A 288,358-nucleotide genomic window follows, 5' to 3' on the forward strand; every position below is an offset into this window, starting at 1 on the left:
TGAAAAAAACTCCATTACACTGCAAAACATTAGCAGAGGTAAAGAGGATCAGTACGTAATGGCAAAATGTGTATTTAACAATTTATAAAAACTTCTAAATTTTATCTAACAACATACGAGGGAGGAAGAAAGGGAGGGAAAAAAGAGAGAGGAAGAGAGATTGAGAGAGAGAGAAGAGAGCAAGTAAAATTGACAAAAGTATCATCATTCGTGTTACTTTATTATATCTCTCTTAGTAGTTGATAGAATAAACATTTTAAAAATAAGCAATTTGAAGGCTCTGATCACACCATTGACAAATTAGAACTAATAATATATACAGAATATTGTACCTTCACACTTGAAAAATATACATTTTTTCACGCACATATAGAATATTTATGCAAAGTGATGGTGTGCCATGTCATAAAAGTAGTTTTTAAAACTTTCAAATATTTGCTAATATTGGAACTTGTCTGATGACATTGCAATTAAGGAAGATAATGATAACAAAGAATGACTAGAATAAAACTACATTTTGGAAATATAAAAATTAGCACATGCAACTCGTGGATTATAGAAGAAATCACTATGGAACTTAGGCAATTTTTAGACATTTAAAATAGTGGAAATACTAGGTGTCATAACTTGGAGTGTTGGGTAAATGGACAGACTAAAATTCCTACATTAGGAAAGAAGTGTAAAAATTAATGAGCTAAATATCTATCTTATGATATTAAAAATAAAAAACAGACTAAATCCAACCAAATAAAAGGAAAATAATAAAGAGAAGAACAGGTCATAATGAAGTTGGAAAAACAGATGACAAATAAAGTCAAAAATTAATTTCTTTGAAATGACTAGTAAAGTAGATAAACCTTTGATAAGATTAAGATTAATCAGAACTAAAAGGAGAACGAGTAGAATTAAACACTATTAAGAATGAAGTATTGTACATAAATAATGCTACAGAGGTTAAACAAATAATGAGGCTATTATGAACAAATGTATGCCAATATATTTGAAAATACGTGAAATAAATTCCTAGAGTTCCTAGAATTCTTATTATTTAAGTAGAAGTTGATAAAAACTGATTTAAAAAGAAATAGAAAATCTGAACAGTCATAAAACCATTAAAGGGGGCTTCCCTGGTGGCGCAGTGGTTGAGAATCTGCCTGCCAATGCAGGGGACAAGGGTTCGAGCCCTGGTCTGGGAAGATCCCACATGCCGCGGAGCAACTGGGCCCGTGAGCCACAATTACTGAGCTTGCACGTCTGGAGCGTGTGCTCCGCAACAAGAGAGGCCACGATAGTGAGAGGTCCGCGCAACCGCAATGAAGAGTGGCCCCGCTCGCCGCAAACTAGAGAAAGCCCTCACACAGAAACGAAGACCCAACACAGCCAAAAATAAATAAATAAATTTATTTTTAAACAAAAACCATTAAAGACATTCAGTCTTCAGTTGAAATTTACGTGCTGATTGTAAGCAGTCCTGAGAATTCTCATTATTTCACAGCATGGACCAGGCATCCATGGACTCTGTGGACCACGGCCAGGAGCCTGGGCAAGAGGAGAGTCTCCAGAAGAGAGAATAAGCCCTGTCTCCACTTCATGTCACATATATTTAGTTTAAGGGATGCTTGCGAATGCATAACTTAATTAAAAAAGTGTTTCATAGAATCCCAGAAAGAACAACTACAGAGAGGTCATTCTAAGACCAAAATCTGCAAACCAAGTGCTATGGGGAAAACCTTGAATGCCAGGAATGCTGTCATCAGTCAATGGTTTTGTTCCAGTCAAGCTAGTCAGATCTTTGCTATGCTATCAAAAGGGGCACAGACATGAGCCTCCAAACCATCCTGATGTGTCTCTCATACCCTGGGGAGACTCAGTAATTGTAAGTCATTCTATTGGTTCTGATTGACACAAGCTCCTAGTGGGTTTCACGGTGTGTCTGGGAGTTGAGATGTTTGCCCACTATTTTCTGAGGATGGAGCATCATTGAGAAGCCATGCAGCTGGATCAAGTGGGATGTGGCATAGCCACACTTAGGAGGGATTCAGATTCATAAGGCATTGCCTAAAAGCTTTGTAGAAAGATAGTTCAGGCTGTTTGTATATGTCTGTAATAGAAAGAGGAAATTTTTTATTTACTTTCTTCCCCCTACTCATCTCCCAGGGTCAGGGATTTTTATATCCAACCAGCTAAAGTCTGAATGCCCTCTTGGGAATGAGACAGATCGATTGCCCTGTGTCCAGAATAATGAATTGTGTAGGGACATAAAGCCATCATGTTGTTCTCATAAGCAATCTATGGGGCTGAGAAGAGGGTCCATAAAACCACTTGAGGCAAACTCAGTGTCCAAGGTCATGTCTGCTCAGGTGTCCTTGTTTGAGCAATACAATCTTTGCCTCCACCTACTGAGGTTAAAGCAAGCATTTAAAATTGTTTCCTTGTATCTTCAGAGATCAGAAAAAGTACACACACGCACACGCACATACACACGGTAGATGTTACACATATTTAACAACACTGCCATGAAAAGGAGGAAGACGTACTGTTTCTTCTCAAAATTTTCTCATTCTCCACTCCCTGATTCATGTGTTTCTAGGAGTACTGCCAAGGCAGAAGGGGTATGGCCATGTGAAACTTACAAGTATTTGAAGACAATCAGATCATTTGTCCTTGCTTGTATAATCACAAATAATAAAGGCTTTGAAAATAACACTGGCATTCTTATATGGTTTCATTTTCTTGGTACCTTTGAGTGTACTATGTGGGCTACACCAGAAATAATAGCCCTATGTTCTTGATTGGGCTTTGTCAGGAAAATACTTTGACTGAAATATAGTCCCTTTACTTGGACATACATGTGTGTGATGTAAAGATTAAGTTCATGAACAAGTTATTATATCCGGTTTCATATAGATGTATTTTTAGTGTTATAGCCCTAAGTTCGTATCCAATAGCCTGACAATTTTTAGGCTTTTAGTGTTGGCCCAAGAGTCTGTGTAAAGATGAATTTCAGTTAGTGTTGAGATGATGTGCTCTGTGTCTAGAACACTTTTGATGTTCAGCCCACTTTGCAGAGCCTCACTGCTGTGGGCTATTGGTGGTCCATCATTATGCTGGAAGGCTGCATTAGTCCACTAAATGCATCCTCTTTGTGTCTAAAGGTGGATTTGTTAGAGAGGCCAAGGATGCAAGGCCCTGTTTGGCTCTTATTTGGAGGTTCCAAATAAGAGAGTCATGACTTGTAGTGAGACAATCTCTGAATCTACTGGGCAAGCTATAGGCCCTTTCATGCAGAATCCTGGAGGCTGAGGGGTACTGATGGTCTATTGCCAAAGGTTCCAATCAAAAAGCTGTGAGGCCGTACACAGATATGTGTAATATCGTGGGTTCTGAAGGAGGTATGGGCTTCAGGACAGCACTTGAGGTATTAATGTTTGGATTGATTTCAAGGCCTCTAGCTCAAGAGATTAGGCTGCCTGTCTGTTGGCTTGGTGCAGAGGCAGCAGCAAAATTTCCGCTTGTGCTATATGCTATCTGCAACATCCAAAGAAGTCGGTCAGGTGTTGGACCTAACTTCTTTATAGCTGCTGGCTGCAGAACCAACAGTTCATCTCTACCATTTGTATTAGTCACTTAGGGCTGCCATAGCAAGATACATAAACTGGGTAACTTAAAGAACACGCATCATTTTCTCACAGTTCTGGAGGCTGGGAGTCCAACATCAAGGTGCCAGGGTTGGCTTCTAGTGACACCCCTCCTCCTGGCTGGCAGATGGTGGCCTTTCCTCTGTGCATGTGTGGAGGGAAGGGGATCTCTGCTGCCTCTTCCTTTTCTTACAAGGACACCAGTCCTATCGGATTAGGATCCACTCTTATGACCTCACTCAATCTTAATTACTTTCTTTAAGACCCTATCTCCAAATACAGTCACATTGTGGGTAAGGGTTTTGACGTCTGAATTTGGGGAGGTACAATTCAGTCTATAACATAACTATAAATTACAGTCCAGAAAGTTCCCAGAGTGGTAACTTGGTGGTACTGTGGACTTTGGCTTCATTCAAGGTTGATCCATTTTGTCACTTGTGCTAGGATGGCACATGATGTGATGTAAGGAGTTTTCTCAGGATAGCTATATTCAAAAATCATCATTATAAGAAAATCTGAACACACACTGAGTCAGTATTGTTTTACTATTTGTCCAACTTATTAATGATTTGTCATTCGCATGACTTAGTTTCTTTCTTCAGAGTCACTGTTACTTCAGTGTGGAAACGATAACCACTATATGCCTCTACAACGTGAAGTGGCTCCATTGTCTGGTCAGGGCTGTTAAAATCGGAGATAACTTGAGACAGTGTTTCCACTTCCACTAATCCCTCTGTGAAAAGACCAAATACTGTTTCTTCTCCTAGTCTGAGACATTGTCTCAATTGTTCAAGCTAGACAAGCATCCCAGTGACCATTCTCAGTCATGCACTACTCTGACAGAGGTCACCAATAACTATATCCAATCAAGATATTTTTGCATTTGAGCAGCTGGAACATTCGTATCAACAATATAGAGAACCTTTTGGGAATTCCCTGGCAGTCCAGTGGTTAGGACTCTGTGCTTCCATTGCAGGGGGCACGGGTTCAATCCCTGGTCGGGGAACCAAGACCCCTCAAGCTGCGTGGCAGGGCCAAAAGCAAAACAAAACAAAACACAAAAAAGAACAACAACAAAAAAACCCAAAACAAACAAAAACCAAAAACAATATAGAGAACTTTTAGTTCCAGCAAGTCTTCACTGCTGTCCTTACAAGAAGAAAATCTGGATAAATTGAAAATCAACAATTTTTCTTGAACCCGAAAAAGAATTGAGTTTGCAGACAAACCACTACCCTGAAATCTGGAAAGAAAGGTAAATCCAGAGAATCACAACCAAGATCTGCTTATCTGGAGCACAAGTCACTTGATCCATGAACTGGTAAGATTTAATTGATAATGTTGACAATTGTTGAAGACTAAGTATGGACTAGAGTAAGATGAGAAGCTCCTGGGGGCTTTAGCCTTGTAGGAGACCCCCACACTTTTGTGGGCTTTACTTCCCAGAACCCTATCAGGTTCTCAAAATGAAGATCTGAGAAATATTCCCCTCCTGAATCTGCAGGGACAGAGGGAGAGTAATCCTTGTGAAATATGCCCAGACCTTCTCCATAACAAAGCCCTTCCCTCCAAGAGGAAAAACTTGATCTGAGCCTTATCCCAGAATCATAGGAAGGACATTCCTCTCACTCCAGCCCCCTCTGTCCTTCCTGTCTTACCTTGAGAGGAGGGATTTTTCTAAAGGCTATACAAGAAAAACAAAAACAAAAACAAAAACACTTGTGAAGGTCACCAGCCAAAGATTAAGGCTCACTATAAGAATGAGACTTAAATGGAAAATTACAGAACATTCACCCCCCCACACACACTTTGCCATCACACCAACAGGGTTCCTATTGATCACAGATGAAACTGCTATAAGACACATTCTTTCCGTAGACGAGTATGTAGGAAAGCCTGAAGTCCAGAAGGGAGACAAAACCTAGGACACTAGAGAAATTTGAAATCCCTGGCACCTATAGCTTGATTAAACATGAAACAAAGCTCAGATCCTGATAAGATCATAAATTCTCATGGTAGAGGCCTGTTTACCTCAATTCTTATTACCTGATATAACATGTCTAGAATTCAATAAAAAAATTACTAACTGCACCAAAAGGCAACAACAACAAAAACAGTTTGAAAAGACAAAGCAAACATTAGAACTACACTCAGATGTGACACAGATGTTGGTATTATCAAGCAGAATATCTTAAATAACAGTGATTAATATGCTAAGAGCTCTAATGGGATAAAATAGACATGCAAAAACAGAGGGGTAATGTAAACAGAGATAGAAATTCTGAGAAAGAATCAGAAGGAAATGCTAGAAATCAAAAACACTGTAACAGAAATTTAAAAATGCTTTTGGTGGGCTTATCAGTAGACTGAATAAGGCCAAGGAAAGAATTGGTGAACTTGTAGATTGGTCAATAAAAACTTTCCAAACAAAAATTCAAAGATAAAAAAATGAATAATTTGAAAAAACCACAGAACTACTAAGAATTCTGGGACAAAACAAAAAGGAATAACGTATGTATAATTAGAATACCAAAAGGAGAAGAAACATAGAAGAGAGCAGAAAAAATATTTGAAGAAATACTGGTCAAGAATTTTCAAAAATGAATGACAAACTCCAAACCACAGATCTAGGAAGCTTAGACAATAGCAAGCAGAATAAATACCAAAAACTACTCCTAAGCATATCACATTCAAACTTAAAAAAAAAAAAAAGAAAAAGTAAAGAGAAAATTTTAAAGAGTCTAGGGAAAAAAAAAAAAAACTGATTTCTCATCAGAAAACACAGGAGAGTGGAGTGAAATATTTAAAGTGTTGAAAGAACAATCTACCAACCTAGAATTTTATACCTAGCAAACTTATCCTTCAAAAACGAAGAAGTAAAGACATTGTCAGACAAACAAAAACTGAGGGATTTTATCATTGATAGACTTGCCCTATGAGAAATGTTAAAAGATTTTCCTTCGGCAGAGGAAAATAATATAGGCCAAAAGCTTGGGTCTATATAAAAAAAGAAGAGCATCAGAGAAGAAAGAAATGAAGGTGAGATAAGATCTATTTTTCTTATTTTTAATTGATCAGCTATGTAGCATGGCAGAAGAACTGCAAGTACAGTCCAGACACAAAATACAAAATAAAAGCCATATAAAATCTGGTCTCTGGCAAGTTCAAGAATGTTTGAAGTCTTCCACCTGTGAGGCAAGTAGGGGACCAGATCATATACCTAATCTTTATTCCTGATTGTCCCATCTCTGTAATTTTTTTGAAGTTCAGTCCAGGTTTTTTTATCAACATGCTGAGGATAAAGTAGACTTTCTTGGGATGGAGTTGGTGAATCAAGAACTTTGTTTTATATATGTTAGGCTTAAGATGTCTATTAACTAGTTATTGATGCTTCAATTCAGGGAGTCTCTTGACATAACTATACTAATAAATCAAAATTTAAGAAACCACTGATAGTACCATAGATCATAAACAGATATTTGGCAAACTTCAGTTGTTTGGTTTTTTAATGAAACAGTTAAATAAGAATAGATGGAAATTTGATGTTTAATGATGAAACACTGGAAGAATATATATTAATGTCAGGATATGACACTATAGCCCCAATTATGACAAGCTTTAGCAAATAAATTAAGGTAAATAATGTGTATAAAATATGGATATGGTGACAAATTCATTAAATCTTGTTGTAGCCAGATTTGGTTCATTGAATAGCTCCATTGATGCATTAAGAAATATAACTCAAAAGAAAGTAGTCTTTCAGAGCTGGAATTCCTTATATGTTAGCAAAGTGAAAGTTTCAATATTATACTCCCCTTCTCTCCCAGCCTTCATTATAATAATTCAGAGGAGAGACAATTTAAGACTTTAGCCAAGACAGTAAGAGGTTTACTGGAGAACAAGGGAGCCAGATAATAAAAATCAGTGAGTTAAAAATTCACAATTTGATTAGGTGAAACACAGGAGATTTTTTAGGGAAGTGAAACTATTCTGTATGGTACTGTAGTGGTAATTGATGACATTATGCATTTGTCAAAAGCTCATAAAACTTTATATCACAAGGAGTAAACATTAATATATCCAAATTCAAAAAAATTACAAGGTTGAGGGAGCTCAGAATGAAATGCAGAATGTAAAAATTATTAAGTATATTACAAATGTGTGACCTAACCTCACTGTGGGGCGGGGGGTGGTGGGGGGCAGGGAAGAAAAGCTTCTGACCTAAGTAACTTTAGAAATTATTGGACCTGTAAGACTAAAGGCAAAGGAACTGTGTGTAAGCTCTACTCTAGTTGGTAAAATTATTTCTCATGTGGACATGGGTTAATAATTCTGAAAATGCTATGCATATATACTGGAATTAAATAAAACTAAACAGATGTTAGATGTGGGAACCGGGCTTCTCACCATTGGAAAGGGAGATTATAGATAAGCAAGAAGGAAGACTAGAATAAACCTTGTAGAACAGGGTTATAGTCAGAGCCATTAGCCTGAATTCATGTTTGGCTTAATGCATAGATGGGTAGATTTAGAAGTTACTATAGGTATATGTATAAACATAGACTGGGATACACGCATATATTTCCTAGCTCTGCTGGCTGAAAGATCCTAGAAGAAATAACACTCCAGTAAAACAAGCACGGTTAGTATCCAGATCTTTGTTTCTAATACTATTTTCCAATAAAAGGAACCAGGGCTCCTCAGAGAAATCACTGATTCTAGGGCTGAGGCAGAAATCTACAAGATGATCCTGAGTTCAGGATCATCTTTTAGTGCTAGAAAGTAAGGAAGTGCTAAAAAACCAAGATGATGGGGGCATGCCATAAGTACACTGGAGTCATCCTAAAAGAACTCTCAATGGCCAAAGTTGGAACAATTTGAGAAAAAATATAAATATGTAGTATTGGATTATCACCTAAAGAATAAACTAAACATCCACAGATCCATGCTGATATATGTAAATGATTGAATAAATAAAGGGGAGTGAAGAACAAATTTTCAGTATGGAAGAATTCCAAATAATTTATGTAAAGACTCTCCCATCAAGAGGTGGGGCTTCATTCCCCACCTCTTGAACATGAGCTGTGCTTAGTAACTAATTTCCAATGAATACAATATAGGAAGGGGGGAAAATAGCTTAGTGTGGAAACCTTACAAACAGCACTTCAGCTTAATTGAAGTTAGCATCATCAATGATGTCATGTTGATAGCATGTACCTTTGATATGATGTAATGAGAATGACACTTCCTTTCTTTAATCTTCTTCCCCAAACCCATAACCTCAATACAGTCATGAGAAAAACAGCAGACAAACTCCAGCTGAGGGACATTCTTCAAAACAGCTGATCGTTCCCCCTCAAAATTGTCAAGGAAATAAGTCTAAAAATCTGTCAGTCCAGATGAGCCTAAAAAGACATGATGACTAAATATAATGTGATATTTATAGTTAATATAATTTGGATGGGATTCTGGAAAAGAAAGAGGACATTAGGTAACAACTAAGGAAATCTGAGTAAAGCATGGAGTTTAGTTAAATACAATGTATCCATACTGGTTCATTAGTTGTAACAAAAGTAGCATGGTAATGTAAGATGCTAACAATGGGGGAAACAATAGAAGTATACAGGGGTTCTTGGCACTGTCTTTGCAATATTTCTATGAATTTAAAACTATTCTATAAAACGTTAACACAAAGAGAAATAGTAATAGGAACATTCCTATATCAATTAAAGAAATATTCTTCATCATTAAAACCTGTCCATCAAGAAAAAGTGTAATAGAAATTCATGAAAATTAGCCTGGTAAACACTTTTTCATTTTTTTCAAAATTCAGTTTGAGTGTCTTCTCAATTCTGCAGGCTTTCTTAATGTATTACTTATGTCCCTTTTCTACTCAGTTTTATACTTATTGATAAATCTACATATGTCCCAGTTTTACTGTAAGTTCCCAAGCAGGGACTATGATTAATTTTCTCTACATAGCCAGAGTCCAGCAAACATACGTACGTGTAGTTACTGGTATGTGCTTATTAAATGTATGGAGAGTCAGATTATGGAAGAAAAAGAACTAAAGCCAAAGTTATTGGAATAGAGGAAACAAGAAGATAAAACAAGAAGACAGAGCCAAACAAGGTTAGAGAAGATTAAGAACAGAAAAATTCAGTATCCCAGAGAACAAGAAGGGGGAGTTTCAAGAGAAAAGGTCAGTAGTTTCAAACGCATCAAAGAGAATATGGGGAATTTTTATTAAGATTGAGTGTTGTGGGTTGAACCATGTCACCCAAAATAGTACGATCAAGTCCTACCCCCGTACCAGTGAATGTAACCTCATTTGGAAATAGGGACTTTGCAGATGTAATCAAGTTAAGATTAGGTTAAACTGGAATAGAGTCCCTAATCCAGTGCTTTGTGTTATAAGAGAAAGAAGAGGGAGATTTATTCACATAAACACAAAGACAGCACACAGGGAAGACAGCCACATGACGATGGAAGTAGAGATTGGGGTGATACCACTGCAAACCAAGGAATTACAAGGATTGACGGCAACCACCAGAAGCTAGAAAGAATCACTAAAGGATTCTTCCCCAGTGTCTCTGGTGGTGGTCTGGCTCTGCTGACACCTTGACTTCAGACTTTTGACCTCCAGAATTGTGAGAAAATAAATTTCTATTGTTTGAAACTACCCAGTTTGTGATAATTTATTATAGTAGCCCCAGGAAACCAATACCTTGAAAGGGACTAAATGATTAGAGAGTACTAGGAGTGTTCCAAGATAATTGTTTTCAAGGGAAGACAAAAGCCAAAATTATGAATAGCTGGGAAATGTATGACAGGTGAAGAAAATAATTACATGATCATAAGCCACTACTGCAAAAATTTTAAAGTGGTCAATCCAAAAATAATTTATGCTTTTCCACCTATTATAATAATTATTGTTTAAAAGTTTTATATTAAGCAGTTCTGCAAGGTCAACAAAGCACCTAATAGCATGCTTTCATGTGCTTTTTTTTCATTTTTTTTTTAACATCTTTATTAGAGTGTAATTGCTTTACAATGGTATGTTAGTTTCTGCTTTATAACAAAGTGAATCAGTTATACATATACATATGTCCCCATATCTCTTCCCTCTTGCATCTCCCTCCCTCCCACCCTCCCTATCCCACCCCTCTAGGTGATCACAAAGCACCCGACTGATCTCCTGCTGCTATGCGGCTGCTTCCCACTAGCTATCTAGTTTACGTTTGGCAGTGTATATATGTCCATGCCACTCTCTCACTTTGTCCCAGCTTACCCTTCCCCCTCCCCATATCCTCAAGTCCATTCTCTAGTAGGTCTGCATCTTTATTCCCGTCTTGCCCCTAGGTTCTTCTGACCTATTTTTTTTTCTTTTTTTTTCTTTTTTTTTTTTAGATTCCATATATATGTTTTAGCATATTGTATTTGTTTTTCTCTTTCTGACTTTATCCACTCTGTATGACAGACTCTAGGTCCATCCACCTCACTAAAAATAACTCAGTTTCGTTCCGTTTTATGGCTGAGTAATATTCCATTGTATATATGTGCCACATCTTCTTTATCGATTCATCTGTTGATGGACACTTAGGTTGCTTCCATGTCCTGGCTATTGTAAATAGAGCTGCAATGAATATTTTGGTACATGACTCTTTTGGAATTATGGTTTTCTCAGGGTATATGCCCAGTAGTGGGATTGCTGGGTCGTATGGTAGTTCTATTTTTAGTTTTTTAAGGAACCTCCATACTGTTCTCCATAGCGGCTGTATCAATTTACATTCCCACCAACAGTGCAAGAGGGTTCCCTTTTCTCTACACCCTCTCCAGCATTTATTGCTTGTAGATTTTTTGATGATGGCCATTCTGACCGGTGTGAGATGATATCTCATCGTAGTTTTCATTTGCATTTCTCTAATGATTAATGATGTTGAGCATTCTTTCCTGTGTCTGTTGGTAATCTGTATATCTTCTTTGGAGAATGTCTATTTAGATCTTCTGCCCATTTTTGGGTTGGGTTGTTTGTTTTTTTGATATTGAGCTGCATGAGTTGCTTGTATGTTTTGGAGATTAATCCTTTGTCAATTGCTTCATTTGCAAATATTTTCTCCTATTCTGAGGGTTGTCTTTTAGTCTTGTTTATGGTTTCCTTTGCTGTGCAAAAGCTTTTAAGTTTCATTAGGTCCCATTTGTTTATTTTTGTTTTTATTTCCATTTCTCTAGCAGATGGCTCAAAAAGGAGCTTGCTGTGATTTATGTCATAGAATGTTCTGCTTATGTTTTCCTCTAAAAGTTTGATGGTGTCTGGCCTTACATTTAGGTCTTTAATCCATTTTGAGTTTATTTTTGTGTACGGTGTTAGGGAGTGTTCTAATTTCATTCTTTTATATGTAGCTGTCCAGTTTCCCCAACACCACTTATTGAAGAGGCTGTCCTTTATCCACTGTATATTCTTGCCTCCTTTATCAAAGATAAGGTGACCATAGGTGTGTGGGTTTATCTCTGGGCTTTCTCTCCTGTTCCATTGATCTATATTTCTGTTTTTGTGCCAGCACCATACTGTCTTGATTACTGTAGCTTTGTAGTATAGTCTGAAGTCAGGGAGCCTGATTCTTCCAGCTCCGTTTTTCTTTCTCAGGATTTCTTTGGCTATTTGGGGTCTTTTGTGTTTCCATACAAATTGTGAAATTTTTTGTTCTAGTTCTGTGAAAAATGCCAGTGGTAGTTTGATAGGGATTGCATTGAATCTGTAGATTGCTTTGAGTAGTAGAGTCATTTTCACAATGTTGATTCTTCCAATCCAAGAACATGGTCTATCTCTCCATCTATTTGTATCATCTTTAATTTCTTTCATCAGTGTCTTATAATTTTCTGCATACAGGTCTTTTGTCTCCTTAGGTAGGTTTATTCCTAGATATTTTATTCTTTGTGTTGCAATGATAAATGGGAGTGTTTTCTTAATTTCACTTTCAGATTTTTCATCATTAGTGTATAGGAATGCAAGAGATTTCTGTGCATTAATTTTGTGTCCTGCTACTTTACCAAATTCATTGATTAGCTCTAGTAGTTTTCTGGTAGCATCTTTAGGATTCTCTATGTATAGTATCATGTCATCTGCCAACAGTGACAGCTTTACTTCTTCTTTTCTGATTTGGATTCCTTTTATTTCTTTTTCTTCTCTAATTGCTGTGGCTAAAACTTCCAAAACTATGTTGAATAATAGTGGTGAGAGTGGGCAACCTTGTCTTGTTCCTGATCTTAGTGGAAATGGTTTCAGTTTTTCACCATTGAGGATGATGTTGGCTGTGGGTTTGTCATATATGGCCTTTATTATGTTGAGGAAAGTTCCCTCTATGCCTACTTTCTGCAGGGCTTTTATCATAAATGGGTGTTAAATTTTGTCAAAAGCTTTCTCTGCATCTATTGAGATGATCATATGGTTTTTCTCCTTCAGTTTGTTAATATGGTGCATCACGTTGATTGATTTGCATATATTGAAGAATCCTTGCATTCCTGGGATAAACCCCACTTGATCAAGGTGTATGATCCTTTTAATGTGCTGTTGGATTCTGTTTGCTAGTATTTTGTTGGGGATTTTTGCATCTATGTTCATCAGTGATATTGGCCTGTAGTTTTCTTCTTTGTGACATTTTTGTCTGGTTTTGGTATCAGAGGGATGGTGGCCTCGTAGAATGAGTTTGGGAGTGTTCCTCCCTCTGCTATATTTTGGAAGAGTTTGACAAGGATAGGTGTTAGCTCTTCTGTAAATGTTTGATAGAATTTGCCTGTGAAGCCATCTGGTCCTGGGCTTTTGTTTGTTGTAAGATTTTTAATCACAGTTTCAATTTCAGTGCTTGTGATTGGTCTGTTCATATTTTCTATTTCTTCCTGGTTCAGTCTCTGAAGGTTGTGCATTTCTAAGAATTTGTCCATTTCTTCCAGGTTGTCCATTTTATTGGCATATAGTTGTTTGTAGTAATCTCTCATGATCCTTTGTATTTCTTTTCATGTGCTTTTGAGGGTGTGGGAATTAGGATAACATTCTTGGACAACAATGTGAAATGGTTGTAATGTAACAATTCATAGCATCTGTAACACTTCATAAATTTATTGTCATTTTAGAAATGTCCTTCCTAAATTTATTTTAATAATCAATTTTCAGGTGAGTTTATATTGAAATAAGAGTTATCTCTTTCTTTGTCTCTCTTTGTGCCTTCCTTCCTTCCTTCCTTCCTTCTTTCCTTTATTTTTCTTTCCCTGCTGTATAATCTAATTCAGGTTTTCTTTGCAGCCAGTTCTATGTGCAAAGAATCAGGATACCATTTCATTCCATGTTACAGAGGTCGCTATGTAGTTCAATCTTAAAATAACTTAAGGACTAGACCAATACTTCTGTTTGGCTCCTGTAACCCTGAATTCTGTGCTGGGTTTGCCATTAGATAGATAGTGTTTATAGAGGGATTACATCAACAGCTCAGAGCAACCATTTTTTCATCAAGAATAGGTTTTAACTGAATTTGACCATTGTTTTTAAGAACAAAAGGAGATTATTAATTACAAACTTATCAAAGAAAAGTCTTGGTAGAGCCAATATTTCCCACTATTAATGTCTTTTTAAAGTTAAGTCCTGTAACTAGTTCAAGATGTCACTATCAGAATAGTCATTCTTATCCTTGTGTCCACAAAATAGATCATTACAATAAGGCTGAGTTTGGACTGTTACTAAGAGGACAAAAGATAAAAACTGAGACAAGTATTGTTGACTATTTTATTCAGTAATTCTACCATTTTTTACATAGAATACCCTAGCACTGTAGTCTTTAAGAAGTGACTATTTTAATCTGCAAACAATTAAAAAATAGATTTTATATGCAGTTATAAGAGATCTTCAAAATCTTTGCATTCAAATTTATTTCTAATCATTCTCCTGAGGGAATAAAAATAAAACTGGAGTACTATTAAGGCGGCTACCAAGTAATTAAGAGTATGCTCCATCTTTTGGTTTATTGAAACTATATTATGAGTTAATTTTCAAATTATAGTGTTTCTATAAAATAAAATTTTGGAGAAGATTACTTTATAATTGTTTGTTTCAGAAATACTTTGTGAATGGAATTTTATTCTCTTAGAATATCTGAAAGAAAAAATTTTATGTTTTCCAATCATGTCTTTTTGCTGTTTTGCTGATGACATAAATAGGAATGTTATTAATAACATGATGTTTAATGATTAATAGGATTTCTTAATAGAATAAAAAATGTTAGTAGTGGAACTAGCAGCAACCATGTTGTTTTTGATATGAAATAAATAGAATCTTGTACCTAATCTACTAAAACCTGGTCATGTACCTAGGGTGATTTTTACATATGTTTATTCCTTTTGATTATTGATACATGTCAGAATTTAAACAATTGTGAATTCTTAGGTATTGTTTTGTATTTGAATTTCATTTAAATGATAACATATAAGTTGACCCAGTTGGTTATATTAACTGTGTTACTGACCATTTACTTTTAGTTAACTACACATCATAGGCAAGACTCGCTTTATTTTCCCCAAGAAATGATTATTTCCATCTTGAAGTACATAACTTATTAGATATTTTTAGGATAACTTTCAATAAAATTACAGTCTACCAAAATGCAGCTTAATATCATTATACAAAATACTGCATTGAATCCCTATGAGTCCTCATTAGAGACTGGAAAAAGACCGATTCTAAGAGTTTCCTCTGTCCAGAGGAAAAATTAATGATGAAGTTTTTGGAATAATACACATTTGGAGTCAAAAAGGTGGTGAGTCTAGTGTTTAAATATTCAACTGTGGGACCAGACAGTTTGGGTTCTAACATAATTAAATAAGTTGCTTAACCCTCTCTGAAATTCAGCCTCCCTATGTGTAAAAAGGGAATGATAGAACTATCTCATAAGGTTTCTGAGGGAGTTAAAGTATGTAATACCTTTAATACAGTACCTGACACACAAAAATTAATCATTATTAATTATTAACAGATTAATAGTGTCTGGAAGGTTGAAGCAGTGTTAGTGCAGGGGCAGTCAAGTGACTTTGCTCACAGATTTCTAGAAAAGGCTCATAAATGTGCAGTTATGTTGTGTGTTGTACCCTATGGTGAATGCCTGGAAAAAGGACATTAGGGAAGGGACAACCAGTTTTCTCTGAAGGCTTTAGAGCTTTCTGCATGTGCTCCATATGCTTGAATAAGTTGCCAAGGAGATAGCAACTTGTTTTTTCTTCTTCCTCTAAAGGGTTGAATTATTTGGAAGAGCTTGCAATCTAGTTTTAGAAATGCACCTAATAAAATAAATGCAATAATTAGGAATTGAGGCCATGTGTGTTTTCACTTCCTTACAACTAGAATTAAACAAATCCAGAGTCACTGTTCTTCGCTTCTATGCAAATTATTAAACTGGATTATGCTGGCAGTGTCCCCATGGGAAGAAGTAAAGGTACTAGCCTCCTAAGGAGTGGGAAAGGGAACTCTGGAATGTTTAGGGCTTCTCCATGCAAGTGAGGAGATATTCTAAAATAAATCTGAAGGATGATCTTTATCTAAGGCTATGCTTGTATAGTGCAACTTGTACATTGTTCTTCAGGATGTCAAGGAGGAAATATGACAAGGAAATGTGTCGGGATGTTTTAAGCTCTTTCCTAAAGGAGATCATTGCACACCTGAGTAGGTAGGGGGAGGAAAAGTTAACCTCAGATCAGGAACAGTGATAGAAAAATGACAAGCTGTTCCTGGCTTAAATTAATTAGAGAAAGGATAATGAACTCTTCACAATTTCTTTTCCTATTTTTTGCAACTTTAATTTGTATTTGCAATAGTAGTGGTGCTCTCAAAGTGGTCGTATGAAAAAGAAGGCAACATTTTCTATAGGCTGACATTGATATATACTCAAAAGAGGAAGACGTGAGACAACGGTTACCAAATTATATACAATTGTGACTGCAGAATATACCTCACTCATCTCCAACTACATGTATTCTCTCCTTGACTTCTTGGTTGAGTCCTCCAAAGCCTGTAATGCCAACTAACTCAGTGGAAATATGATGAAGGGGGAAATTAGAGTAAAAAAGACAGTAGTTTATTCTCTTGCAATTAAGACATCTTTCCAATTTTTACAAAAATATACGACCTCGAAACAACATCACTAGGGTCCCTCTCAGGTCCTTGATGGTGTCTGTTCAAACGAGAAGCCCTGAAGTGTAAACTCCACCAGCCTCAAAGGAAATCAAGCTCTTGACTGTTTTCATCAGTTTTTCCCTTTTTCCATCCATTGAGCTTCTGTATAATTGTTGCATGATGAATTCATCCAGTTATCTGCTTAATTTGTTCTCCTACGTCCTTTTCTCTCCATCCATCCTAACACAACGGCCAAAGCAATGCTACTTAAACTGCATTTCCTACATTCCTTTTCCTTGATTAGATCTATCAATGATTGCATATTGCTTATAAAATAATTTACAAATGTTTTATCTGGAATTCAAACCTTTCCTCATTCAAAGCCCCTCTTACTTCTTCCACAGCTTCCTTGTGCAAAACCACTGCTCTGCTGTCGATATTCTCATTAATTCTAGAACACTCTCTACACTTTTCCATACCTCAGAGTCTTTGCTTGGATGTCCTCTTCCCCTAAATTAGAATTTAATAACTAAATATTCTTGAGACCCTCCCAAATCAAGTCTTTGGAAGAAATTTCTCTTTCCTTCAACTCCTGTGGTACATATTGACCATAATAGTCATTTGTTACTTAGTACAAATATTACTTACTTATAATTTTAAAATAGAATTTTTAAAGTCTCCTAATTCTTATAAATTTTTCCTAACTTTTTGCCCTACAAATACGTAGAACACATTTGTTGAGAATGTGGCAACATGGATATTGAGAATAAATACAAGTGTTTGGGGCTTAAATTTAGTACTAACGGTTAACTATTTGCAGTCTGTTCTTGCTAATAGTAATCTAATATGGTAAGTCCCCTACATACGAACTTTCAAGTTGTGAACTTTCAAAGATGCGAACGTACCCCTGTATGCCAGCTGTTGTACTGCACTACTATACTTTTCAAGGTACTGTACTGTAAGATTAAAAATGTTTCCTTTATTTTTGTGTTTGTTTGTCTTTTATGTATTATTTGTGTGAAAAGTATTATAAACCTATTACAGTACAGTGCTATATAGCTGATTGTGTTGGGTACCTAGGATAACTTTGTTGGACTTATGAACAAATTGGACTTACAAATGCACTCTCAGAATGGAACTCGTTAGGGGACTTACTGTACCATATAACAACTTTGTGTTATGAAATAATAACATGTTGGTAATTTTCTTATGTTCTTCTAAATCTCTTTGAAATAGATACTTGGTTTTAAAAATATTGATGAAAATAAAAAGGAAACAAAAGCACTCAACTGATGACTTAGCCATCAGTCTTTGAAATCAAATAGAAGAGAAAAAACAGGAAAAATAACACATCTAAAAGATATTGTTGAAATTAATTTGAAGCCATTATTTTCACTTGAACAGTAGAGTGGCACCTTAAATGTTCAACAACTGCAAATAAAGTGAAAATCTGTAAGGTAAAATCACTCCTGAAAATACTTTAAATTCTCCGTAAACATATATGTGTTTGTGTACGTACATTAAAAACTTGTACGGTAATATGTTTACATAATTATAAAATAAACATGTAAATGTGAAGGTATTTACTAAAATACATATGCAAATATTTATAGCATTTTAAATTATATAAAGGAGTTATTGACAATTTAATTTATATGCATTTAATAGTATGGGAAGCAAATCATTTGAAAGGCAGATCTGTATGGGTTAAAAGTAAGATTCAGGGAATCAGATCGCTGGGTTCCATTTTGGTTGTTGCACAATGTCTTTTGACTTTGAGGAAGTTGCTTAAATGGCCTGCGGCTCAGCTAAATGACCAATTGTGGCATGAAAGTCACTCAACTTCATTCCTTATCAGTAAAATGCATATTAAAACCTCAGAGAATTACTGCTCCGTGCTCACCAGAATGTCTAAAACTACAAAGATGGAAAACATCAGTGTGTTGAGGGTGTGGAGTAACTTACACACTTGCTAATGGGAATGTCAATTGATATAGACCTTTTGGAAGAGTGTCTGATGAGCCCTATCACACCTAGAGATATTCATACATTATGTCCTAATATTCCACTCCTAGGTATGTACTCATCAGAAATGAGAACACGTGTTTCCCAAAAGCTTCATAATTTGATGTTCACAGCAGAACTATGTGCATTGTCTCCGAACTAGAAGCTACCCAGATGCCCACTGACAGACACACAGATAAATAAAATGTAGCATATTCGAAGAATTGAATATCATACAGCAATAAGGTTTAATAATCTACAGCAACACCCAACAGTGTGCTGGGATAATCTAAACATAGTTTTTAGTGGAAGGCTCCAAGCACAAAAGAATAAATATCTTATTATCTGATGTATACAAAGTACAAAACCAGGGAAATCTGTCCCCTGTTCACAGAGATCAGGAGAGTGTGTCATGGGGGAGGGGGTAGGGGCACTGAAGTGGAGGCTGGGCCTTTCCTGAGAGATTGCTACTCTTCACCTTGGTGCTCTTAGCACGTGTGTCTTCAGTTTCTCCGGATTCAGCAAACCATTGGCTTACATTCTCTTTATGCATGTTATATTTCAGTACAAAGTTTACAAAAATTCAGCATTTCAGTTTCTTGATTTTTGAATTATTAAACTCATTCATACCTAAGGAGAGTGAGCCTGTTGCTTTATACACACCTTTATAACAAGTCCTTAGAAGACTAATTTCATGAACTGCAGGCAAAGCAGGCCCCCCAAATCAACCAGCACTGCATTCCTGGCAAAGTTTAGTTCTGTTGTCTGGGTCTTGATTGTGAAAGCATTGCCTAACCTCAAGTTCTGTAAATGATTTCTGAAAGAGCTTTTATTTATTTATTTATTTATTTATTTATTTTAATCTTCTGAGGTCTACCAACGGTAGATCTGAATGGGGTCTAAATAATTGGAGGGTTTATGAAATGCGGAGAATATCACCAGTTATGCACATTCCAAGAACCTGAACGTTTCCAGTGAAGAACATGCCTGGGTTTATAAAAACAAATCAAGGGCAGGTCACGGCATTAGCTTTCAGTGGGAGTGCAGGTTCAAACTCTGGCACTGCTGGGGCTCCTGGCTTATTTTTTTTTTCTTTTACTTTGCAAACGTTTCTGATGGGCGGGACATCTAGCAATCGCTTTAATCCCCAAGCTGTGTTTCGACTTCCTTTTGGAGCAAGTAGTTTCCTGCACTTTTCATAGTTTTTAACAGAGGAGAACCTGACACAGTGTTAAGCACTGTCAACTACTAGATGTGCCCCTGAAGGGTCCCCAAAATGAGATTTCCAGCAGCAATTGTGTGGCTTATGTTATGGACTGTTTGTGTCGCAAAAGGTAAGATTAAAAAAGGAAGGCTTTTTTTTTCTATATTGCAAAACATTTGCTTACATGCTTTTTACGGTGGAAATAAAAATGTGGTCTAGAAAATGTGTTTAATTACTGTGCTGTAACCTAGTGTGTGAGACGCTTTTGACACTGTTCAGTTTAAAAAATATAAGCAGCTTATTTGAATGGCATATCTAATTATTCATCATAATTTTATTTAATGTAGAAGTTCAGAAAATGTTTTAATAATTATTTTCAAAAAAGTGACATGTCATGATCATTTCCCTTGTGATTATCATAAAATGTAATTTACTTTTTTTGCTTAGAATTTTCACCAAAATGCCTATGTGAATGTATTAAGAAGTAGTTGAACATAGAACAAGAAAATGAATTAGACAATAAAAGCCTTCAAGCTGCAATGATTGGACTTATTTCAGATAGAGATGTTAACTCTTGCTAAAGAAAAATTGATTTATCATTTACAATTGATATTGCCATGGCTTTAAAAGTCTTGGAGACAACCATCACTTGTATCGTTTGAATGAAAATGTATAAATTTGAAAAAAAATTGAATATGCAACCTTTGTAAAAGTTACTCAATAGGGTTTTCTTCCCCTGTGGTTGATATAAGATATGCTAGTAGAAAAGCCTTTAGGAGTAGTGAATCTGAGTGCAGGAGTTTTTTTCTGATACCAGTAAGAATTTATGGATAATTAAATTTACTCCTATCACTTTTCCTTGATAGATGAAAAAGTTTCTTCTTGGAGCAAATTTGGTTTCCTAGTTCATGATAGGTAACCAATTATGTGATACATGTTTGACTGACGTTTTTTAAAGTTATCATTCATAAATTCCCAACATTCTTCACTAGGTCAACAAATTTCGATTGAATGCTTATTTCAAGTCAACCTCTAGGCAGTGAGGAATATTAGCAAATAAAACAAAACCCCTGTCCTTGAGGGTCTTTCAATCTAGAAAATAAAGCCAGATATCTTTTTTAAGTTGTATTAAGTTGTAATTTTTTTCAGGTCTTTCTCAAGTGTGTTTAAGAGTTTTTGAAAGATAGTCTTTTTCTCGGTTATACACACTAATATGGTATTGCTTGATTTTTAGCTTGTAAACCTTATATCCAGCCACTTTTAAACTAGGTATACAATCATTTCCCTGTCCATAAAAATATTACAACTAATAATAACTAATATTACAACACAATATACCAAAATATGATTATATTGGCAAAGAGTTCTGGAACAATGTTAATGTTACCAATAGCAAACATCTTTTTCTTTACACAAGTGTTTTTGTCTTTTCTTTAATAGGAATACTCTTAGTGCTTCACGATTTACATATTGTTTGCTGAGGTTTTATGTAGATTGCATTTGTCATGTATGGAAGATTTGTTTGGTTTCTAGCTCATGTTTAAAGCTAAGAATCAATGCTAAATTTAATTAAACTGTTTCAGTGATGACAAAGTGGAATTTGAAATATTATTAAAATTGGGTGCTACAAGGTGTAAGTGATAAAAATTAAATAATAGTGATTTAAAACTCCCTGCTTCCCTAATTGATTCCAGCTGATTCATTTCACTTGTATTTTATATTTCATGAACGTATGTTGGAATGTGACAGCAGTTTCTGCTGGTGAATTGAGCTTTAGCACTACACGCATTACAGTGAGAATGGCTGTAAATCTGACCACTTCCTAGATAAAGTACAGCTTTGGTATTTAAAGTAACACTTACATTAGCCTCATGGTTTTCACAAAAGCACACACAATGCACAATCAGTTCCATCAGTCTAGCCCTAACAGAAGTTTTACTCAACAGAGTGGCCTTGATCATTAAAAGTATCCACATATCCTTCAACATTTGCCTCTGTTTTTGTCTCCCATGTAGAAATGACGATGGAATACAAATTGAGAAACTGAGAAATACTAAACTGAATACTGAATGCTAAGTTGAGAAAGTGAGAAAAGACAGTTGTGTATACTCTCACGATCTGCTTTACTCAACTAGATACTGCATTTCAGCCTTTCCTAAGTGGTCTCCATCCTGTTAAGAGTGAACATTCCTCAAAAATACTAATCACTACTAAAGAGGAGTAGTAACCAACAGGAAGAATTTATAAGCTCAACTTTCTATTTTTCCCCCTTTTTAGAAAAGGATATTGGAGACCAAGCAGTACCTTTTTAATGCAGTAGGTGGTCTGCATTTTCATCCCTAGCTGTACAGGAACGTCAGCTGCTTGCGGGGGAGTTCACCCCAGGCTACTAAGAACCTGGTCAGATTTACAGAGTTCAGAGTAACTGTTCCTCAGTTATACCACATCGTTTCTGCTTTCTGGAATATCTTGTGACCAAGCTTTTCAAGAAGACCTTTTAGATTTAAGATCCAAAAAGCATATGCTCTTTGAAATTAGCCACGGCCCCAAAATTCCAGGCTGATTAAAGTAAATAAATCAAAACACAACTGAAATATGTCCAAGTGCACGCTGGCTATGTTGTTTGGAGAGATGTGTTTTCTAATTCTGGAGGTTTAAAGGGCAAAAGCGTTCTTTTAGGACCTGAAATATGTTACATATCAGAGAGATTCTATTCCAACAGAGAGAGGAGAATTTTTTTTTTTTTAATGTATTGTTTCAAGTACAAGATGGTTTTGAATTTGAATTAACTAATACAAAAAAATCAATATTATGATCATAAGAATTAATTATAAATTCATAAAAATTACTTTTTAATACAAAAAAGAATTGATATTATGATCATAAGAATTAATTATAAATTCATAAAAATTACTCTTTTTTAAGGATAGATGTGAATATTATGTATACTCATCTAATCCAGAAAACTTGTGATAGCGGTTTATAATCCTAAATTCTGTGTTTCAGTTCCATTGTGATAAATAAGAATTCCCCGTCTCCAAAAAATCCCACATTTTCAGAGGTAGTAGTGTGGGTATTTATACGGTGGGATCTAAAGTGGAGCAATGGCCCAATTGTCTTCAACATCTTCCCTTCTCCTAAAATGTTTTACATATTAATAATACCATAAATTCAACCAGTCTGAAATTTATGTGGAGTGACAATACTCTGAGTAAGAGTTGGGACAGTTTAATTTAGTATTATGCACCACAATTATGTGAATTACTCTTCACAGTAAGTTTTCTGTCTGATAAGTTTTCTGCAACAATTTTAATGGGCAGAGGTAGAAATGAACGAGGATGTGGTAAGAACAGGACCCAGCAATCCTGGAAGATGAGGTTTTCTCAGGAAGGAAGATCTGACAGGGGAAGCACTCTCGTGGGTGCTTTGACCAGGGGTAGAGGAAACACCCCCAGGAATGTCACGAGAGCGAGAGCCTTGCTGACTTTTAAGTTTAGGCACAGCCTGGGAATGCACATGCTACTCTTCTGCCTGCACGTAATTTCAAATTAGAACTAAATTATTTAAGTATTGCTAACAGTATTCTTAGCTAGAAGTAAGTTTTCAAATATACGTGGAAGCACAGTTTAGGGAGGATTCTTTATTTTGGGCCTTTGGTTGCTAGGGCTTGAGCCTCAGTCTGAGTTGGCCCACTTTTTTATCCCCTCCGTCCCTGACGGTTCTACAGCCTTGGCCATGTTTCCTTCTTCCCGGCTCTGTCTCCTCCTCCTTCTCACCCCACACCCCATCCCCACCTGCCTGCCCGTGAGAGTCTGCCAGCCAGCCTACCCCGTGCTCGCTTAACTAATGTGCACCTTACCCACTTCTTAACAGCTTTAACCGGTCTCAGAACACAGTGCACCAAAAGGACGTGTTGCCCCTGAAAAACTAAAGTGTTACCTTCCAGCTTAAGATTATAAGGAAACACTATAAAAAATGGTTCAGAGAGAGTAAAGTAATGGGACAGAGAAAAAAATCACAAAACTAATACAAAGAAAGGGAAAGAAAAAGATTTGACAGAGCACTTTTATTTGTTTTGACATTTTGACCAAGAGAGCCAAGTTTCTCCTGAACCTTGTTAACCAGAACTGTAATAGATAGAAAAGTGATTATAGAAATGTTCCTTCAAAGGTTCCCCGAAGTTTTTTGAGCTAAATTAAAATGATTCCTGACTTCAAAAAAGTATAACATAATTCAAACATAGGACACATAGACAGGATGTAGAATGGAATTTTACAGATGTTAGATTTCTTGGGTTCATGCAACAGAGGTTTAAGTGCACTAAACATTTGTTCTCTTATCTTATCTTTTATGTTTGTTACCGTCTACAATGCCTTTGCCCCAGGTTATCCATAATCTACAGATAAAATGGAAAGTCTTCGGGGTAGCTTCACATTCATTCATCCATTCATTCATCTATTTATTTGCTCATTCAGTGATCATTTTTTTTCTTTTGAGTGACTGCTAAGTGCCAGGCACTATGACAAGCACCTTCCAACAAGAGGTCACTTAGGAGGCAAAACAGAAGGGATGATTATTGTATTTTACTAATATATTGTATTTTATCATATAAAGTGTTTTGATGGAGATAACTGAAAACACTGTAGGATCACTTAGGGAAGACAAGATGCTCAAATTGGAATGAAAGGATGGAGTAGGGTGGGGCTGAGGAGTTGGTTTGTAAGAGGTGCAATGAAGAGAGAGAAATATATCAGGGTTGTGATGACATCATGGGTAGGTTTTGACGGATTGTGGTGACGGTCTTTATTCTTGGGGAAGTTACATTTTGATGGGAGGATAGATACATAAACATAACTATGAACCATGAATTATGTTGTGAAGGAAGTAAAGTAGGGGCTGAGGGAAAATAACAGAGATGGGGTTGTGGGGTGTCTTGCCTACCTTGCCTAGAGATAAGTGGACCACTTGGAGGAAGTACCTGAAAGATGAGACAAAGCCAGACACCAAAAATCTGTGGTTAACGTGTTCAAAGAGGAAAAAAATGACACGTGCAAAAGGCCTAGGGGGAAAAATTCATTTGAGATGCTCATCTAAATATAAACAAACTAGGGTGGCTTTGGCACAGTGAATAAATGGTAGAGGTGATAAGATGAAATCAGAGAGCATGGCTAGAGCCAAATGTGGGTTCCAAAGCCAAGGGAAGGAGAAGTCACAGGAGAATTTTAATCCCAGGAGTGACATGACCAAATTTGCAAAAATCACACGTGGTTGTGAGGCCAATGGGAGAGGGGAGCTTGGGGACTAGTTAGCAGGTTGAGTCTTTACCGAGCTGACAGATGATAATAATCAGAACTAAGATTTTGGCGATGGCAGTGGAAAGATGGAACAACAGAGTAGGGGGCGATAACATTTTTTTCCTACGGAGTCAAGAGATACAATTTAAAATTTTTGGATTTGCACTTCTCTAATACTTAGTGATGTTGAGCATCTTTTCATGTGCCTCTTAGCCATCTGTATGTCTTCTTTAGTGAAATGTCTATTTAGGTCTTCCGCCCATTTTTAAATTGTGTTATTTGTGTTTTTAATGTTGAGCTCCATGAGCTGTTTGTATATTTGGAGATTAATCCTTTGTCCATTGCTTCATTATACAGCAGAAACTAACATTGTAAAGCAATTTTACTCCAATAAAAAAAATAAAGAAATATACACCAAAAAATAAATAAATAAATAAAGTTTGTGGAAAAAGCACCAGAGTTTTAAATATCATTTGAAGTAAAAAGTGTAATGAATATGAGAACTGTTTATATGTAGTAAATATGTATACACAGAGTAAATATTGTGAGAATCTGGTAGAAAGATGGTATGAAAGAGATGTATCCTTGTCTTTTATGTCTGGGTGTTAAAAGTAAGTAACACACATGATTACTCTTTGGGTAAATGCATTGCTTTAATAAAAATCATTTAAATTGAATAAGTTAATTGATAAGAAAATTTTATTACTTTTTTCCTTGCATGAGCTTAATAAAAGGATAGGAATTAAATTTATCAAAATGTTGATATATTAGTGAAAAGTGGTTCTCCACTCACAATGTTGGCATCTACATTTGAAATTTAACTAATTAATTTTTCCAGTAACCTAAATGCCATGAAGTGGATCTGAATTTAGAAAGTGGAAAACACACATATTATCCTGTAGTTAAACACAAAATTTCCATGTAAAAACATGATCCTTAAGTTGAAAAAACAAAACCAAAAACTCTGGCTTTTTTGGGGGAAGAGGGTTGCTGGTAGGAAGAGGCGCAGGCAGTTTGTGTTGTTTTATGGTAGGGTGTTAGCACCATCTAGTGGAGTAAAAGTATGTTCACCTAAATTTTAGAAATCAAAACTAATGTGGAATCATCGATTACAAAGTTTCCTAACAAATGTGCTAAACATTTGCAAAAAAGTCAAAGAAAAATTAGTGCATATGAAAGCCCACACAAGTGTTATTTATTACACAAAAATGAAGTTTCATATGGAGTTTCTGTTCTACGAAATGTAGAATGTTTTTGTAATGGGATCCAGCTCCGTTGATTATTTTTTCCCCTTGCCTTTACAAAAAGAAATTCTAGAATACAATGTTAAACCATTCTTATAAAACCAAGTAAGAAAAGGAGTTTAACAATGAAAATAATATCAATAAATATATATATGGTGAGAAGTATCTTTGAATTTGCCAATTTAAAAATAATGTGTTAAAGGTCAACTAATGAAATCACCCTAATATCAAGGGTAGTTGTATCTAAACTAAGCAGTAAGAAGTATTAAAAAGATTAGCAATTATAATCAGTAGGCATGAGCTTCATTATTAATTTTATGTATTCCCTTCTTTATATGTCATTTTGTTAATGAATTACTTTTTTGGAAAAAAAGAATCATACGGTACATGCAGATTCTATTACTTTAGTATCTTTATTGTGAAGTACATGAGTGAATAAAATATGAATGTACTGTATTTAAAAATAGTTATAATTACCCACGTCAAGAAGTAGAGCATTCCCAGCATCCCCCAAATACCCTTGCATTTCTTCTAGATTAATACCCCTTCCTTTCTTCTAGAAGAAAACATTATCTTAATATTTATGGTAATTATATTTTTGCTCTTCTTTAATACTTTTTAACCGTCTCTATACACATACCTATTATATATGTCTGTTCTTGAATTTTATATAGATGAAATAATTTTGTAACATTTGATGTACCTTTGTGTCTTTTTACTTCATGTGATTATTATTATTTGTTTCTGCGGCATTTTGTGGCATTGGTGTGCTATTCCAATGCATGGATATACCATAAATTTTAATCCATTCAACAGTTGACAGACATTGGAGTCATTTCCATTTTTAACTATAAAAAAAAACCATATGACTGTAAAATGTTACCATATGTGAAATCTAGTTCACAGTGTGTATGAGTTTCTCTAGGATATATTCCTAAGAATAAAATTGCTGAGTAATAAACAATGGTACCTTCAACTTCACTATGAGTTGCTAAGCTCCTCTCTTTGTGGGGCGCTCTGATTTTCCTTCCCACCAGCAGTACCTAAGGATCCACATTCTTTCCAAGTGGTAGGATTTTTAGACTTTAAAAAATGTTGCCAATGTCATGTCATTTTATACATGATTTATTATGGTTTTAATTTTTATTTGAAGTTTGACCAATTTTTCATCAGTTTATTGATCACTTGGATAATATAGTAAAGTATAATTATTTATCTGGAAAGTTATTCTTACAACTCTATGTAGATTTAATTTCTGTACAGTAAAATATATATCTTATATATATTAAGACTTACATTTGCAGAGAAATGAAGACTAACAGTGATACTATGATTAATAATAAGAAATACACATTTTGGCCTAATCCATGGTTCCTGGCACACAGCTCCAAAACTCTTATAATTTCCTAATAAATACAGAGCAAAGGAAGTATCTTTTGTTGATAATTTTTGGTCTTTTGTTCTCAGTCCTGAAATAGCTCCAGAGGCTAAGAGGTGAAAGTAGTGTCTTCTGTTATTCACAACAAGCCTCTTTCAACCACACCTAAGTTTATGTTAATGAGGTGATTTTGGGAAAGGCCCTAGAGAACCAAAGGATGGGGGCTGGTTGCCAGGAGGAACCAACCACTTGATTAGAAGGTTGGAACTTTTAGCCCCACCCTCCCGCAGTCCCCAACCTCAGGGGTTCTGGGAAGGGAGGCGGAACTGGCGGTTTAGTCAGTCACCTAGGGCCAGTGATTTGATCAATCGTGTCTATGTAATGAAGCCGCCATAAAAATCTGTAAAGAATGGCATTTGGAAGCTTCCAGGTTGGTGAACACAGGGAGGTGCTGGGAGAGTGACACACCTGGAGAGGACATGGAAGTTCCACACCCCTTCCCCCAAGTCTTGCCCTATGCATCTCTCCTATCTGGCTGTTCCTGAGTTGTATCCTTTCATAATAAACTAGTAATCTAGTAAGTAAAAAAAAAAAAAAAAAAGACTTACATTTGGATGGACCTGTATAGTTTTTTTTAATAAAAAATAACCTAAACGTACTGCATTTTTAATAGTTATTTAAACACCTATTGTGTTTTCATTTCTTTGTAGATTGTCAAGAACCCCCTCCAAGAAAAGAAAGAGAAATTCTGTCAGGTTCTTGGACTGAACAAACATATCGAGAGGGCACTCAGGCTACGTATAAATGCCGCCCTGGATATAGAACTCTTGGGAGTATTGTAATGGTGTGCAAGGATGGAAAGTGGCTATCTCTTCATCCTTCGAGGATATGTCAGAGTAAGTCGTTCCTACATTTGTGAAATCTGTGAAAACTTTTAGTTGTGAAGATACTGGGTGCTACTATGGAAACGCTGGCTGAATTCTATCACTATTGTCATTTAAATATAAAATGATACATCCTCATTATTTTCTTTTTAACTTTTTATTTTATATTGAAGTATAGTTTATTCACAATGTTGTGTTAGTTTCAGGTGTACAGCAAAGTGATTCAGTTATACATACACAAGTATCTGTTCTTTTTCAAATTCTTCATCGTCATTATTCTTAACAAGGTGTTGTCATCTTCCAAAAGGTACAGATAACTTTGCCATTTTTCACTTTTCCGTATTTTCAATTCTGTCCTCTAACACAATATCAAATATCCCTGTCCTCGAACTCATGTAAATTGTTACTCCCCATGCTACATACTAACATTACATCCTTTTTTTTTTTCATTTTAGAAAAGCCCTGCGGACACCCTGGAGACACTCCATTTGGTTCTTTCCATCTTGCAGTAGGAACTCAGTTTGAATACGGTGCAAAGATTGTTTATACATGTGATGAGGGGTATGTAGCCAATAGAAAAAGAGGCTTATAATTCAGATAATTCATAATGGAAACAGTAAATAGAAACTGTACTAATTTATGTGTTTAAGGTTACTATATTTTTCTATGAACGTATTTATAAGTAACATACAAGCAACCTGAAAATTTAAACTATAATGGAAATGATTATATATTGATATAATTATCATCTCCTCAACACTGAAAAATTAAAATGAATTATGATTACTCTGGGAGAGTGTAGTTATAGGAGAGTGGGAAAATAGCATGTATATAAATAAAAATTCACTGCCATGAGTCCTCACTACATTCTATTATGTGCAGAGTATTATAGGAGTTTGATATGTCAGGGAGAGTGGGAATAGTAACAAACTTACAGTACATGGTATCTATTTTGATAAAATTTTATAAAATTTAGCAGAAACAAGACTTTTACCTGAAATAATAACTACCATTCTTTAAGGTTCCACAAGCTGTAAATTATACTTATCACATGGACCAAAAATGCTGCTATGTTCGGAATCAGTGACTTTGTGCTTTCTAAGCACCTGTTGGTTTTCACGGCTAATCTTAACCCTGTGTTATCTCCTCAGTGTTCTTTCTTTCCTAAGATCTCCAGCCAGGCCAAAAAATTATTTTGGAGAAAGCTTCATGCATGGGAAAACAGGACCATTGCACTTTTATACTACGTAAATACACATAGGATCAAGAAATTACACATGGAATCATTATTCTCTTTCCATTTATTTCTTGAATTGAGGCAGTAAAATAAAATATTTTAAAGCTTAGGCTTTGGAGTAAGCCTATATTCCAAAACTCTACCACTTAATAACTATATGTATTTTTAAAAACTACCTCTTTACTCCCATGTCCTCACTTATAAACGCAGAAACATATCAAGTGCATCAAAGGATTGGTGGGAGAAATAAATACGACACACACCTGAGGCCCTTAGAAGAGCTCCTGGGATATTGTAAACACCCAATAAGTATTAGTTCTTATAACTTAGTCTCTCCTTGGTCACTATCGGAGGGAGATTTTTCAAAGAGTTTTTACCCCAATCTCTGAAATATCCCTTTCAATCCAGGCTAGTCTGGTCCCTTTAAGTTCCACCCTTGACCTAGCAAAAGGGATCAAAACTCATAAACTTCCTACTAGATTCCCTAAATCTCAGTATAAATAATATTATAAATTGGTAAAGAGGTTAGTGACATATGTGCTTTGACTCTGGCTCTGTTTAACTCATCTTTGCCACGTTCTTCTTGTATTAACTATGGATAAACTGTCATAGACCCTGTAAGAGCAACTGTCTCCACCACCCAGCTTGGGCTTTCAACAGGACTAGATATTTGTCAGGAAATAAAAGTCCTTGGACTGTTGTAAGGTCAGCATCAGAGGGGATATAAGGTCTTCTGACCCAGTAGTGGGATCTGATGATAGAGGTGGGTTTACTGTCCCCACGGTTTCTGCCAGCCAAACCCACCTGTGTGTCCTCTTGTCCCATCCCCCTTTTTGTCTGCTGTGCACCCATTTAGCTGAATACTAGCCACTTACCAGAATACTCAATTGGAAAACCAGTTGATCCTCCTACAGGGAGGGAGTCTATAAGAGGCCCTCTGCACAGTGTTTCTGGTATTTTGCCAGCTTGGGGTTGCAGAAACACAAGCCCTTACTTTTCTCCAAACCAACATTTGGACAATCTCTCTATCTTTCTCCCTCCCTCGATGTACATGGGCCCTAGCATTACTGACCTTTTCGAGTCGTCTTAACAAGCGTCCTTCTGCCCGGTGTTCTTTCAGCCAATAGAATGAGACCGAGTTGGGTTCAGAAGTCAAAGGAAGCTTCATCATTTTTTAAAAAATATTTTTATTGGCGTATAGTGGGTTTACAATGTTGTGTTAGTTTCTGCTGTACAACAAAGTGAATCAGTTATACGTATACATATATCCCCTCTTTTTTAGATTCTATTCGCATATAGGTCAGATTGTCATACTGAGTGAAGTAAGTCGGACAGAGAAGGACAAAGATCATATGATGTTGCTTTTATATGGAATCTTAAAAAAAAGGGTACAAATGAACCTATTTACAAACCAGAAATAGAGTCACAGATGTAGAAAACAATCTTATGGTTACTAGCGGGGGGAAAGGGGAGTGGGGAGGGATAAATTGGGAGATTGGGATTGACATATACACACTACTATATATAAAATAGATCATTCATAAGGGCCTACCGTACAGCACAGGAAAGCTTCATTCTCCCAACAGGTGGCAAGTGAGCGGCTCTGCCTTATAGGGTCTTGTCAGCTGGGAGGGGGCGGGGCAGCTGCTCTGCTCAGGCTCCAGACCACACTGCCGGGTGCAGCATCTCTGCACACGGCCCGCTGCTGCCATCTTGGATGGAGTGTCGTGTGCAAGGTGTGCACACGGCCCTGAGCTGAAGTGCCGGGGCCATTTTGAACGAGCAACTCCAGTTTGAAGAGCCGGGTGCAATTCCTCTGCATGTGAGACCCTGTGAGCCAGTGAAACTAGACTAAGCTGGAGGGGGCGGGGGGGGGGCGGGGGGAAGGTTAGATTTATTCCCCAGATTCTGGTTTTATTCCCCAGGCTTTGCTGGTGACGCTAGGCGGTTTTGTGTAGAATTTTGCAGAACGCCTGAGAGAGATTTGGGCAAGTGGATGGGTCCCTGGTGTAGATGGAAAATATTCACCAGGAAATCTTCTTTCTCTGTTATAAGGTAGAGCCAAGAGAGGAACCAGAGAAGAACCTTTAATAACCAATTATTTTGTTCCTTCGTGTGACAGAGGCACAGAGTAAAAGTTTGACTTCAAGTTCTGTGACTCCCATTTACTCTGTTGAAATGTTTTCTTCCTGTAGAGAATTAGGAACAAATCAATCCCAATCCAAGAAAGACACAGTGGTTTTTGAAGGAGAAAATTTCTTTTACTTGTGTAATTTGCAGAACAACTCTTATTTGCAGACAAAGGAAACATTTGTCCACGTAGAATTCTTTAGAAGTTCATGAAAGACCATTTGTCAAAATTCTCTCTTTTGTGGTTATCAAAATGCCTTCCATTATTTATTTTTTGAGAAAAAGGTTTTGTTTGTTTGTTTTGTTTTTTGCCTCCAACCGTCCAATGTAATAAATATTGAGAAGGATGCTTTGCCTTCATCTGAAGCATCCGGGGATGACTGCACACTGTACACCTGCCCAAGGACCTTGCGTTAAAGTACAGCATCTTTGGTTTTAAGCTCAGGCTTGATGAGTTACTATAATTCGACATTGAATGACTTCTATAAGCAGACTTGACTCAGCGACTGCCCTCTGGAAAGCATCTTGGATCTCGGGTATAGAGACAGGGAGATGGAGACCAGTGCTGAAAATAAGCCACACTCAGACATTTTTGTTAGCACTATCCTTGACCATGTAAAAAGCCCAAAGCATCCAGAAAATATCACAATCATGGAGGGTAGGAGTATGGATAGAAATATGGAAAAAGAGTGGACGGGGGTGACATACAGTGACCTGTTGTGTACTATCATGTTTTTATCTTCTGTTTTTGATGATTGTTCGTGGAGCTTATTACATTGTTAAATGTACCTCATTAGTGAAAAAATAAATTAATGAAGGAATAAAAGTGCATTGTGTGTGAAACAGTAATGAGTTTGTGTCATGAACCAAGGGTTATGATTATTCCAAGTCCATACACCTGAGGGTTTGAGGGCCTTTATTTTCTTTTTTTTTTTTTAATTTTATTTATTTTTGGCTGTGTTGGGTCTTCGTCGCTGCGCGTGGGCTTTCTCTAGTTGTGTCGACGGGCTTCTCATTGCGGTGGCTTCTCTTGTTGTGGAGCACGGGTTCTAGGCGCTCAGGCTTCAGTAGCTGTGGTGCATGGGCTCAGTAGCTGTGGCTTGCGGGCCCTAGAGCGCAGGCTCAGTAGTTGTAGCGCCCGGGCTTAGTTGCTCTGCAGCATGTGGGATCTTCCCGGACCAGGGCTCGAACCCGTGTCCCCTGCATTGGCAGGCGGATTCTTAACTGCTGCGCCAGCAGGGAAGCCCGAGGGCCTTTCTTAAGAAAGGAAGGAGGGAAGTATATGCTGTTAATTTTCCTTGAAATGGAGTTTCTGGACATTTGAAATGGTATCAAACTTAAAACTGGGCATAAACACGCATTAGCTCACAACTCTGTTATTGTTGGTTTTTAGGTATCAGATGCTGGGTGAGATGAATTTCCGTGAATGTGAAACAAATGGATGGACCAATAATATTCCCATATGTGAAGGTAGATGTAAAACTGATTTACAAGTATATTAAAACATATACTTAAAATATTAGGATTTTTTGAAATGTCTTACATCAAATATTCATAAAGTCTATAATTAAATATTTCTTACTCAAATTATTTTTGTGGATTCTACTGTAGTACAGAGTGGATATCTAATCCTTTTATTGCTACGTTATTATGTGTTTCAATAACCAAATATAAATACAGGCTCATCTGATCTAATAGTTAACGTATTACAGATTAGAAAAATCTAATTTTTTTTTTCCTTTTGGATTCTAACCACTAGGAATAACACAAGTATCACATCAAAATGAAGCTGAGAATTTCAGCTTTATTCATGAAGAGGCACTGCCCCAAATAACGACCCCAGTGCAGGGATCTCTGGTAACGGCTGAAGTGGAGAACATGATTTAGCCACCTCCTCCCTCTTGCCTGGCAAGGGGAGTTTTCCTATGGTCTTAGTTGTACTGAAAAGAGACAGGAACTAAGGAAGACCTCTGTCCTTTCTTACTGATCCATAAAGCAAACAATGAGAATGAAAAAATGCACATCCTGTTCCCAAATTTTGAACTAGTAATTCCAATCTCTAGTCATCATGAAAATAAGAGATCAATCAGAATTGTTTTTCCAAGTTCCATGGTGAGGAGTAAGGAGAGAGGGAGAAGAAGAGAGAAGGAAAGGCACAAAGGGAGACAGAGAAAGAGAGAGAAAAACAAGGAGGAAGCAGAAGAGGAAGAAGGGGAGGGGGTGGGGGGAGGAGAAGAAACATGGTGACTCAAAAATCCCGTTGTCTGAAAAAGAGAGTGGATCTTTCATCTGCGGAAATGAGGGGAAGGACATCAATGTTCTAAGGAACATCCACATTGGAATCACCTGGGGTGTTTCTTAGAAACTGAAATTTTTGGTTAGTAAAGATGTATGGAATCAGTATCCCTGGGGTGATAGGGCAGCCATAGAATTTCCATTTAACAAGCATCCTGGGTGATCATTGTAAAATAAAGATTGAATATCATAAGCTAAGGGATACCGGAAAATATTAAGGAAAATCAAAAAAGTGCTCAAGTTATTTTGATATGGAAAAAGGAAAATTAAAGACTATTTATTTATTGAAATAAACATAATCAGAAAGTTTGCTTTTACACCTTTTAGGAATACAGTTTTATATTATTGTGGGGCTTAAATGGAAATTTTGTATTTAATTATCCCAAACTTTATATTTCTCAATTATTTAAGAAACACTTGTTTGCTACTACAAAATATATAAACTGTCATTCAAAAATCCAAAGTAGTAATTTTCTTTGTTCACTCTCATAGAAAAGAATCAGAGATAAACTTACAGGGTTTTTTTGTTTGTTTTTTGGGGGGTTTTTTTACTTAGTAGAATTTATTTTTGGCTAACAGGTATATCAAATACATCTTTAAAGAATTTAATTTCCTCCAATCTTGCTATTGGTTATATATATGTTATATTTTTATATACTCATTTTTCATAATAAAATTTTCCAATTCTACTAGAAAAATTTATATTTATTTTTTCAGTTGTTAAGTGTTTACCAGTGACAGAACCAGAGAATGGGAAAATTTTCAGTGGTGCCCTGGAACCAGACCAAATATATACTTTTGGACAAGCAATACAGTTTGAATGTAATTCAGGCTACATACTTGATGGACCTAAACAAATACATTGCTCAGCAGATGGTATTTGGAGTGAAGAAAAACCTAAATGTGTAGGTAAGATACACTTACTGTTTGATTATTTGAATGAGTTTAGTTTTTTTTCATGAAAATATGCCTTTCAAAACACTGTGCCTCCTACAGAATCTGAAAAATACTAACTCACTAGCATTTATTCAGCACTTACTATTTCCCAGTAAGTGATCTAAGTTCTTTACACATGTCATCTATTTTGCCTTCCAAATGACTATGTGATTTTTGTACTGTTTTCACTGCTATTTTATAATTGAGGAAATCATGGTGCAAAGAAATTAAATCGGGCTTCCCTGGTGGCGCAGTGGTTGAGAGTCTGCCTGCCAATGCAGGGGACACGGGTTCGAGCCCTGGTCTGGGAAGATCCCACATGCCGCGGAGCAACTAGGCCCGTGAGCCACAACTACTGAGCCTGTGCATCTGGAGCTTGTGCTCAGCAACAAGAGAGGCCGCGACAGTGAGAGGCCCGCGCACCGCGATGAAGAGTGGCCCCGCTTGCCGCAACTGGAGAAAGCCCTCGCACAGAAACGAAGACCCAACACAGCCAAAAATAAATAAATTAATAAATTAAAAAAAAAAAAAAAGAAATTAAATCACATGTACAAAATTGTCATGGCATATATGGTAGAGGTAAGATTTAAACGTAGGTTACCTGACACTAAAGTCCATGCTCTTAACTATAATTAAATTGTAATTGACTCTTATGACTAACATAAAATCTTAAACATTTCTGCTACAAGTTTAATATTAAAACTCCAGAATAGGTCATTTTTTTATTTGAAAAACTATCATTATTTATTTCTATTGATGTGTCATGATAACATTGTGTTTTTGAATAATGCTTCTAGGAAGTGGCCCTGTTTTATACTTGCACTGGGAGTTTAGTATAAATATTGCTGAACTGAATTGAATCCACTAAATAAATCTTTGTCTTTAAAAAAAAGTTCCATAGTTAGCTAGAAGTTAGCAGTTCTTTAGTTTTAATACTACTGACCTGTGCCTGATGATCAATATGATGATTCTGGCTTTTGTAATAATATATTTTGGTCAATTTATTTAAAAGTACCATACTTCGTTTGACCAGTATTTCTTTGGCAGAAATTTCTGCCATATTTGTTTTTTAACATTATCTAAAATCCCCAAATTATTTACACTTTCTTAGTCTAGTCTGTCCTACAGTGAGATGAAGAGAGAAGCGTCCCTCTTCCTAGGAAGTCTTTTTTACAAAACTAGTTCTTTGAGTTAATAATGGCAAACATATTTATATTCAGTGTAGCAATTACTGTATACTCTAGAGGTTCATGGATGGGGCTTATTTCTTGCAACTAAATTTCTGTGGTTAGTGAAACCTTTCTGGAATGACTGATGCAGAAGATAAGTCTTAAAGGAAGAATGAGAATCTTTCAGATGAAGTTGAGGAGGGGAAAAGCAAACCAGCCAGAAGAAGTTAGTGGAGAGGAAGGGACAATGGCCTTGAGGCCTCTTTGAGCATGAAGCTCCCCTATTCCCACTGTTCTCAGGGGCCTTAACTTAGGATGCAGGCAGGGAAGAAGTCAGTGATGGAGTGAAGATTGGCAGTCCAAGGTTCTGCGGGGCTACGTACACCATGCTGAAGAATTAGGCTTTATACAGACTGAATTGGGAATCAATGAAGCGTTTTAAATGGAACAATAAAGTGACAAGAAAAAAAGATCTTAAGTTACAAACAGGAAAAAAAGATTAAGATGAAGGGAGAATAAGATCTGGGAAATTAGTCACTGTTGCTGGAGTCCCAGAGAAAAATTTTGGAGTGACGATATTGTGAAAGATGATGGCCAGCTCTTTTTTTTTTTTTTTTACGGAAAACTTGGATGGATAGCAAAACCACAGAAGCTGGTCAGTTGCTTTTTGGAGATGTAATAACAATGAGATATATTAATTTCTTTGACAAGTGTTTGTCAATAATTACTCTATTATCCATAACTAAAAAATATGTAATTTTTACAGGTCACAGTGAAAATACATATCACATTAAACCTATTTCTGTATTCAATTTTATATATACAGTTGTGAATGTTACTGGCCACTATTTATTTCAAGAGGGACTAATTTATCCCCAACTAAATAAATTAGCAACATGATTTAAATCAGAATTTTTACTTACTTCAAAAATGAATGTTAAGAAACAACCGATAATTATTCACAAGCATTCAAGTCAAAACAGGACTTTTGTTTAGTTGTCTGATTTACCTAATGGAAACAAGAGTTGTATCTTTTATATAACTATGTTTGGGACACAGTCCTTTAATATATAACAAACCTGTTGGAATTTAATCCCTTTTGTTTAGAAATTTCCTGCAAACAACCAACCATTTTAATGGATATCCTCTATCTCTGAAGGAAATTTATAAGGCAAATGAACGAGTTCATATAAATGCACAAGTGGTTTCGAATACGGGGAAAGAGGAGATGCCGTATGCACTGAATTTGGATGGGCCCCAGTTCCTTCATGTAAAGTAATGCTATGTTTCTCTTCTATATCTTTTGCTGTATATTTTACCAATTGTTTTAATTCATATACTCCTTACGGTTAAGCAGTTTATTTTTTCTCACAATGGAGTATTAATGTTTATAGGAATCAACTATTACAAAGACGTAACATTTTATGTGTGCAAGGCCTGTTTTGAGATCAATTGGTGTGATTCTCTCACTCTGAAGATAGACATAAACAGGACCAGAAAAGTTCAATAGCTCATGAAATCTTTGGTCTATGGTCACAAAGCAAATCTAGAGCAGAGCCAGGAATGTAACAGGTTTCCTAATCCCCAGGTATATATACCTCTCAAATAATTAGATTCCTCTCGTAAAGCCCAAACTTTCACTTTAAAAAGTAAATTATATTAATACCAGATGAGGTAATCCTCCATGGATAATGGAATTAAATAGAAGAAACTGGAGATTTCATTAACCACAGGCTTCATACGAATCAACTGTGGTGATGGTGCTGAAAACAGTTCCTCTTTTAGGCTTCGTAAGGGAAGGATGTTACACAGACTCAAAGAGTTCATTTCAACTGTGCTCTTTGCCCACCAGAAATTATGTCTGCTTTTTTTGTGTTCTACTTAGCCTACCTCATTTAGAAAGGGATAGTTTCAACTATCATGGCTTAGAAGAGAAAAATATATCAATAAATAGTTGAGGAATGTAAGAAGTCATAAGAAGAGCAGGCAGATACAGCTATAGCACGGTAATAACAGTGTTGAATTATTTGCAAACACTTATGAAAGGAGGGAGTTAGCTTTGATGAGGGCTGCTTCACCGAGTAAAACAAGTAACAGTATTATCACACATGACATCCGAGACAAGTGACTTTCCAAGAGGGCAAACTTTTACAGGTATGCCACACTGTGACCTTCACCTCTTAAGAGCCCTCTGAACTTTAAATCATGCTATTCGTAATAACATATATAAACCTGCTTTGGTGATCCTCTTTACAAAACTAGAGATAGTTTTTGAGCTGATTTTATTCTTAAAAAAATTTAGTTGAGCCCACGAGCAGCTCCTTGGAAAATACATCCTCCTGAATGACCTTCACTTTCAAGCATTGTTAAGAAAATATTTAGAAAGAAGTTAAGAACACAAGACAGTGATAACTGTTACCGAACCAAACTTGGGTGCTGCTCACCTGCACACAGTAAAGCTAATCTACTGACACCAGGTTGTGGTGAAGGGAAGTGCAGCGTTTATCATAAGGCACCAAGCGAGGATTCCAGGGCAGCTAGTGCTCAAAAAGTCCAGCCTCCCCAGCCTCCCCGATGGGTTTCAGCAAAGCATTTTTAAAGGCCAGGTAGGGAGAGGTGTCCCAGGGTATGTGATCAGCTCGTGCCAATTCTCTGATTGGTTGATGGTGAGGTCACAGGGCAGTGTCACAGGGGTTAACATCATCAATCCTCAGGCTCCAGTAGGTCTGGGGGCTACGTGCTCATGGTCATCAAGTAGTTAACATCTTCCGTTTGATTGTAGTTTTAGCATCTGTAAAACAACTCAGGAAATGTGCATCAGATGCTATCATCTAGGTAGTTCAGAGAGGAGCTACAGCAGAGGATATGGGGGAGGGGTCTGTCCCGGGAAGGCCCCACAGGGTCCCGCTCGGTTACACAACCACATGAGATCTGTGTGCAGCTGATGCTGTGTGGAGCCCAGCTGTTTATCTCCATGGCATTCGTGGCTCCTGAGCAAGAAGGTGGATGCACAAGTCCTCTGGCGTCAAAGTCTGCCATATATGCTTCTACTTCCAGAGCCCCTCTTTTATCCATCCGATCACCAAAATATAGCTTATAAACCACTTATTTATATCAGGACTCTTGTCCCGTATTGAGGATAAACATTAGAATAAAGTTTCAATGAATTCCAGGTTCAATGAATTCAAAGTAAAGCCTCAGGAATTCAATTTTACTTGGACATAGGACTCAAGGATAACATGACGTAGAAGTCATTGAATTATTCCTTTTCTTGGTCACTTACCTACCTACTTAAAACTCTTCCTTAGAACAGATCCGTTTTAGTAGTGGGAAATTTCTGTTTTCCCACAGTGTTACTACAATTTCTAGGCTTACTTCTCTTAAAACTAGACTCCTTTACACACAACACATCAAAGAATCCACATTTATAAGACATTTTCCTTTTAGAAGTTCTTTTCATTTTCCTAGTCACAAGTCATAACTTAAAATTCAAGACTGTATGCTTTAAGGTCCTGCTTTCTTTAGCGAGAGAGATACCAGGATTAGGACTGGTACTCTCTTTTTACAAAAATAATTGCTAAAGATCAATATAAGTAAAGAGTGGTTCACCCCAAATTAGATAAGCATGCTCTGTCTCTTAAAGATGCTTCATTTTATTAAAATGCATTTTACATTAACTAGATATAGAGACGTCTTTTATTAAAAGAAACTCCACTCTCTGTACCTCAGCTAGTGACACAAATACCTCTCCCTATTTTCATGGTACATTGGAAGGATCTACCTGCTGATAATGATAAATTCCAGATTAACGTATCTTATTTTATAGAACTCTATAAGAAATTTGGAATTAAGTCATAAAAGTAAATTTAAATAAAATAGTCTAGGATAAAACACTTAAATTGTCTTCTATCTGGTCTATGATTTGTACGTGTCAGGGGTTTTATTTGAGGGTGATTTGTCAAAACTTTGGTCTCTGTATCCAATAAGGAACAGTCTCTGACAACAAGTCACTCACAGGAATAAATAAAAGTATCAAGACCTGTTAAATAAAAGCCACCTTTGATGCAAATCTCTCTGTTCCCTGTACAGACTGGATTTTCTACGATTCACAACAGAGTGTTAACCTTGAATTAATTATTCTTATTTCAAATGCTTAATGGTTGCTTCTAAAAGTAGAAAAAATTTGGCCTTACATATTCGGACAGTCTCAAATATTATTATTATTATTATTTTAATAGAAACACCTGCCCTGGCAATGTTTTAATAACATTATTTATTTTAATGAAGATCATGAGTAGGGAATCAAAATTTATTAAAAGATTTATATATACTGCTTGAAAGTAATCCCTAGAAGTTCTTCTACTCTTAATTAATTTAACAAAATTCTCCCAATATTATTTAGTAGGTATCTTAGTGAAACACATGTTTATTTACATATTGTGACTTTCGACTTCAAACTTTGGTACTAAGTTCAGCTGTAGCATGAAGTAAAAACTAAGACATGTAAACTGGACTTCAATGTGTATATGAAAATATGATAGATATAGCAGAATGAAGTGAAAGAGAAAAAACAGAAAAGAATAAATGAACACATTTAAGGCTTATTTGAAGTTAGTGTTAAATAGTGAAGACCTATTTCACATAAAACTTGTGTTTAGGTGATCACATTGTGATTTCTATTATTTCTAATATCATCATTGCTAATAATTATATTATCATGTTAGCAACAGAGGCATATTGACGCTTATCTGGCAAAATGGAAATAAATTTAAGACCAACTAGGAGACCTACTGCACTACCTCTAAGAGATGACCTTACCAGTGGAGGTGTCTTATGAAAGGGAGGAGATATATAAGTAATAATACCAACTTTATAGAATATGGTGTTTGACTGAATTTTGAAGTGATGTGGAGGAAGGAATGTAGGGGTAAATTTCCAGGCGTCATCATGAGGTTCTTGTGTCACAAATTCCAATGTTATAACACAGGAAGAAAAGCATATACTGAAAGAAGGATGATGACTTGAGTTTGATATATGATAAGTTGAGTATGCTTTTGAGTTGTACCCATGGACCTGTCCAATGTGAGCTGCACTGGATGTATGGATTGGGATCACACTGAAGAATTTATTAGCATAACAGGGAAGCTTCTGTCATGGACAAGTCTTGAAGTACACAGAGAGTATGATGAGGAAAACAACAAAATCAAGGACAAATACTCACGTAGAGCCAAGTACAAGGCATCTCTCTTCATTCTACACCCTTATAGGGTCTTCAGGGAAGGTGTTTCTGGCGTGGTATAAGCATCACTATGAAGATTTAGAGGAGAATCGTTCAAGACACAAGGAACAGAAAGTGCCAATGATAGGCATAAGCTTGGCATGTGTGAGAAACCAGACCGAAGGCTAGTGTGTTGGTAGCACAGAAAATAAGTAGGAAAGTGGTAGGGATGCGATTGGAAAAGTAGGCTGGGCCTAAGAATTAAGTGGATTGGTGGAAGAAGAGAGTAACTATAAGTAAACTAAACAAAATTAAATCGTGTTGTTCAGACAAAGGTAAGGAGAAGTAGAACATAAAAAGTTAATGCACTGGGGAACTTCAAGAAGTCGGTGATCAGCAGTGTCGAATATTACAGAGTTTAGCTAATAATATACACCAGACACTGTAATATGTGGAATACAAGATTTTTGAATTTGGAAATTGGGGGACATTGGTGACTTTTGTCAGAGCAATGTCAGCACGATGGTGGTGTGAGAAGCCAGATGGAAACAGGTTGAGAATAAATGGGAGGAGGAATGGAATACCTTCGTGTCGTGTAAGTGTCTGGGACATTAACTTTTGATTGCCAAGGCATACATTTTAAAGGCATTTATCCTGAGTAAACATACTGTCAGCTGTGTGACACAGCTACTGTCAAAATAACTAGATAAGGAACCGGACTGCCGCACCCATGAAGGTCCCTTTATAGAAAGCCCTGGGTGACCTAGATAACTGACAGCTTTTCCCTTCCCTCACCCTAATTCCACTCTTCTGCTTTAAATTCACCAATAAAGAGTGAACCTGAGAATCGTAGACACCCACTCTGAGACCTAATAAAAACAGAGCTCCAAGTTCGTTCTGTCTCTCTCTCTCTCTTTCTTTCTCTTTCTCTCTTTTTTCTACCTCTGACCTCACTGTGGGACACTCCTCAGGTGTACTGGGTACACTTCAGGACCTGTGAGTAATAAATCTTGTTCTTCAGAGTTTCCTGATGATTGTTGCTGAGGGGCCTCTTGCAATCATAATAAGAACCACAGGGCTGGTCCACCCACAGCCTTGACTTCTGTCAGGAAAGGTCTGCGGAGGCTCCGCACAAGCAGTACAGCCCAGGTGGGTGCCTCAGACAACCCAGCTGGCAGCGTCCCTATGGATAGGCTGAGAGTGATACAACAATTACCTAAACTTGGACAAAGGGTAGAGAGAAGGAGTTTAAAATTGGGAGAAGTTTGCATATCCATCTAAGACAGAGTGGTTGACAAAATGAGAGAGAGAGAAGAATTAAAGAGTGGTGCAACATCCATGGAAAAATGAGAAGTTTGAGAAGCTATCTTGAATTTGAACACACAAGAAACAAACAACAACAGCAGCAACAACAACAACAACAAAAAACACACCTTATTATCAAAGACTAAGGGAAAGGCTTAAGTCCAGGATAGATGCAGCTAAAGTTGAAGAAATCTTGGGAAAAAAATCTAGGGAACAACTCACGACTGGTAGTCTCAATTGTTTCCTGTGAATGCAAGGACTTATTATCTGTTGATGAGAGAGCAATTGTGTTTAGGTGCCTTGAGCAAAGTAAGGAGACTGTGGGTCACTGACTTTGGGAAATGGAAACAAAAGTAAATTAGGAGCATATAAATAAATGAATTTCAGGCAATGCTGAATGTCCACCACAGGTTTTTAGCCCAAAATACAACATGGCCACCATTATAGATGGCTGTGTAACATTCTACAATAGTTAAAAAGCATGATATTTATTAGAAAAGGAATATTGCAAATTGCTCATTGTTGAGATATAGCAAAGTTTACATAAGTGACTGAGAAAAGCTTTATAAATTAGGAAAGGCTAGGTAAAGGGATAACACACTCTAATCCCCGTGTCAAATCCAGCCTGTGCCCTTTTTTGTGAACAAAGATTTACTGGAACAGAGCCGTGCCCATTTGTGTGTGTGTTGTTTATGGCTATGTTTGCCCTACAGTGGCAGAGCTGAGTAGTTACATCAGAGACCTTTCATCTGGCCCTTTCTATAAAAGGTTTTTCAAACCCTGGATTAGGTTATTCTATTACAGGAAGAAAAATGTATTCCAAAATCTCAGTGGCTTAATACACTAAAGTTTATCTCCTATTCATGCTCACATCCAATGTAGGTCAGAAGGGTCTCTGCTCATCATTTTCATTGTAAGAATCAGGGGATGGAGACATCACCTTTCCATGTCCTTCTTTTAATCACTGCAGCTGTGGGGAAGAGAACATAAAAATTCACGCAATAACTGTTACAGTCACAATGACTGTTCCTCCCTAAAGGAAAACATATTACTTCCATATTCATTTCATTGTCCTATGCAAGCCATGTGTTTATGTCTACTTCAGAGGGACAGGGGTATACTATCCAACCAAGCATCTGGAGGGAGGAGACTCAGAATATTTGTAAATAGTACTTGTGAGAATGACAGAAGCTGAGGAACTTGCAGAAAGTGGAAAGAATAGCTGAAGTGATATATCAAGAATTCATTGCCGGGTATGGAATATCATGAAGCATGTGTTGGCTTTGGAGAAAGAGTATTCAAGAGTCCAGCGGGCACAAATACATTAGATGAGAAATACAATGGAGGGAAATATGAGTGATACAGCAGGAAGGGCATGAGGCTGTGCTCATTTTAATGACATTTTGTGCTGTACTAAGAACAAATAACATCCACTTTTATATTTTTATATACTTGATTATTTTTAATGGATAGTTATTTCTATATTGTACACATATCTTTTCTCTTTTCAGAAATAACATGTGATCCTCCTTATATTCCAAATGGTATTTACACACCTCAATTAACCAAATACAGAGGTGAAGATAAAGTCATTTATGAGTGTAAAAGTGGCTTTTCTCCTGTGATCCAGGGAAATGTTGCAATGTGCACCAGCCATGGCTGGTCACCTGCTCCAAGATGTTCCTGTAAGTTTCACTCATATCTTGACCTACTTCTTAATTCTGAAGTTTCTTTCTCTTAAACATACAAAAATGGGGACAGAATAAATCCAAGTATTTGCCCTACTGTGTATGCAAAGTAGAGGCTTTAGAGGCATTCTTTGCTTTTCAAAGTAGACAGTTCTAAGGAGGAATAAAAACATTTTTGTAAACTAAAACTCTTTAAATTTTTTGCTACTCAAAGTTAAATATATGTCTGTGTGTATGAATATATAATTCTCTAATATAATTCTAATATCTGAACTAAACATTGAGTAAGACTTACATCAACCCAACACCTAGTATATTAGTTATCTAGTGCTGTGTAAAAATATTCTCCCAAAACATATGGGCTTAAACAACACACCTTTATATTCTTAGAGCTCCTATGGGTCAGGAATTAGGAAGTGGCTTAGTTGGTTAGTTCTGAATCACACTTCTTGGGTTGCAGTCGGGGTGCTGGCCTGGGCTGCAAGTCACCTGATGTCTCATTTGCTTCCTAGGCTCTCTCACCTGGCTTTGGGCGGGAAGCCTCAATACCTTACCACATGGGCATCTCCGCAGATTGCTTGAGAGGAAGCTATCTTTCCCCAGAGCTAGTGATCCCAGAGAGAGAGAGAGCAGGAAGTTTCCATACCATTTATGACCTGGTCACACACTGTCACTGTCACTTCAGCCATATGTATTCTTTAGAAGTGGGCCACTAAGTCCAGCACATTCAATTGTGGGGAATTAGGCTCTAATTTTGGGAGGGAGGAATGTACAAGACACTGTGGAATTTTCTAAAACTATCACATTTAGAAAAATGTCACTCAACTGAACAGAGTATTTTATTTCTAGGGATGCTTCCTTTACCTTTTTTCAAGTGTTTTCTGTCTCTACAATCATATTCTTTTTCTTTATACATCATAGTTTATTGTAAAGATGCACTACAGTTAAACTCGATCTTGCATGAAAGAAAAATGTAATGATACAAATAATAGATCAGTGACCTCAATGTTAATTCCAGGCAAAAGTCCAAAATGATTTTTCAAAGTATGAGTCCCTTAAAAAGGAAGCTGTTATCAGTATGAAACAGATTTCAATGTGCATAAGAAATATAAGAGAAATATTTAATCGTGTTAAAGTTTGGTTTATGAATATGGCAGATGAGCCTGACTGTACCTCAACGAGTTTATCCCACAAGGGAACTTCCGAAGTTCTTGTGGACAAGATGGGGAAATTGACCAGTTAGATGGTTTATCAGATATTCATAATTTCGTTAAATAAGCCTCTCTGATTATCAGATTCAGGACTGTGTTCTCAGGCCTGCTCCATTCCTCTAGTTTAATGGTGTAGAGGAGATGCAGTACAAATTCACCGCTGGAATGATACAGGGGTGCTGAAAGAGAACCTGCATTAGGACAGGTTCATCACGCAGAAAGACTCCCATGTGCGAGGTTGGATCTAATAACATGAAACTTAACAGTGATAACTGTAAGATCCTGGGCTTGGGTCATAGGAGTCAGCTGCACAAGTACAGAAAGACTAGAAACACTTTTAAAAATTAGTGAATATTTTAACCAGTTTTGAGATCAGTCTGAGCCAACACTGTGATGGCACAGCCAAAGCTGCTCATGAGACCAGAGCTCGTGTTGGTAGAAGTGTGAGAGTGTAGTGAGGCTGTTCTAAGTCCTGCCAGTGTGAGTGCTGATCCGACCACAGTGGAATAGTACATGTGCTTCAGGAATTGATCTGGTTAGAGAGATACAGACACATTCACATGTGACCAAATGAAAGACAAGAATAGGAACAGGGCTCGGACCAGTGATAGTAATAATACTTACTTTCAATTATGCCCTCTGTGTGTACCTTTTAGAAATGAATCTCAGTGGATTATTTTACTGTATTCATATTGTATGAAGAAACATAATGAAGTGGATAAACATACTAGTTCTGAAATCAGATCATCAGGATTCAAATCTCTGCTCTACAATTTAATGGCAAAGTTAATTGAGTTCTTTAAGATTTGGTTCTTGCAAATACAAAGACTCAAGCTTGCCCAACATAGAATTATTGTTAAATACACATATCTTGACATAACATGATGGAATTTGTAAAATCCATGGATGAAGAGAAAATCTTCTAAATCTCCAAAAAGTAGTGTGAAAAAAAACTAGTCTGTTACTTAAAAGGAATGAGAGTAAATAAGCATTTCAATCTTAAAAGAGTGGGAAGCTTCACAAAAGTGGGGAAAACCTATCAATGATGAGAGATACAGACTATAGGACAAGAATCTATACCAAGAGAAGGTATCATTCACAAGTCTTTGTTAAAGAAAGACATTAGGGTATGCAAAGATTCAAAGTTTATAATTCACGTAGCAAGTCTATAAAAACAGCTTGAAAGATTTCTGTAATCATACAAAAAAGAAAACGGATCATTGATCTTAAGGAAGATTAAAAATGGTAATGAATATTGTGTGTGTGTGTTGTACATTTTTTTAATGTGTTGCATATGTGTTCTTGTAATATCATATTCATGATGTAAAATAAATACTAGTGTAGTATTAAAAGTATTAGATTACCTCCAAACCATCCAATAAAAAGGGTAAATTTTTCTGAAAAATATTATATATAAAACTGTTATAAACAACATAACACTTAAGAATACATGTGAAAATTACTCAATATATAAGAATAACAATAAATGTAATTATATTATACCTCATTTAAAATATTTATAAGAAACAGTGAAAAAAACATCATTCTCCCATTAAAATTAGAAATAAGCATTTAAGTGTTTCCCTTAATCATAACCATTTGGATATTAAGAATTATTCATTCATTGTTCATTTCTCTGATTAGATAAAGAAGGGAAAATATGCCTTCATGTCTAGTTTGAGGGTTAAATAAGAATTTTTTTTTTCTGTGTAATGTGATCAATGGATCAATGGCTCAACTGTTGTGCTTCTCTACACTTATCACACATTTCCAATAAATAGAAAAATAAACTAATGAGTGTTAATCTATAAACAAAAACTGTTTTCCTACATTGACTTGGTCTGAGAATAAAAGCCAGGATCCTGATTTCTGATGAGAATGAAAAAGAAAGAAAAAGAAGACAGATGAGCTGCACGATAAAATTTATACTTTCATCTCTCGATTAAGATGCTAATTTAGTCAACCAAGGCTAGGACTTATGTACTTAAGGATAATTAAATCAATAGCTCTGTATAGTTTTCTACCAAGAGAGCTCACATATAAATTTTATGTAATATGACCCACAAGACATAAGTTGATCTTGATTAGCAAGGACATCCTTAAATACCTCAATCATCTGAGTTTTCTGTAACTTTTCTTTTCCTAGAAACTCTAACGCAATGAGGGTAATTAAGCTAATAGGAATATAATTCATAGATGAAACATCTGATCTCTAATTTGATGGCTTACTAAGGTAAAACATTATTCATACCTTTTTTTTTTTATTCCAAGTTAAACCTTGTGATTTTCCAGTAATAAAACATGGAAGGCTACATTATGCATATGGAGAATACTTTCCAGCAAGGTTAGGTCAACAGTTCTCCTATCGCTGTGATCAGTATTTTGTGCCTCCTTCACGAAGTTCCTGGGATTACCTTACTTGCACACCACAAGGGTGGTCTCCAGAAGTACCGTGCCTCAGTAAGTAAACCTCTTTAATTTTATATGTATAAATCTTCCAAAGAGTGGAGCGACAATAGTACATAAGTGAGTACAATTAAGTCTTGCACAACAAAAAAAAGGCCAAGGGTCAAGTTCTGTGAGCAAAAAGACCCAAATAAGCCTTCTTTTTATGAGGAGCTCTCCATGGATATCACATGAGAAATATAGAGACTTTACAAGAATATCTGCATCATTTACACATATTGTAATTATAAAAACTAAAGATAAATAACATGGTATATTGATTTTTTTTCTTTTTTAACAAACACGTGGTAGTAGCTTTCATTTTCATTAAGTTATTTGTTCTTTTTGAATACTAATGCATTGTCAGGTAAATACTATAAAGTTAATTTTTAATGTGCTATTTTACCAAATATATGTTATTTTTTTTCTTTTCTATTGTCTTTATGATCCTTAGGACAATGTACTTTCAATTACTTGGAAAATGGACATTACCCAGATTACGAAAAAAAATATTTACAAGGTGAAACTGTAAGAGTTCACTGCTATAATGGCTACAGTCTTCAGAATTACCAGAACACAATGACGTGTACAGAGAATGACTGGTTTCCTCCTCCCAGATGCATCCGTGTCAGTGAGTAAACTGGTCCGAGATCCCAGTATATTTATAATTTTCTAAGACTCAGCTATATTATCCACTGCAAAATGTTTTTATCAACTTTTTCTTGTTTTGCCAAAAGACTTATTTAGTTTTATTTTTTACAAGTGTGTGTGTGTATGTACAGACTTCTTGATAAGTATATAACAAAATAAATGTGCTATTGATAGACATTAGTCAAGAATACAGGGGGGGGGAAAAAAAGCCACAAAGAAGAAACCTATAATAACAGAGAGATGTCAGCAAGATGGCCGAATAGGAGTTTTACTGTCTCTCCTGATACAAACTTTGACAATCATGAATCGATGAGAATATCTTTGTGGGATTCTAGGAGTCTAGCAGAGAAATTATAGCACACTGTTGGAGCACAGAGATTCAAGACTGAATGCATCAAAGAGGGTTAGAGGAACAGTTTCACTTTACCTGTGTCACCTCTCCCCTAAAGTAGCACAGCTTATTGCCCAGAGAGACCCGTTCATCACAGGGTTTCACCTGTGGGGGAAAATAAGAGCATGTGAGTAAGGGCCAGCTTCCTCCACTTGCAATACTGATCAAAAGGCCCACTTCTCTCTCACCCCATCCAGAATACTGGGGTAATCTGCATGACTGAGGGGTGGGGAGAGGCCAGGAGTACAGCATCCAGGGCTAGAATTCATCAAGAGACAAGGATCCTACTGACCGTTTTGTAGACACCACCAGCTGGCTGAGGTAGAGGTGAAGAAGTTCAAGAAGATGACAGAGGGCCTCGGTCCCAGCACCCTCAGGGACCTCGCTGTGGCAGGACTGGAGATGCAGGTAAAACTGCTCCAGAGCCTGGGCCTAAAATCAACCCTCATCACCGATGGCTCCACCCCCATCAACCTCCTCTTTAACAAAACTTTGGGTCTGCTGGGGCTCAGGTCTGAGGCCCAGCCCCCAGCCAAGAAGGCGGCCTCGGGGCCCAGTGCCCAAGAGGGCTTGCTTCTCCCCTCCACTGCTGGCTCTCTAACTCTTAGAAGCAACAAGTCATGCCTTAGCCCCCTACTGCACTGACAAATAAAATTGACACTTCTGGGCATTTAAAAAAAAGGAAGCCCATCCTCTAACCATTGCAGACACCTAGTTTGTGAATCCTTCTCACCCATGGACACCCTCAACACATCCACATCCCCCTGCCCCATGGCCAGCTCCCTGTGTATGTCCCCAAGGTGGTGATGCAAACTTTTGCAGATGACTAGTGAGACATCTAGAAGCCAGCCTGACCCTGTGGGATTGTAAGAAAACACACAAACATGAGCATTTGTCATTGCCCCAGGGAAAGCAACCAGAAAGCTGTCAGCACACAGACTGGCTTTGCCAGATTGAGGGAAGCATACAAGCTTCAAAATTCTCTCCCATGAGGGATCAAGATGTGTGGAACAGGTGTGTCCTTTAAAAAGGTCTGGAAAAGCCTGTAGCAGTGTGACAGAATGTATTTTCCTCCCCAGTCAGTCTGTAAAGACTGGAGGAAGCAATTGCTTCTTTAAGTGTGAAGACAGCAACAGGCAACTTCAAGAAACAAAAAAATCAAAGGACTACAATACAAACAAAGGAACACAATAGTTTTCCATTAACTGACCTCAAATAATGGATATGTACAATTTATCTGATAGATGCTTCAATATAGTTACTTTAAAGAACTTCACTGAGATACAAGAAAACACGGGCAATTCAAAGAAGTCAGATAAACAATAATTGAACAAAACCAGAAGTTTAACAGGGAGATAGAAAACATAGAAAAACAAAACAGTAATTCTGAAAGTAAAGAATACAATGAATGAAGTGATAAATACAATGGAGAGCATCAACCACAAACTATCAAGCAGAAAAAAAAAAAAAAACTCATTTGAAAGTATCCTGTCAGAGTGAAGAGAGCCTACAGGAATGATTGGAGACCATCAAGAGAAACATTGTAGAGATTATGGGTGTCCCAGGAGAAGAATGGGAGAAAGAGCAGAAAGTTTATTTAAAGAAATAATGGCTGGGAAGACATGGACATTCAAAATCATGCATTTCATAAGTCCCCAAACAGATTCAAACAAGAGATATTCTATATACAAGACACATTGTAAAAAACTGTCTAAAATCAAAGGCAAAGAGAATTTTTGAAGCTGAGAGAAAAACCTCCACAAACAAAAGGGATTCCCCATAAAGATATAAGCAGGTTAATAAAACTGCAGAAACACTGCACACCAGGAGAGAGAGGGATGAAATATTCAAATTACTAAAAGAAAAAACCCTGCAACTGAAGAATTATTTGCCTGGAAAAGCAGTCTTGTAACAATGAAGGGGATATAAAGACTTTCCCAGACGAATAAAAACTGAAGGAATTCATTAGAACTAGATCTGTCTTACAAGAAATGCTGAAAGGAGTTCTTCAAGCTGAAAGAAAAAGATGTTAATTAGTAATGTGAAACCATGAGAATATACAACACATACAAAATAATGTAAATTGTGATATCAAAAACAAAATAGGTGGGGAGGAAAGTGAAAGGGTAAAGTTTGTATGCAATCAAAGTGAATTTGTTATCAGCTACAAATAGACCATTAAACCTATAAGATATTTTGTGTAAGCCTTGTGGTAACCACAAAACAAAACCTATTTTAGATATACAAAAGATAAAGGAATCAAAGTATACCACTACAGAAAATCATGAATTCTCTAAGAAAGGGTGCAAGAGAAAGACCAAGGAACAGTATTTACTATATAGCTGCCAGAAAACAGTTAATGAGATTGTATTAGTAAGCCCTTACCTATCAAGTAATAACATTAAAAGTAAATGAATTCTATTCTCCAATCAAAAGACAAAGAGAGTGCATAAAAAAAAGGGTGGGTGGGGGGAGACCAAACAGAAGATCCAACTATAAACTACCTAGAGGTAAAACTAAACTGAAACTCACTTCAGCATTTAGGACACCCAAAGGCTAAAGTGAATGAAAAGACAATATTCCATGAAAATGGACATCAAAAGAGAGCAGGGATAACAATACTTATTTCAGAAAAATAGACTTTTAGTCAAAATTGTAAACAGGAGACAAGGAGGTCATTATAAAATGAAGGGGTCAAATCAAGAGGATTTAACAATTGTAAATATATATATATATCCAGCATGGGAGCACCTAAGTACATTAAGCAAATTCTAACAGATCTAAACAGAGAAATAGCAGTATAATAATAGTAGGGGAGTTCAAAACTCTACTTTCAAAAATGGGTAGATCATTCACCCAGAAAATCAAAAAAGAGCAATTCGACTGGAACCAAACTTAAACAAATGTACCTAACAGACATCAGAACATTCCATTCAACAGCAGAATATGTATTCATCCTAAGCATACACAGAACATTCTCCAGGAGAGATAACATGCTAGGTCACAAAACAAGCCTTAAAAACCTTAAGATGATTGAAAGTATACCAAATATTTTTTGGACCACAATGGTATGAAACTAAAAAATCAGTAACAGGAAGTAGAAAACTGATGGTTTGTGGAAACTAAACATTCCTCAACAATGGGCCAAAATAGATATCAGGGAGAAATAAAAATATAAAGGAAATGAAAATTTAAGCACAACAAAAGTAGCTGTATGAGAAACATTTGTAGTGATAAAATCATACATTAAGAAAAAAGGAAGATCTGCAAAAAACGAGCCAATTTTACACTCAAAGAAAAAGAACAAACTAAGCGTGAAGTTAGCAGAAAGAAGGAAATAACAAAGATCAGAACAGAAATATGTGAAATAGAGACCAGAAAATACAACAGAAAAGATCACAACATACCTGCTTTTGCAAAAAGATATACAAAATGAACAAACCTAAAGCTAGATTAAGAAAAAAAAGAGATAAAACTCATATAAGTTAAATCAGAAATGAAGGATGAGACATTACAATTGATACCACAGCAATGCCAAGGATCATAAAAGACAACTATGAACTATCATAAGCCAACAAATTGGATAACCTAGAAAAAATGGATAAATTCCTAGAAACTTATAATTCAACAATACTAACTCATTTAAAAATAGAAAATCTGAACAGAATAAAATTAGAAATAAAATTGAATCAGAAATTTACAATCTTCCAATGAAGTAAAGCTCAGGACCAGATGGTCTAATTGGTAAATTTTACTAAGGATTTAAAGAATAAATGCCAATCCTTCTCAAACCATTCAACAAAACCCAATGGCATATTTTACATAAGTAAAATAAATAATCCTAAAATTCATATGGAATCACTAAATACCCCCTTTTCTTGAGAAAGAACAACAAAGCTGGAGGCATTACACTTCCTGATTTCAAACTATAGTTTGAGAGCAATAGTAATCAAAATAGTATGATTCTGGCATAAGTAATAGACACATAGCCAATGGAACAGAATTGAAACCCAGAAATAAGCCCATGTGCCACCTAATATTTAACAAGGCAGTCATGAATACACAATGGGGAAATGATGGTGTCTTTAGTAAATGGTGCTGGGAAAACTGGATATGTACAAACAAGAATGAAATTGGACCCCTATATGAAAATACCAACAAAAATTAACTCTAAATGAATTAGAGACTTAAATATAAGACCTGAAACCATAAATGTCATAAAAGAAAACTTGGGGAACTAGTTTCTTGACATTGGTTTGGGCAATGATGTTCTTTGATATGTCACCAAAAGCGCAAGTAACAAAAACAAAATTTAAGTGGGACTGTATTAAACTAAAAGTTCTGTTCAGCAAATCAACAAATGAAAAGGTAAACTATGGAACTGAAAACCATATATCTAATAAGAGGGTAATATTTTTTTAAAAAGGACTTTTACAACTCAATAGTAGAAAAATCAAATAATCTGATTTAAAAATGAGCAAAGGATCTGAGTAGACATTTTTCTGAAGAATACACGCAAATGGCCAACAAATACATGAGTAGATAGTAAAACAATTACTAGTCTTCAGGGAAATACAAATCAAAACCATAATGAGATATTACCTCACACCTTTTAGAATGTCTTTTATCAAAAAATATAATTGTTGGCAAGGATGTGGAGAAAAGGGAATCCTTGTACACTTTGGTTGGAATTTAATTTGTTACAACTCTATGGAAATCAGTGTGGAATTTCCTCAAAAAAAATAATAGAACTTTCATATGACCCAGCAATCTCATTCCTAGGTATGTATCCAACAGAAATAAAATCAATATCTCGAAGACATATCTGCAGTCCCATGTTCATTTTAGCATTATTCACAGTATCCAAGCTTTGGAAACAACTTAGGGGTCAGCAAAAAAAATAATAAATAAAAGAATAAATAAAGATGTGATCTATATATGTAAAATGGTATATTACTCAGCCACAAGAAAGAAAAGAAGTCCTGCCATTTGATACAACATGGACGAACGTAGAGATCATTATGCTAAGTGAAATAAGAAAGAAAGAAAGAAGGAAGGAAAGGGGGAAAGAGAGAGAGAGAGAAAGAAAGGGAAAGAAGAGATTGAATTCATAGAAACAAAGAGAAGGAAGGAAGGAAGAAAAGGAAGGGAGAAAGGAAGGAAGGAAGGAAGGGAGAAAGAATGAAAGAAAGAAGAAAGAAAAAGAAAGAAAGAAGAAAGAAAGAAAAGAAAGAGAAAAAGGAAGGAAGGAAGGCAATAAGAAAATAGGAAAACAAGAAAGTGTTGAATTCACAGAAGGAAAGAGTGGAATGGTAGTTACAAGGACTTGAAGGTGAGGAAAATGGAGAGATGCTGGTCCAAAGGTGTAAGGTTTCATTTATAATATGAATAATTCTGGGGATATACAGCTTGGTGATATAGTTAATAATACTATATTGTATGCTTGAAATTTGCTAAGAGAGTAGATTTACAGCATTCCAAGCACATACAAAGAAAAGGTAATATGTGAGGTGATGGATGAGTTAATTAACCCTATTGTGATAAATGTATATGTATATCAAATCATCTCATTGTATACATTATACATATAAAGTTTTAATTGTTAACTATACATCAATTAAGCTAGGGGGATACCTACAACAGATACACAAAAGATAAAAAGAAAGTAAAAAATTACAAAACAATCAAATAACAATGAAAGATAGAGAGAAAGACATTGAAATAGCAATTGCAGAGTAAGCTAGTTAACAAAATATCAATAGTAAGTGCTCACTTATAATGATTAATTTAAATGTAAATGGACTACACTCACCTATCAAAAGGAATAGAACATCTGAATGGTTAAAAAAACAAGATTTAATAATTTGCTGTCTATAAAAGGCTCATTTTAGAATTAAAGACACAGATGGGCTAAACATGAACATATGGAAAATGATATTCATGCAAATAGAAGCCAAAAGACAGCAGGAGGGGCTGTCAGAAAAAATTGACTTTTTGTCTAAACTGTTTCTTGCAACAAAGAAGGTTGTTATATAATAGTAAAAGTGTCAAATCAACAGGAAAATGGATTATAAACATATAAACACCCACCATCAGAACTCCTAAATATATAAACCAAATATTCACAGATCTGATTAGAAGAAATTGAGAGCAATACAATAATAGTAGGAGATTTTAATACTCCATTTTCAATATTGGATAGAATGTCCAGACAGAATTTTAATAAAGAAAGAGCAGACTTGAACAACACTGTAAACTAAATGAACCTAATAGGTATGTACAGAACTTTCCACTCAACAACAGAAGAATACACATTCTTCCCAAGTCCACATGGAATAATCTCTGGAAGGATATGACCTGTTTGGTCTCAAAACAAGTCCTGACAAATTTTAGAAGAGAGAAATCATGCCAAGTATCTTTTTTAACCACATCGAAATAAAACAAGAATACAGTAACAGAAAAAAAAGAAGAAAAGAGAAAATTTACAGATATGTGCAAACTAAACAACAAACTCTTGAACAACAGTTTGACCAGAGAGGAAATCATAAGGAATTTTTTAAAATATCTTAAGACAAATGAGAACAAAATAGGACATACCAACAATTACAAGATACTGCAAAAGCAGTACTGAGGGAAGTTTTTTATTATAAATGCATACATTAAAACAAAGGAAAGATCTTATGTAAACAACCTAAATTTATACTTTAAAGCACTAGAAAAAGAACAAACTAAGACCAAAGTTAGAGAAAGGAGGAAATAATGAAGATTAGAACAGAAGTAAATCAAATGAAGAATAATTTTTAAAAAATCAACAAAATGAAAGGTTGGATTTTTGAAAAAATAAACAAAATTGATAAAAGCTTAGCTAGACTAAAAAAGATAGACCACTTAAATTTAAGACAAGTAAAATCAGAAATGAAAGAGGAGACATTATACGGGATGACTCAAGAATAAAGATAATCATAGGGACTAATGAACAAAAATATGCCAACAAACTTTATAATCTAGAAGAAATGGACAAATTCTGAGATACATATAACCTACCAAAACTGAGTCAAGAAAAATATATATAAAGTCTAAAATGTCCAACAACAAATAAGGAGATTGAAGCATATCTCCATCAAAAGAAACCTCCCAAAAGAGAAAATACTGGGAACAGATGGCTTCATGGGTGAATTCTTTGAAGCATTTAATAAGAATTGGTAACAATCCTGCTAAAAACTCCTTAAAAATCAAAGAAAAGAGAATACTTCCAAACACATTTTATGAGCTCAACGTCACTCTGATAGCAAAGCTAAAGATACCATAAGCAGAGAAAACTATAGGCCAATATCACTGGTGAACACAGATGCAAAAAATTGTAGTACAATGATAAAAGAAATTAGGCACAGGTAACTGGAAACATATCCAGTGCTAGTGCATCAGAAGCTTGAGTGTTGTTAAAATATCCCTACTACCCAAAGTGATGGACAGATGCAATTCAGTCCCTACCAAAATCCCACTGGTGTTCTTTACAGAAATGGAAAAAAATCATAAAATTTGTATGGAACCACAAAAGGCCTGAATAGCCAAAGCAATCTTGAGCAAGAAAAAAAAGCTGAGGACATCATGCTTCCAGATTTCAAATATATTACAAAAATTACTGTAATCAAAATAGTATGCTACTGGCATAAAAACAGATATACAGTCCAATGGAAGAGAATACAAAGCCCAGAAATAAATCCACGCATTTGTTAATAATACATAATTGAGACACAATCAACTTATCTATGACAAGGGAGCCTAGAATACACTACTGGGAAAGGATAGTCTCTTCAACAAATAGTTTTACTGAAACTGGATATCCACATGCATAAGAAAGAAACTGGGCCCTTATTTCACACGACATAACAAAAATCAACTCAAAATATATTAAAGATTATATGTAAAGTCCCTTTATCATTATATAATGCCCTTCTTTGTCTTTTTGTTATAGACTATGTTTTAAAGTCTGCTTTGTCTGATATGACTATGGCTACCCCACCTTTCTTGTCATTTCCATTTGCAGGAAATATCTTTTTTCATCACCTCAATTTTAGTCTCTGTGTATCTTTAGCAGGCAGCATATAGTTGGGTCTTGTTTTTCTATCCAATCAACCACCCTAATGTCTTTTGATTGGAGCATTTAGTACATTGACATTGAGAGTGATTATTGTTAGGTACGTACCTATTGCCATTTTCTTACACGTTTTTTCGTTGTTTTTGTAGTACTCGTTTTGTTTTGTTTTGTTTTTATTGGAGTATAGCTGATTTACAATGCTGTGTTAGTTTCAGGTGTACAGCAAAGTGAATCAATTATATATATACATATATATGTATGTATGTATATATATCCATTCTTTTTCATATTCTTTTCCATATATGTTATTACAGAATATTGAGTAGAGTTCCCTGGGCTATACAGTAGGTCCTTATTAGTTGTCTATTTTTATATATACTAGTGTGTATACATTAACCCCAATCTCCTAATTTATCACTTCTCCCTGTGTTTCCCCTTTGGTAACCATAAGTTTGATTTTGAGATCTGTGAGTCTGTTTCTCTTTTGTAAATAAGTTCATTTGTATCATTTTTTTAGATTCCACATGCAAGTGATATCATACAATATTTCTCTTTCTCTGTCTGACATACTTCACTCAGTATAACAATCTCTAGGTCCATCCATGTTGCTGCAAATGACATTATTTCGTTCTTTTTTATGGCTGAGTAATATTCATATATATATATATATATAATACCATTATATATATATGGTGTGTGTGTATATATATATGGTGTGTGTATATATATATATGGTATGTGTATATATATATATATGGTGTGTGTGTATATATATATATATTATATATATATACCACATCTTCTTTATCCATTAATCTGTCAACAGACATTTAAGTTGCTTCCATGTCTTGGCTGATGTAAATAGTGCTTTAATGAGCATTGGGGTGCATGTATCTTTTCGAATTATAGTTTTCTCCAGATATACGCCCTGGAGTGGGATTGCTGCATCATATGGTAGCTCATATTCAGTTTTTTAAGGAACCACCATACTGTTGTCCATAATGGTTGTACCAGTTTACATTCACACCAACAGTGTAGGAGGGTACCCTTTTCTCCCCACCCTCTCCAGCATTTATAGTTTGTACATTTTTTGATGATGGTCATTTTGACTGGTGTGATGTGTTACCTCACTGCAGTTTTGATTTGCATTTCTCTAATAACTGGTGATGCTGAGCATCTTTTCATGTGCCTCTTGGCCATCTGTATGTCTTCTTTGAAGAAATGTCTATTTAGATCTCTTTCTGATTTTTTGATTGGGTTGTTTGTTTTTTTGATATTAAGCTACATGAGCTGGTTCTATATTTTGGAGCTTGATCCCTTGTCGGTCACTTTGTTTGCAAATATTTTCTCCCATTCTGTGGGTTGTCTTTTCATTTTGTTTATGGTTTCCTTTGCTGTGCAAAAGCTTTTAAGTTTAACTAGGTCCCATTTCTTTATTTTTGTTTTTATTTTCATTACTCTAGGAGGTGGGTCAAAAAAGATATTGCTGTGATTTATGTGAGAGAATGTTCTGCCTATGTTTTTCTTCAAGATTTTTATAGTATCTGGTCTTACATTTAAGTCTTTAATCCATTTTGAGTTTATTTTTCTGTAAGGTGTTAGGGAGTGTTCTAATTTCATTAGTTTACACGTAGCCATCCAGTTTTCCCAGCACCACTTATTGAAGAGACTGTCTTTTCTCCATTGTATATTCTTGCCTCCTTTGTTATAGATTAGTTGAACGTATGTGCTTGGTTCTATCTCTGGACTTCATATCCTGTTCCATTGATCTGTATTTCTGTTTTTGTGCCAGTACCATACTGTCTTGATGACTGTAGCTTTGTAGTGTCATGAAGTTAGGGAGGCTGATTCCTCCAGCTCCATTTTTCTTTCTCAAAATTGCTTTGGCTATTCATGCTCTTTTGTGTTTCCATACAAATTGTAAAATTTTTTGTTCTAGTTCTGTGAAAAATGCCTTTGGTAGTTTGATAGGGATTGCATTGAATCTGTAGACTGCTTTGGGTAGTATAGTCATTTTCACAATATTGATTCTTCCAATCCAAGGACATGATATATCTCTCCATCTGTGTGTGTCATCTTTGATTTCTTTCATCAGCATCTTATAGTTTTCTGAGTACAGGTATTTTACCTCCTGAGGTAGGTTTATTTCTAGGTATTTTATTCTTTTCAGTGTGATGGTAGATGGTATTGTTTCCTTAATTTCTCTTTCTGATCTTTTGTTGTTAGTGTATAGGAATGCAGGTGATTTCTGTGTATAAATTTTGTATCCTGCAAGTTTACCAAATTCATTGATGAGCTCTAGTAGTTTTCTGGTAGCATCTTTAGGGTTTTCTATGTATGGTATCATGTCATTTGCAAACTGTGATCTTGCTTTTTAGAGTATCCTAGGTTGCAGGTTTTTCACTTTCATTCCTTTAAGTATATTTATGCCACTCCCTTCTGGCCTGCAAAATTTTTGCTGAAAAATCAGCTAATAACCTTAGCGGGGGCTTCCTTTTATGTGACTCTTTGTTTTTCTCTTGCTGCATTAAGAATTCTCTATCTTTAACTTATGCCATTTTAATTGTGATATGTCTTGGAGTGTGTCTGTTTGAGTTCTTTTTGTTTGGGACTCTCTGTGCTTCCAGTATCTGTATATCTGTTTCCTTCTTCAGGTTTTGAAGTTTTCAGCCATAATTTCATGAAATATGTTTCCTACCCACTTCTTTCTCTCTTCTTCCGGGACCCATATAATGTGAATGTTGGTATGCTTGATGTTATCACAGAGGTCCCTTAAACTGTTCTTTTTTTAAAAAAATTGTTGTTCTTTTTGCTGTTCTGATTGGATGACTTTCATTACTCTATCTTTAAGATCACTTATGCATCCATCTATATCACCTAATCCACTCCTAATTCCTTCTAGTGTGTTTTTCACATTAATTATTGTGTTCTTCAGCTCTGACTGGATCTTTCTTATATTTTCTAGTGCCTTGTTAAAATTCTCACTGTGTTCTTCTAATCTTTTGCCAAGTTCAGTTAGCATCCTTATTACTATTGCTTTGAATTCCTTATGTGGTAAGTTGTTTATCTCTGTTTCACTAGGTTTTTTGTTTTTGTTTTTTACTTTTTTCACCTTGTTCTGTTATTTAGAACATACTCTTCTGTCTTTTCATTTTCTTTAACTTTTTCTGTCTCTGTGAAGTTAGGTGAAACAGTTACCTATCCAGTCTAGAATGTGTATTCTTGTCTGGGAGCGTCCCTATACGGTCTGTGTGTGGCTAGTGGCTTTAATGATAAAGCTGGATCTGAAGTGAGTGTGGGTCACATCTCCCCCCAGGGTGTGCTGTCAGCTTTCATCTCGGTGGAAGGTGATATTGGAGATGGAGGGGATAGAGCCAGAGCCAGGTGTGAGCCAAGGCTTCTCCTGTGCTCAATGATAGTCACCACCCTATTGGGGGTGGGTAGAAGACCCTGAGATCCTGGAGCAGAAGCTCTTAGGGTCAGATTCAAGCCAGATCCATTCCCTTTAAGTGCACATACACTCCTTGGCAACTGCACCTCCGCCCTAGGAGAGCAGCTCCAGAGCAAAAGGAGCTGGAGAGGGTACCTGGTGCAGGCCCTGGTGCACAATGGGATGATTCCAGTGCACCAGTCAGAGCCCCAGGCAGTTTTCAATCTGCTGCCTCCACGCACACATTGCTCCTGGTTGCCTTTGTCCTGTTCAGAGGCTGGGTTGGGTTCGAGCCAGCTCCATTCCCTTTCTTTGTGAACACTCTCCTTGGCAATCACACCTCCACCCTATTAGAAAGCAGCATCAGAGAAAGAGGGGCTGGAGCAGGCAGACAGTATAGACAGGGTTGCATGCTGGAGTGGTCAAGGGAAACTGACCAGAGCCCCAGGCACTATTCAGTCTGTCTCTTTTGCCCTGTTCCTGGGAGTAAGCACTTGTGCACGTTCTTCACAAGTGGAGTCTTGGTTTCCTTCAACCCTCCAGTTAAGTCCCACTGGTTTCAGTCCAGCTAAGAGGACTCATCTTGGTGTCAAACCCCAGGTCTGGGGCACCTAGTTTGTGGCTCAAACTCCTCACTCTCCAGGGAGAGTCTCTAAACCTCTGATATCCCACTCCTCTTCTGAGTCACCTGCTAGGGCTTGGGTCCTGACCCACTTATTTCCCTCCTTCCTACCCTACATTGTGTGGACCTTTCCTTATACCCTTTGGTGTAGAAGAGCCTTTCTTCCACTTTCCAGATTGTTTTCAGTGAGAGTTGCTCCACATGTAGATGTATTTAAAAATTTTTTTTTATTGAGGGATAGTTGATTTACAATATTGTGCCAATCTCTGTTGCACAGCAAAGTGACTCAGTTATACACATAGACATTCTTTACTTTTGATGTGTTCTTGGGGTAGGTGAGCTCAGCATCTTCCTACTTTGCCATCTTGATCTCTCTCCTCTTTTTCCAATTCCTTGAGGTATATTTAGGTGGCTTATTTGAGTTTTTTTCTAAATGTAAACATTTAATGCTACAAAATTCCCTCGGAATTCATGTTGCAGTATCTGATAGTTTCATAACATTGTGTTTGGCAAAATACTTGTTATGAATTCAATCTTCTTACATTTTCTAAGACTTGATTTTTGACCTGTCACATGATCTATCCTGCAAAATGTTCAGTATTCAATTTAATAGAATGTATATTCTGTGGCTACTGCATGGAATGTTTTGTGTTTATCTGTTATGTCAATATGCTGTAAAGTTTGGCTCAATCTAATGTTTCCTTGTTGATTTTGTGTCTGGGTGATTAATCCATTGTTGATAATGGAGTCTTGAAGTCACCTACAATTATTTAATTGTTGTCTATTTCTCACAATACATCTGTTAGTATTTGCTCAATATATTAGGTGCTCTAATTTTTATCTTCTTGATAAATTGATGTCTTTATTAATATATAATGACCTTATTTGTCTCTTGTTACTTTTTTGGCTTAACGTCTATTTTGTCTGATAAAAGTATAGCTATCCTGCCTCTTTTTTGTAATTCACTTTCATTGAATATCTTTTTCCATTCCTTCACTTTCCGCATGTGTGTGTCCTTAATGCTGGATTTAGTCTCTGGTAGACAGATAGTTTAGTCTTTTTTTTTATCCATCCATTCATCCTATGTCTGTTATTTTACTATTTTTTAAATTGGGGTATACTTGCTTTGCAGTGTTGTGTTAGTTTCTGCTGTATAACGAAGTGAATCAACTATATGTATACATATATCCCCTCCCTCTTGGACCTCCCTCCCACCCACCCCCATCCCATCCACGTAGGTCGCCACAGAGCACCAAGCTGAGCTCCCTGTGCTATACAGCAGGTTCCCACTAGCTATCTATTTTACACATGTTAGTGTATATATGTCAATCCTAATCTCTCAATTCGTCCCACCCCCATTTCCCCTCCTGTGTTCACACATCTGTTTCCTATGTCTCCATCTCTATTCCTGCCCTGCATTTGGTTCATCTGTATTATTTTTCTAGATTCCACATATATGTGTTAATATACGATATTTATGTTTCTCTTTCTGACTTACATCACTCTGTATGACAGATTCTAAGCCCATCCACATCTCTACAAAGGACCCAATTTCGTTTCTTTCTAAGGCTGAGTAATATTCCATTGTATATATATATATATATATATATATATATATATATATATACAACATCTTCTTTATCCATTCATATGTTGATTGTCATTTAGGTTGCTTCCATGTCCTGGATATTGTTAATAGTGCTGCAATGAACATTGGGGTACATGGGTCTTTTTGAATTATAGTTTTTTCAGGGTATATGCCCAGTACTGGGATTGCTGGGTCATATGGTAGTTCTATTTTTAGTTTTTAAGGAACCTCCATACCATTCTCCATAGTAGCTGTATTAATTTACATTCCCACCAACAGTGCAAGAGGGTTCCCTTTTCTCCACACCCTCTCGAGTATTTATTGTTTGTAGATTTTAGCCATTAGATTGTAGCCATTCTGACTGATGTGAGGTGATATCTCATTGTAGTTTTGATTTACATTTCTTTAATAATTAGTGATTGAGCAGCTTTTCATGTGCCTCTCGGCCATCTGTATGTCTTCTTTGGAGAAGTGTCTATTTAGGTCTTCCCCCCGTTTATTGATTAGGTTGTTTGTTTGTTTGTTTGTTTGTTTTGATAATGAGCTGCATGAGCATTTTGGAGATTAATCCCTTGTCGGTTGCTTTGTTTGCAAATATTTTCTCCCATTCTGAGGGTTATTTTTTGTCTCATTTATGTTTTTCTTTGCTGTGTAAAAGCTTTTAAGTTTAATTAGGTCCCATTTGTTTCTTTCTGTTTTTATTTTCATTACTCTAGGAGGTGGGTCAAAAAAGATCTTGCTGTGATTTACATTAAAGACTGTTTTTCCTATGTTTTCCTCTAAGAGTTTTATAGTGTCCAGTCTTACATTTAGGTCTTTGATCCATTTTGAGTTTATTTTTGTGCATGGTGTTAGGGAGTGTTCTAATTTCATTCTTTTACATGTAGCTGTCCAGTTTTTCCAGCACCACTTACTGAAGAGACTGTCTTTTCTCCATTGTATATCCTTGCTTCCTTTGTCATAGATTAGTTGACCATAGCTGCGTGGGTTTATCTCTGGGCTTTCTATCCTGTTCCATTGATCTATATTTCTGTTTTTGTGCCAGTATCATACTGTCTTGATTACTGTAGCTTTGTAGTATAGTCTGAAGTCAGGGAGCCTCATTCCTCTGGATCTGTTCTTCTTTCTCAAGATTGCTTTAGCTATGGATGGTCTTTTGTGTTTCCATACAAACTGTAAAATTTTTTATTCTAATTCTGTGAAAAATGCCATTGGTAATTTGATAAGGATTGCATTGAATCTGTAGATTGCTTTGGGTAGTATAGTCATTTTAACAATATTGATTCTTCCAATCCATGATCTATCTCTCCATCTGTTTGTGTCATCTTTGATTTCTTTCATCAGTGTATTATAGTTTTCTGCATACAGGTCTTTTGTTTCCTTAGGTAAGCTTATTCCTAGGTATTTTATTCTTTGGGTTACAATGGTAAATGGTATTGTTTCCTTAATTTCTCTTTCTGATCTTTCATTGTTAGTGTATAGGAATGCCAGAGATTTCTGTGCATTAATTTTGTATCCTGCAAATTTACCAAATTCATTGATTAGTACCAAATTCATTGATTAGTTCTAGTAATTTTCTGGTGGCATCCTTAGGATTTTCTATCTATAGTATCATGTCTTCTGTGAACACTGACAGTTTTACTTCTTTTCCAAAGTGTATTCGTTTTATTTCTTTTTCTTCTCTGATTGCCATGGCTAGGACTTCCAATACTGTGTTGAATAATAGTGGCGAGAGTGGACATCCTTGTCTTGTTCCTGATCTTAGAGAAAATGCTTTCAATTTTTCACCATTGAGAATGATGTTTTCTGTGGGTTTGTTGTATATGGCCTTTATTATGTTGAAGTAGGATCCCTTTATGCCCACTTTCTGGAGAGTTTTTATCATAAATGGGTGTTGAATTTTGTCAAAAGCTTTTTCTGCATCTATTGAGATGATCATATGGTTTTCATTCTTTAATTTGTTAATATGGTGTATCACATTGATTGATTTGTGTATATGGAAGAATCCTTGCATCCCTGGGATAAATCCCACTTGATCATGGTGTATGATCCTTTTAATGTGCTGTTGCATTCTGTTTGCTAGTATTCTGTTGAGGATTTTTGCATCTATGTTCATCAGTGATATTGGCCTGTAATTTTCTCTTTCTGTGATATCTTTGTCTGGTTTTGTTATCAGGGCGATGGTGGCTTCATAGAATGAGCTTGGGTGTGTACCTTTCTCTGCAATATTTTGGGAGAGTTTGAGAAGGATAGGTGTTAGCTCTTCTCTAAAAGTTTGATAGAATTTGCCCATGATGCTGTCTGTCCTGGACTTTTGTTTGTTGGAAGATTTTTAATTACAATTTCAATTCCATTTCTTGTGATTGGTCTGTTTATATTTTCTATTTCTTCCTGGTTCAGTCTTGGAAGGTTGCACCTTTCCAAGAATTTGTCCATTTCTTCGTGTTTGTCCATTTTATCGGCATATAGTTGTTTGTAGTAGTCTCTTATAATCCTTTGCATTACTGCAGTGTCAGTTTTGATTTCTCCTTTTTCATTTTTAATTCTATTGATTTGAGTCTTCTCCCTTTTTTTCTTGATAAGTATGGCTAAAGGTTTATCAATTTTGTTTATCTTCTCAAAGAACTAGCTTTTAGTTTCATTGATTTTTGCTATTGTTTTCTTCATTTCTATATCATTTATTTCTGCTTTGATTTGTATGATTTCTTTCTTCATACTAACTTTGGATTTTGTTTGTTCTTCTTTCTCTAGTTGCTTTAGGTGTAAGGTTAGATTTTTTATTTGAAATTTTTCTTGTTTCTTGAGGTAGGATTGAATTGCTATAAAATTCCCTGCTAGAACTGTTTTTTGCTGCATCCGATAGGTTTTTGGTCGTCATGATTTTGTTGTCATTTGTTTCTATGAATTTTTTGATTTCCTCTTTTATTTCTTCAGTGATTTCTTGGTTATTTAGTAGTGTATTGTTTAGCCTCCATGTGTTTGTATTTTTTAGTTTTTTTCCTGTAATTGATTTTTAATTTCATAGCATTGTTTTTGGAAAAGATGCTTGAAAGGATTTCAATTTTCTTGAATTTACTGAGACTTGATTTGTGATTCCAGATGTTATCTATCCTGGAGAATTTTCTGTGTGCACTTGAGAACAAAGTGTATTCTGCTGCTTTTGGGTGGAATGTCTTAGAAATATCAATTAAGTCTGTTTGGTCTATTGCGTCATTTAAAGCTTGTGTTTCCTTATTTATTTTCTGTCTGGGTGATCTGTCCATTGGTGTAAGTGGGGTGTTAAGTCCCCCACTATTATTGCGTCACTGTCGATTTCCCCTTTTATGGCTGTTAGCATGTGCCTTATGTATTGAGGTGCTCTTATGTTGGGTGCATAAATATTTATAATTATTATATCTTCTTCTTGGATTGATCCCTTGATCATTACGTAGTGCCCTTTAATGTCTCTTGCAACAGTCTTTATTTTAAAATCTATTTTATCTGATATGAGTATTGCTACTCCAGGTTTCTTTTGATTTTCATTTGCATGGAATATCTTTTTCTCTCCCCTCACTTTCAGTCTGTATGTGTCCCTATGTCTGAAGTGGGTGTCTTTTAGGCAGCGTATATATGGGTCTTGTTTTTGTATCCATTCGGCCAGTTTGTGACTTTTGCTGGGCATTTAATTCATTTACATTCAACGTTATTATCAATATGTATGTTCCTATTAACATTTTCTTAATTGTTTTGGGTTTGTTTTTGTGGGTCTTCTTCTTCTCTTGTGTTTCCCACCTAGAGAATTTCCTTCAGCATTTGTTGTATAGCTGGTTTGGTGGTACTGAATTCTCTTAGCTTTTGCTTGTCTGAAAAGCTTTTGATTTCTCTGTTGAATCTGAATGAGGTCCTTGCTTGGTAGTGTAGTCTTGGTTGTAGGTTTTTCCCTTTCATCATTTTAAATATATCCTGTCACTTCCTTCTGGCCTGAAGAGTTTCTGCTGAAAAATCAGCTGATAACCTTATGGGGAGTCCCTTGAACATTATTTGTTGCTTTTCCCTTGCTGCTTTTTGTATTTTTTCTTTGAATTTAATTTTTGTTAGTTTGATTAATGTGTGTCTTGGCATGTTTCTCCGTGGGTTTATCCTGTATGGGACTCTCTGTGCTTCTTGGACTTGTAGTTTATTTATTTATTTATTTTTATAAGTGTCTAGTGACCTTATCTCTTTTTTATTTATTTATTTATTTATTTATTTATTTATTTATTTATTTATTTATGGCTGTGTTGGGTCTTCGTTTCTGCACGAGGGCTTTCTCTAGTTGTGGCAAGCGGGGGCCACTCTTCATCGTGGTGCGCGGGCGTCTCACTATCGAGGCCTCTCTTGTTGTGGAGCACAGGCTCCAGACGCGCAGGCTCAGTAATTGTGGCTCATGGGCCCAGTTGCTCCGCGGCATGTGGGATCTTCCCAGACCAGGGCTCGAACCCTTGTCCCCTGCATTGGCAGGCAGATTCTCAACCACTGCGCCAACAGGGAAGGCCCATAGTTTAGTTTTATAAACTAAAACTAAGACTTATAGTTTTTGGCTGTGATCTCTTCAAATATTTTATCAGACTCTTTCTGTTTCTCTTCTTCTGAGACCCCTATAATTTCAATGTTGGTGTGTTTAATGTTGTCCCAGAAGTCTCTGAGACTGTCTCGCTTCTTTTCATTCTTTATTCTGCTCCTTGACAGTTATTTCCACCATTCTATCTTCCAGCTCACTTATTTTTTCTTCTGCCTCAGTTACTCTGCTATTGATTCCTTCTAGTGTATTTTCCATTTTCAATTATTTTGTTTTTCACCACTGTTTGTTTATTCTTTAGTTCTTCTAGGTCCTTATTAAACACTTCTTGTATTTTCTTGATCCATTCTTCCATTCTATTTCTGAGATTTTGGATCATCTTTACTATCATTACTCTGAATTGACTTTCAGGTAGGTTGCTTTTTTCCTCTTCATTTATTTGGTCTTTTAGGTTTTTACCTTGCTCCTTTGTCTGTGACATATTTTTTGTCATCTCATTTTTTATTTTGATGTGTAGGGAGGGATGTGTTCATGTCTTTCTGGTTGTTTGGCCTGCTGTGTCCCGCACTGGAGTTTGCAGGCAGTTGGGTGGAGCCAGATCTTGGTGCCGAAATGAGGACCTCTGCGAGATCTCATACCGATTAATATTCCCTGGGTGCTGAAATTCACCGTTAGTCCAGTGGCTTGGACTCGTCGCTCTCACCACAGGAGTTCAGACCCAATCCCTGGCCTGGGAACCAAGACCCCGCAAGCCATGCAGCATGGCAAAAAAAAAGAAAAGAAAAGAAAAAAAGGCCAGAAAAGGCCTTGGGGGTGGCAGGGATTAGGCTCAGGGCCTGTGCTGCCAGAGGGGGCCCAGGAGTGTGGAGTTTCAGGCCCAGGCCTCCAGCAGGTTTGCCAGGTCAGAGTGGGCAGGGGAGACACTGGCCATGTTCCCTTCTTATCTCCTGATCCCCTGAAGGCCTCTCCCCATCTCCACTGATTCTCTCACTGTGAGTTGGCCCCTCCAAGCATGGTAACACCTCCCCTCCCCCAGCTGCCCCTCAGGCGTGCCAGTCCCATCCCACCTCTACTTTTCCTCTCCTCCTCCTCCCCCGACCCCCACGTCCTACCTGGTCACATAGGGATTCCTCTCTTCCCCTTAGGTGTCCAAGGTCCCCCACCAGCACCTACTAGGTGCCCTAGTTATGAGGAGACACGAACTCTGCATCCTCCTACTCCTCCATCTTATCCATCCTATGTCTTTTTATTGAAGAATGTAATCCATTTTTTAAAAAAATTATTTATTTATTTACTTTTGGCTGCATTGGGTCTTCATTGGGTTGCACGGGCTTCTCATTGCAGTGGCTTATCTTGTTGCAGAGCACGGGCTCTAGGCTCGAGGGCTTTAGTAGTTGTGGCTCTCGGGCTCTAGAGCACAGGCTCAGTTGTAGCACACAGGCTTAGTTGCTCCCTGGCATGTGGGATCTTCCCAGACCAGGGCTCGAACCCATGTCCCCCTCATTGGCTGGTGGATTCTTAACCACTGCACCACCAGGGAAGCCCAATCCATTTTTATTTAGAATAATTATTGATAGGTAATGACTTACTAATACCATCTCTTTTTTTAAGACTCTTTTGTAGTTTCCTAATTCCTTTCTTCCTCTCTGACTGCCTTCCTTTGTGAATTAATGATTTTTATAGTAGTATGCTTTTAATAAACTTCTCTTTACCTTTTGTGAATCTAGTGTGGTTTCTTGCTTTGTGTTTACCATGAGACTTAAATAAAACATCTTACAGAGACAGCGGTCTATTTTATACTGATGAAACGTGAGCATCAACCACATACAAAAACTCTTTCCTTTTACCCTCCACCCTTTTATATTTTTGATGTCATGATTTGCCTCTTTTTATGGTGTGTACTTATTAGCAAATAGTTGTTGCTATCGTTATTTTTATATTCTTGTCCTTTAACTTTAATATGTTAAGTGTTTAACATTCCATATCAAAGTCCTAGAGTATTCTGTATGTGGCTGTATACTTAAATTTACCAGTGTACTGTGTATTTTCATGTTATTAATTAGCATTCTTTTACTTTAGCTTGAATAACTCCTTTCAGTGTTTCTAGTAAGACAGGACTAGTGGTGTTCAATTCCCTCAGTATTTGTTGGTCTGGGGAAGTCTTTATCTTCCATTCATTTCCGAATGACATTTTCCAAATAAAGTATTCTTGGTTGGCAGTTTTCTCTTTCAGCACTTGGCTCTCTCCTGGCCCACTAGGTTTCTGCTAAGAAATCTACTTAGAGCCATATGAGGGTTCTGCTGTAAGTTCCAAGGTCTCTTTCTCAGGATGCCTTTAAGACTTCTCTTTTTTTCTTTGATTTATTTCTGTTTTATTATAATATGTGTTGTAGAGGACCTTTTTATATCGATTTTGTTTGGTCACCTAAAAATGTTATGAACTTAGATATTCAAATCTCACCCTTGATTTGGGAAGTTTTCAGCCATTATTTCTTTAAATAAGCTTTCTGCCCCCATTTCCACCTTTTCTCCTCTGGAATTTCAATAATTCACAGATTGGTTCTGTTGATGACATACCATATATCATGTAGACTTTCTTAATTCTTTTTCATTCTTTTTTCTTTGTTCTCCTCTGACTGGATAACTTCAGTATATCTGTCATCTATCTTACAGATTCCTTCTGCTTGTTTCATTCTGTTGTTGATGCTACTCTATTGCATTTTCATTTCATCATTGGATTTTTCAGCACCAGAATTTCTCTTTGGTTCTTTTTTTGGATTTCTATCTTTTTGGTAAACTGCTCATTTTGTTCATGTATTGTTTTCCTGATGTTTTTCAGTTGTCTTCCTGTATTTTCTGGTAGCACACTGAGTTATTTAAAACAGCTATTTTGAATTCTCCATTGGGTAAATCACAGATCTCCAATCTTTGAGTTTGAATACTGAAGATTTTTGTGATACTTTGTTGATGCCATGTTACTTGATTTCATGTTCCTTGAAGTTAAGTGTTGTTGTGTTTGCTTTGGAAGTACCAGTCTCCTTTGGGGGTGAGACAACTTCCTTCAGCCCTGCTACAGACTTTTAGACTATCTCAGATCTTCTATGGGAACACCAGCTCACACTTCTTCTCCCTCTAGTGGCAGAACTTCTGTGCTTGTGTGCCTTGTCTAGATCCTACAATGCACCAGGATGGGTGCTGACAGCCTGTCTTTTGTTTCCCCAAAGATGGCACTACATCTTAATCTTCTATTCTCTCCCTGGCCCACAGATTTGAGCCAAATTTCTGTGCATGCTCACTAGCTGTCTATCAAAGCTTGCTTTTACCTCCAATGTCAGTTGTGCCCACAGGGGTTGGCCACAAGATGGGAGGGTGTGTGAGTGAGGCAGACAGAGCCCTGAAGGGGCCAGTGGGCCAGTTGAGTGAACAGGAAGGTGAGGCAGTCCCAGCAGCTTTTGAGTGAGTCCTTCGATGGAGTTTGCAATACAGTTAGTAGGATCAGCCTCCCTTTAATGCTCTGTAAGTGTCCAGTCTTCTGCTTTCATAGCCTCTTCCTGACTCCCAGACATATAGCTCATTATTAGTACTCTGGATGGAATGAAAGAGAAATGAGCCTTTTGGCAGGTCCCATACAGATGGGGAAGCTGCAAGATCATACACACACTCCCCTGCGGGAGAAATCAGGGGCCCAGGAAGTTTTCTATTAGCCTTAAGCTGTGCCTCCTTTGGGGGAGGGGTGATGAAGGTAAAGTTGAGCTGTTCCTCTTACCCAGTCCAATGAATCCAAACTCATATTTTTTTTTCTCCAGTGTGTGCTGGAGCTCCTCCTGTGAAAACCTGGACTTTCACATAAGGACTCTCCTCCATGTGTGATTGTATAAGATAGTGTTTCCAGTGACTCCTGGACTGAGGCTGAGTGAGGCTAGAGCTGGTTCATGGGCCACTGCAGACACCACAGTCTGGACAGAGACCTGTCTGCCTTTTATTTCATGCATATGTGGGTGAGACTCCTCCTGGGTCCCTTGGCATATTGTGTTGAGTCCCACACCTCCCTCAAAGACAGGTTTGTCTGTGGATGGATGTCAAATTTCTGTTGTTGGTTCAGGAACAAAAACAATGAATGTCTTGTGCCTGCAAGATCCCATGTTTTCTGGTAAGGGTTTAAAGTCTATTTTGTCTAACACAAATATCACTAGCCCTGCTTTCTTTTGGTTACCATTTTCATGGAATATCATTTTTTCATCCCTATATTTTCAGCCTGTGTTTTTCCTTAAAGTTAAAGTTAGTTTCTTATAGAAAACATAAAGGTGGATCTTGTATTTTTATCCATGCATCCAGTTTATGTCTTTTATTGTTGCATTTAATATATTTACATTTAAAGTATTTTTATTGATAATTTTTTACTTTTACCATTTTATTACTTATTTTCTGTTTGTCTTGTAGTTCTTCTGTCTCTCTTTTTCTTTCTTGCTATCTTCCTTTGTGTTTCATTGGGTTTGTTTCCTTATTTGTTTGTTTGTTTGTTTGTCAGTTTAAATAGGCTTTGATTCCTTTCTCTTTTCCTTGATGTAATGTATAGGTATACTCTTGTTGGGGCTTACATAAAATATCTAATTTTTACAGCTATAAACTTGTATCTCTCTCCCCTTCCATGTTAAGTTGTTGACACCACAATTTACATCCAATTTTGTTTGTAACCATTTATATAATTTTTTATATTTATTCATAATACTTTTGTCTTTTAACTTTTATACTAGCATTAAAAGTGATTTGGGGGGACAGAATCAAGGTGGTGTTGTGGAGAGACGTGGAGTTAACATCTTCCCACCACTAGGGTGCCTGCCAGCTGCTGGTGGGGGACCCTGACCCCCCAGGAGACAGGAAGAACCCCCAGGTGAACGTGTAGGATGTGGGGGGGATGGAAGGGGGAGGAGAAGTGGAGGCCAGACAGGATTGGCACCCCAGAGGTCAGGGAGATCAGGAGAGGCAGGTGGGAGGGACACTTGGGAGGAGTAGGAGATGAGCAGAGGACATTGGCCCCACCCACTCTAGCCCAGGAAGCCTGCTAGGCTCCCGGGTGAGGTTCCCTTGCCCTCTGAGATGAGGGGTGGGGGACATGCCTTGGCCCCTTATGTTCCTTGAGCCTAAGCCCCACCCCCCACAGCTCCCAGGGCCTTTTCTAGCCCTGTGGGTCCTGAGCATTGGCCCCACCCACCACCCAAACCTCACCCTTGCTTAGACCCTTCCCTCCACAGCCAAGGCGTTCCTGCTCCTTTTTTTTTGTTTTCTTCTTTCTTTTTTTTTTTTTCTTCTTTTCCCTCCTCTGCTTTTGTACTATTGTGGTACTGATGTACTTCCCAGTTGTTGATTCATCTGTATTTTTATTTTTATATTCTTTCTAATATATCTGTTAGTTTCCTAATCTAATTTTATTTTTTACTTTGTTATTGTTCTCTTTTTTTTTTTTTGCCACCCCATGTGGCTTGGGGGATCTTGGATGCCCCATGGGCCAGGAGCTGGGCAAAGCTCCTTCTGTGGGAGCTCGGAGTCCAAACCATGGGACTATCAGAGAACCTAAGACTGCAGGGAATATTCATCAGAGTGAGGCCTCAGGGAGGTCCTCATCTCAGCATCAAGACCCAGGTCTACCCAACAGCCTACAAATTCCAGTGTTGGAAGCCTCAGGCCAAACAACAGTAAGATAGGAGCACAATCCCACTCATAAAAAAAATTTTAAAAAGAGGCAGCAAAAAAATATGTCACAGATGAAGGGGCAAGGTAAAAAAGTACAAGACCAAATAAATGAAGAGGAAATAGGCAATCTACCTGAAAAATAACTCAGAGTAATGATAGTAAAGATGATCCAGAATCTCGGAAATAGAATGGAGGCACAGATTGAGAAAATACAAGAAATGTTTAACAAAGGTCTAGAAGAACTAAAGAACAAACAAACAGAGATGAACAACACAATAACTGAAATGAAAAATACACTGGAAGGAATCAGTAACAAAATAACTGAGGCAGAAGAACAAACAGGTGAGCTGGAAGACAAAATGGTGCAAATAACTGCTGAGGAGCAGAATAAAGAAAAAAGAATGAAAACAATGAAGACAATCTCAGAGACCTCTGGGACAACACTAAACATATCACATTCGAATTATAGGAGTCCCAGAAGAGGAAGAGAAAAAGAAAGGGTCTGAGAAAATATTTGAAGAGATTATAGTGGAAAACTTCCCTACTAACATGGGAAAGAAAATAGTCACTCAATTCCAGGAAGCACAGAGAGTCCCATACAGGATAAACCCATGGAGAAGCACACTAAGACATATATTAATCAAATATCAAAAATTAAATTCAAAGAAAAAATACTAGAAGCAGCAAGGGAAAAGCAACAAATAACGTTCAAGGGAATCCCCATAAGGTTATCAGCTGATTTTTCAGCAGAAACTCTGCAGGCCAGAAGGGATTGGCAGGATATACTTAAAGTGATGAAAGAGAAAAACCTACAACCAAGATTACTCTACCTGCAAAGATCTCATTCAGATTCGATGGAGAAATCAAAAGCTTTTTAGGCAAGCAAAGGCTAAGAGAATTCAGCACCACCAACCCAGCATTACAACAAATGCTAATGAAACTTCTCTAGGTGGGAAGCACAAGAGAAGAAAAAGATCCACAAAAACAAACCCAAAACAATTGAGAAAATGGTAATAGGAACATACATATCAATAATAACCTTGAATGTAAATGGGTTAAATGCCCCAATCAAAAGACACAGACTGACTGAATGGATACAAAAACAAGACTCATATATATGCTGTCTACAAGAGACCTACTTAAGACCTAGGGACACATACAGACTGAAAGTGAAGGGATGGAAAAAGATATTCCATGCAAATGGAAATCAGAAGGAAGCTGGAGTAGCATTACTTGTATCAGATAAAATAGACTTTAAAATAAGGCCTATTACAAGAGATAAGGAGGGACACTACATAATCATCAAAGGATCAATCCAAGAAGATATAACAATTATAAATGTTTATGCACTCAACATAGGAGCACTTCAATACATAAGGCAAATGTTAACAACCATGAAAAGAGAAATTGACAGTAACACAATAATAGTAGGGGACTTTAACACCCCACTTACACCAATGGACAGATCATCCAGACAGAAAATAAATAAGAAACACAAGCTTTAAATGACACAATAAGCCAGATATTTAATTGATATTTATAGAACATTCCACCCAAAAGTGGCAGAATACACTTTCTTCTCAAGTGCACACAGAACATTCTCCAGGATAGATCACATCTGGAGTCACAAATCAAGCCCTGGAAAATTTAAGAAAATTGAAATCATATCAAGCATCTTTTCTGACCACAACGCTATGGGATTGGAAATCAGTTACAGGAAAAATACTGTAAAAAATACAAATACATGGAGGCTAAACAGTGCACTACTAAATAACCAAGAGATCACTGAAGAAATCAAAGAAGAAATTTAAAAATACCTAGAAACAAATGACAACGAAAACACGATGACCCAAAACCTATGGGACACAGAAAAAGCAGTCTAAGACGGAGAGAAGTTTATAGCAATTCAATCTCACCTCAAGAAACAAGAAAAATCTCAAATAAACAATCTAACCCTACACTTAAAACAACTAGAGAAAGAAGAACAAAGAAAACCCAAACTCAGTAGAAGGAAAGAAATAACGATCAGAGCAGAAATAAATGAAATAGAAACAAAGAAAACAATAGCAAAGATCAGTAAAACTAAAAGCTTGTTCTTTGAGAAGATAAACAAAATTGATAAGCCTTTAGCCAGACTCATCAAGAAAAAAAGGGAGAAGACTCAAATCAATAAAACTAGAAATGAAAAAGGAGAAATCAAAACTGACACAGCAGAAATACAAAGGATTGTAAGAGACTACTACAAACAGCTATATGCCTATAAAATGGACAAACATGAAGAAATGGACAAATTCTTGGAAAAGTGCAACCTTCCAAGACTGAACCAGGAAGAAATAGAAAACATAAACAGACCAATCACAAGTAATGGAATTGAAATTGTAATTTAAAATCTTCCAACAAACAAAAGTCCAGGGCAGATGGCTTCACGGGCAAATTCTATCAAACTTTTAGAGAAGAGCTAACACCCATCCTTCTCAAATGCTCCCAAAAAATTGAAGAGAAAGGTACACACCCAAGCTCATTCTATGAAGCCACCATCGCCCTGATACCAAAACCAGACAAAGATATCACAGAAAAAGAACATTACAGGCCAATATCACTGATGAACATAGATGCGAAAATCCTCAACAAAGTACTAGCAAACAGAATCCAACAACACATTAAAAGGATCATACACCATGATCAACTGGGATTTATCACAGGGATGAAAGGATTCTTCAATATACGCAGATCAATCAATGTGATACACCACATTAACAAATTAAAGAATAAAAACCATTTGATCATCTCAATAGATGCAGAAAAATCTTTTGACAAAATTCATCAGCAATTTATGATAAAAACTCTCCAGAAAATGGACATAGAAGGAACTTACCTCAATATAATAAAGGCCATATATGACAAACCCACAGCAAGCATCATACTCGATCATGAAAAACTGAAAACATTTCCCCTAAGATCAGCAACAAGACAAGGATGTCCACTCTCGCCACTCTTCTTCAACATAGTTTTGGAAGTCCTAGCCATTTCAATCAGAGAAGAAAAAGAAATAAAAGGAATATACATTGGAAAAGAAGAAGTAAAATTGTCAGTGTTCACAGAAGACATGATACTATACATAGAAAATCCTAAGGATGCCACCAGAAAACTACTAGAACTAATCAATGAATTTGGTAAGGTTGCAGGATACAAAATTAATGCACAGAAATCTCTGGCATTCCTATACACCAACAGTGAAAAATCAGAAAGAGAAATTAAGGAAACACTCCCATTTACCATTGCAACAAAAAGAATAAAATATCTAGGAATAAACCTGCCTAAGGAGACAAAAGACTTGTACTCAGAAAACTATAAAACACTAATGAAAGAAATCAAAGATGACATAAACAGATGGAGAAATATATCATGTTCTTGGATTGGAAGAATCAATATTGTGAAAATGACTATATTACCCAAAGAAATCTACAGATTCAATGCAATCCCTATCAAACTACCAATGGCATTCTTCACAGAATTAGAACAAAAAATTTTACAATTTGTAGGGAAAAATAAAAGGCCCCAAATAACCAAATCAATCTTGAGAAAGAAAAACGGAGTTGGAGGAATCAGGCTCCCCGACTTCAAACTATACCACAAAGCTACAGTAATCAAGACAGGATGGTACTGGCATAAAAACAAATATAGATCAATGGTGCAGCATAGAATGCCCAGAGATAAACCCACACACATATGGGCAACTAATTTATGACAAAGGAGGTAAGAACATATAATGGAGAAAAGACAGCTTCTTCAATAAATAATGCTGGGAAAACGGGACAGCTACATGTAAAAGAATGAAATTAGAACACACCTTAGCACCATACACAAAAATAAACTCAAAATGGATTAAAGACTTAAATGTAACACCAGACACTATAAACTCTTAGAAGAAAAACACTCTTTGATATAAACCACAGCAAGATCTTTTTTGACCCACCTCTTAGAGTAACAGAAATAAAAACAAAGATAAACAAATGGTACATAATTAAACTTAAAAGCTTTTGCACAGCAAAGGAAACCATAAACAAGACAAAATGACAACCCTCAGAATGGGAGAAAATATTTGCAAATGAAACAACAGAGAAAGGATTAATCTCCAAAATATACAAACAGCTCATGGAGCTCAATATCAAGAAAACAAATAATCCAGTTAAAAAATGAGCAGAAGACCTAAGTAGACATTTCAACAAAGAAGACATACAGGTGGCCAAGGGGCACATGAAAAGATGCTCAACATCACTAATTATTAGAGAAATGCAAATCAAAACTGCAATGAGGTATCACCTCACACCAGTCAAAATGGCCATTATCAAAAAATCTAGAAACAATAAATGCTGGACAGGGTGTGGTGAAAAGGGAACCCTCCTGCACTGTTGGTGGGAATGTAAATTGATACAACCACTATGGAGAACAATATGGAGGTTCCTTAAAAAACTAAAAATAGAACTACCATATGACCCAGCAATCCCACTACTGGGCATATACCCTGAGAAAACCATAATTCTAAAGAGACATGTACCACAATGTTCATTGCAGCACTATTTACAATAGCCAGGACATGGAAGCAACCTAAATGTCCATCAACAGATGAATGGATAAAGAAGATGTGGCACAGCTATACAACAGAATATTACTCAACCATAAAAAGAAACGAAATTGAGTTATTTGTAGTGAGGTGGATGGACCTAAGAGTCTGTCATACAGAGTGAAGTAAGTCAGAAAGAGAAAAGCAAATACCGTATGCTAACACATATATATGGAATCTAAAAAAAAACAAAAAACAAAAAGGTACTGATGGACCTAGTTGCAGGGCAGGAATAAAGATGTAGACATAGAGAATGGACTTTGAGGACACGGGGTGGGAGGGGGAGCTAGGGCAAAGTAAGAGTAGCACCGACATATATACAGTACCAAATGTAAAATAACTAGTGGGAAGCAGCAGCATAGCACAGGGAGATCAGATCGGTGCTTTGCAGTGACCTAGAGGGGTGGGATAGGGAAGATGGGAGGGAGGCTCAGGAGGGAGGGGATATGGGGTCATATGTATGCATATGGCTGATTCACTTTGCTGTACAACAGAAACTAACACAGTATTGTGAAGCAATTATACTCCAATAAAGATCTATTTTTTTAAAAAGTTATTTACCCATCACTGTATTCTATATTTGTCTCTATATTTACCATTACCAATGAGTGTCATACTTTCTTATGCTATTGTGCTGGTGTTTAGCACCCTTCTTTTTCAACTTGAAGAACTGCCTTTAACATTTCTTGGTATGCACATCTAGTGGCGATAAACTCCCTAAGCATTTGTGTGTCTGGTAATATTTGTACCTCCCCTTTATTTGTGATGGTCCAATTTGCTGGTGTAGTATTCTTAGCAGTTTTTTCTTTCAGCACTTTGAGTATATCATCCCACTCCCTTCTGGCCTTCAACGTTTCTGCTATAAAATCACCTGGTAGTTTTACGGTTCCCTTCTTTGTGATGTTTCCTATTGCTGTTTTCAATATTTTACTTTGTCTTTGACTCTAGACAATTTGATTATGTGTATCAGTCGGGGGGGTTGTATGTTTCATCTTACTTCATTCGGGCTTACTGGATCTGGATGTCTATTTCCTTTCCCAGATTTAGTGCATTTTCAGTTGTTTTAGTATGTTTGATTCAGTTTTCTGCCCCTTTCCCTCTCTCTTGTCCTTCTCAGTCTTCTGTAACATATATATTGATCATTTTGGTGGTGTCCCATAAGTGCCGTAACCTATGATCACTTTTTTTTATTGTTTTTTCTTTTTGCTCCTCTGACTCAATTATTTTTAGTGACCTCTGCGTCCACTGATCCTTTTTTCTTCTTGTTCTAGTCCGTTGTTGAACCCCTCTGTTTAATTTTTCAGTTTATTTATCACATTTTCCAGTTCTACCATTTCACTTTTGGTAATTTCTATATTTTCTATCTCTCTGTTGAAATTCTTACTTTGTACACATATGTTTACGTGTAAGCATGTATGTTTACATTTATGTTTTACGTATGTAAGCATGTGTGTTTACGTATGCTTACATGTAAGCACGCATGTTTACATGTAAGCATGGTTATGATGGCTATTTTGTGGGTTTTGGGGTTTCTGTTTGTTTGTTTTGGGGTTTTTTGCCATTGCAAAATGCATTTCATTTCTAAATATTTCCTAGTAATAAACCCACAAGCTTTAGTTACAAGAGGGCGAACATCAGAAGCAAGGGAAGAAGCTGAGTACTTAGGCTTGGACATGGAAGCTGCCCGTGACACTCACCTGGGACATATGCCAGGCCCAAACCACCTCTGCTTTACTCTTTTGTCAAATTTTTCGCTCTATGACTGCTATTTTGAATGTCTGTTGGGGAAATCACCTGTCTCCATTTCGTTAGTGTTGGTTTATAGATACTTATCTTGTTCTTCTGACTGGAACGTATTTCTCTATTATTATTTTTCTTGAATCTCTGTGTTGATATCTGTGCATTAGATTAAACACCCACAACTCCTAGTCTTCACAGACTGGACTCATAAGTAGAAAGCCTTCATCAATCAGCCTGGCCAGAGATTCTGGATGCCTGTCTAACCTCTATGCTCATCCAAACTGCTGTCTTTGTACTTAGCATCTTCCAGGGGTCTAGAGTATGCCAACTCCCATCTACGTCCTGAGACAGGTGAGCTAGAAGCCAGAAAAGCTGGTGAAGCTGGGAGCTGGAGTTTATCCCCTCACTCACTCTGCACTGAGCTGAGGAGAAGGGCTGTGGAAATGCCTGCATGCTCCTTCAAACCCTGTGCTCTTCCAAACCATGATTTTGCTCTCTGTAGTCCCCAGGCACCAACAAATTCTGGGCTTCATCAGCTCTCAGAGAGAGGTTAGTTAGGAGCCAGTTCCTTAGGCAGCAGCTAGAAAAGATGAGGGTCTAGATGTGTAGTCTAACTCCTTCCATGGAGAAACTGGGAGCTGCTCACTCTGCACTAAGCTAGGGGATGACCTGTGAGCAGTGCTAGCGCAGCCATTCCTAACTGCCACTTTGTCCTCAGTAGTCCCAGGGGACTGGAAATGCTGGGCCCTCCCAGAGGCAGGTGAGTTAGAAGCCAGACCCTGGACTAGCCGTTGGAAAACTGGAGCCCTAGATTGTGGTTCAAACTCTTTGCTCCTCCAGGAGAAGCTGGGAGTTGAGGGTTTCCTCCCAATTATATGGTGCTGTGCCTAGGTGGGGTTTATTGTGAGAGTGTGTCTCAGTTTTTCCTAACAGTTAGGATTTTAGCATTTTCTCACTTGCCTTGAATGCAGGAGCCTCTCAACCAGTGTTTTGAATAATGGGAGCTGATACATGCCAAAGGCTATGGTAACTGTGGTGGAAGATTCTGAGATCATCACCTGATCTGAGCTACCCCAATTTGTTAACTGTGTTCTGGGTTGCTTAAGAGATCCAGACTAAGCAATGTTTTGAACAAGTCCCAGGAAAGGAAACCTATTGTTAATAGAGTTCTGACATGCTGTAGGATTCCAGATCCATTAGACAAACAGATTTCTAATAATTTCCTAGTAAGGATTCTGAGTACTTTAAATCTTGCTTTGTTCTAAAAAAATGAATAAAGTGTCTTGATTTAATATCTTTGGAAACTCATAGATTTTTTTCTCTCACACCAGAACTTAAATGATTAGAATTTTTCTAGGTTTACATTTATAAATGACTCCCCATTTTTCTATAGTTATATTATTTGCGTCCTTATAAAATGTTTATCAAATATATGCTTATCTTTTCTTTATGCTTTCTCCCTTTTAGAAACATGTTCAAAATCAGATATACAAATTAAGAATGGATTTTTTTCTGAATCTACCTTTACATATCCTTTAAATAAGCAAACACAGTATAAGTGTAAATCAGGATATGTAACAGCAGATGGTAATACATCAGGATTAATTACATGTCTGCAAAGTGGATGGTCAATGCAACCTGTATGCATTAGTAAGTAATTGATTATTTTAGTATTCATTATCCTAATGATCACTCTAGAGAAGTTTTCTTTAACTTCATTCTTTTTATCCTTTTTTTTTTTTGCTGGGGTGGGCTGGTATGAGGTGTTGATGTGGTTCCATGGCTGTATTTGAAAAGATAAATTTAAAAATGTGTATCATTTTTTACCTTTTATGATTAATTACTAGTAGGGTAGAATATCATTGCATCCTTCACTTCAAGGTTTTTTCACTTTAAAACATCCCGTGATTAAAAACTAATTTAGCTAGAAGACATACCTATAGTCTGGTATAAACTCATTTATTTTTAGCTGAGTCCTTTATGCCAATTGTATCTGATTTTATTTTATGAGACTTTTATGTCAGAATCTTTCCTCCTAAGCCAAAAAGTTATGTTTTTAAGTGAAGATATGAGTCCATAGTGCATAATCTTCAAATAATATAACTTGTAAATTTTATATGTTTGAAACTGTAGGGTAGATCCACTTGCAAAAAATTCTCTCTGTTAGGAAATCTTCATAAACATCTAGTAGGACCAAATTCTGCTGTGCTGAGAGGTTTTTCTGTCCCACCACACAGACGTTTATGACGATTTTCTAAGGACAATTTGCTGAGTTTATCTTATTCATCCCAAAGCTGCACAATGATATTTTTGAAGTGATAGTTTACATATTCACTTCAAGAGAAGTGGATGTTTAAGATATCCCTTTCTACTGTTTACATTTTATTTCTTTTGCTTTCCAATGTCTATGCTTAATATGGGCACTAGCCAAAGAGAAAATGATAAAAGTTGCCCCCATATCAAATTCACTTTGCACTAATATGTGACCAATTTTCCATTCTAACGCTCTTTTCATGGAAGAGAAAAGTTCTCTTTTGTTTATACTAGTATAGTTTTGCTTTAATTTTTTAAAGTTTTAAGCTAGCTGGCTACATAACACATTATGAAATTTGAGATTAATTATTTAAACCTTTATTAACATCACTCTATTACGGTGTTAGTGAAAATTGATACTGTTCAATTTTACTTTCTTATAAAGAAACATTTTACTTTCTTGTAACTTGTTATAAATAATAGAACTACTTCTGCATTCAACCTTGATAAATATAAAAGAATACACAACAATTAGAAATATATTTGGGAAAGCAAAATCAGCATGTGACTTTAAATATTAGTGTGTTTTAAAGTAGAATTCTATAGAATGTTTAAAAATTTACTTACCTTGTTGAAAATTACTTTTTTTCAATTAATCAATTTTTCTCTGGCATATATGTCACAATTGCTAATAAGTTCAGCATATTAATTCAGAAAATGCTGTTATAAAAATAGTACAATACATCTGTAATGGCTTATTTTATTACTAGCATGGGAAAAATGCGTAAGTATAATTAAATTGAGAAAAATGTTCATAAAAGAAATATTTCAGAGACATTAAGTGTTGAGAAAAATGTTGTGTAAAACATATTTTTTCAGGAATTCCCTGGCGATCCAGTGGTTAGGGCTCCGCACTCCCACTACAGGGGTCACGGGTTCGATCCCTGGTCAGGGAATTAAGATCCCGCAAGCCGTGTGTTGCAGACGAAAAAGACAATAACAGAAACATATTTTTTTCATTTTGAGTAACTATTTCAGGACAGTGATCTATCACTGGTATTCTTGGATTATTTTTGTATCATTATTTATTAGCACATACTAATTGGTAAAGTCCCCTTTCCCCTTGAGGTGAGACTTAATCAGATTGCCCACTAAATAATATCAGAAATGAAATATTTCTATTCCATTATCCATTAGAGTCCTGTGATATGCCAGTATTTGAGAATGCCAGAGCCAGAAGCGATGGCACATGGTTTAAGGTCAATGACAGCCTGGACTACGAATGCCTTGATGGGCATGAGAGCCAAGATGGACACACCACAGGCTCCATCGTGTGTGGTGAAGACGGCTGGTCTGACAAACCTGCATGTTATGGTAAGAACTCCTTTTCAGGTGTTATTCTTCTCAAAATGAACATAATTAACAATAATCATCAAAAATGTTTTATTTTTACCAAATTTCACTGATCTAGAGTCATTGTTAAGGCCCAATGATTAAAATCAATATGTCTCCTTCTGCTTTAATATAAACTGGGTAGAGGGGAAGTTTTGAAATGCAAAGACTCACTCATTACCAAAATGACAGTGTCTTACAACCTCTTCAACTATTTTGCTCCTGAGTTTCTGCTTTATACCTCCTACCTTGAGTATTAATTTCTGCAGGTACTGAGAGGAGCTCTTTATTTTCCCACTGTGAGAAGTTCTGAGGACAGTGACATGAATCTCTTTTATCTTTGCCAATCAGCTGTCTTTTCTCCAGGGCTAGAAACAGGGCTACAGTCTCTGGCCAACTGAGTGGATGTTGAATGTTGCAAGCCAAGGGAACAGTATATGCAAAGCTTTGGCAACAAAACAATATTTGGGAAATACCAAGGTTAATGGATTCTACTCAAGGTGTGGGAGAACTTTATGAGCTGAGGCTGGATAGGAGGCAAAGGAAAGATTATCCAGGTTACTTCAGGGCATGTTCACATTTGGATTAATTTTATGATTGATGAAAGGTCATAAGGAATTTTAAGGAAAGGAATAATATAATTTTATTTGGTTTCTTGAAAGTTTTTTTTTTTTTTTCAGGAAGCCATGTAGGGTGAGAAAGAGTGGGGATTAGATAAGGTTATGGCTGAAGAGATGCACAGCAGAGGATAGATTTGGGATATATTTTGTTGGCAGAAAACACAGATAATGTCACTAAATGGTGGATGTCGAAAAGAGCAAAAAGTCAAGGGACTCACGTGCTTGCTCTCCATTGCTTCATAAGCAAGCAGGTAAATGGAAATGACTTTGTCAGGTGCTACTGGCAAGAAAGAGAACACTTTGGGAAGAACACTGCAACTTTTGACTTGAACACATTGTGATTGGGCTGCCCATGGACCATAAAAATTGGATATATCCACTACAGAGTTGAATACATGGGTCTAGCCAGGAGATACACCTGTGAGATTATCACCCTATAAATAATGATATCGCATTGGGAAAGAATGTAGAATGAAAACAGAAGAGAGATCAAGACTGAACCCTGAAGCATTCCAGCATTTAGGTGTCAGACAAAGAGGAATAGATGGCAAAGTAGATAGGAAAAAGGAGAACCCAGAGAATTTAGGGGAAAAACTTAGAAATGAATGTTTCATAGATGTGGAGGGAAGAAAATGTGTAAAGGTAAAGGAAGTATAATAGATCGACTAATGGTGAATCCTGTGGAGTCAGCCTGGATGGGTTCTAATTCCAGTTCTACAATTTGCTAAACATGTATCTTAGGGCAACAACCAAGCCTATTTGAAGCTTTGTTCATGCTTCCTAATCTGGAAAATGGATTAGTAATTACAAATGTTCTAATATTTCAAAGGATTTTGGACTAAATTATTCATATAAAGTTCTTACCATAGTGCCTGCCATACAATAAAATCAAGGAAATTGTCATCTAATTACATTATTATGATTGTTAGAGTGGTGAATATTTCTAATTCAGTAGATACGTCCAGTTAGAAGACTGTAAAAATGTGGTGGATTTGGCTACATAGAGGCCAACAAAAACTGCAACAGAGATGGTTTTGGATGGAGTAGACAGGAAAAAACCTACATAGAACCTGCTGAAAAAAATGATTAGTAAGAAACTTAATACAGCATGTGGACATAACTCTTTCAAAAGATTTGCTTGTGGCAGAGAAGAGGAGGTTCAGGATATATTGCTAGGGGAATTACGCACTGAATAAAGAATTGTTTTAATGGGAAAGATGAGAGTGTATTGAACGCTGAAGAGGATATGCTAGAGAGGGGAGCAGGCAGAGACTGAACACAGGAAGTTCCCTGTGAAGGAGAAGGGAAAGGAACCAGCGCTGCTGAGAAAATACTGGGCTTTGGTGGCAACAGCTCTGCTTCCAACTTCCTATCAGGAGGAAGGAAGGAAAATGGATGTGTAAGTCTAATGCTGAAAAGAAGCAGTCGCTGATGGTTTCTACTTTCCTTTGAGGTAGGAGACAAAGTCATGTGAGATTAAGTGGTGCACAGGGGAAGAAGGAGAAGGAACACTAGGCAGAGTAGAAAAGATTAAAAATAGAGATTTCAGACAGACACACAGTGTGAATTTATAACGGAAATGAGACAGGCTTGTTCAAGTGTTCTGGGCACAAATTTCACTTTTCAGGCTGTCAGCAAACACCTAATATGTCCTAGAAGTAGGCTAAGAGAAAATGGTGAAAGATACTAACAGGGGATCTGCCTTTCAAGAGCTTTCATTCCACTATGAAAAAACAACAAATAATTAAGGTAAATAATGAACCAAAAGGTAAAATATTTCTACTATATTTTCCAAATAACTGTATTTGAAGAACAAAAGAATCCAAGTGCTTAGAAAATAGGAGGGGACTGAAGGCTCTAGTTCCTACAGGAAGACATCTATGCAAAGAAAAGTTGGAAACCATTCATTCAGCATAGAGATAAAGGTCTGTGCAACAGCCGAGGCAGCAAAGAAATTGACCTATTTTAAAAATTCTGTATTGACTCCGACTCCAGGGGCGGACAGATGACATTGGAAGTGTAGGCAAGGAATGGATTGTAAAGTGTCTGGAGCTTATTCTAAGTAAAAGGAGAGGCTCTTAACATGATCATGGCTTTCTTAAAGTCACTGTCTTTATGTGAAGACAGCAGTTGGAAAATAGCCTACAACTGATGTTATTGTTAATGCAGCATTTTTCACAATATGATAAAATAGGAATTTTATATAAGCACAAAATATATAAACACAGACACATACCAATAAAAGTATTGCTATGTGGAAATTTGGAGTAGAATTTTTGGAAAGGAATCTCAGTTGTTCTCATCAAGCGTGACCTTCTCAACTAAGCTACAAAACTCAATATTAACACAAAAATGAAAACTATTTTTTGAGTTATTTTTTGTGACATTACTTTTAAAAATAGTTAACTTACATCTAACTTTATGATTATGTGTTAAGACTTGACTTTCAGATGGTATGAATTTTCATTTTGGTAAAATTCTAATGTTCAAATTCCAGTTTTGAATTTTATAAGTTAATTAACAAGATAGGAAGATTCCAAATAAGAAAAATGCAATATTTCATAATTTGTAGCAATGTCACAAATTTCATACATTTTATAAATTTGGGGATATAATTTTACACATTTCTAAATTGAATCAGGATAATTATAAATATATTAATAGTAAGATCATTTATAGGTACAACAAGAATAGATATTTGTATATCATATACATAATCATGACACCTAGAATATGCTTATCTCTGTGGCCTTGAACATGTTCCTCATTTTGTTTCATGTTTCAATTTGATCATGTTTCAGTTTGATTTCCACACTTGTAAAATTAAGGGATTTTTAATGTTCCTGTAACTCAAATAAATGAGAAATGTCTCCCTTGTGTGTTCTGGTTTCCCAATTATATTTTTAAAAATACCATTTTTCATTTGTGTGCAATTTAAAAATTGTAGCATTTGTTTTCTTTAACGTGAGAGAATCTTTTTACGTTTTGAGACAGAAAAAGTAACATTAAATTTTATAAATGTCAGTGATAAAATCATATCCAGTTCAAACAAGCTGACTTAACAAATAAATTATCAGGACACACACGTTGCTGTTCAATACCTTAATATTTCTCAAAGAGCCCCATATGAATGGAGAGGGTGTATGAAACCTAATATGTAATGTTTTTCAAGGAAGAGCATTTATGTGCTGCCCCTCTGTATCTGCATGCAGTACCCAGCACCTCATTTCTACATGACACATATAATATTTATTTGGCAATGATTAGTTATGCATTCTCACTAAATTATTTGTCTCTTTCTATAGAAAGAGAATGCAGTATTCCACAAATGGAAAACAATTTAGATGCTAATCCCAAGAAAGACACATATAAATTTGGAGACGTGTTGAAATTCTCCTGCATACAAGGACGTATTATGGTTGGAGCAGATTCAGTTCAGTGCTACCACTTTGGATGGTCCCCTAATCTTCCAACATGTAAAGGTAAATATTTATCTTACAGCTGCTGAACAAGAGTTAAAACCTTAGACATCAACCATTTTTTTCCTCTCTTAATTTTCTGTCTGCTACCAGTGCATCTATAATCTAATGCATTAAGCCAGAGGTATACCCACCAAGGACAAGTGTTGGGTTGTAGATAAAACAGTTTTCCTTATTTAAGAAATTAATCTCCAGTTGCTTCTTGAAATGTGTGGTGGAAGTATCCACAGATATGTATAAGGAACCTGACACTGGCAGGATTTCTTGTTAGTTTTCCTTTTGCCTACAATTCCACCATTAATATCGGACATTGTATATAATGTGGGACTTACCTTAAGTGTCATCAAGTGTGTCTGAACAATGTTCAAGTAGCTTATAGTCAATTCAATCATATGTATGGCTGGAATAAAAGTTAAAACTTGATCAAATGCTTGTTTCAAAGGATGATATTTTCTCAAAAAGTTTTGATACAATGTTTCCATGGAATAAGAATATTACTATAATTTGCACACCCATATTGATTAATTGGTTTGCATACCTATTTAGGGAATCTAGATTATTGAACACGTTTTCTGGGCTTACATAGACTTCCAATATGTTAGCTCAGGATGAGTAATAGAACTAGGAAACAGAGTCTGGTGTAAACACCATTGTTTTTTCATTGTTTAAGAATGCTAAAATAAATTATGTAATAAATAATAAACTAATTAACAAAAAATCTCTGCATTAGCTGGATTTTTAAGTTGTAAAATAGACCACGTAACCATTATTTACACAGTATGTCTACTGTAGGGCAAGTAAAATCGTGTGCTCCACCTCCTCAACTCCTCAGTGGAGAAGTTAAAGAAACACAGAAAGAAGAATATGGCCACAGTGAGGTGGTGGAATATGTTTGCAATCCTGGATTTCTGATGAAGGGCTCTCATAAAATTCAGTGTGTTGATGGACAATGGACAGCTTTGCCCATGTGTATTGGTAATGTATTAAAAATAGTAATATTTAAAGGTAAATCAACACTTTTATTTGTATTCTTATACAAACTTAAATGATAAAGACGAACATATTTTTGTGAAATTTTCCAGAGGAGAAGAATACCTGTGGAGATATACCGGAACTTGATCACGGCTATGTCAACCATTCTGCCCCTCTCTATCACCATGGAGACTTGGTAGAGTTCAGTTGCAAAGAAGCATTTACAATGATTGGACCCAGATCAGTCACATGTATTAGTGGAAAGTGGACCCAACCTCCTCAGTGTATTGGTGAGAATGCACTTCTCAAATTGACATTTAACATTTGCAACCATATTGTTGAAATTTAGAGATATCCTTGAAAATGTCAGCTTAAATTATAATGATTCCCAACATTTGTTGTTTATAATTCAATATGTGTCTGAAGAGGAAAAGTATAAACTAGAAGAGAATTTTATGAATCTTTCTGTCCTGATATTAACATTGTTTATCTTTACAAGTGTGAAGCTAAATCTTACTGATATTCACATGATTAAAATATGAGTACTAGTTACAAGGAAAATACAACTATCTCTGCAGAAATACCATTTTTGTTTTTATATGATACTCTTTCTTTTAGGACCTTTAAAACAAGGAAATATAGCTAAGAAAATACCCGTTTCATGCATTCCTTTAGGAATCTTGCCTCTCTCAAAACTTCTAACAATGATGATTTCTCAGTCAGTTTCAAATGCAGCAAAAAGAAGTTAATGTGCTGGAGGGAAGGTGGGCTCAGGCCCTCCCAGTCAGTAGGTAACTCAGTCACAGGAGGCCCTTGGGCTGGGGTCAGGAACCTGCCCTGACTGATGCATTTCACTGTAAGTGAATCATCCTGACCTTTGGATGACCAAGTCTTTGATGACTGACCGGGAGAATCTTAGCTATCTTCATTCACTTTTCCCTTAGATGACTTCTTTCCTGGAGTTTTCCTGGGTCCTGCACTCAAAGAGAGCCCTGGATGCCCAGTCTTATTTATTCATCAGATTTCTAGTCATTAATTATTCCAAGAAGAAGGTAGGGCTTAGGCTCAGGCTCCATGAGAGCAGGGATTCATACCTGTTTTGTTCACTGATATATTGCCAATACCAGAAGACTGGCTGACAGATGGGAGATATTCAATAGGAGCTTATTAAGTTAATCAGTAAATTTCATTGTTTATTACTCCCTACAGTTTTACTTAACACAGTCCTGTCCAAGGTATTGCCAGTTCTTCACCAACCCTCATCTTTATCCTCTTCCATCTCCACAAATGACCTCGCCTCATTAACTTTTCATTCTACCTTACACCAAAGCATGTGCTTCAATTATTACTCCCCTGATCTCAGAGTTTTCCTTGCAAAGGTTAATCCTCTACCTGTATTCAGTTTAACATAATCCCTCTCAGCTATAATAGACCTTATTCCAATTTTCTCCTCTCAGTGTTTATTTTGTAACTCTGTCTAGTCTAGCTTTTCATTCTTCTTGCTATATTTATATTCTCCTAATAAATAAGTTTGCTTTCCTTTCAGAAACCAGTCAATCATAGGATGATGACAGCAGCCACCACTGCTCCTTTTGAGTATACATCTTCCTTCAGTTACCGTTCCCTGAAGAATACTATTGGCTTTGTCTCCCTCAACACTCTGAACGAATCCTAAAACTAGGGCTGATTCTCAGCCCTAGTTTTGAATTCATCTCCTTATTTCATGTTATTTTTTCATGTTATTTTTTCAGGGTTGCATTTTCAAATCATTACTTTTCGAGAGCCAACTACTTGACTTTTCTTTATTCTGTTATCCTCACTTGACTCTTATCACTAACAAATCATTAACAAATACTACCAAAGACCTATACTGATATTTTGTCATATTCAAAAAGGACTTCCACCTGCACTGATTTTTTGAAATAGGTAGCTATATAAAAAGCTTTTTTAGTCCATATTTACCTTTTTTTCTGGAGCCGGAAAAAAAAAATTGTTATTATGGCATTATATTGGATCATAGAATGGCCTGGTGTGTAATATAGCTTCTCAAAGACTCTACGTGTATATACAGAAAACAGGTTTTAACTTTAAGTACCCACTTTCTTATTCCAAGTATTTGTTATTTTTTGGTGATCATTCAAAAGATCTGCTTAAAAATTAAGATTCTATTAAAAAAAAACACTTAGATGTACTTTTCTTACTATGTTTCATTACTTTTCTTGAAAAAATATATATAAACTAGCAACTTGATATTCTATGTCCACACATAATTGTTTTTATTTTAATGTTTTAAGATTGTGAATTAAAAGTAATGCAGAGATGCTTCAGATCTAAAAACAAATGAATGTGAACATTTGCACACGTTTCAAGTTTGGGACCAGATTATTCATGCGATGACTATTCACTATGTAGATCATGCAAAAATGTTCCAATCCAAAATGCAGAATGTCTTAAAGATGGATATTTTCTCTGAAATTTCAAAAACTGGACGCAGGACTCAGGTTCATATATAATAGTCCATTTCATGCAATTTGATCAGTAATAACTTGGTTGGTGGAATTTGTAGGCATAAATTGTAAGTTCATCATATTACTGACTCCATAGCTATTTATGGTATTTGTTATTTGGTTCTTAGAATTAGTCTTTTCAAGGGAATATTTTCATTTTATAGCAACAGAGGAACTTAAGAAGTGTAAATGGTTAAAAATATTTGCATCTGAGGGAAATCCACCAGATACGACTGAATTTGACCATAACACCAACAAAAGTTACAAATGTCGAGGAAAATCAGAATACAAACACTCAATCTGTATAAATGGAAGATGGGATCCTGAAGTAACTTGCAAAGAAGGTAAACTCTTCTTTATAATGTTTTCAAAAATGTATTCTATTTCTTTCTAACTTGTAAAAGTAGTATCTTTGTGTCTTCCAAGGAAATTGTTATTTATCATTACAAATAATTTTCAATCTGAAAGGTAATTTAGAAACAAACCAAAACACTGTTTCTAAATATTAATTGTATCGTGTGCATTAGTCAGCTATATGACACAACACCCAGAACGTTGGTGGCTTTAAATTAACATCTGGGCAGTAGGTGTGTTCATTAGCATGGGAAAACCATTGCTTCTGATTTCTTACATTACACATAAATGTGCTTATGTCTATGCTGAACTATTATGTATTTATTCATGTATCTATTTATGTATCAATCTATGTATCTATCTATTTATATATATTTATGTATCTATCAAGTCATCTATTTATCTATTTGTGTGTCTATAGCTATCTTAAAAAGTCTTGAATTATATTGACACCACCAATTCCAACTGAATAGGCTCATTTCAGTTTTTTACTTTCACATCTGTATCTCTCTTCTCTAACTGTAGGACACCTTGACTCACTATCCTCAATATTTTTACCAATTTCTACAAGCCTATAATATACAGAAAGTAGCTTCAAACCAATATAAAAACAAATCTACTATCTAGTGTTCAACATCCTATAGTTCTTTCTTATATGCAGTTCTCTATGTAAAAATCATACCACACTAAAGCTGTTAAAGGAGAATAAATTATTTAGAAAAACATAAATATTTGGGAATTAAACAACAAACTTCTAAACAACTGCCATGGCAATATACAATGTGTACTGTATATTATACATGATACATTTATGATTGCTTAGTCCTTGTGAATTAACTTATTTTTTTATAAAGCTGATTTTTTTTAAATTAATTAATTTATTTATTTATTTTTGGCTGTGTTGGGTCTTTGTTTCTGTGCGAGGGCTTTCTCTAGTTGTGGCGAGCGGGGGCCACTCTTCATCACGGTGCGCGGGCCTCTCACTTTCGTGGCCTCTCTTGTTGCGGAGCACAGGCTCCAGAAGCGCAGGCTCAGTAGTTGTGGCTCATGGGCCCAGTTGCTCTGCGGCATGTGGGATCTCCCCAGACCAGGGCTCGAACCCGTGTCCCCTGCATTGGCAGGCGGATTCTCAACCACTGCGCCACCAGGGAAGCCCAACTTTTTTATTATTATAAAATATTTATTTATAGTTTTTGTAACACACCTTGTCTGCAAGTCTATATTAGCTTATTTAAATATAGTTAATTTATTTAAAACAATTTATTACTTGCATATGATAAAGGAATGCCCAACAAATTTCAGGTAATCAATGTCCTCAAATTATTCTCTCCAAATTAAAAGCAAATATAAAATTAAAAGAGAACTTGCTACACAACTGCCTCTTTAAGGAAACAAGTAATATTTAGAGGCAGTGAAGTACATGTGTTCTTCTACATTTTCTTCTAGAAGCTTCATAGTTTTAGTATGTATATTTAAGTATATTATCCATCTTACATTAACATTTGAGTATTGCATAAAATAGGAGTTGATTTTTTTATGTATGGATAGCCAATTGTTTTAGCAATATGTGTGGAAAAGACTTTGAAATGAAAATCAATTGACTATGGAAGTGTTGATTTATTTCTGGACTTGCTATTCAGTCCATTTATCTGTCTATCTTTATTCCTGCCAAATTGCCTTTGTAACTAGCTTTTTAGTAGACTTGAAGTCTGTGAAGTCTGATATGTAGTCTACAAGTATGTTCCTCCTACTCAAAATTGTTTTAGTTATTCTGGTCTTTACATTAACATAGAAATTTCAGGGAAAGCTGATTAATTTTTATAAAATATTTGTTTGTATATGGAAAGGGATGGCTTTATAATGAGAAATAAATTAGGGAGAATTGACATCTTTACCATATTGAATATTCACATCATAAACATGGTATGTCTCTTTATTTATTTCTGCTTCTGTTTTTCCAGTAATGTCTTAAGCGTAAAACACTTATAGTTCTAAAAAATTTTGAATTTACATGTGAAGTCATCTGATATGCAGTTTGCTTTTTTTGGAAGTTTCCTCTGATGAAGAATTCAATTTCAATAGGGAGTGTGCTATTCACATTTTTGATATTGTCTTTTGTCAAGGTGTGAAAGTTGTATTTTTCAAGAAATGTCTCCATTTTACCTAATTTATGAAATTGATTGATGTAAAATTCTTTCTAATAGTCACTTAACATTCTATTTTTCTTTTAATTCTACAGTATATTTGGTGATATCACTTCTTTCATTCTTGGTGTTGATAGTTGTTTCTCTCCTTTATTTTGATCTTCTCCCAAGAGTTTTGTTTTTCAATATTATTATTTTCAAATAACCAATTTTAACACTCTTGATTTTCTCCGTTTCCTCTCTTCTCTAATTTTTAGCTTTGTTAATTTTCTCTGTTTCCTCTTTTTCTATTCATCTTTCTCTATTTTCTCTCTTTCTGGACTTAATTCTCCTTCCTTATAATTTTCTTGAGTTTAATTTTACTCTCTCATTTCTTAAGATAGAAAATTAAAACATTGATTTAAGCCATCCTACTTTCTAAATGTAAACCTGTACTAAACTGCCTTTTTCCCTTCTAAGTGCTGCTTTAGCTGTGTCTCAAAAAATTATAAATATATCCAATTTACTTTCATTTAGTTCTATGTGGAATATTTTCTATATTCCTAATGACTTCTTCTTTGACATGGCAGTTGTTAGAAGTTTGTTTTTTAATTCCCAATATTTATGTTTTTCTAAATAATTTATTCTCCATTTAAGAGCTTTATTGTGGTATGATTTTTTATATAGAGAGCTGAATATATTTAATGTATACAGTTTTGATGAGTATTATGGGTGTTTGCATAGATAATTTATTCTTATTGATTTCTAATCTAATTCAATTGTCACAGAACACACTGTGTAATTTTTCAATATTTTGAAATTTGTTGTTTCTTTATTGCACAGCATATTGCCTATCATTGTGGTATTTCCTTTTTCATATAAAGCATATGTATAATCTAGTTGCTAGATCGGGATAAAGTGGTTCCTAGTGTTCTAAAAATTTATCTATGTCTTAAAATGTTTTTTTCTAGTTGTTCTATCAGTCAGAGTAAGAAGGGTATCAGTATTGTTAACTAGGATTATGGATTTGTCTATTTCTCTTTTTAGCGCTGTCCATCTTTTGCTTCATGTATGTTGATAGATTTTTAGATACATTATACATTTATAATTTGCTTAGTCCTGTGAATTAACTTTTTTATAATTATACAATATTCTTTATAGCTCTTGAAATACACCTTGCCTGGAAGTCTATATTATGCTTATTAAATATAGTTTAATTAATTTAAAACAATTTATTACTTTCATACGATAAAGGCATTCCCAACAAATTTCAAGTAATCAATGTCCTCAAATTATTCTCTCTAAAGTAAAAGCAAATATAAAAGTAAAAGAGAGCTAGCTACACATCTTATTCACACATGTCACAAATCTCTAAACTAAAAAACCCCATTGTCGGTGGTTTACTAACAGAAAATATGTTAAATTAAGTAAAATAAAAAGGCAAACAGTATACTTTGAAATCTATGGGATACAGCAAAAACAGAGATATTTGTAGTTTAAAGCATGCATTACAAAACAAGGAACAAACTTAAAGTAATAGGAAGTACAATCTGGAATCTAGAAAAGAACATACACCCAAAGAACATAGAAGGAAAGAATAATTAAAATTAAAATATCAATTATTATAATAAGCTAAAAAATCATAAATAGCTGATTTATAGAATATTAATTCAGTTTATAGGGAAATGTAGTGGATAGACCAACTTCTGCAAGACTTATTAAGAAGTACCAGGTTAATATTATTACGACAAAGTGGTTAAACACAGACACAAAGAAATAAATTCTTGAAAATACATTGAAAAAAAATGTCAAGATAGTTAAAACAGAAATAAGAAAAATATTTGGATGAAATATAAAATACTTCTATTGATGTAGAGCAAAATAGAAAATCTGATGATACTAGTAAGCATGAATGAAGTGTATTCAGTCAAATATTTCTCTGAATTTAATACAAAATATTGAACAATTGAAAGGATTTACTAGACTTTCCAGTATATACTTGCATACGGCTTCTAATGAAATAAAAGTACAGTATGGCAGGAGAAAACAAAATCAAGGAGTCACAGAGAGGTCCAAAATCTTCCAGGTATAGTCATGCAGAATCTTCCCTCAGTTGAGCAGGACAGTCTTTGTCTTCAAATTATGAACTGCCAATATATATCTGAGGTATCTCAATTTTATGGGACTCAGACACAGTTTACAGAGGGTCTTTTATACCCTGCTGGTCACGTAACTAAAGCCAGGTTGTCTAATCCGTTAAACCAGGTGTATTTTCATCAATCTATATATCTCTTAACAGCAACAGGAAAGCTAGTAAATTGTACCTCCAGAAGAGTTCTGAACTGTAAACAGTATACTATAAATCCCAGTGAACATATCTAATTCTTACCTTGGCCAAGACTCTGCATCAAATTAATCGATCATTAACTAAGTGTAATTTTTCCTCTGGCTAATCTGCTTCCACTGGGAGAAAATCTTGTGAGGGTTTTAAGCCGGTTCCAATACATCTGATCACCGATATCTGTAAAAAACAATACCCTGATATCAGTTTTTACTTAGTGCCTGTAATTGAGTGAGCAATTCACTTAGAACATCCTAAAGGTTAGAAGTAATTAAAATCAATTTTACGTAAATTATGCAGATTGACCACAGAAAGAACAGAAGGAAGAACCTGCAAGGAAGACCATGACACTGTAAACCAAGTGTGATATATTAAAGTACTAAACAAGCTTAAGAGTATAATTAAGAGTCTAATATGTTTAATCATTTATGATATATTATTAGAGCTTTCTATTTATTGAAAATTATTCCTTTAATATTTTTAACATGGTTTTTAATCAAGAAATCTAATTTAATATTTTCAGAAGCACAAATACAATCATGCCCACCCCCGCCTCAGATTCCCAATACTCGAGATATGACAACTACAGTGACATATCAGGATGGAGAAAAAATATCTATTCTCTGTCAAGAAAATTATCTAATTCAAGATGCAGAAGAACTTGTGTGCAAGGATGGGAGATGGCAGTCAATCCCACGCTGTATTGGTCAGTAGTGCATAACTTACTTTATAACATTCTTTTAAATAAGATTAATACTCCTCTAAGCTTTGTATGGATCAGCAAGGTCAAGGTCTCTCTATTCCACTTTATCTTGAAATGGTAAATCACAATTAAGTATATAAATTAATGAACATTCTTTCACTTCTAGTGTGAAGTAAATACAGACAAAATCTTTGGCCTACTATGTAAATACCAGGTAAAATTTATGTTTATGCATATTTTATTCCTAATGATCAAAAGGACAAGAATGAAGGGGCAGTTGGGCTGCCCAGCCTGGGAGTCACACACTTGGAGGATAAGCCCCCAGCATGTCTGACTTAGAAGACCAGTGTAGCTTGTGTACAGGAAAGCCAGAGGGCTGTAGGAAACAGAGATTCTGTTCTTAAAAGGCACACAAAAATTCTCACTTGCTCCATGTCCCAGTGCAGAGGCAGTAATTAGAAAGAAGTCTGGGTTAGACTGACTTGCTGATCTTTGTGAACCTCCCAGAGAGGCAGGAGGCAACTGGGGACATGGATGCTGGTGCCAGCCATTATAAGAGACAAGTGCCACTTTGGAGTTCTCCCTATAGCTTATTAGCACCAGAAGCTTACCAACCCACGAGAGCACCAACTCCAGGCCCCACCAGGCCCCACAGCTCCTACAATGGGACCTGGCCCTGTTCCTGGGTGGGACAGCACCAGCCCAGGTACCCTTGGGTCCTGCAGCCAGCTGCCCCAGGACTTGGTCCTGCCCACCAGTGGCTGACAGCCTCTGCATGAGGCAGAGTATGGTAGCCAACCAGGTGGGGGGCCAGCCCCACCTACCAGTGCACCCAATTGACCTTGCTACAACAGATGGGCACCCTTATAGCATATAGATCTGGTGTATAGATCCTACAGAGGGGAGCATGCTGCTGGGTCCCATAGACTTTTCCTACATAAGGTCACTCCTCCAAGATCAGGAACATGCCTCACACATATAAATACAGAGAATTAGGCAAAATGAGGAGACAGAGAAATACATTCCAAATGAAGGAGCAAGACAAAATCTCAGAAAAAACTCTAAACAAAGTGGAGATAAGCAGTATGCCCAATAGAGTTCAAGGTAATGACCATAACAATGCTCAATGAACTCTGGAGAAGAATGGATGAAAACAGTGAGAATTTTAAGAAAAAGGTAGAAAATATAAGGAAGAGCTAAACAGAACTGAAGAATACAGCAGCTGAAATGAAAAATTACACCAGAGGGAGTCAACAGCAGATTAGAGGATTCAGAAGAATGGATCAGTGATCTGCAAGACAGGGTAGTGGAAACCACCCAAACAGCACAGGAAAGGGAAAAAAGAATTTTAAAAAAAATGAAGATAGCTTAAGGGACATCTGCAACAACACTGAGTATAGTAACATTCTCATTATAGGGATCCCAATTAAAGAGAGACAGAGAGAAACAGATAACGTATTTGAAGAAATAATAACTGAAACATTCTAACAGACAGAAACAGACTTCCAGGTTTGGAAATCAGAAAGTCCCAAACAACATTTACTCAAAGAGGACCACATCAAGACATATTATCATTTAAATGGCAAAAATTAAAATAAAGAGAGAATCTTAAAGTAGTAAGAGAAAAAGCCATTAGGTACATAGAAGAGGACTCCTCTAAGACTATTAGCAGATTTTTCTGCAGAAAACTTTGCATGCCATAAGGGAGTGGCAGAACATACACAAAGTGATGAAAGGAAAAAACTTACAACCAAGATGACTGTATCGAGCAAGGCTATCAAAGGATGGATCAACAGTTTTACAGATAAGCAAATGATAAAAGAGTTCAGCAGCACTAAAATGACTTTACAAGAAATGCTAAAGGGACTTTCTAAGAGGAAAAGTAAAGACCACAACTAGAAATAAGAAAATTACAAAAGAAAAAAAATCTTAATGGTAAAAGCAAACATACAGTAAAGGTAGTAGGTGCTAGTAGGAAGGTTAAAAGACAAAAATAGTAAAATCCTCTGTATCCACAATAAGTAGTTAATAGAAACATAAAACAAAAGGATGTAAAATATGAGGTGGGGAATAGAAATGCAGGGTTGTTAGAATGTGTTTGAACTTAAGAGACTATCAACTTATAACCACATATGAATATAGGTTGTTATATATGAATCTAATAGTAACAACAAAACAAAAAATCTATAATAGATCCACACACACAAAAGAAAGTAATCCAAACATAACACTAAAGATAGTCGTTAAATCACAAAGGAAGAGAGAACAGAGGAAAGGAACAAAAAAGAATTACAAACACAACCAAAAAACAATTAACAAAATGGCAATAGGTACTTACCTATCTATAATTACTTTAAATATAAATGAACCAAAATGCTCCAATCAAAAGACATAGACTGGCTGAATTGATTTAAAAAAAAAAAAAGACGCATATATATGCTGCCTATAATCACTCATTTCAGATCTAAAGAAACACTCAGACTGAACGTGAGGGAATGGAGAAAAGCATTTCATGAAAATAGAAATAAACACAAATCTGGGGTAGCAAAATTTATATCAGGCAAAATAGACTTTAAAACAGAGACTGAAACAAGAGACAAAGAAAACATTATATAGTGAGAAAGGGACCAATCCAACGAGATTATGCAACAATTTTAAATATATATGCACCCAACATAGAATCACCTAAATACATAAAGAAAATACTAAACAACACATACAGAGAAATAGACAGTAACAAAACAATAGTAGAGGACTTAACTTCCAGTTACGTTTAAGGACAGGTCATTCAGACAGAAAATCAAGTTTAAATCCAGTGAGAAACATTGGACTTAACTTTAGGTCGGATGGACTTACTAAACATATATAGAACATTCCATCCAAAACCATCAGATAAACATTCTTTTCAAGTGCACATGGGACATTCTCCAGGATAGATTACATCTTGGCCACAAAAGAAAGTTAAGAACATTGAAATCATAGCCAGCATCTTTTCTGACCACAAATGTATGAGACTAGACTTCAACTACAGAAAAAAACCCAAAAGTGCAAACAGTTAGAGGTTAAACAATATGCTACAAAACAACCAAGGGGTCACTGAAGAAATCAAAGAGGATATTAAGAAAAATACTTGGAGACAAATGAAAATGAAAAAACAATGGTCCAACATCTATGGGACTCAGCAAAAGCAATTCTAAGAGAGAAGTTTATAGTGATACAGGCCTACCTCAGGAAAGAAGAAAAAATCCCAAGTAAATAATCTAACCTTAGACCTAAAGAACTAGAAAACGAAGAGTAAACAAACCCAAAGTTAGTAGAAGGAAAGAAATAATAAATACAGAGGAGAAATGAATGAAATAGAGGCTTAAAAAAACAATAGAAAATAATCAATGAGACTAAGAGCTAGTCATTTGAAAAGATAAACACAATTGATAAACCTTTAGAAAGACTCACCAAGAAAAAAGAGTGAGGGTCTGACTCAATAAAATCAGAAATGAAAGAGGAGAAGCTACAACTGATACCACAGAAATATAAAGAACCATAAGAGATTACTATGAACAATTACACACCAATAAAATGCACAACCAAGAAAAATTGATAAATTCCATGTAATGCACAATTTCTCAAATATAAATCAGCAGAAATATAGAAAATATGAACAGACTGATTACCAATTAAAATTGAATCAGTAATTTTAAAACCCAAGAAACAAAAATCCAGGACCAGACAGATTCACAGGTGAATTCTACCATTTACAAAAGAGTTAACACCTATTCTTCTCAAAATATTCCAAAAAATTTGAAGAGGAAGAACACTTCTGAACTTATTCTGCAAGTTCAGCATCACCCTGAGACCAAAACCAAAGATGGTGCAAAAAAAGAAAATTACAGGCCAATATCACTGGTGAACTTAGGTGTAAAATCTTCAATCAAATATTAGCAAACCAAATTCAACAATACACTAAAGGATCATACACCATGATCAAGTGGGACTTTTCAGAGGGATTCAAGTATGTTTTAATATCTGCAAATCAATGTGATATACATCAACAAATTGAAGAATAAAAATGATATGATTATCTCAATAGATGCAGAAAAGCTCTTGACAAAATTTAATATCTATTTATGTTAAATCTCTCAGGGAAGTGGGTAGAGGGGAAAACATACCAAAACATAATAAAGGCCATATATGACCAAACGTCCAGCCAATGTCATACTCAATGGTGAAAAGCTGAAAGCATTTCCTCTAAACCAGGAACAAGACCAGGATGCCCACTCTCTCCACTTTTACTCAACATAGTATTGGAGTCCTAGACACAGCAATCAACAAGAAAAGAATAAAGGAATTCAAATTGGAAATGAAGAAGTAAAACTATCACTATCTGTAGATAGCATGATACTATACATAGAAAAACACCACCAAAAACTATTAGAACTAATAAATGAATTCATGTTGCAGGGTATAAAATTAATATACAGAAATATGTTGCATTTCTATGCCCGAACAACAAAGTTTAGAGGGAGAAATCAAGAAAGCAATCCCATTTACAATTGCATCAAAAAAGAATAAAATAGCTAGGAATAAATCTAACCAAGGAGATAAAAGACTTGTACTCTGAAAACTATAAGAAATTGATGAAATAAATTGAAGATGACAAAACAAATGGAAAGATATCATGTTCACGAATTGGAAGAATTTATATTGTTAAAATGACCATGCTACTGAAAACAATCTACAGATTCAATGCAATCCTTATTAAATTACCAATGGCATTTTTCACAGAATTAGAACAATTTTTTTTTTTTATTTGTAAGGAAGCACAAAAGACCAGAAATAGCCAAAGCAATCTTGAGAAAGAAAAATGGAGCTGGAGGAATCAGGTTCCCTGACTTCAGACTATACTACAAAGCTAGAGTAATCAAAATAGAATGGCATTGGCACAAAAACAAACACATAGATCTATGGAACAGATTAGAGAGCCCAGTAATATACCCACATTTATATGGTCAATTAATCTATGACAAAGGAGGCAAGAACATCATGGGGAAATGATTGCCTCTGTAAATGGTGTTGGGAAAACAGGAAAGTTACATGCAAAAGAATCAAAGCTGGAACTACTTTCTCACACAATATACAAAAATAAAATGCAAATGAATTAAAGACTTAATTGTAACTCTTGAATCCATAAAACTTCTAGAAGAAAACAAAGGCAGTATGCTCTTTGACATCAGTTTTAGCAATATTTTGTTTTTTTGGTTTTTTTTGGATACGTCTCCTCAGGCAAGGGAACAAAAGCAAAAATAAGCAAACGGGACTGCATAAATAAGAAAGCTTTTCCACAGCAAAGAAAATGATCAATAAAATGAAAGAGGCAGCCTACTGAATGTGAGAGATATTTGCAAGGATATATCCATTAAAGGGTTAATATTCAAACCTATACAAAGAATTAATGCCAACCAACATCAGAAAAACAAATAACTCAACTAGAAAATGGGCAGAGGACCTGAATAGACATTTTTTCCAAAGAAGACATACAGATGGCCAACAGACACATGAGGAGAGGCTCAACATCATTAAAAGTCAGGCAAATGCATGTCACAACCACAGTGAAATGTCCCTTCACACCTGTCTTAATGGCTGTCATCAAAAAGACAATATCAAGTGTTGGCGAGGATGTGGAGAAAGGAAATCTTTGTGCACTGTTGGTGCGATTGTAGATTGGTGCAGCCACTATGGAAAAGAGTATGGAGTTTCCTTAAAAAACTAAAAATAGAACTGCCATATGATCTGGCAATTCCACTTCTGGGTATTTATTTCAAAGGAACCAGAAACATTTGAAAAGATATATGCACTCCAATGTTCACTGCAGCATTACTTACAATAGCCAAGGTTTGGAATCAACCTAAGTGTCCATTGATAGAGGAGTGGATTAAGAAGATGTTTTATATATACACACAGAATGAACTATTACTGAGCCATAAAAATGACACATTTCCATTTGCAACAACATGGATGGATCTAGGGTGTATTATGGTTAAGTAAAATAAGTCAGATAGAAAAAGACAAATGCCACATGGTCTCACATATACGTAGACTCTAAAGAAGCCAGGGGGATGTGTATTCAGCATAAGGAATATGGTCAGTGATATTATAATAACTTTGTATAGGGACAGATTGCTATTAGACATCCTGCTGGTCATTTCATAATATGTGTAAAAGTCAAATCATTATGTAGTAGACCTGAAACTAACACAATATTTTTTTAATTTATTTTTTTCACACCTTTATTGGAGTATAAATGCTTTACAATGTTGTGCTAGTTTCCACCATACAACAAAGTGAATCAGCCACATGTATACACGCATCCCCATATCCCCTCCCTCCCAAACCTTCCTGCCACCCTCCCCATCCCACCCCTCTAGGTTGTCACAAAACACCGAGCTGATCTCCCTGTGCTATGCAGCAGCTTCCCACTAGCTATCTATTTTACATTTGGTAGTGTATATATGTCAATGCTACTCTCTCACTTCATCTCAACCTCCCCCCACCCCCATGCTCTCAAGTCCATTCTCTACTTGTGCGTCCTTGTTCCTGCCCTGCCACTAGGTTCATCAGTACCACTTCTTTAAGTTCCATATATATACGTTAACATACGGTATTTGTTTTTCCCTTTCTGACTTACTTCACTCTGTATGACAGATTCTAAGGCCATCCACCTCACTACAAATAATTCAATTTCGTTCTTCTTATGGCTGAGTAATATTCCATTGTATATATGTGTCACATCTTCTTTATCCATTCATCTGTTGATGGATATTTAGGTTGGTTCCATGTCCTGGCTTTTGTAAATAGTGCTGCAATGAACATTGTGGTACACGTATCTCTTCGAATTATGGTTTTCTCAGGGTATATGCCCAGTAGTGGGTCATATGGTAGTTCCATTTTTAGTTTTTTAAGGAACTTCCATACTGTTTTCCATAGTGGCTGTATCAATTTACATTCCCACCAACAGTGCAAGAGGATTCCCTTTTCTCCACACCCTCTCCAGCATTTATTGTTTTTTTGTTTTGTTTTAAATTTATTTATTTTATTTATTTATTTTTGGCTGCATTGGGTCTTCGTTGCTGTGCACAGGCTTTCGCTAGTTGTGGCGAGCAGGGGCTACTCTTCATTGCAGTGTGCAGGCTTCTCATTGCAGTGGCTTCTCTTGTTGTGGAACACGGGCTCTAGGCATGCGGGCTTCAGTAGTTGTGGCTCGTGGGCTCTAGAGCGCAGGCTCAGTAGTTGTGGCACATGGACTTAGTTGCTCCACGGCATGTGGGATCCTCCCGGACCAGGGATCAAACCCGTGTCCCCTGCATTGACAGGCAGATTCCTAACCACTGTGCTACCAGGGAAGCCCCTTATTGTTTCTAGATTTTTTGATGATGGCCATTCTGACCATCACCATGGTTTTTGATTTGCATCTCTCCAACGATTAGTAATATTTGAGTATCTTTTCATGTATTTGTTGACCATCTGCATGTCTTCTACAGAGAAATGTCTATTTAGGTCTTCCACCCATTTTTGGACTGGGTGGTTTGTCTTTGTGATACTGAGCTGCATGAGCTGCTTGTAAATTTTGGAGATCAATCCCTTGTCAGTTGCTTCTTTTGCAAATATCTTCTCCCATTCTGAGGGCTGTCTTCTTGTCTTGTTTATGGTTTCCTTTGCTGTGCAAAAGTTTCTAAGTTTCATTAGGTCCCATTTGTTTATTTTTGCTTTTATTTCCCTTACTCTAGGAGGTGGGTCAAAAAGGAGCTTGCTGTGATTTATGTCATAGAGTGCTCTGCCTATGTCTTCCTCTAAGAGTTTTATAGTGTCTGGCTTTACATTTAGGTCCTTAAAACATTTTGAGTTTATTTTTGTGTATGGTGTTAGGATGTGTTCTAATTTAATTCTTTTACATGCAGCTGTCCATTTTCCCCAGCACCACTTATTGAAGAGGTCTACTTTTCTCCATTGTTTATTCTTGTCTCCTTTGTCAAAGATAAGGTGACCATATGTGCATGGGTTTCTCTCTGGACTTTCTGTCCTGTTCCATTGATCTATATTTATGTTTTTGTGCCACTACCATACCATCTTGATTACTGTAGCTTTGTAGTATAGTCTGAAGTCAGAGAGCCTGATTCCTCCAGCTCAGTTTCTCTTTCCTAAGACTGCTTTGGCCACTCGGGGTCCTTTGTGTTTCCATACAAATTGTAAAATTTCTTTCTTTAGTTCTATGAAAAATGCCATTGGTAATTTGATAGGGATTGCACTGAACCTGCAGATTGCTTTGAGTAATATAGATTCTTCCAATCCAGGAGCATGGTATATCTCTCCATCTGTTTATGTTATCTTTGATTTCTTTCATCAGTGTTTTATAGTTTTCTGAGTATGGGTCTTTTGCCTCCTTAGGTAGGTTTATTCCTAGACATATTATTCTTTTTGTTGCAATGGTAAATGGGATTGTTTCCTTAATTTCACTTTCTGATCTTTCGTTGTTAGTGTATAGGAAGGTCAGAGATTTCTATGCATTAACTTTGTATCCTGAAACCTTACCAAATTCATTGATTAGTTCTAGTAGTTTTCTGGTGGCATCTTTAGGATTTTCTATGTATAGTATCATGTCATCTGCAAACAGTGACTGTTTTACTTCTTCTTTTCCAATTTGTATTCCTTTTATTTCTTTTTCTTCTCTGATTGCCATGGCTAGGACTTCCAATACTATGTTGAATAATAGTGGCGAGAGTAGACATCCTTGTCTTGTTCCTGATCTTAGAGGAAATGCTTTCAGTTTTTCACCATTGAGAGTGATGTTTGCTGTGGGTTTGTCGTACATGGCCTTCACTATGTTGAGGTAGGTTCCCACTATGCCCACTCTCTGTAGAGTTTTTATCATAAATGGGTGTTGAATTTTGTCAAAGCTCTGTCTGCATCTATTGAGATGATCATATGGTTTTTATTCTTTAGTTTGTTAATATGGTGTATCACATTGATTGTTTTGCATATATTGAAGAATCCTTGCATCCCTGGGATAAATCCCAGTTGATCATGGTGTATGATCCTTTTTTTAGAAAAAAAAGTTTAGACTTTATTTTATTACCCAGATTCTTGTTTTTTTTTTTTTAAGGGAATGGTATTTATTTATTTATTTATTTTATTATTTATGGCTGTGTTGGGTCTTCATTTCTGTGCGAGGGCTTTCTCTAGTTGCAGCGAGTGGGGGCCACTCTTCATCGCGGTGCGCGGGCCTCTCACTATCGCGGCATCTCTTGTTGCGGAGCACAGGCTCCAGACACGCAGGCTCAGTAGTTGTGGCTCACGGGCCCAGCCGCTCCGCGGCATGTGGGATCTTCCCAGACCAGGGCTCGAGCCCGTGTCCCCTGCATTGTCAGGCAGATTCTCAACAACTGCACCACCAGGGAAGCCCTGTATGATCCTTTTAATGTGTTGTTGGATTCTGTTTGCTAGTATTTTGTTGAGGATTTTTGAATCTATGTTCATCAGTGATATTGGTCTATAATTTTCTTTTTTTGTGATATCTTTGTCTGGTTTTGGTATCAGGGTGCTGGTGGCCTTGTAGAACGAGTTTGGGATTGTTCCTCCCTCTACAATTTTTTGGAAGAGTTTGAGAAGGATAGGTGTTAACTCTTCTCCAAATGTTTGATAGAATTTGCCTGTGAAACCATCTGGTCCTGGACTTTTGTTTGTTGGAAATTATCGATTATAGTTTCAATTTCATTACCTGTGATTGGTGTGTTTATATTTTCTAATTCTTTCTGGTTCAGTCTTGGAAGGTTTTACTTTTCCAAGAATTTGTCCATTTCTTCCAGGTTGTCCATTTTATTGGCATAGAGTTGCTTGTAGTAGTCTCTTAGGATACTTTGTATTTCTGCAGTGTCTGTTGTAACTTCTCCTTTTTCATTTCTAATTTTATTGATTCGAGTCCTCTCTCTTTTTTTTGTGATAAGTCTGGCTAACAGTTTATCAATTTTGTTTATCTTCTTAAGAACCAGCTTTAGTTTTATTCATCTTTGCTATTGTTTTCTTTGTTTCTATTCATTTATTTCTGCTCTGATCTTTATGATTTCTTTCCTTCTACTAACTTTGGGTTTTCTTTGTTCTTTTTCTTGTTGCTTTAGGTGTAAGGTTAGATTGTTCATTGAGTTTTTTTTCTTGTTTCTTGAGGTGAGCTTGAATTGCTATGATCTTCCCTCTTAGACCTGCTTTTGCTGAGTCCCGTAGGCTTTGGATCCTCATGTTTTTGTTGTCATTTGTTTCTAGGGATTTTTTGATTTCCTCTTTGATTTCTTCAGTGATCTCTTGATTATTTAGCAGTGCACTGTTTAGCCTCCATGTATTTTGTTTTTTACCTGTTTTTGTCCTGTAGTTGATTTCTTATCTCATAGCATTGTGGTCATAAATGATGCTTGATATGATTTCAATTTTCTTTAAATTTTCCAAGGCTTGATTTGTGACCCAAGATGTGATCTATTCTGGAGAGTGTTCCATGTGCACTTGAGAAGAAAATGTATTCTTCTGCTTTTGGGTGGAATGTACTAAAAATATCAATTAAGTCTGCCTGGTCTATTGTGTCATTTAAAGCTTGTGTTTCGTTATTTATTTTCTGTCTGGATGATCTGTCCATTGGTGTAAGTGGGGTGTTATTTCCCCCACTATTATTGTGTTACTGTCGATTTCTCCTTTTATGGCTGTTAGCATTTGCCTTATGTATTGAGGTGCTCTTATGTGGGGCATAAATATTTATACTTGTTATGTTTTCTTCTTGGTATTGATCCCTATGCTCATTATGTAGTGTCCTTCCTTATCTCTTGTAACTGTCTTTATTTTAAAGTCTATTTTATCTGATATTAATATTGCTACTGCAGCTTTCTTTTGATTTCTATTGCATGGAATATCTTTTTCCATCCCTCACTTTCAGTCTGTATGTGTCTCTAGGTCTGAAGTGTGTTTCTTGTGGACAGCATATATACAGGTCTTGTTTCTGTATCCATTCAGCCAGTCTGTGTTTTTTTGGTTGAGCATTTAATCTATTTACATTCAAGGTGATTATTGATATGTATGTTCCTATTACCACTTTCTTAATTGATTTGGGTTTGTTTCTGTGGGTCTTTTTCTTCTCTGTGTTTCCTGCTTAGAGAAGTTCTTTAGCATTTTTGTTGTAAAGCTGGTTTGTGGTGCTGAATTCTCTTAGCGTTTGCTTGTTGGTAAAGCTTTTGATTTCTCCATTGAATCTGAGTGAGATCCTTGGCAGGTAACCTTGGTTGTAGGTTTTTCCCTTTCATCATTTTAACTACGTTCTGCCACTCCCTTCTGGCTTGCAGAGTTTCTGCTGAAAGATCAACTGTTAACCTTATGGGGATTCCTTGTATGTTATTTGTTGTTTTTCCCTTGCTGCTTTTAATATTTTTTCTTTGTATTTAATTTTTGATAGTTTGATTAATATGTGTCTCAGTGTGTTTCTCTTTGGGTTTATCCTGTATGGGATTCTCTGTGCTTCCTGGACTTGATTGACTATTCCCTTTTCTATGTTAGGGAAGTTTTTGACTATAGTCTCTTCAAATATTTTTCTCGGACCCTTTCTTTTTCTCTTCTTCTTCTGGGACCCCTATAATTCCAATATTGGTGCATTTAATGTTGCCCCAGAGATCTCTGAGACTGTCTGCAATTCTTTTCATTCTTTTGTCTTTATTCTGCTCTGCTGCAGTTATTTCCACCATTTTATCTTCCAGGTCACTTATCTGTTCTTCTGCTTCAGTTATTCTGCTATTGCTTCCTTCTAGAGTATTTTTAATTTCAGTTATTGTGTTGTTCATCACTGTTTGTTTGCTCTTTAGTTCTTCTAGATCCTTGTTAAATGTTTCTTGTATTTTCTCCATTCTGTGCCCAAGATATTGGATCATCTTTACTATCATTACTCTGAATTCTTTTTCAGGTAGATTGCCTCTTTCGTCTTCATTTATTTGGTCTTGTAGGTTTTTACCTTTCTCCTTCATCTGTAACATAACTTTTTGTCGTTTCTTTTTGTTGTTGTTGTTGTTTTTGATGGGTGGGGCTGTATTCCTGTCTTACTGGCTATTTGGCCTTAGGCATCCAGCACTGGAGTTTGCAGGCAGTTGGATAGAGCCAGGTCTTGGTGCCAAAATGAGGACCTCTGGGAGGCCTCATTCCGTTTAATATTCCCTGGGGTCTGAGGTTCTCTGTTATTCAGAGTTTTGGACTCAGAGCTCCCACCACAGGAGCTTGGGCCCAACGTCTGGCCTGGGAACCAAGATCCTGCAAGCCACATGGCAAGGCAAAGAAAAAAAGGAAGATGAAAGGAGCAGTACAATAACAAAGACTAAAAATCAGAATAAAATTAGAAAGATAAAACTATATTAGGAAAAATCAAAATACAATTGAAACAACTGCAATAAAGTAAACAAAACCACAACAGAAATAAAAAGTGGGGAGGGCGGGGAACAAGCCAAAGGAGCAGAACAATAACAAAGTATAAAGAATAAAATAAAATTAGAAAAATAAAAGATTTATTGGAAAAAATAAAAATATAAATGAATCACAACAAGGTAAAACAGAAGCCCAATCTACAAGAGGAAAAAAGAAAAAAAAGAAAGGACGAAAAAAAAGAACAAAGAAACAGAAACAACCTTGGCTATGGGGGTAGGTGTTTTAGGCAGAGATGGAACTTAGGCAGGGTGGTTTAAGGTGGAGTGGGACCTAGGCAGGGAGGCTGATGTTTGAGTGTGGGTGGAGCGTAGGCCCAGGACCCATGCAGCCAGAAAAGGCCTTGGGAGTGGGGCCTAGGCAAGGGCCATCATTCAAGTGGAAGCAGAGAGACAGCAAGTCTAAAGGACTGCCTATGGAGTGTGGAGTTCCAGAGTTTGGAGGTAGGCCCTGGGTGAGTGTGTGTGGGTTGGATTTAGGCCCAGCGTGGTTGGAAGGGGGGTCTCAGAGGGGGTCTCCAATTATAGAGGTAGGGCCCTGGATGGGGTGAAGGGGGGGTGGCTTGGGCTCTGAGCCGCAGGAGGGAGGCTCCGAAGGCAGTGGATTAGGCCCGGGAGCCCAACAGGCTCCTCAGTGCCTAAGTGGACAGGGAAAGTGCTGGGCCCCGTTCCCTTCCATTCCTCTGTGTCCCCCCACGTCTCCCCCAGAGTCTCCCCCATTCCTGCTGGACCCCTGACTGTTGGTGTGTCTCGCTGGGTGTAGGAACTCCTCCCCTCCCAAGCCGCCCCTCAGGGGTGCCAGTCCCAGAGGTCCAGCCTTTACTTTTTGCTCCCCCTTCCCACCCCCACTCTCTCAGGACCTGCACAGCTGAGGGGGCCTAGGTGGCGAGGATCAGGGCCCGGATCTCAGTAGCCTCCTGGGGGCCCAAGAGGGCAAGGGGAAACCTGGCCACACTCCCTTTTGATCCTCTGCCCTCCCAATGGTTCCCCAATTTCCCCCTTTGGGCAAGGGATCCCTTCCCCTCCCCCAGCACCCCTCAGGGGTGCCAGTCCCATCCCACCTCCACTTCTCCTCCCCCCTCACTCTCCCTCCCCCCCATGACCCCACGTCCCTACCTGGTTGCTGGGGGTTCCTCCCATCCCCTTAGGTGTCCGTGGTCCCCCACTGGTGCCTGGTAGGTGCCCTAGTTGTGAGGAGACGTGAATTCCGTGTCCTCCTGGTCCACCATCTTGATCTCCTCTCCCTAACATACTATTATACATCAAATATATTTCAATAAAGATAAATTTTAAAAAGGATGAAGGGGCATACTGAACAAGTGGATAGGAGCATAGTGGTTATGAGACAAATACCTTGCAATTTCAAATATTTTTCAGCTTTAAAATTCCTAACTTGTTCAAATTATTCTTATTTTAATGTATTTTTAATTTAAACATTATAACTATACTTTACCCTTTGATCTCTGTTTTTCATGTATAAAAAACTTCCATGTTCTCACCACCTCAAGTAGACAATGGAACGATTAAATCATCTAGCTCTGCAGAAGAAAGGAGAGGAAACATTTGCACCCAGCTTTATGCACATGGCACCAAGTTAAGTTATACCTGTGAAGATGGTTTCAGGATATCCGAAGAAAATGTGATACATGCCACATGGGAAAGTGGAGTTCTCCACCTCATTGTGTAGTGAGGACAGTATGCAAACCAAAATTCTTTTTCAGTACCATTCTTTACTAATCAATTATCATCAAAGTCATGGAACAGAATCCTTTAGATTCCTAAATATATCAATTATTTATATATTTATAGGTCATTTATGTATTAATATAATTTATATTTTTATACATTTAATCAATTTTTGTATATTCATTTCTGTTAATTTCATCAGTTCAGTATAGAATCACTTTAAATCTGGCACTTTCTTTTGTATTAACACTGTATGTGTAAAAAAAGTAAACCTACCTATTCACATAGTTAAACCTATTTATATTCCTACTTATTCATATAAGTTTCAGTGTATGCATTGCCACCAAGATTTTTCAAAAAAACTTATGTTCTTCCTACAATGTCCCTTTTGATGTCTTACAATATATAGTACTTTTCTTAAGATGATGAAGTCTCAGTGGTTTTCTTTTATTAATCATAATTGCTTAGAGATGCACTGATGGTCTCTTTCATAAATATATTGGTATTGTTAGTTTCAAGTTCTTGTTCAAGTGGATAGCTGGAAACACACCAAGAATGGTGATTTTAGGGTGCCTTTGTGCACTTCTCTGCAATGTGATGGAAGTTCCTGTATAATCATTTATTATTTTCAAGTAAAACTACCAAGTATGGCAAGCAGTACATCAATTAAATTTCAGAGTTAGTGAAACATGAAATCGTTTTTTCATTTATTCCTAGGACTTCCTTGTGGATTTCCACCTTTGATTCAGAATGGTGTTGTATCTAATGAGAAAGACAGTTACCAACAGGAGAAGAAGTTATATACAACTGTGATGAAGGTTTTGGGATCGATGGACCTGCATCTATAAGATGTTTAGGATGAAAATGGTCCTTCCACCAGATGCATAAGTATAGTATATTTCATTTTATTCTAAGGCTGATAAATATCTTTAATTCAGGACATAAATGGCACAAGTATGAAACTAAGCTGTAATTCTAGAACTAAACAAGGTGTCTTTGGAAAGTTCTGGATTCTGGTAGAGAGTAATAACCCTAGTAATAATAAAAGTTTGATTCATGAACTAAATTATCTCACTATCACATCATCTTGTGTACACTTTGGACATCCTCTGATACACATTCTCAGACTTCTGGTCTCTGTTCCTATAACATAGCTGGCCCCTGCTCATCAGTCTTATCAGCACTCAATTTACTGTTAATTTATCATTATTTCTTTATAATATACAATTTTCTAAGATATTTGACATAAGTCAAGGGAACAGATTTTGATAGAAGCAAAAAAAAGAAACTCCATAATGTAGGTGACCTGTGATGGGGAAAAATAATTTAAATGTGAGAAGTATGGTCTCAAGCATCAAAGGCATCCCTGTCTCTTTGAATATCACCATTCCCATGTTATAGTTTTGATGAATATAGACACATTCAATGTAACTAAGTCAAGACTTCTAAACATTTGTTTTAAGTTGTAAGAGAAATATTGTACAGTATTCATTAGTTTGATATGTACATATCTATTTTTCTAGAATATAATTATTGGCCACTATTATTTTTAAAGATGTACTAAACAAATACTTTTTTTTTTCAGACACAGATTGTTTTAACGTACCCAGCTTTAATGATGCTGTACTCATAGACCGGAAGAAGAAATCATATAGGTCAGGAGAACAGGTGGCTTTTAAATGTCTACAATATTATCAGTTGGATGGAGCCAATACTGTACAGTGTATTAAGAGCAAATGGATAGGAAGGCCAGCATGCAGAGGTACTTTGGTAAAATTTAAAACTTTATTTATTAAAGTATCTTAAGTAACATAATACAGAAAAGTGCCTCTACCATCATAAAATGGACACAGATTCTTTTCAGGCCAAGTCAAAGAAGGTTTATGCCTGAACATAAAAAGGGATGGAATTGTGTACTTCAAGTGCTCAGTCTTGTAGCCCAATAATTCTCAAAGCACAGCCCCTGACACAGCAGTCTTAGCATATTCTGGAAGATTATTAGACATGCAAGCACAGATTCATAGGCTCACTCATACCTGTTGTATCAAAAACTCTGGGGATGGAACCCTGAAACTGTTTTAAAGATTCCCAAGGGATTCTATGCACATTTCAGTTTAGGAACCATAGCTATAGCATATTGTACTTTACATCCACCTGAATCTCACTGATGAATTACACATTACTCATTGTTGTATACGGAAGCATTTGCAAAAATATATTATTAAAGAGCATTTTAATAAATACATACATTTAATTTTCTGTTATTTTTCCAGATCTTTGTTTGGATCTTTTAATTAATCATCTTCTTCTTTCAACTACGGTATTCTTCAAAGTGTGCTAACTCTTGATCAAGTCTTTAAAGAAGTACCTAATGTGTTTATTTTCCTAAGGGCCTAAAGTTACAGTTCATAAACAGGATGACTATAAACCGAATCCTGATGTCAAATGATCTTTTATTATGATTTTCTTATGGTTTATAAATTCATTTTGAATTTATATAATTTATAACACTTATTTTACTAAACTCAGAAAGAGATGTCCAGAAAAGCTTTCATTTTCACTGGCCTAAAAAATGTGTATCAACCGTCTAGTGAAGGATGGGGGAGAGATTTAAGATACAGAAGCTTAATTTGTACTAAAAAATATTGCTTTATCTCCTTATCCTCAAACTTACATGTAAATTTATTAAAATCAGCAGTCTTTCATGACAGATTAACTCTTGATTTTAAATGACCATGGAATATATGTGACACCCCCCTTGTTAGCTTGCTGTTCATAATGATCATTATATTAGAGATACTATTTTTCTTTCTATCTAGATGTTTCCTGTGTGAATCCACCCAAAGTGGAAAATGCTATTATACAAAAAGAGAGGTCTAGATATCAAAATGGTGAGAGAGTACATTACGAATGCATCAGGCCTTATGACCTTTTTGGGGAGGTAGATGTGATATGTTTAAATGGAACTTGGACAAAACCACCTCAATGCAAAGGTAAGAGTATCTTACACCATCACCCCCCCAATTTTAGAGAATATATTAGGGACAAAATATGTTGATATAAATGTATAATGAAGTAGTTCTTATGGAATTTTTTTTGTTGCAAATAAAAATGAAGGTGCTTAAAATCCAGGTCTTTTGCGGACTGAATAAGCAATCTGACATATTTATTGTATGAAAGAGTTGACCAGATTTGAACAGTTGGAATCTTGGAACATTTCTTATCTTAAATATTAAGACATTCAGTTACCTCCTGGTGAATAAATGTGTTGACGACACCATAAGTACATTTGACAGCCCAAGAAATTCCACTTTGAGACATGGAATACAGGCAGCCAGGGCCTGATCACAGAATGTGACTTAAATTTGGGCATCTTCAGCATATTCATGATATTTAAAGGTATGTTACTAGCTGAACTCATTCAGGGAATTAGTGTACATATAAAAAAAAAAAGTCTGAGAACTTGGTCCTGGGACACTTCAGTGTTTAGAGTTCAGGAAGTAAGGGAATCCAAACCAAGAAATATATTAGCCACTTATAGTTTTTCAAGTTAACTTTTTCCTGGTATGTATTTTTTGCAGTCTTCCACTTGAACATGTTTTCATGTTTGGAGTGATTTTCTTGTAGACAGCATATAGATTAATCTCGTTTATGTGTCCACCCTGCCATTTTCAGTCTTTTCACTGATATATTAAGGCTATTTACATTGAAAATATCTATTAACATAACAGAGACAATGTCAGCAATTTTATTATTTGTTTTGTGTGTGTTTCCTCAGTTTCTCATCCCCATTTCCTTTTCTTGTCTTCCCTGTGGATTTTTGAACATTATAAATAACTTAATTTTTATACATCTGCATTGCTTTGGAGTATATGTCTTGGCATGTTTTTATTAGTGGTTGCTCCAAATATTAAGATACACATAGCGGCTTATCACTCCCCTACTTGGATTGACATTTTACCACTTCAGGTGAAATGTGGAAACCTTACTTCCATTTAGATTCTTTTTATCTCCCCATATTTTAACATAAATGTCTTTAGTATTCTCTCTATATACATTGAGCAACATATCAAATGACATAATTTTACACATAATTTAACAAAATCATTAGGGAAAAGATATTCTTATTATATTTACCCTTACTTTTAAAAATCAATTCCATTGTTTTTTCTTCCTTCCTAAAGTCTCAATCCCTTTTCTAGTTTCCTTTATATTTGAAAATTGCTTTAGCAATTCTTTAGGTATAGGTCTGCTAGAGACAATTCTCTCAGTTTTCCTTTGTCTGGGAATGTCTTTCTTTCTCCCTTTAATCCTAAAATATACTTCACTCGATATAGAATTTCGGGTTGACAATTCTTTTCTTCCAGCCACTGAAAAATGATGTCACTTCTTTCTGGATCTATGGTCATGGATGAAAATCCTACCAGTTTTTTTAATCCTTTTTCCATATAAGTATTGCCTAATATCTATCTAGCTCTTTGAGATTTTTCTTTTCTTTAATTTCCAGCAGTTTGATTTTGATGTATCTTGACATTAATTTCTTTGGTTTTATCCTGTTTGGAATTCACTCAGCTGTTTTATTATGTAGATGTGTGCCTTATGCCCTATTTCAGAAATTTTTCAACCATTATTTTTACATTTTTTTTTTCATCTCATCCCCTTTCTTTTCATTTTCTGGGTCTCCAATCTTTTGCTATTTTCCCATGGGTTCCTGAAGCTCTGTCCTTTTCTTTTCAGTCTATTTTCTTTTTTTTTTTTTTAATTTTTTTAACATCTTTATTGGAGTGTAATTGCTTTACAATGGTGTGTTTGTTTCTGCTTTATAACAAGTGAATCAGTTATACATATACATATGTCTCCGTATCTCTTCCCTCTTACATCTCCCCTCCCTCCCACCCTCCCTATCCACCCCTCTAGGTGTCACAAAACACCGAGCTGATCTCTCTGTGCTATGCAGCTGCTTCCCACTAGTTATCTATTTTACATTTGGTAGTGTATATATGTCAATGCTACTCTCTCACTTTGTCACAGCTTCCCCTTCCCCCTCCCCGTATCCTCAAGTTCATTTGCTAGTAAGTCTGCATCTTTATTCGCATCTTGCCCCTAGGTTCTTCATGACCTTTTCTTTTTTTTTTTAGATTCCATATATATGTGTTAGCATACGGTATTTGTTTTTCTCTTTCTGAGTTACTTCACTCTGTATGACAGTCTCTAGGTCCATCCACCTCACTACAAATAACTCGGTTTTGTTCCTTTTTATGGCTGAGTAATATTCCATTGTATATATGTGCCACATCTTCTTTATCCATTCATCTGTTGATGGACACTTCGGTTGCTTCCATGTCCTGGCTATTGTAAATAGAGCTGCAATGAACATTTTGGTACATGACTCTTTTCAAAGTTAGCCTATAGTCAAGTTTATTTATCCTTCTGGCCATCTGGCAATGTATTATTGAGCCTATCCAGTGTGTTTTTTAAAAAAATTATATTACTCTATTTTCCAGTTCTATCAATTTGACTGGATTATTAAAAACCATTGTCCAATAATTTCAATATGTATGTCATCTCAGTGTTGTCTTCTTTTGATTATTTTTCTCTTTGAGGTTTTCCTCATCCTTGGTATGATGAGTGATGATCAACTGTATTCTGACATTTTGGGTATTATTTTTGAGATTAAGATTTTATTTGAAATCTTTTATTTATCAGACCTCCCTTACTGCCAGCAGGGTGCAAGTCCAGGGGTCCCACCTGGCCTCCACTGACTCCTGGAGAAAGGGGAGAGGTGTCTTGTTCCCGCACCATGTGGGTGGAAGTCTGGACTCCTCTACTTGGCCCCTGCTGATCAAGGCGGGGAAGGGTTGGTCTTAGGTTCTATGGTGTATTTCTCGAGAAAGTCAGGATTGTAAAAAACTGTTTCTGTCTTACTATGCTGATCCTTTCCTGGGACTTTGCTTAAAGAGGATCAAGTGCTTCTTGGACTGTTTTTTTTTTTTTCTTTCTGAACTTGCTATCATTTCTGGGTTGCAGGCTCAGTGGTCCATCCAGGATACAAAGAAGGGAAAGGAAAACCCAACAAGTCTCTGGACTGTAATTCCTTGAATCCCAATGTCTCTAACCAGATTAATATCTTCTCTACATCTTTCACAGTCTCCTGAGTTGGTTATTATAATATGTTCAGGATTTTTAGTTAGCAGAAAGAAGACAGAGCAGATGCAACAAGCAGAAATATTTCTACCTCATCTTGTTCAGAAAGGAAGACAGCATTCCCTCTCCCACTACTGAAATCTGTAATTCTTGACTTTAAAAAAGCAGCTGATGGGGCTAATGTTCGTTTTGTAATAAAAATGAAAATCAATAAAATATGACTAGAGATTCAATAGACACTGCTGTATGTTGTATACAAGGATAATTTTTTTTATCTAGCTATCCATCTGTCCATCATATATTCACTAAGAAACATGTTAATACCAGAACACTGCAAAGCAGACATATTTGTTAATGTATTATGTGTACTTTCATGTGGGGTAAAACTAGGGACTTAAAAATGTGCCTTTTCATTTAAGTGATTAAAATTTCTTCAATAAATCATTTCTGTCATCAGAAATCACAAGCCTGGTTATTACATATTAGGCTACATTTTTATCTTTTTATTTTAAACCGTGGGATTTCTTTTTCTTTTTTTTCTCTTTAAATAAATCAAACAACATATTTTTTAGACTCTCAAGGAAAATGTGGGCCTCCCCCACCAATAGACAACGGAGACATTACCTCATTCCCGGCACCAGTATATCCTCCAGGATCGACAGTTGAGTACCAATGCCAGTCCTACTATGAACTTCAGGGAAACAGACACATAGTATGTCAGATGGAGAAGTGGTCAGAACCACCAAAGTGCTTAGGTAAATATTCAATCTTCTTGTGGATCCTGGAAAATCGGTGTACTGAGTATGATGTTTAGCTGTTTATAATAGAATTTTCATGGATTAACTACCAACCGTTCTGTTGCGTGCCTGACTACCAAAAAATAATATGTGTGGAAATAAAGTTTGAAAATTTCCTGTTCAAGCAACAATAGCAACAAAAGATTCCTTAATGAAAGCTCTTCATATGATAACTGACATTATGAATCTTTGATTATAACATTTAATTATTACACTAAAAATAGTACCTCATTCTTACAACATTAACTGTTTAAAATGATGGAAACTACATTACTGGATTTTCAATGAGTTGGTTTGTAAAAGGTTTTGAGAAGGAATTTTTGGACCAGAGCAGGAGATTCTACTTGAAAGCCTGAAATTCTGTGGAAAATATTTGTATACCACTTAACGGTTTTATGTTTATTTTTTTAACTTCAGATGCATGTGTATTCAGAAGAAATTATGAAAAAACATAACATCCAGTTAAAATGGAGACGTGATAAAAAACTTATTCTAAAACAGATGACACTGTTGGAATTTACGTGTAAACGTGGATATAATCGAAGGCACCAAATCGTACATTTCGAACAACCTGTCGGGAAGGAAAACTGGCATAATCCTACTTGTGGATGAAACAGTGGTTATAGTGTGTTGTAAAACTGAAATATTACATGTATTCAGAATTTTCATTATTATGCCAATTCTCAGTTTCTTTTTATCAAGTATTGTTAACTCATCTTTATTCATAAATCAGCTTCATGTTAAACATTATAGGGATGGTGTAATTATATCTTGGAGACCACTAATTACTTCTTAAAAGCACCTCATTAAAACTTGGCAACCAAAATGCTACGTGTCCTGTTGATAAAACATCTACGGCAAGAAATTAGATGCAATCACTCAGGTACCTCCTTTCATCCATCAGTTTCCTAACTTTCTTCAAAGATTTCTCCATAACTTCTGAGGTTTCCTAAGATTCTGTTTCAGAAGAAATGGGAAGAAATGCTTGTCTCCATTTTCAAAATAACATCACTTCACAAACATGTAAACACACACTATGTAATACCTATATTAGTAACTAACTGTAAGTAGTTATTTCTTACTTTGGCTCTTTCCGTCAATAGATAAATATACCAAAAAATAATGAAAGTACATGATCTTTACAAGACGCCTATCTAGCACACATAATAATTCACATAAAGAGGAATTAGAGGACTTCCCTGGTGGAGCAATGGTTAAGAATCCGCCTGCCAATGCAGGGGACATGGATTCGAGCCCTGGTCCAGGAAGATCCCAACATGCCGCAGAGGCAACTAAGCCGTGCACCACAACTACTGAGCCTGCGCTCTAGGGTCCACGAGTCACAACTACTGAGCCCACCTGCCACAACTACTGAAGCCCGCACGCCTAGAGCCCGTGCTCCGAAACAAGAAAAGCACCACAATGAGAAGCCTGCGCACCGCAACGAAGAGCAGCCCCCGGTCGCCGCAACTAGAGAAAGCCCGCGCACAGCAATGAAGACCCAACACAGCCAAAAATAATAAATAAATAAATAAATTTATTTAAAAATACTATACTAAAATCAATAAAAATAATAATATATTAAAAAAAGATGAATTAGAATCAAATTGGTTGCATAACTATCATAACATGACATATAAGTGATTTTTAAAATCCAGCATCAAGTATAAACACACATACACATATAAACACAATATGCCTTGAACACTGAATACATTTTTTTTTACACATCTTTATTGAAGTATAATTGCTTTACAATGGTGTGTTAGTTTCTGCTTTATAACAAAGTGAATCAGTTATACCTATACATATGTTCCCATATCTCTTCCCTCTTGCATCTCCCTCCCTCCCACCCTCCCCATCCCACCCCTCTAGGTGGTCACAAAGCAGCGAGCTGATCTCCCTGTGCTATGCGGCTGCTTCCCACTAGCTATCTATTTTACATTTGGTAGTGTATATATGTCCATGACCCTCTCTCACCCTGTCACATCTCACCCCTCCCCCTCCCCATATCCTCAAGTCCGTTCTCTAGTAGGTCTGTGTCTTTATTCCTGTCTTGCCACTAGGTTCTTCATGGCCTTTTTTTTTTTTCCTTAGATTCCATATATATGTGTTAGCATACTGTATTTGTTTTTCTCTTTCTGACTTACTTCACTCTGTATGACAGACTCTAACTCCATCCACCTCATTACAAATACCTCCATTTCGTTTCTTTTTATGGCTGAGTAATATTCCATTGTATATATGTGCCACATCTTCTTTATCCATTCATCCGATGATGGACACTTAGGTTGCTTCCATGTCCTGGCTATTGTAAATAGAGCTGCAATGAACATTTTGGTACATGATTCTTTTTGAACTATGGTTTTCTCAGGGTATATGCCCAGTAGTGGGATTGCTGGGTCGTATGGTAGTTCTATTTGTAGTTTTTTAAGGAACCTCCATATTCTTCTCCATAGTGGCTGTATCAATTTACATTCCCACCAACAGTGCAAGAGGGTTCCCTTCCTCCACACCCTCTCCAGCATTTATTGTTTGTAGATTTTTTGATGATGGCCATTCTGACCGGTGTGAGATGATATCTCATTGTAGTTTTGATTTGCATTTCTCTAATGATTAAAGATATTGAGCATTCTTTCATGTGTCTGTTGGCAATCTGTATATCTTCTTTGGAGAAATGTCTATTTAGGTCTTCTGCCCATTTTTGGATTGGGTTGTTTGTTTTTTTAATATTGAGCTGCATGAGCTGTTTATATATTTTGGAGATTAATCCTTTGTCCATTGATTCATTTGCAAATATTTTATCCCATTTTGAGGGCTGTCTTTTCGTCTGTTTATGGTTTCCTTTGCTGTGCAAAAGCTTTGAAATTTCATTAGGTCCCATTTGTTTATTTGTGTTTTTTATTTCCATTTCTCTAGGAGCTTGGTCAAAAAGAATCTTGCTGTGATTTATGTCATAGAGTGTTCTGCCTATGTTTTCCTCTAAGAGTTTGATAGTGTCTGGCCTTACACTTAAGTCTTTAATCCATTTGGAGTTTATTTTTGTGCATGGTGTCAGGGAGTGTTCTAATTTCATACTTTTACATGTATCTGTCCAATTTTCCCAGCACCACTTATTGAAGAGGCTGTCTTTTCTCCACTGTATATGCTTGCCTCCTTTATCAAAGATAAGGTGACCATATGTGCGTGGGTTTATCTCTATGCTTTCTATCCTGTTCCATTGATCTGTATTTCTGTTTTTGTGCCAGTACCAACTGTCTTGATTACTGTAGCTTTGTAATATAGTCTGAAGTCAGGGAGCCTGATTCCCCCAGCTCCATTTTTCATTCTCAAGATTGCTTTGGCTATTCGGGGTCTTTTGTGTTTCCATACAAATTGTGAAATTTTTGTTCTAGTTCTGTGAAAAATGCCAGTGGTAGTTTGATAGAGATTGCATTGAATCTGTAGATTGCTTGTGTAGTAGAGTCATTTTCACAATGTTGATTCTTCCAATCCAAGAACATGGTATATCTCTCCATCTATTTGCATCAATCTTTAATTTCTTTCATCAGTGTCTTATAATTTTCTGCATACAGGTCTTTTGTCTCCTTAGGTAGGTTTATTCCTAGATATTTTATTCTTTTTGTTGCAATGGTAAACGGGAGTGTTTTCTGAATTTCACTTTTAGATTTTCATCATTAGTGTATAGAAATGCAAGAGATTTCTGTGCATTAATTTGTATCCTGCTACTTTACCAAATTCATTGATTAGTTCTAGTACTTTTCTGGTAGCATCTTTAGGATTCTCTATGTATAGTATCATGTCATCTGCAAACAGTGACAACTTTACTTCTTCTTTTCCGATTTGGATTCCTTTTATTTCTTTTTCTTCTCTGATTGCTGTGGCTAACACTTCCAAAACTATGTTGAATAATAGTGGTGAGAGTGGGCAACCTTGTCTTGCTCCTGATCTTAGTGGAAATGGTTTCAGTTTTTCACCATTGAGGACAATGTTGGCTGTGGGTTTGTCCATATATGGCCTTATAATGTTGAGGAAAGTTTCCCTCTATGCCTACTTCTGCAGGGCTTTTATCATAAATGGGTGTTGAATTTCTCAAAAGCTTTCTCTGCATCTATTGAGATGATCATATGGTTTTTTCTCCTTCAATTTGTTAATATGATGTATCACGTTGATTGATTGCATATATTGAAGAATCCTTGCATTCCTGGAATAAACCCCACTTGATCATGGTGTATGATCCTTTTAATGTGCTGTTGAATTCTGTTTGCTAGTATTTTGTTGAGGATTTTTGCATCTATGTTCATCAGTGATATTGGCCTGTAGTTTTCTTTCTTTGTGACATCTTTGTCTGGTTTTGGTATCAGGGTGATGGTGGCCTCATAGAATGAGTTTGGGAGTGTTCCTCCCTCTGCTATATTTTGGAAGAGTTGGAGAAGGATAGGTGTTAGCTCTTCTCTAAATGTTTGATAGAATTCACCTGTGAAGCCATCTGGTCCTGGGCTTTTGTTTGTTGGAAGATTTTTAATCACAGTTTGAATTTCAGTGCTTGTGATTGGTCTGGTCGTATTTTCTATTTCTTCCTGTTTCAGTCTCGGCAGGTTGTGCATTTCTAAGAATCTGTCCATTTCTTCCAGGTTGTCCATTTTATTGGCATAGAGTTGCTTGTAGTAATCTCTCATGATCTTTTGTATTTCTGCAGTGTCAGTGGTTATTTCTCCTTTTTCATTTCTAATTCTATTGATTTGAGTCTTCTCCCTTTTTCTCTTGATGAGTCTGGCTAATGGTTTATCAATTTTGTTTACCTTCTCAAAGAACCAGCTTTTAGTTTTATTGATTTTTGCTATTGTTTCCTTCATTTCTTTTTCATTTATTTCTGATCTGATCTTTATGATTTCTTTCCTTCTGCTAGCTTTGGGGTTTCTTTGTTCTTCCTTCTCTAATTGCTTCAGGTGCAAGGTTAGGTTGTTTATTCGAGATGTTTCCTGTTTCTTGAGGTAGGCTTGTATTGCTATAAACTTCCCTCTTAGCACTGCTTTTGCTGCGTCCCATAGGTTTTTGGGTCGTCGTGTCTCCATTGTCATTTCTTTCTAGGTATTTTTTGATTCCCCTTTGATTTCTTCAGTGATCACTTCGTTATTAAGTAGTGTATTGTGTAGCCTCCATGTGTTTGTATTTTTACAGATCTTTTCCTGTAATTGATATCTAGTCTCATAGCGTTGTGGTCGGAAAAGGTAACTTGATACGATTTCAATTTTCTTAAATTGCCAAGGCTTGATTTGTGGCCCAAGATATGATCTATCCTGGAGAATGTTCCATGAGCACTTGAGAAAAATGTGTATTCTGTTGTTTTGGGTGGAATGTCCTATAAATATCAACTAAGTCCATCTTGTTTAATGTATCATTTAAAGCTTGTGTTTCCTTATTTATTTTCATTTTGGATGATCTGTCCATTGGTGAAAGTGGGGTGTTAAAGTCCCCTACTATGATTGTGTTGCTGTCGATTTCCCCTTTTATGGCTGTTAGTATTTGCCTTATGTATTGAGGTGCTCCTATATTGGGTGCATAAATATTTACAATTGTTATACCTTCCTCTTGGATCGATCCCTTGATCATTATATAGTGTCCTTCTTTGTCTCTTGTAATAGTCTTTATTTTAAAGTCTATTTTGTCTGATATGAGAATTGCTACTCCAGCTTTCTTTTGATTTCCATTTGCATGGAATATCTTTTTCCGTCCCCTCACTTTCAGTCTGTATGTGTCTCTAGGTCTGAAGTGGGTCTCTTGTAGGCAGCATATATATGGGTCTTGTTTTTGTATCCATTCAGCCAGTCTGTGTCTTTTGGTGGGAGCATTTAATCCATTTACATTTAAGGTAATTATCGATATGTATGTTCCTATTCCCATTTTCTTAAATGTTTTGGTTTGTTATTGTAGGTGTTTTCCTTCTCTCGTGTTTCTTGCCTAGAGAAGTTCCTTTAGCATTTGTTGTAAAGCTAGTTTGCTGGTGCTGAACTCTCTCAGCTTTTGCTTGTCTGTAAAGGTTTTAATTTCTCCATCAAATCTGAATGAGATCCTTGCTGGGTAGATTAGTCTGGTTGTAGGTTTTTCTCCTTCATCAACTTTAAGTATATCCTGCCCACTCCCTTCGGCTTGCAGAGTTTCTGCTGAAAGATCAGCTGTTAACCTTATGGGGATTCCCTTATGTGTTATTTGTTGTTTTTCCCTTGCTGCTTTTAATATGTTTTCTTTATATTTAATTTTTGACAGTTTGATTAATATGTGTCTTGGCGTGTTTCTCCTTGGATTTATCCTGTATGGGACTCTCTGTGCTTCCAGGACCTGATTAACTATTTCCTTTCCCATATTAGGGAAGTTTTCAACTATAATCTCTTCAAATATTTTCTCAGTCCCTTTCTTTTTCTCTTCTTCTTCTGGGATGCCTATAATTCGAATGTTGGTGGATTTAATGTTGTCCCAGAGGTCTCTGAGACTGTCCCCAATTCTTTTCATTCTTTTTTCTTTATTCTGCTCTGAAGTAGTTATTTCAGCTATTTTATCTTCCAGGCCACTTATCCATTCTTCTGCCTCAGTTATTCTGCTATTGATTCCTCCTAGAGAATTTTTAATTTCATTTATTTTGATGTTCATCATTTTTTGTTTGCTCTTTAGTTCTTCTAGGTCCTTCTTAAACATTTCTTGTATTTTCTCCATTCTATTTCCAAGATTTTTGTTCATCTTTACTGTCATTATTCTGAATTCTTTTTCAGATAGACTGCCTATTTCCTCTTCATTTGTTAGGTCTGGTGGGTTTTTACCTTGCTCCTTCATCTGCTGTGTGTTTCTCTGTCTTCCCATTTTGCTTAACTTACTGTGTTTGGGGTCTCCTTTTTGCAGGCTTCAGGTTTGTAGTTCCCTTTGTTTTTGGTGTCTGTTTCCAGTGGATAAGGTTGGTTCCGTGTGTTGTGTAGGCTTCCTGGTGGAGGGGACTGGTGCCTGTGTTCTGGTGGATGAGGCTGGATCTTGTCTTTCTGGTGGGTAGGTCCACGTCTCGTGGTGTTTTGGGGTGTCTGTGACCTTATATGTTTTTAGGCAGCCTCTCTGCCAATGGGTGGGGTTTGTGTTCCTGTCTTGCTAGTTGTTTGGCATAGGGTGTCCGCACTGTAGCTTGGTGGTCGTTGAGTGAAGTTTGGTCTTGGCGTTGAGATGGAGATCTCTGGGAGATTTTCACCATTTGATATTACGTGGAGCTGGGAGGTCTCTGGTGGACTAATGTCCTGAATTTGACTCTCCCACCTCAGAGGCACAGCCCTGATGCCAGCTGGAGCACCAAGACCCTGTCATCCACATGGCTCAGGACAAAAGAGAGAAAAATTGAAGGAAAGAAAGAAAAATATTAAATAAATAAAATGAAATGAAATAAAATTAAGTTATTAAAATAAAAAAATTATTAAAAAACATTTTTAAGTAATAAAAAAAAGGAAAGAAGAGAGCAACCAAACCAAGAAACCAATCCACCAATGATAAGAAGCACTAAAAACTATACTAAAAAAAAAGGACAGGCAGAACGCTAAGACAAATGGTGAAAGCAAAGCTATACAGATGAAATCACACCCAGAAGCATACACATGCACACTCACAAAGAGAAAAAAGGGAAAAAAAATTTATACATATATCATTGCTCCCAAAGTCCACCTCCTCAATTTGGGATGATTAGTTGTCTATTCAGGTATTCCACAGATGCAGGTACATCAAGTTGATGGTGGAGGTTTAATCCGCTGCTCCTGAGGCTGCTGGGAGAGATTTCCCTTCCTCTTCTCTGTTCGCACAGCTCCCGGGGTTCAGCTTTGGATTTGGCCCCGCCTCTGCGTATAGGTCGCCTGAGGGTGTCTGTTCCCCGCCCAGACAGAATGGGGTTAAAGGAGCAGCTGCTTCGGGGGCTGTGGCTCACTCAGGCGGGGGGGAGGGAAGGGTACGGAGGAGGCGGGGCGAGCCTGCGGCGTCAGAGGCCGGCGTGACGTTGCAGCAGCCGGAGGCGCGCCGTGCGTTCTCCTGGGGAGGTTGTCCCTGGATCACGGGAGCCTGGCCGTGGCGGGCTGCACAGGCTCCCGGGAGGGGCGGTGTGGAGAGTGACCTGTGCTCGCACACAGGCTTCTTGGTGGCGGCAGCAGCAGCCTTAGCGTCCCATGCCCACCTCTGGGGTCCGCGCTGATCGCCATGGCTCACGCCTGTCTCTGGACCTCATTTAGGTGTTGCTCTGAATCCCCTCTCCTCGCGCACCCCTAAACAATGGTCTCTTACCTCTTCGGCAGTTCCTGACTTTCCCGGGCTCCCTCCCGGCTAGCTGTGGCGCACTAGCCCCTTCCGGCTGTGTTCACGCCGCCAACCCGAGTCCTCTCCCTGCGATCCGACCGCAGCCCGAGCCTCAGCTCCCAGCCCCGCCCGCCCCGGCGGCTGAGCAGACAAGCCTCTCGGGCTGGTGAGTGCTGCTCGGCGCCGAGCCTCTGTGCGGTAATCTCTCCGCTTTGCCCTCCGCACCCCTGTGGCTGCGCTCTCCTCCGTGGCTCCGAAGCTTCCCCCCTCTGCCACCCGCAGTCTCCGCCCGCGAAGGGCCTTCCTAGTGCGTGGAAACCTTTCCTCCCTCACAGCTCCCTCCCACTGGAGCAGGTCCCATCCCTATTCTTTGTCTCTGTTTTTTCTTTTTCCTTTTGCCCTACCCAGTTATGTGGGGAGTTTCTTGCCTTTTGGGAGGTCTGAGGTCTTCTGCCAGCGTTCAGTGGGTGTTCTGTAGGAGTTGTTCCACATGAAGGTGTATTTCTGTTGTATTTGTGGGGAGGAGGGTAATCTCCGCATCTTACTCTTCCGCCATCTTGAAGTTTCTGTAAAGCTTACCCTTTTTAAGCAGACAGTTCAGTGAGTTCTGACAAACGCATTCAGTTACACAAGCACCATCTACTCAAGCTATAGACGGTTCTATAACGTGAAGAGGTTCCTGTGCAGACAATCTGCTCCTTCCAACCCCAGCATCTGGGACCCTTGATTCGTCTTCTGAACCTATAGTTTTGCTTTTCTGGAATGAGTAGCCACAAACTGGGAATAATCCAAGTGTCCAAAAAATGGTGAGTGGATAGTCCTTTGATCATTTCTTTTATTTAAAAATTTTTTATTTATGTTTGGTTGCGTTAGGTCTCTGTTGATGCACTCGGGCTTTCTCTAGTTGCGTTGAGCAGGGCTACTCTTCATTGCGGTGCACAGGCTTCTCATTGTGGTGGCTTCTCTTGTTGGGGAGCATGGGCTCCAGGCGCATGGACTTCAGTAGTTGTGGCGTGCGGGCTCTAGAGTACAGGCTCAGTAGTTGTGGCACATGGGCTTAGTTGCTCCGCGGCAGGTGGGATCTTCCAGGACCAGTGCTCGAACCTGTGTCCCCTGCATTGGCAGGCAGATTCTTAATCACTGTGCCACCAGGGAAGTCCCTGGACCTTTGTTCTTATTGGCCAGCTTCTGTTAGTCATATGTTTCACTACTGGAGATAAAACCATTGATACTTATTCTTCAGTTTCCAATATTATCATATCATCATCAATATACATTTGAGATCTGCATTAACTACAAATCTCTTCTAACCAATTTATGACCTAAATTCAGGTAGCACTTGGCAACATAGTAAATGTATCAATACACATGAAAGAGAACTGTAGTTAGCTGTTTTTCAAAGAGCTATTGATATTGGAAAGAAGATGGAATGCATCCCCCAAAATCCCAATGTTGAAACCAAACCCCCTAATATGATAGGATTAAGAGGTACGATCTCTGGAAGGTGATTAGGATTAAATGAAGTCCTCAGGGTGGAGCACTTATAAATGGGATTGGGGCCCCCATAAGACTAACAATAGCACTTGCTTCCTTTTGCTTCTATTTGTGCTTTTTATACCATGCTCTCTCTGAGAACTGGTAGAATTTTCTTTGCTGCTCTGTAGCTTCTGGCAGTGGCCATCAGTCTGGGTGTTTCTTGGCTTGCAGCTGCATCATTCTAATCTTTGCCTCTCTGGTCACAAAATATTCTCTCTGTGTGCTTTGTCTTTACTTGGTATTTTCTTCTTCTTAAACGGACATCAGTCATATTTCACTGGAGCCCACCATAATGACCTCATCTTCACTTGATTACATCTTTTAAACACCCTAATTCCAAATAAGGTAATACTTTTAAGTCTTGGGTGTAAGGACTCTAAAAAGTCTTTTGAGGGACACTGTTCAACACATAACAATCCACATTGTGGCCTCTCAAATTTTTATCTTTCCCATATGTAAAATATATTCACCCAATCCCAACATCCCCCAAAGTTTTAACCTTTTCCAGTATCAACTCTAAGGCCCAAATTTCATCTAAATACCTTCTAAATCAGTTATGGGGAAGACTCAGTTTCTGGTCCATCCTTGGGCAAAATTCTTATTCACGTGCGACCCTGTGAGCCCAGAAAACAAGTAATATGCTTCCAAAATAACACGTTAAGACTGGTATAGGACAGATATTACCATTATAAAATGGAGAAATAGACATTTTAAAAAGGGGGTCTCAGGTCTCAAGGAAATCCAAAACCCAGCAGGAGAAATCTCATTGGTTTCCAAGAACAGAGGACACTCCTCTGTGAAATTCATGCTCTGTCCTTGGGCCCCCTGGGGTGGCAGCCCCAACTTTTTGGACCACCAGGGAGGTGACCCCACTTTCTCAGCTGAAACAGTCCCTGTTGGCCCAGGCCTCCGTATGCATCGCCCAATCTTTGGAGACTTTCCTCCTTTATTTGTATGATCCCTGCCCCTTTCATTCCCTGCTGCAAGCATTTCTGTTAGTATAACATTCTCAAAAATCTTGTCAGTCTCTTGTGCACTAATAGGTACAAGCTCTCAGACGTGAGGGTACATTCCAGATCTTCCCTGGATAATAGTGTTTCTTCTGACTTAGGCTGAGACAATTGCTTGGATCTCAAGTCACATGCCTAACCTTTTAAGCAAAGGATTATCCAGCCTCACTCTGGCCTTGATTGGTGAATACACTATGTGGATAGGCTGAGAATTTTCAAATCATCTCATGCTGGTTCCTTTTTGCTTGACAGTTCATCCTTCAATTTACATCTTATCTCACATATTTTACTACAAGCAGCAAGAAGAAATCAGGTGGATCTTCCATAGTCGGTTAGGAATCTTCTGAACTAAATATGCAAGGTCATCACTGTACTGGTTAATTTTGTGTCAACTTGGCTAGACTACACTACTCAGGTACCTGGTCAAACTATCAGTCTAGATGTTTCTGTGAAGGCATTTTAAAGCCGTGATTAGCATCTATTCACAGACTTTGAACAAAGCAAAGCACCTTCCGTAATGTGGGTGTACTTCATCCAATCTGCTGAAGCCTTTAAGAGAAAACATTGAGCTCCGTCCAGGAAGGAGGAACTCTGCCTCTAGACGGCCTTCAAACTCAAAACTGCAACACATGCCCTTCCTGGGTTTCCAGGCTGCTCCCTGCCCTGCAGGTTCCAGACTTGCCAGCCTGCCCAATCACATGAGCCAATTCCTTATCACAAACCTCAACATCCGTGTTTGTCTCTCTGTCACTCCCTGTGTGTGTGTGTTTTACTGATATAGGATATTGTTTCTCTTCCTCTAAAGAGAACTTTGACTACTACAGATTTTGGTAATGAGAGATCCTGAAGAAAGAACATCTTCAGGATAAATTTTCTAACCTGTTTCTGGGATTTCTGGAATTTATTCTCAAATCTGATATATTTAACATCACTGGCACCGATAGTCCGTGGCATGATGTGACAAGAGAGATACACAAAATATCAACACTGGGTACTTCCAATCATATTTATAGGTGGCACGTATTTGATATCGTAGAGCATTTTTGTCAAACTAATGAGAAGAATTGGATTGACTGGTTGATCTTCGTTGCACGAGACGAAGTGGGGAAAGAAAAGGTTGAGCTCAGGAATTCAAATCCACAGTTCAGATGCTGCGCAAATGCCCTTAAAGTTTCTCTGTTGACCCTGAAAGAAACCCTTATCTCCTGTATCCCCAGAGCTGAGATCTCTGAAAAGTAAACCCAGAGTCTGATCCTACGAGTAGGTGGATTACAGTGCAAATTAAATTTCCAACTACACGGGATGTCTGCTGTTCAAGTAGGAAGGAATGGGGTCCTGAACTTTGGTAGGAAAATTGGTCACAAGGAGATGAAAAGAGGTATGTGGCTAGATCTCTCTGATGAGCAAAAAAGGTGAGGATATTTATATCCTATGTGATGCTCAGCAAAGGCTGATCTCAGCAGATGCAGATTTATGGATCCAGTGGATAGGGCGACCTCTGTGATGGATTCCAGTCAAACTCTGTCCCCAGCCACTGCTGTCATTTCCTGGTGGGGTCATGTACAATGGCCATGGTAATAGGAATGGAGGTTATCTGTGGGATCAGAAACATGGACTTCCTATCCCCAAAGCCTATGTGATTAGCCACTGCTGAGGGCCCCGTCTCCTAGCAGCAGAAACCAGATGAGTTTTTGGTGAGGCACAATCCCTGGGGTGATCAGCCAGCCACCTGATGGCAGGTTGATTACTTTGGACACTTCCATCATGGAAGGGGTTGTGTTTTGTTCTTCCTGAAATAGATACTCAGCCTGGGAATGGATTTGCCTTCCCTACCCACAAGCTTCTGCCACATCAACCCTCCGTGCGCTTATCCACATAGCGGTAATCCACACATCATTGCTTCTGATCAAGGAACTCACATGACAGCAAATGAAATGCAGCAATAGGCTACATTTTTGGAATTCACAAAAATTAAAAGAATTTTTCTTGGATCATGTTCAAAACATAAACTAATTGGGAAAAATTGACATCTTTATGATGTTAAATGTTCCAATCCAAGTTCGTCATCTTCTCCTTACTTGATTTGTCTTTTAATATTTTTCTCAGCAATGTTTTGCAGTTTTCAGTGTAGCTCTCTTTAAATATTTTGTCAAATGTATTTCTTAATACAGTTTTTATTTATAAAAGATGGTGTCCTTTATAATATTTTTTCAACTTTGGTTTCTATATAAAGTTTTGTATATATTATTTCTAATAGCCTTTTTTGTAGAATCCTGAATTTTTAAACATTACATAATTATGCTTTACTCTGTCCTTACATGCCTCTTTTTCTTTTGCCTTGGTGAATTCAACATTATCTGAATTATTTATTATTATAAAATACTCTTCATTATTCTCTGATAATCCTCTTTTGAATTTTATTTTATTTGATATTGGAACTTCAGCCCGTAAATACTCATGTGGATTTAGTAGATAATTTAAGGAGTAATGTGAAGATTATCGCAAATTTCCCTGGTGGGGCTTCATGGATTTCTCCTCTCACACAGCAGATGTCCTGCCTGCCCCACATACAGGTCTCTAAATTGTCACAAAAAACAAACTCTTGCTTCCTCCTGGAGCTCAACCACTCATCACCATGTGTATGTGAGTGTGTTCTAAGTTCAGAAAATGGGTAAATACGGATCTCACAGTTTGGTTCCATTCTTTCAAAGGTTGGACACTTTCTATTTTCTGCTAGCTTTTACTCTCTCAAGCAGTCATTGTTATAATTTGTGTTAGCAAATAATTTTTATTCATAGAAAGTTTAGCTTGATATAAGCTATTTTGCTATTCTGGAAGCCTTAATTACATATATTAATAAATTATTTTATATTTTGAAACGATTGTAGCTATATTAAGAAAATAAATAAATAATTTCAATGCATTAACTCTCTGACATCTCTGACTGGTTTTTCTTTTCCTTTATAGTAATACTATATTTTCCATATTAATTATCTGTTTGAAAGCAATTCTCTTATATTAAAGAATTGTATTTTACATTACATTGAATAGAATTGACTATATAAATATTCATATATAAATAAAATAGAGAATAAGTGTAATTAAGTTAGTGAAAGACCAGGTGAGGATTTTTGAGTTATAGTCCTACAACAAAAGGGATATCATTTTGTGCATCTGAATATTTCAAAAAAAAAAAAAAAGAAGGTCCCTCAAGCACAGTAAAGAATATTTAATGCCAAGAATATGCTGAAACTCTTGTACTCACTAGTGTGATCCCACATAAGTTAAAAAAAAAGAATCAGTGCTTCCCTAAGCACAAGAGAATACAGATGATAGAATAAGATCCAAATACATGTTGGTTTTCCTAGACCCCTAAGCAAAGAAGCTGGGTGAAGGTAAATAAAAGACATGAGAAAGTGATGGTGACATGGCCTCAGAGTTATTCACATATGACTCACCTGGTTGAGAAAGAACTCCACCTATTTTAAAGAAGTGTTTACTTTAACAATTAGTGTTTTATGTCACTTCTGGAGCCCGCCTATTACTGTCCCGCAAAAAGGTTGTGCAAGCACTTATCAGGGAATGAACTTAAGAAATTGTTGTGAAACCACTAACCGTAATTCAGGGATTTTGCAAAGCTGTTTGAACTTTGATATTTACTAAGTGACCTCAGTTAACTAGAGCCATAGTAATGTCCTTAAGTTCAGAGTCACACTTGATAAACCGCTAAACAACCAAGCAACACAACTGGAATACTTGTATGAACGTGCCTTTGGGAATATCTAACATGCTGTTACTACTCAATGTCATCCTCACCCTGTGGGTTTCCTGTGCTCATGCACAAGGTAAGTGGAAACACCCCTGAACACTCAGCTTCCCTCTTGAATGTAACTCCACGTTTTATCTACTTTCACCTGTCTTTATATTTTAATGATAGACTAATAGGAATTGTCTGTATTGTGTCATCATGATAGAGTGTAACCTTACAGGAAAATTATCTCATATTCTCTTAGGGGAAAACGAAAAAAAATTATGTTTTTTCTGTTTTTTGAGTTCCACAGCAAAAGGACTCTCAACGCTGATTATAAAGATAAGTGAATATGCTCACACAACATTAGGAAAGAAGTCACAGGCTAGCTTCTGACTTCAAAATGGATGGAGGTTTCTTAGTTTTAATGCAAGGAAATATTTGGGAGTGATGGATATCTTTATAATCTTGCATATGGTGATAGTTTTATGGATTCATATGTCAAAACTCATTAAATCAGGCATTTCAAATATATTTAGTTTACTGTGTTTTAATTATACTTCATACAGCTGTTAAAAGTCATTGACATCATGATCAATTTAATATTTCAATAAAATAAACAGCAGGTTAAAAGAAATATCCATTTCAACAAAAAGTATAGTAAATTCTTAATTCCAGTGGAATGACAATTAATTTTACTTTACATTTTTGAGGTCAGAAGTAATTGTTGGGCAAATAAATTAATAAATAATTTTTAGAGCGTTAACCCTAGCACATTGTTCACTGATGTGTTTTCACATTTATAGTGAAATTTTCTATATTAATTTACCTGAATGCAATTGTTCTATATCAAAAATTATCTCTTATAACATAACAAATATTGTGGATCCTTTCACTTATCTTTAAATTAAGGAGCACTTTATTTTTGTATATTAATTCTAATTTTACATGTACACATCAAGATTTTATTGACACAGTTTTGTTTATTTCATTCTTTTACAACTCTATGGATCCTTCATCATGATATCTTTTTAAAGTGTCTTATTTCTTTTAAAATCAAAATCTCCTTTCCAAGTTATTGTAAACAAAACCTCTAATATGCTTTAGGATTTCTCATTGCACCATTTATGATTAGAATATGAAACACTATTTGTTATTTTTAATTTACAAGAAGAGTGAATCTAAATAATTTTTTGCATGGTTGGTTTTGTATGCTATTTAAGTCTATATTTGGGCAATTTCTTTCATCAGCAACAACAGTAACAACACAACAACGATTCCTGTCCAATGTAAACTATTCTCATTCAGTGAACTCTTTCTAAAAGTAACCTTTGAGCTGAAAGCCCCGTAAGCTTGAGTTGCACCAAGGTTTTTCAGCAGAGAATGGAAGCCATTTTGTGGAAGCACACCTGTGTGTAAACAGAAACATCTTTGTGTATTTAGTGGACGGACACAGGTTGAATTCTGTCCTCCAAAATTCATATGTTGAAGTTCTAACTCCCAGGAGCTCAGAATGTGTCTGTACATGAAGGTACGGTCTTTAGAGAGGTAATTAAGTTAAAATGAGGTCATTATGATGGGCTCTGATTCAATAAATCGGGTGTCAGCATCAGAGGAGGAAATTAGGACACAGACACATAAAGGGAAAACCTCGTGAAGACACAGGGAGAAGACGGTCATCTACAAGCCAAGGAGAGAGGCCACAGAAGAAACCAGCCCTTCTGATACCTTGATCTTGGACCTCTCACCTCTAGAATTGTGAGAAAATAAATTTCTTTGTTTTAAGCTTCCCCATCTATAGTACTTTGTATGGCAGCCCTAGCAAATAAATACAATCATACTTACACATTTTGAGTGTACAGTAATAATCAAAAATTCTTTTTCTATTTTCCACTCAAGTATATTTAAATTCTTGCATACATATTTTTAGAGGACATTCATCACAAGTTAGTAATTATATCTTAGCGGTTTTTTGTTGCTAGTATTTTTCCTTTATGAATATTTTATATTCAAATTGTCTTCACTGAAAAGGTTAGACATAGTCATATATACATGTATGACTATATGTATATGAATATATATATTCATATGCGAAGGTATATTTGTTCGTATATGTCTCCTGTGCAACATGTGACGTGGACTGGGAGAGGAGGCATGGAAAGGGCTGAGACGCTGGGGAATCTCTGTGGAAGACACAGGAAGAAGAGGCACAAGAAATGAAAGGAGAACTACAGACAGTCCTCCCATCCCTCCAGAAGCAAACGTCTTAGATCTGGGAGGTTCACTACATAGAACCACTTTTGTTCTCTTCCTCAGCGTTTACATTTTTCTGTGTGATTTTAATCTTGAAAATGCTTCCAAAGAACTTAAACATACTGAGCTCCTCAAGTACCTATGTACTCTTAGTTATACATTGTCCCAGATCTCGGTCACTAATGCAAGTGGAAGAATTAAGCTAAATAGAATAATAAATTCAACAATGGGATTATTAACATAAGTAGAGCTATTCATTAATGTAGGATACTATTTCTTTTCTTAAGGAAGAACGTGTGATTTTCCAGAGATAAAACATGGAACCATATATGATGAAAACAGTTATAAACAAATCTTCCCAGTTGACATAGGGAACTATTTCTACTACACCTGTGATCACAGCTTTGTGTCCCCTTCACGATTACTCTGGAATCGAATAATCTGTACACAGGAAGGATGGTCACCAAGACCAAAGTGTCTCAGTGAGTAAACACCCTCCTCATTGTCCGGATGAATTACCCAGTGTGTTCAGTGAGTGGAGAGGCTCGGCCTGAAGGTATCACAGAGCCTGGACAGTCATAGCAGTGGGAACCAGAGGGGCCAGCAAAGATGACTTATGTTATTGCTCGTTGTGAGAAGCTGTTTATAGAAAGTAGCTTTACAAATGTACATTTTTTCTATATTCAAGTCTTAATTACTGGCATGGCATTTTAATTTTTTACATGCATGGCTTAATTTTTAAGAAACAAAATTTTTGCACTTGATTTCTCTTCTGAAGTTTGCAAAATGTTATGCTCTTTCATTGCAAGATTTGTATCTGTCATCTTTTGGCTTTTAGGACAGTGTTTTTTCCCTTGGGTGGAAAATGGTCATTCTGCATCTTCAGGACAAACACACCAGGAAGGTGAAACTGTACAAATTGTGTGTGACACTGGCTATAGCCTCCCAAATAATTGGAGCAGCGTTACATGTGCAGAAGATGGCTGGTCCTCCCCTCCTAAATGCAGTCGTGGCTGTAAGGAAAACACTGTCCTCTGGGATCTTGTATTCTTTTATATTTTATAGAGAGATAACAGTATTTAGTATATGCAGTATTGCTGTTTCTACTATTGTCACCTTTTCAGTTTCAGGGTTCCAACTGTGTCTAAGTAGACATGCAAATATCTGGGTCATCACTAGAAAATCATCTTGTCTACTTACATAAATTAAATATAGGTGCTAATAGAAAACACTAGCCAAGTACACAGTGAAAAACTATGATTCTCACATTATATAGTTTCTTCAGTGTATTTTTTTAATCAGAATCAACAAACTTGATAATACATATTGTGCTGCTTCTCAAATATACAGAATTTTTAATATAATTCCTAATAATTTCACATAATATAACAATGCATCAAAAGAAGCAAGTCAAAATATGGTTCTCTCATGATGCTTTAAAAGGTGGCACAGTTTAATTCTGACAAGGTCATTTGGCAAGTTAGTGAATGATTCAAAGGAAGGAGACAAAGGGAGAGAAGAAAACTAGCCTTTATTAAGTGTGCAAAACCAAATTTATAAAATTGAAAATTTCAGTTACCACATATGGCTTTTACTTTACTTCAACTTAGGATAAGTCTATTTATAATTCTGCTGAAAGCTGACTGCTCTCCCACCCTGCCCCCTTCAGAATTCAATCACAAGTCCAGCTTGTCACCTGTGCTTCTGTTTACTGGCTATACATTAGAGGTTCCTGGGACTTCCTCTTCAGGTTCAATTAATTTGCTAGAGTGGCTCATAGAACTCAAAGAAATATTTGATTTACCAGATTCCCAGTTTAAGGAATATAACTCAGCAACAGGCAGATGGAAGAGATGCACAGGGCTAGGTACATGGAAAGGCACAGAGTTTCCATGCCCTCCTAGTGGCCACTCTCCCAGCACGTCCACATGTTCACCTGCTAGGAATCTCTCAAAATCCCATCCTTTTGTTTTTTTTATGGCGGCTTTATCACAGGGGCAAATCGACTAACCCATTGGCCATCGGCAGTTGATGCAATCTGCAGCCCCTCTTCCCTCCCTGGAGGTCAGGGGTGTGGGACTGAATCTTCTAACCTTCTCATCACAAGGTGGCTCCCTTGGCAACCAGCTTAGGTGCTTTCCATCGCATATATACAATGGAATACTACTCAGCCATAAAAAAAGAATGAAATAGTGCCATTTGCAGCAACATGCATGGACTTAGAGAATATTATCCTTAGTGAAATACGTTAGACAGAAAAAGACAAATACTGTATGATATCATTTATATGTGGAATCTAAAAAATAATACAACTGAATGCATATGCAAAGTAGAAACATACTCACAGATATAGAAAACAAACTAGTGGTTACCAAAGGGGAGAAGGAAGTCAGGAGGGACAAGTTAGAGGTGTGGGATTCAGGGATACAAACTACTATGTACAAAACAGATACGCGACAACGATATACTGTATAGCACAGGGAATTATAGTCATTGTCTTAACCTATAAGGGAGTATAATCTGCAAAATTATTGAATCATTATGCTGTACACCTGAAACTAACACTATATTGGAAACCAACTATACCTCAATTTAAAACAACAAAAATACTGATCATCCTGCTTGTTAGTGAGGATGAGAATCAACTGGAACTCTTACACATTGCTAATGGGAATGTAAGATGGCACAATCACCCTGAAAACCAGTAGGGTAGTTTCTTGTAGATTCAGTCAAGCACATATCAGATAGCCCAGCAATTTTACTTTTAGGTATTTATCAGGAAATAGTAAATATATGTTCATTCAAAGACTTGAGTTCAAGTGTTCATAAATAGCTCAATCATAACTGCCACAACCTGGAAACACTCCAAAAGTCACTCAACAGAGGATAAAATGGATAAACATATTTTATATCCATAGAAAGCTACCCTGCTCCACAATGGAAAGGAGTGACCTAGTGATGCAAGACGCCACATAGAAGAATGGGTTTGACTTTGGATGAAATAAAGCAGCCAGATGTAAGACAATGCATGCTGTATGAATCCATCATACAAAGTTGTAGGAAGGCAAAATTATAGTGACAGAAAGAACATGGGCTTCCTAGAGGAAGAGAGTTGGGGGAGGCGGAGTAGAAAGGAAACCACAGACTTTTAAAGGAAGGTGAAAACTGTCTCTAGTTTGGTTGGGTGGTTACACAGGTGTACACATTGTCACATCATTGGCCCACATGCTAATATGTGTGGATCTTATTGTATGTAATTCATATCTGAATAAAGGTGATTTTAAAAATGAGCACTTGGAAACCAAAGATATAGTTGTCCAAAATATTGTAATGTGATTGAGTCACTAGAAGAAAAGAAGCCATAGAAATCTGCCTAAATAGGAAATTAAAAGTGAGAGAGTATATAAAATTATTAGAAACCAGAAGCTCCAGACAGAAAGAAAAGAAAAAAATTATAAAATATAAACAAAAATAGCACAAAGGAGAGAGCGATTGTCAGCAAGATAAAGGGTAAGACACTCCTCCTGGTATCCCACCTTCAACAATAATAATTTAGCATCTATCCGCAAAAGCCCCTTTATGGGAGATGCGGGACCCAGGTTCCAGGAGATTGTGAAACCCCAGGGGTGCAGTCCAAGCACAAGCACAGGTATCTTGTTCCCTCCCAGTGTGGGTGAAAGTCTAGACTGAACACTTGACCCCTGTTGATCAAGGTGGGGAGAGGGTTGGTCTCAGGTTTCCTCAATGGTGTTTTTCTAGAGTGAGTCCTGTACTGTGAAAAAAATGTTTCTCTCTTGCTAGGCTGATCCTTTCCTGGGCCTTTGGCTAAAGGAAGCAGAGTCTCCCTGGGACTCTTTTTTTGTTTGTTAATTTTGCCTGAACGTGAGATCATTTCTGGGTCGTGGTCTCAGTGCCCAAGTCCAGGATACATACAAGGCAAAATGAAAACTCAGACAACCCACTGCAGTGTAACTCCTTGAAGCCCAAGGTCACTAAAAGATCTACTTCTTCTCTACACCCTCCACAACCTCTTATGTTGGTCTTTATAATACGTTCAGGATTTTTAGTTAACAGAGGGAATATTTAGCAGAAGAAATAAATAAGCAGAAATGTTCCCATCTCATTTTGTCCAGAACAGGAAGCCAGAAATTCCCTTTCACATTATACACATTTGTAATTCTTTGAATTTTGTTTAAAAAGCTGATGTTTCTCTTGTAATAAAAATGAAAATCAATAAAAAAAAATTACCAGAGATTCAATACATACATACAGCCACTGCAGTATGCTTAATATATAAGACCAAGAAACTTTCTTTGTTTATCTTAGCTATCCATCTCTCTAGCATATATTCATTAAGGAAAACATCTTTAAATACCAGAATACTGCAAAGCAGACATATTTGTTAATGTCTTATGTGTGCTTTCATGTGGGGTGAAAGGAAGGGCTTAAAATGTGACTCTCGGTTTAAGTGATTAAACTTTTTTCAGTGAATCATTTCTGTCATAAGAAATCACAAGTCTATTACATATTGTTCTATACTTTTATTTACTTTCTTTAACTTGTGTTTGTCTTTGGTCTCTCAATGAATCAAATTATTTTTCAGACTCTCAAGGAAAATGTGGGCCTCCCCCACCAATAGACAACGGAGACATTACCTCATTCCCGGCACCAGTATATCCTCCAGGATCGACAGTTGAGTACCAATGCCAGTCCTACTCTGAACTTCAGGGAAACAGATACGTAGTATGTCAGAATGGAGAGTGGTCAGAACCACCAAAATGCTTAGGTAAATATTTTAATCTTCTCGTGGATCCTGAGAAAATCAGTGTAATTGGTATAATATTTTGCTGTTTATAATAGAATTTTTATGGATTAACAATTCTATTGAATGCTTGGCTAACAAATATTAATATGTGAGAAAATAAAGTTTGAAAAATTCTTGTTCAAGCAACTATAGCAATGAAAGGTTATTTAATAAAAGCTCTTAATGTGATAGTGACATTATGAATCTTTTATTATAACAGTTATTAAATTAAACATAGTACCTCATTTTTATATCATTAATTGTTTAAAACGATGGAATCTACATAATGGATTTTCAATGAGTTGGTTTAGAAAATATTTTGAGAATGAAATCCTGGACCAGTGTAAAAGATTCTACTTGAAAGTCTGAAATTCTATGGAAAATATTTGTATGCTACTTAATGTTTTTTATTTATTTTTTTAACTTCAGATGCATGTGTAATTTCAGAAGAAATTATGAAAAAACATAACATCCAGTTAAAATGGAGACGTGATAAAAAACTTTATTCTAAAACAGATGACACTGTTGAATTTACGTGTAAACGTGGATATAATCGAAGGACACCAAATCATACATTTCGAACATCCTGTCAGGAAGGAAAACTGGCATATCCTACTTGTGGATGAAACAGTGGTTAAAATGCAGTTGTAAAATTGAAATATGTACATGTATTCAGAATTTTTCATTATTAATCCAATCCTCAGTTGCTTTTATCAAGTAAATCAGAATTTGTGTTAAGTATTATGTGGATGATGTAATTATAATCTGGGAGACCAATGAATCACTTCTTAAAAGTACTTCATTAAAACCTGGCAAACGAAAATGCTATGTGTCCTGTTCACAAAACATCTGTGGCAAGAAATTAGATGCAATCACTTCAGTGCCTCCTTCCATCCATCATTCTCCTAACTTTCTCGAAGCTTTCTCTGTAACTTCTGAGGCTTTCTGAGACTGTTTCAGAAGAAATGGAAAAAAATGCTTGTCTCCATCTTCAAAATAATATCACTTCACAAACACGTAAAAAGCAATCTGTGTCATACCTATGTTAGTAATTAGATCTAGCTATTACTTACCTTTGCTTATCGATCAATAGATAAATATACCAAAAAATGATGAAACCCGTGTTCTTCTACAAGGTGTCTATCTAGCACATGTAATAAACGAGTCATAAGGAGGAGTTAGAATCTAATTGGGTATATATCTATCATGTTGACATAAAAAGTGGTTTAAAAAATCCAATATGAAGTATAAACACACACACACACACACACACAAACACTATGCTCTGATACTGAATAAAGGTTTATAGAACAAAGATTGGTAGGAAGTGCAATAAAATATTTTAAAAAACTATAGTTGAATTTAGAAATAATAGGGGTAAGAGGTGGTGTTTAACTCCTTTATACTTATGTGGATTCTAAATTTATTAACCTTTAAAGTATATATATCACCTTTGAATATTTTATTTTAAATAAGGATATATATAAAGCAAGACAATACATAGTGAGAATTGTAAAGACCTCTTTGGTACTGACCTTCAGATCTAATAACATTTTCATGAGTTTGCTGGTATAGAGAGTTTTGGAAACATTCAATCACAAGAGTCTGAAATGTGGTCTTTATGTTTTTAATTTCAAACAGCATAGCTAAAAATCAGTTGACTAGAAACATTTTAAATAGCTACAAAAAATGAACACTTGAAGATGAAAATAAATATATAAATAATTTAATATATTTTAGGTAACACCTTGTTACAGTTGTGTGTAAATATCCATCACTATACACTGTCACCAAAGTTTTTTCTTGTGATAAGAACTTTTAAGATCTACTATCTAAGCAACTTTCAGATATACGATACAGTATTATTAACTATAGTTACCTGCTGTGTGTTACATTTCAATGACTTATTTTTTTTACAGCTGAAAGTTTGTACTTTTTCTTTACCCATTTTGCCCAATCCCCCATTCCACTTCCAGACTCTGGCAACCACTAATCAAGTCTCAGTATCCATGAGCTCAGTTTTGAGTTGGTTTAATTGTTTTTTGGTTTTGTTTTTAGATTCCACATGTAAGTAAGATCATATGTTGTCTTTCTCTGACTTATTTCACTGAGCATAATGCCCTCAAGGTCCATCCATGTTTTCACAAATGGCAAAATTTCATTCTTTTTAAGGCTGGATAATATTCCATTGAATACATACACCACATTCTCTTTATCCATTCCACCATCCGTGAATACTTACATTGCTTCCATATCTTTACTATTGTAAATTATGTTGCAGTGAACATTACATGTATCTTTTTTCTTTTTTAAAAAAATTTATATAGTTAGTTTTGGCTGCATTGGATCTTTGTTGTGGTGTGCGGGCTTCTCATTGCAGTGGTTTCTGTTGTTGCGGAGCATGGGCTCTAGGCACGTGGGCTTCAGTAGTGTGGCATGCGGGCTCAGTAGCTGTGGCTCGTGGGCTGTAGAGCACAGGCTCAGTAGTCCTGGCGCATGGGCTTAGTTGCTCCGCGGCATGTGGGATTTTCCTGGACCAGGGCTCGAACCCGTGTCCCCTGCATTGGCAGGCAGATTCTTAACCACTGCGCCACCAGAGAAGCCCCCATGTATCTTTTCAACATCTATTGCAATGATCATATGATTTTTATTAGTATTTTCATTTTCTTCGGATAAATACTCAGAAGTAGAATTGCTGGATCATATGGTAGTTCTATTTTTAATTTTTCGAGAAACCTCCATACTGTTTACCCTAGTGGCTGAACCAACTTGCATTCCACCAACAGTGCATGAAGGTTCCCTTTTCTCCATATCCTTGATAGCACTTGTTAACTTTGTCTTTTTAATGATAGCCATTCTGGCAGGTGTAAGGTGACATCTCACTGTGGTTTTGATCTCTTCATCTGGCTCTTGATTTGTAGCCTTTAATGTCCTTTGGAATAAGCTGATAATCCAGTGAGTAAATGGGTTTTTCTGAGTCTCATAAGCCATTTGAGTAATTAATCAAACCCAAGAAGGGGAAGATGGGAACTTCAGATTTATAGCCAGTCGGTCAGAAGTACATGTAACAACCTGGACTTTGACTGGCATGCTGAGTTGGAGGGGGTTGTTGGAACCTCCAGTCTGTAGCTGGTTGGTGAGAAGCATGGGTACAACCTGGCCCTATAACTGGTGTATGAAGTAGAGGGTGATCTTGTGGGACTGAGCCCTTTACCTGTGGAATCTGATTTTATTTCTGGGTAGTGTCAGAATTAAATTGATTTCTTGGGCACCTTGCTGATGTCTGGGAATTGCTTGCTGGTGTTGGAAAGCCTTCACACAGGCACACAACCACATTGGAACTGGGTCCAGGAACGCTTTTTAGTGGACATCCTTGTCCCTCCTGATGATAGAGGAAAAACTTTCAGCTTTTCATTGTTAAATATTATATTAGCTGTGTACTTGTCATATATAGCCATTATTATGTTGAGGTATGTTCCGTCTATACCCAATTCATTGACAGCATTAACATAAATGGAGGTTGAATTTTGTTAAATGCTTTCTCTGCATCTATTGCAATGATCATATGATTTTTATCCTTCGTTTTGTTTTGTTTTTGTGTGTGTGTCTGTGTGTGTTCACTTACTTTAATAACACTACATGTACCATGTTATCACCATGGAATGTAAATTCGGGTTAGACAAGAGAATTTCACAAGTACAACAAAGCATTCTGTAGTATACCGAAGTTTGTATAATGTCTGACCAAACCAGTTTGCTCATAAATCACTTCCATTATAGGCAATTTATTTAGTTTAACATTTATGATTCTTTCAGAGAAAATAAACAGACTGCACACATTTAAAAAGTATTTTTCATTTACCTTTGCATTAGCACTTAAAATACACACTTCTATTTCAAAATGCCATTTAAAAATTATTCTAATATAACAGCAGCAAACTATAATTCTGCAATTACAAAAGAGCTAAACGGGGATCTACAGTTAAGTTATTCTCATGTTTACAGCTATGATTTTGAAACAGATACTACTTCAAAGCAGCTGTTACCAGCTCTTTAGGTTTGGTTTAAAAACACACACATAGTTGCCGGGAGCTTTATAATGTTGTATTCCATGCACTGTTCTGAAAGGGTTCTTCAAGAGCCAACCAGACCTTAAAAACAGTACTCAGTCCACAAAGCAGTCAGAAAGAGTTAAATTAACTGGGGTAAATAGGATTCCTACATTACATCAAAAGCATATGATATTCTGCAGCAACTGGGAGCATTTTCAGGTTTGGCATGTTGTCCTCTTTACAACTAATTTTATCAGAAGAGTTTAAGAAGGTGGACATTGTACGACTATCAAAAGCATTTAAAAGTGACATGGTTTTGTGCTAATCTGACTCCCCTGAATGACCTAGCTAGTGAACTAGTCACTAAGCAAATCAAGCCTGCAAGAAAGGAAGCCAATATTCAAATTACCGTGTTATTGTTCGACGCACAGAATTTATTTTCAACATAAACATATAACCTCAATATGAGATGTCTAACTAAAGCAAGCACCACCAAGATCAAGACAGCATCTCCTCTTCTAAGGTTTAGGTTTTGCCCAGAATTCTTGATACGTGGAAGAGCCCATCCCAAGAGCCATTGCTCCCACAACAAAGCCTTGGGCTGCCACGTGCACGTGGATCAGGTGAACATTTTAGTATTGCCCCAGCTCTTCCATTTATATAATCCATATACAACGATTGCTGCAAAACCTGCCGTTCCAATGGGGACAAATGGTGCCTCTCTAGCTTTTCGGGTAAGTTTAGATCCCTGATCTTCATCATATGATGAAAGAGAAACATCTGTGTCACTTGACATAGTGATTGAAGAATCTTCCTTCCTAGGGCCAAAGAGGGTCGCCAAAGGTGGAAGGGAATAGCGGCCCGGGGAGAAGATGAAGCCTATGGCAGGAAGGTCGTTTGGTTTTACGCCCTCCTCTCAACCCTTCAACTTTCCTCCCCTCTCTCTTCTTGTGACCTTGTCAGAACCCCATGGCCGGAGCGCCCGCCCTCTCAATCCCGCCTCACCCACCCTGCTCTACGAGCTCCCCGAAGTCGGCCCCAGCCCCGTCCCTCCGCAGCTCCAGCCGCGACGCTTCGCTCCTCAAGCCTTTGCTGCAACCCCTCATAGGCTCCGTGCGCCCTCACCAGGCTCCCCTGCCCCGCCAACCAGACTCCGCCCCCTTCAGCCCAGGCATCGCCCCCACTCCCAGCCCTGCGACCCCCAACCCTCCCAAGGTGCCCTCAGCCCGGCCCAGCGCGGCCCCTTCATTTTGTTAATGTGGTGTATCACAATGATTTGTGAATGTTGAAACATTTCTGCATCCCTGGAATAAATCCTACTTGATCATGGTGTATGATCCTTGTAATGTATTACTGAATTCAGTTTGCTAATATTTTATTGAAAAATGTTGCATCTATATTCATCAGCAATATTGGTCTGCAATTTTCTTTTCTTGTGGTGTCATTATCTGAACTTAGTATCAGAGTTAGTGTTGGCCTCATAAAATGAGATGGGAAGAGTTTCCTCCTGTGAAATTGTGATTTATAAAAATGCATATGTATTTGGACATTAAGATGACCAAAATATATTTCTCATACATATTTAGTCTTCCTCCAAGTTTCCTGGTTCACAGTTCCAAAAACCCTGGGAATTTACTAAGTGCTGAGAGTGATAAATGTGTATATTGTTATGTTAATGGGGTGACTTTGGGAAAGCACCTAAAGATGGGGCTGGTTGCCAGTGGAGCCCACCATGTGATTAGAGCATCAGAACACTGTCTCACCTTCTAGCCTCCAGGTAAGATGGCATTTGGCTAAGGTTATTAAGAAGTAGAAGTTATGGAGTCTAACTTATTTTACATATATCGAGTTTGCAGGAGTAGAAGGGGAAAAAAGCAACATTGTTTTATAATTGCCCTAATATTTCAGAACTCCAGGTACAAATAAAATTCATTAAGAATTTCTCTAGTCTGTAAGCAACCATTTATGCTTTAAAAATCCCAACAAAGTGGTTATAGAGAGAACATTCATCAACATAATAAGGGAAAACTTTTCGTGAATGAAGAGCATGCACACTTCTCATTGTTTTTTCGTCTCGTTGCTTGGTATTCCTGCTTTGTAATTACAAAATTTTTATTCCTTGTAACAATCGGACTTTTCTTATCCCTGTGGACAAAACTGTATTACAACTGATGAGTGCGGCTGCCAAAAAATGATCACAGAGGTGGGCATTTGGCTGCTCCGTGTTGTGTAGGAAGTGTTCTGATTACGGGATTTATGATGTCCACTAAAGTGGAAATGCCTTTGAACTTAGTTTTCAGTCTCCAATCCTAAGTTTTCTTTTTAATCATTAGAACACTTTTGAAAACAGTTACAAAGAAAAATCTAAAATATCAAGATTTATTATTTTGTCAACTGTGTGTAAAGTATCTTGTGAGTTTTATAGATATTTTGACTGTCTCGTGTGTCCTGACTACCAATGTCTTTATAGAAAAATTCAGTTCTATGTGAAGACTAGGAAGTGTATTGTATATTGAACTAGTTCTTTGTGTTGTTTTGATATTTAGAATAAAGTTCTTTGGTCCTAATAAAGCATATCTAGGTTTTACTGAACACATTTTCACAGCATGACAATGCAGTGCTCTGCCTGCCTCCTGAAAAATTGAATAAAAAGACCATGAACAACACACCATTGTAAAGCAATTATACTCCAATAAAGATGTTTAAAAAAAAAAAAAAAGACCATGAGCACATAGAAAACCAGTGTCTTGGGGCACAGTTATTAAATTTTTCTTTATTTTTCATAAACTAGATACCATTTTGAAATATTTTATATGTTAAAATGTATAAATCATTATTTAATGGCTTTTAAGTGGCTAATTAATATAAGTTTAAATATTAATAGTGGACTATTATGCTTGAAGTAGTCATGCGCTGTTTTTCCCCAAGGAGCCTGAAGTGCAGAAAATCCCATGAATGGGCTGGTCCCTGTGACAGTGAGAGGGGTCACTCTCACCACTACCCCTCATTCCCAGAACTGTACACTCTGGTCACGGGACGGACCGCTGCTGGTCTAAGGCACGAGCTGAGTGACAGGACACACCCGACCTGGCCAGCTGTCATCTGCATCTGGCACCATAACTGAGCCTCCGCAGGCAGCTGGTAGAAGACTAGTGAATTCCAAGCCTTCCCACTGGAGGCGGTGTTGTGTGGGACACCTAATTCTCTATTGCTGTGTAACACATTAGACCAAATGTAGTGGCTTGAAACAACAGACATTACCTCACAGGTCTTGTGGGTCAGGAATCGACTGGCTGAGCTGGGTGGCTCTGGCTCAGGGCCAGAGGTTGAAGTCAAACTTCATGGGAGCTGCAGTCTCTAGAGGCCATCCTGGGGTTGAAGTCAAACTTCATGGGAGCTGCAGTCTCTAGAGGCCATCCTGGGGTTGAAGTCAAACTTCATGGGAGCTGCAGTCTCTAGAGGCCATCCTGGAGCAGGCTTCACCTCCAAGCCCACTTCTGGCCATAGTTCCTCCCCACACAGCCTCTCTCTACAGGGCTGCCTGGTGATAGATACACAGCTGCTGCCCCCAAGAAAAAATGAAAGAGAGAGAGAACACAGGCAGGATTTAAGTTGCAGTCTTTTAGAACCTAATCTAGGAAGTGATAGCACATCACATCTGCCACTGCGAGTCCCTAAGTCCACACCACTCAAGGGACACAAATTAAGATTCCCCTCTTGAAGGGAGAAGTGATCAAGAATTTTAGACACACTTTGAAAACCTCCACAGATTCATTGGTTCTAGAGAAAACATTCTGTACGTCCGTGCATGGATATTGGGGGCAGGTACAGCAATCTAGACTCAGAAAATGCATCTACTCCAGAGAGGAAAATACCACCTCTTCTGTGATAGAAAGGGTTTAATGTAACCCACATGCCACAGGTAACTGGTTGGTCCCTGGGGAGTGGAGTCACACTGGGGGTTCTGCTTGGCCTCTGTTCGCAGGTCAGGCTCTCAGCGGTGGGACATCCGATCAGCCTTGGAAAGAGGGAGACTGTTTAAGCTCTTTCGTAGCCCCCATATCTCCAGCCATGGCCAGTGTATACATGGGTTCACCAAGTAAGAATGGGGTCTCTGAGGAAAGAGGTTCTGACATCTAAGCAGGACAGGTTGTCTTGTTTGCCTGATTTTTGAGCTCTTCCTTTGCCTTGGATATTCTCTGATGGCATTTACTAGGGACACAAATTTCTTAACTTCCTGCCCCTATTTTTCTTTTTAATTAATTGATTTATTTTTGACTGCGTTGGGTCTTTGTTGCTCAGCAGTTGTGGCGCACGGGCTTGGTTGCTCCGCAGCATGTGGGATCTTCCCCGACTAGGGCTCAAACCCATGTCCCCTGCATTGGCAGGCGGATTCCTAACCATTGCACCACCAGGGAATTCCCCCGTCCCTATCTTGAGATGCCCTTTTACATACCTCTCCTCCCCAGACTTACTTGTCACCAAGTTTTCATCTTGCTTTTTCCACACCCTTGACCCGCTGCCCAACCTGTTGACTGTGCCCTTGAGTCAGCAGAGAGCAGAGACGTGCCTTCTCCCTTTTGAAGTGGATTAGATGCACCATCCAAAATTCTGCTCACTGAGTGTTCTCATCTACCCTGAGGGGAGTTTAGATCATAGCTCTGCTCACATCTGGCCTGCCATACACATCCATCCATAAACCAGGCTTTTTCTTCCTTTATGAAATGGTCAAGGAAATCCCCAATTTCCCCGAGGTATAGACTGAGAGAGGCAGCATAGGAGGAGGAGATATTACAGGACCCGAGTCGTCTGTGCAGCTTGTGAACCTGGGGCCTGCTCAGCCCTGGGCTGGTGTTCACCACTTTGACTTGATAATGGAATGTTGCTTGTCACATCCAGTTGTTTGGTTCCTTGGATTAGATCCCCGGTCGGCAAACTTCTTTGTAAAGGGCCAGATACTAAGTAGTACAAGCTTTGCAGGCAATATGATTTCTCCTGGAACTATTCAACTCCGCCTTTGTAGTGTGAAAGCAGTCGTAGATAACATGTAAAGGAATGGGTGTCTCTGTGTTCCAGTAAAACTTCAGTGGGGTAAGTCACAGACCCTCCCAGTTCCTGACAGCTGTTTCTTGCTCTTCAGATTTAATTAGCAAATGTCATCAATATAACGGACCCGTGGAGGGGCTGCCTCTGCTGGTGAGGGAGGTTTGTGGAAATAGGGAGAATTACAAGCTCTCAGCCTTTAAACTTTTGCCCAAATACCATACTCCTTCCCAGGGTCCCCCTCCCTCCCCTTAACTAGGAGGGCTGGTAGGGTCGAGCATTTAATCAGTGCTGCCACATTTACCAGCAGCCTCGGGATTAGTCCTTGCCCATGTGTTCCCTGGGACCACAGGAAGTGAGGGGCTTCTTCAGGCCTTCCGTCCACACATTCTTGTTCTCAAGATATGTTCTTAGTGGTACTCTTGGATGTTCACAGAGTTTCATTTTCTTTTTCCCTGTGTATGCTCTCCAGGGTGGTCAGGTGAAACCAGGTGACACTCTACGCTTTATAATCATTTATAAAGTGTTGGCATAGCCACTGTGTGCCCCGGTCACCTGATCTTTGAATAAATTGCCCTTCGTATACACTTCATCTCATGCTGCCACCACAGATAGATAATTTGAGGACTCAGGATGCTACCGCATCCCTTGGATTATCATGATGTGTTTCTCACTAGCAGGAGTTTACCCCTGTGCTCCTCAAATATGAGCAACTTAAGAACCTGCCCATTCTCTCTAGTTTATAAATGTTTGCTTTTCTTTTCGTGAAAAGCTATATACTTTTTTCTATCTACATAATACTTCTACTTGTTCTTTTTTGTTTTGTGGAACTAAAGTTTTTGGGTTTTGTTTTTTTAGAATTACACTTTTTATACTGTAAAAGTTAACTGTTCTTATCTTTTAAACCATCCGTTTATGATGTTTTATGGCTTCTGCTTTAAAACAAAACTTGTCTTTTATTAGCTGTTGATTTCCCTCAGCTTCAGGTCTGGGTGTGCTGATTCCACTCAACCCACCAAACCACTAAGATAATACATACAAACATAATGTTTACCTTTTACAAATTCTCTTAAACTCTGTTGCCTTATTTAATCCTTACATCACACTCATGGAGTCCTTATCCACATTTGCAGATAAGGCAACACTATCAAAGGGTTTGTGTGCAGTGGGTCAGGGTAGGCAGCTCAGTTCACTCTTCTGAGTCTTCTGTGTCTCTATTTTCTCATCTCTTAGCTGAAAGTAATGCCAACTGCACCTGTGCATGGTGCTCAAATGAGAGAAAGCTTCAAGCAAAAGTCTGGACTCTGTGTCCTGAATAAATGTTCTCTTCCTGATTCTTCATGAGGAAATATGCTCAGAGGGTGGAAATATTTATGCATGGTTTTATTCTTAGCAGTTGACAGAGCTGGGATTCCCATCTAGGTCTTATAATTTTAAATCCCATGCACTTTCCCTTATATTGATTTATAGACATGAGACATGGTTCCTTCCTAAAGACATATGTTAGGAGGTTGAGGGAAAAATTCTAAGAAGAAGAAGCTGCATCAAACAGCTATCAAGGAGGATGGGATGGTTTGAGGAGACTGGACATCAGAATCACCTGGAGGGCTGGTTAAAATACTTTTGGGGCCCCACCCTCAGACTTTCTGATTCCATATGTGTAGAGGAGGACCAGAACTTGCATTTCTAAGAAGTTCCCGGGTGATGCCTCTGCTACAGGTCCAGGGACCACATTTTGAGAAGCACTGTAGTGGAAAATAAATATTAGAACATCCCTCATCTAAAACACACCCCACACCTCCAGTGAATTAGCATGTCATGGTCTGACTAAGCAGCGCTTCTCTGAGGTGCCTGCAACCACTTGCATCAGATTTGTCCGGATTGCTTGTTAAATGAGGGAGATTTCTACTCACCACTCCACACTTACTCATGTGACTTTCTGGGGGTAAATACAGAAAACTCCATTTTAAACAAGGTCTTATGTATGCAGATGGCATCTCAAGAACCACTGGGTAAAGTGTTATAGTTGCCAAAGAATGACAGAAATTCACAATTAGTATAAAAATAAGTCTACCATACAATATATCTAGGCCTGAAGCGGAATGAAGACCAAGAGACTGTCATTTGGGATATTTTTGTAGAGCAGATTTATTGGGGCCTATCCAAGGAAAACTTTTTTAAATGATCTCTTGGGTTTCTTTTAATCTCCTAGTCATTCTTTTTAAAACTTCAATAATACCGGTGTGTTAGAATCTGCATAGGACTGCTGTAATGTAGGGGGTTTGTCATTTGGGTCTGGGTCTTCATAATGACATTCAGTTAAAATCACCAGCCATCCTACTGAATGGGATTAAGCTACGTGGTGTTTCCATCCTGATTGCACGTTACCTCAGTGGTGAGCTTTAAAAAAACCACGGGTACCAGGACCCCACTTCAGCATCACTCCTGGGGAGGACATAGAGGAGGGTCGGGGCATTTTTACTTTTTACAAACTTCTCAAGTGATCTCTGTAACCAGGGTTATGAACAACTCAACTGGATGGTTTAACTGACTCATTGGTGCCAGTTCTGGAAATAGGAGCTTTTGCTCTGCAAACGAGTAGAGGCTAACATGAGGCCGCTCGCACTTCTTCAAGAAAATAAGCCACCCGTCTATTGTGCAATGAGTTTGATGCTAATTTGATGTGACTGGGAGACTGGCAAGGCAGCCCCAAACCTGACTCTTCCCTCCTCCTTCACAGCCAGGCTTCTCAGACAGTTATGGTCATTGCACTTACGGCCACAAGGGGGCGGGCCAGATCCATTTAATAACAAGGCAGCTTCAGTTGTCACTGGCTGCAACTACCGTTTTCTGATCTGTCACTAATAAAAAGTTTGTAAACAAAGACCACAGACTCTTAGGACTAGATGGAATTATGAGAGATCATCTTGTTTATTGATTGTCAACATTTTTTCAATCTTCTCCCAAAGGAGGGAGATGCAGCCCACTTTTTTTATTGTAATTCTGACTTTCTGCTGTCTTTCAGAATCTAGATAAAATAGTAAGATTCTTACCTCAGACACATGGCAATGCTTCTGTTCAAAAAATTAACAGTGATGCATATCCAAGAATGCCATTCCTGAAGGTAATAGAGGCATATTTAAAAGAAAGTAGTATGACAGATCTGTTCCCTCATTTGTTTGAGTTACCTAAGAAATTTTTTTACAGGGTGGAGTTGGGGGGCGGGAGAGACCAAATAAAGATTTACAAAAGGGAAAAAGTAAAATGCTTTACGTTTTATTTCTGTTTTTACACCTCTGAGGGTATTTGTCTCCATAAAAGCTGAAGTTTTATAGCTAGACTATCACTGCAGTCTGAAAAGCAGGTATCAGTCATAAATCCCTTTGTGTCTCTCAGAACTGATTTGCTCTCCCTGCCTTAGTCTATAGATTGTCACAAATGATGGAAGCGCTTCCTCATGGGAAGTTGGATGGAAGAGGAGACGGCAGAGAAAGGAAAGATGGAGTGAACACTTTGAGCATCTTTTTTGCATATGTGCTCTCCTCCTGGGTTAGCCGATTAACCTTTCAATTAAGGATAAAAAGACTAGCACTACATTTTGTTATGCCTTAAGAAAGAAAACAGACAAACTAAAAATCAAAAGCCTTTGCAGCCACAAAACATACACCTAAGTAATGTTGTTTATAATTCAAATCTACTAAATAAATTACATATATACAACCATCCCCAACATTTTGAAAGATATAATTTTAATGAGAAAGTCATAACTGAAACTTCCTTTGACCCCATAGATAATGTTAATGGCCAAAGTGAAGAGAATAGTAAACTCATTCTTACCCCCAAACTGTTCTTCAACTTTGAACATCACACAAAGCCAAGGAAATTTTCTAAGCCCAGATTTTTTTGTGAATAATAGCCGTGTAGCTAATAATGAACCAGAATTAGTGGAATGTCTTTCACCAGATATGTTTGTAAAAGATTATTCAAAGCCTGTGCATTTGGAATCAAAACGTGTGCGTGAGATTTACTGCACAATTTTAAGTCCAGATTCTCTCATAAATGATAATTACAGACTAAATTAGGATCTAGAATCAGAGTCAATTAGTCCAATTCTATCCCCAAGTCAATGTGTAAAAGATAACATGGCATATATATGTATATCTCAGCATATATGTAAATTATCACCATCATCAAATGAAAATTCTCAGGCCTCACAACCTCCTCAAGATGAGAGAAGAAATGAAGTTTTACCTTGATTCCTGAATGTCAGGGTTCAAAATCTCCAAAAGCTATTTTTGAAAAATCCAAGCTTTAGAAATGAAGTCAAATTATTGCACTTTTAAGAAAACATAACCAGCCTAAATTTTCTGCAGTTCAGGATATTTCTAATCACAGCCATAATAAACAACTTAAGTGATGACTGCATGAGGTAACCCAAATTACAAGACTCTGATAGTGCCTGGCACACAGTATTCAACTATTAGCTGTCACTGTTATTTTTAATAGTATTGAATTCTTTTCTACCTCTTCCAACCTCTTTTTTGTCTTGTTTTTCTTATCTGTGTTGTTGGCTCCGGGCACTCTGCAGTTCAGTGGAAGGCCCCGTTCCTGCTGTGTCACGTCCACTGCAGGGTCAGCTCAGGGTCACCCCCGCCAGGAGGCTGTCCTGCCGTTTAGGTGACTTAGCTCTCCCTCCCCTTGTCCCATGACTCCTCATGTGTACTTCTCCTTATGTGTATTGTGATTCTTTCTACACTTCTGTACTAGACCGAGAACTTCCTGAGGGAAGAAAATGTTTTATAAAAATTCAAATTGCATTTCAGAATTTAATTTTAACAAATCACATTCTTTAAGGGCTTAGCTTTCTAATTTATAAAGAGGGTGGAAGCAGAGAAACCAGTTAGGAGAGGCTCTCCCATTAGTCTGGGTTAGAGGTGATCATGTTGGAACCTGGACAATAGTGGTTGTGAGAAGTGGTTCGACTTGGGATACAGTTTGCAGGTGTTAAGTGTCCCGAGAGCTCCTACCAAGGATGAAGTGTCTCTCAGAGCTTACACCGCTCGTTGCAAGTGAAATAGATTACGTTGTGCTGCGTGTCATTTATTTACTTCTGAAAAAATGGTTAAAGCTATGAGAAAATCTTGAAATTGACATTGAAGTTAAGCAGTTATTTCTTGGAAAGATGTGGGTGAGAACATTACAGAAATCTTGAGATTAATTCTTTAAACTTTAAATTCTTCAAATATACTCTAGAAATGTTGTATTTCAGAGTTTGGCTTTGCTGCCTAAAATCTCACAAACGTAAACGTGATCATGTATGTATATTAAAGAGTGGAAGTATACTTTATTTAAATTATTTCATGTATGCGACTTTCCTTTTTTGCCACTGATTTCTCTCCGTGAAATTTTATTGACTATCTCTATTTGATTAGTTGTCTGAGCTTACTTGCTTTTCACTTGCATTTCAGGAGAACGACAGAAAGTCCTGAACCGGTTGTTGTCATATAATCCTCTGTGGCTACAAATCAGCCTAAAGGTAAGTATACCATTTGATTTTTGAAAAAAAAATAATTTTTTTATTATATACTTTTAATAGATTCTTTAATAAAATATGGTCTCACTTATAAAGACATTTGGTTAGCTTAATTGACCTCTCAGTATGAAATTTAAAGTCCTTTAATAAATGCTCATTAGGTTAATAGACCCTGTCTTATATATTATTGCCATTTTGTTATATAGCAATTTTCCTGTTAGTTTCTTTTTTTTTTATTTATTTATTTATTTATTTATTTTTGGCTGTGTTGGGTCTTCGTTTCTGTGCAAGGTCTTTCTCTAGTTGTGGCGAGCGGGGGCCACTCTTTATCGCGTGCGCGGGCCTCTCACTGTTGCGGCCTCTCTTGTTGCGGAGCACAGGCTCCAGACATGCAGGCTCAGTAGTTGTGGCTCACGGGCCTAGTTGCTCCGCGGCATGTGGGATCTTCCCAGACCAGGGCTCGAACCCGTGTCCCTGCATTGGCAGGCAGACTCTCAACCACTGTGCACCACCTGTTAGTTTCTTAAATATATAAGATGTGGTACCAGATGTAACAACAAGTATAATAAACTCCTTCCTGAGCATTACAAATGACAATACTAGGATGTTTTAAATACATTTTCTAGTTTAAATTTTTATAAAACCCAGTGAGGTATGTATTATTATTTCTACTTCACTGACGAAACAGAAGCTCAGATGTTAAGTGACTCGCTGAATGCCAATGACTGGTCAGGACTGGAATCTACACCAATCTGATGCCACTGGAACCATTTTGATGGAACACTGCTCATAAAAACTTCATTGGAATTTGAGTTTTTCACATGGTGCATGGTTCAATAATATTTAGAATGTTAAAACTAACTGAATTAGAAAACCACTAGGGGACTTCCCTGGTGGTCCAGTGGTAAAGAGTCTGCCTTGCAATGCAGGGGACACGGGTTCCATCCCTGGTCAGGGCACTAAGATCCCACATGCCACAAGGCAACTAAGCACGCGTGCCACAACTACTGAGCTTGCGCGCCTCAACAAGAGAGCCTGCGTGCTGCAAACTACAGAGCCCATGCGCTCTGAAACCCGCGTGCCACAACTACAGAGCCCACACGCCCTGGAGGCTGCGCACCACAACTAGAGAAGAGATAACCTGCACGCCACAACTAGAGAGAAGCCCGCGCACTGCAACGAAGAGATCCCGCGTGCCGCAACTAAGATCCAAAGCAGCCAAAAATAAATAAGTAATAAATAAATAAAAATATATTTTAAAAAAGAAAACCACTAGGAGTTGACTGTTTTAAAAAATTAATCTTTTATTAAAATCCTCAATGTTTTCATTTCCTTTAGCCTTTAACTGGTGTATTCTTCTATTTTCTGTAGGTTTTTTTACCATTGTCATGTTGGAAAATCTGATGGTCCTCAGAGAGATGCATGCCCTCAGGATTCTGCAGCACGATGGGCACAAAACCCAGGATGTACCTGTGGTAGTCAAGTCTATATATCAAATAATACTGCTTGTTGGTTTTTCTTTTAAATAGTTGCTATGCTTAACTTGTATGGTTTGTTTGTTGGTGTATTCTCCATTACTGAACTTCAGCTGTGACTTTACATTTTGTTCAGGCAGTTCAGTTTTATTTAAAAATGATTAATTGATTTTAGTTTATTAACAAAAAGATTTAATTGATTTTGATGAACTAGATTAACTCATGATGTTTAATTTTCTTCCTTCCCTCTTCCCTCCCTCCCTCTCTCTCCCTCCCTTCCTCTCTCCTTCTCTCCCTCTTTCCCTATTTCCTTTCTACAACTCATCAGTTCTCTACTTAGTGCAGATCCAACAGTGTTGGCAGTGACCTATTTTGGCCTGGGTTATATAGCAGTTAGTTTTATAATTACTCATAATTATACAATGTGTAATAGTTGTAAATTGGTTTTGTGCATGCATGTTTCACAGTATAAGGTAAAAATAGTCTACTTGCATGAAATTTATTAGTGGGAACCATCATTACATATGATTTTTATTTAAGGACTGGGTACATTTTAATATTAATTATCTTGTAAAAACTATTAACATATGAATGAATAGGTTCTTTTTTTTTTCCTTTTGACATAAACAAGTTTTCTGAGGTAAAACTCCCAACAGTATAAATGTACCCTTTAATTAGGTATGAAATTCAATGAGTTTTGACAAATGTATACAGTTGTGAAACCACTACCACTGAGATAAAATATTTCTGTCACAACAAAGTTCCCTTGTGCCCCTTTGCAGTCAGTTCTCTCCCATTAACCCCTAGGTTCTGGAAACTGCTGATGTGAGTTTAGTTTTACCTCTAGTTTTGCCTTTTCTGCTGTGTCCCATAAATGGAATCATACAGAGGTAGCTCTTTGCGACGGGACTCTTTTATTTAGCGTAATGCTCTTGAGGTTCATCCATCTCGATGCATGGCTTAGATCGCATCTCTTTCTTCACAGAGTGCTGTTCCACGGTAAGGGTATATACACCCACTCTGTCTGACCACCCCCCAGTTAATAGCTGTTCGGAATTTTCACTGGAAAGAACAGGAAGGTGGAAATGCATATAGGGGTGGGGATTCATGTGAGGAAGGTGGATGTGCTGCTGTTTCCTCAGTGAAGAAGGAGATGATAAACATTAGCTCAGAAGCAGATGGGGGAGGGTGTGGAGGGGACGTTTGGAAAGAAGGAAACAGTCATCTTGGGGAAAGAGAAAGGAAGCAACTTCTAGGTAATTTCAATCATTGGCATAAAATCAGCCAGCCCGGTTGTCCAGGTTTTCTTTAGCAACGTCCAGCTGTGCAGGAATGGAGAAGGCAGATGCCTGGATTCAACTTGGAATCCACATAGAACTTTCCAGTTGAATTCAATAGGGAAGAGCAGCAATAGCGTAAACGGCGTTTGCGACGGAGATGATACTGAGGGACCCGAGCTAGACGGGAGGGAAAGGAGACCAGCATTGTGCTGGGTGACAGGCATGTGCTGAGGTCCCCTGAAGCGGACACCACAGTGGGAGGAAGCTGTGAGCCGTGCACGTATCAAGTCAAAGGGCGTGGATGAATCCCAAGTGGTGGTTCGGGCTGGAAGGCTCAGACTGAGCAGTCGGTGGCCGGGCACTTTCTGAGGGTGACAGAGGCTAATCTTGTGATTGTGTGACGGGGAGGTGTGCTGAGTGGACCCAAAGGAAAGGGGGCAGAAACGGAGAGGTGAGGAGTCGGCTCTTTAGCTACAAGGCTGCTGAAGTTCTGAGATGGGGCAGGAGTTGAGGGAAGACCAGGAACCGGGTTTACAGACAAAACCCTGGGGTTTGGTAGCTGAATAGCCTGAGCTTCAAAGGAGCCAGGATCACCCTTCAGGGAAGATGGAGAGAAATAGTCTATAAACGGCAATAACATGAAGCCTCCCACCCGCGTGAGGGCCTGTGAGGGAGTGATGCGTCCAGGGGGGACCACATTTCAGTTAAGACAAAGCGATGCACGTGAGTCTTCTAAGAGAGGAACTGGATTAATGCAAGGTTTTTATTCTTCTCACAGACTTAAACCGGATTGGGTGTTGAGAAGAGATAACTTGGAAGAAATAATGAATCCTCTGAAAGCTATTCAAATGGTGATGGACACACTTGGCATTCCTTATTAGCAAAGGCAAATATCTCAGTGTGTACAGGAAAAGAAATAGGAAAGCTGATCACACGTATGGAAAGTGCTTTTGCTCTCCTTGTACAACTTCTAAAATCTGACTTTGTGTTAAAGTAAAAAGATATATGTAACAAACAAACTTTTCTATTCTTCGTTTCTTTATCTAAAATTTAAAATTCTTTCTAAAATTCATTTAAAAATCTTTGCTGATTAAGAAAATACTGTCTTTTGGATTGCTTGTTGCTAGTAGCTAGGCTTCCTAACAGGCTTCCTTTTAATTTTTATATTGTTCACTCAGTCAAGAAAGAGTGATAATCTACTATAGTTCTGCTTTTATTAAAACCAAAAAGGGAGAATTGCGATGAAAATATTTTGCTTATAGCTTCTTTATCAGAGGTAAATATAATGCAGATAAATATTTACTTACAATTTCATTTGAGGGCATGTGTATTTGTTGGTGTGTGTAAAAAATTCCAACCTATATAAAGGAAGAAGGAATAGTCCACAAAAGCTGCTTATTTCTAGGAATACTTAAGGGGGGTCTACATAAAGCAGTGCTTCTGCATCTTGCATAAATTATGGACCTTTTTTTCTCTGATTATACAGAAGCCTATTTCAGAAACCAGTCTTAGAGAGTAGAGTTTTATTCTATGAATAATATTCCATTATTACTGCAGATAACTTTTGTGTTTGGAATAGTGATGGTTTATTTTGAATTATCTAAATGAGACCAAAATGAAACTTGATCTAAACTTTGCCCTTGCTTTGCCAAAGCATCATTAAGTTTCATACCTGCTGAACATTGTTTGAGTATTTGGAACAGATTCTTCCTCTTACAATAATTTTGATTGATCTTTATTGTGGTACATTTGAAGAACAGTCCAATGACATTTATATTCACCTTAACAATGTTATTAAAGACATAGGCTCGGGCTTCCCTGCTGGCGCAGTGGTTGAGAATCTGCCTGCCAATGCAGGAGACACGGGTTCGAGCCCTGGTCTGGGAAGATCCCATGTGCCGCGGAGCGGCTGGGCCCGTGAGCCACAAATACTGAGCCTGTGCATCTGGAGCCTGTGCTCCGCAACAAGAGAGGCCGCAAAAGTGAGAGGCCCGCACACCGCGATGAAGAGTGGCCCCCACTTGCCACAACTAGAGAAAGCCCTCGCACAGAAACGAAGACCCAACACAGCCATAAATCAATAAATAAAAACAAATACTTTAAAAAATAAAAATTAAGACATAGGCTACTCAGTGTCTTCCTTCTATTGTTACTTTTTCTCTGAGGCTATCTGGGTTCCATGGCCACTTTCCTACAAGACCATTCAATTCCGTGTTATGTTCCTATCTGCTCTAAAATAAGTGCTGACCTACTAGGACAGGCAGCAGTGATCTGCTTCCCTCACACCCAGGCAGCTTTCGAGTGAAAATCCATCCTGATTTGTAGCCTCGCTCTCAGCGTGCAGGTGTTTGCTCTTCAGCAACTTCTATGCTCCACATTTAGAGATGCTGTTTACGTCAGTGGTTTGAAGTATCCCGTTGTATGCCTTGCTCAAGGCTCAGGATGTACACTTAAAAGTTCTGCATTCCTTTGTAAATTTCATGGCAAAAGAATCTTTAAAATTACTGGGTTAATGATATATTTGCTTTAGTTTTTAGAGGAGCACACACAACTACCTACCATTTACTTTGAAATGCATCAAAAAAGGACAGATGGATAGATGAATAAGTACATGATTTTAAAAAGTATAATAAAATGTGAATGGTAGAATCCAGGGGGAGGTTATGTTTGAAATTTTTCAAATTAAAAAATAATCTTTGGGCTTCCCTGGTGGCGCAGTGGTTGAGAGTCTGCCTGCCAATGCAGGGGACACGGGTTCGGGCCCTGGTCTGGGAGGATCCCACATGCCGCTGAGCAACTAGGCCCGTGAGCCACAGCTACTGAGCCTGCGCGTCTGGAGCCTGTGCTCCGCAACAGGAGAGGCCGCGATAATGAGAGGCCTGCACACCGCGATGAAGAGTGGCCCCCACTTGCCGCAACTAGAGAAAGCCCTCGCACAGAAACAAAGACCCAACACAGCCATAAATAAATAAATAAATATTTAAAAAAATAATAATAATAATAATCTTTGAAAATAAGCAGAGCCCATCTTATATTCCTTAACTGGAAGTCACCCAAATGTCCATGAAGAGTAGAATGGGTGGGTAATTCGTGCCATATTAGCAGAGTGGAAAACGGCAGGAAGGAGTTTCTTCTACAGCCCAGACCAGAACGAATCTCACAAGCAAAATGTTAAACAAAAGAAGGCAGATATTAAAAAAAAAAAAAAAAAAAAAAACTCTAGGATTTCATTTATGTAGAATAAAACCAGGCAAAAATTGACCTATGCTGTCAGCAGCCAAGATTGTATTTATACTAGGAGTAACCTCGCCAACACCCGGAGCAGGGACTCTGGGAACTAGTGTATCCTCTTGTTCTGGGTGCTGGTTCACAGATGTGTTCAGTTAGTGAGAACCCATTGATCCGTGCACTAATCGTAACATGCACTTTTCTCTTAATATGTTGCATTTAATAAAAAGTTCCTGAACTGAATAATAATAGTTCCCACCTCACAGTATTATTTGTAGTTTAAACTAAAACCTATTAGAATGTAAACTCCATGAGGACAGTCCACTGGAATCTATTTTTTCACTGCTATAAACCCAAGACTAGAGCATGTCCTGGTATAGACCAGATAGTCAAAGCATTTTTCATGAATGATAATTCAGCACAGTGCTTATCTAATCACCTGCCACAGCATACAACCTCTCTCAACATTAGACTTTACAATCAATAATATTATTCTATCATCACTGCTCGAGACAATTAAGGCCACTTTTTCCTTTAGCAGTGGCAATCTAGACAACACTGTTTCACATCAGGGATCCATTAATTCATGTACCTAAGTTCATCCCTTCATTTGATCTACAGTGGTAAAGAAATCAATGGCCACCAATGAACTTTACTCCATGGACTTACATTGGGAAATTAACATTGAAAATTTACCCTGGTTTTTTTTTTGCAGCCTGAGTTAATTATTTTGCTGCTGTTATCATTGCCCTCATCGGTGGTCATGTTCTTATTGGACTGTGGTGTGAAAAGTACTGTCAATTAATGTAGTTGTGTATTTTTAGTATTATTCTAAACTGTTTTAAATCAAATGTAAGGCTTGTTACAAAGGGACTTAGATGTTGTAAATAATTAACTTTTTTCAGGAGATGTAGTGTACTTAATGCGGAGTCCCTATACTTTAGAACGGTTAAACCCTTTATTAAGACACCATAGAAGATGAGGTCGAAAGGCTTGGCTTTGATTATCATATTAATCATCTCAAGAGAACTCAATGCAGAAGGTAAAGTTAACTTTAAATATTCTTTACTCTCTAATAATTATAAGGGAAATCCTAACATTATTTTTCTTGAGCTTTTAATATAGTCTTTCATTTTTTAGACCAATTTTATAAAAAGATACTTATAAATATAATTTGTTATAATATTTAAACAGACTTTTTCCTTTGAGAAAAACTACTAAACTTTCTAAGCGTAACATAGCTTAGAAAACCAAAACTAGACCAAAAAAAACCCTTTGCATCTTTACTTTTGAGGGTATAGGAGACCAGGATCTAAATGCTTTAAAGTGTTTTCAGGCTAACACGCTGATGGTACCAACCATTTGAAGCTGTAAGTTAACCTTAATTCTAATTTCAGACTAGAATTCATTCCTAACACTGCACGGCTTACAATTTTAATTCTCGCTCCTTAAAGAGAGAGCTTTCATGTGGGAAATTTAAAAAGAACCATAATCATCAGCAAAATCTTGACTCTTGACACCTTGATTTTTATCCTAATTTTTATTCTTTGGTTGAAGACAGTAAGTAATGTAGGAGGACCATATGATTGATTATGTAAATGAGGACATGTCTCAGGGTGAAAGCAGGTTTTATTAAACTCAATGGGACGACAGGGGTAAATCAGTACTGTCCAGACAAGCAATACCTGTGGACCCCTAACTGTTAGAAATCTTTCTGCCCAGACTGCCTCATGTGTGAGGTGAATTGAGTGTGCAAGTGTGGGTTATTTAGGAATAGTTAACGATGTTCTTGGGCTGTAGGGATAAGAAACCAGGCAGTCATTAAGTATCAGCAAGAGGAGTAGACAAAGTAGGAAACCACAGCCATAAGCCTCTTTTAAAACACCTTAGGAAATTTGTTGAAATAAAATATCCGACAGATTATATATAATTGCCTTAGTTGAATAGTTTACTACAAATTTTCTGCCAGAAGAGGCTCTGCAATTAAAATTATGAAAGTGAAATAAATAGAATTCATCTTACACATTTAAATCTACAATAAGATAATTTTTGCATAAAGTTTCCTTTTATTTTTCTGTCTAAATAGGGAAAAAAACAGCTGATATAATTGTCTATTATCTATAACCGTGGAAACAATATCTATTCTAGCTAATTTTTAATTATTGTGTAATTATAATGTTCTTTCACACAAACAAAGAAATGTCAGCTGCCTGAAGACAGGGACCATGACCTCATATTCCCATGTTTCCCCCACCCCCATCCGGAATCTTGGGGGCAAGTTAACTATACTCCTCATTTCATATGACCATCACTGGCCTATGAAAAGTGTCACTTTTGTTTTATTTATACATTTTCCCTCTTCATTTCCTGACCCTGAATTCCATTTCCCTTTCAACCAAACTGTTGAAAACCCAACTGTTGAAAACCAAACTATTGGGACCCACTATAATGTTTGATATATCCTTAAATATGCAAATATCTTTGTAAACTATGTCTGGTTTTGTGTGTTTTACATTCATATAAATGGAAACTTGCCATAGATTTTATCTCCTTATTGTTTCATTTTACTTGCTACTGTTTAAACTTATTTCCTCCTTGCTGAATCTAGTTTGTTGCTCTTAAGTGCTACCTACCTTCGTATATTTACTTATCCACTCTCCTAAGGATGGACACATAGTTTCCTCTAATTTCCTCCTAACCTCAAGTAACTCTGAAATGAGTGCTTTCATGTAATCACCTTATTTCTCTGTGAAGATTTCTCTTGCCTGTATATATCCCCCATGTGGGGCTATGGGCTCAATTCCTTTTCTTCATTTCCTGATTTATAACAGATTAGCATTTCCCTCTGCTTTCTGCCTTTTAAAGAGCTGATTTGTGAGAGCTCTTTGCAGACAATACATTTTAACTTCTTGTCACTTTTAGACATTGCAAATTCCTTCTTCCAAAATGTGATGTGTGTGTTTTGTCAACAATACTTTTCATGGAAAGACATTCTCAACTTTCATATAATCAGATTCGTCAACTTTTGCCTATAGTTTCTGCTAGTTCTAAAGAGTCTTCTTTGTAAATCCCTGGGTGGTATGGGTATGGAAAATGGTGAGAATCTTCAGGGACGGGGCCTCCCCTGCGCATGTTTTTACTGCCCCTTCCTTCCATCAGACTCTGGAAGTTTCTTTTACTCATATCCTTGCCCACTTGCCCCACTTCCCTCAGCCCTGGGAGGGCACTGCTATTATTTTATGTCTCAGGGTAGCAAGAGGTTGACTGTCGTCCCCCAAGGCATTGAAGGCAAAATAATCCCATCGGCCCGGGTCTTTCCACGCACTGCCGCTTCCCACTCCTCCCCGCCCAACACACAAACCCTAGGGGCTGCTCAATAACTGCTTTCTTTTAAGTGTATTTATGATTTAAAGTCTCCGAACGTAAGGATAGATTTTTAAAAACAAATGTTGTCTTGGAGTATAATGTATGCATAAAAATGCAAAAATCATGCGATGCCCCTCTATAAATGTGTTTTACTGAAATTTTACTGCACCCGGATCAACATATAGAACATTGATTGGTATCGCAGAAGCCCCTAAATGTCCCTTTTTAAAGGACTAAAACCTCAGGTAACCATCCTGACTTCTCTGACCATGGATTATCTGGCACGAGGGGATGTGCCAGAGGTGGGTGGAAGAGGCTTCCAAAGGGATGAGCTCTCCAGAGCCATCCTGGAACAGGAGCCAGTGCTGCCAAGCCCCAACTCCCCAGAGACCAAGGAGGAGCCTGCCCCACCCCCTGAGCTTTGAACACATGGCCCAGAAAAAGCACAGGAGCCCCAGGAGAGCTGTGGGACTGGCCTGGGCCACCAGCTTCCCTGTGGCAACCCTCTTCCCATCCTCCTCTCCGCGTGGCACCTTCCTCTCCATCCTCCTCTTCCCCGTGGCACCCTCCTCCCATCCTCCTCTTCCTCTTCCTTCCTTCCCGTGGCACCTTCTCTCCATCCTCCTCTTCCCCGTGGCAACCCTCTTCTCCATCCTCCTCTCCCCGTGGCACCTTCCTCTCCATCCTCCTCTTCCCCGTGGCACCCTCTTCTCCATCCTCCTCTTCCCCGTGGCATTCCTCTCCTCCTCTTCCCCGTGGCACCCCTCTCTTCTCACCCTCTTCTCCATCCTCCTCTTCCCCGTGGCCCCTCCCTCTCCATCCCCCTCCCCCCCGTGGCACCCTTCCTCTCCATCCTCCTCTTCCCCCCCGTGGCACCCTCTTCTCTCCATCCTCCTCTTCCCCGTGGCACCTTCCTCTCTCCTCCCCCTCCTCTCCCCTCTTCCCCGTGGCACCCTCTTCTCCATCCTCCTCCTCCTTCCCGTGATTCTCTCCTCTTCCCCGTGGCACCCTCTTCTCCATCCTCCTCTTCCCCGTGGCACCCTCCTCCCATCCTCCTCCCCCCCCGTGGCACTTCCTCTCCATCCTTCCTCTCCTCCCCGTGGCACCCTCTTCTCCATCCTCCTCCCCCCCGTGGCACCTTCCCTCCATCCTCCCCTCTCCCTGTGGCACCCCTTCTCCATCCTCCTCTTCCCCTCCCTTCCTCTCCTCCCCCCGGCCCTTCCTCTCCATCCTCCTCTCTTCTCTCCTCTTCCCCGTGGCACCCTCTTCTCCATCCTCCTCTTCCCTGTGGCACCCTCCTCTCCATCCTCACCACAGGGGAAGCAGGAGAGGACCATCTGCAGAGGATGAAGTCTCCGCAGACCATGAGGCAACAGCGCTGCCGAGGGTGAGAGCCAGGGGCTGGGCCTCCCAACATGCATCTCCTGAGGTGGCACCCTCCCCTGAATGGACTGACGCGGTCCCAGACTGTAGAGTTCTTTGGGTTTGGCCTCAGTCCTGGTCCTTGCCTCAGGTCCAAGGAGGGCATGTGAAGCCCTGGCTGCTGCCAGCCCCACCCTCCCCAGAAGCCATCCAAAGGCAAATAAAGCTAGTTATTTGGTGGGAGGCCTGGTGAAGGGGCGTGGGAACTGCTGAAGCAGAGGATCAAGCAGAGGCTGGTGGATGGGGGTGAACCGCCCCCCAACCCAGCCATAGACCCCGGACAGAACCACACATCAAAGCAACGAGCACCCAAAAGAAGAATCTGGGGGGACCCTCTTATATCCAGGGGGCCTCCTGCCTTCCCTCCACAAAAAGAAAAAGTCCTTCAGACGGTGGAACTGCTCCTGCAGCTGGGGCTCGTCATCTTTGGCTCTTTCTCCCTGACCTCTGCCACCCGCTCCCAAAGCCTGACTCTCCCCCTTGCGGGAGCGAGGGCTGGAGACGAAAGAACAGGGAGGCCCTGCGGTTTGGATCGTTTCTCACTCTGCGAGCACCCATCCTTCCTGGCCCAGGCCTGCTGCCCCCATCACGGCCCCCTGGGCTGTCCACACGGGGGACCCTGGGATCAGGAGCAAGGACCAGCCTCCTCGGAGAGTGCCTCCAGGCCTCCCTCTCCGCGTCTCACAGCGGGGCGTGTGCACCTTGTCCGACGGCTCCCGGCGAGGCCGGCTCTGGGTGAAGCCCAGTCCTGGTGGGGGAGGCTCCTTTCCCTGCACGGATGCCCTCGGCTGCCCGGCTGGACCTCCTGCGCGATGAGCCAGGGACCCGGGCGCGCAGCCCGGCCCCCTCGCCTCGCGCGCTGTGTCTTTGGGAGCTCCGGGCAGGCTCTTCTCCTCGCGGTCACACTGCTCTCTGGACCCCAAGACTGTCCTCTGGCCTTTCTCGGGTTGGCAGGTGGCCTGAGAGACCGAGTTACCGTTCAAGCTCTGCAAACTGATGGAGATGCAGACGACTCCCGCCTGTGGCCGCTGGCGGGGCCGAGGCAAGAGCGGTGCAGTCCGCCCAGCGCTGCCGGAGGACCCACCGGGCCTCGTGCGAAGAAGGGACGCTCAGGGCGCCTGGGTGGGCACCAAGCAGGAGCGCAGCACGGCCATCCAGCCACTGGCTCCCCTGAATGTCCACGAGTCAACCTTCCTCCCCCGCGCGCCTGGCACCGCCCATGGGTCCCAGGTCCTCCCCGCGCTCCGTCGCCCCCGCGGCAGCTGGGTGGCGGCGCCTTTCAGGAAACGCGAAGGCAGGTGGGAGGAGGTGGTGCCTGTGGTGACGGTGGCCCCTGGTCTGGGAAGGCGCCTCTGGCCTGCGTGTCTGAGCTTGATGCCACCAGGATCTCTGAGCCCAGGGGCAGTGGCCTGGGTCAGTTCCCGCGGGCGCCAGGCTGCCATCGGCTACAACCACCGCTTTGGGTAAAGGTCTGTGTTTCATCGGTTCCTGTTGGGATTGAGGGCAGAACCCCCGGGCCTGATTTTTCTCGGCCATCTCTGCTGAGTTCCTGGTTGACCCTCGCCCCGCACCCTGATGGTCGGAGGTCTGATGGGACAGGAGGGCGCCGGGCTCATCCTCTGAGCTGCCACCACACGATACTCTTGAGAAGATAAAGCGCCAACCACCCTAGGACCTCAAGTCTGGGTGTAGGCTCCCTTGACGTGTCTGCAACGGCACCTCCCACCGTGCAGTGTGAGAACCTGAGAACAACAACCTATCCCTCACATTCTACCACCGGCACCGATCCCTGCCTTCAACCTTCTGTTGCGGGGGGGCCAGTTCTTCACTTCCCGTTTTACTACATTTCTCCTGGCTGTCTCTGCCTGACAGCCGTGGCAGCTTCCAGAACGGACTGGTCCTCCTGAGGGGTAAGAACCCAGCTGGCACCTGCTGGAGGGGTTCCAGACAAGTGTACCCACAGGCAGCCTGCACATCTGAGGAGATGGGCATCGGGCCTGGAGCAGGTCCATGGCTGAGCTCTCCAGTGAGGCGACAAGGGCCCAGGGCGAGTGGCTGGGGGCTTGGTTGAATGAGTGGGGGAGGGGTGGGGGAGATGAAGCCTAAGGGAGGAGGGCACTCCTGGCACTCCTTCTGCCGGGAGTGAGGCCTGTGGCACAAGTGGGGAAGGTGGGAGGTGGTGAGGTTGGCAGAAAGAAAAAGGAGGGGACGCAGTAGGAAATTAGGTGGCACAGCGGAGACAATCATAGGTCTGTGAGATTCACCATCAGCATCAACACTCGTGTTGCTGTGTAATATCCCTTGTGTGCATAGTCTGACACGTGCTTGTCTTTTCTGCCATCAGTGGGCACTTGGTTGCTTCCAGTTGGTACCACATGCAGAGACTTGCCAGGAACACTCTGTTACACATGTGGGCGCACAGAGATGTGCTTTCAATGTGGTTTGTACATATTCTGCCGTACTGTTTTCTCAGGAGGGGTCGTACCTGTTTACACTCTTACTTGCAGTGGTCTTGAGCTCCCTTTTCTCCATGTCCTCCCCAACCACTGGGGCAGTCTGTCTCTTCCAGGTCAGTCATTCCTGTGGATGTGTGTTTCTATCTCACGGTGATTTAAATTTGTCTTTCCCTGATGACTGATAAAGCTGAGTCCTCTTTATTAGACCTCTGACCGTTTAATGTAAGGTTCTCACTCAAGTCTTTTATTTTTTCAGTTGGTTGTCTGTCTTTTTCTTAAAAAACGAAACAAGACAAAAGCCATTCATATGAAAATTTGTAACTGCCTATCTTAAGGAGAACCTCATCTATTCTAGAACTTTCCCATCCAATAATACAGTGGCCACTAATCACATGTGGCTTTTGAAATGAGGCTAGTCCATATTGGGGTGTGCCATGAGTGTAAATATACACTGGAGTTCAGACTTAGTAGGAAAAAAATAATATAAAGTACTTTTAATATATTGGGTTAAATAAAATCTGTTATTAAAATTAACTTCAACTGTTCCTTTTATTAATGTGTCTGCTAGAAATTTAAAAATACATATATGGCTGGTGTTTCTATTAGAACGTGCTGTTTGACAAAGTTAGGGAAGGCTTCTCTGAGGAACTGGCCTGCCCAGATTTATTCTGACTGTTGGGTGTTGTGGTCGCTAGCAGATTACTTCCTGATTGAAAAGGATTGTCAAAAAATACCCTAAAATGTTAAGTAATAAAAATAAGTCCTAGGTACAGTGTCTGCAAACACTTTGAATTTTAAAATGTATTGTCACTTGATCACAAATTGTATGGTTTTAAATATATTTTTCAGTGTTCAGCTTGATATTTTCTCATTTCAGAGAAACCCTGTGGTTTTCCAACTGTGGAAAATGGAAGGATTGCCCAATATTACTATACTTTTGAAAGTTATTACTTTCCAATGAGCATAAACCAAAATCTGTCATTTTCCTGCATGGCTGGTTATACAAGTGAAACTGGGAAACAAGAGGCCCGGACCACGTGTACGGCAGCAGGATGGTCCCCAGAACCACGGTGCTTCAGTAAGTCAGTGGCGGGGTCAACATCATGTGATAACATGGAAATAAATGAGCTTGTAAAACTAGCGTTCCCTAAAATATGGCCGGTGTCTAAACCTTTTGGTAGATAAGAACAAAATTACTGACCCACTGTCTTTTTTACAAAATGAAAGCATATACTGTAATTCTGTAAATCACATCTTTCATTAAAATGTTATCTTCTTTATCTGTTTTTAATATTACCCTGTGAAGAGAATACGGATAGTTATTGAAATTGTTATTATCACATTGCAAGGAAGAGAGACACCACTGAGTTATTTTAAAGAATGAGGGGGGAGGGGAGCTTCAAGATGGCGGAGGACTAAGACGCGGAGATCACGTTCCTCCCCACAAATACATCAGAAATACATCTACATGTGGAACAACTCCTACAGAACACCTACAGGACGCCGGCAGAAGACCTCAGACCTCCCAAAAGGCAAGAAACTCCCCACGTACCTGGGTAGGGCAAAAGGAAAAAGAAAAAACAGAGACAAAGAATAGGGACGGGACCTGCACCAGTGGGAGGGAGCCGTGAAGGAGGAAAGGTTTCCACACACTAGGAAGCCCCTTCGCGGGCAGAGATGAGGGGTGGCGGAGGGGGAAGCTTCGGAGCCACGGAGGAGAGCGCAGCCACAGGGGTGCGGAGGGCAAAGCGGAGAGATTCCCGCACGGAGGCTCGGCGCCGAGCAGCACTCACCAGCCCGAGAGGCTTGTCTGCTCAGCCGCCGGGGCGGGCGGGGCTGGGAGCTGAGGCTCGGGCTTCGGTCGGATCGCAGGGAGAGGACTGGGGTTGGCGGCGTGAACACAGCCTGAAGGGGTTAACGCACCTAAGCTGGCTGGGAGGGAGGCCGGGAAAATGTCTGCAGCTGCCGAAGAGGCAAGAGACTTTTTCTTGCCTCTTTGTTTCCTGGTGCGCGAGGAGAGGGGATTCAGAGCGCCGCCTAAACGAGCTCCAGAGACGGGCGCGAGCCGTGGCGATCAGCGCGGAGCCCAGAGACGGGCATGAGACGCTAAGGCCGCTGCTGCCGCCACCAAGAAGCCTGTGTGCGAGCACAGGTCACTCTCCACACCGCCCCTCCGGGGAGCCGGTGCAGCCCGCCACGGCCAGGGTCCCATGATCCAGGGACAACTTCCCCGGGAGGACGCACGGCGCGCCTCGGGCTGCTGCAACGTCACGCCGGCCTCTGACGCTGCAGGCTCGCCCCGCCTCCTCTGTACCCCTCCCTCCCCCCCGGCCTGAGTGAGCCAGAGTCCCCGAAGCAGCTGCTCCTTTAACCCCGTCCTGTCTGAGCGAAGAACAGACGCCCTCAGGCGACCTACACGCAGAGGCGGGTCCAAAGCCAAAGCTGAACCCCGGGAGCTGTGCAAACAAAGAAGAGAAAGGGAAATCTCTCCCAGCAGCCTCAGGAGCAGCGGATTAAATCTCCACCATCAACTTGATGTACCTGCATCTGTGGAATACCTGAATAGACAACGAATCGTCCCAAATTGAGGAGGTGGACTTTGGGAGCAACGATATATATTTTTTTCCCCTTTTTTCTCTTTTTCTGAGTGTGTATGTTATGCTTCTGTGTGTGATGTTGTCTGTATAGTTTTGCTTTTACCATTTGTCCTAGGGTTCTGTCTGTCTGTTTTTTCGTTTTTGTTTTTTTTTTTTTTAGTATAATTTTTAGCACTTGTTAACATTGGTGGATTTGTTTTTTGGTTTGGTTGCTCTCTTCTTTCTTTCTTTTTTTTTAAATTACTTTTAAGTAATTTTTTTTTAATAATTATTTTTTATTCTAATAACATTTTATTTTATTTGATCTTCTTCTTTCTTTCCTTCTTTTTTTTCCTCCCTTTTATTCTGAACTGTGTGGATGACAGGCTCTTGGTGCTCCAGCCAGGCATCAGGACTGTGCCTCTGAAGTGGGAGAGCCAAGTTCAGGACATTAGACCAGAGACCTCCTGGCCTCACATAATATCAATCGGTGAGCGATCTCCCAGAGATCTCCATCTCAATGCTAAGACCCAGCTCCACTCAACGACCAGCAAGCTACAGTGTGGGACACCCTATGCCAAACAACTAGCAAGACAGGAACACAACCCCACCCATTAGCAGAGAGGCTGCCTAAAAGCATAAAAAGGTCACAGACACCCCAAAACACACCACCAGATGCGGACCTGCCCACCAGAAAGACAAGATCAAGCTTCACCCACCAGAACACTAGTCCCCTCCACCAGGAAGCCTACACAACCCACCAACCTTACCCACTAGGAACAGACACAAAAAACAACAGGAACTATGAACCTGCAGCCTGCGAAAAGGAGACCCCAAACACAGTAAGTTAAGCAAAATGAGAGGACAGAGAAACACACAGCAGATGAAGGAGCAAGGTAAAAACCCACCAGACCTAAAAAATTAAGAGGAAATAGGCTGTCTACCTGAAAGAGAATTCAGAATAATGATAGTAAAGATGAACAAAAATCTGGGAAATGGAATGGAGAAAATACAAGAAACATGTAACAAGGACCTCGAAGAACTAAAGAGCAAACAAACAATGATGAACAACACAGTAAATGAACTTTAAAATTCTCTAGAAGGAATCAATAGCAGAATAACTGAGGCAGAAGAACGGATAAGTGACCTGGAAGATAAAATAGGGGAAATAACTACTGCAGGGCAGAATAAAGAAAAAAGAATGAAAAGAACTGAGGACAGTCTCAGAGACCTCTGGGACAACATTAAATGCACCAATATTCGAATTATAGGGATCCCAGAAGAAGAGGAGAAAAGGAAAGGGACTGAGAAAATATTTGAGGAGATTATAGTTGAAAAATTCCCTAATATGGGAAAGGAAATAGTTAAGTCCAGGAAGCACAGAGAGTCCCATACAGGATAAATCCAAGGAGAAACATGCCAAGACACGTATTAATCAAACTGTCAACAATTAAATACAAAGAAAAACTATTCAAAGCAGTAAGGGAAAAACAACAAATAATATACAAGGGAATCCCCATAAGGTTAACAGCTGAAAATTATATGACACTGATGAAAGAAATTAATGATGATACAAATAGATGGAGAGATATACCATGTTCTTGGATTGGAAGAATCAACATTGTGAAAATGACTCTACTACCCAAAGCAATCTACAGATTCAATGCAATCCCTATCAAACTACCACTGGCATTTTTCACAGAACTAGAACAAAAAATTTCACAATTTGTATGAAAACACAAAAGACCCCAAATAACCAAAGCAATCTTGAGAACGAAAAATGGAGCTGGAGGAATCAGGCTCCCTGACTTCAGACTATACTACAAAGCTACAGCAATCAAGGCAGTATGGTACTGGCACAAAAACAAAAATATACATCAATGGAACAGGATAGAAAGCCCAGAGATAAACTCACGCACATATGGTCACCTTATCTTTGATAAAGGAGGCAAGAATACACAGTGGAGAAAAGACAGCCTCTTCAATAAGTGGTGCTGGGAAAACTGGACAGCTACATGTAAAAGTATGAAATTAGAACACTCCCTAACAACATACACAAAAATAAACTCAAAATGGATTAAAGACCTAAATGTAAGGCCAGACACTATCAAACTCTTAGAGGAAAATATAGGCAGAACACTCTATGACATAAATCACAGCAAGATCCTTTTTGACCCACCTCCTAGAGAAAGGGAAATAAAAACAAAAATAAACAAATGGGACCTAATGAAACTTAAAAGCTTTTGCACAGCAAAGGAAACCATAAACAAGACCAAAAGACAACCCTCAAAATGGGAGAAAATATTTGCAAATGAAGCACCTGACAAAGGATTAATCTCCAAAATTTACAAGCAGCTCATGCAGCTCAATAAGAGAAAAACAAACAACCCAATCCAAAAATGGACAGAAGACCTAAATAGACATTTCTCCAAAGAAGATATACAGATTGCCAACAAACACATGAAAGAATGCTCAACATCATTAATCATTAGAGAAATGCAAATCAAAACTACAATGAGATATCATCTCACACCGGTCAGAATGGCCATCATCAAAAAATCTAGAAACAATAAATGCTGGAGAGGGTGTGGAGAAAAGGGAACACTCTTGCACTGTTGGTGGGAATGTAAATTGATACAGCCACTATGGAGAACAGTATGGAGGTTCCTTAAAAAACTACAAATAGAATTACCATATGACCCAGCAATCCCACTACTGGGCATATACCCTGAGAAAACCATAATTCAAAAAGAGTCATGTACCAAAATGTTCATTGCAGCTCTATTTACAATAGCCAGGACATGGAAGCTACCTAAGTGTCCATCAACAGATGAATGGATAAAGAAGATGTGGCACATATATACAATGGAATATTACTCCGCCATAAAAAGAAACGAAATTGAGTTATTTGTAGTGAGGTGGATGGAGTTAGAGTCTGTCATACAGAGTGAAGTAAGTCAGAAAGAGAAAAACAAATACCGTATGCTAACACATATATATGGAATCTAAGAAAAAAAAAAAAAGGTCATGAAGAACCTAGGGGTAAGACGGGAATAAAGACACAGACCTACTAGAGAATGGACTTGAGGATATGGGGAGGGGGAAGGGTAAGCTGTGACAAAGTGAGAGAGTGTCATGGACTACACTACCAAACATAAAATAGATAGCTAGTGGGAAGCAGCCGCATAACACAGGGAGATCAGTTCGGTGGTTTGTGACCACCTAGAGGGGTGGGATAGGGAGGGTGGGAGGGAGGGAGATGCAAGAGGGAAGAGATATGGGGATATATGTATAAGTATAACTGATTCACTTTGTCATAAAGCAGAAACTAACACACCATTGTAAAGCAATTATACTCCAATAAAGATGTTAAAAAAAAAAAAAAAAGAATGAGGGGCTTTTACAGAGAGTTCTGCAGGAGACAGAAAAATGCTTGACACTGGCCTTAAGAAGTATATGTAGGGTTGTTACTCTAGTATTTTATCATTTGAAAGACTCTCCTTTGTATGACAACTTCTTCTCACATAATATCCTTTGAAAAATGTGTTTTTTTGAATTTTGAGTTCAAATTTGTGAAAAGGAAATCTGATCGGCTCATCTCAATATTTCATGTCAGGCTACACTAGAGTCAAACTATCAGCTGTCTTCCATGGAGTCAGGTGACCTCTCTTGATTGACACATTCCCCAAGCTCTGTTTTGCAGAGTAAGGCGCTTTGGTTGAGTCAGTTTCATTTAGAAGAAGTGGGTATGGTGCTTACGGTGGTCGATATGTCCAGTGAATATATCTATTTGGGATAATTATCCACTCCATGACTTGAGGACGGAGCATCAATTTAAGCATTGCACTTTTCGTATTAACATGGACCATAGATTAACTGTAATAAATACATCTCACTCATAACTAGAGCATAAAAGTAAATTCAACATCTTAGATGAGATGATGTGAGAGCAGTGAAGTAGGACCCAGAAAAGGATGATGCAGGCTTAGCATTGCAGTGTCAGCATTGAGACACCCTCTGTGGCCAGACTGCCGCCTGTGAATCCTGCTGCACCACCGAAAAGTGGCTTAAACATTCTGAGCTGGGCTTTCTCACCTATAAAATGCAAATAATACAGCTTCGATGAGATAATCTTTATAAAGGGCTTGCCACACAGCAAGTACAACATATATTTAAACTAATATTAACTTTGGACAAGTCTCTTCACCTTTCTGGATTGGTTTGTTACAAGGGTCCGTTAATGAGGCTTTAAAAATAATTAAACTCCATACAATGCTAAGGTAAATGTACTATCCAACACATCACAGTCCCAAGTATTTAGTAAAAATTAGCTCTCTGAACTCCGAGGTTTTGAGTAGCATGTCTGTGACTCAGTCACAGTTTACATGGACTGACCATGGAGTCTTACTGTGCAGGTAGGCGATCAGAGGCTTAAAAAATAAATGAACACAGTTTTCACATTAAATTGTCTGCATGATTCTTTAAGGATCCATAGAGTAGGTATATGTGCTTTAGTTACATAATGTTAAAAATTATCAAATGCAGTGGACTCAAAAATATTAGGAAGTAAACCCAAAAGAAATTCTTTCTCTTTTCCAGTAATGACAATTAGTTCGAAGAAGATCTCTGGATATATTTTCTAAAGTAGATGAGGTAGGGGTGGGATGACTGTGAGAACTGAAGTTAGTACATCCAAGAATTTTAGTGTCAAATTGAATCAACTTTTAAAGAAATTTCATGCAAAGCATGCAGGATAGTTCCAAAATTAAATTAAATCAAGGAATTGTGGAGTGAACATTTTTCTCTCTCCTTAAAATTCCAAGAATAATATTAAACTTTTGCATTGCTAGTTTTACAACTCAGTAAAGAACAAGCTTAATTTCATCAATTTAGAACAGAAATATTTTGTCCCCACAGAAAAATGCCCTAAGCCTGACCTGAGGAACGGTTACATCTTTGACACAAAATTATTTTACAAAATTCAAGAGAACATGCGTTATCGTTGTGCATCAGGGTACAAAACCACAACAGGGCAGGATGAAGCAGTGGTTCAATGCCTCCCTGATGGATGGTCTTCTCAACCAACCTGTAGGAAGGAACATGGTATGTGTTTAAGAATCATCTCCTAAATCTGAAGATAAGAGCTTGTGAGTTCAATGCTTTCTTATATTGGTAGGCATTCTTGTTTAAATATAATTGTTATTTTATTATGTCTCCCGATGCAGGAAGTTATTTTATTGTTTCTCTCTAATGCTGGGTGTTTCCTTAATCCAAGGATTCCCAACCTCTACCACACACCTACTCCAGCAGTTCCTATTTTTTACTAGTAAACAAAGAATTGGAGTGGAATAAAAGGAAAGACCCTTAATGAAACTTTCTGTCACAACATACAAAAATTATTATTTCCTTCATTAGAGAAGAGTTCGAAATAATGCACATTATTTTATACCTCAAACCAATATCAAATAAACTTAAAAATAACCCAATCAGGGACTTCCCTGGTGGCGCAGTGGTTGCGAATCCACCTGCCAATGCAGGGGACGCGGGTTCGAGCCCTGGTCCGGGAAGATCCCACATGCCGCGGAGCAACTAAGCCCGTGCGCCACAGCTACTGAGCCCACGTGCCACAGCTACTGAAGCCCACGCTCCTAGAGCCTGTGCTCTGCAGCAAGAGAAGTCACCACGGTGAGAAGCCCGCGCACCACAACGAAGAGCAGCCCCCACTTGCCGCAACTAGAGGAAGCCCACGTGCAGCAGCAAAGACCCAACACAGCCAAAAATAAATAAATAAATAATAAATAAATTTATTTAAAAAATAACCCACTTATTTGAATATATATATGTAGTTAGTGTGGTGTTATCTATTTAAATTATACAAATCCACAGATGGGACATCATCAAAAAATCGCTACTGCACAAGTTTTCTATTGAATTGTGGCCTTTGGCCAAATACACTAGAGTAGAATTTTAAAGACTGAAGACAGGTAGAGTTAGGATGCAGGGTGCATGAAGAAAGGGAATCCAGAGACAAAGGCAAACTTTGATTATTTTTCAATTTTGCCAAGAGCTGTCTCTGTCATATATTGTTAAGATTCATAGAAAATACTTTTTGAGATTTCCTTTTAATATTCTAGGTTTAGGGATGAAGTTCATAAAACAAATGACTTTAATTTCTTTTTTGTTTTTTAGAGACATGTTTGGCCCCTGAATTACATCACGGAAATTATTCCACAGCACAGAAGATGTTCAAAGTGAAGGACAAAGTACGATATGAGTGTGCCTCTGGGTACCACACATCTTCCGGGAAGAGGACGGAGGAGGTGGAGTGTCACCCGTACGGATGGGCCCTCACCCCACGATGTGCCAGTAGGTTCTCACTTTGAAGACGACTGCTTTCACTTTGAAAAATCCCTCCCAGAAATGGGTACAAGTTGTTATGCGAATTATGTTCCTTTTTTCATATTTTTTTGCTTCTGGTTTTAACGATGTTGACAGTAGGCTTTCATCATTTCAAGCTCTCAAAGAGGGAAAAATCCTTTTAGCTCAGATACTTAAAATAAGCTTAACGATATTCAATAAGTATATAAATTGACAAGCTTTTACTAGGAATAACAAAATTTGGCAAAGTTGCTGATTTCTAATTCAGATATGGTGGGTAAGTAGTGGGTGAATTTTGTTCTAGCAGGAAAAATAACACTTCTTTGTTTTTTATTTGTTCTTTCATTTTTAGAATTAATATGTTCTTCTTTAAGATCAATCGAAAATGGTTATTTTCATCCTGTAAAGCAAACCTATGAAGAAGGAGATGTAGTTCAGTTTTTCTGTCATAAAGATTATTATCTAAGTGGATCTGATTTAATTCAGTGCTATAACTTTGGTTGGTACCCAGAATCTCCTGTCTGTGAAGGTAATTTTTAAAATTTCATACTCACACAAATAAAATATCATGTTTGAATCAGCTTTAATTTCTATGAAAAAAAGTCTCTGGTGATATCTAAGTCTTCTCCCGAGTGCTATTTTTTAAAATAAATATTGTCTTTTAAATCAGTGCTATTTTCAACAGTCTTTAATACATTTAATCTGAAGAAATCTTAATTTTTACATTAGTTTGTAGAGTGGACATATCTTTTAAATATATTTTTTAAAATCTATTATAAATTGTAAATCTCTTATTATAATGAATAATTTTTCTTGTTGGGAATTAACTAGATCCAGTTGTCCCAAGGTGGCAGCTTTGTGAAGGTACTTTCTTATTACTTAGCCGCATATTCCCTGATGTGAAAATACAGTCTTCAAAACAGTGGGGTAAAGAGCAGAAAAAGCAGCAGAATGCTACCCAGAGTGAAAATCAAAACTGAGGTCATCTACTAAGAGCCACCGTCAAATGGGGCGTCTATGGTTCCATTTATATCACTGGCTGTGTTCAAGCAGGTGGTATGATTACCTGTTAAGAGACATCAATTCAATAGTCATATAATCACACCTGCAATGCTATATGAAGGAGGTCCTGGTCTAGCAGAGGAAACAGAGACAAGTCATTGATACAATGTGACAACTGGTATAATAAAGTCAGGTATAAGGTGTTTGAACAAACATTGAAGGTTCTGATTGATATGGTGTGGGACAGTGTTTACAGGGGTGATGGATAATGTCTGAACTGGGCCTTAAAAGATAAATAGGACTTTGAGGATTGGGAAGGATGGGGAGAGGTAAAGGGCTTGATAGCCTCTGTTGTCTCTGTAATGTAGGAAATAGTGTCATTATTAACAGGCAGGAGAAAGACAGGAAAGGAAACCTTGGAAGAGAGTAGTGAAGATTTGAAACAGTTGTTGGGAGGAATGAAAGAGGGGTCACCAGGGTTATGCAGTGGGGTTTCCCAGAACTGCCATCATTCTCTAAATGCACTAAACAATGACTTTAATTTTTTTTATTAGAAATATTCTTTTTAAAACTTTCCAGTGGTGCCCAACAGCCTTGCTCTCACAGCAGAGAGGAAGATTGTTAGCAAATTACCTGTAGCGTATTATTTCAAAATGAAATGGCAGACCTACCGACTTATCACCTGTTCGCCCCACTCCCACCAAATTAAGTCAGATGCCAACATTCCTGCTATCGCTTTCTAGCAAACAGTCCTTAGATGTAGGATGGGAAGTGTAGTTGTCTGAGTAATGCCTCCCTCCCTCCCAAAAGGAGATATTCATATTCAAGTCCCTGGAACCAGTGAATGTTACCTTATAGGGCAAAAGGGACTTTGCAGATGTGATGAAATTAAGGATCTGGAGAGAGGAATAATATCTGGGATTATCCATGTGGGCCCCAAATGTAATCATAAGCATCATAATTATATAAGAGGAAGGCAGAGGGAGATGTGACTACAGAAGATCAAGTATGAGATGTGACGATGGAAGCAAAGGTTGGAGTGAAAAGGGAAGGGGTCATAAGCCAAGGAGTGCACGCAGCCCCCGGAAGCTTGCAGAGGCAGAGAAGCTGCTTGTCTCCTAAAGGCTCCGGAAGGAGCACAGCTCTCCTGATACCTTGATTTCAGCCCAGTGAAACCGATTCTGGACGTTGGCTTCCGGAAACGTAAGAGAATAAAGGTGTGCTATTTTAAGCCACTCCATTGTGGTAATTTGTCACGGCAGCCATGGGAAATTAATATAGTCAGTATTTTAGAATAGATAAGAGCAGGAGATTTTAATTCAGATAGACACGGGTTTAGGAACAGATCCACCACTTACTGATAATTTACTTACTTCATAAGCTTTAGTTTCTTTGTCTATAATATGGGAGACGTAATAGTCCCCGCTTAACAAAGTTATTTTAAGATGAAAGGAGATAATGAATGTAACGTGCTGGCTCTTTTAGTTTTCTATTGGCACGAACTTAACAGCCTGAAACCACACAGCTGTGTCTTTCACAGTTTCTGTGGGTCAGGATTCTGGGTGTAGCTGACCTGGCTCTGCGTCCATGTCTAACAAAGCTGCGGTCAAGGTGTCAGGTGGGACTGCAGTGTCATCTGGGGCTGGACTCGGGAAGAAGCTGCTTTCAAGTTCACTGTGGTCTGTGGCAGCATTTGGAGCTTGGCAGGCTGCTGAGCGGAGGGTTTCAGTCTCCTCCTGATGCCCTTGCAGGCAGCCCTGTGCCCCCTGCCCTGTGGCCCACCCCATTTGGAAACTCGCGATGAAGCAGCTTGCTTCTCTTCCAAATCAGCTGGGAAAGAGCTCGGCAAGAACGGCCTTACCGTACTGTGTTGCATCAGTGTGTGTGCACGATCACACGTCCATCGTTGTGGCTGTGTTTAAACAAGTCACATGCATCCCATCCTCTTGGCTGCGTTCATTGCTTAGAAGCAAGTCCCAGTTCCTGTTCTTGGGGAGGGGCGTGACTCAAGGAAGTGAGCGTCAGGATGTGGGGATCCAGGGGGTGACCCCAGTCCGTCTGCCATACTTCTTAGGGTCCTTGGCACAATGAATGTGCTTATGAAATCTTAACTATTATTTTTTTGGCAATTATATGACTAAATATACTGACGTTTTTCCATAAGGAAGAAGAAATCGATGTCCTCCTCCCCCTCTGCCTCTGACCTCCAAAATTCAAACGTACTCAACCACGTATCGTCACGGAGAAACAGTTCGTATAGAATGTGGACTTAACTTTGAGATGCAGGGATCAGAAGAGATACGCTGTGAAAACGGAAAATGGACAGAACCTCCCAAATGCATTGGTTAGCAGCACCTCAAATAAGCTTTCCCTACAATGAAACCTGCGTGCATGTGGAGCTAAATGGTCTCTTCTGTTTAAATTTTCCCTTTTTAGAAGAAAAGCAGAGGATGGTCTGTGAGGACCCACCCTTGGTTGCGAATGCTGCAGCAAACCTATCCTCCAAGGTCTATTATAATGGGGATAAAGTGACATACATGTGTGAAAGAGGGTATCACCTCCGGGGACCAGAAGAAATAACTTGTAAACGTGGAAGATGGACCCTTCCCCCTGAGTGTGTTGGTATGTGTGCTGCGTTTCACATCCAGAGCTAAGCCTAGTGTGTAAAATTTTCCTTTGTTTAATTCACACACTTACAGCAACAGTCCATGGCTTAGAAGAGTTTGAAACACACAGATACAGCACTTACTCTGCTATTTTTCCTGAGCATATGGAGCTCTCTGTAGAATTTAACTGAATATAAAGAATTGGGAAACAAACAAGTTTTTAACATCCTGATGATAGTACTTCTGCATCTGGCCATTCTGAGCCCTCCACCCTCTGAGCCACATACCTGCTCTTTCATCTAACTGAAGGGCACAACCAGGGCACCACTCCTCGGTGCCACCCTTCCTGTCACCCTCCTCATTTCTTGATCAGGTCCTGGAGAGACCTCCACAGACATGTTTACCGAGGATATCTGTTGTGTAAGAGAAAAGCTATTAAAGATGCTAGAGAAATTAGCCGAGTAGGAGAAAGACTCTGAAGACAGAGAGAAAAATGGAAATTTTCATCCATGGGTTGACTGAGATCTGAGATGAAGAGAGATGAGAAGGAAAAAATAAAAATGGAGAGGATTCCCTGGTGGTGCAGTGGTTGAGAATCTGCCTGCCAATGCAGGGGACACGGGTTCGAGCCCTGGTCTGGGAAGATCCCACATGCCGCGGAGCGGCTGGGCCCGTGAGCCACAACTACTGAGCCTGCGCGTCTGGAGCCTGTGCTCCGCAACAAGAGAGGCCGCGATAGTGAGAGGCCCGCGCACCGCGATGAAGAGTGGCCCCCGCTTGCCACAACTAGAGAGGGCCCTCACACAGAGGCGAAGACCCAACACAGCCATAAATACATAAAAATAAACATTTTTTTTTTAAATAAAAATGGATAATAACAAAGGACAGTTTTTAAACGGACCATAATCGTTAGGTTAAAGAACACTGTTTATCTTTCTGTACATTTTAAGAATATCTATAGCATGAGTCCTTCAGAAGCAAGAAAAGTGAAAAATCGACTGCATACTTGTCCTTCAGCAAAACATTTGCTGTTTAGTTTGGCTTAGTAAATTTTAACAATACTTAGCTGAATAAAGTTTCTCTGATTCTGGTAATCTGAGAGATCAATTGTCCTAAATTACATAGTGAAATATTAAAGTACTATTGTATGGGCAACTGTATTATATCATTATGTTGTTATGTTTGTATTAATTTTAAAATATCTTCTTTTCTTAGGAAATACTGAGAATTGTAATTCTCCACCTGATGTAATAAATGGAGCTGTTATTGGTGGATTATTAGCAAGCTACCCGACAGGATCCTCAGTGGAATATAGATGCAATGAATATTACTTATTGAGAGGAGCAAAAATATCTCATTGTGAACAAGGAAAATGGTCATCCCCCCCTGTTTGCTTAGGTGAGATAGAGAACACATTGAATTAAAAAAATTTTTCCCAGCCTTATTGAGATACAATTGACATATAACCTTGTGTATGTTTAAGGTGTATAATGTGATGATTTGATACACAAATACATTGTGAAATTATTACCACAATAAGGTTAGTTTATTTATCCTTCACCTCACGTAATTTTGGGGGTTGTTGTTATGATGAGAGCATTTAAAATCCACTCTTAGCAACTTTTAAGTGCACAACATTGGGGTGTTTATTTTTTTAATTTTTGAATTTTATCTTATTTATTTTTTAATATATTTTTTTATATATTGTTTTGTACATTAGGTCCCTGGAACTTACTCTGCTTTTAGCAGGACACATTGAATTTGTTTTACCCTTATGTTTGTGTTCTTACGTGATTTTCATATAATGTTTTATAGCATGGAAAAGAGAATTTTGTATATATCTTTCATTCTTCAAGTGTTTTACCTTATCGTTTCTGTCAGCAGAAAAATATCCCTAGTATCTTAGGGTTTAGGCTATACTAGTTCTTACCCCACTGCATTTTTTTTTTAAATGTGGTAACATAAGAACAACAAAACTTTACCATTTTAACCATGTTTAAGTGTCCATTTCAGTGGCATTAAACATAATCACATTTGTGTGTCTGATTACATTTGTGTTGTCTTTCTCCTAACTGGAATTTCCCCTGGTTGTTTATATTTCTTGTTGTCTCTCTTATTGTCCTCAGAATGTCATTTGGACAGAAGAATAATCAATCCAATTCTTTCCTTGGTAGAGCATGTCATTTATAGCTTTCTTTGCCACTGCTTCCTCACTTTTGTTTTATCTTGTTGAGCAGATAAAAACGTTTGTAGTTACTCTAAATATATTTTGGATTAAGGCATGGATTAATTAATGTTAATGTTTTCAAGTAGAAAACTGAGGCAGCTATCTAAATAATTACCTAAATTGTAATTACTTTGGGAAAACAATATTCACCTCTCATTTCAAGCCTATAGATTTGCCTCATTTTTTAACTTTGCTAGTCAGAGTTACATTTAAAAGTAACATACCTGTTCACTACAGTTGCAAAGAACTTCTTACCTTGTGACTTCTACAAATAGAAAATTGCATGATAAGCTCCCTATAAGTTAAAAAAGACATTTAGTTAAAAATATTAGCCCTTTAAACTACAAAAGCAAATCATTGTTATCTACAAGAAAATTAATAAACATACAGAATAAACTAGAAGAAAACAGAAAATATCAGTAACCTTGCCAGAAACAAATGCTGTCAATGACTTAGATAATGGTCTTTTACACCTTTTTCTACACCAGCTTCCAACATACATATTCACAAAAATGTATGATATCATGAAGAGGCTATGAATCTTGTTTCTTTCACTTAAACTATATTATGAACATGGTTTGATATATCTCTACATTATATTTTAATGGCTGCACAGTATTCCTTAATGCAGATATGCCATAATTTAATTAATTACTTTTTGATGGACATTTAGTGTGTTTTCAACATTTTTATATTCCACACAGTACATCTTGTACTAAATATTTGTACATGTAAATAATCTTTATTTTTTAATAAAATAAAATTAATTCTATTTATTTCGCATGTTTTGTTTTTGTTTTCAGATTATCTGAAGAGGAATTTCTGGATCAAAGAGATCTGGAATTTTAATTAAATTTGTTAATTGCCAAACTGCCCTTCATAAAGTTTATTCTGATTTATGATCCCAGCATCAGTGAATTAATGAAGTAGTTTCTTAATCTTTGTGAACTTGAATATCTTAATCTTTACATAGTGTTAATTAAGCAATTAAAATTACTTTAGTTGGATTTATTTGAGTATTAAACAGTTGACATTTTTCAGTTTTCTAATGGCCACAGGTGGTTTTTCAATGAACTGATTGTTCATAGTTTAGCGATTTTTCCATACCCATAAGATCTTTATCTATATAAATTATATTATCCATTTGACAGTCATGTATATTGCAACAATTTTTGTTTTCCTCTTCCTTTTATTTATAGTGTTTTTAATATACATAAATTTAAGTTTTAAGTCAGCTCTTTCAGCCTCTCCTTTGTGGTTTTCTCCTTCAAGTCATTCTTAGTTTGCTGTTCACATTCACATTCAGATATATCTTCACCTGTAGTTTTTCTATTGCTCTCATATTTTCATAAATGATTTTGATGTTAAGCTTTTGGTGATGTGATTGATATTGCATTCATCTCTGAGGATAGAGACTGGACCGAAATTGTAAAGGAAAAGCTAGTAATGGAACAACCCCATAGAGAACAATAAGGTTTAAGGAAACCTATCATTTTCTGTCTGGAACAATTGCCTCATGACATTTCGGCTTGATGCCCACAGCCTAAAACAAATACTGAGTGAAGATCATTTATTGTCATCAGGGCAAGAGGAAAGAGTTTTGTCCATCTTACTTGTCCTGTGGAACTGAAAGTACTCTCACTACGAATGGGAAAGATGGTGTTATAAGGAACAGCATTTCCCATCTGTGAATTATTCCAGATGTTATGAACTTCACAACCTCCCCCCTGCTGGTCTTCCCTGCCCATATCCTACTTCAGCCAGTCTGGTCTCATTACTCCTCCCCAAGTAAGCCAGGTGTGCTCTCACCTCAAGGTAGTTCCCCGTGCCTGGAATGCCCTTCCCTCAAAAAATGACTTGGTTCACTCCTTAACCTCCTTCAAGTCTGTTCAAAGATTACTTATTTAAGCCTGTCCCAACCGCCTTACCTAGAAGCACAATCCCCCTTCCCCCACGCCTCCACTATTAATTTTCCTATCTCACTTATTATATGTAGTTTAAAGATGGCCCCAAATTATAAGATCCATATATTTATTACATTTATTGTTTATTGTGTGTGTGTGTCTCCCAGTTAGAAGGTAATCTCCATGAGGGCAGGGATCTTTGTTTTATTCACCGACAAATATCAAGTGGTAAGTGTCTCACAAATATTACACAGTAAATACATTTTCTATTTGAAGATTTTATTTTATAGGAAGGAAATCAGGATGAACCTAAGTGGTTGTTGTCTTTAAACAATATTTTTAATGTTTCAAATTAAGTGGTTTTAATTTATGATATATTGAAGATAATACAAAATATATAAATTCATTTGACAGCAATAAAGTGTATCCTTTATTATGTATATATGTGAAGAGTTTTAATAATGATAAATGGTAAATATAAAACACGCTTTTGATGCCTGTCATAATTTTTTTTGTAAAAATATATCACTTTCATACTTGTGAGATGAGTGAAGAATTGAAAAGACCCTTTGTTTTACAGAGCCGTGTACAGTTAACGTGGATGACATGAGCAGAAATAACCTAGGGATGAAGTGGAATTATGAAGGGAAGATCTTACATGGAGATTTAATAGATTTTGTATGTAAACAGGGGTATGACTTGTCTCCATCAACTGCACTCTCTGAATTATCGGTGCAGTGCAACAGAGGAGAAGTGAAATATCCTTCATGTATTAGAAAAGGTAAAACAATAGTGCTTCCTGACAATTTCTTGGGTGACCAATATCACAGGTGATCAATATGAGTTCAAAGGATAAGACCCTAAACAATCCACCACCCTCATCATCTAATCTATAAAATTGGGAATGACCTGATCAATTTCCAATCAGCACATACCCTTAAATAGGATCTATGCTGACATCTTTTAATTCTGTAAGTCAGTTTTGAGAGAAATCATGAGATTTTGTACATATCACCAGACTTTCAGAGGATGGATCACCCTCTTGTGAGCAATCAACAACCCTGTAAAGCATTGCTCTCCTCAGGGTTTGCAGGGGAGCGTTGTCTCAGAAGAGGGCTTAAGGTAGAGTGAGAGATTTTGTGTACTCCTTGGGCATGGGACTGTCACTTTTAATAAGGAAAAAGGAAGAGAATGCATACAGAAAGCATGGCCTCAAGACGGATCTTATATGCTTTCACTTTTGGCAAACAGAAAGGGGAAAAGTAAAATCACAATTGTTAATACTTTGCTAGTTTTAAACGTGTATTTAATATTATGAGATTCTAATTGCAATCATAAATTTTATGTATGAAGTTATTGCAGAAATGCTTTTGATATTTAAAAATTACTTGAGAGATGTCTTAAAAATGCTTTTACATGAAATATATTGTTTTATTTCTGTAGCGATTATAAAAGCACTGGCTGCCTATTGTAGCAATTCATTGCAGACTTTATTATTTTTGCAGAATCTAAAAGAACGTGTGCATCTCCCCCACTTATTAAAAATGGAGTTATTAAGAGTTCAACAATCAGGACCTATGAAAATGGTTCCTCAGTGGAATACAGATGTTTCGAGCACCATTTCCTACAAGGGTCTAAGGAGTCCTATTGTTTAGAGGGGGTGTGGACTACACCACCATTGTGTTTGGGTAAGTACTGCCACATATGTCTCTATTTCTTAAAATAAAACCATATTTTTCACTTCCTCTTCTCTTTGAGTTGATATAGCACTAATATAAAATTTAAGTTTTGCATTTTTGTTATTTTATTAGTGTGCTTGTTGAATTACTGGGTTCTACTCTTTCCTCTAGATCATAAATATCTAGAATCCAGCTCATTCTAACAAGTATTTTTTAAGTACAAACCATACATGAGGTACTGGGTTGTAGGAACTATAGGATGGATAAGCCGTGTGGTGTGGGGAACCAGTCTAACAGTTGTCATTCAGTGTTATTGGTGCTGTGCTAGAAAACACGAGGACAGTGGGAAACAGATATAGGAATGGTCCCCTCAAGCTGAAAGATGATAATGCCTTGTTGATGAGGCATCCTAATAAAAGTAACACTATCTCCCAAGATTCTCAGGAGTCGTAAAATAGCATATTTTTAAATAAAAAGAAAATATTTCTTTGTGTTTATATCTGACTTTCATTTATTTTCTTATCTTATTTCACTGTCTTGGACTTCAGTATAATACTGAGTAGAAGTGGTGGGTATCTGTGTTCCGATCTCATAATTAAATCTTTCAGTAATTCATCTTTAAATATGGTGTTACAAATACATTTTAAAAAATCAAAATAAAGATATAGAAACCACCTATTTCTATTTTGCTAAGAGTTTAAAAAAACCTTCAGTGCGTTTAATTTTAGCAGTATCTGTTGAAACAATCATATGATTATTATATTTATTTTTTTCCCTGGAATTACATTGCTTCTTTTTGAATGTTAAAGCAGGATTGTATTTCTGTAATAAATCCCACATGGTTGTGATGAATTATGCTTTTTATATATTGTTGAATTTTATTTGCTAATATTCTACTTAGGATTTTTGCTACTATTTTCATGAGGGAGATTTGTTTGTTATTTTCCTTTTGGGTTTTGTATCAAGTTTCTGCTAACTTCATACAATGGGTTGGGAAGTATTCCCTCTTTATCAATTCTCTAGATTTTTGTCTAAGACTGGTACTATTTCTTCTTTAATAATTGTAAGAAATCATCAGAGATGCCACCTGGGCCTTGAGGGTTTTTTTGAGGGAAGATTTTAATAACAACTTCAATTTGTTTAATAGATATTAGGTTATTATTATCTTCTCTCAGTTTCAGTAGGAAGTGGTTTGTAAGAATGTGTCCATTATATCTAAATTGTCAAGTTTGTTGACATAACGTTCATGACATCCTTTTATACTCTTTTTAATGCCTTTAGTGATGTGTCTATTGTTATACTGCTGTGAAGAAGTATGTCTTTCTGATATATCTTGCTGAGGGTCTGTAAATTTTATTGGTCCTTATAAGCAATCAGTATCTGCATTTTTTGATCCTTTCATCAAATGTTGTTATTTCATTAATTTATATTCTTGTCTTTATTATTTCCTCTCTTCTACTTTCTTGGATTTATTTTATTACTCTTTTTCTAGCTTGTTTAGATTTATACTTAGAGTTATTAATTTTCATCCTTTATGTTTTTCCCTAAAAATGAATTTAAGGATATAAATTTCCCACTGAGCACAACTTCAACTTCATCCCACACATTTTTATATTTTTGATTTTTACTATCATTCAGTTAAAAATTTATAATACCCATTTTGATATCTTCTATGCACTCTGAGTTATGTAGAAGTTTATTTTTTAAATTCTAAACATTGGAGGATTTTCTAGTTTTCTTTTGGTTGTTGATTTCTAGTCTAAATCCATTGAGACATACTTTGAATTATATCTGTTCTTTGAAATTCACCAATACTTAGTCTATTACAAGCATATACTTGTTTCAGGTAAACCTTCTTTTTACTTGAAATAAATTAATTTTGTCCTTGTTGGGTTCACTGTTGTTACATACATGTCAATTGAATTGAATTTTGTTTTTCATGTTACTAAGTTCATTCTTATCTATCCTGATTTGTGTTTGTTTGTTTATTTGTTTATTTTTCTACCAATTACCAAAAGAAGTGTGTTAAATTCTCTCACTTGGTACATTTAAAAATATTTATCATTTTAGTTCTGTCAATTTTTGGTTATGTATTTTGATGCTATTTTATTAGGTGCACACCGATTGAAACATGTTGAATCCATATAATTTGAGTCTTTCTTTACCTATAGTAATGCTTTGTTTTTGTTTGGTTTTGCCTTAAAATCTACTTTAGCTGTACCAACTGGTGATTGCCAAGTATTTACAAGGTGTACAATTTTTCATCCTTTAACTTTCAACTTTCTGGGTTCTTACTTTTAATGTGTATGCCTTACAAGCAATATATAGTTAGTGTATGTAAAAATACGCTTATTCAGTCTGACAATCATTTCCTTTACAATGGATTATTTAGTCCATTTACATATTAATGTGATTACTGATACGTTTGGGTTTATAGCTACTATCTTACTATACTAGATATATATCCTATCTGTTCTATGTTCTGTTTTGTCTCTCTCTCTCTCTTTTTTTTTTTTTTATTGCTTTCTCATGGGCAAATCAAATTTTTTGTTATACCATTTTACTCTCTCATAGCTTGTGGATTATATGTTCCTCCAGACTTCCTTTAGCTGTTATCATAGAGATTTCATAATGCAAAATTGCCTTATTACAATTGAGTATAAATTCGTACTTTTACCATTTCTCTAGGACACAGAACGCTTTAACTTTATTTACTCTTCCCACTTTTTGTATTATTATGTCATGCATTTTCATTGTAGATATAGTTTAAGTCCCAAAGATATATTAATATTATGTTGTCCAACAATATTCTTTTAGATTCACCCATATATTTATCAGTAATTTGTTCCTCATCTTTTCTTTTTATTTATTTATTTTTTTATACAGCAGGTTCTTATTAGTCATCCATTTTATACACATCAGTGTATACATGTCAATCCCAATCTCCCAATTCAACACACCACCACCCCCACCCCACCCCCACCACTTTCCCCCCTTGGTTTCCAAACGTTTGTTCTCTACATCTGGGTCTCAATTTCTGCCCTTCAAACCAGTTCATCTGTACCATTTTTCTAGGTTCCACATATATGCATTAATATGCGATATTTGTTTTTCTCTTTCTGACTTATTTCACTCTGTATGACAGTCTCTATATTCATCCACGTCTCTACAAATAACCCAATCTCGTTCCTTTTTATGGCTGAGTAATATTCCATTGTATATATGTACCACAACTTCTTTATCCATTCATCTGTCGATGGGCATTTAGGTTGCTTCCATTACCTGGCTATTGTAAATAGTGCTGCAATGAACATTGGGGTGCATGTGTCTCTTTGAATTATGGTTTTCTCTGGGTATATGCCCAGTAGTGGGATTGCTGGGTCATATGGTAATTCTATTTTTAGTTTTTTAAGGAACCTCCATACTGTTCTCCATAGTGGCTGTATCAATTTACATTCCCACCAAAAGTGCAAGAGGGTTCCCTTTTCTCCACACCCTCTCCAGCATTTGTTGTTTGTAGATTTTCTGATGATGCCCATTCTAAATGGTGTGAGGTGATACCTCTTTGTAGTTTTGATTTGCATTTCTCTAATAATTAGTGATGTTGAGCAGCTTTTCATGTGCTTCTCGGTCATCTGTATGTCCTCTTTGGAGAAATGTCTATTTAGGTCTTCTGCCCATTTTTTGATTGGGTTGTTTGTTTTTTTAATATTGACCTGCATGCGCTGTTTATATATTTGGGAGATTAATCCTTTGTCCATTGATTCGTTTGCAAATATTTTTTCCCATTCTGAGGGTTGTCTTTTCGTCTTGTTTGTAGTTTCCTTTGCTTTGCAAAAGCTTTTAAGTTTCATTAGGTCCCATTTGTTTATTTTTGTTTTTATTTCCATTACTCTAGGAGGTGGATCAAAAAAGATCTTGCTGAGATGTATGTCAAAGAGTGTTCTTCCTATGTTTTCCTCTAAGAGTTTTATGGTGTCCAGTCCTACATTTAGGTCTCTAATCCATTTTGAGTTTATTTTTGTGTATGGTGTTAGGGAGTGTTCTAATTTCATTCTTTTACATGTAGCTGTCCAGTTTTCCCAGCACCACTTATTGAAGAGACTGTCTTTTCTCATTGTGTATGCTTGCCTCCTTTCTCATAGATTAGTTGACCATAGGTACGTGGGTTCATCTCTGGGCTTTCTATCCTGTTCCATTGATCTATATTTCTGTTTTTGTGCCAGTACCATATTGTCTTGATTACTGTAGCTTTGTAGTATAGTCTGAGGTCAGGGAGTCTGATTCCTCCAGCTCTGTTTTTTTCCTCAAGACTGCTTTGGCTATTCGGGGTCTTTTGTGTCTCCATACAAATTTTGAGATTTTTTTGTTCTAGTTCTGTAAAAAATGCCATTGGTAATTTGATAGGGATTACATTGAATCTGTACATTGCTTTGGGTAGTACAGTCTTTTTCACAATATTGATTCTTCCAATCCAAGAGCATGGTATATCTCTCCATCTGTTGATATCATCTTTAATTTCTTTCAACAGTGTCTTATAGTTTTCTGCATACAGGTCTTTTGTCTCCCTAGGTAAGTTTGTTCCTAGGTATTTTATTCTTTTTGTTGCAGTGGTAAATGGGAGTGTTTCCATAATTTCTCTTTCAGATTTTTCATCATTAGTGTATAGGAATGCAAGAGATTTCTGTGCATTAATTTTGTATCCTGCAACTTTACCAAATTCATTGATTAGCTCTAGTAGTTTTCTGGTGGCATCTTTAGGATTCTCTATGTATAGTATCATGTCATCTGCAAACAGTGACAGTTTTACTTCTTCTTTTCTAATTTGTATTACTTTTTTTCTTTTTCTTCTCTGATTGCTGTGGCTAGGACTTCCAAAACTATGTTGAATAATAGTGACGAGAGTGGACATCCTTGTCTTGTTCCTGATCTTAGAGGAAATGCTTTCAGTTTTTCACCATTGAGAATGATGTTTGCTGTGGGTTTGTCAAATATGGCCTTTATTATGTTGAGGTAGGTTCCCTCTATGCCCACCTTCTGGAGAGTTTTTATCATAGATGGGTGTTGAATTTTGTCAAAAGCTTTTTCTGCATCAATTGAGATGATCATATGGGTGTTCTTCCTCAATTTGTTAATATCATGTATCACATTGATTGATTTTCATATATTGAAGAATCCTTGCATCCCTGGGATAAATCCCACTTGATCATGGTGTGTGATCCTTTTAATGTGTTGTTGGATTCTGTTTGCTAGCATTTTGTTGAGGATTTTTAAATCTATATTCATCAGTGATATTGGTCTGTAATTTTCTTTTTTTGTAGTATCTTTGTCTGGTTTTGGTATCAGGGTGATGGTGGCCTCATAGAATGAGTTTGGGAGTGTTCCTTCCTCTGAAAATTTTCGGAAGAGTTTGAGAAGGATGGGTGTTAGCTCTTCTGTAAATGATAGAATTCACCTGTGAAACCATCTGGTCCTGGACTTTTATTTGTTGGAAGATTTTTAATCACAGTTTCAATTTCATTACTTGTGATTGGTCTGTTCATATTTTCTATTTCTTCCTGGTTCAGTCTTGGAAGGTTATATCTTTCTAAGAATCTGTCCATTTCTTCCAGGTTGTCCATTTTGTTGGCATAGAGTTGCTTGTAGTAGTCTCTTAAGATGCTTTGTATTTCTGTGGTGTCTGTTGTAACTTCTTTTTCATTTCTAATTTTATAGATTTGAGCCTTCGCTCTTTTTCTTGATGAGTCTGGTTAATGGTTTATCAATTTTGTTTATCTTCTCAAAGAACCAGCTTTTAGTTTTATTGATCTGTGCTATTGTTTTCTTTGTTTCTATTTCATTTTTTTCTGCTCTGATCTTTATGATTTCTTTCCTTCTGCCAACTTTGGTTTTGTTTGTTCTTCTTTCTCTAGTTCCTTTAGGTGAAAGGTTAGATTGTTTATTTGAGATTTTTCTTGTTTCTTGAGGTAGGCTTTTATAGCTATAAACTTCCCTCTTAGAACTGCTTTTGCTGCATCCCATAGGTTTTGGATTGTCGTGTTTTCATTATCATTTGTCTCTAGGTATTTTTTGATTTCCTCTTTGATTTCTTCAGTGATCTCTTGGTTATTTAGTAACATATTGCTTAGCCTCCATGTTTTTGTGTTTTTTATGTTTTTTTCCCTGTAATTCATTTCTACTCTCATAGTGTTGTGGTCAGAAAAGATGCTTGATATGATTTCAATTTTCTTAAATTTACTGAGGCTTGATTTGTGACCCAAGATGTGATCTATCCTGGAGAATGTTCCATGTGCACTTGAGAAGAAAGTGCAATCTGCTGTTTTTGGATGGAATGTCCTATAAATATCAATTAAATCTGCCTGGTCTATTGTGTCATTTAAAACTTGTGTTTCCTTATTAATTTTCTGTTTGGATGATCTGTCCATTGGTGTAAGTGAGGTGTTAAAGTCCCCCACTCTTATTGTGTTAATGTCGATTTCTTCTTTTATAGTTGTTAGCCGTTGCCTTATGTATTGAGGTGCTCCTATGTTGGGTGCATATATATTTATAATTGTTATATCTTCTTCTTGGATTGATCCCTTGATCATTATGTAGTGTCCTTCCTTGTATCTTGTAACATTCTTTATTTTAAAGTCTATTTTATCTAATATGAGTATTGCTACTCCAGCTTTCTTTTGATTTCCATTTGCATGGACTATCTTTTTCCATCCCCTCACTTTCAGTCTGAATGTGTCCCTAGGTCTGAAGTGGGTCTCTTGTAGACAGCATATATATGGGTCTTGTTTTTGTATCCATTCAGCAAGGCAGTGTCTTTTGGTTGGAGCATTTAATCCATTCACGTTTAAGGTAATTATCGATATGTATGTTCCTATGACCATTTTCTTAATTGTTTTGGGTTTGTTTTTGTAGGTCCTTTTCTTCTCTTGTGTTTCCCACTTAGAGAAGTTCCTTTAGTATTTGTTGTAGAGCTGGTTTGTTGGTGCTGAATTCTCTTAGCTTTTGCTTCTCTGTAAAGCTTTTGATTTCTCCATCGAATCTGAATGAGATCCTTGTTGGGTAGAGTAATCTTGGCTGTAGGTTCTTCCCTTTCATCACTTTAAGTATATCATGCCACTCCCTTCTGGCTTGTAGAGTTTCTGCTGAGAAATCAGCTGTTAACCTTATGGGAGTTCCCTTGTATATTATTTGTTGTTTTTCCCTTGCTGCTTTCAATAATTTTTCTTTGTCTTTAATTTTTGCCAATTTGATTACTATGTGTCTCGGCGTGTTTCTCCTTGGGTTTATCCTGTATGGGACTCTCTAAGCTTCCTGGATTTGGGTGACTATTTCCTTTCCCATGTTAGGGAAGTTTTCGACTATAATCTCTTCAAATATTTTCTTGGGTCTTTTCTCTTTCTCTTCTCCTTCTGGGACCCCTATAATGTGAATGTTGTTGCATTTAATGTTGTCCCAGAGGTCTCATAGGCTGTCTTCATTTCTTTTCATTCTTTTTTCTTTATTCTGTTCCACAGCAGTGAATTCCACCATTCTGTCTTCCAGGTCACTTATCCATTCTTCTGCCTCAGTTATTCTGCTATTGATTCCTTCTAGTGTAGTTTTCATTTCAGTTATTGTATTGTTCATCTCCGTTTGTTTGTTCTTTAACTCTTCTAGATCTTTGTTAAACATTTCTTTCATATTCTAGATCTTTGCCTCCATTCTTTTTCCGAGGTCCTGGATCATCTTGACTATCATTATTCTGAATTCTTTTTCTGGAAGGTCGCCTATCTCCACTTCATTTAGTTGTTTTTCTGGGGTTTTATCTTGTTCCTTCATCTGGTACATAGCCCTCTGCCTTTCCATCTTGTCTATCTTTCTGTGAATGTGGTTTTTGTTCCACAGACTGCAGGATTTTAGTTCTTTTAGCTTCTGCTGTTTGCCCTCTGGTGGATGAGACTATCTACTTCATCTTTTCTTGTTTTTCTCTGTTTCTCATTGGGATAATTTTCTGTATGCCTGAAAAAATTAGTTCTTTATTATTTTCTCAGTTTGTGTTTGTCTGCAAATCTCTTTATTTTTTTTCTCCTTTGAGGAATATTTTTGCCTGAAATAGAATTCTAGCTTGTCCCTTATTTTCTTTCAATGCTTTAAGGATGTCATTTCATCCTTTTCTGTTTTTGTAATTTTTGTTAAATAGTCAAAGACCATTTTAATAGTACTTTTTTGAAAGTAATATCTTTTACTCTGCTGTCTTTGAGATTCTCTTTGCCTTCTCAGTAGGTTATTTTGGACCTAGATGTTGGTTTCTTTGTGCATTTTATTCTCCTAGTTGGTAGGACTTCTTGAATCTGTGACTTGATATCTTTCATATGTTTTGGAAATGTTTGGCTAATGTCGTTTCAAATATTTTTAACATTTTCTCTTTTCACTCCTTCTGTGATTCCATAAAACACATGTTACATCTTTTTCCAGTGTCCCCTGTCTCTTAAAATCAATATTTTCTCTCCTTTTATCTTCTCATTGTTTCAATTTGGTAATTCTCTGCTGATATATTTTCCAGTTTCCATGAATCCTCTCTTTAGATGTGTACAATCTGCTTTAAACTTGTATACTGAGTTCTCAATTTCAACTATTATCTTTGCATTTCTAGAATATCCATTTCATATTTTTTTGTAGATTTGAGTTGTCTGATGAAAGACTTCATCTTAACATCTATTTCTTGACCATATTAGTCGCAATTATTTATCTTTAACTCCTTGTCTGCAAATTCCAATATCTGGATCATCTGTAAGCTATATCTATTTTCTAGCCCCATTTCTTGCTATTTCTGTTAATGGCTGATTGAATATCAAATATTATGTGTGGATAATTTTAGAAGCTTGAGACAATGATGCCATCTTATTCCAGACAATACTCATCCCATTTTCTGGCTGATGGTGTAGGGAAATTTGTTCTCTATTCAGTGAGAGACAAAAACTTTCTCTAAGCTTATTTTCAGAACTTTGTTTGCTCCTGCTCATAGAATGTACCCTGCAGGGTTCTTCACTAGAGTTTGGTGTGTATACCAAGGTCCCCCTTCCTGCCTGGCTCTGATATTCCTGGGAGATGGCCACTGCTCACTGTAGCTTTTCATTCACTTCAAGCTGAGCTCCTCATTCTCTCTCTGCACAATCAAGAATAGGCAGATGCCCCCCTGGCAAAGCCAGAGCAGAGTATCAAGCTCATTTCCTCATACCTCCCATCTCTCTGGGCTCTGACACGTCAAGTCCTGGCTGTCTTGGCTGACCCACTTTTCTATCCTCAACCCCATGGGATTTCCAGCAGCTCTTCTGGCTCTTTGTTTGTTGTTGGCCCATCTCTATCTAGTCTCTCAGCTTGCGCTGAAAATCAACAAAACCCCAAGAGAAAAATGGCACAGAGTGTGGAGCTCATCTGAATGGGCTTTTACCAGGCCCTTAGCCTCTGGAGTACTGCCTGCCTTGGAAATTCTCTGATTCCTTGAAATACTTGCTTTGTGTCTGTTTTCAGATTTTCTAGTTCTTAGTAGAAGTGCTGGTCTGATATAGGCTACTCTGTCATGGCTGAGAGCAGAAGTTCCGTGAAACAATTTTGAACTTGTTTTAATTTAAATTGCATGTTTTGTAGAACATTCTAAACAATAGTACCATTTGACCTCATTTTCAAAACTATTTTGCAGTGACTATAAAGATCCTGTTAGACTCTTTCTAATCATTCCTGTCATTTTTTTTCGAACTATAGCATTTCTAGGATGACATCTGACACACAGGCCTTCACTTGAGAACGACTGAATAAAGAAGTATTTTAGCGTGTCAGTTGTATGATTCATATGCTCTGTTAGCAACTCTGGACCTTTTTTTTTTTTTTTTTTTTTTTGTCTGTGTTGGGTCTTTGTTTCTGTGCGAGGGTTTTCTCTAGTTGCGGCAAGCAGGGGTCTCTCTTCATCCGGGTGTGCGGGCCTGTCACTATCGTGGCCTCTCTTGTTGCGGAGCACAGGCTCCAGACGCGCAGGCTCAGTAGTTGTGGCTCACGGGCCCAGTTGCTCCGTGGCATGTGGGATCTTCCCAGACCAGGGCTCGAACCCGTGTCCCCTGCATTGGCAGGCGGATTCTTAACCACTGTACCACCAGGGAAGCCCTGAACCTTTTTATTTATCTCAGAAGCAACTGCTTGGTGCTCAGTCATCCAGGAGGCAAATATGAACACAAGCAGCCCCATTTTCTGACATGATTTGACATTTGGTGTTTTTAAAATACCAATGTTTTTATCAAGGAAAAGAAACCAGAGAAGTTTGCTGGGTATCCTAGTTCTTAAGTTTTTATTTTGTTTTGTTTTAATGCGTAAGGAGAAGGACACAATAATACTGTCAATGCTTAAAATTTAAAGCATCTCAATCCAATCTTAATAATCCTTAATAACTGAAATTTAAAAGAGAAGAAACTGTTAAGTACTTTGGATATACTTTATACATCAGGTCATAAATTCTGAGTCAGTTTTGAGACTCGAGCTTGTTTCTACATTTCCATAAAATATTATCTATCCAACCATGAATGGTTTGTCTCATGGGTGTTTTATTTGCACTTTCTGAAGAAGAAAAAGGAAAAAAGAACACTATTTCAATGACTATTATTAACTATCAATGTTTTTTTAAAAAACACCTTTTTTTGCTTTCTGCCTTTGCAAATCTTAATGGCATAAAGCTCAGTAACTGGCAGGACATACCCTTTTTCCAAATTCAGGGCAACAGAGATAAATGACAGGCTGTTTTCTGTGAGCTTTGAACATATTTTCTGACTTGAATATGAATTCAAACTTACTTGCTGCTCTAATGCCTGGGAATTTTAAGGTTATTATGAGAAAGCAACACAATGGTTCCTGTTAATACTGAGAGGTATCAAGATCGTTTTCTTTGTTTTTAATTTTTTTCAGAGCCTTGCACATTATCTTTTGATACAATGGAAAGTAATAATTTGCTCCTGAAATGGAGTTTTGACAATAGGCCATATATTTTCCACGGCGAGTATATTGAGTTTCTTTGTAAGAGAGATACTTACATAACTGAGCTTCCTATTATCGGATCAGAATTGAGAGTGCAATGTGACAGAGGGCAGTTAAAATATCCAAGGTGTATTCAAAGAGAAAGGTAAGGAGAGGCTTGTACCTGCAACTAATTTTTTTTCTGTTCAGGTTGTTATTCATGAGATTCATTATGTTATAAATTTCAGAAACATTAGGTTCTACAACAGTCCTACTTTATGGTCATTATAAAGGGAAAAAAATCACGTCTTTATTTTTTTAAACCAAGCCAACTCCTTGATGTATTAACTAATTCAACAAGCTTTCTGAGTGGTCTAAAGTCAAAGCACTGTTTGCTATTTGATATTTGGACTCTTTGGCAATCGGGTAAATAAATCAATTTGAGCGATATTTAAATGTGGAAAAATTAACCTACATGTTCTGAGATAAGAGAAAATCACACTTTCTCCCATTCCTCATTAGCGGTTCATAATAACGATGGGAAACACAGTTGTACAAACTTGATACTGAGGGAAAAGCATGTTAATAACAAAGATTAAAATTATGGTATTTGTTTTCAGGAACACAGTTCTATATAAGAATTTGGAAGTTATTTCTGAAGTGTTTTCTCATATAGCAATTTTTAAAATATATTTTCTACTACTTGATCAATGGAAAACAATCCTGTTCTTTTCTTAGAGAAACGTTAAAAGAATGCAATAAAATAATGTAATTCATTTTATTGGGTCAGAATTTTGCCCCCTTTGAAGATACATTATAAAATGGGAATTATACTCTAGGTTCAACTAAGAACATTTTTAAATGACTTAACGGCAAAGTGCATGTGGTACTCTTCTAATGGTTATAAAGAATGAGCTGTATGAACTACATAAGGACAGTTTTTTAGATACTTTGAACATTCTAGAAAAAAAATTCATAAGACACACACAAGCGGAAAACTTTTTTATTTTTAATTTTTAATTGCGGTGAAAATCAGAGTAGAAAAATGTATGTGCTATTTAAATTTTTTATTATATCTTGCATTTCCTATTTCTAAGAGAAAAAGTAATAAGTAACTTAGAAAAAAAATTGTATAAAATGGTGTTATTGTAGTTAAAGACATTGAGTTTTTAAAAAGAAATTGGTGGTATAATTTACCAGGGATGGTTACTTGCTTTTATCAGTACCTCATTAAAACAAGGACCAGTTATTTGAAATATTGAAGGGCTAAGACTGTAATAAATACTTGACCAGAAATGATGCTTATTTCAACCCCACCTTCTCTCTCTTTTTTTCTTATCAAGGATGTTGTCTTATCAAGAACCCTTAAGGACATGAAAATGAATGGCAGAAAGAAGAATAACATTTTGACACATCATAAAATCCTTTATAAAACATAATTGTTAGAAGAAAAATGTTGAATTAAAAATCTCTGAGTTTTTACTTACATGAAGATTTGAATCTAAACTGTTTACGCTGGACATTTTCTTTATTTATAAATAAAAGCTACACATGCTGTTGTTTCACTTCTGGTTTGGATGACTTGACATATGACCTCACCTTTGCTGCATGTCTTTCATCTATTAAAACATCAACCTGCACATCAAAATATTTCTGGTTCCTAATGCCAGTTCACTGGACTATATTGTCTTCAATATATGTGCAAAAATTCACATTTGTCTTTACCGTCTTTGTTAATATCAGGGTTTTCTGTTACTTTGAGTTCAATATTTATGTCAACACAAAAGAACCAACCACACTAGAGCTGAGAAACTATACATCATGTTAGAGGATTTACTTTATTAAATGAGCCGAGACTGCCCTTCAGACTTTCTAAGTGTAAAGAACTTTTAAAATTAACTGTACTATTAGCTACCATTTGTTAATAATCAAATGGTTTGTGAATTAGTGAACCTTCCACATGTTTAAATGTTGCCCAAAGAACACAGCTATGAAAAAGAACAACCCTTACTATTTTTATATTATACACTGTCAATTTTTTTCTTAGATCGGGTAATTAATGGAATCATGCAGATTCTGAAAAATAAAATCTGAAGTCAGAGAGACCTTCAAGCACCAAAAAATGGTGTGTCAGTAATACTAGGACCTGTCAGAGACCTGAAATACTGCGTCGTCACTTTTCAGTGTGAAAGAGAGTTACTCACCCAGTTGTTATTACGGCTCATTCATAAGCACTACCTGGTTCTAGGACCCTTGTTAGGACTGGTTGTTGTTCCCAGAACAGCACATTTTTCCTCCCTAGAAGATCTTCAGTTCATCTAACTCAAGACCTTATTCTCCCAGTATGATGGCATTCTTCAAACCCCAATGTACAATTCCTGCTCCTGGGCTATGAGAGCTTCTCTGGAACTGAAGCCACACCTGGACTTAGCTCTGTGGATTAAACATGAATTCATTTGATGTTCAAGCATGTATGTTTTAGAACTGTCCTTCCTTGAGTTCATATGCATTATTTCAATTAATCTCCAAGAGTAGCTTTTCACAGTGGATCTCATAAAATTGAAATTTGACTGAAATATCAATAGGAAAATATTAATCCTTTCCAATTAATTCATCGACCAATCCATTAAGAAATGATATTGATCAGGTGCGGTGTCCCAGGAAACATGCTAGGTAACGCAGGATTCAGAGATGAATAAAATTCAGCTCATTATTTCAAGGAACTCACAAAATAAGGAACTACTTAGTTTAGGAAAAGAGTTAAACTTGTATTATTGGTCATAAACTCTGATGCCTGGGGGCAGGCACAACACGTGGATGGGTGAAGCAGGTCTAGTGGTATTTCTGGGGAACTGCTCATGGCATGCTCTCTTTAACCTGGGTAGCTTGCTAGCTTCCTGATTTTAGTGTTTAAATGTGGGTTTCTGCATTTTAAAAGTAATTTAGCAATGGTACATAAAGTTTTGTAAGTTGAAAAAAGGTATTAATCTTTTGCAATTAATTCATCAATGAATCCATTTATAAATGATATTGAGTACCTGCTTTATCCCAGGAAACAGAAGGTTCGCTCAAGGAGGATAATTGTCATGTGGGAATATTGTATCCAGTATTGCCATATCTTCTGATTTGTTAATTGTGAAATCTACTGATTTTTATACGGGGGGGTGCCTAAAAAAATCTGTGACTCACATCGTGGCTCATCAGCAGCCAATTTGTAAACTCCAAATGCTAAAGCAATAGAAGTGTGAAAAGTGCAGCGATGGAGCATGTAAAAGGAGTGGCATTGAGGAAACAGTAATCAACTTTTTTGGTATTAACTGGGCTGTAGGAAGATTCCTGGAAAAAGTTAAGTTTACAAGACTAGGGAAGACATTCCAAGTAGAAGGAATGGCACACACAGAATCAAATACGGAGCACACACTATGTGCCAGGCCTGAGGCCCCACACTGGAGGTATAGCACTGAATAGGACACGTTGTTGAAGACCAGGTGTTAGACAGTATACAAGGTTTCCGTTTGACAGGGATTTTAACTTGTTTTTATATACTTTCAGAATAGTTTGTGAGAAAATAAAAATTCAGTTTTGTATTTACTTAGCATCAAGTACATTTTTCTATAACCAGATCTCTTAAGAATTACAATTTTAAATAATTTATTATTTTTTCAAGTATAAGAGCAGCTCTGCAACATTGTAAACAGCTCAAACAATACAAATGTAATGGGATAAAGAATGAAAATTTCCTTTATTCTTCCCAACACCCCAGATGTACTTCCTCAGTCTACAGAACAACAATGAAAAGCATTTGCTCTGTCTTTCAGATGTAAATAGGCACACTTAAGTATGTATTTATATACACACATGCATATTTTAATTTATACATATATACATAAATTGAGATGTATATTACATATCATACTGTATATTATCCTAAGTCTTTTGTTTTTTTCTTGATATATGATAGACCTATCCCCATAACAGTAAACCCAGATTGATCTCACTTTTTATAATATCTGCATAGTATTTCATTAGCTAGAGGTAACACACTTTATTTAATTATTCCCTGATTGATGGACTTTTAATTATCTTCCTCACTTCCCTCCGTTCTACCTTCCTTCTGTCCTTCTGTCCTTCCTCCCTTCCTTCCTTCATGGGTTATAAGTGGAAATCAAATAAAAATAATGTAAAGCCAAAATGAAATTGTAGAATTCTAAGTGTATTTAAAAGAACAAATATAAAAGGTCTTAACATTCAATAGACTTGGATCATGGAGGAGAGGGAGGGAAGGAGAAGGGAGAAGTTGTAGCTAAATTTATTGTTTCCCACGAGAGGGATAGATACACATTGCCCCAAAGTTGAGGGAATAGGGTGTCATTAAAAGATATTTGCATAATGATGACTTATCCCGTTGCTCTCACTTCTCAGGAAACTCCAAGGATTTGGGGAGCTATGAGCCGGGAACTGTGGATAAAAGCCAACTATATATTTCTCATATATTTTGGTCATCTGAATGATCATTTATACATTTTTCCTACAAACTTACACTATCACGCGGTATATACACACACCAAGAGGGAGCCCTAATGTAAACTGTGGACTTTGGGTGATATTGATGTGTTGCCCTAGGTTCATTGATTGTAACAAATGCCCTACGCTGGTGCGGGGTGTTGATAGTGGGAGAAGGATAGTTTTGATAGCGGGGCATGGGGTGCTTGCGGGAGCAAGGGATATATGGAAACTCTGTACTTTCTGCTCAGTTTTGCTGTGAACCTAAAACTGCTCTAAAACATAAAGTTTACTTTTAAAAATGAAGTAATTTGTACAATAAATTGTATGATTACCTTATCCATCCTTCACTGTATTCTTTATTTTAGCGTTAGAAAATCCCAATTTGTATCTGGAGATATGACTTCCTGTTAAGAGATTGTTTCCTAGCTTCCCTTGAAGCTTGTAGCCCCGGGAATACCTAGCGGTAAGGTTATTGCCTAAGAAGACATCAAATTAAGAAATACTAAATTTTAACAACTAGATACTTATCATATACTATGTTTCAAAACGTTGTATAATTAATATGTGTGATCTTCACAAAAGTGCTTGGATAGTGAGTATATGATTGTAGCTATTTTACAGATGGGGAGATGGCAGCCACACATTTCATAATATATTACTGAAGACGTCACATCTGTCTCATTCTCGTGCCAGGACTCAAATTCATGTTAGTCTGTCTTTAAAGACTGTACCATTAACAATGCTATACTGCTTCTCAAATGTACAGGATGGTTTATATAGAATTCCGTGTAATATCACACAATATAACAATACATCAAAAGAAGCAAGTCAAAGTATGGTTCTCTCATAATACTTTTTTTAAATTAATTTTTATTGGAGTACAGTTGCTTTACAATGTTGTGTTAGTTTCTACTGTACAGCAAAATGAATCAGCCATACGTATACATGTATCCCTTCCCTTTTGGATTTCCTTCCCATTCAGGTCACCACAGTGTTCTCATTAGTTATCTATTTTATACATAGTATCAATAGTGTATATGTGTCAATCTCAATCTCCCAATTCCTCCCACCCCCTCCTTTCCCCCTTAGTATCCATACATTTGTTCTCTACGTGTGTGTCTCTATTTCTGCTTTGCAAATAGAATCATCCATATACCATTTTTCTAGATTCCACATATATGCGTTAATATACAATATTTGTTTTTCTCTTTCTGACTTTCTTTACTCTGTATGACACTCTCTAGGTTCATAATACATTAAAAGGTGGCACAGTTTTATTACTCTGACAAGGTTAGTTGTCAGGTTTGTGGAGGATGTAAAGAAAGGCAAGAAAGGGAGGAAAAAACTAGCTTTGTTTTAATTGTGCAAAACCAAGTTGGTAAAACTGAAAAGTTTCCATTACCACACATGGCTTTTACTTTACTCCCACTGAGGATAAGTCTGTTTGCAGTCCTGACTGAAATATGCTATTTGAGTTTGATGATATTTCTTGTTATGATGTGTGTGTGTTCCACACCTCCAAATGATTCTTCGATACCAGCAGGGTGTCCTACAGTTCAACGCAGTTCTGACACTGTCTACCTGGCAGCAAGTGCCGGATTCCACAGGTTACTGGCTCAGGCCCACAAGACTTCCTACCTCTCCCCAACTTCAGAAGCCAACTGAAGGTCCAATTTGTCACCTGTCCTTCTGACCAACTGGCTATACATCAGAGGTTCCCATGACCTTTTCCTCGAGTTCAATTACTTTGCTTAAGTGTCTCAACAGAACGCAAAGAAACATTTGGTTTACTAGATTCCCAGTTTATTACAAAAAGGTATAACCCAGGAAGAGTCAGATAGAGGAGACGTACAGGGCAAGGTGTGAGGAGGAGCACAGACTTTCCAGGCCCTCCCAGTGGCCACTCTCCCAGCACCTCCACATTCTCACCAGCCTGGAAGCTCGCAGAACCTGGTCTCTTTAGGTTTTATGGAGACCTCCTTGCATAGCATGGTTGATTAACTCATTGACCTCTGGCAACTGATTCAACCTCCAACCACTCTCCCCTCCCTGGAAGTTGGGAGCAAGGGGGAGGGTAGAACTGAAAACTCCAACCCTCTAATAATACGATTGACTCCCCTGGCAACCAGCCCCCATCCTTAGATGCTTTTCAAGTCACCTCATTAATATAAAAAAGCTACCTTTATCACTCTCAACACTTAGGAAATTCTAAGGGTTTTTTCAAGCTCTGTGACAGAAACAGGGACAAAGACCAAATACAGGTACTTCTTGTTGCATGTTTTATATTACATTTCACTTGACTGTGCGTCTCAGATATTGCATTTTTCACACATTGAAGGTTTGCTGCAAGCTTGCATCAGGCAAGTCTATTGGTGCCATTTTTCCAATAGCATTTGCTCACTTTGTGTCTCTGTGTCACATTTTGGTAATTCTCACGACATTTCGAACTTTTTCATTACTATTATATTTGTTACGGTGCTCTGTGACCTTTGATGTTACTACTGTAATTGTTTTGGGGCTCCATGAACCACGTGCTACAGGATAGAGAACTTAATCAATGAATGTGTGTGTGTTCCGGCTGCTCCACCGACCAGCTGCTCCCCTGTCTCTCTTCCTCTCCTTCAGTCTCCCTGTTCCCTGAGACACAACAATATTGAAAATAGGCCAGTAACCCTACAACGGCCTCGAATGTGCAAGTGAAAAGAAGAGTCACAAGTCTCTCACTTTAAGTCAAAATCTAGAAATAATTAAGCTTAGTGAGGAAGGCATGTCAAAAGCTGAGACAGGCTGAAAGCTAGGCCTCTTGAGTGAAACAGCTAGCCAAGTTGTGAATGCAAAGGAAAAGTTCTGGAAGGAAATTAAAAGTGCTACTTCAGTGAACACACGAATGATAAGAAAGCAAAACAGCCTTATTGCTGATACGGGGGACTTTTTAGTGGTCTGGATAGAAGATCAAACGTTCCCTTAAGCCAGAGCCCGATCCAGAGCAAGGCCCTAACTCTCTTCAATTCTATCAAAATGAGGAAGCTGCAGAAGAAAAGTGTGAAGCTAGCAGAGGTTGGTTCATGAGGTTTAAGGAAAGAAGCCATCTCCATAACACAAAAGAGCAAAGTGAAGTAGTAAGTGCTGATATAGAAGCTGCAGCAAGTTACCCAGAAGATTTAGCTAAGATAATTAATGAAGGTGGCTGCACTAAACAACAGATTTTCAGTGTAGAGGAAACAGCCTTCTATTGGAAGAAGATGCCATCTAGGACTTTCATAGCTGGAGAGGAGAAGTCAATGCCTGGCTTCAAAGCTTCAAAGGACAGGCTGACTCTCTTGTTAGAGGTTAATACAGCAGGTGACTTGAAGTTGAAGCATTATACTTATTTTAAGAAATTGCCACAAACACCATGACCTTCAAAACCCACCACCCTGATCAGACTGCAGCCATCAACATAAAGGCAAGACTCTCCATCACCAAAAAGATTACGACTCAATAAAGGTTCAGCTGAAGGTTAGCATTTTTTTTTGCAGTAAAGTGTTTTTAATTAAGGCACGTACATTGTTTTTTTAGACATCATGCTATCGCAAACTTACTAGACTACAGACTAGTGTAAACACAGCTTTTATATGCACTGGGAAACCAAAAATCACGTAACTAGTTTTATTGTGATATTTGCTTTTTTGCAGTGGTCTGCAACCAACACACAATATCTCCGAGGTCTGCCTGTATATACTCCTTACTATTAATCATAATATCACAACTATACAAACATTATTGTAAGGCAATTGGGATTGTAGCATATTGGCAGTACTATCTCAACTGCTATTTTTTGTTTGCTTGAAGACATTTTCTTCTATTTCTCTTTGCAAGAACTTCATTTTTTATACTGGATTTTCTTTTTTTTTTTTTACCAAGTATTAGTATTGGATTATTTTTTTATCTGCACCTGTTAAGATTTTTAATCATGAATAATGTTCTTTTTCCAGGGTTACAACATTGTACTCTGCTAGTTTAGAAGGTTTAGATGATAAGATACAATCCTTTCACCAGGGGAGAAATCAATATTTCCCTTTACTGGAAGTTGAAAGTAACTCTCTGTCATCTTGGGCCTCTCATGTCATTGAACTATCAGGCATAGAAGTGGATTATGGACACAGGCTAGGGATATTGAAGTCAAATGTCAAAGGGTCATTGTCTATTGCTACATAATGTGGACAGGGAAATTATATTTGGATTCAGAAGATTCTCTGAGGTTTCTCCTTTGTACTTCTCTGTGTATAAATAAAGGTTAATAGAAGACAATAGGAACCTACTAAGTGTAAGAGCTCTGTAGATTCTGACCATTTGGAAATGAAGTTTAAGTTATCCCTATCAGGTAAAGGACCTGGACTAGTTTTGATGCTGGCTGAAGAAGAAGGAAACATATAATGAGGTATAGGAAAAAGAATTTATAATATCAACACACTCCAGTGATCACTATTGAAGTGAGAATTGCTGCAGTGTGCTTTCTAGTGTGATATTTATAAATATAGTTGTATATTTTTAACCATTTCTCCTCTTTGCCCTTATGCTTTTTAAAAAGAAATTATTCTATTTTTAAGGTACAGAACAACTCTGTGGGATTGTGACTAAATTAAATAAGGTAATAATGTCACCAAACATAAATAGGATGACTCTTGGAAGTTTTGACTTCCGTTTATAGAAAGAGAACAAAGGAATCATCGTTTTAGATGACATTTAATATTGCTTTGTGGAAACATCATTATTGTTATTGTGGTGGACAATGGTGAACGACACTGATTATTTAATTGGTGTCACCAAGCACCACACCCAACTTCTACACACTACTAGGTACTCTTAGGGATTAGAGCTTATAAACGATTATATTTCACGCTCTTCTTTTTTTGCTGGCTTTCATTGAATTTTGGCCGTAGAAGTGTTGGAGTGGGAAATCAGAAACAAGGAAGGTTACTCTGCCTGTTGACCATCTGCATTTCCTCTTTGGAAAAATTTCCATTGAGTGCTTTTGTCCATTTTTTTTTTTTTTTTTAATTTTATAGCTACTTTTATTTTTTTTTATTTATTTATTTTTGGCTGTGCTGGGTCTTCGGTTCGTGCGAGGGCTTTCTCCAGTTGCGGCAAGCGGGGGCCACTCTTCATCGCGGTGCGGGGACCGCTCTTCATCGCGGTGCGCGGGCCTCTCACCATCGCGGCCCTCCCGCCGTCGCGGGGCACAGGCTCCAGACGCGCAGGCTCAGCAGCTGTGGCTCACGGGCCCAGCCGCTCCGCGGCATGCGGGATCCTCCCAGACCAGGGCTCGAACCCGTGTCCCCCGCACCAGCAGGCAGACTCCCAACCACTGCGCCACCAGGGAAGCCCTGTCCATTTTAAATTGGGTTTTTGTTTGTTTTTTTGTTTGTTTTGTTTTTTGATGTTGAGTTGTATAAGCTGTTTGTATATGTTGCATATTAACCCCTTTTCAGTCATATCATATGCTTAGTGTTTGTAAGGAGTATATTTCCCATACTAATATTTTCTAATCATTATGTCTTGGTTAATTATTCAGTGGGCAGGAAAGGGATGCACTAGAAAAGTTTACAGAATCTAGAAAGGCAATTACATAGGTGGGTCGTGATGAACAAGCAGAGAATACATACGGGTGAGTAGCCTTTTATGAAAATCAAATGAAAAATAACAATAGCATTCTTTACAGAATGTATGGGAAATCTCCACTCATCTAAATATTTTAATTTTAAATTGAGTATCAAGGGTGAATTCTACTGAGCACTTAAAAAAAGAGTTAATGCCTTTCCTTCCACAAGTATTCCAAAAATGTGAAGAGGAAGGAACTTTTTTTTTTTTTTAATAAATTTATTTATTTATTTTTGGCTGTGTTGGGTCTTCATTTCTGTGCGAGGGCTTTCTCTAGTTGCGGCGAGCGGGGGCCACTCTTCATCGCGGTGCGCGGGCCTCTCACTATCAACGGCCTCTCTTGTTGCGGAGCACAGGCTCCAGACACGCAGGCTCAGTAATTGTGGCTCACGGGCCCAGCTGCTCCGCGGCATGTGGGATCTTCCCAGACCAGGGATCGAACCCTTGTCCCCTGCGTTGGCAGGAGGATTCTTAACCACTGTACCACAAGGGAAGTCCTGAAATATGTTTTAACATAATCCTACTTGATATGTAGACTGTAATACAGAAACTGTAAAGTAGACAGGACTAGCACAGCTCTGGATTAAGACTGCCTGATCCATAATCTTCTCCTACACTTGATAAAAATCACCTAGGGAAAGTTTCACTTAATTTCTCTTTGTCTCACTTTCTTCATTGGTAACTATGAGATAATTATGCCTACTTTGAAGAAGGAGTTTGGGGGTTTAAAAGAGATAAAAATTGTAAGGGCAAGTCCTAGAACTGCTAATTAAATGTTGGATATTACTATAATTTATTTTATTCAATCCTAAAATTTTCATTAGATGAAATTTTATTAGTCTATGGAAGGAAATGTGAAGATGATTAATTTATTGATTCTATGCTTATTCTTTTAGATGCATATGTAATATCTGAAGATAATATGAACAAAAACAACATACAATTAAAATGGAAACTTGGGAAAAAAGCTTTGTGCAAAGCAGTTGTTATTGAACTTGTATGTAATCCAGGATATACTACAAAAACATCAAGACAATCATTCTTAGCAATATGCTAGGAAGAAAGACTGTAATAGACAGGATGTGAATAAAATAAGTGTGTTTACCCCGGTGTATGGGGTACACTTCCCTATTTCTTTACATGTCTCATCACATTTTTTAAACTTTTTATTTTATATTGGAGCATAGTTGATTAACAATGTTGTGTTAGTTTCAGGTGTACAGCAAAGTGATTCAGTTATGCATATACATGTATCTATTCTTTTCAAATTCTTTGAAAATTCATCATATTTTTTGTTGCTGTTGAAAAATGGATATTTTAGATAACATATGATAATAAATACGAATTCTGAATCCTCCCCAATCAAGTGCTTGCTGCAATTGCTAACTTTTGTTTCTTTGTTTCGTGACCAGCCTGGACTAGTTCTGTGGATTTTGATTCTTCCACAGTGCATAGATTTTGATGGCATTGCTCAGTTTTTTATTTTTCAGTCTGACTTCCTAGGAGTCATTCCTGAGTCAGCATAGCTCAGTAGTCAACCAATAATTGGTCAGAGGTTTTGCTTAAACATATTGACCAAGTAAGCATCCCACCTTTTGTCTCTGGAACTGCGTGGGGTCTGGGAAAATGCTTACAAAATTCAGGGAGTTTACAAGTCTGCTCCATACTTAGCCAAGGACTAGTGTCTCTCTCGTTTCCCTGATTGAGCAGTCGTGTGTGTATCCATTGACTTCTGACCACTAGCAATAAGGGGCATCTTATGGGGACACTTTGGGGCTGTCCCTTTCTCCAAATTGCCCTGTTAAATGTCTGGCTGGGCTGCCATTTTCCTACTTGCCCCAAACAGTATCATCTAGAGATGTTGGCCTTTCCAGATTGTTTCCCACTATCATCTCTGATGTATTCAATGGTGTCATTGGGCGTGGATTTTTCCAAGCTCTGCTATGAAGTCGGTTCCCTCCAGGAGGGGAGTAGAGCTTCCAGTCTACTTGGCTTGCCCGCCCGCCCAGGGTAAACCTTCTGAGCCAGAGGGAGAGAGGAGCCAGGGAGCAGCCACTCTTTTTTACTGAATAAACATTTCTCAAGAATATACTCTTTGACCAATTTCCAGAAACTGTAAATGCTGATTTTTTTTTGCCCAATTTTATTTCTGCCTTGGGGGAGAGAATATATCAAGCTCCTCTCATAGACATGCTGAAAGTCCTTCCTAAATAAAATGATTTATGGGGCTTCCCTGGTGGCGCAGTGGTTGAGAATGTGCCTGCGAATGCAGGGGACACGGGTTCGAGCCCTGGTCTGGGAGGATCCCACATGCCGCGGAGCAACTGGGCCCGTGGGCCACAATTACTGAGCCTGCGCGTCTGGAGCCTGTGCTCCACAACAAGAGAGGCCGTGATAGTGAGAGGCCTGTGCACTGCGATGAAGAGTGGCCCCCGCTCGCTGCAACTAGAGAAAGCCCTCGCACAGAAACGAAGACCCAACACAGCCAAAAATAAATATAAAAATAAATTAAAAAAAAAAAAGATTTATGAAATATAATTTGTTCAAAAATTTCAGGGAGCATTATTTGGCAAAATTATTCTTGAGTAGATCTTCAAAATATTTACAAATACGAAACTATTAAGAAGGAACTTAATTCTTCATGCCACTTTAAAAGGAGTGTATAACTGTAAGATTGATGCTGTATTAAAATGAAGTCTGATGACCTACACCTGGCTGTCCCTGAAACAGCGGACTTCCTGGTCAGCAAGTAGACAAGAAGGGGCTTCATCTCTCCCCCTCAGTGGTCCATTTCTGCACACTTCAAAGTCGGAAACTGAGTGAGTGCAACCACAAAGAAGTTGCACAGCTAGTATTGTGCTCAAATATCAAGTGATGAATTCAGAGCATTCATGTGAAAACATTGATCAGACATTATTTAGTTATTTCACACTACCCTGTGTGAACTTTGATGTTTACCAAAAGGATTTCATTACACTGGCTTCCTGGTAGTGCACTGAATTCACAGTCATGCGCATAACTGTAAATGAAAGCAGCCTTCAGACCAACACCATCACTGGTGGACCATTTTCAATTACACGCCACTGGGATAACTAGCATGTTGGTCTCAACCGTCCTTCTAATCTTATGGATTTCTACTGTGGGGGGACAAGGTAAGCTGAAAACATGAAAACAGCTCTGAATATGTATTTCCTCTCTCAAATGTGTGTGTTGGTTGTGTGTACATATATTTTGAAATGAATACATGGGTGAGAACATTGTGAAGGAAGGATCATCACTTTTATTTTTATGGAAATATTTTCTAATATGCAATTAGAGGAAAATAGAATTAAATAAATGTTCTCTGTTCTTTAAGTTATGAAGTGTAAATAGCCACCAAATACAAAATCTGGAGAGGAATTAAATGCTGAAAAATCTGCATATAATGAAGGCAAAAGAGTGAAGTACCAGTGTAATTCTGCATAAATTCTGCAATGCCACTGACCAGGAAAAGTATCCCAAGATAATTTGGACACCTTCAACGTGTTTGAATTTTCATTTTTGAATTTAAGATTTAAATATTATTAAAACCAAGAATTTCCTATTTCAATCTAATTATCACTTGCTAAAGAAAAATCTCTTATTTATTTATTATTTTTTATTAAAATATAGTTTGATGTACAATAGTATGTCACTTTCAGTTGTGCTACATAGTGATTTAACATTTGCTTACATTATGAAATGGTCACCATGATAAGTCTTAGTAACCATCTGTCCCCAAAGTTATTACAAAACTATCGATTATATTCTTTATGCTGTACATTATATCCCTGTGGCTTATGTATTTATATAACAGGAAGTTTGTACCTCCTAATCCTCTTCACCTATTTAACCCCTCCACCATGTTCTTCCCCTCTGGAAACCACCTGTTTGTTCTATCTGTGAGTCTGTTTTTGTTTCGTCTTGTTTGTTTCTTTGTTTGTCTGGTTTTTTAGATTTTATATGTAAGTGAGGTCATACAGTTTTGTCTTTCTCTGTCTGACTTATTTCACTTAGCATAATACCTTCCATATCCATCCACGTTGTCACAAATGGCAAGATTTTCATCTTTTTTTATGGCTGAGTAATATGCCATGATATGTACAAATACCACATCTTCTTTACCCATTCATCTATCTATGGACACTTAGGTTGCTTCCAAATCCTGGCTATTGTAAATAATGATGCTATGAACTTTGGGGTGCATGTATCTTTTTGAATTAGTGTCTTATCTCTTTTAATAGACAGTAGAGTATATCCTTATTTTTATATGTAATAAAACTAGTGAAATATCAATAAATTATTTGCTTTTTCTGAGCTTTTCAACAAAGGTTGAAAATGAAAAAAAAAATGTACATCACTTCCCCATTAACACCAAACACTATGTCTCACAATATTTAAAAAATTGTCACATTTTATTTCGTGTTGAAATAAAATCCATCATATCCAAATAATTGCAAATGAAATCTCTAACAAGGTCTAGGCTAACTGATTAAACTAAAATGGGATTTTAGTCATGTGTTTTACTGTTTGATTTCCAGAAAGCATTTATTTTGCTGCTTTGTTGCTTGCTAATTTTTGCACGTAGTTGAAGTTTTCTTTGGGCAGTGTCTCTTCAGTCCTAACATAATAAAAAATAGGAACTATAAAATTCTTCCCTTAAAAAGTTGCAAAACATTATCTCTAGAGACTTGAAACTCATTCTAGTTTGTTTCTACTTTTATCATTGAGTTATAATCACAGGACAAGAGTTAACTAATGGGAAAAAAAGGAATTTTTCTCCAATAACAGACATTGCTTTGCCAATTAAAATTACCGACTTCTCTGGTTAGCTTACAGTAAGGGCTAGATCTTCACCACAACCTCACTGAAGAACTGTGTGTATGGGTGTATTTGATTTTTTTTTAACCTGTGTGTCTGGTATATGTTGTTTTAAACACCACTTAGAATGGACAGTAAGAGGGGATTTCTAAATGGGGAAAAAAGCAGAGGAAGATGAGTGTGAAATATAATCATATGTATGATTTTGACAACCCCTAATCCAGAAAAAGATGCTCAAGCTTCAATCTAGTCTCCTGGAGAACCTTTAGTGAAGCTCTATCCGAAAGTTGTGTAGATGTTAAATGACTTGTATGTTTGTGTTGCACTACTGTTTATATGCCTATTGAGAGACTGGCCAAAGAGCAAAAGCAACACTCTAAAGTAACGCTTTTGTATAAGTCGAAAATTCTTCATGCTTTCAGTAGTAAAATATTTGTCAAACACTATATGCTTCACATTGCATCAAAAAGCTCAAAAGAATGAAAACTCCATGTCTCTTTACAACTTACAGTGTCCTATGAGGAAAGCAAACCATGTAAACAAATAGATTGCAAGATTGTGTGTGTGTGTGTGTGTGTGTGTGTGTGTGTGTGTGTGTGTATCCATGCGCATCCCATAGGAAATATACTCACAAGGTTTTACCAGAAAGTAGGGACTTGAGAAATTATTTTCTACTTTTGGAGTGGGTAATTGGGTAAAGGAGACCGTGAAGAGAAGTTAACATTCAGAGCCAGCACTAGTGCTGATATGCACAATGCCTATTTGCTAAATGTTGAAGAATGAGCTTTGAAGCATGGGTAGAATAGGGACAATTGGAGGATAGAAGCAAAGTTATTATGGATAGCAAAGAATATGTAGGTGCTATATAGAAATGCATGGAAATCAAATACCGTAATTTGAGGGGTAGACAAAGAATATCTGTAAAAGAATTATGGGAGGTACTACTCTCAATGTGTGAGGAGGGTCTTTTCTCAAAACTATCTAATGTAACATTTTTAAACACTTAGATAAGCAGCGTCAGGTTTCACAGGTGAAATACTTCTGGAATTACTAGTTTCAAATATTGTGCAACACTGAGAATTACCTCCAGATAAGTGGAAAGGGGGAATTTCCCTGGTTAGCTAATTTGTGAGCTGAGTCTCTGTAAGTTTTTTTTTTTTTTCTTTTTCCAAATAAGGAGAAAAAAAAAAAACTACTTCATCTTCACTGCACCAGGAAAAAACAGACAAGATAGAGACTTCAGGTGGAGACACCTAGGACTATGATTCAGACTAGAGAAAGGACATGAATGGAGATGCCAGCATGCCATGTAGACCAGTGAGGTCTACTGTCCTACTCTGCTTGGTTCTTAACCCGTTGTGTGAAATTTTCTTCTTGAAGATACTACAAAACAGGTTATATTTTACATGACTCCAACATGTACATTTTACATTCATTGACAAGAGCCTCTTCAAATACTCTTGTACTCATAATTAGAGATCTTTCTTTGTTCTTAACTAATTAGTACAGTGGAAGGCATTAAGCTAAAGGAATTTAAGCTGGATGAAAGAAAACAATATCCATAAGATGACTAAAACATGATTTGATGATTCACAAATGTAGATTCATATTTAATACTTCAGTTTTGTTTTATTTTTCCCAGTGAGACATTGTGATTTTCCAAAAATAAACCATGGAATTTTATATGAAGAAAAGAAATACAAGCCATTTTTCCCACTTCCTATTGGGAATTTTTTCTATTATTCCTGTGAATATAATTTTATGTCTCCTTCAAAATCCTTTTGGACTCGCATAACATGCACAGAGGGAGGATGGTCACCGACACCAAAGTGTCTCAGTGAGTAAACGCTTGATGTGGATGAATCATTCAGAAGAAGGATGTGGCAGATGGGGTCACGAGGTCTTGACAGACAGTCACAGGGATCAGGGCTAGAGGAGCCAGCAGAGATGAGAGATGAGTCCTTCTCTTATTGAGAAGTCTTTTATGAGAACCAAATGAGGAATAAATATATGAACTTTCTCGTATTATCTAGAAGTATGCTGCATATTTTAATTTTAAAAACTGATGATTAATATATTTCACTCCTAATATTTATTTCCTAATATTCATTTGGAATCAGCCTGGTCATATTTTTTCTTTAAAAAACAGTCATTGTGCATATACATTCTCTTTTGAAATGGACCATTCTCTTGAATATTGCAAGGATTACATAAGTTTTAGTATCTACGCTTTTACATTTTCCATAAATCACTTCTTTTGCCCTTAAAATTATGTCTGTATTAACCCTTCAATAAATGTGAAGAGCATACTCCGGAGGTAATAAGTGTATTAAAAGAGAAAAACAATGGGGGAGCAGAATAAATGAGCCAACAAAGGAGATAATAATGTTTTTTCTGTAAGAAACATTTATGAGAATTAAGAGAAAAATAGATATATTAAGATATTGTTTATACCTAAAAACATTTATAAAAATAAAATATTTTATTATAAAAACCATAGAAAAACAGAATGAAATGTTCATTTCCTTTTGTATATGAAATATATATGAAAAGTATATATTTCATCAATATAGTAGTATAATCTAAATTCTTTTAAAATTTTATTTTCATATTTTAATTTTAGCTTTGAAATTTTTCCATTTAAAAAAAGATTGTAAAATGCAAATGTATTTTACTATTGTTTTACCACTTCCATCTGGTACATTGAACAACTTTTGGTCCCTAGGACTGTGTTTCTTTCCTTTTGTGGAAAACGGTCGTTCTACATCTTCAGGACAAACACACCTGGAAGGCGACAGTGTTCAAATTTCCTGTGATAAAGGCTACAGCCTCCCAAATAATCAGAGCATCATTGCATGTGCAGAAGGTGGCTGGTCCTCCCCTCCTGAATGCATATCCACCAGTAAGTAAAATGCTGACTTCTTAGATCCTGGAATATGTCGTGATTTTTTAAAAAGAAATAAATCTATTGTCAGGTGTTAAATATAGATTTCACCACTTGCTTTTATCATTACGCATTTGTTTTTTAGTTCCAATTGTCTCTGAATGATTGTACAAATAACAACTTGCCTGCCTACACAAATCAAATGTATGTAATAAAAAGAAATATTAGACAAGAATACAAACACTTGAAGATAGTACTTTATGTTAAAGTAACACCCATTTATTGTTTACAGTACATTAAAATGGTCACGTTAGTTGAAAGTAAACAACTACAAAAGTAGAATATTAAAGGGAAAAAATCCAATACCAGTTAAAATGTCTTAAAGCTAAGACAGTTTTTAATAATTAACCTTTTGTGTTAATATTAAATTCACATGCTTGATTCAATAAGCAATCAATTTCTATGCTTTAAAAATTTTGCACTTGTGAGAGTTATTTCTATTTGTCAGTGGCTTAAAATCTGGAAAACAATTCCTTTGGAAACTTTATAATATGATGGCATCTCCCAGACCTGTGTGAACTCTTATAATTATCTTTCTAGCTTCCTGTAATCATTCTTAACTCTATGCCTGCACAGTTTATTATTCAACCAGAGATTCGAGGAGACATAAAAACGTCTCTAGCTGTTTCTCATCATAACGCCCATTCTTTGTTACTCTGCCCTGTGAATTCTAGCCACCATGGCCTCCAAAACTCTTATCTTGCTCTTCTCAGAAAGACCACAGGACCCTGCCTGGCTTCTCCCTGCCTGGGAGCTGGGACACTCACAGATATGCTTTGGGGTTTGGATTTTGTTTACTCGACTTTTCTTGGCCATCACGGGCCTGCACTGCCCAGTTTCCAGTTTTCCAGAAATACATTTTTTACAGTTTTCTAACTTTTTAACCAGTGGGAGGGGATGCTGATACCAGCTACTCCATCTTGCCGGGAAGTGGAGTCTTCTGGTATGCTTTTTAAAAAAAACAATTATGTTATCAAAATTATTCCACATCTTCAATATTTAAACCTTTAGAAAACAGAGTCTTATTAAAGCAGCTTGAATGACAACAGTCTTTCAGTTACCAGTGAGGCCATGGTTTCTTTCAATTACAAAGGGCTTAAACATGACCAATATTTGCCAAGAAAAATAAAAGAATGAATTTATTGACATCGTATCTGAAATGTCCAGTGGTTGAACAGGGTTCATGATGTATAGGCTTCAGTTATGGTACAAATATTTTATTGTCTTCTCCATCTCTAGAACAAGCTCTCTTCTTTTTGTGGGGTGATGGCAACTGCCAGCCCAGCAATTGAATTTCAGAAGCCTGACAACTCCATCTGAGCAGTGGTAACCCACCCAAGCTGGGTCCTGAGTACATTTTGTAAGACTCCATTTGCCTTTGAACAATTCTGTTGTTTTGTGGCACAAAAAGCATCCCAGGTTTAATTCATACTCACCCTGACCCAGAACTGGAATCAGCCACATCTCCAATGAGTCTTAGTTCCTTTTAATGGGTAATAGTACTTAGAAACTAAGTAGCCAAAATTAACCTGCTTCAAAATTTAGTGTATTTTGCATTCAGACAAGAAGCATAGCAACTTATCTTTCAATCTCTCATCTGAAAATTGGCGCCTTCTCTTTCTGCCTGTTGCTAAATATTCCACGAATACAAGAGGACATTCTGAGTTTAGCAGAGTAAAAGCAGGAAGTCAAGGGTCTCCCAAGTGGAGGTACCCAGCAGAACACTGTGGATCCAAGGTCGTGTGGTGTATTCAGAACACCGTGGAGGGTCAATGACGTTCCAGGGCAACTGAACTCCAGCACCGGTTCTGAGAAACGTTACCTTTGTGTCCATGAGTAAATGACCACCTATTTGAGCTAAGGTTGCTCATCTGTAAAATGAGAATGTTAAACCAGTAGGTCCCTCCCACTGCTCTCTCATTAACAATGACTAAAACCTGAAAGATTTTTCTTTATTTAAATCTCTAAGCTTTTCCCACCTGTGGTGGAAGCTCATATTTTATACCAACTGTGTTAGATTTATTGACAAATATTTAGTGAGAAATGGCTTTTTTAAAAAGGAGGATTCAAGTGGCAATGGAGGAAATAAAAAAAACTGGATAATGAAATAGTGGAGAGAGATACAGGAAGATGAAAAACCAGTTAAGAGGACTATGAGGAAAGAATAGAGAAAAAGAAATAAATATCTAGAACAAGGGTTCTAAACCTTTCCTGAAGTTCGCACACCTTTTGTTCCCCAAAATAGGCTGTGGAAATGCTGACAAAATCATTAATCCTTTCATTAAATTAATCATGATACATGCATTTAATTTTTTTGGCAATAATAACAACATTGTAAATCACATGTTTTGGGTTTTCTCTTAATGCCATTGTCTTAGAAAGAAAGCACATTTCTGAAAATCGTATCATTTGTATTTAAGCAGCTTCATGCCTTTATTAGAACCTGCAAAAGTGAAGAAAACCATGTCTCACACTAACATTTTCTTAAATATAGCAAATAAATTTTCAAGGAAGTCCTTTCATCATATCAAACTCTTTTCAAATACCACTGATTTTCTTGCAGTAACAAATTATCTTTGGTTTTATTTTCTTAGCATAGTAAGGTCACTACCAGTGCAGGCAGTCAACATGAAGCAATATTAGCTTACCTTCCAAAACAGGTACCTGCATTCAGTTACTCAAGTTATGTAAAAGACAGCCCCTGAAGTTATATAAAACAAAATATGTGCAAAACCCATTGCAGCCCTGGTACAATAATCAGTCTATTACGTCTATCTATCTGACCTTTTATACATATACATATATATATATACACATATCTACATATATATGTAGATATAGTGATTTCTCTCTTATGGTAATTTTCATAGGTTCAGACAAACAAAAACTATTTTATGAATTGTTTCTACTTTATGTATCAATGTTACCAACTCACAAATTCATCTTAAGGACTACATTTGACATTTTCTATACTCTGTCGCATCCTCTTTTTACCATAACTTTTTATATTATTTGATAAAAACAACTTGATGCTTATTTTTATCATCAGATCACAATACTACGTTTGAACAGTATTATTTTGGCCATTTGTTGAGTTATTAAATGTTCATAGACATCTCTAAAGTGTTCTATCAGTTCCCAATTATTTAAAATTAGGAGACCACTGTATCTGCTCTACCTGCTAATTTACCTCTTCTTTATTTATTGATACACAATTGTATGTAACTTAAGAATATGTTTCTGAAAAATTTTTAAAAATGAACAAAGTCTAAGATTCTGAAGTTTCTGCTATTTTAGTGAAAGTCATATGGGCTTCAAGGATCAAAATGATTTTCAGTATAGCTCCCATATTCTTGCTGAAAAGGTCAGAGGTCATTTGTGATCATGTGTGATGCTATCTTTATAGGCTATAATTAAATTGATAGAGTATTTAAAGGCAAACTTTAAAACCAATTTATCTAATTGTAAAACTCTAAACAATAGTGCTTCACAATTTGTTTGTCATTGTATTGGTTTCCTATGGCTGCTGTAACAGATTGCCACAAACTTGGTGGCTTAAAACAACACAAATCTATTTTCTTACAGTTCTGGAGCCCAGAAATCCAAAACCAGTTTCTCTGGGCTAAAGTCAAGGTGTAAGCAGGGCTGGCTTCTCCTGATACCTCTGGGGAAGACTCTGTTTCCGTACTTTTTCCAGCTGCCAGAGGTCACCTGCTTTCCTTGGTTTACGGCCCCTTCCTCCATCTTCAAAGCCAGTAGTTTAACATCTTCAAATATTTTTCTCCCTGTCCCTCTCTCTCCACCATCACATCATCTTCTGTATGACTTTGACCCCTCCTGCATCCCTCTTACAAGGACCATTGTGATTACATCAGGCCCACCTGGATAACCCAGGAAAACTGCCCCATCTCCAGATCCTCAACTGGATCACAGCTGCAAAATTCTTTTGCCGTTTGTAACGTTCACGGGTTCTGGGGATTAGAATGTGGACATCTTTGGGGGCCACTGTTCAGCCTACCACAGTCATTTACAATAAAAACAATGAGCATATGAAATCACAGAATCCTACTCCTTAAAAACTAAAGGAATGGAAAGTCTACCTGAGTAAAAACCTGGCCTCAGAGGAGCTATCCACAGCCTCATTTTCCCTGTTCTCATTGTCCTGTCTCAACATATCCCAAACTTCAAGAGACAACTGCTTTACTATTTATTATGTAGTATTTGGTTCCCCAGTTACGAATTCAGTGCCACTTCTGATCTGATACAGGACCTGCTCTGAGACTCGAGCTAAGTGAATTCTGACCACTAAGAAGTCCAAACCAGTGTAAAAACTTAAGCAAGGGGCCCAGTTTATTGCAAATCACCCATAATTCTTTATAGGGAATTATTAAATTACTGAATCAAATTTCTCTTTTGCAAACCAAAACTCTACTGGCAAGAGTTCTTTGCTTGCTTTTTTAAGAACAACACAGTTATTTATGATTTGCCTTATTCTATGTAAAATATTTTATATAGTTTCCTAGAATATTTTCTTTGAGACTTTATAGCTAGTTTATTTTTAACAAACTAAAAGTGTGGACTGCAAGGATAATTCTAAGCTGTAGTTTTCCTGTCATGCGGCTTACTTTTTTCTTTTTATAGTTGTATTCATTGATTTATCATGAAAAATTTTAACAAATACTTATATTTTCCATGGTTTTTTTTCAGAAAAATGTTTAAAAACTGATATTGTAGTTGGCAATGGGTTTTTGTCTGAATCAGAATATGCTTATCCCATAAATAGAGAAACACAATATAAATGTAAACCAGGATATGCAACAGCAGATGGAAAAACGTCAGGGACAGTTCAGTGTTTGCAAGGTGGATGGTCAATTCAACCAATTTGTGTTAGTAAGTAATTTTATATTTTCCTATGCATTTTTCTGAACCTGCAACATGAAAGTTTACTTCAGCTATTTTTTTTCCTTCTTCAGGGATTAGGTGACACCATAAAAAATGATGTCAAACTCGTTTTAAAAAAATGTATTAATAAAGTACATTATACTCCTATGCCAGATTGATTTAACTTCCTTGGTTATGTTTTTCCATCTCTTCAAAGGAGATAATCCTTCTCTTGAGTTGTTTTTTTTTTTCCTAGAAGAAATGCCATTATTTTAAAAATGGAAAGAAAACAATTAGGTTTACAGAGCTTCAGGCACAGCTTAATTTACTTGAGACTAAGATCTTTATGCACTTATCTTCAGCATTTTCAAATTCTCAGTCTCCTGTAGTTGATTTCTTGTTCCTTTTAATACAAGTTGTGAGTCTAGGGAATAAGCTGCATCCGCGGTGCAGCGTTCAAAGGACACTAATACTAAGCTCTTTTCAATCCATAATCTGATGCTGCAGAGAAGGAACAGGTCTAGAAATTCTTATAATTTGTGAATATTTGAGACGTATGGGTGGGTGGCAGGCTCTTGTTTCTGGGAAACTTACACCCAATGGATTTCTGATTTTTATAGTTTTTCTTAGGGAAAAAAGAAAGTGCTAAATCTGTACTCTTTAATCAAGTTAAGAGGCATGGAAAAAATCTTAAATTTGGTAGGATTTGAAGTTATACAGGGATATTTTATTCTCTTTCTTAATGCAGACATCCTAAAATTGATGTCATAAGTGTATTATTATCTAAGTTTTACTCAGTCATATTTTCAGAAACTTCAACTTCTACTTCTACTATATCTTCTTCTACTTCTTATCCTTTCTTTTAATTTCTGTTCTTTTCATAGATTCTTAGTAAAGAAGAGGTATAAAATCTTTTCTTATAATATACTCAGTTTATGGAGTTCTAAAAGCCAAGTTTGTATTCTTTACTTTTACTAAAATTAGGAAGAATAATCTATCACAAACTACACTACTACAGAAGAGAAAATTCTTTCTATTAGTATATGTACTTATGTATCTGAATACAACTCTTTTGGATACTTACTGTATTATTGTTTAACTGTAACTGAAAATCTATCTGAACACATAAACACAGAAACTGTTATTCCGGAGTCTGGAAAAAAATTTTTTTCTGTTGCTTCCCCCATCTATAGACAGGCTTCAAAGTGAAAATAGCACAGTCCAAAAATGCTATTTATGTCATTGTGAAGAGTTAGGTCATTCTGAGGCTCATTGAGGACAAAGACATGACCTCGGGGTGGCAGTTGCACACCGTGAGCTTTACTTGGGTGCCATGGGGATAGGGGGATGCCAGGAAAGTCCCTCAGAGCAGGAGAACTTTCCAGAGACAGCAGTGCGTGGCTGCACCCAGAGGGGAAAGAAAACAAGGGAGCTCCTGGGGCAGAGGGGACTCAGAAAGGAAGATTCACACACATCTGAGGGGTACTTCCAGCACAGCAGGGCGGCTCGGGACAGAGAGTTTGCGGGGCTGTAGCAGCCTGGCGTCTTTTAAGGCCACAGGTGTCTGTTTTAGGAGATGTTCATAACTTCCAGAGGAGAGTTCTCTTTCCCTTTCTCTCCTGAGAGGAGAATAGATCAATATGCCAGCTACCCTATAAGAGCTCAAGTCTAATAATGTTGAGGTTCCTCTCCTATGGTGCAAAGCCATTGCATGGGCAGGATAACATCAGGCTGCCTTTGCATCTGGTTCATCGGGACCTGATGGATTAGGGACACGGGCTCTGAGAACTTGCACTATGGCTGTCGGTGGGCAGTAAACTACATAGTATCTTATTCAGAGAACTAATGTTTCCTGTCACGATGTGTGTGTGTGTGTGTGTGTGTGTGTGTGTGTGTGTGTGTGTGTAGATACGTATATATGCTGCCTGCTATTTAGTGCATTACTGTTAGAATATATACTATAGATAGATAGAACTACATATATATATGTATTTTTTACCAAAGACTTGGTGTATTTTATCCAAGAATGGATAGATAAGGAAAATGTAACTAAAATTAATTTTTATTAAATTATTAGTAATGATGTTTTCTATAAGGTCATTTATTTATTAAGACATAATGATTGTTAAATGTTATCGTTGGCTGGTTGTGTGCTTGGGGTTAACAGTAGAAATAAAATTCTGATTTTTTATTTGCCTCAGAGTCCTGTGATAGGCCGGTATTCGTGAATGCCAGAAGCAAAGGTAAGGACACGTGGTTTAAGCTCAACGACAGGCTGGACTACGAATGCCACGAGGGCTATGAGAACCAGGATGGACGCACCACAGGTTCCACAGTGTGTGGTGAAGACGGCTGGTCCCATTTGCCCACATGCCATGGTAAGTACTTGTTTATCTAGAAAATAAAAACAATTCTTGATGGGTTTCTTTTTGGTAGGCTTTCTAGAAAGATGTTTCCTAAGTAGCAATCGTCAAAATTCAAGGTATGTCCACATAGCTTTAAGAAGCCAAAGTAAAATACGATATAATAACAGATCTTTGCAAAGCACTTAGCCCGCTCAGAATAAGGTTGCTTGCATGCCGTACACAAACGGATTATCTTAGAGTTTTGGAGGTCCACGTCCTGAAATCAAGGTGTCATGTAAATAAGTTCATTTGTATCTTTTTTTTTTTAGATTCCACATATAAGCGATATCACACGATATTTCTCTTTCTCTGTCTGACTTACTTCACTCAGTATGACAATCTCTAGGTCCATCCACGTTGCTACAAATGGCATTATTTCATTCTTCTTAATGGTTGAGTAGTATTCCATTGTACGTATGTACCACATATTCTTTATCCATTCTTCTGTCGATGGACATTTAGGTTGCTTCCTTGTCTTGGGTATTGTAAACAGCGCTGCAATGAACATTGGGGTGCGTGTATCCTTTCGGACCATGTTTTTCTCCAGATATATGCCCAGGAGTGGGATTATAGAATCATATGGTAGCTCTAGTTTTAGTTTCTTAAGGAAACTCAGAAACAGACTCACAGACTTAGCGAACGAACTTAAGGTTACCAGCGGGGAAGGGTGGGGGGAAGGGATAGCTAGGGAGTTTGGGATTGACATGTACACACTGCTATATTTAAAATGGATAACCAACAAGGACCTACTGTAGAGCACAGGGAACTCTGCTTAATATTCTGTAACAACCTAATTGGGAAAAGAATTTGAAAAAGAATAGATACATGTATATGTAGAACTGAATCACTTTGCTGTACACCTGAAACTAGCCAACATTGTTAATCAACTATACTTCAATATAAAATAAAAAGTTAAAAAAAAAAAAGAATGCTTGCTCTGGTAAGGTGTATGCATTTACGTAAAATGTGTCAGATCAAGGTTCCTTCTGGAAAGAATCTGTCTCCTTGCCTTTTACCATTTCTCTAAGCTATTTGCATTTTTTGGCTCATGGCCGCTTCCTCAAATCACTTCAACCTCTGGTTCTGTTGTCACATTTTCTACTTTGATTCTGACCCTCCTCTCTCTTATAAAGACCCTTGTGATTACGTTGGACCCACCACTGCACAGGTAATTCAGAATAATCTCTCTTTCTCAAGGTCTTCACCTTAATTACATCTGCAAAGTTTGTTTTCCATGTAAGGTAACACATTTGCAAGTTTCAGAGACTAGGATATGGACATCTTTGGGGGCCATTATTCCGTCTACAGCATCATATAATAACTTTACGTGAATAAACAAGCTGGAAAATTCTGTATCATCCAAGATCAAGTATTTTCAATGGAACTTTTTTTCCAATTGGATAAGAAAAATAATGTAAACAATCAGTAAAGAATTGTTGTGCAAAATATTGGAATAAAATACAGATACAAGGATGTAAATTTTATAGAAGCTGAGTGAGTTGCATTCCAGAGGGATATGCATAAATAAACTGTTATTAAACCATTAAATTGCCAATAACGATACATAAAACTGGGTAGTTTAGATAATATTTCTGAGATTATTTAATTAGAAAATATCTCATTGCACTTTTCTGATGTGTGCCTGATCTATTGAGAGTGTTTATTTTGTCTTGATTGTCATTTATATTTTCACATGTGAATTTCAATATATTATTTTATAAATGAATCTTTAATAACAGAAGGTCAAATGAGAAAGATACACACATATATTCATTTATACATCCATTTCTAATTGAATCAGAAGGTATCCATAATGTTTTAGTTTTTACAAACATACTAGGTTGACCTGAAATAAATGGACTGTCAGTTATTTCTCCAGCAATGAGTTTATTTGGGATCAGCAGAGAATTGCAGCTTGGGGTCTGCAACCATGAAGAGCCACGCGCAAGTCCCTGCATGGCAAGGGAAGGAGACCTCTGCTACAGAGCAGAAAAGGAAGTCAGGAGGACTATGTAAACAATGGCTTTTCATTGGCTGAGTCCTTGCAGGAAAGAAGAGTCTTTCTTCTTCCTGTTGGGCTCTGTTATGATCACAGGGTGTGAGAGCTCCCCCTTCTGGTCTCCTGACTTTATTGAATTGAGGTTTCTGTTAATTTTTTACAAGTGATACAGTTGGATATAATGGAAAGATTCAGAAATCTAGAGACAACTGAGCCACGTGTTTTTGATATTTAGTTCCTTGTTTATAAAATTAAGAATTGCTTTTTAATGCTCCCTCCTACTTAAAATTTCTATGTCTTATTCAAGCATTCCAGCTATCTACTTTCTAAACATAACTATCATTTTTAATGAGAAAATGTAATTAAATACGTTGTGCTTTAATTTTTATTACTGGAAAGAAGGCTTTTCATGTGCTTTGAGTGTGAAAATTATTCCTATTCTATTTTATAAACAAATTATAAAAGTTATTAAATTTTATTGTTAACTAAACAAAGTGAATAATTTATTTTATAAGTAACTTCTCAGAACTTGTCTATTACAATCCTGAAGAGATTGTCATAGAAATTTTACCTTTCTACTCAATTTCCTAATTTTTCTAAGGGGTCTTACACATATTTGTTGGATGCAAATATTTTTTTAAAGGCAAGAATATATGCTGCTCTGTATATGAAGCCCCCTGAATCTTATTTTTATACAGCAGATGTTAAATTCATTTTTGCAATGATTATTTCACATATATTCATTTACTTTAATTTTATCTTTAGAAACAGAATGTCATCTTCCATTTTTGGAAGCAAATGTAGATGCTCATCCAAAACAAGAAAAATACAAAGTTGGAGACGTGTTGAAATTCTCCTGCAGACAAAGACTTAGAAGAGTTGGGCCAGATTCAGTTCAATGTTACCAATTTGGGTGGTCACCTAATTTTCCAACATGCAAAGGTCAATATTTATTTTAGAATTGATGAAACAAGAATTAGATTTTTATATTAAATCTATGCATTTTATTGACTCACATCTGTAATTGACAAACTGCAAAAAATGTCAAAGGTGGTATTTTAACTGAGAAGGAGGAGGGGTGATAGGCCATAGTAATTGAGTTGCATAGATTATTTAATTTTTTTTTTATCAAGGGGTAATTCTACCTCTGAGTTTTGAAATATATAATGGGATTTTATAGATCAAAATATAGTGGCTGGGATTAACAAGTGCTAAGGTGTTTTCCCCTTAATCTCGTTAAAAATATATACTTTAAAAAATATTGCGTGGGCCTTGATATATTTCTATTAAATAATTAAGGAAATAACCAAATCATTGTAAATATGTGTTATTCAATTTAAAACAATGATAATTTGTAACTTGTTTCAGTTGACATTATTTGATCAAATTGTTGTAGGTGTTTATAGATATTACTTAATAAAAACTATAATTGTATGTGTATATCATACCACATATTTGATACTTATTAACTTTTGTATAATATACAGATTATTGACCTACTTTAAAATCTTTAAGCGTGCAACTTAATATCCTGGCTATGTAATAAATAACCTGCAAAATATTGTGGTTAGGGGAAAACCAGGATATTTGGATTTAGAAAGAATATAAGATTGTACTAAAAAATTATTGCTAGTTTGAAGAAATGTAATAAGATGTTTTATGAATGTAGGTAAATGTCCTTATTTCTTAGATAGATATTCCAAAGAATTTAGAAGTAAAATCTCACTGTTTATCATTTATTTTAAATTACTTCACAAAAAAATAAGCAAATTGGGAAAAATGTAATATTTATATACCTAGATGATCAATATATGTGTTTATTATGCATTTTTCTTCGTTAATTTGTTCAAAATTATTCATACTAAAATGTCAAAATTTGAGAAAAATAATAGACAATGAACTATATACACAGTAAAAACAAACCTGAAAAAAAATAGGAATGTAGTATAAATGTAATTTAGTTCCAGATCAACCAAAATAGTAACTCCACATTTTGCCATATTTATAAGACCATGTAAGCATTATTTACAAAGTTTATTTTATTATAGGGCAAGTACAGTCCTGTGGTCAACCTCCTCAACTCCCCAATGGGAAAATCAAGGGCATAAAACAAGAAAAGTATGAACACGGTGAAATGGTGGAATATAATTGCAATCCTAATTTTCTAATGAAGGGACCTAAGAAAATACAATGTATGGATGGAGAATGGACAACTTTGCCCACCTGTGTTGGTAAATAGATATTTATGTTTAAACAGAAGAGTTACTTTTACTTTGTACTTATATATAAATACATATGTAAAAAGATTTAAAATATTTTAAAGCTAAACATATCTTTTATGATGTTTTCTTAGAACCAGGGAAAACATGTGGATTTATACCTGAACTTGAGAATGGCTTTGGCCAGCCCTCTGTCCCTCCCTATCGACATGGAGTTTCAGTGGTGTTGAATTGCAGAAATACATATACAGTGATTGGAAATAATACAATTACTTGTATTGGTGGAATGTGGACTGAGCTTCCTAAGTGTGTTGGTGAGAATGCATTTCTCAATTTTATATGTGATTGTTTATAACTTTTTAAATCAATAAATATATTTATAGCAGCACATGCTGGTGCCCACCAGGTATTAAATTGTTAGGATGTAAGACACTTGTTGTTTGCTCCTTATTACTTAATAAACTGAATGGTTAAGGATTTCCTTTGATCTATGGATACTGTGCAAGATTACTGAGACACTAAGGGCTCTGTGAATCAAGAACATTTGGACCTCTGCTGTTTTTTTTTTTTTTTTTGGCCGTGCCAGGTGGGATCTTAGTTCCCCAACCAGGGACCGAACCCATGCCCCCTGCACTGGGAGCACGGGTCCAGTGGTTAAGACTCCGTGCTCCCAATACAGGGGGCTTGTTTATACGTTTCCTCCACAGAAGTCATAAGATTTATTCCAGGTTTTTCTATCAGTCTATCTGCCTTGTGCTCTGCTCTTTCCCCTTGCGTTCCAGCAGTCCTTGGACTTCCAGCCATAATGCGTTAAGTATTTGCCAGTTTTCTCCTGATAAGGTCAGATACTGGCCTCTTTTGTCCCATTTCCAGCAACCCCAATATATTAAAGCCTTTAATTTTGAGCTTTAAAAACTAGCAAGACTCTCTGCTGCTGTTCTTCTTCCAGATTCTAAAGTAGACAACTCAGAGCCACTCCTTTTCCCCATCTCCTAGACTTTTGGATCATCAACTGACCTACTTCTGGGGATGAAAAGTTTAGCTGTTGCACCCCTTTGAGCCTGGCAGACACCTGGTCACTGGCAGTCTGTGATGACTCACTGGGAGGAAATGTCTCCCACCCCCAGGAAGGTGTAAGCTGTTCATGGTCACCGATCGTAGAAGGGGGATGCAGACATCCAATCACCAGCGTCACAGGCTGTACATTTAAAGTAGGAATTGTTGGAGAAAAACCACTTATCAGCAGAGAAGTAGCAGAACCCTCCATGTCTCATTATCCCATCCTTTGACACACTAAGGGGAAGGTTCCATAACAATCTATATATTTGTGGACAAAAGGGGAGAGATGTAACAATAAAAACCACCTCAACAAGCAGGAGCCTATTGGAAATGCATGTTTGGAGGGTGGATAGTGTTATCAGGGAAATTCTCCCTGGAGCATGGGACTGTGGGTCTTTGCTAAGCTTCTGAAATGTGGGAGTGATTGAACCTCAAAGAACATCCATCTCTCCTTATTAATACTATACTTACTCCCACAGACATACTTGTGCATCGCCTCTTTTTATTATTTAAATGCTTTGAAAATATTTGAATGTAACTCCAAAAGGACTGTCCTTCAGTCAAAACCCTGGACCCGAGGAATCCATCTTGCACTCTCATTTCTCAAAAGACTTTCTGACATATTATTTTGTCATTCAAAGACAGGATACAGTTTTTTGCTTTCTTTTTCATTTTTTTGACAGCACAGCCTACCTCATGTAATGAAATGAAGAATAATTTTGTAGGATATTGCTTAAACGCATCAAGCATAATTTAATGATACCATAAGTATTTCAGATATTTTATTGAGGTGATTGCTTAGTTTCTGTTTAATAGTCTTATCTTGTATGGATATTTTCCTTTTTGATAGCAACAAACCAACTTAAGAGGTGTGAAAAACCAAGGCTTTATGCAAGAGGACTGTTAAGTTCATATAGGCATGAATTTAATCATAATGCCAAAATAAATTACAAATGTACTGGGAAGGATACATACGTACAAACAGTCTGCATCAACGGGAAATGGGACCCTGAACCAGACTGCATAGGTAAGATTTGTTTGAAAGATTTTGTAGATTCTTTGCTTCTTCACCAGAAAAATTCTCTTGAAATTGACATGCTTTTAAATTAAATTATTTACTGTGACATATAATTTTAAAATTGAAGATAAGTTATAAACCACTCATAACACTGTTTCCAGACAAACATTATCCTTTAAGAACCCTGGATTTCTGGTCAAGATGATGTAGTAATGCCATTTTTACCCTACTACAGTCTCTCTAAGCCATTAAAAAAAAAAAAACCTGTAAAAATAGAGCAAAAAGTCAATCTTCAATGACATTAGGAAACAACTAAAACCCAAATTACACACTGTGATGGATAATTGACAAATATTGTGAATTCTGGACCAGAAGTCCAGAAAGTAAGCTGGGAAGAAAAAAGTACCTGATGTAAAAATTATTTCCATAAGAATAAGTTTGACATTCTTTGAAGGCCTATTTTCAAATCATTTAACTTGAATAATAAGGTTATAAATCACAATTATAAATGGACACTGTATTAGATTAAAATAAACCAGGTAAAAAGGCAGAGAGCTAACAGTGAAACGGCAACAAGATAGAGAAAATGGAGAGGGTGGATTACAGACTCCTTGTCAGCAAAGTAGGAAGCCAGAAGAAAACAGAGCGATTTCTTCAAAGTGCTTAAGAAAGTAATTGGTGACCAATTTTTCTATATACCAATATTATCCATTAATGATTACAAAATAAAGAAAATTTCAAACATAGGACAGACTAAGAGAATTTACCCCTCAAAGACATACTTTGAAAGAGATCATATAAAATATATATGATGAAATAGTAACTCTTAACCAAAGAGTATGATAGCATTAGAAATTGTGAGGGAGAAAGTAATTGGAATATATTATTAAATTTAAATAAAGAATGATTTCAAGAAGATAAGGTAACTATAATTTGTTTAAAACAACTAAAATGTTTTCATTTTTATTAAATATTTTTTTCAACATATTTTTATTTTTATATATAGAAGTGAATATTGTCCTGAGAGTTTCAAGAATTTCAAAGCCTTTTATGTGCCCATGGAATGTTTACTTAAATTAACTAGTTATTGTTCACTGTTACATTTCCAATATTAAAACACTATAGATCACTTTCATAACCACAAAGAAATAATATTTAAAAGTAATAATGAAATTTGTCTACTCCCCTAGCCTTCGTTTTGTGAAATAATTCACTTCCAAATAACCTAATGAGATAGTATTTAAAATACTAAATTTTAAAATACTAAAATATTTTAAAAATACTAAAATACTAAATTTATATTATAATTATAAAAGCACATAGTAAAACCTATGAGGTGCGCAGTAACCAAAATTTAGAGTGACATTCACAGGCTTAAATGCACATTATTTCTGGAAAAAATAAACTTGTGTATATATAGATATATATTTAGCTAATATATATATATTAGATAAATATATAGCTAGGGGAAAATGTACATTCCAGATATTAAGAGGAAAAAGAAATAATAAAATAAAAGCAGAAGTGAATGAAATAGACTATTTTACTTACAGCTGATCCATTAAGTAAAACTAATTCTTGAAAAGATTAAGCAGATCTAACGAATTTTACTCTAATCAAGAAGAATGGTGGGCAGTCTGAAAAAAAGCATTCTGCAACCAAAAAGTAGGTGAAAATACAAATATAGGAAAATATGAGAATACGATTTTTAAAATAAAGAAATTTAGGGAATTCCCTGGTGGTCCAGTAGTTAGGACTCCCAGCTGTCACTGCCGAGGACCTGGCTTCAATCCCAGGTCCGGGAACTAAGATCCCGCAAGCTGCACGGCGCGGCCAAAAATTTTTTTAAATTTTTAAAAGTTTTTTAAATAAAATAAAGAAATGTAAAACATCATTGAAAAGGAAAATACCATAGGGCATTTATAGATTCTTGGGAGAATGCTTTTTCTGAAGATCTCCCTTGACATGGGTTAGTTACCTTGTAAAAGCTCTGCCAGCCCTGGATTTCATGTCCATTTCTCTGCTGACCTTTTCTCACTCCCCACAGCTGACTTTCCAGGTAGAGGCCTCCCCACGGGTACCATTCTAGCCACTGAGATTTAGTAATGGGTGATGTCACCAGTGCAGCCATGTCTTCAGATGTTTTATCAGTCAGACCACTTTGGTTAATCTTTTGCGTGTGTGTGTGTTCCTCCATTTTTTAAAAAAATTGAAATATAGTTGACATATAATACTATATTTGTTTCAGGTGTACAACAGAGTGATTCAATATTTTTATAGATTATACTCCATATAAAATTATTGTAAAATATTGGCTATATTCCCTGTGCTGTACATCACATTCTTGTATCTTATTTTTATTTTGTACTTAACAGTTTGTACCTCTTAATCCTTTTCCCCTATCTTGTCCCTCCCCCCAGTCCCCTCCCCACTCGTAACCACTAGTTTGTTCTCTGTATCTGTGACTCTGCTTCTGTTTGTTATATTCCTTTGCTTGTTTTATTTTTTAGATTCCACACATAAGTGAAAACATACAGTATTTGTCTTTCTCTGTCTGACTTATTTCACTTAGCATTATACCCTCCAAATCCATCCATGTTGTTGCAAATGGCAAAAATTTCATTCTTTTTTACGGCTGAGTAGTATTCCATTGTATATATATACCACATCTTCTTTATCCGTTCCTCTATTGATGGGTACTTAGGCTGCTTCCACATCTTGGCTATTGTAAATAATGCCGCTATGATCATAGTGGGGCATGTATCTTTTTTCAAATTAGTGTTTTTGTTTTCTTCAAGTATATACCCAGCAGTGAAATTGCTGGATCATATGGTAGTTCTATTTTTAGTTTTTGGAGGAACCTCCATCCTGTTTTCCATAGTGGCTGCACCAGTTTATGTTCCCACACTTCAGTTAATCTTAAGTGTGAGTCCGGGACTATTCCCTGTACCATCAATTCCATGGGGAAAGTGGTGGTCTAGAAGCTTCCTACTTTCACTTAGCTTAAGATGAATGGGAGTTTCCCCTACTCTCCCCTATAATATAACATACAGACAGCATTTTTTAAAGAAACCTTCACTACTGGCCCCTAAAAACTCATTTCTTTACCCTCCTATGCTTATAGTAGTATTTTAAGGCTTGTAGAGCACGTTTTATAATCTCTTGACATATCTTTTAAAAGTTGTTTGTCATCTTACTTTAAATCTTGGGATAATCGAACTTGAAAGACCAGGCAAAGGAAATAAGAAAATTAATTATTTTAATGCTCTGCTTTGTATGTACAAATACTAACGGATCTCAGAACACAATACTTCAGGAAAAAAGCAAGCTTCCCCATTATATGCTATAGCATAGCTCTTATGGATGCCAAAAAAACCCAATTCACAGACACTAAAAATATGTTAAATATGGATTCACAAGTATGTGTTTAGAAAATAAGAACTGTAGTTACACATATGTGAAGGGGTAGAAGGAAAAATAATGAAACTAAGTATGCCACAAGAGTAACTTTATTTTAGCTGTAAAATTTAGGGGTTTTTGTTAAGAAAAGAAAGAAGAGACTGTTACTTATACCCTAAAACCAAGAGAAATCAAGACACACTATAAAATCACAGGTTTTTTTAAAAAGTCCATCAGAGAGCTAAGAACACAGAGAACCCTAATGAATGAAATTCCAGGAAGTAATGTCTCTCCAAGGAAAAAAAAAAGTCACATCACTGTTTTCATCCTTCTTGGAACAGTGAGAGGTTAAGAAAGCCACCAGATACATGGATATAAATAAAATAGCAGAACTTTCAGAGAAGGTTTACAGGTGGTGTGAAAGTTGGCATGACTGTTAAATTTTCTGGGAGCCCCGAAACAAAAAAGTCTCTCAATCTTTTCCAAGGGTCCTGCTAAAATCTGAGGTTAGGGCAAGAAAACTGAGATAAAGCATTCAAAAACTCTCTCTCCCGAACTTCAATGTTGAGATGAAGTCAGGATGCCCGTCTTTCTTCCTCCTGAGTTCCCTTTCCATATTCTATTCCTTGGTCATTCCTTCACCTCGACAAGATCTACACAAAATCTTGGGGAAAAGAGGTTGGAATTATTGGTCCAATGGTGCCTGGAAATCCCAGGGATTTTTGTGTAAATTTGTCCACTTCCTGACAGCCCTTTTCTCCTCTCTACCTTCCCCATTCCCTCATCTCCGTTTGAGCAAAAAAGGTAGTGTTTGCCAAATGACAAAAACAAAATATCCTGCCACTCTCATTCTGCAGGAAATGCCTTACGTTGGTCTGAGAGAGCCACTCAAGTGACTCTGGAATAAACCATATCTGCCTAAATGGAGCAGCAACAGGCTTTGTTTTTTCTAATTCTACCCCAGTCGTACTTCACTATTAAGCCTATTCTCATATCACATACATTAATACCTATCCTGCATTGTTCATTTAACGTTAGAACCGAAATGTGTTTCTATATTATATAAAGCTGTACACAATGTTCCATTCCTCCATTGTTGTCAGATTACTGATAATTTTAATACTTTAAACTGCTATAAAATTTACAAGAACACATTAATTAACAGTGGTATTTAGAATCTCCAGATATTCAATATGAGCTAGATGAAAAACTATAAAAATTTGATTTATTGCATCAAATTGATTTTCATAAGGGTTGTACTTGCAGTTAGTAAAATTATACTCCTAGAATGAGGTTAAAAAAAAAAATGAGGAGGAGTTTCTTTTTTTAATAATAATTGGGCATTTTCTTTTTCTTTTTTCTTTTATATTTTTGGTCATGCCATGCGGCCTGAGGGGATCTTAGTTCCCCGACGAGGGATTGAACCCGGAGCCCTGGCAGTGAAAGTACCGAGTCCTAACCACTGAACCACCAGGGAATCCCCGAGGAGGAGTTCTTGAAAGTTGAAAGAGTCAGATAACAATTTTGAGAAGTAGTGGTGGTGGTAGGTGGAGAGAGACAGGGAAATTCGTCACACAAGCTGCCAGATTTGTTCTAAAGAAAGACAATAAAGTTCTTTATTTTACAAATCAGGACTACAAAGCCCCAAGAAGTTACTTGGTCAAAGTCAAGATGGGAACCTGTTTCTGGGTTCCTCTATCAGTTCAGTCTCGACTAGACTACCTACACTAGGTTGAAATTTCCAACCACGTTGCCCCTAATTCTGTAAGGCAAGTAAGTTGGACAACTGAGATCGTCATGTACAATTCTTTTTATCTGAAGTATAACAGCAATGATATTTGTATGGTATCTGAACATCTAACTTGATTAGCTGGGACTTTATTTACCCTTTTTTTTATCATGATTTATATGTTTGAGATTATAGACGACATCAACCTCCCCACTTCCCTGCACTGGGACCTCTAAGAGGTTGTCTGCACGTGATTGCCAACCCAAGATTGGCAGCGCAGGCTTGATGCTCATTTAAAAGTTTTGACGATACCCAATAAGTATTCATCCCTGTGACTTTTTATTTAAATAAAAATATTTGAACAACTAAACAGAAACGAATTAATGTCAATACAAAATACCTAAACAAAGAGGAAAGGAAATATCTAAGTAGGAAATCTTCTACATAATAAATGAGGTAATAAACCGATTCATCTCTCTATTGAATGAGTCTGAAATCCTCTTTTCGTGTGCTCTCCAGAGCTTGTCCTCAAGCTTATGAGACAAACATTGTGAATCAAAAATGTACAATAACAATAACACCAGGCAAATCCTTATCTTCTTTTGCAGAGTTAGTTACTGAACCAAAACAGACTATAAAAGACTTGGTCCTATTAAAGTTTGACTAGAAAAATGATGCAACTGGAATCAAATTCTTTCAATTCACATATTTCTTAAGCCAATAAATAAACAGGGCAAATCCCATAGAGTATAGGAAAATGCATGAATGGACCCAGCTCCCAGATACCTCTCTAGTTTTTTCATAGAAACAGCTTTTGCTGAGAAAATTTGCACTATAGAATGCTAGTGTGCCTTCCTTCCCTTGAAAAAATAAACCACAATCCAATGTAAAATTCAGATAATATGCATGCTTCGGCTTAATTGATACTGACCTTTGGTTTTACTCATATCTAATACTTTCTTTGTAATAATTTTGAAGGGAGTGGGAATTCCCTGGCTCCCTGGCGGTCCAGTGGTTAGGACTCCATGCTTTCATGGCCGAGGGCGCGGGTTCAGTCCCTGGTTGGGGAACTAAGATCCTGCAAGCTGTGCGGTGGGGCTGAGAGAAAAGAAAATTTTGAAGGGAAGTTGCCACTAGACAGCAGCCGCTGCCCTTGGCGGGGGCGGGGAGGGGAGGAGATGAGCTGAAGGAAAACACTGCTACGAGCCTTGGTCAAGTAGCGCGCCTGTGGCTCAGACCATGATGCTCTGGCATCAAGGTGATTATTTAAAATGTTTCCCTAAGAACAAGCCAAGCAAACAAAAAGAAGTTAATTCCTAGTCAAACAGAGGCATTCGAATTACATCCATCAGCAAGCATTGTTCCGTTTAGAAGAAAATGCAAATCATGAAAATCTTTTATTGTGATCAAAGGTTAGGTTGTAAGGGGAAGTCTTAGTTGATTCTATCATTACTGTTCCTATTTATATATATTTTTTGGTTCTAACTTGTTTGAATCACATGTGCATAACTTTTTTGAATGATATGGATTAGCTAGAAAAAGATTAAAAGGGTTAATTTGAAAATTATACAAGAGTACTGACTGCATAATGAGTAGGAGATAGAACGGGGCACCTGAGAAATTTTAAATCAATTGCTATAACATGAAAGTGCTTTTTTAAACCATAAACTATGTTAACATAAAATACAGTTATTACTATAGCATCATAAATACATACATCCATATACTATGTATATATATATATATAGAGAGAGAGAGAGAGTGTGTTAGTTATTGGATGTTCCATTATACCAAAATGTTATCTTGTTGAGCTGTTTTTCTTTAGCTTTTATTAATCAAATAATTTAATCTTTCATAGGAAAAAAGAAACAACTCTGCCCACCTCCACCTCAGATACCTAATGCTCATAATATGCTAACCACAGTGAATTATCAGGAAGGAGAGAAGGTAGCTGTTCTCTGTAAAGAAAACTATGTACTTCATGAAGCAAAAGAACTTGTGTGTAAAAGTGGACTATGGCAGTCATTACCACGCTGTACCGGTTAGTGTTTATTTCTAAATAATGTCATTTAAAAAGAGGTTACTGATCCTCTTTATCTAAAGAAAAGGAAAAAAAATTCATGACCTATTTGTTACACAATATTCTGAAGCATTAAATTGTCATCTAGTTACCCAATTCTGTCCATTTTTTAAAACTGTTTCTCTAAGAGGTATCTCTGACAGTGATCATAGAAGAAATAGTTTTAAGATATCTACTGGATACCCAATTCTATTAAATATATTTACTCGATATCCAGCGTAAGATGTAGAATGGGCAATTTGAGAGTGGTCAGGGCTAGGGAATGAATTTGGTAATTGCTGCTGTAGAGATTATATTAACGCTTTGGGACTGGATGGGATCACGTGAAGAGCTCAAATGTCTAAATAAGAGGACGATCTGGGCAAGGAGAAGGAGTCAGACAGGGTTGTAGGAGAAAAATTAGGGGTGGCTGCTAAAATGATTCCAGGACCCTATTGCAATGTGGGGCTGTTACCCCACATTCTACAAGCAAGTGTCTGACACCTGCTCGTCCCCTACAATTTGACTCAATTCTGACACTGTCTACCCAGAGGCAGCATCAGATCTCACAGGTTGAGGACTCAGTCTTACAAGGCTGCTCCCTGTGGCCTCACTTCAGATGCCAGCTGCACGTCCAGGTCGTCACCTGTGCTTCTGACCGACCATGTATAGATTGAAGGTTCCCATGACCCTCTCCTTAGGTTCCATTAATTTGCTAGTTCAGCTCACCAAACTCAGAGAAACATTCTACTTACTAGATCACCATTTTATTATAAAAGGCTATAACTCCAGAACAGCCAGATGGAAGAGATGCACAGGGCAAGGTATGGGGAAAGGGGTGCAGAGCTGCTATGCCCCCTCCAGGGTCATGCCCCCTCCATGCCCCCTCGTCCCACATCTCCATGTGTTCACCAACCTGGAAGCTCTCTGAACCCTGTCCTTTCTGGGGGTTTCTGGAGGCTGCATTACATAGGCACAATTGATTAAATCATTGGCCATTGGTGATGGATTTAACCTCCAGCCCCTCCACTCTCCCAGGAGGTCAGGATGGGACTGAAAGTTCCAACCCCCTAATCACGTGGTTGCTTCTCCTGGCAACCAGCCCATCCTTAGGTTACCAAGGGGCTTTCTAAAAATCACTTCATTGACATAACAAAAGGTGCCTTTATTGCTCTCCTTACTTAGGAAATTCCAAGGATTTCGGGAGCTCTGTGCCAGAAATGACCAAAATTTGTTTCCTATTATGAATCACAATATCAAAGCTGGTGTCCCAGAAGCAATGCCAGTGACATAAGTCAAAAAGACTTATTTTAAAATGTTATTTGACAGGACATCAAACGTGTCAAAGACTGCTTAGAACTGGGCAAGTTGCCTGATAATTGAACAGTGGATTTAGCTACCTGAAAGCCATTGGTGACTTTGCTTTTACCTTATTAAGTTGTGACATTTCCAGCATGTTTCTATGTTGGTTACTGATTCAATAGAGGAGAAATAGATGATACAGCAGAAAGAGGACAATTAATGGAGCAGGGTCTTTGCCTAATTTAAAGGGTGTGGAACCTAGTGCCCACATGAAGGAGTTGGTTTGAGAAAAGAGACAGTAACTCAATGAAACAGGAGATAAAACAAATTATTAGTGATAAGATTATTTATTTGGTCATTCCGCATCTGTAGCTTGCGTGATTATGTAGGGAGATCAATCAGTACATTGGAACGTATTCCAGCCAATCTTCACATGAAGTTGAAACATTTATTGACGGAGAAAGAGGCCTATGATATTATTTGGAGTCAAAACAATAAATGCAGAAGAGTATTATCTACAAGTCATTTCAGTAAAACTAAAAGTTCATGATCATAACTGATAGCTATGTTCTATTTGCATAAAGTAACAGTTGCCCCAGAGAATAGAAATGGGAAGGGAGTCATTTATTTTTACCTTTCCTCTTTAAGTAAACATTTTTATGAGGAAGGGTGAAAGAGACCAGAGGTTTACTCACCTGTTCGTCATGCTTTAAACAAAAATGATTCTTAATACTTATATGTCCTTATATATACTTAATACTTATTTTTTGTGTGTTTTACTTTAGGGTGAAAGAAAGTGCTGTAATTATTTTTGGTCATCAGGTTGTATGCTAGAAATTCTATAATGAGTTATTTGGACTCTCAGACATCACATAAGATACTGAAGATATGATATATGGAGCTTTGTATTATTCCATTTAAACTATATACTGATTTTTTTCAACACTCGCATGTTATTTTCCAGAGTCCACACAATACTGTGGGTCCCCTCCACCTATTAACAATGGAGACATCACCTCCTTCTCCTTATCAGTATACCCTCCAGGATCGACAGTTGAGTACCGTTGCCAGTCTTTCTATGAGCTTCGGGGCTCCCCGAATGTGACGTGCAGAAACGGACAGTGGTCAGAACCACCCATGTGCATAGGTGAGTTTTGCATATTCTTCCAGAGTCTGAGATTTGATATTTATAGAATTTTCATCACTAATTTTGTAGGATAATTTTTACTTAAATTTCATTCAGCCGAAAACTTGTCTAACAAGTGTAGACATAGAACAGAAAATTTTGAAAAATCTGCTTTAAACAGAGTGGAAAAAAGTTTCTTTAAAAACTATAAATCAAGTTTTGGGACTTCCCTGGTGGTCCAGTTGTTAAGACTCTGTGCTCCCAATGCAGGGGCCCAGGTTCAATCCCTGGTCAGGGAACTAGATCCCACGTGCCACAACTAAGACCTGGGGCAGCCAAATAAATAAATAAATAAATAATTTTAAAAATTTTAAAAATAAAAACTATAAATCAATTTTTAAGAGACCTACATATGCTAAGGTGCATTATAAAACTCCCTGAACATCCAAAGTTACTTAACCGCAGGATATATTCTCACGCCACTAAGCATTTTCATGTTATAAACATCTGAGGGTTTTTTGCAGAGATCATTTGTGAAAGATTGGTCTAGGAGTTGTCCTTTATCAGTATATAAGATTCTACTTGTAAACCTGAAGGCTCTTCCTGGTAGAACTCTCAGCAGACTGCTACTGACCTGGTTTTCTACTTGCATGTTGCCAGGAGTTGTGACAAGGAAAGTAGAGAAACTGGAGAGGCTAACAAGTCATTTCCCAAATCTTCACGTTCCCTTCTTTTTACTCTATCTTCTTCATCTACACCAGGCCACCGATACACATATTCATCACCCCCAAACCATGGGAATCTTGTAGCATTAAGAGCGATATACATAGTTGACACTATGAAAAGGAGAGTCACAGGCAGGGTTTAACAGGGACTTCACTGGTCTCACAAACTGAAAGGGACAAAATATAAGGGAATGGGTCTCAATAACAATGGGAACACCAGTAAGAGCATGAACACCAGCTTATTCCAGGCTAAGTGAGGGAAAGCTAGGACTTCATAAAGTCCTTCTGTTTTCTGTTCCCAAGAAGGACACCACATTAATAAGGACATGTTCTTGCAACAGTTCTCAATCCTGCCAACTCCTCACTCCTCAGGGCTAGACCAGATGCTCCTTGAATTCTTGGGACTTTATCACTCTGACTCTGCCACATTCTCTCGCCTTCTGTAATCACTAATGATCTCAGTGCTGCTATGATGTGCACTGTTCCTTAGGCTATTAGCCACTCGTATGTGAGTCCCTTTTCCTAGGATGTCATTACAGTAATGTGGGAACCAAACTCAGAAAGTGTTGAATTAGAATATGGCAAAAGTATCATCTGCACAGTTTTGCTAGAGCAAAGAAGAGCTAGGATTCAAAGGTAACTTCTAGGATTTAAGTGAGAGTAACTGATAGGTAGATGAAGATGCCATTACCTAAGATACTAAATGCAGCAAAATTTTGGATAGTATGAGGTTTGAAATTAGGTAGACATTATCATGGGCAGAGGCATTAAAATAGATTTCCAGGAGAGAGGTAAGACCAAAGTTACAACCTAAAAAGTATACGCCATGTAGACGAACAGAGTTTGCAGGAAGGGCATTCTAGCAAGGAGAAACAATTCTTTGAAGAACAATAAAATACCTCATCATAGTCATGTAGACTATTCAAGGAAAATGATCTAATAGCTTTCCTTAGACTAGAAGATTCAAGATAGACAACTCTGGAGAAACAATTTTTTTCTAAAGCCAGATCTAGACTTCTTTGGATGCTTCACAATTACTGAGTGTGGTTGGGAGCCATTAAAATTTTAATCACAGTTTTCTGATGCAGTGTTTTAAAGGATCAGTTCACTAAGACCATGTGGTTATATAAGAATGAGAAGAAATACTTTAAAGAGATTGCTTGGACAGATTTGGGTCTTGACTTGTAAGCAAGGAAATACAGACCAAAAGAAAGAGGAGTTAAACTTCAAAAATCCTCAGTGACTTATGGGGGGGAATTCTCAGGTCCTTCACATGTAATAATTCCTAGAAATAACAGAAACTCAGCAGAAAAATATGCAAACGACATAAACAAAAAAATGAAAAACATGGCAACATGAAAAATGCTCATCCACACCAAAGTAAAATTTTAATGAAGTGGCAACGTTCAGTGAGGCAAAAGAGGGAAAAAAAGAACAATACTAAGGCTTGGCAAGGGTGTGGGGAGTTAAGTACTCTCATACTCTCTTAATGAAATTATAAAGTGGGCCAAACTCTTTGAAGAACAGTTTGGGAATAAGCCTCAACATTTAAAAACACACATCCTTTGACATCATTATTTTATTTCTGGAAGACTAGTCTATACACGCACTCCTGCGAGGGTAAAAGAATCTGTACAAGGATATTCTTTTGCCACATTGTCTGTCATAGCAAGAAATGGAAACTACATAATTCCTATCAATAGTCTTATGGAATTGGTATTATTAACAACCTGTGCATATCCATGAAGAAATGGAGACACCATCTGCAGCAGCGTGGATTGACATAGAGATGGTCATACTAAGTGAAGTGAGTAAGAAAGACAAACATCATACGATATCGCCTATCTGTGGACTCTAAAATAGGACACAAATGAACTTCTCTATGAAACAGAGACAGAATCACAGACATAGAGAACAGAGTGGTGGTTGCCAAGGGGAGGGGGGATGGGGGAGGGATGGAGTGGGAGGTTGGGATTAGCAGATGTAAGCTTTTATACATAGAATGGATAAACAACAAGGTCCTACTGTACAGCACAGAGAATTATATCCTATGATAAGCCATAACGGAAAAGAATATATAAAAAAAGAATTATAGATATGTACAACTGAATCACTTTGCCGTACAGCAGAAATTAACACAACATGGTAAATCAACTGTACTTCAATCAAAAAATTCGATTAAAAAAAAAGAAACGGAGGAGTAGGGGCAAGATGGCGGAAGAGTAAGACGTGGAGATCACCTTCCTTCCCACAGATACAGTAGAAATACATCTACACGTGGAACTGCTCCTACAGAACACCCACTGAACGCTGGCAGAAGACGTCAGACCTCCCAAAAGGCAAGAAAATCCCCACGTACTTGGGTAGGGTAAAAGAAAAAAGAAATAACAGAGACAAAAGAATAGGGACGGGACCTGCGCCAGTGGGAGGGAACCGTGAAGGAGGAAAGGTTTCCAGGCACTAGGAAGCCCCTTTGCGGGCAGAGACTGCGGGTGGCGGAGGGGGGAGCTTCGGAGCCGCGGAGGAGAGCGCAGCCACAGGGGTGCGGAGGGCAAAGCGGAGAGACTCCCACACAGAGGCTCGGCGCCAACCAGCACTCACCAGCCCGAGAGGCTTGTCTGCTCACCCGCCGGGGTGGGCAGGGGCTGGGAGCTGAGGCTCGGGCTTTGGTGCTAGCCGGGAGGGAGTCCGGGAAAAAGTCTGCAGCTGCCGAAGAGGCAAGAGACTTTTTCTTGCCTCTTTGTTTCGCGGCGCGCAAGGAGAGGGGATTCAGAGCGCTGCCTAAACGAAATCCAGAGACGGGTGCGAGCCGCGGCTATCAGCGCGAATCCCACAGCAACAGGGGCGCAGAGGGAAAAACGGAGAGACTCCCGCACAGAGGCTCAGCGCCGAGCAGCGCTCACCAGCCCGAGAGGCTTGTCTGCTCACCCGCTGGGGCAGGCGGGGCTGGGAGCTGAGGCACGGGCTTCGGTCGGATCGCAGGGAGAGGACTGGGGTTGGCGGCGTGAACACAGCCTGAAGGGGTTGGCGTGCCGCGGCGAACCGGGAGGGAGCCGGAGAGGAGGTCTGCAGCCGCCGAAGAGGCAAGAGACTTTTTCTTGCCTCTTTGTTTCGCGGCGCGCAAGGAGAGGGGATTCAGAGCGCCGCCTAGACGAACTCCAGAGGCGGGTGCGAGCCGCGGCTAACAGCGCGGACCCCAGAGACGGGCGCGAGCCGCGGCCATCAACGCGGACCCCAGAGACTGGTAGGAAACGCTAAGGCTGCTGCTGCCGCCACCAAGAAGCCTGTGTGCGAGCACAGGTCACTCTCCACACTGCCCCTCCCGGGAGCCGGTGCAGCTCGCCACTGCCAGGCTCCCGTGATCCGGGGACAACTTCCCCGGGAGAACACACAGCGCGCCTCAGGCTGCTGCAACGTCACGACGCCTCTGATGCCGCAGGCTCGCCCCGCCTCCTCCGTACCGCTCCCTCCCCCCCGCCTGAGTGAGCCAGAGCCCCCGAAGCAGCTGCTCCTTTAACCCCGTTCTGTCTGGGCGGGGAACGGACGCCCTCAGGCGACGTACATGCAGAGGCGGGTCCAAATCCAAAGCTGAACGCTGGGAGCTGTACGAACAAAGAAGAGAAAGGGAAATCTCCCCCAGCAGCCTCAGAAGCAGCGGATTAAAGCTCCACAAACAACTTGATGTGCCTGCATCTGTTGAATACCTGAATAGACAACGAATCATCCCAAATTCAAAAGGTGGACTTTAGGAGCAGGATATATTAATTTCCCCTATTCCTTTTTTTGTGAGTGTATATGTGTATGCTTCTGGGTGAGATTTTGTCTGTATAGTTTTGCTTTCACCATCAGTCCTAGGGTTAGGTCCGTCCATTTTTTTTTTTACTTAAAAAAATTTTTTTTTCCTAATATATGTTTTCTTAATAATTTTTTCCGTATTTTCTATTTTTAGAAATTAAAAAATCTTTTAATAAGTTTTTTCATATTTTTTATTTTAAAAAATTAAAATTTTTTTTCTTAATAAATTTTTTTCTTAAAAATTTTTTTCTTATTTTTTACTATAAAAAAATTAATAAATCTATTTTTAAAAATTAAAAAAAAATTTTTTCTGAATACATTTACTCTTCATAATTTTTTTTCTTATTTTTTATTATAATAGCTTTATTTTATTTTATTTTATCTTCTTTTTTTCTTTCTATTTTTTTCTCCCTTATATTCTAAGCTGTGTGGATGAAAGGCTCTTGGTGCTCCAGCCAGGCATCAGGGCTGTGCCTCTGAGGTGGGAGAGCCAACTTCAGGACACTGGTCCACAAGAGACCTACCAGCTCCACGTAATACCAAACGGCAAAAATCTCTCAGAGATCTCCATCTCAACATCAAGACCCAGCTTCACTCAACGACCAGCAAGCTACAGGGCTGGACACCCTATGCCAAACAACTAGCAAGACAGGAACACAGCCCCATCCATTAGCAGGGAGGCTGCCTAAAATCATAAGGCCACAGACACCCCAAAACACACCACCAGACGTGGACGTGCCCACCAGAAAGACAAGATTCAACCTCATCCACCAGAACACAGGCAATAGTCCCCTCCACCAGGAAGCCTACACAACCCACTGAACCAACCTTACCCACTGGGGACAGATACCAAAAACAACAGGAACTACGAACCTGCAGCCTGTGAAAAGGAGACCCCAAACACAGTAAGATAAGCAAAATGAGACGACAGAAAAACACACAGCAGATGAAGGAGCAGGGTCAAAACACACCAGACCTAACAAATGAAGAGGAAATAGGTAGTCTACCTGAAAAAGAATTCAGAATAATGATAGTAAGGATGATCCAAAATCTTGGAAATAGAATAGACAAAATGCAAGAAACATTTAACAAGGACATAGAAGAACTAAAGAGGAACCAAGCAACGATGAAAAACACAATAAATGAAATTAAAAATACTCTAGATGGGATCAATAGCAGAATAACTGAGGCAGAAGAAAGGATAAGTGACCTGGAAGATAAAATGGTGGAAATAACTACTGCAGAGCAGGATAAAGAAAAAAGAATGAAAAGAACTGAGGACAGTCTCAGAGACCTCTGGGACAACATTAAACACACCAACATTCGAATTATAGGGGTCCCAGAAGAAGAAGAGAAAAGAAAGGGACTGAGAAAATATTTGAAGAGATTATAGTTGAAAACTTCCCTAATATGGGAAAGGAAATAGTTAATCAAGTCCAGGAAGCACAGAGAGTCCCATACAGGATAAACCCAAGGAGAAACACGCCAAGACACATATTAATCAAACTGTCAAAAATTAAATATAAAGAAAACATATTAAAAGCAGCAAGGGAAAAACAACAAATAACACACAAGGGAATCCCCATAAGGTTAACATCTGATCTTTCAGCAGAAACTCTGCAAGCCAGAAGGGAGTGGCAGGATATACTTAAAGTGATGAAGGAGAAAAACCTACAACCAAGATTACTCTACCCAGCAAGGATCTCATTCAGATGTGATGGAGAAATTAAAACCTTTACAGACAAGCAAAAGCTGAGAGAGTTCAGCACTACCAAACCAGCTTTACAACAAATGCTAAAGGAACTTCTCTAGGCAAGAAACACAAGAGAAGGAAAACACCTACAATAACAAACCCAAAACATTTAAGAAAATGGGAATAGGAATATACATATCGATAATTACCTTGAATGTAAATGGATTAAATGCTCCCACCAAAAGACACAGACTGGCTGAATGGATACAAAAACAAGACCCATATATATGCTGTCTACAAGAGACCCACTTCAGACCTAGAGACACATACAGACTGAAAGTGAGGGGATGGAAAAAGATATTCCATGCAAATGGAAATCAAAAGAAAGCTGGAGTAGCAATTCTCATATCAGACAAAATAGACTTTAAAATAAAGAATAAGAGACAAAGAAGGACACTATATAATGATCAAGGGATCGATCCAAGAGGAAGGTATAACAATTGTAAATATTTATGCACCCAACATAGGAGCACCTCAATACATAAGGCAAATACTAACAGCCATAAAAGGGGAAATTGACAGCAACACAATCATAGTAGGGGACTTTAACACCCCACTTTCACCAATGGACAGATCATCCAAAATGAAAATAAATAAGGAAACACAAGCTTTAAATGATACATTAACAAGATGGACTTAATTGATATTTATAGGACATTCCACCCAAAAACAACAGAATACACATTTTTCTCAAGTGCGCATGGAACATTCTCCAGGATAGATCATATCTTGGGTCACAAATCAAGCCTTGGTAAATTTAAGAAAATTGAAATCGTATCAAGTATCTTTTCCGACCACAACGCTATGAGACTAGATATCAATTACAGGAAAAGATGTGTAAAAAATACAAACACATGGAGGCTACACAATACACTACTTAATAACGCAGTGATCACTGAAGAAATCAAAGGGGAAATCAAAAAATATCTAGAAACAAATGACAATGGAGATACGACGACCCAAAACCTATGGGATGCAGCAAAAGCAGTGCTAAGAGGGAAGTTTATAGCAATACAAGCCTACCTCAAGAAACAGGAAACATCTCGAATAAACAACCTAACCTTGCACCTAAAGCAATTAGAGAAAGAAGAACAAAAAAACCCCAAAGCTAGCAGAAGGAAAGAAATCATAAAGATCAGGTCAGAAATAAATGAAAAAGAAATGAAGGAAACAATAGCAAAAATCAATAAAACTAAAAGCTGGTTCTTTGAGAAGATAAACAAAATTGATAAACCATTAGCCAGACTCATCAAGAGAAAAAGGGAGAAGACTCAAATCAATAGAATTAGAAATGAAAAAGGAGAAGTAACCACTGACACTGCAGAAATACAAAAGATCATGAGAGATTACTACAAGCAACTCTACGCCAATAAAATGGACAACCTGGAAGAAATGGACAGATTCTTAGAAATGCACAAACTGCCGAGACTGAACCAGGAAGAAATAGAAAATATGAACAGACCAATCACAAGCACTGAAATTGAAACTGTGATTAAAAACCTTCCAACAAACAAAAGCCCAGGACCAGATGGCTTCACAGGTGAATTCTATCAAACATTTAGAGAAGAGCTAACACCTATCCTTCTCAAACTCTTCCAAAATATTGCAGAGGGAGGAACACTCCCAAACTCATTCTACGAGGCCACCATCACCCTGATACCAAAACCAGACAAAGATGTCACAAGGAAAGAAAACTACAGGCCAATATCACTGATGAACATAGATGCAAAAATCCTCAACAAAATACTCACAAACAGAATCCAACAGCACATTAAAAGGATCATACACCATGATCAAGTGGGGTTTATCCCAGGAATGCAAGGATTCTTCAATATACGTAAATCAATCAATGTGATACACCATATTAACAAATTGAAGGAGAAAAACCATATGATCATCTCAATAGATGCAGAGAAAGCTTTCGACAAAATTCAACACCCATTTATGATAAAAGCCCTGCAGAAAGTAGGCATAGAGGGAACTTTCCTCAACATAATAAAGGCCATATATGACAAACCCACAGCCAACATCGTCCTCAATGGTGAAAAACTGAAACCATTTCCACTAAGATCAGGAACAAGACAAGGTTGCCCACTCTCACCACTATTATTCAACATAGTTTTGGAAGTGTTAGCCACAGCAATCAGAGAAGACAAAGAAATAAAAGGAATCCAAATCGGAAAAGAAGAAGTAAAGCTGTCACTGTTTGCAGATGACATGATACTATACATAGAGAATCCTAAAGATGCTACCAGAAAACTCCTAGAGCTAATCAATGAATTTGGTAAAGTAGCAGGATACAAAATTAATGCACAGAAATCTCTTGCATTTCTATACACTAATGACGAAAAATCTGAAAGTGAAATTAAGAAAACACTCCCGTTTACCATTGCAACAAAAAGAATAAAATATCTAGGAATAAACCTACCTAAGGAGACAAAAGACCTGTATGCAGAAAATTATAAGACACTGATGAAAGAAATTAAAGATGATACAAATAGATGGAAAGATATACCATGTTCCTGGATTGGAAGAATCAACATTGTGAAAATGACTCTACTACCCAAAGCAATCTACAGATTCAATGCAAGCGCTATCAAACTACCACTGGCATTTTTCACAGAACTAGAACAAAAAATTTCACAATTTGTATGGAAACACAAAAGACCCCGAATAGCCAAAGCAATCTTGAGAACGAAAAATGGAGCTGGGGGAATCAGGCTCCCTGACTTCAGACTATATTACAAAGCTACAGTAATCAAGACAGTTTGGTACTGGCACAAAAACAGAAATATTGATCAATGGAACAGGATAGAAAGCCCAGAGATAAACCCACGCACATATGGTCACCTTATCTTTGATAAAGGAGGCAAGCATATACAGTGGAGAAAAGACAGCCTCTTCAATAAGTGGTGCTGGGAAAATTGGACAGATACATGTAAAAGTATGAAATTAGAACACTTCCTGACACCATGCACAAAAATAAACTCAAAATGGATTAAAGACCTAAGTGTAAGACCAGACACTATCAAACTCTTAGAGGAAAACATAGGCAGAACACTCTATGACATACATCACAGCAAGATTCTTTTTGACCCAGCTCCCAGAGAAATGGAAATAAGAACACAAATAAACAAATGGGACCTAATGAAACTTAAAAGCTTTTGCACAGCAAAGGGAACCATAAACAAGACCAAAAGACAACCCTCAGAATGGGAGAAAATATTTGCAAATGAAGCAACTGACAAAGGATTAATCTCCAAGATTTACAAGCAGCTCATGCAGCTCAATAACAAAAAAACGAACAACCCAATCCAAAAATGGGCAGAAGACCTAAATAGACATTTCTCCAAAGAAGATATACAGATGGCCTACAGACACATGAAAGAATGCTCAACATCATTAATCATTAGAGAAATGCAAATCAAAACTACAATGAGATATCATCTCACACCGGTCAGAATGGCCATCATCAAAAAATCTAGAAACAATAAATGCTGGAGAGGGTGTGGAGGAAAGGGAACCCTCTTGCACTGTTGGTGGGAATGTAAATTGATACAGCCACTATGGAGAACAGTATGGAGGTTCCTTAAAAAACTACAAATAGAACTACCATACGATCCAGCAATCCCACTACTGGGCATATACCCTGAGAAAACCATAGTTCAAAAAGAGTCATGTACCAAAATGTTCATTGCAGCTCTATTTACAATAGCCAGGACATGGAAGCAACCTAAATGTCCATCGACAGATGAATGGATAAAGAAGATGTGGCACATATATACAATGGAATATTACTCAGCCATAAAAAGAAATGAAATGGAGGTATTTGTAATGAGGTGGATGGAGTTAGAGTCTGTCATACAGAGTGAAGTAAGTCAGAAAGAGAAAAACAAATACAGTATGCTAACACATATATACGGAATCTAAGGGGGAAAAAAAAGCCATGAAGAACCTAGTGGCAAGACGGGAATAAAGACACAGACCTACTAGAGAATGGACTTGAGGATATGCGGAGGGGGTGGGGTGAGATGTGACAGGGTAAGAGAGTGTCATGGACATATATACACTACCAAATGTAAAATAGATAACTAGTGGGAAGCAGCCGCATAGCACAGGGAGATCAGCTCGGTGCTTTGTGACCACCTAGAAGGGTGGGATGGGGAGGGTGGGAGGGAGGGAGATGCAAGAGGGAAGAGAAATGGGAACATATTGTATATGTATAACTGATTCACTTTGTTATAAAGCAGAAGCTAACACACCATTGTAAGGCAATTATACTTCAATAAAGATGTTTAAAAAAAAAAAAAAAAAAAAGAAACGGAGACACAGAAAGCCTTAGTATTTAATTCAAGCTGCTTGGCAAGTATCTGGCAGAGTTAGGATTCCGACACAGCAATCTGGCTCCAAATTCCATACATTTAAGCCCTATGCTGTGGTGGCCTCTCACATCCATAGATAGAAACGTCAGGGAGATAGAGGTCAGCCTCTCCTTAGCAGTACAAGGACTGGTCTGTCATATGGCATCAGGAAAATACTTGGCAATGTATCTTAGGGTCTCCTGGGCACAGGTAAATCTAGGTACAAAAAGAAGTTCCTTATGGTTGCCACTTCCTAGGATGGCTCCTTAAATTAAACCCTGGGCTTTTTTCAGCATCTCTGGACAATCCCTAGATGAGGGATTATGGGCTGTGGAGAACACACTGCTTAGCTGTGCCAGAGTGAGTTATCTACTCAGGGAAATGCGATCTCTTCAAATGGCTAATTTCAAAAAGAATCAGTGGAGTCAGTGATCATGCGGGAAGGTAACATTGCTTTTCCACAGAAATCAAGGGCTCACCAGAGATGATGACATTGTGGAAAAGAAGCTCCAAACAAGCAACATAAAAGCTGGTAGAATTTTTTGTCCCATTGATAAAGAGTTATCTTCAAGAATATGTTAAGTGAATATTCAAAGAGATAATGGGTTTTTAGATGTATTGTGTCTTCTCCAGTTCACGTTCCATACTGTGTACCTGACAGGAAGAAATAAACTTATTTTTATGATAATATATGGAAAGAGGTTAATGCATTTGCAGTGTTCACACCGTGCACATTGTAGAAACTGTAAATGTAAAAGAATCTTGAGTTAGGAAAGGGGGGTATATAGCACTGACCCAAATAGAACATTTTAATTTAACCCTATTTGGTATCCAGTTTTTAGGCAGGTAAAGCACAGGCTCTAAATTCATACCGACGGGGTCCATATTCTGGCTCAAAACACTCACTAAATTATGTGAATTTGGAAAAATTCATTCAACTTCTCTGAACCTCCATCTCCTCCTGGGTAGCCCAGGGAAGTAATGCAAAGTGTTTAGAGATGATGCATACAAAATGCTAAGAACAGTGCCTGGCACAACTCAATAAATATTAACTTTTAATGTCCTTTTATAATTTAATTTATTTCCAAATTTTCTTAAATGAGATTTCACCATTCTTGGATAGGGAAAGATATATTATTAATAATTTATTTTATTTTATTATTTTTTTCTTTCAGATGCATGTGTCATATCTGAAGATAACATGAACAAAAATAACATACAGTTAAAATGGAGAAAAACCCAAAAAATATATGCAAGGACAGGCGATGTTGTTGAATTTGAATGTAAACAGCCACATAAAGCAAGAACATCTATACAATCATTTCGAGCTCTCTGTCAGGAAGGGAAATTTCAATATCCTACGTGTGAATGAAACAAGCACAGCTTCCCTGGATGTACTCTTAAAAGTAATCTTACAGGTAAGCTGTAAGTATTTGTTATGTAGTCAATCCTATATTGTCTTTATACTTTCAAGGATGGTTTATCGTAGTTTTAATTAGAACTCTGGATTTCCAGAGGTTCTTAAATGTTTAAGCTGAGAAACCGATGCTTCATTTATTAGGATGACCATTTATACCTGGGCACATCACCGTCCTGGGTCTCCCACTCCTATAATATACACAGAAACGTACCCACATTCAGCATTTAATTCTAGTACCCTCTTCTCATTGTCTGAAATTTATAAGATAACTTCGAGGGTTTCTGAGTCAACTCTATTTCAGAGGAAATGGAGTTGTTAGGGTAATCCCTCTCTTTGTATTACTATCATTTCATAAAAATACAAACACCATCACCTCGTATGTTTGCAGCAAGCATTAGTAAGTATTTATAAGTCCTCTAATGTGACTCTAACCATCCATCAAACACTAAATACCCCTTAAAGGATTGAATACATCACCTTCTACAAATAAGTGGAAGACTTTGAAATTTACACAAATCTTACTGAGGGACTTCTAATAGTCAAGAGGCGACATACACATACAAAAAGGTAACTATAAGTGAAAATTATTAGGTTACAATATTACATGTATAGAATTGTCTAGGTAGGAATAAACGGATAAAGAAGATAAAACTGAGAGGAAATAAAAATGCTGGCTATAATAATTCTATGTGATTTGAGATTAATAGTTTTAAGAAATTAGAATACTTTCAAATTACTGATATTTCCTATATTTTATCACTTTCATTTTGAATATATATTGCTTTTATAGTCAGAAAAGCGTGATCAAGAACTGTTATTAGAGACCAAGAAAATAGAAGATGAAAGTATAAAGACCCTTTGGGTCATGATGCTGATTTCATGCAACAATTCCTTTATTTTTTGATGTACCATAGTTTGGGAAATACTGAACAGGAAGTTTGAGAATTACACTTTGGATGTTCTTCTATTGTAGACAGCATGTCTTAGTTAAAATAATCTTTGGCTGGCATGGTTTTTGTTTTGTTTCGTTTTGTTTTTAAGTATCTATGAAACAGATGACTACCAATACAGGTGAAAATATGGCCTAAAATTTTCATGACCATGGATTTGGCAATGGATTCTTAGATATGACATCAAAAGCACAAGAAAGAAAAGAAAAAATAGATAAATTGGACTTCATCAAAATTAAAAACATTCATGCTTCAAAGAAAGTAAAAAAGAAAAAAAAAAGAAAATGCAAGTACAGCAAACAAAATGGGAGAAAATAGTTACAAATCATATAACTGTTAAGGGCCTTGTATCTAGAATATATAAAGAACTCTTACAACTCAAAAGAATAAGAGAAATAATCCAATTGAAAAATGAACATAGGATCTGAATAGACATTTCTCTGAAGAAGATATATGAATGGCCAATAAACACGTTGAAAGATGTGTAACATCATCATCGTTAAGCAAATTGAAATCAAAATCATAATGAGATACTACTTCACACCGACTGGGATGGCAATAACTAAAGTCAGATAGTAGCAAGCGTTCTCAAGGATGTGGACAAATGGGGACCCACAGGCACTGCTGAAGGGAATGTAAAATGGTGCCCTCTATTTGGAAAACAACCTGGCAGTTCCTCAAGAGGTTAAACATAGAGTTACCATTGACTCGGCAATCCACTCCTAGATAAATACCTGGGAGAAATGAAAAAATATGTCTACACAAACTTGTACCTGAATGTTCCTAGCAGAATTATTCATAGTAGCCAAAAGGGAGAAACAACCAAGATGCTCATTAATATACACAAGAAATAAACAAAAGATACATCTAAACAATGGAATATTATTGGGCCATAGAAAAGGAACGAAGTACTATTACCTGTCATAATGTGAATGAACCTCAGAAACATTATGCTAAGTGAAAAAAGCCAGTCACAGAAGACTACATGTTATATGGTTCCATTTATATGGCACATCCAGAGTAGAAAACTATATAGAGACAGAAGGTAGATGGGTAGGTGCTTAGGGCTAGAATGGGGGAGGGGGTGAGGGTTGAGAGCTAAGGGTGATAAATGTTCTAAAATTGATTGTGGCGATTATTGTACAACTGTGATTATACCAGAAAACACTGAATTGTATATTTTAAATGGGTTAATTGTATGGTATGTGAATTATGCTTCAATAAAGTTATTTAAAGAAATAGTGGTCAACATTTTTAAGTCAATGAAAAAGAAACACTGGGAATTTAAAAATCAAAAAACTTAAAAATTAAAACAGTATCAAAATTTATAAGGAATTTATACTAACTCAAAGATTGGTGGGGTTGAATAAAAAAATAAGAACCTGGAACTCACACTTGCTATCTGTTAAAACAGTTGATCTCTTGGTTAGGAAGGAGGCAGGTAGAAGTTTTATTTCTCCTCAGTTTGGAGGGGGAAATGTTGAAATGGAACTATTACCTAAAATTTTCAGAATAACAAAATACATATAAAAATGTTTTATTCAGAGCACAATTTGAAACAGTATTTTAAACTTGGATACCCTCTCTCAGTTTCTGAGGATTTCTTTCATTCTCAAACTCTTTTGTGGCACATATTCCAAAGCAAGGAGCTTGGGCAGCAAGGCAGAGCTGGTTGCTCAGCTCACTACCCTCCTCCACGATGTGAAGGAGTCAGAAAACACAACAGGGGTGAGACTGGAAGCTGGAGGAAGCATTTTATAGGTAAGCATCAGGTGCTGAGTCACAACCACCTTTCTTGGGGAGGGGGGGTAGCATTTCATTCCCTGTTCCTCATATCTAGTCAGGAGGGCTTCGAAGAGGCTATTTGGAGGCCTTGATATTTACTTTTTATGGACTGTGTCTGATTCACGACTGAATGAAATTAAGGAGGGAAAGAGAAACAGGCAGAGAAGAAGAGTCAGAGGCAAAGGAGAAACTGGCATGAAGCCAACTTTAAAGGACTTACCCAAAAGGTCCACCTGCAATGGCTCTAGTTAACAAAAGGAGAACCAGCGAGACTTAAAAAAAAATTTTTTTTTGAAGTAGAGTTGATTCACAATGTTGTGTTAGTTTCAGGTGTACAAAGTGATCAGTTATACAAATACATATATCCACTCATATAGGCCATTACAGAGTATTGAGTAGAGTCCCCTGTGCTATACAGTAAGTCCTCCTTATAAGTTAATTATTTTGTATATAGCAGTGTGTATATGTCAATCCAAATCTCCCAATTTATCCCTCCACCCCTCATCCCCTGATAACCATAAGTTTGTTTTCTACATCTGTGACTCTATTTCTGTTTTGTAAATAAGTTAATTTGTACCTTTTTTTTTTTTAGATTCCACATATAAGTGATATCTTATGATATTTGTCTTTCTCTGACTTACTTCACTTGGGTATGACAATCTCTAGGTCCATCCATGTTGCTGCATGCTCAATATCAAAAAAAAAAAAAATCCCGATCAAAAAATGGGCAGAAGATCTAAATAGACATTTCTCCAAGAAGACATACAAATGGCCAAAAACACATGAAAAGATGCTCAACATTACTAATTATTAGAGAAATGCAAATCAAAACAACGAGGTATCACCTCACACCGATCAGAATGGCCATCATCAAAAAATCTACAAACAGTGAATGCTGGAGAGGGTGTGAAGAAAAGGGAACCCTCCTGCACTGTTGGTGGGAATGTAAATTGGTACAACCACTATGGAGAACAGTAGGTTCCTTAAAAAACTAAAAATAGAACAACCATATGATTCAGCAATTCCACTCCTGGGCATATACCCAGAGAAAACCATATTTTGAAAAGACACATGCACCCCAATGTTCACAGCAGCACTATTTACAATAGCCAGGTCATGGAAGCAACCTAAATGTCCGTCGACAGATGAATGGATAAAGAAGATGTGGCACATATATACAATGGAATATTACTCAGCCATAAAAAAAAGAGTCAGCAAGACTGAAATGCAAAACAAAAACAGGTCCCAAAAGGTTGTTTAAGTAATTATCCACAAGTGTATCACTCCACCTTTTCTTCTTCTATGTTTCCCAGAGGGGCCAAAGTCCTGGCTGTTGAGTTGGAGGGAGCAGAGTGTGGGAAGAGTTCTGGGGCGACAGAGAGGAAGCTGGCCGGGCCCTTACCCACACCTTCACCTCCTGGAGGGCCTGGGGCAAGAGAGGCCAAGCTTCACTTTGGACCAAGCTCAGATTTCTGATTATTATATTGAATCGATGGCAAATACGTTTTGACGTGGATTTTATATTGTATCACCACAAAAGACATGTTTCGCTGACAAAACATTCCTGATGTGAACATTGAGCTTGAATTAGGATGATGTACAGTCATGCTTTTTCCCTTCTGTCTGTTAAGAAAATAAACTGTGTGCTTTTGCATTTGAATGGGACAAATGTCCAGTTTCCATAATGTATTCATGCATTTATCCATGTTGAGTTCTAAAGGAGAGCAAGATGGGAAAGCCTGTTTTAAACGCCCATCACACATTTCCCCGTCAGCTTTTATTTTACGACAAGTATACACACAGAATATTTGATTAAACAGTTTTACTCAACAACTGTTGAAACATCTAAATTCAACAGTTCTTAACATTTTACCATATCTGCTTTATCAGTTTGTCCAGCTATATAAATTCATGTATATACTTACCTTTCTTTACTTTCGCTGAACCAAGTTAAACTAAGTTGCTGACATCATGACAATTCATCACATCATCTTCAACATACATTTTTAAAAATCAGAAGAATGGGAGTTCTTCCATCAAAAGTGGATTGGGTTGTTCTGGCTCAACCCTCTTGTTGATAGCAACTATAAATAATGAATACTTCGAAAATATTTGTAAAAGCTGTTGGAAACCAGTAGTGCGTGACTAAGACACAAGAATCTCAGGGCCAGGATTTAAGAGAAAGAAAGTGCAGAGATCTTATCTCAGCATTTAGGAGGCACTTTTCCTCTCACAGCAATCCATGATTTCAGAGTAACGTTAAGAAGACTCAGAAGATGAGCAGAGCTATCAACAGACCCTGGGGTTTAGAAAACCGAACAGTGGTTTTCAGAGTCTGTAAGAGAAAAGGAAACTCTAGGGCCTTAAAAAATAAGAGTATGTGAGAAGTAGACATAGACTAGCCTGCCTAGGGACCGAAATCCATCTCGAAACCATCTCAACCTAAATTGGATAAAGGTGACGTGAGGCAGCCGGTGTTTCTCGCCTAGTTGTCAGCTGGGAGCACAATAAACTCTGTGGAGAAGATGACATCATTCACAACCTTGCATTGTATCTGAGTTTTCATATTTAATGTCCTCAATTAATTTTTTAAAAGTAAAATTGTATTTTTTTGAAGGAGAACGAAACAGATGATAAACCACCTCTTCAACTTCTGCTTTGAATATGCACAAGTAAAATTCTAAGAGATAACAACTATAAACTCTGAACAAAAGCCAAACTAACCCCCAACCCAAACCAGAAAACCAAATACATGGATGCACAGCAGAATGGAAAATAGCAGATGGTGGATGGGAGGATTCAGCTGAAAGAAGGTAACGGAGCTAGTTCTCTCAGGCAGCAACCCATTTTTACAGGTTACTGCCTGAGAGAGGTCTGCAATCAACACTTTTGCAATGGAGTTAAACCTTGGACGAAAAGAAAAAGCCCACAGCATTCTAGCCAGAGGTACCAGTGAAGCGGGTGTGGGGCAGTCACATCCACTGAGAAAGGAGGCGGACGGGTAGATCAGACTAGTGAGAGCAAAAAGAGGGCCCCAAATTTTGTGTGTAAATTCTACATAAATCTCCAAATGACTCTTGAATATCTATGTATTGGGCAAATTCAAAGTAACTCAGATAAGAATAAAAAATAATTGAAATAAGATTTGAGCTGCCACCCCAAAATCAGTGTTCAGCTTGAGCCAACCAAGTTGTTAAAAAAAATTTTTTTGGAGGACTAGATGAGAATCCAGAGTCTCCACAATATAACATTCAACATGTCTAGGATACAAGACAAAATTATGTGATATACAAATAGTCAGAAGAATGTGGTCCAGACACACTCACGGAGGTTGCTGAAGAGCAAACACCTGCACGCTGAGAGCGAGGCTACAAATCAGGATGGATTTTCACTCGAAAGCTGCCTGGGTGTGAGGGAAGCAGATCACTGCTGCCTGTCCTAGTAGGTCAGCACTTATTTTAGAGCAGATAGGAACATACACGGAATTGAATGGTCTTGTAGGAAAGTGGCCATGGAACCCAGATAGCCTCAGAGAGAAAGTAACAGAAGGAAGACACTGAGTAGCTTTACGTCTTTGATAACACTGTTAAGGTGAATATAAATGTTACTGGACTATTCTTTGAATGTACCACAGAAAAGATCAATCAAAATTATTGATAAGAGGAAGAATCTGTTCCAAATACTCCAACAATGTTCAGCAGGTATGAAAATTAATGATGCTTTGGCAAAGCGAGGGCAAAGTTTAGATCAAGTTTCATTTTGGTCTCATTTAGATAATTCAAAATAAACCATCACTATTCCAAATACAATAGTTATCTGCAGTAATAATGCAATATTATTCATAGAATAAAACTCTACTCTCTAAGACTGGTTTCTGAAAAGGCTTCTGTAAAATTGGAGAAAAAAAGGGTCCATAATTTATGCAAGATGCAGAAGCACTACTTTATGTAGCCCTCCATAAGCATTTATTGAAATAAGCAGGTTTTGGGACTATTTTCTTCTTCCTTTACATAGGTTGGAAATTTTTACACACACCCACAAATACACATGCCCTCAAATGTAAATTGTATATATTCATCTGCATTACTCTTACCTCCTGTGAAGAGGTTATAAGCAAAGTATTTTCATTGGAATTCTTCCTTTGTTGAAAGCAGAACTACAATAGTTTATCACTCTTTCTTTATACCAAGAAACAGTGGCAGTTAAACAATATTAAAATTAAAAGCAAGCCTGTTAGCAAGCTTAGCTACTAGCAAAAAGTAATCCAAAAGACAGTATTTTCTTAATTCGCAAAGATTTTTAAATGTATTAGGCTTTCATTGCTACAATGAAAAATTAGAAGTTATAAACATAATAAACCTGGAAAAAAATCACCTATTGAGAAAAATTCAACAATTTTGCATAACAGATTGCACAATGTGAATTTCTTCCTCTCAAGCAGCATTAAGCCAAAATATGGTATGGGTAACAAGCTATATTAGGGATAGATAAAAATTTCCAAGGTTGTAAAAGTATGGATTTTTTTTTTTTTTTTTGCGAAAATCATAACTGTGTAACTTTATATATGTACACATTTAAAACTAAATTAGGGACTTTCCTGGTGGTCCAGTGGTTAAGACTCTGCGCTTCTACTGCAGGGGGCACAGGTTCGATCCCTGATTGGGAACTGAACTAAGATCCCACATGCCTTGCAACATGGCCAAAAAAACCAAAACCAAAACCAAAACAAAACAACCAAAAAAACCCACTAAATTAAAAATGACACTCTATGGTTATAATGACATCTACTGGAAATCTGGGTTAATTACAGACAAGAAGGTGAATTTAAAATTCACCTAATTTCACCAGTAATAAACTCACCTAACACAGTACTAGATTGGAGTTAACATATTTATATTCCTTCTTTAATACAATGTAATCTCTCTGTAGGAAACAGCAACTTCTAAAGAAAAAGGCTTAATTACCTCTCAACCATTCCTTCCAACCACACACACACACACACACACCCACACACACACAAGCCTTCCAGCCTTCAGGAAGCCTTAGAATCCTGATATGGATTTATCACATACATTTAAGAGGACTATCCTTCACATGAAAATAGAATATTATGTAAAATTTAAAAATTTTTAGTCTGAGTTCCAACAATAGAAAAACTTTGAACATCTGGAAATCACCTTTCATGTATAACTTCATAGAAATATTTCTTGTGCAAATACTAATTGGTTATAACCATCTTAGGGGAAATTAATACCAATAACATTTTATGTTGGTTGATTATATCCTAGTGGTATAATTTACCAAGTAAATAAATTGCTTACACTAAAATTCTGTTAAATGAAAGAGAAAAATTTAGGAGAGTCAACAAAAACTATAGTATTTGGCAAATTCAAAGTAACAACAGTTCTCCAAACTCCAAACACTTCATTGGAAGAAAAAAAAAAATTCTAAAAATTTCTAGTTACTTTCAATATATTCTTTAATATGTCAATATGGTCTTTATTCTAACCAAATCTCAACAGTCTCTGACTAGGTTTAATCCTCATTCCAACAAAATAATAAAGTTAAGTAGTTAAATGGTCTCTCCATTTCTAGCTACTACTGATTTATTTCAAACACTTAAAAACTGTCCTGGCCCCCACAGCTAGACAGTCTTTGGGACCCGATCAGATTGCAAACAGCCACTGGAATTAGCCTTCTGTGGCTCTGGAATCACACTGGTTCAGTATTGGTAACAGTGACCCAAAGCTACTGAAAATAACAAGTCATGTTTCAACACTTGAATCATCTTCAGGTCTGTGCTCAGTGACTACACAATGAGTTTCTACTACAAGCAATACCTTGCTCTTCCCAGGTCAAATTACAGCTCCACTCAGTTCAAAGTCAAGAGTTTTTAATATATGAAGGGGTAAGCTGAATTTGTCTAATTTCCCCAGAGGGGCTCATTTGCCCATCTTGATGGTCCCGTCAGTCAGGAAACAGGGGTGTTGTCTATGGCATTTGTGGGATTATTTTATCCCCACTTCTACGTGAGTTGGCAGAATCTTAAATTTTCAACATTTATTTTAGATAAATGCCTCAATTTACCTATAAAACAGGAATAATAAGCTAATCTTTTCCCTTTAGGAATATGATTATATTCAAACTAATATAATATTTTAAGACGACAGACATAGATAACAGTGTTGGAATCATGCCATGATATTAGTTTGTTTTCTGCATAAAGCTATTAAATAAAAGAAACAAAGAATATAAAAAGTTTATTTGTTACATATCTCTTTTTAACTTTAACACAAAGTCAGATTTTAAAAGTTGTACAAAGAAAGCCAAAAGCACTTTCCACACGCGTGATCAGCTTTCCTATTTCTTTTCCTGTACATACTGAGGCGTTTGCCTTTGCTAATAAGGAATGCCAAGTGTGTCCATCACCATTTGAATAGCTTTCAGAGGATTCATCATTTCTTCCAAGTTATCTCTTCTCAACACCCAATCCGGTTTAAGTCTGTGAGAAGAATAAAAACCTTGCATTAATCCAGTTCCTCTCTTAGAAGACTCACGTGCATCGCTTTGTCTTAAGTGAAATGTGGTCCCTCCTGGACGCATCACCTCCCTCACAGGCCCTCACACGGGTGGGAGGCTTCATGTCATCGCCGTTTACGACTTTAGACTATTTCTCTCCATCTTCCCTGAAGGGTGATCCTGGCTCCTTTGAAGCTCAGGCTATTCAGCTACCAAACCCTAGGGTTTTGTCTGTAAACCTGGTTCCTGGTCTTCCCTCAACTCCTGCCCCATCTCAGAACTTCAGCAGCCTTGTAGCTAAAGAGCCGACTCCTCACCTCTCCGTTTCTGCCCCCTTTCCTTTGGGTCCACTCAGCACACCTCCCCGTCACACAATCACAAGATTAGCCTCTGTCGCCCTCAGAAAGTGCCCGGCCACCGACTGCTCAGTCTGAGCCTTCCAGCCCGAACCGCCACTTGGGATTCATCCACGCCCTTTGACTTGATACGTGCACGGCTCACAGCTTCCTCCCACTGCGGTGCCCGCTTCAGGGGACCTCAGCACGTGCCTGTCACCCAGCACAATGCTGGTCTCCTTTCCCTCCCGTCTAGCTCGGGTCCCTCAGTATCATCTCCGTCGCAAACGCCGTTTACGCTATTGCTGCTCTTCCCTATTGAATTCAACTGGAAAGTTCTATGTGGATTCCAGGTTGAATCCAGGCATCGGCCTTCTCCATTCCTGCACAGCTGGACGTTGCTAAAGAAAACCTGGACAACCGGGCTGGCTGATTTTATGCCAATGATTGAAATTACCTAGAAATTGCTTCCTTTCTCTTTCCCCAAGATGACTGTTTCCTTCTTTCCAAATGTCCCCTCCACACCCTCCCCCATCTGCTTCTGAGCTAATGTTTATCATCTCCTTCTTCACTGAGGAAACAGCAGCACATCCACCTTCCTCACATGAATCCCTACCCCTATATGCATTTCCACCTTCCTGTTCTTTCCAGTGAAAATTCCGAACAGCTATTAACTGGGGGGTGGTCAGACAGAGTGGGTGTATATACCCCTACTGTGGAACAGCACTCTGTGAAGAAAGAGGTGCAATCTAAGCCATGCATCGAGATGGATGAACCTCAAGAGCATTACGCTAAATAAAAGAGTCCCGCCACAAGGAGCTACCTCTGTATGATTCCATTTATGGGACACAGCAGAAAAGGCAAAACTAAACTCACATCAGCAGTTTCCAGAACCCGGGGGTTAATGGGAGAGAACTGACTGCAAAGGGGCACAAGGGAACTTTGTTGTGATAGAAATATTTTATCTCAGTGGTAGTGGTTTTACAACTGTATACATTTGTCAAAATTCATTAAATTGCATACCTAAATAAAGGGTACATTTATACTGTTGGGAGTTCTACCTCAAAAAACCCTGACAGTGTCAAAAGGGGAGGAAAAAAAAAAAAAGAATCTACTCATTCATATGTTAATAGTTTTACAACGTAATTCATATTATAATATGCCAAGTCCTTAAATAAAAACATTATGTAGAAATAGTTCCCATTAATAAATTTTAAGCAGACTATTTTTATGTTATACTGTAAAACATGCAAGAACAAAACCAATTTACAACTATTATACAGTTTATAATTATGAGTAATTATAAAGCTAACTGCTATATAACCCAGGTCAAGAAATAGTGCATTGTCAGTGGTGCAGGATTTATACCTAGTAGACAATTGTCCAGTCATAGAAAGGAAGGAGAGAGAGGGAGAGAGAGGGAGGGGTTCTAATGATTCCTGCATCTAACTTATATCTCTAGAGCATTTCCCTAATTTATATCTCTAGACTGTTTCTTCTGCCCAGAACCAGAGAGCAACAACAAATGTCCTCACGAGAGACACAGAGGAGGTAGAGGGACGAGAAGCCCTGTGAAGACTTAGGCAGAGGACAGAGTTATCCAGCAACAAGCCAAGGACACTTAGCCGCCAGAAACTGGACGAGCCAGGGAAGGATTCCACCCTAGAGCCTCAGACAAGGTGAGGCCCTGCCGACACCTTCATTTCAAACTTCCAGTTTCAAGAACTGTGAGAGAGTAAGTCACTGTTGTTTAAGGCCACTAAGTTTGTGCTAATCTGTTACAGCGGCTCTAGGTAACTAATACAAGGTCAAAAAGAACTTCTCTAGGAGGAGAAATTTCAGGCATCGGGGTGATTATGCAAGGAGTTGGAGGTTGATGTTTTGGCCACCAGGGACCTTCGCCAGCTCCCCAACAGTGCAGCTTGTCCTACATGGAGGGGAAAAAATGATACGGCAAAGCTTATTCAGAGCTAATTATCAGCCTTAGCACGTACCTTGTTAATACCAGGAATTTACCCAATAACTACTAAATACTCATAGCTGCAGTGTTATTACTTCATTAACTGCTGAGATCGTCTCCTTTCGATTTACCAAAGATTTTCTTCTTGTTCACATGCTGTTTCTCCATTGTCAAGCACAGTCTCTTGCTCATAGTAGGTGCTCAATAAATGTTTGCTAAGTGGATGAATGAACGAATGAATGAATGGTGACACAAAACTATAGGGTACATTTACTGCTCACCTTGAAACCATTCTGGTTCTTACAGGTGTTTCTGGAATAAAGGAAATGCTCATAGAAGATTTCTGCTTTTGTTTACAAAGGATTCTTTCAGTATTCACTTTATGTTTATGAGCTGTAAGTTTGTAGAGACTATAAATACGATCAACAACTTTGGACCTACTTCGAACATCCTACAAAAGAAAATGTGCATTTATTAAACTAATAAGAATTCTGTATCCCTTCTATGCTAGCAAAATCAATCACAGTATACAAGCACTATGCAGTAAATTACGAGCTTTTAACAATAAAAAGCCGAGCTCTCCAAGTTCAGCAGTTAGATTGGTTTAAATTATGAATTTATAAGACAATTATGAAGAAGGCCAATATTCAAAAATTGTACACTTAACTCCACACTAAATAAAAAAGCAAACATTAAAGTCAATATACCTATTACATATGGTTACCAAGTCCTGTGAATTTTACCTTCTTAAAGTTTCCAGAGTTACCCGCTTACCTCTGCCTGATGTGACCCCAGGTCAAGTACAGTCTCTTGCCCAGACCACTGCGTGTCTACACTTGCCTCTTTCCTTAATGGTCTCCCTATACCCACACGCTCTCCCAAATCCATTCTTCAACCAGCAGCCAAAGTGATGTTAAAACTTAAACTGGAACATATCTCCTTGTTTAAAATCCTTCAGTGGTTTCCCACTGTTCTCAGGATAAAGGCCACAGTCCCATCATGGCCTGCAGTCACCCCTGCTGACTGTAACTCCTGGAGAGGATACTCAGAGGCCTCACCAGAGAAACGCTTGTCACGTCTTTATGTCACAGCAGGAGGATGAGGAGTTGTACACATCTGGATTTCTACCTTGCTGGGACAGCTGTTGCTTCTCTCAAGTACATGGGAGCTGGTTACTCCTAGGGCTGTGATAAATTCTACTTCTAGAATTCAGCTTCTCTGACACATAAGAAACAATTCATATCAGCACAAAAAGCAGGTGTGAACACACGCAAAGCCCTATTTCAGTTGTGATAACTGCTTAAAAGTCTTGGGCTTAAGAACATGTAAAAATAACCTCAAAGGAAAAAAACTGATGAATACTTACAGAAGCTCGATTTGTCCTCTTCAGTAAAACAGCTAACAAACAACAAGTTTTTGTGAAAATGCTTCTACTCTTGTCTGCAACTTTGTCACCGGGCTTTTCTTGGTACATTTGCAGAAGCTCCAGCAGTGTATCTACACAGTTTTCTACATCATAAACTGCTGAAGTCGTTTTCTCATACTGGAAGAGAACAGAACCAAGTTACAAATTATAATAAACACAGATACTGGGTTGGCCAAAAGGTTCGTTTGGTTTTTTCCGTAAGATGGATCTAGTAGCATTAGTTGTCTTTAACTTCATTCAAAACAATTTTGTTAGATTGTATATGGCAGCTGTCATATCAGTGTGCATTTAAAAAAAGACTAATCAAAATTGATGAATTTTTGTGTAGTTATTTTAATATTGAAGATGGAAGAAAAAAAACAACATTTTCAGCATATTCTGCTTTATTATTTCAAGAAAGGTAAAAATGTAACCGAAATGCAAAAAAAGATTTGTGCAGTGCATGGAGAAGGTGCTCTGACTGATCAAACGTGTCAAAAGTGGTTTGCGAAGTTTCGTGCTGGAGATTTCTTGCTGGACGATGCTCCACAGTGGGGTAGACCAGTTGAAGTTGATAGCGATCAAATCGAGACATTAATTGAGAACAATCAGTGTTATACCACGTGGGAGATAGCCGACATACTCAAAATATCCAAATGCAGTGCTGAAAATCATTTGCACCAGCTTGGTTATGTGAATTGCTTTGATGTTTAGGTCCACATAAGTTAAGTGAAGAAAACCTTCTTGACCCTATTTCTGCATGCGATTCTCTACTTAAATGTAATGAAAACGTTCTGTTTTTAAAACAAATTGTGACGGGTGATGAAAAGCGAATACTGTACAATAGTGTGGAATGGAAGAGATCGTGGGGCAAGTGACATGAACCACCACCAACCACACACCAAAGGCCAGTCTTCATCCAAAGAAGGTGATGTTGTGTATATGGTGGGATTGGAAGGGAGTCCTCTATTATGAGCTCCTTTCGGAAAACCAAATGACTAATTCCAGCAAATACAGCTCCCAATTAGACCAACTGAAAGCAGCACTCAACGAAAAGCATCTAGAATTAGTCAACAGAAAACACATAATCTTCCGTGAAGATAACGCAAGACCGCATGTTTCTTTGATGACCAGGCAAAAACTATTACAGCTTGGCTGGGAAGTTCTGTTTCATCCGCCGTGTTCACCAGACATTGCACCTTCGGATTCCCATTTATTTCGGTCTTTACAAAATTCTCTTAATGGAAAAAATTTCAATTCCCTGGAAGACTGTAAAAGGCACCTGGAACAGTCCTTTGCTCAAAAAGATAAAAAGTTTTGGGAAGATGGAATAATGAAGTTGCCTGAAAAATGGCAAAAGGTCGTGGAACAAAAGGGTGACTACGTTGTTCAATAAAGTTCTTGGTGAAAATGAAAAATGTGTCTTTTATTTTTACTTAAAAACCGAAGGCACATTTTGGCCAACCCAGTATTTTAGAAACACCAACCAAAAAGGAAGCCAGACGTGATTAGAAGAGGTTCTGCTGTTCTGATACAGCGCAGTGTACAGGCTGTCAGCTCTGGAGGGAGACGGACGTGAGCCCTCCACCACTGACCACACGCTGGTCCTCGGGCGAGGACCTTACCTCCTGTAAAGATTATCCCTCCACTACAAAATGGGAAGATAATACCGTATGAACCGCCTTAGAGGATGAATGGGAGGACTAAATTAAATGATGCATGGAAAGCACTAGCACATAGTTAGCAAGTCCTTAACTAACTTGCTGTTATTACTGTTATAAAAACAGGAGAAATAAATCATAAAAAATTACAGTTTCTATGTACAGTTATGTTAACAGAGGAACCATTCCCCCCGCCCGAAGACTATGGCACATAGTAAATGACCTTTAACTCGGAGATCTGAGTTCTAGTGATGAGCAAGCATCAACCTAACTTGCTGGGGGAGGTTTCTTGACCAAGGAACTCTTCGTTATCAAGACGGAAACTACCTTGGCGACGTTAAGCAAGACCTGCACAGCGTATCCGATGACCTCCATACAAGGGACACTACGGTTACAGCTTCGGATCAAGACGAATATTTTAGAAATTGCTCCACTCTGGGCCATATTCTCACAGCAAAGTGAAGACAATCTAGTAACTACCTCTGAAAGGGGAAAAAAAAAAAAGAGATACATTCACAGCAACAAAATCAGTATCATATTATTATATTCTTTGTACGACTCAAGGGTAAAAACGCATTTCTAACCTTATACAAGATATTGTTAAAACAAACTAACCCAGGTGCTTTAGAGCCTCAAGAATAGCGGAAAGGTACTTGTATGTCAGGAGATAGTGCAGGGCAAGTGCGGTTCTGTGGTAGAGCTTGTTTTCTTCTCGAATCTCCCTGTTAACACACTGAAGTCTCTGTCGAATGGCTTTAATTTTTGTACAATCATTTTTCTTCCTCCAAGAATATCCTCTCCATAACGCCTTAAAGAGACAAACCAGTAACTTTAAGATTACAACCTCTGATGTTGTGGACTTAACATCTACATCTACTTCCACAAAGTAAATATTTTCAGTAAAATTATACGATGTGATCTTTGCAACTACAACTTCAGTTCAGGTTCTAATAAATAGGAAAAGCAGTTTTTCTGGGAAGAAATACATATAATATTCCTGTATATAAGTTAAAGCATCATTCGCTGGCCAAAGACGGCTAAATCTATTCAAAAGGCAAAAATACTTTTGCATCTTTCAATCATCAACTTCTTCTATGGAATGTGAAAATAAAGGGCTTAACAATGAAATTATGGTAGCATAGTGTATATGAATTATTCTATTGGCCAATCTCAGCTTTTTAAAATTAGCATGACTGTGTTTTTTAAAATGTTAGATATTGGGGATTCCCTGGCGGTCCAGTGGTTAGGACTCGGCACTTTCACTGCTGTGGCCCAGGTTCAATCCCTGGTTGGGGAACTAAGATCCCGCAAGCTGCGAGGTGCAGCCAAGAAATAAAATAAATAAATAAAAATAAAATTCAATAAAATGTTATATATCGTGTAGATGAATTGCAAACCAAAGTCTTGAACTAAAATCATAATATTTTCAGTTACCTGAATTTTAGTGATTCTATCATTAAATTTTTCCTGCTTTTTACGGAGGAGAAAACGGCATACGGCTTTCTGTATTACTGATGCAGCCCTATTTTGCTGGCTCATATGTTCTTGAGCTTCATCCTGAATTTTTATGAAGCTATGTTTCTGAAGAAACCTCTTATGCTGTAATCTTGCTCGAAACCATCTCTGTTTAAAACATATGAATAGTTTTTTTACTTCAGGTTTCTTTTTTTGTTTTTTTTTTGAAACTTCAGGTTTCTTAATGGAATAAATAGAACATTTATTGAAATATCTTTCAACCCTCCCCAGTGGCATTACATTTCCACTCTAGTTGCTGCAGAAAATTCCAGGCCACAGTGGGTGTGAGTGTGTGTGTGAGTGTGAGTGTGTGTGAGTGTGGGTGAGTGGGTGTGGATGTGAGTTGTGTGTGTGAGTCTGTGTGTCTGTGTGAGTGTGTGTGAGTGTGTGTGTGTGTGTGAGTGTGTGTGTGTGTGAGTGAGAATTTAACCCCGCACAACATATGCCTCATTTCATAATTGATATAAATCTTGTCAAGCTGTATATTATTCTTCAATTTGTTTTTTTACTCAATATTTTATATGTAAGTATATTAACATATACTGTACAAACAGGATTCTTATCCAGAATACATAAAGAACTCCTATAATCATTAAGAAAAATAAAACACTCAACAGAAAAATGAGCAAACTATGTGGAAAAAAAAAAATTTTAAAAGCATACCATACACAGATAAGAATTTGAATAACCAACACAGAGGAAAGATTTTTTAGAATTGCTAGCAATCATAGGAAATCCAAACCAAATATGAGATATAATTTGCCATTCATCAAAATGACAAAATCACAAAGTCTTGTAATGTCACGGGTTGGCAAGGAGGTCGAGAGAGAGACAGGTGCCCTGGGTGCCGCTACATGAGGGGTAAATGGGTACCGTGCACCACAGGATAACCTGCAGCCTTAGTCCTGCGCCATAAAACGCAACTCACCTCTAAGCCAGCCAACCACCCTAACGGCCACGTGGCAAAAGCTAAATACTATATAACTTTAGCAGGGGTATTTGGAAATTGTTTATGAAATATTAAAAAGTTTCAAACAAAAATTATGTCATAGTTTTACTGGGAAGGAAAAGCTAACCTGAATACAGATGGCTGAGTTAACCTGTTTATTATTAGCATTCTTCAGAGCCCTGTGAAGTCTGTACGCTCTTTGAATTCTAAGAGCAGACAGGTGATAAAAGGCAGCTGCTGTGAAGTGAAGAAGCCTAATTTTGGCTCTCTGTTCTAAAATCTAAAGGAGAAAAAAAGATTAACAACCAAATAGTTGACTCTTAAGACAATCAACCAATGTTTATTTTTGTATATCCTCAATACCAAATTATATAAATTAGCAACAGTAAACTAACTTGTAACTATTAAAATTATCTACATTGTAACCTGAAGTAATTATACTCCTTTACTATACAATACTTTCCATGGTGTAACCCCTAACTGAGGGTATAGAAAGCACAATTATATTTGGGCACTTCACTCAAGAATTTAACTAGACTACCCAAGGGCAGCTAGATAAGGCTTTGAAGGTACTAATTATAATGGGAGAAGTCTAGGAACAGTAAACTGAGAAAGGGTTAGAGTGCTCCAAGCAGAACCGCTGAAGATGGTGATGTTAAATCGGACAAACATTTCATCCGACTTCTCCAGTAGCAGTCTCGCCACATCCAGCACAAGACTTTTGAAGCAGAAGCTCCCTCCAGGGAGGGGCCTTTGGCCTTCAGAGTTTCAATTTATACTCAGCGAACAAAACACAAAAGGTTTCTCCTTTAATTTAATTATTTTCTGTTTACCACTGCTTCACGTACTGGATGCCCAGAACGCCAAGAATTCCCTAGGGAGGATTCTCTCCTGCTGAAGGTGTGGAAGTTATCAACGGAATGGTCCTACAACCCCTGAGAGAGTTGCTTGGTGGTAGCAAAAGGTGACTTGAATAACAACCTCCTTCACGTGTGGGGAGGAGGAAGGGGAAGCTGGGACGAAGTGAGAGAGTGGCATGGACATATATACACTACCAAACGTAAAATAGATAGCTAGTGGGAAGCAACCGCATAGCACAGGGAGGTTAGCTCGGTGCTTTGTGACCACCTAGAGGGGTGGGATAGGGAGGGTGGGAGGGAGACGCAAGAGGGAGGGGAGATGGGGATATATGTATATGTATAGCTGATTCACTTTGTTATACAGCAGAAACTAACACACCATTGTAGAGCAATTATACTCCAATAAAGATGTTAAAAACTTAAAAAAAGAACCAACAACCTCCTTCACGTGTGGAGTCCTCCTCATACTTCAGTTCCTCTGTTAAGATTTATTACACGAGAAAAGTTATTTTGCATTTTTGGTGAGCATCTATGGGAAATAGGATCATAGAACAAAAATCTGTGGCAACCAGTGATCCTGTTACATGGGGCTCTTCAGAAGCTGAATAAATTCTAGTTAATGGCCATATCAGTTCTGAAATTATCCTCCAAAATCTCAAATTTCTTAACACAATTTAACATCAGGTATTTCCACTTCATAAGACTGAGATATCCTACTTAAAAATACTTACCCTTTTTCTTACTAACCAACCACGCACCAGTGCTTGTAGAACAACTGTAGATTTTTTTAATTCAACATATTTTATCCTTTCACACTTCCCAGCCTTCCTGGCTCGTATGTATCTTTGTATGGTCAAAGCAGCTGATTTCTGCTGGAGAAAGACCTGCCTTCCTTTATATGCTCTGAAATTTGCTTGGATCAAACAAGCAGCTTGATGTCTCTATAAGGAAAAATTTGCAAGTGACATTAATAGGTAGAAATAATAATTCAACCCACTGGAGGTTCTGGAATTTCTCAATGAAAAATAAGATGGTATAATTATGATCTTTTTTTTTTTTACATTTTTAGTTTAAGAATGTCATATTTCACAGATTTCGAAACCCACAGAGGGCTACAGCTGAAAATGAAGTTTTTATGAAGGTGCAAACCAGGGACCATAGATAACCTGGTGCTTTTTCCCTACCTTCCTCTTGATACTTTTCATTGTGAATGAGCAAAGGACTAGTATTACTACAGGACAAATGCATTTAATACAAAAGCTAGCTACACTCTAGAGAACAGAATGGGCATTATAAGCAGCTGTGATGGAAGCTGTCTGCTGCTTTGAGAACCAGTGTACTCCCAGCACATCTTAGATTCCTCAATTCTAGAACATCCTGACAATCAAATTCCAAGACACATAAAGTATCTGGATTGAAATGAAAACTAGGTTTGTTTTACAACATAGACCCCCACCTACTAGCTGAGTGACCTTGAGCAAATCTCTTTAACCTCTCCAGGCCTCAGTTTACTCATCCGTAAAATGGGAATGCTGATAATAGCTACCTCACAGAGTTATCATGAGGATCCGATTAGTTAGTAAATATATAATAGAAGGTGTAATAATAATAGTGGGTATATAATCATACATAGTGAATATGAACATCAAAATTTACAAGTAAAATTTTAATTTTGACTTCTTTAATAAAAGACCATAGGTACCACCATTGTTCTAGAACCAATGTTAAATATTTTAAATAGATTACCAAATGTGGCTTAAAGAGTGTGTGTTGACTCATACAGACAGGATATGCTACATCTATTATGATTTTCTTCAAATAAGTCAGTTGAAACTTGGGTTTGAGACTATGTTATAAAAACAGATACACAAACAAAAATACAAATAGCATTTTTATGAGTGAATATAATTTTTAATTGACTGCAATGATGTCTTTAAAGTAAATGTATAGTTAGATCTTTAAATCATTTTTTCTTTTCTGTTTTTTAAAGTAGTTCTTTACATATGAACTGTTTTTTTAACACCTACTTTTGTCATTAAGAATTGCTCATGAGCTGTTCTTCCAGAAAGTACTGCTCTCCATTTTCTCTGAATGATGATTGTTGATGCTCTCATGTTCAAAAACCTGAAAAGTGATTATTGGAAAGCACTTTCAAATTAACTCATTTAGTAAGCATTCATTGCCCGCCCCCTATAAATACTAGAGGAGAAAGAAAATATAAGAAAGGCAATGAGAGAATAAAAAAAAGTAGAAAAGGATAATTCATACTTAGGTTCTAGCAATCAGAACTTTACAAACACACACACACACACACACACACACACACACCCCACACACACTCTTGCCCACGCAGCTGACACATTTACCGTCTTCTCTGCAGTTTGGTACAGAAGCAACCCTGAATGATTCTAACAGCTCTTAACACAGCCAGATACTCTTTACGTGCTTTCCAACACCTGTACCAGGCTTGAATCTTGCAGGCAGCTTTCACTTCACGTATATATTTCCTGGCTTTATGTCTCCTCCACACAGTCTATTAAACATATAAACATAATAAATATGCAATGAGATGTCTAATTTTTTTTGTAAACTGGAAGACTCAGTATTGATAACAGTTAATATAAGGTCAAGCAGACAAGATCAACTGCAGAAATGCAGTCACACCCCAACTCCTCTATGGGACTCGCTCACTCCGGACACGTGAGCCCTCTGAGAACAGCGGGCTGACCTGTGACCTCCTACTACCTGCTTCAGCACATACCCTGTGGCTGGCTGCGGGCTAAGCCCAATGCAACCCTGAAAAGTATTTAAATTGTAAGATGCACGCAAAGCCTGGGAAGCCAGGTGTGTGCACTGCCCTCACCTTCTCAGTCCATGTGAAGGAACGAAAGGAAATGAACACACTGATGCCTTCAATTCCAGGGAAGGGACAGGAATTCTTCCCACTGCCCTCCCCACCCACTGCAGACACATCCTGGGTTCTGTGTCCAGCCTGTTGCAGAATCCTGAGGGCATCCATCTACCTGAGGACCATCAGATTTTCCGACTTTGGCAACCTTGTGGCTGACTAAAAGCTTAAGTAACAGCTACAACTTCTTAAGTGCTTAGCGCTGTACTAAGCACTATGATTCTTTACAGTAACATAGGTAGGTAATACTATTATCTCTAATTTAGAGATGAAAAAAATGAAGGCCCAGAGGAACTGACACCAGTAAAATTACTTGTTGATGTCACAGGTAATAAGTGACAGACATATCTTATTTAATCCTTATAAATATCTTGTGAGATGATTATTAAGATCTCTATACAAAACAGAAATTAACGTCAAGAGACTTGTTACCACACAGCCAGCAAGTGATAGAGTCAAGATTTGAACCTGAGTCTATCTGACTTCAAAACACCTACAGCAAATACAATAGCTCCACCTAACATGGGGAATCAGGCTCTAAATTCAGTTGACAGGCGAGAATGATATATACGGTCAAACTTAACTCTCGTGATGGCCTTAACTCAGAGTATTTCTATATGGTTCTTATGTAAACAAAACCGAATACCAACATAGTAGTATTCATAGTGGAAGCCAGGTATCAGTATTTTTAAAGAGTCCAAAGTGATTCCAATGTGTGCTAAAGTTTAAGACCACTGGTTGGTATGTGTTAAAAACTAGATGTGCTAGTAAAGAACATATACAGATCTATATGATTTTCTTTTTATATAAATGGGGGTAGATTTGTTTTTCAACTTGTGCATATTGATCCGGAATTTGCTTTTTTTTTTAAACTCAGGTCTTGGCAAACTATGGTCTCTGGGCCAAATCTGGCCCCAAGCTTGTTTTTGTAAATAAAGTTTTATTGGAACACACACACAAAAAAACAAGATGTGCAACATGCACTTTTATAATTTAGCTATATAAAAGAAAAAACAGGGCTTCCCTGGTGGTGCAGTGGTTAAGAATCCGCCTGCCAATGCAGGGGACATAGGTTCGAGCCCTGGTCCGGGAAGATCCCACATGCCACGGAGCAACTAAGCCTGTGCGCCACAACTACTGAGCCTGTGCTCTAGAGCCTGTGAGCCACACCTACTGAGCCCACATGCCTAGAGCCCGTGCTCTGCAGTAAGAGAAGTCAGCTCAATGAGAAGCCTGTGCACCGCAATGAAGAGTAGCCCCTGCTCGCAGCAACTAGAGAAAGCCCCTGTGCAACAACAAAGACCTAATGTAGTCAAAAATAAATAAATAATTAAAAAAAAAAAAAAAACCCCCAACTAATTACTAAAAAAAAGAAAGAAAAAAGAGTTGAATTTTCCTAAGATTGTTATTTTGGCTTTTCTAACATGACCCCAACTAATACATGCACTTGACACCCACCAGTCCTTGACTCCTGGCAGCGTCTGGAACTTGAGCACTCCTTGCCTCCTCCCTCAACCCTTGGTTTCTTTATACCACAATCATTAGCTTCCTTTGTTCCCTCTCAATACCATAGGTTGGCTTCTCCTCTCAGCACCCCTGAATTTTGATGCTCTTTAGGGCTCCAGTCCTGGGCCCTCTTCTTTTGCCCACTTGATGCATTCTCCCTAAGTGATCCCCTATCTCCCACAAGTTCCATTATCAGTGTATGCCAACAATGTAGAAGTCAAATTCCAAAATCCGTACTGCTGTCCAAATTACAGCGAACATAGCAACTGCCCCGCTGGACGCGAGGTGGTCACGTCAGCTTCACGTACCCCAGGCCGAGCTCGTCGGGCTCCAGACCTGCTCCTCCCGCTGTTCCCACGTCAGTGAAGGGTACCATCTGCTGAGTCACCTCAGCCATAAAGATGGCTGGGCTCCTTGTTTACGCTCTATACAAGGCCAATCCCCTCCTCCACGCACACTGACCCTGACAATCCTGCTGTCACTGCCCTCTGCTAAACGGTGGTTCACTTTCCCTGACCTACTGCCTGCAGTCTCCTGGCTAGCCGCCCGGCATCCAATTCAGTCCATCTTCCACATCCCTGCCTGAGTAATTTTTTTTTTCTTTCGGTCGCACCGCATGGCTTGGGGGATCTTAGTTCTGTGACCAGGGATTAAACCTGGGCCATGGCAGAGAAAGGGCTGAGTCCTAACCACTGGACTGCCAGGGAAATCCCATCTGAGTAATTTTTTAAAAATAAAGTATGATTCTGGTCTTCTCCTACTTAAACTCCTCTAGAACTTCTTTTAGTCCCGAGGATAAAGACTAAACGTTTTCTGTCTTACACAGCTGCCCACATCTCACTCCATGGACCGCCATCCTGGTCACAGGTCACCCTTTATTGCACACCTGTTCTCTCTCTCATTTTTGAACTCCGTGTTACCTCCTACAGCTGGAATACTCCTTCCACACATTTTACTTGGCTATTTCCAGTTCATCCTTCAGCTCAACATCTCAACTTAAACGCCATTTATCCCGGGAAGCCATCTCTGATCACTGGGACTAGCTTAGGTTTCTCTTCTCTGCATTCCCAGCAACAGACATTTCTCATTCTGTATTATCATGAAGAAATTTCCACACACTGAGGTATGGGGAAGTCATTCTGGCTAATACAGGATTTAATTTGAACTTTATGTTAACTAGAACAGGCTGTCTTGTGGCCTGTTAAACATATATTGTGTATCCGCTTTCACCATTAAAGAAAAGAATGCATTTAAAAATCAGAATGGATTAACTGTGGTTCAGGCATCTACAATGGAGCCGGGTGGCCATTGTGGATGTGGTTTCAGACACGTTCCTACATCACTGAGAACTTGAACTGTATCAGACTCAAGGACACCACCAGCTGTTCTCAAAACAACATCGGCTCACAGCTGCCAGCTGCAACCTGATGGTCTCAAGGTCTCTGCTTTTAACTGTGCAACCATAGTTGCAACAAGCTTAGGATGTCACATCCAGAACAATCCCAGTTCTGTGCCGTCTTCGGTGAATTATTTTTGGCACCCTTTGCCCAATCTCAAAAATGTTCCATTTTGGAAGGTAAATGAAATGGCCACGTAAACTAACTATTAATCTTTACAACCTGCTTAAAGCTCATTTTATAAATTCTAAGAAATATTAGTCAAAGAAAGAATGAAAGCTTTATATTTCAATATATAAATACCTGGATTTTTATGGTGCTATCTTTAATTCTCTGAAACTTCCGTTTTTGTATAAATCCTTTCATTCTAGCTTGAATAATTATAACACTGCTTCTTATTTGTAAATAAACTTCTCTTTGATGTTTTGCAGACAAAAAGGCTCTGTGGTGATTCTGTAAAACAACTGCTGCTTCTCTATACAATAAAAACTGTTTTCTGGTTTGCCTTCTCCTGAAATACCGCTGTAAAGTGATAGCTGCCCTTTTCTGCTCAATGAATCTTCTTCGATACACAGCCATCTGAAGGAAGGACTGAATTCGCACGGCAGCACACTTGTGCTTTTCCAATCTTTTTGTGACCATTTTACGAAAAGCTTTTTGAATTGTTACTGCAGCCTTTCTTTCAGAATGGTACTCTGCTTCCTGTAAGGGACCAACTAGAGAAGCTTTACACCGTCTTTGAACCATAAGTGCTGGGATTTGGCCAGCTTCATACTGAGTTTCAGTTCTGTGACAGCAGAATGCAGATTGGGTAGCAGGGACTGCCATTTTTTCTTTGGGCATGTTTTTAAATTTCTGTCTAACTTTCATGCCGCTAAAAGCAGCCTGAATAGGTCTTACAGATTTCTGAATGGCTAAAAATTTTTTTCTTTCCATTTTAACTCTGACATATGACCTGTAATAATTCTGTATAACAACAATTGCCATTTTCTTTGCCTGATAATCCAGTCTGGCCCTGTGCATTCGGTAGAATGACTGAATTCGGGTGGCAGCCAGGTGCATGAGTTGGATACCCCTTCGTGCCTTAAAGCCTCTGTAATAAGACTGTATACAAATGACTGCCTGGGTTTGCACTGCAACTAGTGCTCTGTACCTTCTTTGAACAAAAACTACCTTTGCTCTAAAGTAGAGATAGTGCTTCCTTGTTTTAAAGGCTTTAAAATGCTTCTGAACAGTAATGGCAGCCTGATGCTGCTTTTCCTGAATCTCTCTCCTTATGGTCATATCCTGAAAGTCTGCTTGGACACAGTTTGCTGCTTTCTTGAGTGCATTGTGTTGAAGAGCTTTCTTTTTATTGGCTCTGTATCTTTCTTGTACTACTTTTGTAGCCCACTGAAGCTTTTGGTAGAAAAAATACTGCCTGTACATTCTGTATGTGCTTTGTATTATGACAGCAGCTCTGTGCTTTTCCCTTAAAAGCTGCCTTGCTTTCATCCCCTTATATGCAGCCTGAATGACCACTGCAGAATGCCTTTGTTGGACGTAACGCTCTCTTTGCAATTTTGCAGCTCTGTATGCTCGGTAATGTTGCTGAATGAGAAGCGAGGCGTGTTTCCAGGTCTGAAAGGTAAGGTGTGTTCTGTGCATTCTGAAAGTTGCCTGGATGAGGCCTGCAGCCCTGTGCATCTCCTGTAACTTCTTCTTTACCATCAGCCTTCGGTAAGACGACTGGATTGTAATGACTGCCTTCTGTAACTCCAAGAATTGGTGCAAGTGATGTCTGGCACAAATGGTGGCTCGATATTTCCTCTGAACAAAAAGAGCAGCTTTCTTGAGGGAAAGGAATCTTTTCCTCATCACTAAAGATCTGAACCCGCTCTGAATCAGGGTTGCAGAGGCATGCATCCTTTTCAAATGTCTTCTGGTTTTCATACCCCTGAATGCAGCCTGGAGGACCACAGCAGAGTGTCTTTGCTGGCGGTAGAGCTGCCTCTGCAGCAGTTTGGCCCTGCTTGCCCGGTATCGCTGCTGGATGACCCGCGAGGCGTGCCTCCGGGCCTGGTATCTCACACGTGCACAGTGCCTTCTGAAAGCCGCCTGGAGGACGGTAGCAGCCCAGTGCATCTCTTGCACCTTCTTCCTCACCATCCACCCTCTGTACCAGGACTGGATTTGAGGGCTGCCTTTTGTAACCGTAGTAACTGTTGTAAGCAATGCTTTGCGCAAACATTTGCACGATATTTTCTCTGAATCCACACAGCAGTATTCCTGAGAGACAGGAATCTCCTTCTCATCATCAGAGTCCTAAATCTCCTCTGAATTATAGCCGCGGCCGAGTGCATGACTTTTAAGTGTCTTCTAGCTTTCATCCCCCTAAAAGCAGCCTGAATGCAGATTACAGAATGTCTCAGTTTGCTATACCTTTGAAATTGTATGTTCCTTTCCCTCATTGCCCGGTACTTTTGCTGCACCATTCTTGTCACCTTCTTCAACTTATTAAAATAAGCTTGTTGTTTGCGTCTTCTGTAGTGGGACTGGATGAGTGTTGCTGCGGTCTGCATCCTTCTCAGGGTCTGCCTAACTCTTCCTCCTCTGAAACTGGCTTGGAGAATGGTAACAGCTTTCAAAGTTGTCAGGTACTTTGCACGTTGAGTTCTACCCTGATGATATGCTCTGTATCTTACCTGAATTATGACGGCTGCTGTTCTCATTTGATGATATCTCCTCCTGGATTGCTGCATTTTAAACACGGCTTTAATAAGGGTGGCTGCTGTGTGCATGTGCTGAGTCTGTCTTCTCACTCTAACACCTCTATAAACAGCTTGGATTTTCACAGCCGCCTTCCTTAAAGTAAGATATTCCTTACGCTGACGGTCTGCAATTTTAGTATCTCGATACCACCTCTGGATTTTAACAGCTGACGCTCTGTAGGTGGCGTGCTTCTTTTTGGTCTGGTAAGCTCTGTAACTAGATTGTATAGCGGCGGCCGCCTTGCGGTGCTCCTTTATTTGTTTCCTCACTCTCACCCCTCGGTAAGCTGACTGTAGGATGACTGCTGCTGCTTTGGTTTTCAAATACAAATGATGCTGTTTTCTCCCAGTACTGTAAGCCCTATAGTACATTTGAATCAGACAAGCCGCTTTTCTCATGATTTTCCACTTCTTTCGCCGCACGTACATTCGGTAGCACGACTGTATGAGGACAGCGCATTTGTGCTGCTTCTGAATCTGTCTTCTCGCTGCTCTGCCCCTCCACGTGGACTGAAGCATCACTGCTGCAAGGCGGAGCGCAGTGTACTCCATCCGCCCCCTCCTCCCGGCAGCCCACGCTCTCAGATGTTGCTGGATGACGGATGCTGCCGTTTTTAACAACCCGAACTCTTTCTGGGCCTTGGCCATTCTGAAAGCAGCCTGAATCTTCACTGCAGCTTGATGTTCCCTTCTGATCTGCTTCCGAACTTTCCAGCCACGGTAAGCGGACTGTAGAGAAATCACAGCTGCCCTTGTCTTTAAAAAATGTGTTCTTGTGTCAGAAACAGTCTTGCGTGTCCTGTACCATCTCTGAATCTTGAGAGTAGACTGAAGCACAGATTGATATTTCATCCTCTTACTATAGCCTCTAAAAGCAGTTTGAATTTTAAGAGCAGCTGTAGATTGTTGTTTGATTAGCTGGCGTACCTTATAACCTCTGTAAGTGGCCTGCAAGCAGATAACTGCTCTTTTGACTTGCAAGAAGTTCTTCCTCTGATTGACCCGTGCTTTGTATGCACGATAGTAATTCTGAATGACGACAGTTGCTTCATAGATTTTCAGGTAGTACAGGCGCATTTTTCTCATCCTGAAATGAGACTGTAGTGAAACAGCAGCTTTTCTCTGCAACCTCGCTTGCTTTCGAACCAGGTACCCTCTGACAAAAGCTTGCAGTTTGATGCAAGATGCCCGCATGTGTTCTTCTCTCTTTAGTGCAGCTGCTCTTAAATGTAAATATTGTTTACGAGTTTGCTTCATCTTGACAATGGATTGTAACTTTACTGCAGCATTTTTTAGCCTCAGAAATTTTTTTCTGGAAACATAAGCCCTGTAATATGATTGAATCCTTGTAACAGATGTGAGGATGTGGATAAACTTTTTCCTGGCCTGCATCCCTCTATATGCAGACTGCAGAACAATGACAGCAGATCGCGTCTTCTGGTAAGAAGCTAGAACTTTCTTGGCTGAAATGTAAGCTCGAAGATGAATCTGAATTACAAGGGCAGCTTTCTTCATCTTCTTATATTTCTGTAATTGTTGATGCTTCCTTATGTGTGCCTGCAACCTGATAATATTTTTCTTAAGGTTTAGAAATCGAAGTCTGTCCTGTCTCATTCTCCAGTATGACTGAAAGACGCAAGCGGCGGTGATCTGTTTGCGTAAGTTACGAGCTTTCATTCCCCTGAACGCGGCCTGTAGTCGGATGGCTGCAGCCCGTTTCTGCAAGTAGCTGGTGCGCTCAACCTTTCCTTTCAGATATGCTTTGCGGTACTTCTGGAGAGACAGGATAGACTCTTTCTTCCTTTTATATAACTTTTGGGCTTGAAAGCACCGAAATCTTGTCTGAATGATGACAACACAAGACCTAATATGAATGTATTTCCGTAATTCTCTCTGCATCCTGTACCAGGATTGTATGACCGTGGCAGCTTTCTCTTCTTTAACATGCTTCCTGACACACCATTCTCTAAAAGCTCTTTGCAGTGTTATTGCAGCTTCTGTTTGTAGTTGCATTTTACGTTGCCTCCATCTTCTGAACACAGACTGGATTATAAGGGTTGATGATCTTAGCATTTCATATCTCTGTTGATCCTGCTTTCTTCTTAAACAAGCATGCCAACGCCTCTGAATTGTAACTGCAGCCCAAAGGTGTCGTTTGTAAGAAGCAACAGCAATGATCATTCTTATCCTAGATTGCAGGATGATTGAATAATATTTCAGTTTCAGAAACTGTTTTCTAGTGGAATATCTTCTCCAATATCTCTGAAAAAGGTAAGAAAGGACACAAAGTAAAATAGACACATCTTTCTATACTTAACATCCTTGAAAGTATTAATTTTTCTAACATTTTGCTTAAAAACAAAGACATTAATTTTAAAAGCGATATATTTTTGAAGAAGATACTTGTCTCTTTTGTTTATAGTTTAGTTTCTGTGTTGATACAACTGTAGCCAATTCAAACTAATGATATTTATATGGCATTTGTATTCAGGAGACATAAGAAATATAAACAAGTTTATGTTATATTAGAATAACATATTAGAAGATTTAAAATGAAACTATAGTAATATTCTGCTATCTATTGATTCTAAGTAATTTCCTATGAATGTATCTCTGGATCTTATATTTTCCCCTTTTATCAAGGTTGCTAAGCTATCTTATAATGATTGGAAACTGTTTATAGGAGGGGGTCTGTGTTACAGGCCTGGTAATGTCAACACAGGATTTTGAGAAATATCACTGAGCCAGATCACTCTCTGAGTCAGTATTTTCATTAAGAATAAAATTTAGGAATTATAGATACATGGTTAAAAAGCAGAATTCTGGAAAGACTTGAGAAGTAATAAAGCTTTTTCCTCTTGCTTCCTTCCCCACCACCCCACGTTCCCTAACTCCTTAGTTATCCCAGCAACATGCGAGCTATGAAGTCTCAAGCGGATCCTGGCTACTGGTCATCAAGCTCTGGACGTTCTTCTCGCAATAACACCATTCCTTTGTCCAAAACACTCCAAATACTGCTAAGATGTGGCGGGGACTAACGGAAGGATTAAAAGTCTCAGAAAAAAACCATCAAAGATACAACTAAGAGCCAAATGGGAATATTAGAACTGAAAACACAATAACCAAGACAACAGCAACAAAAAACCTCACTGGCATGGCTCAGTAGCAGAATGGAGATGACAGACGAATCAATGAACTTGGAGATCAATACAAATTCTCTAGGCTGAACAAGAAAGAAAAAAAATGATTGGGAAAAAAAAGAGAAAGAAATGTCTTAACAAACTAAGAGTAGAGGGGAACCTCCTCAGTATAATAAGAACATTTACACAAACCTACAGCTATCATCAGATTTAACGGTGAGAAACTAAATGCTTTCCATCTTAGACCAGGAATAACACAAGGATGTATCCTCTCACCAAGCCTATTCAGCATCTACTAGAGGTCCTGCCTAATGCAGTAAGAAAAGGACATAAAATCTATGCAGACAGAGAAGAAATAAACCCTTTTTTTTGTTCATAGATGACATGATCATTTACGTAGAAAATTCAAAGAAATGACAAAAACAAAAACTCCTGGAATAAGCAACTATAGCAAATTTGTAGAATATGGAAACATTAACATTAGTAGCAAAAAAAAGAGAAATACTTAAAAGTATATCTAACAAAATATGCACAAGATCTGTCAGAGCTACAAAACTCCGATGAAAGATATCACAGAACATCTAAATAAATAGAGATATATCATATTCATAGATAGGAAGGCTGGATTTTGTTAAGATGTCAGTTCTTCCCACCAGGATCTATCAATTCAATGTAGTCTCAATCAAAATCTCATCCAGTTACTTTGTGGACACTGGCAAACTGCTTCTAAAGTATATAAGGTGACGCAAAAAACCCAGAATAGGGCTTCCCTGGTGGCGCAGTGGTTAAGAATCCGCCTGCCAATGCAGGGGACATGGGTTCGAGCCCTGGTCCGGGAAGATCCCACATGCCGCGGAGCAACTAAAGCCTGTGTGCCACAACTACTGAGCCTGTGCTCTAGAGCCCGCGAGCCACAACTACTGAGCCCTCGTGCCACAACTACTGAAGCCTGCGCACCTAGAGCCCGTGCTCTGCAACAAGAGAAGCCATGGCAATGAGAAGCCCGCGCACCGCAACGAAGAGAAGCCCCCACTCGCCGCAATTAGAGAAAGCCCGCGTGCAGCAACAAAGACCCAACGCAGCCAAAAATAAAAATAAAATAAATAAATTTATTAAAAAACAAAACAAAACCCAGAATAGCAAATACAATAGTGAAGAAAAACAAAGTTGGAGGACTAACATCATCCAACTTCAAAAGTTATTATAAAGCCACAGTAATTGAGACAGTGTGATACTGGCAAAATAATAGAAAAATAGATCAATGGAACAGAATAAGGAGCCCAGAAATAGACCCATGCAACATAGTCAACTGATGTTTGATAAACAAACAACACAACTGAATGGATAAAAGTTTTGTCAACAAGTGGTACTGGAAGAAGTAGACATCCATATGAAAGAAAAAGTGAGTCAAGCACTAACTCTTAACCTTTCACAAAAATTAACTCAGATGGATCATAGATCTGAAAGTAAAATGCAAAACTATAGAACTTCTGAGAGATAACAATAGAATATCTAAGTAACTTTGGGTTTGGCAATGGCTTTTTAGATATAATGCCAAAAGTATAATCCATGAAAGAAAAAAATTGAGGTCAGAGTTTATTAAAATCAAAAAAAAAAAAATCTGCCCTGTGAAAGACTCTGTTAACAGAACAAAAAGATGAGCCATAAACTAGGAGGAAATATTTTTAAAATATAAATCTGATAAAGGGTTTGTATCCAGTTATACAAAGAACCCTTAAAACTCAACAATAAAGAATTCAAAAATGGGGAAAGAATTTAAAGAATTTTAAAATGGGGAAAACATTGGAATGCTTCACCAAAGAAGATATACAGATTGTAAATAAGCATATGAAAAGATGCTTAACATCAAATGCACTAGGGAATTGCAAACTGAAACAGCAATGTGATGCCTATACACATTCATTTTAATGGTAAAGTCTAAAACAGTGACAACACCAAATGCTGGCCAGGAGGTGGAGCAACAGGAACTCTCACTCATTGCTGGTGGGAATGCAAAATGGTGCAGCCACTTTGGAAGACAGTTTGTCAGTTTCTCACAAACCTAAACATAGTTTTGTCATATGATCAAGCAATCCCATTCCTAGGTACCTTCCCAAAGAAGTTGAAAACCAAGTCCACAGAAAAACCTGCACACAGGTGTTTATAGCACCTTTATTCATAATGGCCCCAAATTAGAAGCAACCAATATGTCCTTCAATAGGTGAAAGGATAAAAAAAACTGCAGTACATCAATATGATAGAATGTTATTCAGCAATAAAAAGAAACAAGCTATCAAGGCAGGAAAAGACATAAAAGAAACTTAAATGCATATTGTGAAGTGAAAGAACCTATCTGAAAAGGCTACATATTGATGAATTCAAATTATAGGACATCCTGGAAAAAGCAAAAGTATAGAGACAGTAAAAAGATCAATGGTTGCCCAGGATTTTGCAGAGGGATAAGAGATGAATACGTAAAGCAGAGAGGATTTTTAGGGCAAGATTTTTGTCAAACACATAACTATACCACATAAAGAGTGAAACCTATGGAAACTAAGGACTTTAGTTAATTACAGTGTATCATCACTTGTTCATAAATTGCAAAAAGTATACTATAAAAAAAAGAAAGCAACAGAAATGAAAAATATCTGCATTAATAGGATATTATTCTCATGTACTCTTTAAAATATTTATTATGATTGAAAGAAAAAATTATCAACATTGCCTGATGTAATTTTATTTGTATGTAGGTTTAATAAATAAGACCGCTAAAACATAAAAGTCGGGGGAGCAAAGGGACCTAGATAGTGGCAAGTTTTCTACATTCCATTTAAAGGGATAAAATATTGATTCTAAGTAGATTAAAAGTTTTGTATACTGAAATGCCTATAGCAACCAAAAAAAGGCAAAAAACCAACCAACCAAACAAACAAAACCCAAATAACCAAACCCCTGTACACGGGGATAAAATAATAACTAAAAAGAAAAAAGATAAACTAAAATGTAATACTAAAATGTATTCAAATAATTGAAAAGACAGGAAAGGGGAAAGAGAAGAATGAAAGAAAGTGAACATTCAGAAAACTAAATAATAAAATGATAGATCCAAATCCAAACATATTGATAAATATCTGAAATATAAATGGTATAAATCATCAATTAAAAGACAGAGATTTTCAAAACATAAAAACTATATGCTGTCAAGACTTTAAGCCATATATAATGATGTAAGCAACTAATAAGTAAAAGAAAGGAAAAAAATATACCCTGCGAATGATAATCAAGTGAAAACTGGAGTGGTTATAGTAAGAGCATGCAAGGTTGACTTCAGAGCAAAGAAAATTATGAAGGATAAAAAAGGAATATTACACAATGATAAAAAATGATTAAAAAAATTCAACTCACCAATGATAAAAAATGATAATGATAAAAACCAAAACTCAACTCACCAAGAGGACATAAAAATTCCAAATGTGTATGCACCTAACAAAACATCTTCAAAATACATGTAGATAAAACCGAAGGGAGAAAGATATATCCACAATTATAGTTAGAGACTTAAATACTGCTCTCTTGGTACAAGACTAAATAAACAGAACACCAGTTAGGATATAAAAGAACTGTTAAATATCATCACCCAAATAGATCTAATTGACATTTATAGAACACTCCACCCAACAACAGAATACACATTCTTTTCAAGTACACAGAACATTCACCAAGATCAGAGACCAGCAAACTCTGTCTGTAAAAGGCCTATTGATTAAGAGAAAATAGTTGCAAATCACTGACAAACAACTTGTACCCAGAATATAGAAAAAGTCTCAAAACTCAATAAGATAAGCTCTCAATTATAAAAATGGGCAAAAGATTTCAAGAGACACTTCATAAAGAAGATAATTGAAAGGCAATTAAGCATTTGAAGACATATACATAGCCATTAGGAAAATAGAAACTAAAACCAAGACACTGCTACACATCTATCAGAATGACTGAAAAACATAGAAATCAGTGTTGCTAAGGATATGGAGCAATTAGCATCCTTACACTTTGGGGGTGGGCAGCAAAGTGGGTTAAGCCACTCTAGACACAGTTTGGTGATATCTTATGAAGCTAAACATACACTTACCAAATGACCCAAGCAATCTCATTCCTAGCTGTTTACCCTAATGGAATGAAATCACCTAAAACTGGAAACAATGCAAATACCCCTCAACAGATTAATGTATAATCAAATTGTGGTACATCCATACAATGGAATACTGTTCAGCAATGAAGGAGAATAAACCACCGATACATGCAACAACTTGGATGAGACTCAAAGGCATCCTGCAGAGAGAAAAAAAAGCCAGTCTCAAAACCTACCTACTGTATGGCTCCATTATGTGACATTCTCAAAAAGGCAAAACTATGGGAATAGAGAGCAGAGCTTGGGTGCCTGGGGCTGAGTGAGGAGGGAGAAAGGACCGCAAAGAAATAGAATGCAACAGTCCTTCTGGGAGATGGAACTGCTCTGTATCCTGATTGAGGTGATGATTTCACAACTGTGTTTAAACACATGTGTACGTGTGTTTAAATCTGTGGAACCACACACCAAAAAAAGAAAAGCACATTTTACTGAGGGTTAATTTAAAAACTAAAATTTTAATTTTAATCAACGTAAAGTTAAAATTTATTAAATTTAAATTTTAAAAAATTTATAATATACCTAGGAACAAATGAAGATATTTAAGACCTCTTGCATCAGATCATAAAACCATTTTAGGAGACTTTTAAAGAAGGCCTAAGTAAATAGGAAATAAATACCATGTTTAGTAGTAAAGATATCAATTCTAACTAAACTGACCTATTCAATTAAATCTCAATCAAATTCCAATATTTTTTAAACTTCAGATTCAAAATATGTGTGAAAATGCAGAGGACTTTAGAATAGCCATAAACTTCTTAAAGAAAACAAAGAAAGTTTTATCTACCAGACATCCAGATTTCTTGTAAAGCTGAAGTACATGGCTCACTGGTAGACAAAAAGAACAATGAAATAGAAAAAAAACTTTAGGGGGCTTCCCTGGTGGCGCAGTGGTTGAGAATCTGCCTGCCAATGCAGGGGACACGGGTTCGAGCCCTGGTCTGGGAAGATCCCACATGCCGCGGAGCAACTGGGCCCGTGAGCCACAATTACTGAGCCTGCGCGTCTGGAGCTTGTGGTCTGCAACAAGAGAGGCCGCGACAGTGAGAGGCCCGCGCACCGCGATGAAGAGTGGCCCCCACTTGCCGCAACTAGAGAAAGCCCTCGCACAGAAACGAAGACCCAACACAGCCATAAATAAATAAATAAATAAATAAATAAATAAATAAATAATAATAATTTAAAAAAAAAAAAAAGGTTCAAAGAAAGAGAATTTATCAAATCAGAATCTCTCACTTTCAGTAGTAGTAGCCAGAAACAAATGTTCAAATTTATAAAATAGATAAAATTCAATGGCATTTACATAGGGTAAATTTAAATAGTACACCTCTCTGATGTTATTAAAATAGAATGTAATATCAAAGACTAACATTTGGATGTAAGGAATATGTCCATTAAGTAAAGTAGATACGTTAAATTTTTTTTTTTTACTCAGTCGAAAAATTACATAGGCATTCTATAAACTGATTATAAGTAGTATTTCCAGCACTTGCCAACTAAGTGGGCTGGAGAGGAAGATGTACACTGTTATCCCCAAAGAAAAGTTTCCAGGACTCATAGTATAGATGAAAAAGAGAGTGTGGCTGGGTTTATGGATATACAAGGTAGAAGGGTACAGTGTGCCAGCATGACCCACAGTGGAAGATTGCAAACCTCTAATGTAAAACAAAGAAGACAGCACGGGGTGCAGAATTAGACTGTTCCCTCCTTCAGAGCAAAGGAGGTGTTTCGATTTGTTTGACGCTTATGCTGAACACAGCCAAGAGTTTTACATGTAGTAGGGAGGTGTCAAATATTTGTTAAGGTTAAGCACTAGATAAAATATAGAAGCCTAAAATATAATAATTTAAAACTTTATCATATTTTACTTTCTTAAAAAGTGTCATTATACCTTTTTAAATTCAAAAATTCAGAATACTATACCTGAATAACAGATGCTGATTTATTTTGAACTTTTTCTAGTTTTTCCTTTTTTAACATTAATAATTTTCTCTTTGCTAAGAGTCTTCGCCAATATTTCTGAATGACCAATGTTGCGTTGACCTCCTTTTTAAATCGTCGTTTAGTTAGAAAATTGATTACAGCTGACTGAATAATTCTTGCAGCTTTGTCTCTCTTCTAAAAAAAAAAAAAAAAAAGCACTTAATCCCTTAAGACCGTAAACCATTATTTGTAAGAAAATCACCTGTTAAATATTAATCAAATTGATCCTGGAAATAAAATGTCCCCCAGACTTATTGTAAAATATGCTCATCTTTGGAGTATAGACACTTTTGGGCATGTTGAAATAGCTGATATATTGTTGAACATATTGAATAGACTTGCAGATATAGTTATATGATAAAACAAAGATTCCTAGGAAATATCATCCTAAGATAAGGATCACAGACATGTTTGATTTATCACAGATCATCGGTAATCAATATAAAGTCAATTTAAATGTGGTATGTGTCTCAGATTATGGTGCAGTGAATTCATGTTTGATTTTTGAGAAAGGGATGGACTGTAGGAGAAAAAAGAGACTCTAAAACAAAATGCTTTACAGTATAAGGTGGTACTGTTTTGCTACAATTTGAAGAAAGGAATTCACAAAAAAGGAAAGGCAAAATACCCTCCTTTAGCCCCAGAATACATTGTGGCTTTAAGCCATTGAGGTTGAAGAGAACAGAGTACTGGGTCGTGATAAGTGATGCCAGGACTGCCCTACAGCGTCGGTGGCCAGAGAGAAGCTGGCTGCCCCGGGAGCACTAGAGGCCAGTGCCCTGCACATCTCTACTTCTTACTTCTAATCATGAATTAGTATGAATAATAAAAGATTAAATACCAGGTGTCAGGCACCATTCTAAACACTGCAGGAATGATTCATCCAACCTCACAACAACCGTTAAGAACAGATGAACAGGCACTACTCTCATGGCCATGAGGAAACTGGGGCTGAGTGGTCAGGTAGATAGTCAGTCCACCAGGAGGATGGCCAGGATTGGACGTAGGTAGTCTGGCTTCAGAGTTCGTGCTCTTAATCATTTTGCTGTACTCTTCAAGGCTAGATCTATCACTTCAGTTCACCTGAATTAGAAACTGGAATATAAATTATTCATCTAGTGAAAAGGAACAACTTAAAGATCGTCTGATAACCCTTTGCGTTGCTGTCTGGGACAGTGCACTATGCAAGAGTGGGCTCTACACAGAGATTAGCTATAAATTCTAATTATTATTTAATTAGAATCAGTTGTTGGTATCTGTGGATAGAAACTGCACAGTATGAGAACACAACTAGGGAAGGGATCAAACTGCTATTCTGACAGAGGAAAAAGGGAACTAATGGACTGAAACATATACTAAGGAATGGTGGGGGCCATACATTGGATCACACCCTTGAGTGAGGAAAGACTAGACAGTTCTAAAATTAGGCTGAGGAATTATGTCCAACAAGTGGATTCAGCCATCTAACATCATTGTCAGTACTCTGTGAAGCCTGTGGCCTTTAAGGCTGTAAAGATCCAAGTTAAAAGCACATCCCCCTTCACCAACACCCACAACTTCAAAACATATCACAAAGCTACAATAATCAAACAGTGTGGAACCAGCATAAAGACAGATATATAGACCAATGTAATAGAATAGACTGCCCAGAAATAAACCCCCATGTAACTGGGTAATTGATCTTTAACAAGGGTGCCAAGACCACTCAATGGGAAAAGGACAGTCTCTTCAATGAATGGTGTTGTGAAAACTGGTGTTTTGGATACCAACATATCAAAGAGTGAAGTTGGACCCTTATCTCACACACTATACATTTATTAACTCAAACTGGATGAAAGTCCTAAACATTCAACCCAAAGGTATAAAACTCTTAGTAGAAAACATAGGGTAAAGTTTCATAACATTGGATTTAGCAATGATTTATGAGATATGACACCAAAAGCATAGGCACAAAAGCAAAAATTAGACAAAATGGGATTACATCAAACAAAAAAATTTTGTTCATCAAAGGACACAATCAACAGAGTGAAAAGGAAACCTACATACTGAAAAAAAAAATTTGCAAATCATATATCTAATAAGGAACTTGTATCTAGAGTATATAAAGAACTGTTACAACTCAACAATAAAAAATCAAATAACCCAGTTAAAATATGGGCAAACGAAGATATTTCACCAAAGATGACATACAAATGGTCAACAAGCATATGAAAAGATGCTCAACAACACTAATCATCAGAGAAATGCATATCAAAATCACAATGAGATATCTCTAAACTACTACAAACAAACAAACAGAAAACAACAACTGCTGGCAGGGATCATGGAGTAGCTGGAATCTTTGTTCACTATTGGTGGGATTGTAAAATGCAACCCACAGTGACTACTATTGGAAAACAGTATAGTGGTTCTTCAAAAAAATCAAAAATAGAATCACCATATGATCCAGCAATACCACTTTTAGGTAGATCTCCAAAAGAACTGAAAACAGCGTTGAAAAGAGGGATTTGTACACTCCTGTTCATAGCAGCATTAGTCACAATAGCCCAGAGGTGGAAGTAACCCAAATGCCCATTGAATGGATAAAGAAAATGTGGTATATACACACAATGGAATACTATGCAACCTTTAAAATGAAGGAAATTCTGCTGCAGGCTACAACATGGGTGAACCTTGAGGACATATGCTAAGTGAAAGAAGCTAGTCACACAAGGACGAATATACTGTATTATTCCACTTATATTAGGTATCTAAAGTAGTCAAAATAGAAAGTAGAAAGGTAGTTACGAGGGATAAGTGGGGGAGGAAATGGGGAATTGTTAATGAGTACAAAGTTGCAGTTCTC

At 37.6% G+C, this 288,358-nt stretch overlaps 4 protein-coding genes and 1 pseudogene across 9 annotated transcripts in view; 3 read left to right on the forward strand and 2 right to left on the reverse strand.

Annotated features, from left to right (window-relative positions):
* The first annotated feature begins 19,855 nt into the window (after window positions 1-19,855).
* CFH (complement factor H) lies at window positions 19,856-140,143 on the forward strand. Its single transcript, XM_036861622.1, is given in 28 exon segments — window positions 19,856-20,129; window positions 28,626-28,811; window positions 29,255-29,360; window positions 33,560-33,636; window positions 35,179-35,370; window positions 37,674-37,697; window positions 37,700-37,750; window positions 37,753-37,840; window positions 44,599-44,774; window positions 48,260-48,448; window positions 48,888-49,064; window positions 81,273-81,455; window positions 83,256-83,432; window positions 87,376-87,552; window positions 88,342-88,524; window positions 88,632-88,811; window positions 91,193-91,372; window positions 96,370-96,546; window positions 107,533-107,559; window positions 110,537-110,680; window positions 110,683-110,723; window position 111,292; window positions 111,441-111,506; window positions 111,509-111,616; window positions 112,309-112,485; window positions 113,543-113,716; window positions 139,125-139,307; window positions 139,755-140,143. Coding segments are annotated over 28 exon segments (3,699 nt in total). The 5' UTR covers window positions 19,856-20,071; the 3' UTR covers window positions 139,952-140,143.
* A 3,665-nt stretch (window positions 140,144-143,808) lies between these two features.
* Window positions 143,809-144,172, reverse strand: LOC118884103 (annotated as a pseudogene).
* Window positions 144,173-160,889: 16,717 nt separating this feature from the next.
* Window positions 160,890-198,094, forward strand: F13B (coagulation factor XIII B chain). The gene is made up of 12 exons (XM_036837056.1): window positions 160,890-160,977; window positions 168,057-168,257; window positions 174,673-174,858; window positions 175,945-176,121; window positions 176,486-176,662; window positions 179,300-179,479; window positions 179,572-179,757; window positions 180,957-181,139; window positions 184,453-184,653; window positions 185,378-185,560; window positions 196,478-196,691; window positions 197,869-198,094. The coding sequence occupies exons 1-12, from the start codon at window positions 160,914-160,916 to the stop codon at window positions 197,900-197,902; spliced, it is 1,986 nt and encodes a 661-aa protein (XP_036692951.1). The 5' UTR covers window positions 160,890-160,913; the 3' UTR covers window positions 197,903-198,094.
* An 11,608-nt stretch (window positions 198,095-209,702) lies between these two features.
* On the forward strand, window positions 209,703-256,092 carry LOC118906796 (complement factor H-related protein 5-like). 6 transcript variants are annotated; one of them, XM_036874461.1, is made up of 13 exons: window positions 209,703-209,823; window positions 213,153-213,347; window positions 214,236-214,412; window positions 219,162-219,344; window positions 221,537-221,713; window positions 224,505-224,681; window positions 225,788-225,970; window positions 226,093-226,272; window positions 227,868-228,044; window positions 235,022-235,204; window positions 237,489-237,671; window positions 249,460-249,702; window positions 255,057-256,092. In XM_036874461.1, exons 1-12 carry the CDS (start codon window positions 209,769-209,771, stop codon window positions 249,654-249,656), a joined length of 2,067 nt encoding a protein of 688 aa, XP_036730356.1. In that variant the 5' UTR covers window positions 209,703-209,768; the 3' UTR covers window positions 249,657-249,702; window positions 255,057-256,092. The 6 variants fall into 6 exon arrangements, with proteins under 6 accessions (XP_036730356.1, XP_036730382.1, XP_036730377.1 ...); XM_036874487.1 differs by having other exon boundaries at window positions 237,558-237,671; XM_036874482.1 differs by lacking the exon at window positions 255,057-256,092 and adding an exon at window positions 253,032-253,070.
* A 1,047-nt stretch (window positions 256,093-257,139) lies between these two features.
* The window catches only part of ASPM (assembly factor for spindle microtubules), a 63,313-nt gene continuing 32,094 nt past the window's right edge, over window positions 257,140-288,358 (reverse strand). The window contains 13 exon segments of the mRNA XM_036827504.1: window positions 257,140-258,941; window positions 261,535-261,704; window positions 262,620-262,796; window positions 264,647-264,801; window positions 264,935-265,127; window positions 265,754-265,942; window positions 266,911-267,063; window positions 268,375-268,584; window positions 269,671-269,767; window positions 270,010-270,176; window positions 273,758-275,625; window positions 275,628-278,466; window positions 285,454-285,648. Coding sequence (XP_036683399.1) covers window positions 258,839-258,941; window positions 261,535-261,704; window positions 262,620-262,796; window positions 264,647-264,801; window positions 264,935-265,127; window positions 265,754-265,942; window positions 266,911-267,063; window positions 268,375-268,584; window positions 269,671-269,767; window positions 270,010-270,176; window positions 273,758-275,625; window positions 275,628-278,466; window positions 285,454-285,648 — 6,516 coding nt within the window. The 3' untranslated portion in view covers window positions 257,140-258,838.

The sequence above is a fragment of the Balaenoptera musculus genome, chromosome 1 (genome assembly GCF_009873245.2).
Source record: "Balaenoptera musculus isolate JJ_BM4_2016_0621 chromosome 1, mBalMus1.pri.v3, whole genome shotgun sequence".
Taxonomy (NCBI): domain Eukaryota; kingdom Metazoa; phylum Chordata; class Mammalia; order Artiodactyla; family Balaenopteridae; genus Balaenoptera; species Balaenoptera musculus.

What these genes read in the sequence shown, in the direction of transcription:
- LOC118906796 (XM_036874461.1), top strand. Translation starts at nt 209,769, where the DNA reads ATGTTGGTCTCAACCGTCCTTCTAATCTTATGGATTTCTACTGTGGGG. An exon ending in TGAGCTTCCTAAGTGTGTTG is followed by an intron (nt 226,273 to 227,867) that starts GTGAGAATGCAT and finishes CCTTTTTGATAG; the next exon opens with CAACAAACCAACTTAAGAGG. An exon ending in CCCTGAACCAGACTGCATAG is followed by an intron (nt 228,045 to 235,021) that starts GTAAGATTTGTT and finishes AATCTTTCATAG; the next exon opens with GAAAAAAGAAACAACTCTGC.
- F13B (XM_036837056.1), top strand. Translation starts at nt 160,914, where the DNA reads ATGAGGTCGAAAGGCTTGGCTTTGATTATCATATTAATCATCTCAAGA. An exon ending in AAGAGAACTCAATGCAGAAG is followed by an intron (nt 160,978 to 168,056) that starts GTAAAGTTAACT and finishes TTCTCATTTCAG; the next exon opens with AGAAACCCTGTGGTTTTCCA. An exon ending in ATCCCCCCCTGTTTGCTTAG is followed by an intron (nt 181,140 to 184,452) that starts GTGAGATAGAGA and finishes TTTGTTTTACAG; the next exon opens with AGCCGTGTACAGTTAACGTG.